General features: G+C 40.3%; 2 protein-coding genes, 1 long non-coding RNA gene and 1 pseudogene across 8 annotated transcripts; 2 read left to right on the top strand and 2 right to left on the bottom strand.

The window, feature by feature from the left end:
• Positions 1-20001: 20001 nt before the first annotated feature.
• Positions 20002-166925, top strand: AKAP7 (A-kinase anchoring protein 7). Of its 6 annotated transcripts, none has more exons than XM_058307465.2 (9): positions 20002-20354; positions 26000-26128; positions 38588-38727; positions 55572-55708; positions 60690-60850; positions 83069-83181; positions 106751-106898; positions 136343-136411; positions 164927-165919. In XM_058307465.2, the coding sequence occupies exons 1-9, from the start codon at positions 20180-20182 to the stop codon at positions 165121-165123; spliced, it is 1269 nt and encodes a 422-aa protein (XP_058163448.1). In that variant the 5' UTR covers positions 20002-20179; the 3' UTR covers positions 165124-165919. The 6 variants fall into 6 exon arrangements, with proteins under 6 accessions (XP_058163448.1, XP_071074764.1, XP_058163449.1 ...); XM_071218663.1 differs by lacking the exon at positions 164927-165919 and adding an exon at positions 139677-139699; XM_058307469.2 differs by lacking the exon at positions 20002-20354 and adding an exon at positions 20391-21189.
• Positions 77575-79525, top strand: LOC139440071 (cholinephosphotransferase 1 pseudogene; annotated as a pseudogene).
• LOC131280459 (uncharacterized) lies at positions 89779-91263 on the bottom strand. Its single transcript, XR_009188059.1, has 2 exons — positions 91124-91263; positions 89779-90175 (listed from the first exon to the last, which is right to left on the bottom strand). It is a non-coding gene; the product is annotated as an uncharacterized lncRNA (long non-coding RNA).
• A 43541-nt stretch (positions 166926-210466) lies between the features above and the next one.
• Positions 210467-215075, bottom strand: LOC101427191 (ral guanine nucleotide dissociation stimulator-like). Its single transcript, XM_058307464.2, is given in 3 exon segments — positions 210467-211525; positions 212700-214544; positions 214547-215075. Coding segments are annotated over 3 exon segments (2454 nt in total). The 3' UTR covers positions 210467-211445.
• Between the last annotated feature and the right edge of the window lie 73283 nt (positions 215076-288358).

The following is a 288358-nucleotide window of genomic DNA, read 5'->3' on the forward strand; positions in this document are numbered from 1 at the left end:
GAACTGAGGCCACGAGCCTTTCCAACTGTGGATCTTGCATTTGGATGTCACTGATGGGATTCTCAGGGAAGACAGAGTCCCACACCCAACTGGAAGTACCTAATGGTTGAGATGAAAGGGAGCTGTAGGAATGAGAAACCACTGGGAGGAAAAAAAGGACCGATGCTTGCTCTCCTTGGCTGGAAGGATCTGGCTTGATTTCCTTAGTAATTGCTGCTATTGTTGCCACTGCTTCCTCAGTTTGAATCCCCAGTTCCAGAACCAACCATCACTCTTGATTCCTGCCTGTTGAGTTATAAAGCCAGTTCCTTCTGGATGTTTTTGTCTTGAAATGTGATCTGGCCAAATAGAGCCTCCAACTCTTCATGCTGTTTGTGAGAGAAAGAGGTACAATCATAATGCTTCCTTCATGTTGAGGAATCAGCTCCATTCCTCAGAGGTACCAGGAGCTGAATCTGGGACCTCCCATGTGGTAGGCGGGAGCTCAATTGCTTCCCAAGGCTATAGACCTTTAACAAATCTCAATTCTTATATAATAAATTGCAAATTGCTTAGCCAGGTGTTTAAGTCCTTCTGTCATGTGGTCCCAACCTAATTTTCCAGCCTTATCTCCCATCCTCTGCTACCTGAACCAGTCGGACTGGGATATCCACTTTCTTGTGCATCTGTTTGCACTGTCCTGCTAGACAAAAGGTACTACATATTGTCTGACTTCATCTATATAAAATTTAAATACAAATAAGTTAGAAAGATGTGGCAGTTTGATATTATTTATGAATTGCAAAAAGAGGTATTGATACTGTTTATAAACTGGTCTGTTCCTCTGGGCACAATGCCTTTTGATTCATCTAAATCCAAAGGCTTTATGTTTACTTGATTAAATCAAGATTAGGGCTTTCGGAAGCGGATGTGGCTCAAGTAATAGGGCCTCTGTCTACCATATGGGAAGACCTGGGTTCAATCCCTGGGGTCTCCTGGTGTAAAAGAAGAAGAAGAAGCGTGCCTGCGTGGCAAACCAGTGCCCACGCAGCAAGCTGAGTGCCCATGTGGTGAGCCACTGCCCACACAAGTGAGTCACAAAGCAAGATGTGGATGCAATGAAAGAGAGATGAAGGGGAGAGTCAAGGTGAAGTGCCACGGAGACCAGGAACTGAGGTGGCACTATTGATAGGGAACCTCTCTCCATATCAGAGCTCCCCAAGATCGAATCCTGGTGAATCCTAGAGGAGAAAGACCAGAAATAGATACAGAAAGTCACACAGTGAATGGCACAGCAGAAATAGTAGGGTTGGGGATTAGAAGGGGAGGGGAAGAAAAAAATATTAGGGCTTTGATTATACCATGTCATTAGGGCATACAGGGTTGAGTCCCTGCCCCCTAGGTGTGCTATATAAATGGATGTTCAATCAAGAATACACAAGTAGATACACAGGAGAAGAACACAGTTAAAGAGAGACAGCTCCATAGACATGGCAGAGGTCTCAGGAAGAGAGATGAGCCATTCACTTGATAGTTTACCCCTGACCTTGTAAAGAGAACAGAGCAGCTAAGCCTGGAAAGAAACAAGCCCCGGGACGAGACAAACCTTATGCCAGCCTACAAGTAAAATTGGAAGAAGCTGGACTCATGGAGCCTTAAGAGGGAAGAGGAAGGCTGAACCATTGCAGATGTTGCCCACCATCTTGAGTCAACATGTGGCAACAGAGTATGGTAAGGAAGTAACCTTGAGTTGGACTCTTTAGGGCCTTGTAACTATAAGCTCTTACCCTAATAAATACCCTTTATAAAAGTCAACAGATTTCAGGAACTTTGCATCAGCACCCCTTTGGCTGACGAATACAGATGGAAACAGAATAATAGCTATGCATGACAGGGGCAGAATAGAGAGATTGAGAGGTGATTATTAAAGGACAGAGCTTTTTTGATTGTCTGTTTTTTAATTATTATTATTGCTATTAGAATAATAAAAATGCTGTAATAATGACTGAGGTGATTAACGCACAACTATGTAGTTACACCAAATAACACTGACTGTACATTTTGGATGGATTGTGCACTTTGGATGGTTTGTATGTTTTATTAATATGCATCAATAAAATTGATAAAAGGAATTTTTATAAGGAACTAAGTAGGTGGGGAAAGTACAGATTTAAAAGTGAGAGGGAAAACGAGACAGATGAACAACATTTTCCTTCTATTGTTATCTTAGAAACAGAGCTGGTCATAACTGGGAGAAATAAATGAAATCCAGGAGGTAAAGTCAAACTTTCTGGAGGTTTTCTGATGCCAGGTTAAAATTCAGGATGAGATATAAAGGTTTATTAAAACAGCAGCAGATGAACCAGTCAGAGGATTATATTAGAGATTTGTAATGTACATTTGTTACTTTATTTGAGAGTATTCAGTTATGATATAGATGAAAATAAATGAGCTGAATGAACTAAGACATGTTAAGTATAGATAAGTGATCAGTAAGTAGAGCATGGGCCTTTTCAACTTAGATGCATGTTAACAGGGCTGGAAGGACTAGCAATGATGAGACACTAGATATATAGTAAGCACTTGTAGCCAGGTCCCTGTATCTTTCCAAAAGGGCGAGTGTGTGTCATTGGCTTAGGGAAGCTTAAGGAATTTTGGTCCTTGTAACTAACTGTACTGTGAGCAGGGAAGGCTGATGTGCAGTAGAGAGAAACAGGATGCATGGACCTTACATACCCCAGAATTCATGTAAAATTGGCTCTTCCTCCCTGCTTGCATCCAATCCGACATATATTAACTTACCTCATTTCTTTCCTCTTGCTTCTAACTTTGTGCTATATATTCATTTAATAAACTGTGTGTTATGAACATTTAAATTTGGTCTAGGAGCTTTTCTGTTCTATGATCTCTATGGCAGTTTGCATGCTAGTTGATGGGGAGCCCACACGATGTGATTTTAGAGAGATGGTCTGTCTTCCATAAAGGTGTCCTTTCTCCAATTGGCATTGTGCTAACAAATTTTTTTTTTCATAAATAAGTTATATTTCTGAACAAACTTGAAGCATGGGCAGACAGTTTATGATCATTTATCTTGGTCAACACATTTATGGTCTAGTTTTGGTTGCTTAGATTATTCACAATATGTTATAATACTGTGATTGAATATTGTCATTTTCCTTTTTGTTTTGCAGAGTAAAAATAATAATTGAGATTAATTACTTGCCATATTCCTGAATTTCAGGAGTAATGTTTTGGAAGTAAATTATCTGAATTCAGTGAATGCTGAATCCACAAAGTAACAACTTTATAATAGAAAAGTAAAAGTTAAGCTTTCATGATGGTGAACATAAATATTAATAGGCATTCTTGACTGATGAAGAGGCAAATTGCATTTCGAACTCCAAAATATCTATCCTTGACTTGCAATAGAGACACCTTTTTGAAATTAGGCTCAGCCTGTAAAATGTACATTAAATAAGTCATTCATTCAACAATTCACTCAACAATATTTATTGAGCAGCACCTATGTGCCAGACTGTAGGTGAAGACTACAGAAGCCCTTCTGTCATGGATTTCGCATTCTAGGAAGAAAGATAGATAGCAAATTGAGCAGTCAAATAATAATACAGTTTGAAATAGGCAACAATTGTTAAATAGAGATTCAAGTAGTTTAACGGGTAATAAAGTGACTGGCTATGCATATATATATATATATATATATATACAGTGTACAGACTATGTTTTCCTGCAGTTGTTTTCCCAAAATAACTCATTGGGACTTACTCGTTTATTAGCACAGTTTAGTATGTTAGACTAATTGACCAAAAGCATAAACTATCAAAAGTCAGGGCAGGGATGTTTTATGGGGAGAAGGGCCTGGGGGTTCTTGACTAGAGATTTTATGCCAATAATGGACATGGTGGCTTTTGTTTTCACTGACAAAAAATAAAGTTAAGTCTCTATCTCACATAATGCAATAAAAAAGGTTCCAGATTCTTTAAAGAATTAAATATTAAATAAATAAAGAGGGATTCTCCTTCTAGTACTAGTAAAAAGAAGTACTCTATAAACAATCCTGTGAAGAGAAAACAATTTTAGTTATTAAAGGAACAAAACCACTAAAGAAAATTAGGACATAAGACTACATACACATTTTCAAATTCCATGTACCAAAAACTAATTATACAAATTAAAGTGCAAGTAACAAGATAGGAGAAATGTTTTAAATATATATATGACAAAATATCTAATATCATTGTAAATAAAGAAATTTTATGAAATAGTAAGAAGATAACCTAAAAGAAAAATAAGCAAAACTTCTTTGTAAAGAGATACAACAAGTGACTAGATAATGCATGGAACACTATTCAGTTTCATTAATAATCAAAGAAATATAAATTAAAAATGACAACCATTTGCACCTTTTCAATAAAAAATGATGGAAGAACATATATCTAGTAGGATTTCATAAACTTTTGCAAACATAAGCATATAAACTTTGTGCATTTTGGTGGATAATTTGTCAGTATGTTTCAAAAGACAGAGTGATTTATAATTTTTTGCTAACAAGTTTTCACCTGGGAATTTATTTTAAGTAAATAACAGAAACATATATTTCTGAATTATGGAATAGGTATTTATCATAGTTATTTTTTACTATGAGAACTGTGATGGTTAGGCTAATGTGTCAACTCAGCCAGGTAATTGTGCCCAGTTCTTTGGTCAAGCAAGCACTGGGCTAATTGTAATACAAGGGCATTTATGGGCTTTAGTCATGGGTGCGTTTACTGCATAGATGGCTGATTACATCTGCATCAGCCAGGCAGATTGCAATCTGCCATGAGTGACTCTTTATCCAATTAGTTGAATACCTTAAAAGGGGAAGTGATTTCAGCCTTCAGAGAGAATTCTCCAGCTCATCTTTGGATAGCCAACATCTCCCAGAAACTCATCAAGGACCTTCATTGGACTTTCATCAGAGCCCCTGGTTTGCACAGCCTGCCTTTGAACCTGGACTTGTGTATTTCCAAGGTCACATGAGAGACTCTTATAAAATCTCATAGTATTTATAGATATCTCCTGTTGATTCTGTTTCCCTAGAGAACCCTGATTAATACAGCTTGGTACCAGGAGTGGGGTGGGTGGGCAGGTCTTAAATGGTAAATCCATTCAAGCATTCCAATCTTTCTAAGCCTTTGAATTCCCTCTTCTACTGTACACCAGGACAAATTGAGCATCTCAAGCTCAGACATGCTAGGCCATCTTTTGGTCCATGTTTCAGTCAGTCACCCAAACAAATCACTAGAGCCCTTTCTAACCCCTCGAGCTACAGCACTGAATTCAGAAATTCTGCTTAGTGGGCCCATATCAATAAATTCAGACTGATCCAACTGTATATTCCTTCCACTATTATCCCATACCCTTAGTATCCATTCCCACACATATTCCCCTGATTTCTGCCTATATAAGTTGGAAAACTCATGCAGTTCTTTCGGAGTGTAGCATACTTCCTCAGGGGTCATACTTTGTATTTCATCTTTGGGGGCTTGTTGTGATTTTAGTCTAGTAATAGGTCTCAGAGTGAAGAGGGGGGTGGGGATGGGTAAGGAGAAGGATTAGAAATATCTTTCAAGCTACTGACCTCATGGCATTCCTTTGCATTTTCTTTTGGTGAGACAGGATTAAACTCTTCAGCTAGGGGTTTGAAGGCAGATTCCTCAGGGCAGGGTGGAGGCTGGGCAGTGTGTGCTGGAGTTTGGCTGGTACCTGCCTCAGGGCTGGGAGGAGGTCCCGAGTCTCAGGGGCAGGTTGGAGGCTGGATGATACAAGGTTGACCAGGGGTGGTCTTCACACAGCAGGCCATCTCAGGTTTATCTGGTGAAGTCTCAGCAGAAGTTAGGGTTCCAATGTCCCCACCAATACTATCATCATCCCATATGTCTCCATCCCAATCCACTCCTTTCCAATCAGTGCCTTCACCTTAACTGCAGAAACTCTGCAGGGTTGAGATTTTAGTTACCTTTGTAAAACTCTGCTACTATGTACAATGAGAGTTTGAGTTTGGTTCTCAAATATCTCAAGTCTGTGGCTCCAGGAGACTAGATTTTCGTTCAGAGCACACATAGAAACTTTCACATCATTCATGCGGTGTTTAAGTTTCAAATTTGAAGACTTTAGCTCATCTCTTTCTTTTGTAATTGTATCCAGAGTATCTAGGAGGAGGCAGGCAACATCATTATACCTTTTGACTCCCCAAAACTCTGTTAATGTATTGAAAACACTCTCATCCAAACACTTGCTTCTTATAAGCATGGAAGTAGGGGATCCAGTGATGTTATTTTGTGTAACTCTACTGCCAACTCACACCACATGGACTGTTAGCAGCCCCTTCATTATTGGAAAGGGAGTCATTAGTGCCCTTGAGTCCAATTAGAGAGCCAACTACAAAACTCCCAGAACCACCTCAGACATCCTATGTTTAAGATTCTGTTCCTTAAGAACCACCTCCGGTACCAAGCTGTATATGTACACAAAATGAATTTCTTTGTTTTTTTCCCCCAAACATTTCCCTTATCATATGTAATAGTCAGCCAAAAGGGTGCTGATGCAAAATACTAGAAAGGGTTGGTTTTTATAAAGGGTATGTGGGGTAGGAGCTTACAGATACCAAACCATAAGGCATAAGTTACTTCCCTCACCAAAGTCTATTTGGAGCAAGATGGTGCCAACATCTGTGAAGGTTCAGGCTTCCTGGGATCCTACATTACTGGGGCTTGCTTTTCCCTGGATTCAAGGTTCCTTCCTTCCTAGGGCTGGCTTCCCTTTCCCCTGTGAGCTTACTTCTTGAGCTCCAGCTTAAGTCTTCAGCACCAAACTCCAACATCAAACCTCAACATTAAAAGCCCCCAACTCTGTTCTTCGCTGTGCCTTTTATCTGTGAGTCCCCACCCATCAGGGGTTGGGGATTCAACGCCCTAATCATAACTCAATCATGCCCAGGTACAGATCAGATTACAAGCACAATCCAATATTTCTTTTTGGAATTCATCAAATATATCAAACTGCTACATCATATATCAAGTTGTATTAGTTTCATGACATACTATTTAAGGATGTCAAGGTTAAGAATGACTATTACCCAAGGACTTGCACCCTATTCTGTAGGGAATTAATGCATTTCCAGTTGTATGCAGGAGAGTTGAACATTGTTAGGCAGAAATATATGTATATATATATGTATGTATGTATGTATGTACGTATGCCTGTTACAGTTTTTACTTAGAGATTAAGTATGGTTTAAGGTAATGTGTATGGTTGCCAAGATGACAAGGGGTGGACTGTGATGGTTAGACTAATGTGTCAACTCGGCCAGGTAATTTTGCCCAGTTATTTGGTCAAGCAAGCACTGGGCTAATTGCAATACAAGGAAATTTATGAACTTTGGACACCAGTGAGTTTACTGCATATATAACTGATTACATCTACATCAGTCAGGGAGATTACAGTCAGCAATGATGACCCTGTACACAATCAATTGAATGCCTTAAAAGATAAAGTGATTTCAGTATTCAGAGAGAATTTCCCAGCTCATCTTTGGACAGCCAGTGTCTCCCAGAAACTCATCAAAGACCTTTATTTGACTTCAGTCATATTGGATTAATGGCCAGGCTCATTCAGGTTGGGCAAATTTAACTAATAACATCTTTAAAGGTCCTATTAAACAGGAATGCTTTTTTCTGGGATACATAACTCAATTTACTGTATTACTCATCTATTTTCGGCACATGTGAGGTTGATTGTATACATCATGCTCTTTGAAAACATAATATTTCCATGTACATTTCCCAAGAACCATGATTTCACTCATCACTACTTTAAGTACAGTTATCAAGTTGAAGAAATGTAACATGTATATAAAACCTACAGTCTATATTCCATTTTTTCCCCATATGTCCCAATAATGTCCTTTTGAGCCTCTTCTCCACATAAGATCCCATCCAGGATCGTGAATTGCATTTAGTTGCCATTGTCTCTTTAGTTGCTTTCCCCCCCAATAGTAGAAACATGTATACAACATAAACTTCCCATTTCAACAACTCCCAAGTATACATTTCAGTGGGATTAATCACATTTACAATATTGTAGTACTCTCACCACCATCCATTACCAGAACTTTGCTATCACCCCAAATAGAAACTCTCCACTTATGCATTAACTCCCCATTTTGCTCCCTGCCCCCACCACTGGTAGCCTATCTTCTACTTTCTCTGTTTCTAGCTACTTCTTATAAGTGGAATCATACAATATCTATCATTTTGTGCCCGACATTTCACTCAATGTTGTGTCTTCGAGGTTCATCAGTGGTAGCATATATCAGAACTTCATTCCTTTTTAAGGCTGCGTTACATTCCAATGTATGTATATACCACATTTTGTTTATCCATTCATCTGCTCATGGACATTTGGGTCACTTCTACCTTTTTGCTATTGTATAATAAATAGCCAAACAGCTGCTGTGAACATAGGTATACAAATATCTGAGTCCCTGCTTTCAATTATTTTGGATATATACCTAGAAGTGGAACTGTCTGGTCATATGGTAATTCTATATTTAACTTTCTGAAGAACTGCCAAACTGTCTTCCACAACAGCTGCACAATTTTACATTCCCACCAATAATATACAAAAGTTCCCATTTGTTTGCATACTTGTAAGCTCTTATCTCCCATTTTTAAAGTTAATAACCATTGTGTTGGGTGTGAAGTGGTGTCTCATTTTGATCTGTATTTCCCTAATGGTTAATGATCTTGAGCATCTTTTCATGTGCTTACTGGCAATTTGCATATCTTCTTTGGAGAAATGTCTAGTCAAGTCCTTTGTCCATTTTTAAACTGGGTTAGTTGTCTTCTTGTTATTTAGCTGTAGTAGTTTTTTATATATTCTGGAAATTAAATTCTTATAGATATATGGTTTTCCACTATTTTCTCCCATTCCTTGGTTGTCTTTTCACTTTCCTAACATCCTTAGACAATTCAAAGCTTTAAATTTTGATGAAATAGAATTTACCTATTTTTTTATTTTGTTGCTCATGCTTTAAGTATAAAGTTGTAGTATCTATTGCTTAATATAGAGTCTTGAGGATATTTCCCTATGTTTTCTTTTAAGAGTTTTGGAGTTTGAGTTCTTATATTTATGTCTTTGATCCATTTTGAGTTTTTTTGTATATGGCATGAGGTAGGGATTCACTTCATTCTTTTTCTTTTTTTTTAAATAAAATAAAAAATGTTTTTATTCATGTGTCTTTCAGCACTGTAAGTTCTGTTGTCTTTTATGTACAGTGAAAATTTCTTTCATATGTTTCCTAACGCCTTATTTTTTGCTTTGTCCTCAAAAAAGCTTTAGGTTACAGAAAAGTCACAGAGAAAATATATGAAATTCCCATATATCCAACCCAACCCCTTCCCACTCTCCCCTAGTAATAACATTTTGCATGTGTATGGTATATTTGTAACAATTGAATATTGAAGCATTGCTACTAACCATGGTTAATGGTTTACATTATGGTTTACATTTTGTATTGCACACTTTTATAGGTTTTGACAAAATTTAAAATAGCCTGCATCCATTATTGCAAAATCATGCAGAACTATTCCAGTGTCTTAAAAATGCCATATGTTCCATCTATTCAATTCTTCCCTCCCCTTCTCTTGCAACCTATGGTAATCAACAAGTTTCTAATTTTTTTTTGTACTTTTTTTTTCTCTTCAGTGCTTTTATTATTTTATTTTAATTTTTTTAAATTAAATTTAATAGACCACAAGGAGTGTTACATTAAAAAACATTAAAAAAGCAAAAAACCTAAGAGGTTCCCATATAACCTACTCCCCACCCCCACCACATTGTTTTTGTAAATTGTATTTTTTTGAAGATATATAAATCACAAAAATCATTCTTTTTCTTGTAGATATCCAGTTTTCCCAGCACTATTTGTTGAAAGAGGCTGATCTTTCCCCATTGGGTGGGCTTTGCTCCCTCATCAAAAATCAACTTGCTATAGATGGGTGGTTTTATTTCTGAGCTCTCAGTTCTGTTGCACTGGTCTATATGTTTGTCTTTGTGCCTGTGCCATGCTGTTTTGACTACTGTAACTTTGTAATACACTTTAGTATTTATCAGGAAGTGTGAATCCTCTAACTTTGGTCTATTTTTTCAAGATGGTTTTGGCTGCTTGGGGTCCTTGCAATTCCACATGAATTTGAGGAATTCATTTATGCAAAAGAGGCTAGCTACTAGAATTTTGATAGGGATTATTTTAATTTATATATTGATTTGGGCCCAAATCAACATCTTAGGACTATTATGGGAAGCAGATGTGGCTCAAGCAGTTGAGTGCTGGTCTCCCACCTGGGAGGTTCTGGGTTTGGTTCCCAGTGCCTCCTAAAGAAAACAAAAACAGACAATGAGCAAAAACAATGAGGGAACAACATGCAAAATAGACGAGGGAGCCAACTCAGGGGAGCTGATGTGGCTCATTGTTGAGCACTGGCCTCCCACATACGAAGTCCTGGTTTCAATCCCTGGTCCTGGACCTTAAAAAAAAAAAGACTATTATGTCTTCCAATCCATGAGCATGGAATATCTTTCCATTTATTTATGTCTTCTTTAATTTTTTTCAATAATGATTTGTACTTTTCTGTGTACACGTATTTACATCCATTTTGGTTAAATTTATTCATAGATATTTGAGTCTTTTCATTCGTATTTTAAGTGGAATTGTTTGCTTGATTGCCTTTTCAGATTGTACATTGCTGGTGTATAGAAATACCACTTATTTTTGCATATTGCTCTTGTACTCCGCCACTTGGCTGAATTTATCTCTGGTAGCTTTCTTGTAGATTATTCTGATTTTTTCTATACAAGATTGTTCATGTCACCTGTGGATAGGAATAGTTTTACTTCCTCCTTTCTAGTTTGAAGGACTTTCAATTTTCTCTAGCTAATACAATGTTGAATAGCAGTGGTGACAGTAGGTAACCTTGTCTTACTGCTGGAACTTAGGGGGAAACCTTTCAGTTTTTCACCATTGAGTATGGTATTTACTGTGAGTTTTTTCACATATGTACTTTATCATGTTGAGGAACTGCCCTTTATTCCAATTTTTTGAATGTTTTTACTAAGAAACAGTGTTGGATTTTGCCAAATTCCTTTACTGCATTGAGATCATCATGGGATTTTATCCTTTGATTCTGATAATGTGGTATATTACATTGATTTTTTTTTTATGTTGAACTACCCTTGCATTTCTGCAATAAATGTCATTTGATCATGGCATATGTTTTAGTTTCCTTGGTAGCTCAAGTAAATACTTTGCAATGGGTTGGCTGAACAATGAGATTTTAATGGCTCATGGTTTTGAGACCAAGAGAAGTTCAAATCAAGTCCAAATTAAGCCCTTATCAAGGTGATGTTTTTCCTTCCAAAGACTGATGTTCTGGGGCTGGCTGCTGGCAAGTCAGAGTCCTTGGCTGCATGCACATGGCAGCCTCTCCTGGTCTCTCTGTTCCCTTCCAGGTTCCAAGGACTCTCAGTTTCTCACTGCTCCCTCTTTGGGTTTCTCTCTGTCTGAATTTCTTTCTGCTTATAAAGGACTCCAATAATAGGATTAAGACCCATCCTGATTGAGTTGGGCCACACCCTAACTGAAGTAACCTCATCAAAAGGTCCTACTTACAATGGGTTCACACTAATGGGAATGGATTAAGTTTAAGAATATGTTCTTCTAGGTTACATAGCTCCAAACCACCACAGTGTATAATTTAAAAACTTTGCTATTTGATTCAGTGTGCGAGTATTTTGTGGAAGATTTTTGCATCTATATTAATAAGTGACATGGCTGTAAGTTTTGAACTAGGAAGATTTGATTTGAGTTTTTGGAAGAATTTGAAGACTGGTAATGATTCTTCTTTGAATGTTTGCTAAAATTTACCAGTAGAACTATCTGATCCTGGGCTTTTCTTTGATGGTTGGTTTTGATTACTAATTCTGTCTCTTAACTTTTTATGGTTTTGTTGAGATCTGTTTCTTCCTGAGCCAGTGAAGGTAGTTCTCGTGTTTCAGGATTTTGTCCATTTCATTTATATTGTCTAATTTGTTGGCATACAATTGTAAAAAGTATCCTTTAATAATCCTATTTATTTCTTTAAGGGTGGTAGCAATGATCCCCCTCCCCTTCATTTCTAGTTTTAGTCATTTGTGTCCTCCGTTTTTGTCAGTTTAGCTAAAGGCTTATCATTTTCATTGATTTTTTTCAAAGAATCAACTTTTGGTTTCATTGATTCTATTTTTTTTTTCCTATTCTCTACTTCATTTTTCTGTGCTTTAAACTTTATTATTTCATACTTTATGCTCACTTTGGGCTTAGTTTTCTTTTTCTTTTCTAGTTCCTCCAGCTATGAGGATAGGTTACTGATTTGAAAGCGTTCATCTTTTTAAATGTAAGTATTTAGAGCTTTAAATTTCCCTCTCAGTATTGCCTTTGCTGCATCCCATAAATTTTGGTATGTTGTTTTGTAGTTTTCGTTCGCCTCAAGATATTTCCCACTTTCTCTTGTGATTTTTTTTTTTTTACTCCTATGCTGCTTAGTAGTGTTATTTTTAAATTTCCACATATTTGTAAATTTTTCAGTTCTCCTATTTTATTGATTTCTAGCTTCATTTCATTGTTGTTGAAGATACTTTATATGATTTCAATAGTTTTGAATTTATTGAGATTTGTTTTGTGACTTAATATATGGTCTATACCAGAGAATGATCTGTGTGCACTACAGAAGAATGTGTACTCTGCTGTTTTGGGGTAAATTGCTCTATATATGTCTACTAGATCTAGTTAGTTTCTAGTATTCTTCAAACCCTCCATTCCTTATTGGTCTTGTTTGGATGTTCTATCCACTATCAAAATGGTATATTTAATTCTCCTACAATAAAGTAGAGCCATCTAATTCTCCCTTCAAATCTGTCAATGTTTGCTTCATATATATATATATTTAAAGATTTATTATTTTTTAAAAATTTATTTCTCTCCCCTCCCCCCCTCAGTTGTCTGCTCTCTGTGTCCATTCACTGTGTGTTCTTCTGTGGCTGCTTCTATCCTTATCAGTGGCACCGAGAATCTGTGTTTCTTTTATGTTGTTATTGTTGCATCATCTTGCTGTGTCAGCTCTCTGTGTGTATGGTGCCATTCTTGGGCAGGCACTTTCTTTTGCACTGGGCGGCTCCTCCTTATGGGGTGTACTCATTGTGCGTGGGCCTCCCCTATGAGGGGGATACCCCTGTGTGGCAGGGCACTCATTGTGCGCATCAGCAGTGTGCATGGGCTGGCTCCACATGGTTCAAGGAGCTCCAGGGTTTGAACCGCGGACCTCCCATGTGGTAGGCGGACGTCCTATCCATTGGGCCAAGTTCGCTTCTCTGCTTCATATATTTTGATATTTTGTTATAGATGGATATCTGTTTATAATTGTTATAACTTCTTGGTGAATTGACCCTTTAATGAATTTATAGTGTTCTCTTTTATCCCTTTAAACAGTTTTTGATTTAAAGTCCATTTTACCTTATATAGCCAACCCTGCTTTCCTTTGGTTACCATGAAATTTAATTTTTCATCCTTTCACTTTCAACGCATTTGTGTATTTGAATTTGTCAGTTGCTTGTAAACATATAGTTAGGTCATGTTTTTTAATTCCTCCTGCCTATATCTGCCTTTTGACTGGAGAGTTTAATTCTTTTACATTTAAAGTAAATACTGATAACGCAGGACTTTCTTCTGCCATTTTACTCTTTGGTTTTTCTAAGTCTTACACCTTTTTTTGTCCCCCAATTCTTCCATTATTATCTATTTTTGTATTTAGTTGATCTTTTGTAGTGAACCCTTAGAATCCTTTTCAAGTGCTTCTTGCATATTTTCTCATATTTTCCTAGTATTACCAGGGTTTTAATTTTAACATCCTAAATCTGTAACAATCTTGTTTTGTTTGATAACTTCAATAACATACATAAACTAAATTCCTATACCTTTCCTTCCTCCACTTTCATGTAGTCATAAATTATATATTTATATACTATGAGTCCATTAATTTATTACATTTTATTAATTGCCTTTAAATTTCATAGGAAACAAAAAGTGGGATTACTACCAAAATACAGTAGTACTCTATTTTTATTTACCCCTTGTTTTAGTTTCCTAGGCTGCTTAGGCAAATACCATGAAATGGTTTGGCTTAAATAATGGCAATTTATTTGCTCATGGTTTTGAGGCCAGGAAAATGTCCAAATCAATGCATCATAAAGGCAATGCTTTCTTCTGAAGACCAGCTGCCAGTGACCCTTGGCTACTCTGTCACACGGTGGCAGTTGTGACAGTCCGAGATTATTTTATGCATCCCCAAAAGAGAAAGATTATGTTTGTAAACTAATCTATTCCTCTAGGTGTGATATCCTTTGATTGCATTAAATTCAGTTGAGGGGTCTTTGACTAGACTACCTGTTAAGATTGCTTTTATGGCTCTTTTTATTTGACTACATCAGTAAGATGTGACTCAGGTTGAGTCCCTGGCTCCTTGCTGGGTTTGATATAAATTGACACCCACATAGACACACTGGAAAAGAGAGCTGTCATTTTTTTTAAGGATTTATTTTCTTTATTTCTCCCCACCCCCTGGTTGTTTGCACTTGCTGTGTCTGTTTGCTTTCTTGTTTCCTTAGGAGGCACTAGGAACCAGACCCGGGACCTCCAATATAGGAGGGAGGCACCTAATTGCTTGAGCTACCTCTGTTCTCTGCTCTTTTGTGTCTCTCATTATATTTTTCTTTTTGTGTCTCTTGTTGCATCAGCTTGCTGTACCTGTCCATCATGTCAGCTTGCCATCTTGTTCATCTTCTTTAGGAGGCACCAGCAACCTCTGCTCCCTGCTTTGTTGTGTCTCTCATTATGTTTTTCTTCTTGTGTTTCATTATGTCACCTTGTTGTGTCAGCTTGCCACACTTGCCTGTTGCGCCAGCTTGCTGTCTTCTTTAGGAGGCACCAGAAATCGAACCATGGACCGTTGTGGTAGGCAGAAGCTCAATTGCTTTAGCCACATCGATTTCCCGGCTCTGTCGTTTTTGATCCTGCCAAGTTAAAGAAAGACGAAGGCTGAAACAGCTGAGGCCCCAGGGAAGGATGAGCCATTTGCCTGATAGTTTGGGAAAGAAAGCAGAACAGCTGAGACTGATAAGAGAAGGCCCAAAAAGAAACAAGCCCAGTGACAGGAGAGAGAGGACTACATTATCACTTGAGGATGAAGCTTCAAGACCAGGCAGAGATCACTCACCATCTTGCTTCAATATGTGGCAACTGGGAAGTGGACTTGGCCCAGTGGTTAGGGCGTCCGTCTACCACATGGGACGTCCGCGGTTCCAACCCTGGGCCTCCTTGACCCATGTGCAGCTGGCCCATGCGCAGTGCTGATGTGCGCAAGGAGTGCTGTGCCACACAGGGGTGTCCCTGCGCAGGGGAGCCCCACGCGCAAGGAGTGCGCCCCATAAGGAGAGCCACCCAGCACGAAAGAAAGTTCAGCCGGCCCAGGAATGGCACTGCACACACGGAGAGCTGACACAACAAGATGAGGCAACAAAAAGAAACACAGATTCCCGTGCCACTGACAACAACAGAAGCGGACAAAGAACAGGCAGCAAATAGACACAGAGAACAGACAACTGGGGCGGCAGGGGGAAGGGGAGAGAAATGAAAAAAAAAAAATGTGGCAACTGACTTTGTTGAGAAAGCACCTCTTATGGTGCCGTGAGTTGGACTTTCCATGGCCTTGAGACTATAAGCTTTTACCCCAAATAAATACCCTTTATAAAATCCAACCAATTTCTGGTACTTCGCATCGGCACTCCTTTGGCTGACTAACGCAGCAAGACACATGGTGGCATTGTCTGGTCTCTTCTTTCTCTTCTGGGTTCCAGCTCAGCTTCTGCCTCCTGTTGCTTTCTCTCTTTCTGCCTGCATTTATTCTGTTTATAAAGAACTCCAGTAATAGGATTAAGACACATCCTGATGGAAGTGAAGTAAAAGATCCTATTTACAATGGGTTTACACCCACAGCAATGGATTAGATTTAAGAACATGTTTCTCTGGGCTACATACAGCTGCAAACCACTATACCTGAGCCTTTACCTTTATTGGAGATTTTTATTTCTTCATGTGGCTTCAGTCTATTATCTAGATCCTTCCCATTCAACCTGCACAACACGCTTTAGCATTTTCTTGTGGGACTAGTCTAGTGCTGATGGAGTCCCTTAGCTATTGTTTAACTGTTAATATTGTAATCTCTTCGCATTTTTGAAAGACAGTTTTGCCAAACATAGAATTCTTGGTTGGTAATTGCTTTCTTTCAGCACATTAAAACATAGCCACCTGCTGCTTTCTTGTCATGGTTTCCACTAAGTAATTGGCACAACTCTTGAGGCTCCCTTATACATGGCACATTCCTTCTCTCTTGTGACTTTTAGAATTTTCTCTTTATTTTTGGCATTTGACAATTTGATTATAATATTACATGGTATGGGTTTATCTAGTTTACTCTACTTGGACTTTGTTGAGTATCTTCGATGTGTATATTCATGATGTTCATTAAATATGGGAGGTTTTAGCCATTATTTCTTTGGTTATTCTTTCTGCCCCTTTCTCTCTCTTGTCTTTTTGGGGCTTCCATAATGTTTAAATGAACATATTCGATGGTGTCCCACAGGTCTGTCAGGATCTGCTCACTTTTCTTTATTATTTTTTCCCCCCTACTCCTCGGATGGATTTCAATGGTCTCATCTTCAAATTCACTGACTCTTTCTTCTGCTAGCTCCAATTGGCTATTGAGCCCCTCTAGGGAATTTTAAAATGCCTGTTTCTATGGTCTTTTTAAATAATTTCCACCTCTGTATTGATATTATCTTTGATTTCACCTATCATTTTACTAATGTCCTTTAGTTGTTTGCCCATGTTTGTCCATGTTTTCCATGAGCTCTTTGAGCATATTTAGGACCATTTTTAAAAAGTCTTTGTCTGGTATAACCAAGGCTGGTGTTTCTCATTGATAGTTTCTTATGATTTAATGTCTTTTGCATGGACCATCACTTCCTGTTTCTTTGTATGTTTTACAGTTTTTGGTTGCAACCTAGGTGTTTTGATATTTTAATGTGTTTTCACTTGAACTTAGACACTGAAGCATATATTCCTTAAGTTTGTATCCAGTAGAGTTACGATAGATGTTTCCTTTAATGTTAGGATCTAACAACAACAACACACACTTTTCCAGTCTTTGCCTGCATAGATGCTTTCCTTCAGAGCTTAGCCATACAATAAGTTTAGGAACCATCTGAGGCAAAAGTGTAGGAACCTCCAGTCTTTTCTCCACATGCACTCTGTTCTGGGTTGTGGACACTGCTCCAGGAATTCCCCCATTTACAAGGATATGAATGTCCTCATTTCCCTAGGGAAGTGTTTCCTCAGAACCAGGTGTGCTACCTTATGTCCCAGAGCTGGTGCTCCTTTGTCCCAGGCAACTGTTATTTGTCTGCTCTTCTATGGTGTTCTTTGAGCACTTCTAAGTGCAGGACAAGTGCTGGCACTGCAAGCCTGTGATATGTGTCCTGGTTCAGTTCTGCTGACTGCCCCCAGCCAGACTGGCATAGACATACATGTCCCCAGTATATGCACAAAGATTACCCTGCTCCCTCCAGAACAGCAACTAGGAACTTGCACATGGAGTGCATTCCTGCTCTGAGCTGAGCCAGTAAGGGATGCACAGGGGGCCCATTATGAGTCCCAGGAGACCCTGCCATTTTCCTTTTTCTTGTTTCTGCACTTGCCCTGTTACTGTAATCCTTTATTGTTTTCTGGAACTTTGAGAAAGATGTTTCTATTAGTTGTGCTTGTTGTCCAAAGCTTCTGTGGGGGAACAGAGCCCTGGAGTGTCTCACTCCACCATCTTGATCGGGGCCCTCTTTTTATTTTAAAAATTGTTCCTCATATTTCCCTCCCACAACATTGACTTTTGGAAGAGTTCAGACCAGTAATTTTATAGAATGTATCACATTCTGGATTTGCCTGCTTATTTCCTCTTGATGTTATTTCCTTGCTCCTCCAGCCCCTGTATTTCTGGTAAACATGTTATTTTATACCTTAATCAGCTTTGGGTTAAACACTTTTGACAAGAATACTGTAAAGGGAGTGGTATATCTTTCATAGGAAGTCCAGGTTGTCCTACATTATTTTTTGTTTTCCATCATTATTGGCGCTGTTTGATCACTTGTTTATTGTCAACCAGGTTTATTCATCCTTTATAAAGTTTTCTTCTCTAAGCACTTAGCAAGAATTTTGTTGGGTAACTTATAAATATCTTGTTCCAATTAATCTTTCACTCAATCGTTTAGGAATCATAGATAGTCTTTGCACGAATTAATTCCTGAATGGCAAATGGTAATTTTCTAATCTTTTGAGTCTTCCACATTTATCATCTGACATTCTTCTGTAAAAACCAGTTTTTCTTCACCAAATGTCACTCCTTCTAAATAAGCAGGGTGAATGCTTAATCCTTTCCCGTTAATGACCAATTTTCAGAATAAGAAAACCAAGTAGTTGGTACAATAGTCATTCCCCTGGTGGCCTATTCGTTTTTTCTTTCTTTTTTTTTGGAGTATCAGTAAGGACTCAAGAATTTTATGTATTCAATGTATGTGTTACAGTAATTACAGATGTCATTCTTTTTGGTATTCAAATTGTTCCCCATTCACTCAAAGACAGCGGTTTCAAGCTAGTGCTTGTGTTTCTGACATTTCCGTTTGTCTTTGCTTTTTGGCACAGTAAGATGTCCAAGGATCACCTTGAACTTCTGTGGCCCAGTAATTTCTCAAAGAAGCTGTGAAGAGTATTTTTTTTTCAGACCTTGGGTATTTCTAATGTGCTTCTAGGTGACAGGTATTGAGTAAGAATCTATGTTCATAATATCAGTGGTATACAGTAAGTGACATTTGGGCTGATAACTGTGCTTAGGTAGAGAATGAAACTTCCATATTTCTCTTGGTCCATATTAACCAGGATTAATTCTGTGTAGCGTTTAGTTTATTACTTATTGCAGTTACTTATGTTTTGGTTTATTTGTCTGTTTAGGGTTCATCTCCTTAAGAAAAAGGTTTTATTCACCTGCATACCCTCGGCACCTAAGCTCAGGCTCAGACATCAAGTAGGCATTAAATAAATGTTCAGGGAATCTCGTTCCTCTTTGTCAGTCCATAATTGCTATGGGTGTGGAAACCAGTTAGCGGATTTGCTAGAACTCTGTTTAAAATTAGAGTAACCAGCTTTGTGACTTTTAGTGATAGTCTTTAAATCAACTATCCTTCTGCAGGAGTCTCCTTTGCCTGTCCCCATTTTAGGGTGCATTCAAGGTAAGTGAATTGTTGTGATCTGCAAAAGCGGTGAGATTATTTTGTTGATGGATGCACCTATTTTCTTGTTGCATCGTTTCTTTGCATTTAAAACTAAGCCAGTATAGTTCAGTTCCAAGGTGAAAAGGTTTAGCTTTTTCTCCTATTTTACTCACATCAGTACTTCAATCTGCAAAAACCAATGACTGGTTTCCATTTAATTTTTCAGGCATAAAACCAATCTTAAAAATCCGCGTAGATTTTTTGACACTGTTTGGATTTATTTTAATGCAAAGTAAAGAAAATATAATACAGACTTGCAGGATCTAGTTCTTGTCCATTCCATTCTTTCCAAATACTTTATAATCGAAACTCTGGATTATAAACTTAATTCCTGGATTCTCAGGGGACCAGGGGTCAAGGAAGGATTTCAGCCCAGTCCCAGTCTCGCCCCTCTGGGCGTGGGACCGGAAAGGCCGCGCCTCAGGCAACGCCTGGGGGCTGCCGAGGCCGTGGGAGGCGTGCGGTTCCCCAGCGGGCAGGCGGGGCCGCTCTCGGTTCCCCCGAGGACAAGCGAGTCCCGCTGCGTTTCCGCGCTCTGCCCCGCCTCCGCCCTCCCGAGCGCGGTCCGCGTCGCGCGCCCGAATCCGGCCCCGCCGGAGACTCGGGTCGGCCCCTTCCGGCTCGTGCCGCGCGCGCCCGGGCGCCGAGCTTCGGCGCCGACGCCGGCCGGGGAATGCGGCTGCTGCGGCTGCTGCCCGGCGGCCTGGGGCGCCCGGCGCTCGGCGCCTTCGCTGGCCCGCTGGTCCTGCGCCGGCCCGCGGCCCGCCCCGTGCTCCTCCCCGCGCTCCGCCCCGCGCCGCAGGCCGCCGCCGCCCGCCGAGACGCGACCACGCCGCGCTGGGGAGCTGGTGAGAGCGCGCGAGCGGGAGGAGTGAGCGCAGCGGGCCTGGGGAGCCCGGCCCCGGGGTGGGAGCGGTGGCCCGCGCTCTCTGCCCCCGGCCCCTTCGATCTTGAGCCCACCAGCTGCAGGAGGGCAGCCCCCGCGCGGAGCCCCGCCGGCCCCCGCCGCCCCGCAGCCCTCGGCGTCCAGGGGGAGCAGAGGCGGCCGCAGCGCAGCTCGGAAAGGAGCGTTTTGGTCTCGCGTTGCAGCCTTGGTGCGGCTGGAGGCGAGGGCGGCGAAAGCAGTCCCCCGTTTCACTTTTGCCTTCCCCTTTCTGATCCTGTGACCTTCGATGCAAAGTTCACGCCCACACTGCACCCAGCCGTGCTGGCGTGATAAAGAAACCCAGCAAAATGCTGATTTCATTTTGCATCACAAACGTGAGAGACCCGAACCACCACACTTGCGCTTAGAAGGTCCCTGGAGGTTTGGAAACGATCTCTAAACTGGCGCCAAGGCTCTGCGGGGTCCTGCGGGCGGCCGCCTTGGCCGCGAGCCGAGGCCGAGGGTGGAGTCTGGGAGGCGTCGGACCCAAACCCAATGGGGAAAGAGGTGCTCGCCCGCCAGACTTTTAGGTTCTAAAGGGCCCAACAGTGATAAAGTGTGTGATGCAAATAGTCGTAAAGCAGTGTAAATATTTTGATAGTTATTACGGGAATGGAGTAAACTTAGACCTCGTGGGTGGGCCCACCGGGAGAATGACGGGGAGGAGTTTGCTGAGGAGAAAGTTCCGCGGCGTTCCGGGTTAAGTTAGGAATCCTGGAGGGACGCCGCTGGCCACCTGGGTCATTTCCTTGCTACTAGTAAGTAAGTTTAATATGTTTGTGGAAGTTACTGTCCTTCCATTCCTCTTTCAAGTGGTCCATTTCTTCCTAGAAATTTGGATTGTCAGTTTTCTTTTTTACGACAAGGAAAGCAAAGCACTCAGAAGTCAAGTGACTTCTTTTATACCTGTAAGGTTTATCCACATGTAAGAGGCTGCTACTTTTAGTAGCTAAGCCAGGACTAAACTAGATGACAGTGACCCTTTCAGTTGGTTATGGGGGCACACACCATTATCTTGTCTTTTCAACCAGAATGATTGGAAGAGAGCCTTGCTTAATCAATATTTTATTATCTAAATAGGAAATTCGGGTTTCTTTTTTCTCAGATATTGGCTTGTCTTTGATGAAACCATCTACTTAAGTGTGTATTAAGCTTATATTTAAATGTATGGTTTCATTATGTAGTTAAAATGTATACATTGTTTTTCTTATGAAAGTAATTAATTTCTATCTGCAAAAATCATTTCAGTTATTTTATAACTTAGAACAAAGCCTGCATTTCAAGTTCCAGTCTCCCATGGACTTGGACAGCATAACATAGCAATCAGGAATTTAATATGCTTTATTTAACAAGCTAGAAAATGCTTTTGAACAAGTCACATTAATATAGCCTGTGCATGAATTTAAATTTATCTAATTCTGTATCCAAGTGTACCTAGAAATTCAATTAAGTAATATAGACCTTATAGGCTTTGATGTTCAAAACGGATGTAGACTAAATGTGTATTCAAAGTTGCACCCAGAAGGAATGTGGGCGAGATGTTAATTCACGCTTACCTGGAATGTGGGGTATATGCTAATTCAAGCGCACCTGGAATGTGGGGGATATGTTAATTCAAAACCTGTTTGGTACTCAGACAAACAACTAACAAAGAAAAGTCATTTCCTTTCATAAAAGCATCATTTGACTCCCCACCCTTATATTGTCTGTATAAAAAGGACCCAAAATTCTATTTGGGGCTCAGATTTTGAATTAGAAGCTCCCAGCCGGGCTGGTTGTAAAATCCTTTCTCCTTCCCAAAATTATTCCTGAGTTCTGGCCTTTCTATACACAAATAATTGAACCTCTCTCCAACAACATTATCCTTCAATTTTTTTTCTCCTTCAAATGGGGTAGTAGTACCTTTCCTTCATTCATCCTGTGACAATGAGAGAATCTCTGATGTGCTTCTGGGTTGCCATTAAATACCAGAAATTATTTTTTTGTGGGCACTGAGACAGCTGTATTGCATTGTAGCCTGAGTGATTTCTGAACCACTCCCAAATGGATTACTGACCTGTGTCAAGTCATTCAGTAAAAATTTATTGAGCACCTGTTGTGAGCTGAGCACAGAGCTAGGCCTTGAGGACTCAAAGGAGACTGAAATGCTTTAAAATTTTCCCAGTAGAACCATCTTCTCCTCTAATAGATGAGGAAACTGGATTTGGGGGGTTCCTTGCCCAGGGCCACACAGAGGCAGAAAGGACAGGACATTAACTGTCTCCTGGTTTCTGGTCCTGAACCCTTGCTGGCAAAGCTTCTGGAGGGCCTGCCGTCATTACTCAAATGCCAGTATTGTCACCCTTGTCACTGCATGATTCTCCTGGTATGGTCAGAGTGAACCACACAGCCCTTGTTCTCTAATTTTTTTAATTTATTTTTTTATTTTATTCCCCTCCCCTCTGCCAGTTGTCTGCTCTCTGTGTCCATTTGCTGTGTGTTCTTCTCTGTCCGCTTGTATTCTTGTCAGTGGCACTGGCAATCTGTGTCTCTTTTTGTTGTGTCATCTTGCTGCGTCAGCTCTCCTTGTGTGTGGCACCATTCCTGGGCAGGCTGCACTTTTTTCGAGTGGGGCGGCTCTCCTTACCGGGCATACTCCTTGCGCGTGGGGCTTCCCTACGCGGGGACACCCCTGCGTGGCACAGCACTCTTTGGGCGCATTAGCACTGCGCTTGGGCCAGCTCACCACACAGGTCAGGAGGCCCTGGGTTTGAACCCTGGACCTCCCATGTGGCAGGTGGATGCTCTATCTGCTGAGCCAAATCCGCTTCCCTGTTCTCTAACTTTTAATGACCACTGAGCTCAAGATAAGCTATAAACTATTTCAAGACTTTTTTTTTTATTAAAAAAAAGATAGTCATTCTCAGTAATTCTTCTTGCCTTCAGACTGTGTTATTAGAGCACAGAAATCAGCATACTGTACCCCATTCTGCATATTTCCAGCAATTCAGTATGCTTTCCAATAGCTCCTATGGGAGAGATGAGAGAACTAGTATTGAGATGCCAGCATCAGATAGGCCAATTGCATAATCTAGCATAATAATATCGGAAAAAACAGAAGATGGATTTATCTCGTTTGCTTTTTGTTCAGCCTTGGGGATATTTGCCCCATTTTTTTTTTGCCGGCTTTTCTTTGGGGATTATATATAAGATAATTACTTTATCAAGTTTACATAGGCAATGAGGATTCTTCATATACCCCATGGGATAAAAAGCATAGATCTATTAAAACTTTTCTTTTAGTATAAACTGCATTTTATGTTTTTAAACCAAGCATAAAAAAATAGAAAGGAAAGTTTGTTCTCAAGTATTTCATTTATTTTTGAATTTATGAATACACTCATAGTAGACTGACATTTGTTGAGCACCTGTGTGCCAGGCATTCTTAATAAACTTTGAACTGTAGAATAAATAGTAGCACTATTGATGCACTGTTGTTTTGTTTGTTTTGGAATTTAACTTGACTAATTTATATACAAAACCAGCAATGACAAAAAAGGTTTTGTTTTTGTTTTTTACTTTTATCCAAAAGATAGAGGTATATGTGTATGTGTTTGTGTGCATGGTGTGGTGTCCAAACAATATTACAGATTGTCCCGATCCAGCGGGGGCAGAGTTGAGGGGCCTGTGGGGAATAAGTGGGGGGCAGGAGACGAGAAGAATGGAGACGAGACAGGATTCTGATCAAGTCTCGTTTATTGAGGGTTGGTTAGGAGTAGATATAGTCAGGGATGAAGGAAGTGACACATACTGATGACAACGTATGTGTCAGTAAATGATTGGGTAATTAGATTCTGGCTTTCGCGCCATACGCATGTGCAGATGGTTGTTTTGCAGCATCCGCGGAAAGATTTTTGCACGCTTTAGGGAGTGCCTAATCAGAGTGTGTCGCCTGAAACAGTGGCGGGAGAGGGAGAACAAAGGGGAGGAAGAAAGAGGAAGTAGGAAACCAAGGAATGGCGGCCTTGGAGCGCGACACAAGTGAATCATGGCGTTTTGTGTCGAGAGTGGGAGAGAGAGACGGCTCCCTACAACAGATGACTCAAATTGCACTAAAAACAGATATTTTGGTATATGTGTTGATTGTGACCTATCATGAGAGTTATGTTGTAAGCTTTATTCTTAATAGAATGTGTTTTTCATGTATTATATTCGATAGTAGAGGTATATAGCAGAATGAAATAAATGACTTCTTTAACATTTTGAATAGTAAACAAGTGTTTAATAAAAACAGAACAAAAATCACATAAGTGTCCCAGGATTTTGTTCAATCCTGGATCAAACGATACTTGTTTCTGTGTATAAAGACTTGAAGAATAATGGTCCTGGAGAGACCAGCAACTGATAAATTCACATTATCTGTTTAAGCAGACACCTCATTCCTTTAATCTCTACCCTAGACATATTATTTTTGAACACATAATAAGAAGACAAAACAAAACAAAAGATCAAATTGCAAAATGTGGCTTACAATGCTGGTGCATGCATGTGAAAGGGAGCTGTTAAGCTGTAAGAATGTTTCCTTCTTTAATCATTGAATTTCCAGCAAAGTGTATTTAGAGCAGTATGTCTTTAACTGCATTTTCGATGTTAAATATAATAATGGAGAGAAACAACTTAAATGTCTTTAATGAAGACAGAAAAGACCAGAACTTGTACAAGTGAGAATGTAAAAATGAAGTGATATTGTTAAAAATAAACATGAAAGAAGACTGGCCAAATCTTGTTGGTTTATTTTCAAAAAGGTATGCAAAAAAATGAAGTTTTAGAATTGAGAAACTATAATGTAAAAAATCTTAAGAATTACTAATTAACTCAGTCTTTTTTTTTTAAAACATTTGTGTATTTATTTATTTATTCATTTATTTCTCTCCCTTCCCCCGCCCTCCACCCCGGTTGTCTGTTCTCTGCGTCTATTTGCTGCGTCTTCTTTGTCCGCTTCTGTTGTTGTCATCGGCACAGGAATCTGTGTTTCATTTTGTTGCGTCATCTTGTTGTGTCAGTTCTCCGTATGTGCGGCACCATTCCTGGGCAGGCTGCACTTTCTTTCCGGCTGGGCGGCTCTCCTTACGGGGCGCACTCCTTGCGCGTGGGGCTCCCTTTCGTGGGGGACACCCCTGCATGGCACGGCACTCCTTGTGCGCATCAGCACTGCGCATGGGCCAGCTGCACACGGGTCAAGGAGGCCCAGGGTTTGAACTGCGGACCTCCCATGTGGTAGACGGACGCCCTAACCACTGGGCCAAGTCCGTTTCCCAACTCAGTCTTTATCTAACCTTGAGTTGAGTACTGTCCTTTATAGAATTACTAAAGCTTTTAGAGCCTGTTTAAAATAAAAAAGCATTTATACAAATATAGAATGGTATAAATAATGTTTATATAAATGGTTTTATAATATATTTGAGTACAAGTTGCATTATTTCTTAGATGTTAATTTATATTAGATTAAGTTAGCTGAATTATTTTGGTTTAGTATATGAGTTAGAAAAACAAGTTAAATAGTATTTTTCTTTTTGTGATATTTTGAAGGAGGAATAAATTCCAATGAGTGTGAAAACACATCAAGAAAAAAAATGTCAGAGGAATTTGAAGACAATATTATGGATTCTTTGATAGATATGCCATTTGCAACTATAGATATAAAAGATGATTATGAATGTAAGTACATTATCAAATAAATACTATTTAGAAGCACTGAGTAGTAAATTTATATATATATTTTTTCTTAATTACTACAAATTAAATGCTTGTCATGTTTTTGAATTTTGGTTGTTAATTAGTAGTTATCTGTATCATTGGTATTATATTGCTAACATTATCACATAATATTAAGGCATGTCTCATAAAATTTTGTGCTGGATCATTCCATAGTTTATAAGCTATTCTGAAAATAATGGGCCTGATCATTGCATGGTTTGTGACTCCCTTCTTCAGGTATTCTAGAACCACTGCTGATTTCAGCAGTACTCATTCATTTCACAAGTGTTTACACTTGGCACATGCATTGGACATGTGCCATGCATTTGCTAGGCATTGGGAGAATCATGAGTGAACAATACAGAATTTCCTCTGCGCTCATGGAGCTTAATAGGCTAGAGTTGAAAACATTTAAACTTTTAATCAAGTATGCACTTACTGGATCCATTCAGTTGAGGTCTCTGTCCACAAAGAGAGAACCCATGCTTACTTGGTGGAAGTAACTGCTGAAACTACCTAAGTATCTATGTTTATGTCTTTGTAAAAACAATACGGAGATGTTGCTGGTGCTAGCACCATTAAAAACGAGACAGATTTGCCTTTTATGCAGGTTACTTGAGAATAGAAAATAAGGAAAAGCACCAATACATTTTAACACATATTTATTGACTATATACCATATGCCACTCACTGACTGCAGCTTTATATAGAACTTACTCTGATTTGATATAGATTTATCATGACTGGAATTCTATAACTGGAAGTGTCATAAGAAATTATCTTGTTTAGTCTTCTTCATTTTAAGAAGAGAAAATTGAGAGGGTAAGTGAATTAACTAAATTTACACAGCTGAAAAGTAGTTATAGAATGTATGATGTCTAATTTTAGTCATTTCTTTGATGGACATTACTGTATATCTGGCAAATGCCAGGTGATAGGTAGAGGGGATATTGAAACACGCAACAGTTGTTGGCTTCAAGAAAATCACAGTTTCACTATGCTGAAACATTATTATACTTTACATGACACGACATGACATTACATTATAGCTATAATCCCATAAGATGTGTGTCATGCAGGATGCTCTGGGAATACAGGGAGTGGGGCAGTTGGGGTGGGAGAAGGTGTCAGGAAGACTTCGCAGAGGTTGGCAGGAGTAGAGGCTTGGAGGGTGTGGCAGTTTGATATTTTTGGGGAATTCCAAAAAGAAATACTGATTATGCTTGTAAACTGGTCTATTCCTCTGGCCTAGTGATACCCTTAGGTTGTATTGAATTCAGAGGTATCACTTTTACTTGATTCAATTATGGCTAGGGCTTTGATTGGGCCACCTCAGTAGGACATGGTAGGCGGGGACTCACAGAGAAAACGACATGGCAGAAGAGAAAGTTGGAATTTTTAATGCTGGAGCCGCAGGAAGTAAATATACAGAGAAGCAGGTATGTGAGGAAAGAAAGCTCCGTTAGATCTGGCAGAGACCCCAGGAAGAGAGACAAGCTGTTTGCCTGACAGTTTACAGCTGGCCCTGTGGAGAGAACAGAGCAGCTGAGCCCAGAGAGGAACCAGCCTTGGGAGAAGGATGAGACTTATCCCAGCCTACAATTGATATTGGAAGAAGAAGCCTGAACCCTCACAGATGTAAGCAGCCATCTTGTTCCAACACATGGCCACAGACTTTGGTGAGGGAAGTAACTTATACTTTATGGCCTTGTGACTGTAAGCTTCTACCCCAAATAAATACCCTTTGTAAAAACCAACTGACTTCTGGTATTTTGTATCAGCACCTCTTTGGCTGACTAATACAGAATGTAAGTTTGAACTAACTATCCAGGACTTTTCCCAATACACCAGCTCTCTTTGCCTTCATCAGAATCTTCTGTGGAGCAGTGTAAAAGTACAGATCCCTGTTTTCCATCATTTGGTCTGGCCAGGGAATCTTTTCTCTTTTGTTTTTTCAACTGTCCCAGGTGATTCTGATGCTCAGCCAGTCTCAGAAACCACACTGCCGTCTACCACATCGGCTTCTGGCTGCAGTGAACCTGGTTGGCTACCTTGGGAAATCGTAAGGATATGAGGTGCTTGACACTTATTACAACATTGATATCTTATTAAACCATTTTTCCCCATTCCATAATCCAAGGGAAAAGGAAGTGTGAAGGGATGTTTGCTTCACCAGGGTTGCGTTTTTCTGCTTCCTGTACAGAAGAGCAGCTTTTGTGACTTTCACAGCTGTTCCAGAAACCTTCATTTGAAGTGCTTGCATATGTGTTAAGTAGACGAAGACAACTTTTGGGAAAACAAAGGCAAGACTAGTAATGATTTAGTGTTTTCCTCTTAATTCGTTGCTTACTGAGCAAATGCAGTGGATGTATTTGAAAAAATTGAATCATTTCTTTCTGGTTTCAGTATTCTGTATAATTGGGATATAAAATTAAAATGAATTCTCCAGAATAATCATGCCCTGTGTTCCCACGGTGGGCCTCTTGCCTCCACACTTCTTTCTCAGCCCTGTTCTAGACTCTGAATTGCTCCCTTTGGTTGCTCATAGGTTAGATCAGAACAAGAGATGAGCATCTCACATATGTGAACAAACAGCTTTCAGTAAGGACGGAAAGCAAGATGCCTCCAGAATCCCAGAGAGCAAGCTCTATTTCCATAGCCATTGGATTCTTGTTTCTCCCCTGGGAGAAATGGGACAGGGGGCTCGAAGAAGGAAGGGGATGTACTTTTGGCCCTGCATTCTGTTATTTTCTGAAATGGACAGCTGCATCTTCAGGGGGTGGGCCAGCTCTTTTATGAATAGGCTCTTTTCTCTGCAACTTACGGTATATTTCTTACCAAAGAAATGATATTATCAGTGTAAATTAAGGGACTCTGGCCACTCTTCAAAATATCCATTTTTAGCTATATAGTATTTCACCACTTTTTGATAGTGCGGACTTTATAAAATAAATGTCTTGGTGGGTTAGTCTAGATTGCAAACCACCATGTATAATATTACTTTTGTGGGAGGTTGGATTTCAAATTCCAGACTCCAGCTTACACACAGGCACTATGGAATAATGGAAGAAACAGAAGACTTATGTTTTAAGTTTTGGCTATATAATTTAAAACTTGTGACTTGGACATTTAACTGTGAGTGGCCTTCTTTAGCTGTGAAATGGGGATAATAATTCCCTTCTCCTTAGGTGGCTGGCAGATCAAAAGAGCGAACATGTGTAAGAAAGCAATAAAAAATGTAAAATAATGTGCACAACCTTTGGGATATATCCCTCTGTTGTTGGGGACAACTTACCCTTTCATTTTTCTAATAGCATTGACTAAAACACTAAGGAATAAATAGTAAAATTCTTTGCAATCCACTAACTAGTTTTTATGAAGTGAGAGTTTTCAAAGACATGTACAAAAGTTGGGAGTTTTATTGATAGATATAATAAGAGTATTTGTATCCATAACACAGGATAATTAGAGCTTGCAGCTTGAATGGACTTAATTTGGCTTTCACTTACATTTAGTAACTTGTAAATTTAATCAGTCTGCTGCCTCTGTAGTAGAGAAAATCCTTAAAATTCTCAGGTTGCTGTTTGTTGCCTTTGGTTCCTTCAGTTTCCTTTGGCGGGTGGAAATTGTGAGTTAACTGCCAAGAAATTCTTGCTGATAGAAATCCTGGCAGAGCAGTGAGGAAAGCAGTGCTAACGAGAACACTGGGAAGGGGAATCCTTGCCAGTATGAAAACTCCTTCCCACGTTTGATTCGTTGTCTTCCTAGTTGTCAAGTGCGGTACCTTCCATGAGGTGCAGTATCCTGATGAGGCATCATGTGGGCTGGCCAAAATGGTCCTTCATATCTTTTCTTTGTTGTAAGGAAGAGACTATTTTACTAGAATTATAAATAAAATATTCAAATGTACGTACAGAAAAAAAATCTCTTAGAAATGTTGAAGAAACAGTGCAACCTGAGTCACACTTCTGGCTCCATAGGTGGGACCTGTCCCAGGAGAAAAGCCAACATTGGTGGGTGTTTGACCTGGACCTTGATGGCTCTGTTCTCTTTACAAGGGAAAGGTCAGGAGTATATTGGTGAGAAACCGTGCAGAACCCTCCAGAAAATGTTTGGGGTTTCTGTTAGTCTTGCCTCTGAAAGTTAAATGGGAGTCTGCAAAGGAGACATACTCTGCTGAGGAGAACAGCTTACTGTGTTTCTTAAGAGTGGAAATTTGTGGAGCACTTTAGTTTAATTGACTAATCTCTAAACAATCACAACCCTTAACAGTCAAGCCACATTTAAATCAAGATTCAAAATGAAATCAAGTGCCTTTTTTGTTCAGTCACTGGTCTGTACTACATGTGCAATTCAGTTCTCTTTGTATTGAAATGATCATAATCATAATTATCTTAGTGCACACAGAATTTTAACTTTGTAATTATTAGAGAGTTTAGAGCCATGGGAAATGATAAATTCTATGATTATTTATTAGCTAATACTGTTGTTATATTTTTAAAAATGCTTAAACTTTTTTTTTTAAAGATTTATTTTTTAAAATTTATTTCTCTCCCCTTCCCCTCCCCGCCAGTTGTCTGGGCTCTAAGTCCATTCTCTGTGTGTTCTTCTGCATCCACTTGTATTCCTGTCAGTGGCACTGGGAATCTGTGTCTCTTTTTGTTGCATCATCTGGCTGCATCAGCTCTCTGTATGCGAGGCACCACGCCTGGGCAGGCTGCACTTCTTTCATGCAGGGCGGCTGTCCTTATGGGTGCACCCCTACACGGGGGACACCCCTGCGTGGCGCGGCACTCCTTGCGCGCATCAGCACTGCGCATGGCCAGCTCCACACGGGTCAAGGAGGCCCAGGGTTTGAACCGCGGACCTCCCATGTGGTAGATGGATGCCCTAACCACAGGGCCAAGTCCGCTTCCCAATACTGATAGTATTATTTTCTCTTTTTTACCCAACTCTCATCAGATAATTTAAAACTTTGCCTATCTGTGATACATAACAAAAGAACATTTTAGATCATCCAGTTCAAAGGAAGAGTTAAATGGTTATCCTTTAAAATCAGAGAACGCTAAGGGAACTTAGATTCCTCAGTTGAGAGATCTTCAAGCAGATGACAGAACATCTTAGGGGTGCTAAAACTCTGTACTTAATTTTTACCAAGAGGTTTTTATTCTGACCTGGGATTTTACACTATTCTCATAAAACTAGAGTTGATAAAGTTGTTGAACATTTATAACCATTGCCTTGAGAGAAAATGACTTTCCTTCTTTGGATATCTACAAAATGGATTTATGGAATGTCTGAAATGGCAAAAATCAGTTTTTGGAGACAGGAGGATAGCTTAGTTTTAAATAAGGCATAAAACAATTTAAAATGCTGAAAGTTTCAGTGGTCTTTTAAAATGCATATTTTTTCTCCTTAGTGTTGTTCATATTAGAGTATGAGTTAGATACAGCAAAAATGATAATTTGTCTTATGTTCACCATAAGGAATCCATTTTACGTTGCCACCCAGCATACATGTTTGTGCATAAAACTGAAATAAAAGTTTCATGAAGAAATACACTTACCATAGGGAATGCACTGTCTAGTCCATACTATGTCATGCCATGCCATTCCACTCTATTCTATTTCAGTTTTTAAAAAGTGCTTTATTACCCTCTAAGTTGATTTCATAACTCACTAATGGGTTGATGCTTAGTGTTTGAAAAAAATTGTTTAGACTACTACAGAATTCCCTATTATATTAGAGATAAACTGAAAGTTACAAATCAGCTTTGATTTGAATACTGTTCTTTATTTAATTTTGCCATGAACTGCCCTAATTTCTTTGAATACCAATAGTCAGTATCTTTACTACAGATAGCTGAAAACTAGAACTGGAAGTGACCCTAAATCCAGATTACCTAGCTTTCTCCTCATTTTTTTTTTTCTTTTCTTCAATGTTTCATTATAGGAACAAATGAGATTTGTGTATTCATCACCTCCTCCTCATTGTATTATTTTGAAGCAAATCCGAGATACCATCTTTATCTGTAAATAATTTAGTATTATTTTTAAAAGATAAGGAATCTTTTTTTAAAAAGCATATCTGATATATCATTGCCACACCAAAAAATAGTTGTATTTCCTAATGTCATCAAATATGCAGTCAGTATTCACACATCTCTAATTGCATCATAAGTTTTTTTTTTAAAGATTTATTTAGTTTTTATTTATTTCTCTCCCTTCCCCCCGCCCCCAGTTGTCTGCTCTCTCTGTCCATTTGCTGTGTGTTCTTCTGTGACCACTTCTATCCTTATCAGCGGCACCAGGAATCTGTTTCTTTTTGTTGCATCATCTTGCTGTGTCAGCTCTCCGTGTGTGCAGCGTCATTCTTAGGCAGGCTGCACTTTCTTTCATGCTGGGCGGCTCTCCTTACGGGGCACACTCTTTGCGCGTGGGGCTCCCTTACGTGGGGGACACCCGAGTGGCACGGCACTGCTTGCGCGCATCAGCACTGTGCATGGGCCAGCTCTACATGGGTCCGGGAGACCTGGGGTTTGAACTGTGGACCTCCCATGTGGTAGGCGGATGCCCTGTCCATTGGGCCAAGTCTGCTTTCCACATCATAAGTTTTAAGGATTGGATTGTTTGAATGAGGATCCAGTCAAGGAGGTCTATGTATTATATTTGATTGGCATGTTTCTTAAATCTCTTTTCATCTGTAGGTCTCCTAATGATAAAAATTTTAATTAAACATTCCTTTTTATTCTTGAAGAAACCAGATTCTGTCCTAATTCCCATATTTTGGTCATTCCACATATTTCTCTGTCCCTTATATTTCCAGTAAACTGGTTGTTAGATCGAGAGGCTTGATTAAGGATTGGAACGTTGGCAGGGTGCTCCGGAGTTGGTGTTTCATACTTCCTATTGTGTAACAGCAGAGGTATAGAATGTTTGTCTTTATTTTTGTGCTGTCAAGATTGAGCAGTGGCTTCAGTCTAGCCATTATTTAAGTTCCCCATCGGCTTTCCATTTATTGATCTTAGCAGCCATTGATGATCTTTGGGTTGATCCATTCCTTGGTTAAGGATTACAAAATGGTGGTATTCCTCTATCTTTTTTTTTTGCTTATTAGTAGGAAATTCTATAAAATAATTCTACCTTAGTTGTCTGTTTGGTTTCTTACACTATTAATTTGGATGTACAGGAAAGGGAGTATAAATTCTTGCTTCTTTTCCTTTCTTATCAGATTTTTAGAATAATGGTGTCTTAGACTCTTTCAAAGGTTATCAATGAGTTTTTGGTTTTCGGTTTACTTTTGAATATTATGAACTGATGGGTTTAAACATACTTGATGTGCTTCATGCCTTTGAAGTTATTATTTTGATATTCAAATTGTCCATTTTTGGCCACTGGGAGCCTCTTCAAAATGGCTATAGAGACCTTCTGTTGTTGTTGTTGATGTAGAGAATGTTTTGACATGATCCTAGGAGTCTTTGAAGTTCCAGGCCCCTCTTAGACATTTTATGTTCCAGACTTGGAATCAGCCATTTCTCCAAGGACTGGCCAGATTTAAATTCTCAGATAAGGAAACAAAGATTGGGGATGCTTGTTGGAAGACTAGTGTTTATCTCAATATTCTTTCTACTGTCTTGTACTGTCTCTTCAGGACTGAGCAGACATTGCCAGTTGCCTTCTGAACAGCCTCTTCCCCTCTCTGTCTTCCTTTTGGTAGGTAGTTTTCCAGCACAGAGGTTGATGAATGCCAGATACTCATTGTCCCAGCTTCCTTTGCTGCTTGCATTTAGGCCTGTGTCCAGAATTGGGCAATGAGATATAAGGAGAATAATACTGGGGCTTATTTGGAATTGATTTGCATTTTTTATTAGAAAAAATAGATAACCTTGCATTTGAATTTTTTCAGTATTTTATGTAATTAAAAAAACCCACCTATTACAAATCACTATTTTCATATTCATAGAGGGAACAGATGTCTGGATGATGAAAAAGTGGACAGTTTATAAATCATTTCAGTTTAAAAATATTTCAGTTGCTCTTTGAGTTCCCAAATGACCTTTAGCAGCTACAGATTTATCTCCCTAATTATGTTTGCTTCTGGATAATGTCTACTAATTATAATAGCTAATAATAGTGCTTGCTGTGCATCAGAAACTAGTTGAAGTGCTTTCATGTACTAACTCACTTAATCCTTGAAATAACCCTATAAGGAGATATTATTTTCTTAAATTATAGAGAAGGAAACAGGTAAAGAGTTTTTTCAGGGACTTGCTTAAGGTCACATAGTGGGTAGGTGAGGGAGGCAGTGTTCCAACATAGACACTCTGGTTCCAGACTAATATTAAAATTGGCTTCCAGGGGAGTGGATGTAGCTTATGAGGTTGAGCACCTGCTTCTCATGGACGAAGTCCTGGATTCAATCTCTGGTACCTCCTAAAAACAAACAAACAAATGAAAACAACCATCTCTCATCTGGGATACGTACTTCCCATGAATGAGGTCCTGGATTCAATCTCTGGTACCTCCTAAAAAAAATTTGTTTTCCATTTTCAGAGTCCCAGTTTTCTAACAGCAGGTGGAGGTGGGCTAAAAATGTATTTAGAAGTGTACTTAAAATATATGTGACATTTCATGGGTCTATTTTGTGGCTTTTGCTTAAAATTGGTATGTTCATTTCATGATACCACAATCAAATATAGGACCTTTTTTAGATTTCTAAAATTACAAATAACCCAGTAACATAATGATTTGATTTTCCATATTTAAAAAACATTGCATGGGCAATAAAACCCAATGGCATAATTTGTGAGGCAATTCAGATAATGTTCATAACACAAATGAGAATGCTTCTATTTCTTAGCAATGGAATTTATAAAGTTCACAAGCTCACATGGATAGAAGAAGCTAGTAATAATTTATATATTAAAATATGTATCCTCTGTTTTGAAGATATATTTTTACCACATTAATCATTAGGCCTATCGTCTGTACATGTAATGGTGAAATGGATGCATAAACGAGCCTGGTTATTTCACCTTGATTCATAATGATACAGTCAGATTTAGTACCCAGGTCACCTTACTCTTAACTGACCCCTATCTTCTATGTCTCAAGCAAGCATGTAGATTCCCACAAAAATTTAGTTTTAAAAATTTTAAATGCTTTATTGTTTTTCCTTAAAAATTAACATTAAAACACTGTTTGAGTCATTCATTAAAAATTTTTTTACTATTAATATTACTAAGAGAAACCAAAAAAGAAAAATGGTATCTGTGCTGAGGTTTTGTGTGTAATATTAGCTAGTTATGTAGAACTTGAATCATGAATCATTTTGGTGCCCTAGAGAGTATACTAGAAAAAGTAGCACCCTAAGAGCTTTTCAAACTAACCATGGCAAAGGATCAGTTTAAAAAAAAAATTTCCTATTTGTTGCAGACTAATAATTTTGTAAAATATAATAAAAATGAGTTATTAGAAAAATGATGTTAAAAAGGAAGACCTACAAAATAGAAGCCCAAAATTCAGTAGCTAAATTACTCTGCCTAATTGCTATGAAAGTTTTGAAAGTGTTCTCTCAATTTTTGCAATGAAGAGTTTGTAGTTTGACACTGGCCACAAAGCACCCTGAGTGACATTGCCACAAGTGGTCATGTTCTAGAAGTCACATATGTGTGTATACTGGATGGATTGAAAAATTATCTCAGTCAAATTCTGGCATGTTGTGTGTGGGGTTGCTTTAGATCAGCACATGATAGTGGTCTGCAAGCCAAATCTGGCTGACTGCCTGCTTTGTAAACAACACAATCACACCTATTTAAAGAAAAAATTTTTTAGGAGGTATGGGGATTGAACATGAGAGGCAGGCACTCAAGCATTGAGCTACTCTGCTCCCCAGTGAGAGTTGTTTTTTGTTTTGACTTGTTTTTTTTAGGAGGTACTGGGGATTGAACCCGTGACCTCGTACATGGGAAGCAGGCATTCAACTACTGGAGCTACATCTGCTCCACCCATTAATTTTTAAAAAAAATTTTATTTTTCAATTAATTTGTCTTTTTTATAAGGTACATAGATCACAAAAAATGTTACATTAAAAAATATAAGTAGTTCCCACACACCCCACATCCCATCCCCCCACTCCTCCCACATCAACAACCTCTTTCATCATTGTGGCACATTCATTGCATTTGGTGAAAACATTTTGGAGCATGCTGTACCACATGGGTTAGAGTTTACATTGTAGTTTATACTCTCCCCCAGTACATTCAGTGGGTTATAGCAAGATATATAAGGTCCAGCATTTGTCCCTGCAATATCATTTAGGACAACTCCAAGTCCCAAAAATGCCCCCATATCTCATCCCATCTTCCCTCTCCCTACCCTCAGCAACTACCATGGCCACTTTCTCCAGATCAATGCTGCAGTTTCTTCCATTACTAGTCACAAGAGTTCTATAGTAGAATACAAGTAAGTTTACTCTAATCCATATTTTATTCCTCCATCCTGTGGACCCTGGGTTGGTGATGCCCATTCCACCTCTATATTGAGAGGGGGCTTAGATCCCTTATGGCTGATGGATGCAATTCTCCTGCTTGGAACTGTAGGCATTTTCTGTTCCCTGGTGTGGTGATTGACCATCTTCACCTCCCTATTAGCTGACCTGTGCAATTCCAACAAACCAGAGAGTAGGAGCTGCAACTCTGCTGAGGCTCAGGGCTCAGCTGGCACACGGCCAGTCCAGAGATTGAAGTTTCCTGGGTTTACACCAATCCCAGTGCCAACCACAGGTTCTGTAAAAGTGACAGAAGAGGCATCTGAGTCCTACTCTTATCACACTTAGGAACATAAATTCCAAAGTAGAGCCCACTGACAAGGCAATGAACTCCAGAGCCAACTGCCATGATTGTAGAACCTGTGTGTCTCCGTAGCCCTCAGGAGCACTAGTACCTGGGGTTGAATCTACTTTGGCTGTCTCTGGGATCCTGCTGCTGTGTGTGTAAGCATGACCCCTCTGATGACCTCCTTACTCTTTTTTGAAGACTATTAGCCATATATACTCATTTGTCTTTACCATTTCCCCCTTTTATTCAAGGTTTTTTCCTAGTTGCATTACCAGGTAGTGATTGGTAGTAATCCCTCGGTGCTAGGGAGGCTTATCCCCAGGAGTCATGTCCTACGCTGGGGGGAAGGTAATGCATTTACATGCTGAGTTTGACTTAGAGAGTGGCTACATTTGAGCAACATGGAGGCTCTCAGGAGGTAACTCTTAGGCATCCTGCAGCTCTAGGCCTGGTTCAAATTTCAGGCACACATGCTCATAAGCATAGTCATCAGTATCAGGGACTCATCATTGGAACATCCTTCTTCACTGGTCTTTGCCCTTGCACTTGGGGGATTGTTGCTGTTCCATTGGGGAATGTGACAGAGCTCCCCTGGCTAGGAACTCAGCACTCCCTCAGTTGTCATTTGTAACTGTAACTGCTATGAAAATACCCAACATATATTCGAATATTTTTTTTTTAAAGATTTATTTCTTTCCCCTTCCCCCCTACCCCACCCCCTCATTGTCTGCTCTCTTGTGTCCATTTGCTGTGTGTTCTTCTGTGTCCGCTTGCATTCTTGTCAGTGGCACCAGGAATCTGTGTCTTTTTGTTGTTATTATATCATCTTGCTGCATCAGCTCTTCTTGTGCATGGTGCCACTCCTGGGCAGGCTTTGCTTTTTTTGCGTGGGGCTGCTCTCCTTGTGGGGGTGCACTTCTTGCGTGTGGGGTTCCCCTACACCGGGGACACCCTTGCGTGTCACGGCACTCCTTTCGTGCATCAGTACTGCACGTGGGCCAGCTCACCACACAGGTCAGGAGGCCCTGGGTTTGAACCCTGGACCTCCCATATGGTAGGTGGATGCTTTATCAGTTGAGCCAAATCCGCTTCCCCTGAACATTTTTATGTACCCTATATACATGCCCTGGAGAACTCCCTCCCAACCATGTGTCCCACATCAATAACACCCCACACCAGCATTCCTCTCCTGCCATAGTTGAACCCCTCTGTGGTCCAAAACTTCTTAAAAAATGAAGCCTAATATATTGCCAAATTAAGTTAATAGAAAAATGAAATAGTTGTGATATGTTTAAAGATTAGAAATAGAATACATACTAATTTAGAAAAACTAAAAGTAAAAATAAATTGCCACCCATTAATTTTTCTTTTTTCTACAGCAGAGGTGGATAGCTGGGACAGAGACCATATAGTTTGCAGAGACTAAAATATTTATTCTCTGGCCCTTCACAGAGGAATTTGTGACCCCCTGCTTTAATTAATAAATGACAAAGTTGAATGACTGCTACATATGTCCACTTTCTATGACTATTATCTTTGTTTAAATGTACTAGACATGTTGTTGTTTGACTTTTTCCTTCTAGTCACTGATGTATCTCAAATAAATTCGAAAAGAAGTCAAGAAAATGAATGGAACAAGAAAAATGAAATAAAGAAGAAGAAAAAAAAACTGAAAGATTATCAACCCAACTACTTCCTGTCTATTCCAATCACCAATAAAGAGGTGCTTTTTTAAAAGAAATTTATTTTTATGATAAAGTTTTATTCTGGGTTATATTTAAGGTGCCCTAAATGCTTGTAAACCCTCTTGCTTCAGCTTCAGAGGGTCTTGGGTGGCATTTTAGCTGGTTTATTGAGGAAAGTATGGAGTATTAGGATTATATTTAAAAAACAATTTTTATAAAATCACTTGAGAAAGCATTGGGAGATGGTGTGTCAAGTGCCTTTCTAAACTTTTGTTCACTCTGCCAGAAGAATCTGAATAAGCAGAGAGCAGTGACCAGACAGGAAAAGAGGCTTCTGACATGTCCTTGTGGCCAGGGTGAACTGGAGCTTCTTGCTGCTTAGTCCTAGTAGGGGAGTGATCAGTGCAATATAGCTTCTTTAAAAATTATTCATTACTGTACCAACGTAATGTAGCATGATGAACTTTAGAGCTTGATAGAAATTTATTTAAAACCTGAAAAATTAATGTGGTATGACTAATAATGAGGAAAAGAGCCCAGCCAGTTGGTCTGCACTGAGAAACCCTTATCGTGTAGTTGAAAGGGAAAATTGCAGTGTGCAATTAAAACTGCTAGAGCAGTGAGGCAGGAACTACAGGAAACAACATTTGCCTTGGAAGACTGAGTATGATTCCATCTTGGCCCGATTTAAAAGCCAGATCTGAATTCTGTTTGATCCTGGGTTATAATTTCTTTTACCAAGGACATTTTTAGGTTGCTTCTCCCCCTATTTAGCTAGAGTAGCTTTAGAGAATACTAATCCATTTTAAAAGATGAAGTTAAACAGAATCTAAACCAAAGAAATAAATATCAAAAGAAAAAATAAATTCTGATGGGGTATTCTATGGTATGAAATATCTGGTCTCTGACACACTGTTTAGCTAAGGAGACAAGTACATAAAAAGGGGGAAATTACCCAACAACATAAGATTTTAGAATTTGATGCACTGTGATTTTACTGGTGTATATTTGATTCTTTTCGTTGGGGTAACCTTAAAAGTGTAAAAATTATCCAGGTAGTGAGCGGGTGTAGCTCAGTGATTGAGCACCTGCTTCTAGGTCCTGGGTTCAATCTCTGGTACCTCCTTAAAAGAAAGTGTCTAGGTGACAGAAAGTTTATTGCAATCAGCAACTACATATTATTTTAAAAGATTTGCAAGTTCTTGGATACTTTTTCTTTGAAATTTGCCATCATGTGAACCAATGGGAATGAGAACAGAGCAGGAGTTCAGCAGGTGGTGCTGCCTTATAATAAGCAGTCATAGAGGGCAGATCCTAAGGGCATGGAATGTTGAAGAGGTGAAGCAACTTCCCTAAGGACATGTGGTGTGTAAATGGAAGTGAATCCAGATTCTTTACTGTGATTTGCTGCTTAAAGATTTTCCTCCCACGGAGCCTCTCAGTATGGATGCTTAACAAGCACTTCTTTCTGTATGCTGCTTTAATGAGACCATCTACTTTCTTTCTTTGTTTAATTTTAAGTGTAATTTACATCCAACACAAAATTCCTCATTTTAACCACTTTCATATGTACAATTCAGTGGCATTAATTATATTCACAATATTGTGCTATCACTACTGCCCATTACCAAAACGTTTTATCACCCTGAACAGAAACTCTGCACCCATTAAGCAACAAGAATTATTTTAATTAATTAATGTATCAGTGAGACCCTACAATCTTTGTCCTCTTCTGCCTTACTTATTTCTCTGAACATGATGTCTTCAAGGTCATCCATGTTGTTGCATGTATCAGAACTTCCTTTTTATGACTGAATAATATTCCGTTGTATGTATGTGCCACGTTTTCTTTATCCATTCATCTCTTGGTGGACCCTTGGGTTGCTTCTACCTTTGGGCTATTAGATGAATGCTGCTATGAACATTAGTAGACATGATCTGTTTGAGTCCATTTTCACTTCTTTCGGGTATTTATCTAGAAGTGGAATTGCTGGGCCTTATGGTAGTTCTGTGTTTAACTTTCTGAGAAACTGACACCATCCATTTTATACCTCTACTTTCACACCTCTCTCTATTCTTTGTTCTCGTGGTAGTTGGAGCAGCTCTGCTTCAGCCCCACAGGCTGGCCCCTCCCTTCCCAGCCTTGTTCTGGATTCTCACTTCCTGCAGTGAAGATTGGTGGGTGATGTTGTGGTGAGGGAGGGCAGGTGGGGAAGGGGGCTGAGAGGAAAGAGGGCAGAGAATTTCTTCCGTTCTGTCACTCAGTTCTGGTGGCTTTGGGCCAGGGTGATGGGAGGAAGAAGCAGTGTTGGCATCACCTAAAAAGCTGCGATAGCCTTTGTTTCTACTTCTTAGCCTCTGTGAGGTTGTGTAAAGAGTCCCACAAACCTTGTTTGAATGCTACTTGGGTCACCAACTCCACTATGGATGCTGGTCATGTTGCCTAATTTCTCTGAGTTTCAGTTTCTTCAGGTGTGTAAAATGGAGGTGAAAATACCTCAAATGACTATTTTCTAAATGCAAAGCTGGACATGTTACCTATCTGCTTAGACACCTCAGTGTTTTCCCCCTGATGTTTGGATAAAGATGAACTCCTTGCCATGGCCTTTCAGGTCCTGCACAGTCTGGCCTGCGCCTCCACGGTGGCCTCTTCTCCCCCATCTCCTTTGCTCTTTCTGCTCAAGGCTCTGGCCTCCCATGGACCTGGCAGGCTCCCTTGGCCAGGGCGGGGTCTGGCTTGGCATCTCCCCTTGGTTTTGTTAATGCTGAAATCTCGGCTCAAACCTCCCTGGGGCCACCCTGACCAGGCCAAGGCCTGCCTCCCACCCCAAGGCTTCCAAAGCTTTTGTCAATCTAGAAATAACAAACTGTAAGCCAATAAAGGCATTTATTTAGAGTCTTAGAATTGCATTTCGGGGAGCACAGATTCAGGAAGCAGCCTCAATTGTGCCCCATCTTGGCATTTCCAAGCAAGTGTTGTTTTTTAATTAGAGAAATTTTAGGTTTCTAGAACAATCATGCATAAAATACAGGATTCCCATACACCACCCCACTACCACCATCCTGCATTGGTGTGGAATATGTGTTACAATTGACGTTAGCACATTTTATATTGTAGTATTAAATAAAGCCCATGGTTTAACTTAGGGTTCCCTGTGTAGTATACACAACCTTTTTTTACAAACAACCTTTTTTTTTTACCAGTTCTGCATAGATTAACCCTCAGTTTTCCATTCTCTACCCTCCTTCTATTTTCTGGTGACCTGTATTTTAATTATCAACTCCATAAGTTTATACAATATATTTAGTTCATAATAGTACAATCATACAGTATTTGTCCTTTTGTGTGTGGCTTGCTTCACTCAACATAATGTCTTCTAGGTTCATACATGTTGTCATATGCTTCATGACTTCATTTCTTCCTACAGTTGCAAATATTCCATTGTGTAATTTGTTGATTCATTCATCAGTTGATGGACACTGGGGCTATTTCCAACTTATGGCAATTGTGTGTAACATCACTGTGAACATTGTTGTACAGATGTCTGTTTGTGTCTCTGCTTTCATTTCTTCTGGGTATATACCTAGCAATGGTATTGCCAGGTCCCTTGGCAAATCTATGTTCAGCTTCCTTAGGAAGTGCAAAACAGTCCTCCACAGTGGCTGTACCATTCTACATTCCTACCAATAGTGAATAAGCGTTCCTGTCTCTCCATATCCTCTTCAATGTTTACAGTTTTCTGACTTTTTAATAGCAGCCAGTCTAATAAGTGTGAAATGATGTCTCATTGTAGTTTTTTTTTACACTTTTAAAAAGATTAAAATATATCACTCATACATAAACATATAAACAATAAGTGTATAGTAGTAGTTGTGAACTTGCAAAACAAACATACATAACATCATACAGAGCTCTCATACCTCACCTCACCAAAACTTTGCATTGTTTTGAAACATTAAAAAAAATTCTTTTATTTAATTAATTTATTATTTTTATAGATAAATAGATCACACAAAACATTATGTAAAAAAAACATAAGAGGTTCCCATATACCCCTCTTCCCCCCCCCCACCCCCATCAATATCCCCTTTTATCAGTAAGGCACAGTCATTGCATTTGGTGAATATACCCTGGAGCACTGCCACACTGCTTGGACCATAGTTTACATTGTAGTTCACACTCTCCCCCAGTCCATCCAGTGGGTTATGACAAGATAAACAATGTCCTGCATCTTTCCCTGCAATATCATTCAGGAAAACTCAAGTCCCTAAAATGCCCAATATCACACTTCTTCCTCCCTCTCCCTGCCCTCAGGAACTCCTGTGGCCACTGTCTCCACGTCAATGATACAATTTCTTCCATTGCTAAAGTCACAACAGTTCTATAGTATTAGTTTTAACTAATGATTAATGAGCATTCTCAAAATATTACTTCTAAACAAAGTATCTTACATTTGGTGTATTTCTCTCCCAACCCAGCCTCTTATTATTACTATATCATTTATACTTGAACATACATAAGCAATAAGTATATAGTAAAAGTTGTGGACTTATAAAACAAACGTGTATAATATTATACAGGGGTCCCATATATCAGCTGACCACCAACACCTTGCATTGTTGTGAGACGTTTGTTACAAATTATGAAAGAATATTTTCAAAATATTACTACTAACTATAGTTCTTATCTTACATTTGGTGTATTTTGCCCCCAACCCACCCTATTATTTTTTAAATATATTTTTATGACAGAAGTTGTAAACTTAGAAAATAATCATTTACTTGTGAAGAATTCCCGTACAACACTCCTCAGTCAACACATCACACCATGGTAGAACATTTAGCTACAGATTATGAGATAATATCATCAGACTTTTACCAGGTCCATATTGTACATTTGGCACATTTTTTCCATACTCTCCCATTATCAACACAATACATCTTTGGCATAGATGCATGAATATTTCATTATTACTGTTAACCACAGTCCATGGGTCACTCCAGTTGTATTTTTCTCATACTTCTCCACATTCACACCACCCTGCATAGTGATGTACATCTGTTCTAGCTCACAGCAGATACTCTTGCATCTGTACCATCAACCACAATTCTTGTCTATCTCTGGGTTTACTGTGTTAGTCAGTCCCTAGATTATTCTCTAGCTTTCTTTCAGTTGGCATTTACATCTGTATACTACCCTTTTTGCCACATTCCCATTTATAAATGAGCTGCTACTATAGTATGTTACCATCAACTCTACACATTTCCATACTTTTACAGTACAGTCAATTAAAACTTCTACATACATTAAATATCAGCAGCCCATCTCAGTCCCTCTCTTATCTCCTTCAAGAATCTTCTACATACCACTACGTCTTGAAGATATTTTCCTACATTTTCTTCTAGAAGCTTTATGGTTCTTGCTTTATAGTTAGGTTTTTTATCCATTTTTTAGTTAATTTTTGTATAACGTATGAGATAGGGGTCCTTTTTCCTTTTTTTGGCTATGGATATTCAGTTCTCTCAGTACCATTTGTGGAATGGACTATTCTGCCCAAGCTGGGTGGGTTTGACAGGCTTGTCAAAAATCACTTGACCATAGATATGAGAGTCTATTTCTGAACCATCACCTCAGTTCCATTGATTTATGTGTCTGTCTTTATGCCAGTACCATGCATTTTTTTTACCACTGTAACTGGGTAATATGATTTAAAGTCTGAAAGTGAGAGTCCTCCAATTTTGCTTTTCCTTTTTAAGATAATTCTGGCTATTCAGGACACCTAACTCTTACAAATAAATTTGTTAATCATGTTTTCTATTTACTTATTTATTTAAAGATTTATTTATTTCTCTCCCTTTCCCCTCCCCCCCCCACCCCGGTTGTCTGTTCTCTGTGTCTATTTGCTGAGTCTTCTTTGTCCACTTCCGTTGTTGACAGTGGCATGGGAATCTGTATTTCTTTTGTTGTGTCAGCTCTCCATGTGTGTGGCACCATTCCTGGGCAGGCTGCACTTTCTTTCACACTGGGCGGCTCTCCTTACGGGGCGCACTCCTTGCTTGTGGGGCTCCCCTACGCGGGGGACACCTCTGCATGGCAGGGCACTCCTTGTGCGCATCAGCACCGCACATGGGCCAGCTGCACACGGGTCAAGGAGGCCCGGGGTTTGAACTGTGGACCTCCCATGTGGTAGGCGGACGCCGTAACCACTGGGCCAAGTCCGTTTCCCTTGATCTTCTTTTTAAGGATCTTTTTTTGAAGGATCTTTTTTTGCTATTCAGGGCTCCTTATGCCCCAAGTACATTTGATAATTGGTTTTTCCATTTCTGCAAAAAAGGCTGTTGGGATTTTTATTGGGATTGCATTGAATATCTAAATCAGTTTGGGTAGAATTGCCATTTTAATGATATTTAGTCTTCCAGTCCATGAACACTTCTATTCTTATGGGTTGAATTGTTTTTATAAAGAAAAACTGTGCTGAATATTGTCAACTGCCTTTTCTGCATTAATCAAGAGGATCATGTGATTTTTCTTCTTCAATTTATCAATGTTATTTATTATACTAATTGATTTTCTTGTGTGATCCATCCTTGCATACTTGGGATAAAATCCACTTGATTGTGGTGTATAATTCTTTTACTGTGCATTTGGATTCTGTTTGCAAGTATTTTTGTTAAGGATTTTTGCATCTATATTCATTAGAGATATGGGTCTGTAATTTTTTTTTGTAGTGTCTTTATCTGGTTTTGGTATTAGGGTGATATTGGTTTCATAGAATGAGTTTGGTAGTGTTCTTTCCTGGTCAGTGTTTTGGAAGAGCTTGAGCAAGACTGGTATTAGACTATCTTTGAATGATTGGTAGAATTCACTTGTGAAGCCATATGATCTTGGGATTTTTATTTTTGGGAGGTTTCTGAAGACAGTTTCAACCTCTTCATTTTAATTGGTTTTTTTTTTTTTTTGAGGTTTTCTGTTTCTTCTAGGGTCAGTGTAGGTTGTTCATGTGTTTCTAGGAATTTGTCCTTCTCTACATTGTCTAGTTTTTTTGGCATATAGTTGTTTATAGTATCCACTTATGATCTCTCTTAGTTCTGTGGGGTCAGTAGTAATGTCCCCCTCTCATTTCTACTTTAATTAATTTGTGTCTTCTCTTTTTTTCTTTGTCCACCTAGGTAAGGGTTTGTCAGTTTTGTTTTTCTTTTCAAAGAACTAACTTTTGGTTTTGTTGATTCTATTTTTTTTTTGTTCTTAATTTCATTTATTTCTTCTCTGATCTTTACTATTTCTTTCTTTTGGCTTGGTTTGGGATTAGTTTTCTGTTCTTTTTCTAGTTCCTCCAGGTGGACAGTTAGCTCTTCAGTTTTAGCTCTTTCTTCTTTTTAAATGTAAGTATTGAGGGCTATAAATTTCCCTCTTTGCAGTGCCCCATAGGTTTTGATATGTTGTGTTCTCATTTTCATTCATCTCAAGATATTTGCTGAATTCTCTCCACTGATTATTTAAGAGTGTGTTCTTTAATCTCCATATGTGTATGCATTTTCCCTTTTTCTGTCCGTTACTGATTTCCAGCTTCATTCTGTATGATCAGAGAAAGTGTTTCATATAATTTCAATCTTTTAAAATTTTTTGAAGCTTGTCTTATGATCCAACATATGGTCTTATCTTGGAGAAGGATTCATGATTACTTAAAAAGAATGTATATCCTGCTGCTTTGGGGTGCAGTGCTCTGTAGATGACTGTTAAGTCTAGTTTATTTATCATATTATTCAAGTTTTCTGTTTCTTTATCCTCTGTTCAGATGTTCTATCCAATACTGGTATATTGAAGTCGCCACCTGTTATTGTAGAGACATCTTTTTCTCCCTTCATTTTTGCCAGAGTCTGCCTCATTGGGTACTCAAGTAAGGTGTGTAAATATTTAGTATAGTTATTTCTTCTTGGTTAATTTCCCTTTTTATTAACATATAATGACTTTCTTCATCCCTTATAACAGTTTTATATTTGAAATCTATTTTGTTCGATATTAGTATTGCTACTCCAGCTCTTTTTTGGTTACTCTTTGCATGGACTGCCTTTTTCCAGCCTTTCACTTTTAACCTAGTTGTGTCTCTGCATCTGAGGTGGGTCTTTAGCAGACAACAAATAGATGGCTCACATTTTAAAAATCTATTCTATCAAGTCTATGTCTTTGATAGGGGAGTTCAAGCCATTAACATTAGATGTTATTACTATGAAAACATTACTTATTCATCCATTTTGTTCTTTGGCTCTCTGTTGTCATATTGTTTTATTGTCTATCTTCTTATCCTTTAGTTTACCCTTCCTAATAATTTTCATTTCTACACTCTTCTCCAAATCTCTTGCCCTTATTTTTTCCTTTCAGGGTACAGCACTCTCTTTAATATATCTTATAATTCTTATCTTTTGGTAACACATCCTATCAGCTTTTATTTGCCTGTGGAGATTTTGAATTCACCCTCATTATCGAAGGACTGTTTTGCCAGATAGAGAATTCTTTTTTTTTTTTTTAATATTTATTTTTATTTATTTCTCCCCTTCCCCCCTGCTGCCACCCCAGTTGTCTGTTCTCTATGTCCATTTGCTGTGTGTTCTTCTGTGTCCTCTTCTATTCTTGTCAGTGGCACTGGGAATCTGTGTCTCTTTTTGTTGCATCATCTTGCTGTGTCAGCTCTCCGTATGTGTGGCCACTGCTCCTGGGCAGGCAGAACTTTCTTTCGCACTGGGCGGCTCTCCTTTATGGGGCACACTCCCTGGCGTGGGGCGTCCCTATGAGTGTGGCATGGCACTCCTTGCATGATTCAGCACTGCGTGTGGGCCAACTCCACACAGACCAAGGAGGCCCTAGGTTTAAACCGTGGACCTCCCATGTGGTAGGTGGACGCTCTATCTGTTGAGCCAAGTCTGCTTCCTGAGATAAAGAATTCTTGGCTGGTACTTCTTCTCTTACAGTACCATAAACACATCATACCACTTTCTTCTAATTCCCAGAGTTTCTGATGAAAGGTCAGCATTTAATCTTACTGAGTTTCCCCTGTGTGTGATGCTTTACTTTTCTCTTGTTGTTTTCAGAATCCTCTCTTTATCTCTGATATTTGTCACTCTGAATAGTAGGGGTCTCGGGATAGGTCTATTTGGCTTATTCTGTCTGGGGTGCATTGTCCTTCTTGGATATTAATTTTTATTCTCTCATAAGTGTTAGGAAGCTTTTTGGTCAAATATTCTTTCTGTTCCTTTCCATTGTCTTCTTCTGGGATATTGATAATTTGAATGTCTGTGTGTTTCGTGCTGTCATTCATTTCCCAAAGGCTCTGTTCCATTTTTTCCATTCTCTTTCTTTTCCAGTTCAGATGTTCTGTCTTCAAAATCTGCTCTTCAGTGCCTCTAATACATTTTTAATTTCATCATGTTTTTTATCATGTCTTTCATTCCCATAGGGTCTGTTACTTTGTTTGCAGGCTTTCATATTTTTCTTTATGCTCACCCAGTGTCTTCTTAATATTCTTCACTTCTTTAGTCATATTTTCTATAAATTCTTTGAAGTGATTTAGGAGAGTTGAGTGATTATGACTGGTTTTGTATTAAATCCTATATATCTTCAGGATATTTGGGCTTGTTCCTTTGGGTGGGCCATCTCTTCCTGTTTCCTAGGATGGCATGTAATTTTTTGCTGATGTCTAGGCATCTGAATGAATATGTTGGTGAATTTACTCTGATGGCCAGTTTCTCTCTCTTGCCTATATATTTTTTTCCACAGCTCTCCTTTGATGTTTGGTTCAATTTATTCTGAGTCTTTAAAATTGTCCAGTTTATGTTATCAGAATTGGACCTGGGACTCATTAATGTGGTGCAGATTTTCTCTCAGGGTAAGGATACAGCGAGAACTGCAGTTTTTGTCCATGAAGTTTCCATACTAGCCAGCAGATGGCATTTGTAGGTGCACCTTTCCATGCAGGTGTTTTAATCTCAGTTTTCCTGTGTTCCTGTGTTGAATCTCCAGAGTGGAGATTCAGAGCGGACTTTGCTAGCTGAAGTCATTGATAAAAAGCCCCCTGATTCCCCCTCCCTTTTCCTTTGAAACAGCTGACAGGGAGGAAGATGTCTGTTCCCTTCTCAGTCTGCTGCAGTGATTCAGCATTTTACCCCAGCTTAATATCTTGGGAGTGGGAGAGGGGAGCACTTCCTGGACACTGCAGGGGCTTGGTAACTCATGTTTGTTGTTTCAGGTTCTTTGTCCGTCACTTACTCTCCTAGGAGTTGTGCAGCACTGTCCTGTTCTGCTGTCCCCTGAAGCAGGCCCCTCAGACAGCTCTAGCTCTTTCTCTGTTGTTTTTGTGAGGGCACTGAGCCCCATGTCTTAGTCTGATGCCATCTTCCCACAGTCCTCATCTTTAGGGTTTTGAGGAACATTGTGGCTTGCGGGTTTCCATGCTTTGGCAGTTTGTGATACCTGGCTGAGACCTGCATAAGAGTAACCTCCAGAATGATCCCTTGACTTCATTTAAAATCTCTTAGCCTTCATAACACTAATTAGTTTTATTTCTTTTAACACTTTCCTCTTGTTATTTGTCATCCTTGTAAGGCTTCCCTTTTTTCCTTCCTCACATGGCTTTTGGCTCCTTCCCTGTGCCTAGGACAATGTCTGGCAGAGGACAGGGACAACAAGAAAAAAAGAGGCACAACAAGTTACAGCTGGAACACTGAAATAATAAATACAGTATTACAAATGCTGGTTTCATAGTAGAAATTCAACAGCAGTTATTTGGGGGGGGGCAGAGAGTGTGACTGTAATCGTTGGGAGTACTTGTTTCAAGTAACCTTGAACCCAAATAATTTAACATTTCCCTTTCAAGAGACCTATTTGTAGTTGACAAAAAACTTACAAATATGGGTAAGAGGTATAGAAAGTGGGCAAGAGTAGGAGATATATTTTAATTCTTCCTTGAGGAGGAACATCTTTTTTGTTAGTTTTTTTTTTTTTGTTTTAAAGCACTTTAATTTTCTTTTTAAAGTGCATAAGAAGTCTTGTGGGGGGAAGGCTGGGAAAAGCAGCACCATTTATAACATTGTTTCCATGGGAGACTGTATTCCAGTTCCAATTAAATGGCCTGCAAACAGGCTTTGAGAAGCTCGCACATTCACAATGACTTGCTCTACTTTGGGCCTCTACTTGTTGGCACCGAGTTTTAAAGAACTGAGTATTCGGACTTCCCTGAGTTTTTGATTTTTAAACACATTCTTAGAAATTTTGAATTATTTTAATGGGGACTTATGGTTTCATATTTCTAAGCAATAGAATTTGAAAATGAATTAGAGCAACTACAAAAAATAATTTAACTACAATTATATAAGAGTATATATTTCTCCTTTACCTGTTTAAAAATAAAGAAGAAAAATTTTTGATGGAGTTACAATAACTCCTAAGTGTTTTTTAAATGGCCAAATTTTTTCTTCTAGCTTTATTTACACATGTTGATTTGATGTGCTTTCTTAGAGGGGGTCATAATATAAAGTAAACCATCCTTGAAAAAATACAAGAGAACAGTCAGATGCTGATTGAAATTAGGAGTGTATTGAGGGGGGAGTAAGAATTTTTTTTTAATAAAGGAAAATAAGAATTTCTTTAGGGGTTTTAAAAGGCGTTTGTTACATTTAATTCTGTATTTCATCATTTTGAGGTGTGAAAATGGCCAGTCTTATGAAAATGTGGAAGTAGATTTGTGCAATAAGTTCCGTTCTGGAAAGTACAATAGTAAAAAATGTATTTGATATCATTACATACATGCTAACCACTTGGTAGATACAGAAAATCCTTATTCTATTTTGGGATGAGTTTTTACTTTGACTCCAGATACTGCTAGATCATCAGTTTTTTAAGTTCCTTACATGGTAGTGGACAAGCAAGACTGATAGAGATTATTCAGTTTTGAAGAAAAGTTAGGCAACAAATTGATGTGACAATTCTAGTAAATCTTAATTAGGCAGCAAATTTAGTAACAATATTTGTTACAGCTTAGAAAAAGTCCAAAAAAATTATGTTCAAAGATGAGGTGAAAGAAGTTCTTCTCCTGTGTAGCACAGTATAACTCCCCAGCCTCATGCAGAAATACCCTAACTTAAGGCATTGTCTTTGAACTCCTTTATGCTTTGATTCAATTGGTAAGCTTGAAAGATATAAAAATAAAATTTCTAGTTGCATTAAGTTTTAGGCATGCAGAATATGGCTTTGTGGTGACATTTAGCTGATAGATATCTGCTTTTGTTCTTTTAACTCTAAGAAATTATTCAGCAAATGGAATAACCGAGATTCTAATAAAGCTTTTATTTTTAAAAGTTTCTTTCAATTTCACATTTAATTATGACTTAATAGTCTTAGCTTTTACAGATGTGTGTTGTGCAATACTACTGGTGGCCAGGCATTATGGTGTCAGGGAAGCATCAGCGGCTTTCTAGAATTTTTAAATAGTGGCTATAAAAATGAGTTTCCTTTGGCCTTTCATGACAGTGATACTTTTTTTTTTTTTTTAAGATTTATTTATTTCTTTATTTCTTCCCCCCCCCCCGCCCCCACCCCCGCCCCCATCCCTGCCCTGGTTGTCTGTTCTCTGTGTCTATTTGTTGCGTCTTCTTTGTCCGCTTCTGTTGTTGTCAGCGGCATGGGAATCTGAGTTTCTTTTGGTTGTTGCGTCATCTTGTTGTGTCAGCTCTCCGTGTGTGCGGCGCCATTCCTGGGCAGGCTGCACTTTCTTTCGCGCTGGGCGGCTCTCCTTACGGGAGCACTCCTTGCGCGTGGGGCTCCCCTACATGGGGGACACCCCCGCGTGGCAGGGCACTCCTTGCTCGCATCAGTTCTGCGGATGGGCCAGCTGCACACTGGTCAAGGAGGCCCGGGGTTTGAACTGCGGACTTCCCATGTGGTAGACAGACGCCCTAACCACTGGGCCAAGTCCGCGGCCTGATACTTTTTTAATGTATATAGAGAAGGACTCCAGGATTTTTTTCTTTTCTTTTGCCTTTTTAAAATGTAATTCAGAATTAAAAGCATTTTTAAAAATTTTAAGATTATATCAAGGAATCAAATTAATCTGGAGCATCAGAGTATAGTTAGAAATAGATTACTTGATTAGATGATCTTTTAAGCTTCCATTAGTTTGAGATTTTTCCTGCATTATAAGTACTATGTGATTTCAGAGAAATAATGGTCTCCAAAATGTTTTGCGCTTTTTTAAAAAAACTTTTTTAGCAAGCTACTGGATACACAGTATTCTACTGTGTAGGGCATTGTACTAAAATACTGAAATAAAAATAGAGGGAAATTTGAACATTGTTCTGAATTTATATATATATATATATATATTTGCATATAGAATGAAGACTGAGTTGCTATGAAAATACAAATACTCTACCCACTAAGCCCTGCCCCTTCCCCAACCCCCATGCCCCCAAATGTCCTTACACATTGTGCAGTGTCTCCTGGGAAGCCAACTTGCCCTGAGTAGAGAACTCCTGATTTAAATATTAGCAGGGCTGTGCACCTTAGATTAGGTCCATGGGGAAGAGCTCACAAAGGGCTTTCACAGAGCGTGCTCACTGGTCTTTAACACAGCCCTGTGAATTTGGCAATGCAGATTTTATTCCTGTTTTACAGTTGAAGAAATGAAGGCTCAGTGAGACCTGTGGCAGATCTGGGATTAAAACCTGGCACTCTTGAATCCAGGACCCTCGGTTTATATTGCTCTTTATATATATAACACGTTTTTCAGCCTAAGCTACGTTTTCATGCTAAATTAAACCAGAATAACCATTTGTACCAGCTGAGATTTTGAATATGTAATTATACTGTTTTGAAGTTCCTGACATTTTTGGAGCATCTAAATAGTTTACCTGACACTGTGCTAGACCCTTTCAAGGTGTCCCCGAGCCCCTGTGAGCTGTTCTGGTTTCCCGTAACCTAAGCTCAGCACTTCACTGTACCTGGCAACAAACCCTCAAGAATTCAAATGTGAAATCCTTGTCGAGTACTGTAGACTTTCATGGAAGCCTTTTTTTTGGATCGAACCAGTGTGTTCCATTATGCAGTATCTTGTAAGACTTCTTAAAAATTCTCTGAAAAATTTTCTACCAATGTTTCTTCCTAAGCCAGGACCCACATCTCTGCTCCCTCCCTGTCACCTTCTCAAAACAAGTTCCTTGTAGCCTTGTCTGCTCTTCACTTTTTTTCACTCCCTTGCTTCCTCTCCTCCTCTTCACCCCTCCTGGATCTTTTCCTCTAGGTGCCACCCTCCTTTTCTTGTGCATTACAATTTCGTACTTTTCTTAAGCTCCCTTGCTTTTTTTTAGGTATGTGGCCTTGGAGAGACCTTAAAATCTTTTCTGTTTCAGTTTTTTTTGTTTTTATTTTAGATAGAGATGGCATCACTGACTACTTCAGGATTGTTGAGAGACTTTGTGAGCTAATCTGTATAATGTGCTTAATTCAGTTTCTAGAGCAGGGGTTCTTAACAAGAGGTCTGTGAACTTGAACTGACATTCAGGAAAACATTATTCTTGTGGGATGAGCTGGTGGAGGTGTGATATTTATTAAATATTACACAGTACAGTGTGAACTTAATAAGTGACCCGTGGTTTTCACCAGACTGGCAAAGGGGTCCGTGGAACAAAAAAGATTAAGAACCTCTTGTCTAGAACCTACTCAGTGTATAATGAAGGTTAGTTGCTGCTGCTGCTTTAGTTTAAATACATTTAAAAAAATTATTCCTGGGAAGCAGACGTGGCCCAATGAATAGGGCCTCTGCCTACCACATGGGAGGTCTGTGGTTCAAACCCTGGGCCTCCTTGACCCATGTGCAGCTGGCCCATGTGCAGTGCTGATGCGCGCAAGGAATGCCGAGCCACTCAGGGGTGTACCCCGCGTAGGGGAGCCCCACCCGCAAGGGGTGCACCCCGTAAGGAGAGCCGCCCAGCACGAAAGAAAGTGCAGCCTGCCCAGGAATGGTGCCGAACACACGGAGAGCTGGCACAACAAGATGACACAACAAAAAGAAACAGATTCCCAGTGCCGCTGATAAGGATAGAACCGGTCACAGAAGAACACACAGCGAATGGACACAGAGAGCAGACAACTGGGGGCGGGGGGAGAGAAATTAAAAAAAAGAATTATTCCCAGGCACTGTGATGAGACTAAAGTAGATGTAGCTGCTGCCCTCTAGGAGTTTCTAATTTAGCATTATCTATCTCCAGGACTTTACAAGACCTTTGCATGCCATGCTAGGAATGCTTTATCTGTCAGTTTGCCAAAATTCTTCCCCTGGATGTCACAGAAGTGATGTCTTACCCTAGGAAATATTCTTTTAGGTGTTGTTATGCAACTTTCTATGAGCAAAACACTGTCCTGTGTGAGTCTCTTCCATTTACAAGAACTAGGGAAATGCTGAGGTTATTTTGGGGATAGGATTTATCATAAAAATACACTGGAAGTCAGATCCCAGGACAGCATCCCATGATTTGCCTAATCACATTCCACAGATAATAGAAACATTGTTCAGGATGAAACAGCTACTGTAGTATCAGAATAGTTTGTTGTGCTCATGACTCAGTTGTTTTTTTTTTTAAGATTTATTTTTTTGTTTCTCCCCATGCCCTGTTGTCTGCTCTGTGTCCATTCGCTGTGTGTTCTTCTGTGTCCACTTGTATTCTTGTCAGCAGCACCTGGAATCTGTGTCTCTTTTTGTTGTTACTGTATCATCTTGCCGCATCAGCTGTGTGTGTGTGTGCGGTGCCACTCCTGGGCAGGCTGCGTTTTCGTGAGGGGTGGCTCTTCTTATGGGGCGCACTCCTTACACGTGGGGCTCCCCTACGCGGGGCACACCCGTGTGGCGTGGCACTCCTTACATGCTTCAGCACTGTGTGTGGGCCAGCTCACCACACAGACCAGGAGGCCCTGGGTTTGAACCCTGGACTGCCTATGTGGTAGGTGGATGCTCTATCAGTTGAGCCAAATCTGCTTCCTATTTTTTTTTCTTTCTTCTTTCTGATTCTCTTTTTATTGACCTTGCTTCTGCTGCCAGCTCCCCCTCTCGGTTCCTTTTCTCTCTGCCTTGGGGCTTCCATTGCCTCCTGACTGCCAGGTGTTGCTGCCTTTTCTCTGGGTGTCTTCTCAGTTTGCTGTTTCCTATTCAAGTGTCGAGAAGAAATCTGATTAGTTTATCAGAGATCTGGCTGGAGAGGGGGCAGGCAGATGAGTGTCTAGGTCTGTGGTGTTCGCCTGGGTGTGAACTTTGACAGTTTTTCCTAATGTGCACCTCTGGACTTCTTTGCAACTCCATTGCCATGGTTATCTACCTCCTCACACATCTGGAAATGATGGTAGTTATTCCTGTTGAAAGTTTTACTCTTCTAAAAAGTCTTTAAGACTGTGAGGAATGGATTCTCAGACACCTTCACTTGGGGGCAGATAAATAGTTCTTCCAGCAGAAATGGAATTCTTGCTGTGAGCTTTCTATGGCAAGAATAAGGCATTTGAGGAATGGTCATAGTTTTAGTGTGCCATCCTGTCTATTCCAAGGACAAGTTTCTGATAAGATGTGTGACCATGGAGAGTGTTTCCACTCTACTGGTGACCCCTTCTGTAAAATGAAGTGGTTAGGCCTCATGCTTTTGATGGAAAGGCATTGTGTGATTTCAGCCTCCACAGCCTGAGCCTTCCAAGTTACTCAGGATATTTGAGAACAAATAGATGATCAAGAATTGGGTTTAGATCTTGAAACCGTTCTTATTTTGGTTTTTGCTTATTTTTCCTCTTGATTTATATTTTGCTTACCTAATTTCTTTCTTTTTTGTCTTTTTTTTTGGGGGGGGGGATGATTAGATTACAAGTGGAATTAAGATCCTGCAAAATGCAATAATTCAACAAGATAATCGACTGGCCAAAGCCATGGTTGGTGATGGTTCCTTTCATGTAACCCTGCTGGTGATGCAGTTACTAAACGAAGATCAAGTGAACGTGTGAGTAAGGTGTCTTTCTTGAATATCATTTTCCAAACTATTGCTTTAAAATGAGCTAACATAGCTGTACCCATTGAGCATCAATATACTAAAGAAGGATTCTTTATTATAATTTATGTTAATCAATGTACAGAATTAGCTGTATAAATTTTTTTTTTTTAAGATTTATTTTTATTTCTACCCCCCTGCCCCGTTGTCTGCTCTCTTGTGTCTGTTTGTTGTGTGTTCTTCTGCGTCCGCTTGCATTCTCATCAGGCAGCATGAGAATCTGGGTCTTTTTTTTTTTTCTTTTGCGTCATTTTGCTGCATCAGCTCTGTGTGTGTGTGTGGCACCACACCTGGGTGGGCTGTACTTTTTGTGTAGGGTGGCTCTCCTTGTGGGACGCACTCCTTGCGCATGGGGCACCCCTATGCAGAGGACACCCTTGTGTGGAATGGCACTCCTTGCGTGGCAGCACCGCACGTGGGCCAGCTCACCACACAGGCCAGGAGGCCCTGGGTTCGAACCCTGGACCTCCTATATGGTAGGTAGATGCTCTGTCAGTTGAGCCACATCCACTTCCCTAAATATTCTTAATCTAGGCTTTTCTACTCTGTTATTGTTACCGAATGGAAGCCCTTGGTTATGCAGTTTTGTCCATGTTAATTACATAAGCATTGTGGAGATGGGCCGTCTAGGTTAGCATTTTAGGTAAAGAGTTGGAACCATGACATAACCACCTTACTTGCTGTTTGATTTTAGGCAAATTGTTTGACTTTCTAAGTAAATGGGGAAAATAATAGCATCAGTTTACATGCATGAGCTCTTCGTATAGCACCTGTTACATAGTAAGCACTCAGTATTGCCACGGATTAGAGCTACTGTTTGACTAGGACAGTGGACAGTTTCAGCTTCACCTCAGTCATTCCTGGACCCTCCCAGCCCAGGATGCTGAAAAGGTTGAGTATAAGTCATTGGTCACTGCATTCCATTTGGGAGTGGAGAAAGCTTATTTGTCCTCCAATTTCCAGGCTGTTCTCTCTGTAGTTAGGAACTCCTCTCTCCCTGGTACGTCTCTCCAGTCAGCCACATGTTCCAGAGAACTTAAGCTTTGGCTCTTTGAGTAACCAAAGCCAGAAGGAATTGCAGGTTCCTTCTGTTTTCTACCCTTACATATATGTCTCCTGAAGGAATGAAGACTAAGGCTTGAGTTGGGTGAGCTAAAGGGAAAATAAAAGGGAGAAGAGATAAGTTAAGAACTCAAAGTACCTGGCCATTTTGTGATTAGTGTAATTATGTTTCTTCAGCACAACCTCAGGTCTTAGAGACCAGTCTTCTGCTCTCTCGCAACCTGATCTCCTCACAAACATTGTGGAAGGAGCTCTTGAGCACCTGACAAGGGCAGAGGACTTTGATCATTGGCCATCAGATGAAAAAATAAATTCTCCAATCCATTTTAAAAGAAGAATAACTCTTTAGAGAAGTTCCTGTTCAACCAATCCTGGAAGAATATGGTACCATCAGGGGATAGCCTTGAAGAGATTCCTAGCAGGTAGGCCTGAGATAGTTCCACCTATTCTTTCAAGGCCAGTGGCAGCTAGAAGGCTCAGAGGTTTCCTTGTGTCCTGGTGGGAGGATGTGGAAGTGCAGTGAAAATCAGTGGGTCAGATTTTCCCGTGAAAATCTGGGGGAGGGACAAGGACAGTGCTGAGTATGGGTATTTCTTGATCAGAGACTATCTGGGACCTCAGGCTCCAGCAGCAAGTGCCGGTAGAATACTGAGAAAGAACAGGCCTTCTCTTGGTGGACATCAAGCAGGTTGCCCTGGGGTATCACCACACCAGTCTTTCTGAAACAGAAATCTGTACACCCAAACAGTCCTGAAAGGAGGTTTGAATTAAATTAATAATTGTGCCCCCACAGAGACCTTTTAAACCAGGAAAGACTGAGTTAGTGTTGATGGGCAAGTTTAGGTTTTATCTCCATCCCTGGAACCATAGGGTGTACTCTTTCAGTCACTGCTGCTCAGCTAACTCGCTTAGCCCCCCCCCTCATTGTTTCTTTTTATTCTCACAACAGTTCTGTGAATTGGGCCATACAGAAATGTCATCTTTCATATGTACAAGTAAACTGAGAATCCTAGGAATTAAGCAAATGGCAGTCAGTAGAGAAGTTAATTTTCTTTAAGCTACCATGTTGTGTGTATGTGTGTGAGAGAGAGAGAAAGATAGAATGGAGGGAGAGAATGAACTTAAGCATGTGTGAGAGAAGTGGGCAGCTTGGCTGCTGGCGGTATTAACGGCCCCGGTGTCTCGGTAGCCATATCTGATAGACCCGTGACCAGCCATAAACACCGCTAAGCAGTGGGGTTGGGCTGGGGGCAGGCACGCTCATGATTATTGTAACGCTTACAGTTCTCAGTAGGGGTGGGATGGCCCCCTTAGGAGACTTTGGCAATATTTGGGAGGATTTTTGGTTGTCACAATTCCTGAGGAGTGCTATAGGCATTTTATGGGCCACAGTCAAGGTTGCTAAACCACTTCCAATGTTGGGACCATCCTGAACTAGGAAGAATAATCTTGCCATAAATCCCAGCATCACTTGTTGGAAAATACTGTGTAGAGCACAAGGAACACTCAGTCATTTTGCTTTGTGCTATGCGTTGTCTGTTTGCATACACATTTCATTTTTGTGTGTGTGAAAAACTAAAAACTTAGCAGGTGCACTTTGTTCTGAAGAGTTCAAGTAGCATCCTTATGCTACTTTGTTATACTGGGAGTAATATTTGTATTGAAAATTGATAGATTATTTGCAATTTAGAAATGACAGTTGACTGAGTTATAATGAAAGATCTAAGAAATAACTAAGAAAAATAAGAAAATTAAGACTAATCTAAGAATAATCTGCTATAAAGAAAAGATGGTTTTTGTTTTTTTTTAGGAGGTACTGTGGATTGAACCCAGGACCTCATACATGGGAAGCAGGTGCTCAACTACTTAGCTACACCTGCTCTTCAATCTGAAGAGTTTCTTTTCATTTGTTTGCTTGTTTTTTTTAGGAGGCATGGGGAACTGAACCCAGAATCTCCCATATGGGAAGCAGGCACTCAACCACTTGTGCCACGTCTGCTCCCTGAAGAGTTTTTAAAGTTGCTAACCTTTTCCTTTTATCCTGAACTGTATAATATGCTAGACATCTAGATTATTGGTGTCTTGTCCTTTATTTATTCTTACTTTTCAAAAACCTAATGTGGGGAGAGCAGATGTAGCTCAGTGGTTGAGTGCCTGCTTCCTATGTACAAGGTCCTGGGTTCAATCCTTCCTCCGTCCTAAAAAAACCAACATGAACAAAAAACAACCAAGAAAATCCTGTGTCTGATTGTATTTTAGATGTTTAATAAAATATTGATCACTGGATTAGAAATGGAGCTTTCAGAGACATTTTTTAAATTGTGAATTTCTTTTTTTTTTTTAAAGATTTATTTATTTATTACTCTTCCCTTCCTCCCTGCCCCAGTCGTCTGTTCTCTGTGTCTATTTGCTGTGTGTTCTTCTTTGTCCACTTCTGTTGTTGTCAGTGGCATGGGAATCTGTGTTTTCTTTGTTGCGTCATCTTGTTGTGTCAGCTCTCCGTATGTGCGGTGCCATTCCTGGGCAGGCTGCACTTTCTTTTGTGCTGGGCAGCTCTCCTTATGGGGTGCATTCCTTGCGCGTCGGGCTCCCTACGTGGGGACACCCCTGTGTGGCACGGCACTCCTTGTGCGCATCAGTACTGCGCATGGGCCAGCTCCGCACTGGTCAAGGAGACCCGGGGTTTGAACCGTGGACCTCCCATGTGGTAGATGGACGCCCTATCCACTGGGCCAAGTCCGCTTCCTAAGGAACATTTTTTGACATTTCCAAAGCTACCCTGAAGTATCATACATTATGTTATTACAGAGCAATGAGACTGAGTGTGAAAGCCATGGATGAAAGTCAGTTAAAAACTGTGTAAGATCAATTTAGAAATATGGGAGATATAGAAAAATACCAAACATTCCCCATCCCCCCACCATTTAGCATATAAACTACTGGTGAACACAACTCACTGATCAAAATAATTTATATTAATGGTGATTTACCAGAAGGCTAAAAAAATTTTATTAAAAAAACCAACAATCCTCTCCCTACAGTAAGAATATATTTCTTTTTTGAGTAGTTGCTGCCCTCTAGTGATGCTTTACTTTTTTTCTCATAATGAAGTGCCTTTCTCAAAATTCTTTTCAGGACTCTAATTTTTAAAATATTCCAAATCTGGTAATGTCAAAATTATTAAAATAGTAAAAAAATTTTTTAAAGAAAAATAAAGCATTTGAAACACAGAGTAGCCCTATAACCACACAGGCTAAAATACTATAGTAAACTTACTTTTAACAACTGTGATTGGAGAATATAATTCAACTTGTTTTCTCTTTGAACTTAAGAACACTATATTATTTTATTATAGAGACTATTACGTTTTAAGGGATAATATAAAGTTTTAGTAGAGTGTCTCACTAACAGTAAATATTATATAAGTATTAGTTCTTTTAACAAGAATCTAGCATTTTCACCATAATCTAATATAAGCTCTTGTAAGTACTCGGGCTTTCTTGAAATACATTATTAGTGATTTTTTGAATGGTCTCTCCAAAATTTTTTTGGTTAAAATTTTTTTTGATTATGAAATAATATTTACTTTCATGTTTTTAATAGCAATTATAATTAGGTAAAGATTTAATTCACTTCTTCCATAGTTTTTGTTTTAAAATTACTATTAGTTTTAATCTCAGAGGTTAGTGTTTGTTAGTGTTTTAATCTCAGAGGTTAGTTCTAGAAGGTATTTTGAACTTTAAAAATAATTAGTGCAAGTACTAGTAAACTATGAAAATTAATTTATATTTCTAAAATTACTTGTTCCATATTTGGTTTTATACATTTCATTATTTAATATGTGACTGAAAAATATCTTATCTCTTACCAGTGGTATTGATGCTCTTTTGGATTTAAAACCACTCATAGAAGAAATCCTTCAAGGAAAGCATTTGACTTTGCCATTTCAAGGGATTGACACTTTTGGAAATCAGATTGGATTTGTGAAGTTGGCAGAAGGAGATCACTTGAACCCACTTTTGGAGATAGCAGGTAAAATAAACAGCAACACACTCAAATGAAATCTCATCTTTTTGTGAAGCATATTTTTCTTTTATATGTTTTCTACCTTTTTTTTTTTTTTTTTTTTTTTTTAGGTACTGGGGGCTGGGGATTGAACCTCAGACCTCATAAGTAGTAAGGCTCAACTATTGAGCCACGTTGGTTTCCCCAAGTTGGTTTTTCATTTGCTTTGCTTGTTTTGTTTTCTCAGGAGACATTAGGAACCAAATCTGGAACCTTCAATGGTGGAGGCAGGTGTTCAACCACCAGAGCCACATCCACTCCCCACAAATTTTTTTAAACTTCTGTACTAAAGCTTTGGCATTTGTTAATTTTGAGGAGCCAGTATACCATCAATTTATAAATCAGCTGCTTTGGTACTTGCTGGAATAAGTAAAGAAGCCAAAAAAAGGGCCTGAAAAGTTACCTTGATTCTTTGACCTGGGGATTATTTTGATTCTGGAGCTCTTTTGAAGGTGATGGACTGGATTCAGGAATTAGTTTTGACTGTCCAGTCATAAGTCTGTAGGACCCCAGTGTATCTCATGACATTTGGCACAAACTTGGTATTTAATAAGTATTGAATGATTGAACAAGAAACAATAGCCCCCTTCCAGAGAGTTAGTAGATGAAACTGAATTCCAAAACGTGCTGGAGTCAAATGCTCACTTACTTGTGCTTAGCGTGATACCTGGCTAACCAGTACCAGTAGCCAGTTAAAAGTTATTTGACCTGAGCCAAAGTACATGATTTTATCAACTTGCTTATGCTCTTCAGATAGTCCTGTTACTTCTCTCCCTCCCTCCTTCCCTTTCATTTTCAGTTACAGTGATGGATATTTGCTTGAACTGAGCTACTGTAAGATACTTGATTAGAGAACTCTGAGGTTTTCAAGGCTTGTTAGCTGTGGGGACACCTGGATATTAAGTTCCTCTTTGAGAAACACTATACATGTTTGAATTTTAAAAATTCTTCATATAACAATTTTCCCAGCAGAAAATAGAATTATATTTTAGTGTACAGTCACAACCCCTAGCACATCTGCCACTGAAGCTGTCAAAAGTTTACATGATTAACAGTTTTCCCCACTAATAGTGTTTTCTATTTATTAGTTTTGTTGCAAGAGAGGACTCTGTACAGACAAATGAGCAATAGTGGTGTAAAGAAAATGTACTGCAGAATAAACTTTAAGTAAGAAACTTCCATACATTTATTTACTTTCTAAGCAATTGAGAAAAAAACACTTATTTGACTTTAGTGACAAACACCTGTCTTGTTCAAGCCACACCAGTGTTCTCAGGAACTGCTGATATAGAAAAAGCTAAATCTCAGGAAGCAGCAACATTTCCCTCTGTGCTATGTTTTCTTCTTCTTGTTTAGGTACTTCTTTCTGAGAGAAGGTCCATTGGTGAGGGGAGATGATCCTTGTGCAGTACAGTTAAAAGTGTTAGGGAATTAGAAGCAGAAAAAAGCATAACCTTTTGAGTTTGATCCAGTGATCATAAATTGGGTATTAGCTACCACGGTGAACTACAGTTTTTAATTTTCATTTCATATCATGTCATGTCATCTTATTTCAGGTCCAGTAATCCTTGGTTCATAACACATTCTCATCATTGGTCCATGCTTGGTACACTTTTATGAATCAGTTATCTATCTTGATCCCTATCTGTGTGTTTGTCTTTTTTTTAAGAGCAGTTTTATTGAGATATATTTACATACCATACCATCCATCCAAGGTGTACAATCAGTGGCTTTTAGTATAATCACAGAGTTGTGCATTCATCACCATAATTGATTTTAGGACATTTTCATTAATCCAGAAAAAAAAAAGCCCCATACCCCTTAGCAGTTACCTCTCAATACCTCTGTCCTTCTCCAGCCCTATATAATCACTAATCTAATTCTATCTCTATAGAGTTATTTACATTAATATTTTATACAAATGGAATCATACCGTATATAGGACTTTGTGTCTGGTTTCTTTCACTTAGAAAATTGTTTCTTTTTAAAATATTGTAATTATTATTTTTAATTAGAGAAGTTATAAGTTTACATAAAAGTTATATAAAAAATACAACATTCCCACATAACCCTCTGATTGTTGACACTTTGTGTTGGTGTGCTACCTTTGTTTCAATTGATGAAAAAATATTAAAATATTAATGTTAGCTATAGTCCACATTTATCCATCTCTTTTTATAATAATCACCTGGGAATCCACCACCCAAAACAAAAGCTTAAATTACTTGGTAGTAATTTAATCATATTGGCCACTCGGCTAATCCATCTCTTGGCCTTCCTCCATTTAACTTAACCATTGTATTAGTCATCCAAAGGGGTGCTGATGCAAAATACCAGAAATCAGTTGGTATTTATAAAAGGTACTTATTTGGGATAGAAGCTTACAGTCACAAGGTTATAAAGCATACGCTACTTCCCTTTACCAAAGTCTGTTGCCATGTGTTGTAACAAGATGGCTGCCAATGTCTGCAAGGGTTCAGGCTTCCTCGTCCTCTTAAGGTTCTATGGGCCCAGCTTCTTCCAGTATCAGCTGTAGGATGGGATAAGTCTTGTCTCTCTCCCAGGGCTTGTTTCTCTCTGGTCTCAGCTGCTCTGCTTGCTCCACAAGGCCAGGGGTAAACTGTCAGGTGAATGGCTCATCTCTCTTCCCAGGCCTCTGCTGGGTCTAATGGAACCTTCTCTCTGTGCTTACTCCCTGGGCTCCAGGATATAAACTCTAACTTTCTCTCCTGCCTTGTCATTTTTTCTGTGAGTCCCTGCCCCCTTGGTCCTACTGATGTGGTCCAATCAAAGCTTTAATCATTATTTAATCAAGTAAAACTGAAACTCTGAATCCAAGCCACATACATAATCCCGTACTTATTTTTGGAATCCATAAACAATACCAAACTGCTACAACCATCATTTTGTATCTGTGTTTATTATTTGCCTATGTTCTTTTATGTACTTTTATAAGAAATTTAAATATTTGAAAATATGCAAAGCTTTAATTTATTATTTGTTAACTTAAGCATTAAGTATTAATCTTTAAAAAGTTTTTTTAATTGCCTTTTTAAAGGATACATAGATCACAAAAAATGTTACATTAAAAAATAGAAGAGGTTCCCATATACCCCATACCCTGTCCCACCCCAACCCACTCCTCCCAACATGTATTAATCTTTTGAGCACTTTCTATGTTTAGTTGAAGCTTTCATTTATCTGGTATTCAGATAGAATGTTCATTTCATAGAATTTTTGTCAATATTTTACTTCTTTGATTAAACAAGAAACACATTGTTTATTCAAGCCAGTATTTAAACTTTAAGAGGCATATTTCATTGACCAGGGCACTGCATTAATTAGCACTTGGCAATAAACTGTGTATGTATATGCTTAATGGGAATATTACAATCTCATTCTTTCTAAATAATGGAGACAGAGGTAGTTTGACTGAATGGAAAGTAGGTGATGGAAATAGGTTTAATTTTTATTTGTAAAGGACTTGTATAGAAGTGAAGTTCAATTATTTGAACAAATAAGTTGAAAATTTAAATTCATGATTAGTCTAATTTACCTAATTTTTCCTATCTAGAGAGCTTTTAGATTTACAAATTAAAAGGAACAAAGTCTTAAAATATTTCATAGTTATTATGAAATAACTAAATTTTACACTCTAATATTTGAACTTATTACTGAAAATATGTAGAATGAAGAATAAGTTAGAATCTTTGATGTGTAAAATTGAAGAAAATTATTGTGAATTCTGAGCTCATAGTGTCTGAATTGATGAGCCTTTACCTGAATTACACACCCAGGTATGCTGCTGCTGTTACTTTTTTGTACCTGCTGGTAGAACTGAAGAGACCAAGGCCATCTTTCCTCAGGGCTTGTGGGTGTGCTTCTGGCCGCAGCTGCTTGAGGGTAGGTAGGGATATGGCACTGAAGGCTCTGTGGCTTAACTTCTCACCTTAGCCTTGAGAGAGCCCTTTTTCCAGAACAAAATAGTCCTCCTCATTTCCTAGCATTATACAATAGCTCACGAAGCTAAGAAGATGTTGAAAATGATGCAATTTACATGGCATTTCCACATATTTTATAATGATGAAATTGCACTGAAAAGTCCTTTGCATAGAAATGAATGTGATTTTGTTCAATTTTTTCAACTAAATGTAATTTTGCTAAGAAGGTTATTAGATCGAGAGACTGTTTAAAATTTAGCCTATTCGAATTATAATAGTCCTTCTAAATCCTTCTTTAAAATGAGAAAAGTGCCTTTGGTTAGCATGATAAAAGTTTCCTCATACATTTATCCCATAAAAGGAAAACTGAAAAGTTTTTTAGGGTGTTCACCTGAACATTATTTTGCTTTTTTTCCTCCCTTTTTAAATCTTTTTTAAAAAAAGATACATAAATCACACAAAATGTTACATTAAAAAATATGAGGTTCCCTTATGCCCAACTCCCCACCCCCCCACTCCTCCCACATTGACAACTTCTTTCATTAGTGTAGTACACTCACTGCATTTGATGAGTACATTTTAGAGCATTGCCACACAGCATAGGTTATAGTTTATGTTGTAGTTTACACTCTCTCCCAGTCCATTCAGTAGATTATGGCAGGATATATAATGTCCTGCATCTGTCCCTGCAGTATCACTAAGGACGACTCCAAGTCCCCAAAATGCCCCAGTATCACACCTCTTCTTCCCTCTCCCTGCCTTCAGCAACTCCTGTGCACACTTGCTCTTATTTTGACTTTCATTTCCCCCAAAAGATGGAGTGAAGGCATGCTGCGTTTCCTACTCCCTGTGGGAATCTTTGCATTTGCTCCAGTTGCCCTCGTGACGTCTTGGGCTTCTACCCACCACAGCCGGCTGACCCTTGCCTTTCACAGCCTGGGCAAGGATCTCTTCAGAGACTTTAGAACAAAGTAGCATCATTTCACTTCATTGAGAACTAAGCAAACACTGGAAGCCCGAAACCAGCATTCCCCTGAGGGGGGGGGTCCTGGAGGAGCACCCCCTTTCTCTGTATGCAGAGATCCCTTCAGGCACTGTCTTCCTTTCTTTCCTTCTCACCTCTCTTTTAATCCTTTCCATTAGCCCCTCTTTTATTTCCCTCTTTTTTAATCAGTCCACTTAAATGGACTTAGTGCTGGGCATTATTCTCATCATCTTACAAAGTAGTGACTTATTTAACTTTTTAAAAAAATGTGTGGTTCCATTATCCCTCCAGAGTGGGAGAGAAGCTCCCTGCGCCACCTCAAATCCCTGTTCTGTTACGTCATCTTTTCTCTCCTCTGTGTCTTGTTGCGTCATCTTGCCGCGCCAGCTCTCCAAGCCAGCTGGTACTCCTTTGCTGGGTGGCTTTCCCACACAGGGTGGCATTCCCACTTAGGCGGACACTTCTGTATGGGGCAACACTCCTGTGCAGAGCACGATTCCAGCGTGGACCGACACTCTGCATGGGCCGACACTCTACGTGGGCCAGTCTGCCTTCAGCAGGAGGCCCCAGGCATTGAACTCTGGACTGGTATTGTATCTAGCACTCTGGCTACAGATTCTGTTCTCTTAAACACTTTGCTGTCTGTCAAATTGTAATTAGCAACTCACCTCCCTAAATATTTCCCAAGAACACCCTCTTAGTTAAAACTTGACTGTTCTCTGAGATCACAGCTTTCTGGGTGGAGGCTAGTCATTCCACCATATCCCTTCCACCATGGGGCCAGAGATGGCACCCACATTTTCATAGTTCTCCATTGCTTTGCCCTCTTGGTTCTACCTTCACACAAAAGCCTTTTCTTATTGGTGGTTCATGCTACCTATGTGTAGCATTTGTCTCTGGCCCCCTGTCCTTTTTGCTGCCATCTGAATATCACCATTCACCTTTTTAAAAATTTATTTCTCTCCCCTTCCCCCCCAGTCCCCCCCAACCCCTGGTCGTCTGCTCTCTGTGTCCATTCACTGTGTGTTCTTCTGCATCTGCTTGCATTATCAGGCAGCACTGGGAATCTGTCTTTTTTTTTCTTTCAGATTTTAATTTTTTATTTATTTCTACCCCCCTCCCCCAGTTGTCTGTTTTCTGTATCAATTTGCTGCGTGTTCTGTGTCCGCTTCTGTAGTTGTCAGCGGCAGGGGAATCTGTGTTTCTTTTTATTGTGCATCTTGCTGTGTCAGCTCTCCGTGTGTGTGGCGCCATTCCTGGGCAGGCTGCACTTTGCGCTGGGCAGCTCTCCTTACTTGGCGTACTCCTTGTCCGTGGGGCTCCTTTACACCAGGGACACCCCTGCATGGCAGGGCACTCCTCGCACGCATCAGCACTGCACATGGGCCAGCTCCACACCAGTCAAGGAGGCCCAGGGTTTGAACTGCGGACCTCCCATGTGGTAGATGGACGCCCTAACCACTGGGCCAAGTCCGCCGCAGCCTTTCACCTTTTGAGGACTTTGTTCCCAGGCTTACTTTATCTGCCAATCTTGTAACTGTTTGCTTTTGCACCATGAGGACAACCTGTCCAACCTTCCTGGCTCAACGTGCGCTTTGGAGTCAACCAGAATGGAGGCTTCATGTAGCCTCTGACCAGCTGGGTACCTGTAAGCAAATTCCTTAACCTCTTAATCCTTTAGTTTCTTTATTTGTAAAACTGACAAAATAGTAACCTGTCAAAATAAAAAGAGGTAACGTACATGAAGTGCTTAACACCGGGCTTGGCACTGTGCAGTATTTCTGAGACAAACTCCCATCTGGCTGTCAGTCACCACAGCCTCCACCCTTCTTGCAGTTTCGCCTCATCCAGGACTCGGATCTCCTCTTCCAGGCCATCCAGGCTTTATTCCTTTTCAAACCAGCCCACATCTATCACGCCCTTGATCTGGGTATACAGGAACAATCATGTACAAAAAAGAGGCTTCCTATGCACTACCCCGTCACCAACAACTTGCACTGGGTGTGGAAAGTTTGTTACAATCAGTGACAGCACGTTTTCATAATTGCGCTATGAGTTAAAGTTCATAGTTAACTTAGGGTTCACTGTGTAGTATAGTTCCATGTTTTTTTTTATTTTTAAATTTTATTCTGCTATATACAATCTAATATTTCTCCTTTTACTCTCGTTCAGACATATATTTTTCAGTGCTAACTGTCCTATCTTCTTGACAGATATCTGACCTGGTGGCAGATGTTAATGGTGGAACAATCCAGTCATTTTGCTTTTTTGCCCCAGTACCTGAACAAAAGAAGAGCCCGAGTCCCTGCTGTGGCCCACAGTCTGCTCTGTGCCCTGGCCCTGCCTGCATCTCCTCCTTTGCCATGGTCCTCTCTCCTAGCCTGCCGTGCTCAGTCACACTAGCTTCATTCAGAGCACAACAAACTCTTCCCTGCACAGATCTTTGCAAATGACTGAAGATTCCCTCTGCTTGGATATTTTCATTCTCCAGGTCTCAAAGGACACTACACTAGTCAGCCAAAGGGCTGCTGATGCAAAGTATAGAAATCTGTTGGCTTTTATAAAGGTTATTTGGGGTGGAAGCTTCCAGTTACCAGGCCCTGATGAGTCCAACTCAAGGTTACTTCCTCACCAAAGTCTGTTACCACATGTTGAAGCAAAATGGCGGGTGACCTCTGCCTGATCTCTCCTTCCATAAGGCTCCATGGGCCCAGCTTCTTCTGATCTCAGCTGTAGGCTGGCATAGGGCACATCTCTCTTCCTGGGGCTTTAGCTGTTTGAGCCTTCTCCTTTCTGTCACATGGCACGACTGAAATGACCATGTTCTCTCCTCTTCTGTCTCATGACAAAGTCCTGTCCTTTGGCATCTATGGAGCTCTTTCTCTTTTCTCCTGTACCTTCTGTGTGTCTTCCTGACTGAGTGTCCGTTTCTATAGCCCACCAAGGGGGTGGAGACTTAAACTGCAGTAGACCCTACTGACATGGTCGAATGAAATCCCTAATCTTAACATAATTTAATCAAAGACATCTCAGCTCAATCTCTCAATCAAAGGGTATCATGCCCTGAGGAACAGACCAATTTACAAACAGTCTTTTTTTTTTTAAATTCACAAATACCAAACTGCTACAGACACCATCTCAGAGAGTCTTTCCCTGTACACTGTAAGGAAAATGTCCTTCTGAGTCAGTGTTTTCTTGTTGTAGCAGTATGTGGACATCATGCCCCTTATCATAAGTTATAATTATCTGGGTGTCTGTTGGACTGACTGTCCTACTAGATTAAGCCTCATGGGGGCAAGGACCATGCCTGTTTTATTTATCTGTAGACCCAGCACTTTGTACAATGTGTGACATGTGTAAGGGGCTTAATATGCTTTTATCAAACGAACCAGAAAATCAAGAAATCATGCAGTCCGTATAGACTGTTCTACTGCAGATGTATGTTTTCCAAGCTCGGCAGCATCCTGTTTGGCATTCTCACTGCCCTGCCCAGTTCTTTCACTCACCCATGCTCACTGCTCAAGCCTCCTGTCCAAATGCCTTCCACCTTCCACCTCTTAACTGATATAGCTGAGGCTGGGGCCTGCTCAGTTCAAGCCTTTTACTTAGTAAACCTACCTGCTACTGCATCAGTTTCTTAAAATATGTAGGGGAGCAGATGTGACTCAAGCAGTTCAGTGTCTTCCTCCCACATGGGAGGTCCTGGGTTTGGTTCCTGGTGCCTCCTGAAAAAAATAAAAAACAATAAGCCAAATAAACAAAAAACCCCAACAACTCAGGGTTGCTGATGTGGCTTAGTGGTTGAGTGCTGACTTCCCATATACGAGGACCTTGGTTCAATCCCTGGCCTGATACCTCAGGGAAAAAAAATCATATACCTTTAGGGAAATAAAAGGCATCTTTTATTCTATTTAAAACTAACCACTTCAACTGTGTTCTTGACCTGATGGTTGCAGCCTGGATCTTGCTCTACCAGGTATTTCTTCTCTCTCGTCTTCTCTATTTTTCATCTTTTCATCAGTGTCTCTCAGCTTTATTACCTTCGTCACATCTTTCCCATCCTAAAAACAAACAAAACAAAGTAAGAAAGTCTAAGAAAGAACAGAAAACCAGAACGCTTCCTTGATCTTGAATCTTTTTCTTGCCTCTGTTTTGTATTTCTCCTTCCCTTCCTAGCCAGAATATTTAGGAGGAGCCTGGATTCTCTAGCTCCAGTTCTTACCTCTTCTCTCCCTTTCTTTTTTTTAAAAGATTTATTTATTTCTCTCCCCTCTCCTCCCACCCCAGTTGTCTGTTCTCTGTGTCTATTTGCTGCGTCTTCTTGTCTTCTTTGTCTGCTTCTGTTGTCAGTGGCACGGGAATCTGTGTCTCTTTTTGTTGCGTCATCTTGCTGCATCAGTTCTCTCTCTGTGCGGTACCACTCCTGGGCAGGCTGCACTTTCTTTCGCACTGGGCGGCTCTCCTTATGGGGTGGACACCCCTGCATGGCATGGCACTCCTTACGTGCATCAGCACTATGCATGGGCCAGCTCCACATGGGTCAAGGAGGCCTGGGGTTTGAACCGTGGGAACACCCATGTGGTAGACGGACGCCCTAACCACTGGGCCAAGTCCACCGCCCTTTTTTTTTTTTTAAGATTTATTTATTTCTCTCCCCTCCCCCCCGACCCTGGTTGTCTGTTCTCTCTGTCTATTTGCTGTGTCTTCTTTGTCCGCTTCTGTTGTCAGCGGCACGGGAATCTGTGTTTCTTTTTTTTGCGTCATCTTGCTATGTCAGCTCTCTGTGTGTGCGGCACCATTCCTGGGCAGGCTGCATTTTCTTTCGTGCTGGGCGGCTCTCCTTACGGGGTGCACTCCTTGTGCGTGGGGCTCCCCTACACGGGGGACACCCCTGCATGGCAGGGCACTCCTTGTGCGCATCAGCACTGTGCGTGGGCCAGCTGCACACAGGTCAGGGAGGCCCAGGGTTTGAACTGTGGACCTCCCATGTGGTAGACGGACGCCCTAACCACTGGGACAAGTCTTCCACCTGCTCTCCCTTTCTTGAACCTACTACACTACCAGGTGACACCACACAGCGCCCACAGATGGCTTTCTCATTGCTAAATCTGTTGGATGCTTTGGAGTTATGGGTTTATTAACATAACTGAACACTACCTTCTTTAAATTCTTTTTGTGAAAGTCGGAGACATGGCTTTCTAGGTTTTTTTTCCCTTGCCCTTAATAGTCTCCTCATTCCCTTCATTGGCTATCTCTTTATCCCTGAAGTGTTTGTACTTTCAGGGTCTTGAACATAATCCTCTACTTCTTAACCTTGTTCTTTATGCTGGTGAACCTCCCCATTATTCTAACGGGAACATCAGCCAGAAATGTACCAGTCATTCTTGACTCCAGTTTCACTCATTCTGGGTGGACAGTCATCCAGTCCCGTAAATCTTATCTTTCAAATAGCCCTCCCAGCCACTTCTCCTTTCCCTCCCTATTGCCATGCCTCTGTTCCAGGTCCTTTCGTCTCTTACTTAGATTAGTGCCATTGTCTCCTTGTCTCCAGTCTGCCCCTTTGCTTCCAGAGCATTTTTCTGAAGCACAAAACTAATCATCTTTATACTCTCTGCTTAAAAGAATTTATTGATTCCCTGTTGGATATGGGATAAAAATCTCTTCTGCTTAACTGGGCATTTGACTCTTGCCCATCTCTCAAGCCTTATTTCTCTCTCTGCCTTACCTGGAACTGCTGACCTAGCATGCTGAGTAACTACTGGTCCCCTGATGCTCAGCCTGCTTCCATGCCTGGAAAGCAAGCATAGCTCTTTTATAAAGACTCATTTCAAGTGTTGTTTCCACAATACTTTTTCTGACTCTTCAATGAAATGATCATTTTCTCCTCGAATGCCCCCTATGCCCTACAGTAGCTGTCTACTCTAGAAACTATAACTCTTTTTGCACTCGATTATTTAGAAATATCTTTCTTAGCTAGAAGGAAAGCTCTTTGTGGAAATCTTCATTGTGTTCCCAGAGCTTGCCACATATAGAAGTTGAATAAATATTTTTTAATGGATGAATAATGAAAAAATGTGTGATGTAAACTTTATCTGATTGAAAGCACATTTAAGCTTAGATACGCTGTCTTCCCTCATTTACATTCATGTCTAAATCTTTTTTTCTTTTTTTGAGGTACTGGGGCCAGGGATTGGACCCAGGATCCTCGTATGTGGAAAGTAGGTACTCAGCTGCTTAACCTATGTCTGCTCCCTGAGGTCTAAATCTTTACATGAAAATAAAATTCAGTCCTGGTGTTCTAGAACCCCCTATGAATGATGTACCAGACCTCTAACTGGGAGCTCACTCAGACCCAGTGGTTGTTAGGATAACAAGAGACTTAAGACATAATTTATTATGGCTTGATTAGTTTTCCTGACAAAGTTAAGTGACCATGTCCAAGAACACATGTTGAGTAACTGGGAAAACTGGGCCAGTGTTTGAATGCTCATCTGGTTCTTTATCCTTAACCACGGTGGAATGAATATGGTTCCTGTTGAATTCATTTTGACGTCAATATATAATTTTAAAGACTTGCCTTAAGAATGAAATGTTTTGAAATTCTATTTGACAGTTTTACACAATAATTGATTGGAAATTTATATTTAGAAATGAGACTAAAAATTTTAAATCAGATTTCAGCATTATATAAGCTTTATGGTAACGTAAGATTCCTTTAAATAACTTAACAATAGGAGAACAAAAAGAATTCTATTGCTCTTATTTCTTTGAAGTTTTTAGATGACTAAAAAGTGATTCAAAAATCTTTTCGGATTTTTCATATTTTATGAGACATAATTTTACTATAACTTACCTGGTATCAGAAAATGTCTTCCTGTTCCATATTTTTTGGTAAATATTGGATATTTTGATTATGAAAAATACAGTTTCTTTGAAGCTTTAGCTGGAGGTACAGCAATAGTGTGTTGTTCCTATAAATATCACAATGTATTCAGACAAATATTTTTCTATCAAAAATCATTTTTGTAAAAGCTGTCTGTTTTTATGCAACTTGTGATAATAAATGTTATCTTTATTTTAGAATGAAAAAAGAAAAGAAAATGTCTTCCAATTGGAAAGCATGCAATGAACTTATTGCTTGCTATTGCAGTGTATTTTAATTACAAATCAATCTTTTAAAAACAACATCTAACATATTACTTCTGTTCCATATCACTTTTATCAACTTTTTTACATTTTAAATAAATGTATTATTGCCACCACATATATGAGTTCACCTTAAGAAACTCTTATATAAAAATAAACATATGAAACTTAAAAAAAACAGGTAAACTTTATATATATAACTTACCAAAAAGATAAAGCTGTGTTTATTAGGTTATAAAAGAATTGATGGTTTATTAAATTACTCATTTCAGTGTTCCTTTATATAGCAAAAGTTCCTAGCATTTAAAAATAACTTTGATCGTCAGCTGTGAGATTAATTATATTATTTAGGAAGCACTCTTCATTGACTTGAAGGATATCTGATATATGTGCCATATGGTTTTCTATTTAATACTTGAAGGAAATGTCTCTAGTATGAGAAGGAATGAAACTCTCTTCAATTATTCATAAGCTTCTCTTCTAGAACATAAGCTAACATAGATGAAAACTGGCACATGGTTTTTCATATTAGCAACAACTTATCTCAAAAATATTTCTATGACCATCATCTAATACTCTGGTGAAGCAATAGGTTACACTGCTTTTTGCAATAGAAAACCAAATACTAAGAAATACTTTTCAAACAGAAGGCATTTTCTTTTCCTCTACTTCTGGTACTTAGAGAATGTAAAGTATTGACTTAATAAAAATTCAAATGTGTTTTATGACAAATACCATTAAAATATTTTTTTAAAAAGTATTGTGAATGAAGATCTGCCATCAGATTTTAGTCCTAGTGAATAATGAGAACTGTTAGGTCAAAATTTGGTGTAACTGAAACTAGTAAATTGAAAACTGTAGTTTCCATAAAAGCAATAATAAAAATGAGATGATATTCAAAAAACTAATGCAAATAGTAAAGAACAATACATGCATTTACTATTTTAATTTCTGTTAATAAGTCTTTTCCTTATATCCATTCTATTTTTTGATAACTCTGAATGTTGGGAAGCCCTTCTCTCTCTTGGGCTGAAATCTGTCTCATTTGAGGATCAGCTCCGTGAAAGCAGGGCCATGTTTGCTGCCATCAGAAGGCAATGTGGTGGAAGGTCCGCGGTTCAAACCCCAGGTCTCCTTGACCCGTGTGCAGCTGGCCCACGCGCAGTGCTGACACACACAAGGAGTGCCGTGCCACGCAGGGGTGTCCCCTGCGTAGGGGAGCTCCAAGCCCAAGGAGTGTACCCCATAAGGAGAGCTGCCCAGCATGAAAGAAAGTGCAGCCTGCCCAGGAATGGTGCTGCACACACGGAGAGCTGATGCAGCAAGATGATGTAACCAAAAGAGACAGATTCCCATGCTGCTGACAACAGCAGAAGTGGACAAAAAGAACACGCAGCAAATGGATACAAAGAACAGACAACTGGGGTGGGTGGGGGAAAGGGAGAGAAATAAATCTTTAAAAAAAAAAAAGGTAATGTGGGGGAGTAGATGGAGTGGATGTAGCTCAAGTGGTTGAGTGCCTGCTTCCTATGTAGAGGTCCTGGGTTCAATCCCCAGTACTGCCTAAAAAAAAAAAAAAAAAGAAGAAGGTGATGTGCCTGGAGCATATAGAAAGGACTCAGGGAATAACTGAATAAATGAACTTGCGCTCCCACACTTTTATGCTGTTTATGTTTCCTGGGGTAATATGTATGTGTGACAGTTCTTCAGATATTTAAAGACTTAGAAATTACTCCTTAATCCCATCAGTCAAATCTTAAGGAATTTAGTAAATTTGCCCACCGTGGTTATTTTAGTCCATAAGAAATTGCCAACATTTGACTGTTTTTGGGCCCATAAAAATGTCAGTTTTTTCTGATTCAACCTAATATTTCAACTCTATGTCCATTTAAAATAGAATAAGCAAAAGAGAGAAGGCCAAAGCTGGGTTATGACAGAATGAGAAAAGATACACTGTTTTGTAATTCGTATGAACTATCAGTTAATGACAATGGTATTATGAATATACTCTGATCATTTCATATTCATGCTGGGCTCTTCTCTTTCTTTTTTGGCTGCCCCACATCTAAAGTCATCACCATCTTCCCTACTGTTTTAGTTTCCCACCTGGCAAAACAAATCTGATACAATGGGAATGAATTGGCTTATGTTTTTGAGGCTAGGAGAAGTCCAAAATCGAGTTGCCCAGGAGGGCAATGATTTCTCCCCGAAGACTGTGGTGTTCTGTGCCTGGCTGCTGAACAATCTTTGGTCCTTGGCTTTCTATCACATGGCAATGCACGTGGTTCCACTGACTTCCAGTTCCGTGTTCTTTTCGTGGCTTCTCCTATCCAGTTTCCCTTGCTTATAAGGACCTGAGCCATACTGGCTGAAGGCCCACCCTCATTCAGTTTGGGCATACCTTAGCTAATAACATCTTAAGAGGTCCTGTTTACAGATGGGCTCACACCCACAGGACCAGGGTTGGGACCTGAACATGCTTATTGTTGGGGACATGATTCTATCCCCAACACCTACCATCTCCATGTCAGATACCTGCTTACACAGACTCCTTTGCACTACGCTATGGAAACACATTCTAGGCTTTGCCCCAGAGTTTGAATCAGAAACTAGCAACAGGAGGAAAAGGGAGATTGTGGGGTAGGTTGTGTCATCAGTGGTCCCTGTGTATGCTGTCACAGGTATTGGTAATGCCACCTGTGGTACCTGGTGCTCAATAGAAGTGTGGGTGGATTCACTGGACCCCCTCTCCACTGTGACCAGGGGCATCCTCTTGGCTTCATCGCCTTCCAGCTGGTCTCTGGCTCTCCCAGTGTTCCCATATAAATTCATTTTCTCTTAACTCAGCCAGAGTTGGCACCTGTGTTTATAACTAAGAACCAGTGTTTTCTTGATATTTTAATGGTCTATTACTTAACTTTATTACCGTAGTGGAGGGAAGAAAAACCATTTGGTGGTAGTGACTGGCAGGGAAAGGTTTTTAGAATATGCCCCCAATTCACAAACCATGATGGGTTGGTCTCATTTACATTTAGCACATATTAACATTTGGTAAATAACACTAAGATTTTGAAAATGTGGTGGGATAGTATTTTGAGATATTGATTTTGAGTTTTTCTTCTTGTATGTCCTTGTACCCCTTATTCTGGGCCCAGCGCTCTCCCAGGCGGTGATACCCATGTTCTCAGAAGAGAGAGAACACAGAAGAAAAAGTGGAGGAAAGGCTTTGGGTTTCAGTTTTTCCTGCCCCTGGTGTTAGACAAGCCTCCTTGGGTTGGGCGTGGAAGAGAGTTAGAGGACAGGCAAGAGGGTGGGTTCTTGCTCCTCCACTATACCACGAATGAAACAGCAGAAAGTTGTTCTGTGCTCTCTTCCTGAGAAGTGCCCACTGAGGTAGCAAAGCCCGAACTGCCCCTGCTCCCTGAGCGGCAGTGGAGGCAAAGGGGAGACGGTGGGTCATGACTCAGGTGGCCTCCTGGTGTTCTGACTCTTTCACCTTGGCCCAGGAGACAAGAGAATGATTTCCCCTGTGCTCAAGAGGAGCAGGAGGTGGTCAAGGGCCTCACAGCCCCATTTTGAGTTCCTGCTTGCCCTCGTTTGGTGTGGTGAGCAATGGAGTGAAACCCTGTGACCTGGGTGGGCTCTGAAGTTCAGGGAGGGAGGACCCAGCTGCCGAGACACGCGTGGCCCCTGGCTCAGGAGGTGCCAGCCTGCTTCTCTAAACCCATCTCCCACCTCTTCCTTCAAGTCCCCCTTGCTCTGCTCCTGCTCCCCAAGCCTTTTGTGTTTCTAGGACCTACCGAGCACTTTCACTGCAGGCGGCGCGGGCGTCCCGGGCCTTCCCTCTCACAGGCCACAGGGAGTGCGGCCCAGGCTCATCTAAAATGGCGGCCACTCTTCTTCCTATCCTTTTGTAGACTTATTATTTTTATTTTTTCAGGTCAGGCAAGGAAGTAAAGAGTTTATGAAGAAACGAGTACACAACCTGAGACATAGATTGTGGGCGGGCTGCAGGGTGAACTTCGTAGACCTTTCCTTGCTTTATTTTTCTTGGTAGCACTTATCCCTAACTGTCGTGATCTCGTGGGTTTGTGGAACCCAGCATCTGTGGAAGCTCCGCGAGGGCAGAGGATTTATTTGTTGGTGGTTGTATCCCGACACCTGGAGCTGCCTGGCGTACGAAAGGCTCCCAGTTAATACTGGCTGGACGAATGGAGGGCAGAGCAAACTTGAGTTTGTAGACTGAGGTTCCTATCTGCTAAACAAGTTTAAAAATAACCATACCACCTTCAGATTTGTCTGAGAAAATATCTTAGGAGGGAGGTAGAAGATTTTGGATTCTTATGGAGGGAGGCAGCGTGGATTTTGCAGTGGTTCAAATCCAGTCCCCTTCACCACCTAGCTGAGTGATCTCAGAGTAAGTTACAAACCTTGCAGAGGCTTGGTTTCTGAATTTTTAAAAATGGGAGTAAGAAGGTACCTCTTAGAGTTGTTTTGAGGAGTCGGTGAAGCTACGTAAAACGCCTAGTGCAAAGGGGAAGCTCAGTTCAGAGTCTATAGGCTTACGATCGAGTACCTGGGACGCGCCAAGCGTGTGCTGCAGGTGCTCGGGCACCACGATGACAGACACGCAGGCCCTGTGCAGGGAGCTCCCGCCGCCACTCCCCTCTGCACACCCTCCTCCTGCCCTTTTCCTTCCGTGAGTTTGCAGCACTTTGACCCCACCCGGCAGCAGCCGAGGGACTTACCGTTATGTCATTAGTGAACCACATGCAGCCATCATGCTTTTTTCTTCTTTTCTCTTTTGTGTAGAGGTTTTCATTTTGCAATTCTACCATTCTTTGTGAGTTATATTTGTGTTATTTTTTATTTTCATATGTACCAAATTATAGCAAAATCTTTTATTTTTAAAGCAAGGATAATATGGTATTTTTATTTTGTTCACCCATACATCTGTTTTAAGTTGCCATGCAGAAAAATTACGATCTTCCACTTTGTAGAAAATGTCCAGGCAGAATGGATATACAGTATACTTGGTTTTGTTTTCCTCCAAGTATTTATGATTATAATTCTGTGCACATTAGGAATCACCAGACTCCAACAGAACTGTTGGTTAAAAACAAGGTATACTTAACGACTCTAGTGTTGCATTAAAAACAGCTTTTGGCTCCTCGCAGCGGCGGGGCCCGCACACGGTAGCCCCGCGCTGGCTGAAGGCGCTGGCTGAGGGCGCTGGCTGAGGGCGCTGGCTGAGGGCGCTGGCTGAAGGCGCTGGCTGAAGGCGCTGGCCGAGCCGCGGAGCGCGGCGCAGCTGCGGCGGCTGGAGGAGCACCGCTGCGCCGCCGTCGGCGTCTCCCTGCTCGAGCTCTACTGGACCTGGCTGCTGCGGTGGGTCGCGCTGTGGATGGCCCCCAACACCATCACCCTCCTCGGCCTCGCCGTCACCCTGCTCACCACGCTCCTGCTCGTCGCCTACTGCCCCACCGCCACCGAGGAGGCACCATACTGGACATTCCTTTTATGTGCCCTGGGACTCTTTTTCTACCAGTCACTGGATGCAATTGATGGGAAACAAGCCAGAAGAACAAATTCTTGTTCTCCTTTAGGGGAACTTTTTGACCGTGGTGGTGACTCTCTTTCCACAGTGTTAATGGCAGTTGGAGCATCAATTGCTGTTCGCTTAGGAACCCATCCTGACTGGTTGTTTTTCTGCTCTTTTATTGGAATGTTCATGTTTTATTGTGCTCACGGGCAGACTTATGTTTCAGGCGTATTGAGGTTTGGAAAAGTGGATGTAACTGAAATCCAGGTAGGTTTAATAATCGTCTTTGTGTTGTCTACATTTGGAGGAGCAACAATGTGGGACTATACGATACCCATTCTAGAAATAAAATTGAAGATTGTTCCAGTTCTTGGAGTAGTAGGTGGAGCAGTTTTTTCCTGTTCAAATTATTTCCATGTTATCCTTCATGGTAGTGTTGGCAAGAATGGATCTACTATAGCAGGCACCAGTGTCTTGTCACCTGGACTCCACATTGGACTAATTATCATACTGGCAATAATGATCTATAAAAAGTCAGCAACTAATGTGTTTGAAAAACATCCTTGTCTTTATACCTTAATGTTTGGATGTGTCTTTGCTAAAGTTGCACAAAAACTAGTGGTAGCTCACATGATGAAAAGTGAACTATACCTTCAAGACACTGTGTTCATTGGGCCAGCTCTTTTATTTTTAGATCAATACTTTAATAATTTTGTAGATGAATATATTGTTCTCTGGATAGCAATGGTCAATTGCTTCATTTGATATGACGGCATACTTTAGTGCTTTGTGCCTGCAAATTTCAAGACACCTTCATATAAATATCTTCAAGACTTCATGTCATCAAGCACCTGAACAGGTACAAGTTCTTGCTTCAAAGAATCATCAGAATAATATGGACTGAAGAGACTTTCGAACACTTGCCATCTCTTGTTGCTGCTGTTACATGAAAGGAGATATTAAACATTTGTTTAATATTTAGATAAGTGCTATACATATTTCAGCAAATAAAATATTTCAATGCTTAAAAAAAACAGCTTTTTATGGATACATTTCATAGAAACATTAGATAATTTTTTACTAGGTTCATGGGTTTTAATTACTAGAAAAGTTATGACATATTTAGCATTGAGAAGAAATAACTGAGTAACTTTGAAAAGAACAGGCTATCGCAAGGCATTTGGAATAAATGTGGCATCATTTGATATTCAAAGGCAACTTCTGTGTGCTCTGCCTCACCAGTGTCTAGTTTTTCACGGGCATTGTTGGGGGTATTATTGCTACTCAAGGGACCCTATATAAGTCTTCTTATCATTGTTTTTCAAAAAAAATTTTTTTATGCTAGAGTCCAAGCTTTAATTGAAGCGATACTCAGAAGCTCAATGTATGACTGAAAACTGTGTGTGTGTGTGCGTGTGTATGTGTGTGTGTGTGAAGGGTGGAAGGTAGCAGAGTTTTCCTTATTCCTTCACTGAGTTGCTGAGGCTGTGTCTGTAGCCTCTTCACTGACTCCAGGGTTCAGGCTGGGGTATTAGTCACTGAAGAGTGAAGCATGACCAGAGAAGACAGGAGGGCTCTGGGATTCCAGAACCTTTGCTCACTGATAACGACTTTCATGTTTCAGTTTTCTTATCTTAAATTGATTTCATAATACCGGTCCTACCTGCTTCTGAGATGAAAAGACCAAGTGAAAAGTTGTTTAACTAAGGCCCTGGGAAAGGATGAATTAGTCACATAGCTTGCAAAAAATTCTATCCTCTTAATACGTTAGTATGATGCTTGTGTCCTCTTAGCAATCTTTATGGCTAATATAAGGTTAGTTTGTTATTGTGATTATAGTTTAGTTTTATTTTTTCATTTCAAAGTAACACATGCTCATTGTAACAATTCAAACAGTATATAGATGTATATAGAAAACGTTACTTGTCTCCTTTGCCTCTATTCAATCTCACCTCCATCCCAAGGTATCCTATACTATTTTTCTTTGCTAGTGGAAACAGAAGCATAGGGAATTTATTTTCTTTCTCTCTCTTTTTAAAAATAAACCACGGACTCATGTCTCATATAGTAACCATGCACCTTGCCTTTTTTCACTTAATGGGTCATGCGTTGATACGTGTAACTCTAATTCATCCTTTTGATTTGCTGCATTTTAGTACTGAATATGGCCATATTACCATATTAATCAACCCCTTCCTTAGTGATGAAGGCTATTACCAGTTTGTGCAAATTCAAATGGTGCCATAGGAAATCTACATAGAATTGTATGTGCTGGTGCTTTTATTTTGTATATTTTACTAGAATTGGGATTGCTAGTTAAAAAGACTTATCCAGTTTAAATTGTAATTGCCATGGCACCAATTACTTTCCATAGTGGTTGTGGTAACTCTCATTCCCCAAACAGCCATTATTTCCCCTGATATTTTTTCTCTGTCTCTGTCACTACTTTTTAAAAATAAAAGACAAAATTTTGGAAGCATATATCCCAAAAAGTTAGGAATTATTTAGGTGGTGAGATTTAAAGTTTTATTTCTATTTCCTTATCTGTATTTTCGGTTTTTAATAATAACTATCTGAGTCTTAGATCATAAAAATAGCACAGTGTGGTATATTTAAAATCTTATACTAAGTCGTTATGAATATTTCAAGACAACAATAAGACATTATCAGATGTGCAGGATTTCTAAAAATCTGTGATTTGGTATCTGTCCTGAAAAACCTGAAAAGTGAAATATGCTTGCATACTGTCAGCAATACAGTTGCAATATTGAGCATAAGTTTTTATGTAGTTAAATACCAAAAGCCTCGTTCATTGAAATGTTTCCAGACTAGATCATTCCTAAGTTTCACCCTAACAGGCAGTGATTAATAGAATCTGTCTCCAAATTTTGTGGAAGGGGTATCATTATCAACTATTAAGATGTGGCAAAAATATTGTACCAATTTTTGGGAATGCAAAAAAAATAAAGAATTCTTTCATCTTAGTCAAGTAAGTACCCTCTATTAGGGCATTTAAAATGGAAACCTAATAGCACTAGCTTAGTCCTACACTTCTGAGTACACCAAAATAAACAAACAAAAAAGCCCACTACAGCAGACCGTTGTTAAACCTACATTGTTGAGGAATGTGGTCATCCCATAAGAGAAATTTCAAAATAATTGAAGTTTACTCATTTAAATCAGAGCACATTTAAATAATTTTTGATAGAGAGGCTTCAGATGTGACTCTTAAAGTAGCCAAAATGTAATTTTTTTTTTTTTATGACTCAGGGATATTATAGTGATTTTAAGTTTTGACTCCATATGCCTTTGACTCCTCTATTCTCATCTTTTTTACTCTTTGTTCACATCTACTCTCTTCTCATTTCCCAGTTAGAATCTGATATATCTGAAGGACTAGAAAACTGTGGTTATAGAATTCGTCTATAGATTAGCTCTAGTTATTAGGCTTCAACTTTTTCTTTGCTGTTTTTGCTTGGGTTAGATCTGAAAGTCTGATCTCTATCTAGCTAAGAAATGTCTTTTCCCCACAAGAAGCATGAAATCTGTTTAGCGAGCTAAGACTAGCAGAAGTGAAAGACGAGTGAGCAATGTGAGGCACTTCATAACTTGTCATCGGGAAGGAGGCACTGGAGCTGGACTAAGGAAGAGTGACCTGGGAACAGGTGGGAGATGGGCTTGTCCTGGCACTTGGGACCCTATGGATGGGGTTTGCAGACGTCAGAGGTCAGAGGTCAGAGGTCAGGGCTCTGAGGCTGAGCACATGGTGGGAAGGAGCCAGCTCTGGAGGCCCTTGCAGTCTCTCTGAAGATTTCAGACTCGCTGTGGGAGACGTGGGAGCCAGCACCGGTTAGAAGGGACATTTCGCATTTGTTTTGAGTGATCTGTGGTTTCATTTTCAACATTGGATATTTATTCACTTTTTTAAGTAGAATTTTTTTTTTTGTTTGCTAAGGTTCATTGTTAAGTAGGGAAAGAGAGGAAGAAAAACTGAGAGCGGAAAAGAGGGAGAGAGGGATTATAAATGTACTTTATTGCGGTTTGGAAAATAAAGGAGAGTCAAAGAAAAAATGAAACATTCTAAATATATCATGCAGAAATAACAGAAAACCAGTTAAATATTTTTATGTGGATACTTCCAGCTTTTAATTAAATATATAAATATATGCATATACATTTTTCCATAAATTGGTGCGTTCATAAATTTATAAAATCAAAGGATTTGTAGTATGAAGGATTATAGATAAGCTGGTCCTTTTTATACATGTGGAAACCACTAGAATGTTCAGTAAAAATCAGCATCCTATCAGCTAAACAATTATTTTATTTATTAGATGTTCCATTTTCAAATTATTACTTGTGTGTGCTTTACCCAAAGATTGAGAACATGGACATTTAGGTGTCATTTGGTGTTTATTATGCATTTGTATTTTTTCCTCTCTTTTAGAAATAAGGTCTCAAACGTGTATATAAAGTAATTTTCATTGTAAAATAGTTAATTTTTTGAATTGGTGTATTTGCAATTAAAGACAACTGTGTTATAGTAACATTTTTGTGTTTATTTTCTTCAGAGACTGCAAAACGAACATTTCAAGCAAAGGGCATCTTGGCAGGAGAAAGCAGGGCTTTCAAGCCTCATTTGACCTTCATCAAATTGTCAAAAGCACCATGGCTCCGTAAGAGAGTGAGTTCACCTTTTCTGTTGTAAGCCTTATTTTCCCAGGCCACACCAGCTGTGAGCATGGCCAGGGCATGCAGGGGTATTTGTAATGGTTTTTGATGCTCCACCACCATGGCTCTTGGGATTTCAAGTGACTTTGGTTCCTCTTTCCTACCCATACCCACCTCCTAGCCCCTCTTTCCCCTACCTCTGCATCCCCTCCAGTTCCTTAAGATGTCAGGAAGGCTCGCAGTGTTCCCTGGAGGCTGCTACAGCTGCTTTCCTTTTGCTGCTGTGGCTATTAGTTACATACTTCAACCATCATCTGCTGCTACTTCTTCTGTTGCCACATCTGCTTCATCCCTTGAATAGCCTTGAGGCAACACCACCATTCTCTTTGGGTTGTTTTCTTTGCTTATGGGTGTTTGCAGTGTGTTTCTCCCAGAGCCTCCTCCGCTGGCCTCCATATACTAGTGCCATGCCCTGCAACTGCCTTCTTCACGGTTGAAGGAGCTTTTCTACTTCTCCTTTATTATAACTTTCTCAAGCTTCCCAGAGGACCACCTTGATTTTCAGCAGTTACCTTCATTGAGGATTTGGAGCAAGTGTACCAGGGACTGGGCAAGAGGGTAAGTGAGGGACCCCACTCCAAGGCAAATTCGAAAGGACTGCTCCCTGAGGATGGTCAACAGTGACATAGGCTAAGGGACAGGTCTGTTGTCTTCTCCTATCTCAGGGCGAATTCTCTGCCTTCCCAGGCTGCCCCTCCTTCCTCAGAGCTTGAGAGCAACTTTTGGCTTCATGAGTATTTCTCCTGGAATCCTGAGGGTTATTTTCCTGTTTTTCCCCTTTCAGCCTAGGGGTTCTGCATGCAAAGTAAGATATCTGATGGCCTGATGGCCTGCCAGAGATCTGGAGTACCAGAGTTTTGGAGGTGGGCATGCAGATTAATATCTGTTCACTGCTCTCCATGACCCTGCAGCTAAGGCAGATTTGCAGCTCGAGAATTAAAGGTCATGATTTTTAGTAAGTAGACCTTTTTCTAATTTTGGCACATTTTGTATTTCATGTCTCTGTGCTCAGAAAAACTTTTTGGTCCTTTAAAACATGAGTTTGGATGATTTACCATCCTGTAGTTATGAGTTTTCTACAGACTGGTTGAAGATGTCCTCAGAAAGATAATTTGCACTTCTCCAATTAAAAATAAAAGATACCTTGCATGTTTTTTTTTTTTAATACTATGCCACATATTTAATATTATCTATATTAGGTACTATTACTTATTAGGTAAGATAAAAATAATTTTTATAAATAATAAATTTTGCAATTTGGAATGATAATTTATAAAATTCTAGACTGTCACTTCTTTACTCATTATCTTTCTTGTTTTGCTTTCAAATGGATTGTCTTCTTCCCAGTGGTTTCATACTTAAGCACAGAGTGGCAAACCAAGGGTGAAGGTAATGTCCCCATTTCAAAATGTTTTTTGTGTGTGTTTACAATATTAAATTTGAAATGAGACAACTCAAGAATATTTATCAAAAGAGTGTTTAAACTAGTTTAGGATCTATATTTCATCATCAAACTGTATTTGCATGATGCCCTGGAGTTAATTTCACAGAATCACACAACTGGACTCTTAATTTCCATGTGATTCAAGTCCCTCTCTTTGTAGAAAAGGGAAGGTTGTAACTTTAATGAGGTCACATTCTCCTTAGTTGCAGAGCCCTGTCTTGAGTCCATTTTATCTCGTTCTCATGTTTCCCTTCTACTGGCCAGCTCTAGTTCATACAAATTATTTTCTCTCTGTCAGCCCTCCCTGGTCAAAATCATATTAATTTAATCAGTATTTATTGAGGACCTTCTATGTTCCAGGGAGTGGGTGCTTGGCATAGATATTCATCAAACTAGTCTCTGCTTGAATGGTGTATCAAATCTAAATCAGATATTTTTTGCAGTTAGATGCTTAATCTTTATGTCGTACCATCTTTAAGAAAGGCAAATAAGAATGTTTTAACTGACAGAATGACTCCATTCCTGTTCATCACTGTGACATTCAGTGTTTCGGAGTGCTTACTGAAGTGGCTCTTAAACTTTGAGATCCACGAGTCATCTGGGTGCTTGCTGAAAGTGCAGACTTCTACTCTCTACCTTCTTATCTGCAGTAGGATTTAGGATGTTGGCTTTTGATGTTCAGTAAGCCACAGGTTATTCTGAGTCAGGTGGTCTGTGAGCTCATTAGTCTCTTTCTTCTCATCTGTTTTATATTTCCAGCTATCTATTTCTCCTTTCTCAGCACCAGTTCTCTTTTAGGTTTTGTTTCTGGGTCCACCTGTTTACAAGAGAGTGGCCATTGAGGAAGATATAATGGAATGGATTGCTGGCTTTCAGTGTTATTTAGACTGATAATGAAATGTAAGGAGAGAAAGAGAGAGTGTGGTGAAATGAAGGCTTGCCTCATTTCAAGGACTTAATATTTTTTATTTTAAAAATTATTTTAATTATAAAAGTATTATGTGAATATATGCTCACTGTAACAACTTAAACACATGCAAACCCAGAAAGTAAAGGTTTCTCCTTCATCACCACTCTGTAATGCTTTCTTCCCAATTTATTTTCTCTTTAGGTAATTACTACTAGTATATCCTTCCAGACCTTTTCCTATGCACCACACACACACACACACACACACACACACACAGTTTCTTTAAAACAAATAGGATCATACTCTCTATATTATTTTGATGTATCATCATTTAAACATTCCCCTTGATGGATAATTAGGCTGATTTCTGTTTCTTTCCTACTAGAAACAAAGCTGCAATAAATATCCTTGTACATTTTGGGGGGAGGTGGGTGGTAAGTGAGGTATGTCTAAAGACTAGTTCCTCAAAGTGTATTCCAGGTCAAAGTATGTTATACTTTATAACTTTTCAAAAATACTGCAGATTGCCTTTTTTTTTTCTTTTTTTAAAAATTGAAGCGTATCATTCATAAATGAACATACATAAACAATATGTGTATAGTGAAAGTTATGAACTTACAAAATAAACATGCCTAAACTAACATCATGCAGGGGTCCTATACTCCTATACATCACCCTACCATGAACACCTTGCCTTCTTGGGAAACATTTTTTACAAACTCTGCAAGAGCATCATCAAAATATTACTACTAACTATAGTTCATATCTTACATTTGGTGTATTTTCCCCCAACCCACCCTACTTTTTAAAATATGTTTTTTTGCAGAGGTTACAAACTTACAAAACATGCAGATTGCCTTTTAAAATGATGATGCCAATTTGTACTTCCAACTGCAGTGTAAGAGAGCAAAGTTGGGATAAATTTGTGTTAGAAGGACTATCAAAGATTGGGTGGTGGCTTATAATAAATTGGTGTGGCCCTTTTAGCTGTGAATTATGCAGCTCACAGAAGAAAAACATTAAAATATTTAGATCCTTTAATTAAGAAGTCCTTGCTGCTGAAATTATCCTAAAGAAATAACTCAAAAGAGAAAAATCTTTATGTACAAAAATGTGCATTATCTATAATAGGGGAAAATTAGAAGTAACTTTCACAACAATAGTAAATCATGGCACTGATTTAGCAGCTATTAAAATAGGAACTTATGAGGATTGTGTAAGAACATGAAAAAGGCAAAGAAGGAAAGCAGATATGGCTCAATGGATAGAGCTTCCACCTACCATATTAGGAGGTCCAGGGTTTGCTACCCAGGGCCTCCTGGCCAGTGTGGCGAGCTGGCTCACGTCGAGTGCTGCCGCATGCATGCTGCCTGCATGGACAGAGTGGCCTCCGTGCAAGGAGTGCAGCCCCTGCGCTGGAGAGCAGAACTCCCAGGAGTGGTGCTGCCCACACGGAGAGCTGACGTAGCAAGATGACGCAACCAAAAAGAGACACAGAGAAGAGACAATATGAGACTCGGTGAACTAGGGAACTGAGGTGGAGCAAGAGAATGGTCACCTCTCTTCCACTCCGGAAGGTCCCAGGATGGGTTCCCGGAGCCACCTAATGAGCATACAACAGACACAGAAGAATGCACAGTGAATGGACACAGAGAGCAGACAACGGGGGTGGGCATTGGGGGGGGGGGGGGGTAGGGGAGAGGGGAGATATAAGGAAAAAAAAGGCAAAATGCATACTTTAATTACAGTTGTATAAAAATAGTTACCTTGTATAACAGACACCTTAGTGTGCTTCAATGGATTTCCAGGATAAAATCAGTTAATAGAACGACCTTAATATCATCTAGAATATAGTAAATCCCCCTTTCTATACTCAGGATTCCTGTCTTGGTTGGCTGGGGTTCTGAGGGAGGATGGTGCTTTGGTGAGCAGTGATGGAAGGAAGTGATGATGAACAAGCTGGATGCCCTGTGGAAATTCAGGGATGAGGGGAAGCCACTAGAGACTGTAAACCTGAAGGTATTCTCTTATCTTGGTGAGTGTGCCTTTAGTTTCTGGTATGGAAGGTTCTACCACTAAGATGCTCTATTTTGAAATTTGATGCCAGTTGGTATATGCCTCATATTTCCATTGGTCCTGCTAGAAGATATTCTGGAAATCATTTTGCATAGCATATACTTATTGATAAACTGCTTAGATACTGGTGGTACGATTGTATTGTAGAGGTAGACATCATCATTTTTGGTAAAAAGGGGTGTGCTGAGTAGAGGAGATAGCAGATAGATAGTCCATTCCGTGCTGTCTGCAGGAGGGGTAACAGGATATTCTGTGGTAGTACCTGAATTGATACTGTTTCACCAGCTAGTCATTGGCATTGTTTTATGCAGTAACCCCCTGAAAAACCTTAATCCATGCTGACTTAAAGAGAAAAAGATTCAAAATTGAAACTATAATTGGTCAGTTCACAAAGGAGAAGCATCCCATTGGTGTAAAGGATGTGGGCACTCTTTACTACTGGATAGGTGTGAAGGTTGAATTAAGGATTTCAGTGGCATTCAGTTTTGGCATTGCAATAGAAGTAACCAGAAGCCTGGTGGGACAACCAAAAGTTCTGTAGATTGTGTTCAGAATTTGAAAATAGATACCCTAAAATTTCTTGAAGTGGGATTTTGCCTTCTACAACATGATTCTGGTGCCCAAGTTAGAGAACTGAGTTGAGGTTAAGGATAGATTCTGTGAAGCAGAAAGCTTTTCTTGACAGTTATTTATTTTTCTAACACAGGAAGACATTTAGTCAGTGTGTCAATTTTGCACATTCTTAGTTTCATGAAATTCCAGTGGGTATCCTGCATAAGAGAATCAAAAGTTGTTATTGTAAATGTTAGAGCTATTTCAGTTATCACTGTGCTTTCAGAGTTGTCATTTTTTTCATCAAATGAATGAAACCTCAGAAAATCTTACTAAATTACCCTATCTCTGAAATAGTAATTGAAGTTGAACTTATTTGTACATTTTCCTTAGAATATATTTGTTTGACGTGATTAGTCTCCTTATTGTTCAGTTTCATGCTTTTCACAGTGAATCCTTTTGGAATTATTTTTGTCATTGAATGTCCTTGTATTTCTCTGATTTAAACATTGTAAAAAAAATGGTTGTTTAGAAGTGTATGCTAACACTTGGTGGCAGAAAAGACCAGTTTTAAATCAAGCAAGCATTTTTAAGGCAGATTTAGATTCCCTCAAAGTAAGTGTGATCTTTTAATGTCTAGATAAGTTGTTTTTGAGCATAAATTTATTTTCTAGGTTTCTTATATATCTCTCCTGATTTATAACTCTTGCAAACCACTAAGATAGAACTTAAATAACAAAAATATATTTTTCTCATTGATACTTTCTTGCAGCAGCTTTTCAGAGTCAGACAATGAGAGAACTTTAGGAATGGAAGCAATGCTCTTCTTTGAAAATTATTAACTATTTCTTTCACTTGGTTAGTTTATTTAGAGTGGGGAAGCTGATAAGCATATAGCCATATGATGTTGCTGCTGGACAGGGAAAGATGACAGGGCAGTCATCAGCAGGAGTGGCAATGGGAAGTGGGAAAGGAGAGTGTGTGGATGAAAGTTCTGTTCCCATGGGGCCATTAAGAGGAAGTCCCCGTCCCTGAATTGTTTGGTGATTGAATATATAGGACCAATGTTGTAATTAAAATTTTCTGCACTAGCTTGGCTGAATCCCAAGCCAGGACTCCCTGCTGTCACCTTTCCTCATCCTCTATCATTATTTACACTTAGGTAGCACATTTTCTCAGGATTTGGTTCATTGCCCTTATATAATTTGGATACCACTCACTTTCTTGGCCCTTCATGATAATGGGCCTTTATAAACCATCACTAAATTCAGGGGCACTAGGATATTCTTCCGTAAGGAGTCTCGGTAATAAATTTGAAAAGCATGCGTCTAAGTGGCTCTTGACTGCCTGTGCCCCTCTGGAATGCCTGTAAGGTTAGCATTTTGACCAAATAGGCACTTTACAGAAAGATTTGTTTTTAAACCACAGCTTGGCTTTCTTGCTTGGATGGTAAGAGAATAACGAAGGGAGGAAAGGCTTCAGGTACTGATAGGAGCTTAATGCAGTTTAGGTTTAAATCTTTCTACCTCTCTTCTTGAAAACCATACAGAGCAACAGGACAATGCGAAAAAGATCCTAAGTTTCATTTTTAGTGAAACTAGGAGGTAGAGAAATTTTGTGACCTTCAGGTCATGTGCAGGTGTGCCAGAGGCCCCTGCAGTAGCAGGACTTAGAAGAGAAGCTCTTTCAGGGTGGAGAGGAAAACAGTGAGGAGCAGGCCTGTGGTGACAGAGCTCAGAATTCACTCACAGCTTTCACTTCCAGAGGCTGCTGAGGACCCCACTGTAAATAGTACGAAGGAAGGTGGGAAAGGGGGCCCAGGACTCTCGGGAAGCACCGCCTTTGGGGGGGTGGCGACCTTCAGCGCAGTGAAGGAGCCCAGGGACTGTGGTTGGCATCCTTCCGATGTGGGAGGCCAGGCAGGCAGATTCCATCCGGGCCCATCTCTTCAAGAATCATCCATCCCTGCAGCAAAAGAGGAGGAAAGCCTTGAGCAGAGAAGCCTGGAAGAGTACCCTGTCTCCTCCTTCACCCCACCCCGAGAGCCTTTGTCATTCCAGACAGAGCTTGTCTCCTAAAATATTCTGGATATGAGAGAAAGGAGATTGTCTCAGCAACCTACCCCTGAAGCTCCCAGTGCCAGATAACTAACTATTGTTAGTTGTTTTTGAGCCACTTTTCATATTATCAGTTGCATTTAGATTGAAGACTACAGTATGGAAGTCGCCTTGGAATTTTTTTTTTTCTTGAAGCCACACACCTCTTTCTGTTTTAATGGCTTTTAAAAAATCCAATGAAATCTGATGTGAGATGGGATTATAATTTCTTCTGAGATAGTCTATGTGCTATTGGTCAACTCTGTCATCTGTTGTGTCTAAGAGCATAATTTGTAACAAGTGATTTCACTTATGCACTTTGTAACCTTGTGCCTTTGAGTTGTCTGTTTTCCATGTAATGAAAACAAAAAAGCTAAATAAATCAAGTTTACAATTGCTTAACAATTTGAAATGGTACGTCCAAAGGTAGACCTGCCTCAGTGTTCATTTGGAACCTTTCAGTACTTAATTACCTGTTCAAAAATGGAAAAATATGGAGAGCAGTAAACAGAAGCTAAATTATTTTGAGGGGGGTAGTTCTAGGAATTGACTAAGCACGTGTCAAGATGATAGATGACTCTTGGTTGACCCTGGTTCTACTAAATTTTGTGCACAGTGAATTGGAAATTTGAAGCAAATATCTTTATCAGCAATTCCTGGAATTTTTCTCTCAGAACATCTTTCAGGGTTTTATGTGAGACAAGGATTCCGAGATCAGATGAATGTTAGCAATGCTGGTCTGAATACAGTCAATCTGATTCTTTATTTTAGAACGTCATAGACTCTATAAAATGCTGATGTTCATTGTGAAACTCACAAGCTTTCAACAACCGAGGGTTATTGTTCTGCTCTCTTTCGTCATTGTCTTCACTTGGGTCAGGACCTTAGAGTTCAGCCTCCCTTTAGGATGATGCTAGTCTCCTGGCTGAGGGAAAAGAGGGAGGGCAAACCACAGGCTGATTCTTAAAGCCTCTGCCAGGAAGGGACCCGTGTCATTCCTGCTCACCTTTCATTGGCCATTGCAGATCACATGGTCCCTTATGAGTTCACAGGCAGGCCTGGTGACTCTTTCGCAGGCCGAGGCATCACACAAAGGGCAGTGAATATTTTGAATACCCTACCTCAGTGTTGTTTCCCAAACATATTTGACAAGGTAGTTCTTTTTCACTGAATACTTTGTAGTACCAGTGTTTGGTAGAACATGGTTTAAGAAATGCTGATCTTCATAATTCAGGCTTAAATATTTCCTTCAAACATCCAGATTTTGTTGGCATTTTTACATGTTTTCTGGCATTTCTGTCTACATTCAACATTCTGATTTAAGTGTAATTATGAAACTGTTGGAAACGGACTTTGGCCCAGTGGTTAGGGCGTCCGTCTACCACATGGGAGGCCCGCGGTTCAAGCCCCGGGCCTCCATGACCCGTGTGGAGCTGGCCCATGCGCAGTGCTGATGCGCGCAAGGAGTGCTGTGCTACACAGGGGTGTCCCCCGCGTAGGGGAGCCCCACGCGCAAGGAGTGCACCCATAAGGAGAGCCGCCCAGCGCGAAGGAGGGAGCAGCCTGCCGAGGAATGGTGCCGCCCACACTTCCCGTGCTGCTGACAACAACAGAAGCGGACAAAGAAACAAGATGCAGCAAAAAGACACAGAAAACAGACAACCGGGAGAGGGGAGGGGAATTAAATAAAAATAAAAATAAAATCTAAAAAAAAAAAAAAAGAAACTGTTTTAGAATTGCTATTAAAGGATGCAATAATGAAGTATCCAAGTTTATTAAAATTGCATGTGTTTGCCTTAACTATATTAAAATATGAATGTTTCATCTCAATTATTACTTTTAGTGATGAGAACAGTTTTTCCTCAAAAAGTTATAATTTTGCAACCTCCATCAATTGATAATTGATTTCATTTTCCTAGAAAAGTATAGAATGGAACATTATGATCTTGTATAAAACTGGCAACACCTTACAATGGATTGATTATGGACTAAAGGTAAACTAGAACATATGGCTAAGAAAAGTGAATTTTATCCAAAATATTGTTAATAAAGAATTACTTAACTTTTTAAATTAAGTGACTATAGGTAATTTCTTTTTTTTTTTTAAGATTTATTTTATTTATTCCCCCCCCCGCCCCCATTTTCTGCTCTCGTGTGTCCATTCGCTATGTGTTCTTCTGTGTCCGCTTGCATTCTCGGTTGCACCAGGAATCTGTGTCTCTTTTTCTGTTGTTGTTGCATTATCTTGCTGTGTCAGCTCTCCGTGGGTGTGGTGCCACTCCTGGGCGGTCTGCATTTTATGCGCGGGGCAGCTCTCCTTGCGGGGCGCATTCCTTGCGCATGGGACTCCCTCTGCGGGGGACATCCCTGTGTTGGATGGCACTTTTTATGCACTGCACATGGGTCAGCTTACCACATGGGCCAGGAGACCCTGGGTTTGAACCCTGGACCTCTTATATGTTAGATGGATGCTCTATCCATTGAGCCACATCTGCTTCCCTGTAGATAATTTCTGACCCACTTGAATAATCACATAAAAAGCAAACCAGTTGATATTATTTGGAAGACAATCAGCAAACCAGTTGATATTATTTAGAAGACAATCAGTTTTCTTCTATCATTTAAAAGGGTGGCCAAGCACACTGGCTAGCCAGCTCTTGTTAGTTATAATGAACTGCATAATCGAAGAAGGTAAGTTACATTTTTCTTGATAGTCTGCCTTTGGTTTGAGGAGAAACTAAGGTTGTAAACTGAAACTGTAGCTAGTTAACATTGGACTTTTACTTCCTTTCCTAAATAGGAGCTGGTTTATTTGACTATTCATTAGGATCTTGTTGTCTCAAGGAAAGATACCTTAGAAATAGAATAATGCTAGTTCTTTGAATTACAAAATAGCTTGGTTCTTTTTCAATTGGTTACTCTAGTAAATTAAAAGGAACAAAAAATTACTGACCTTGTTGCCAGGGCCAAGCTTCGCATAAGCTGTAGTCGGGCTGGGGACCTAAAAATATTGGCTGATACCACCTAACAGAATTGGTTCCTGCAGTAGGTGTTCTGCCTCTGAAACCTCCCCGGTGGCAACATCTTCCCTGTTGGCAGAGCTTGTGACACCCTTTTGGGGACCTCTTCTACAGGCCTTCTAATTCCACTGTATCTTTACACTGCCCTCTCTCGGAGGGTCATATTATGAAAGTGCTTCTCTTTCCCGCTTCAGGTACTTGGCGACTGTTGAATTTGATGCTCATAATTCCTTTATGTGAAACAAAATGCTTCTCTCATTGCAATTTCAGGTTTGGTCTCCAGCAGTATTGTGGGAACCTTAATCAGCCACTGTGTGGGAGAATGTGCCGCACAAACCCCACTTAGTAGCCTGTGCTTTTGGCACATCTCCTTCTTAACCATACCTACTCTGTTTTCCATTACTTGGCCCCCTTGTGTTCTACCTTGCTCCTCACTCCTGACAATCAGAGAATGGCAAACAGAAGACCTTGTGCTTTTGGACTTCCAGCCTGGATAGCGCTAGAACTTAATTTGCTGGAATTTAGTGGGTTGACTGGTCACTTGGGAATGAGCTGGATGGATAGGGGAGCCAGATGTGCTTCTGAACAAGTTGTAACCTTCCACACACATGTGCCTATGGGCAGGGATCTCAGATGTACAAAGTGGGGATGGGGTAGATGTAGAGAGGGTGATACCAGATATGGCCAGTCCAGCTTTCCTGGGGCCCATCCCACCATGATGGCTCATACTGGCATGGCAAGTGAGGAATATGCCAATGTATATACTTTTTTTATGCTTTCATCCTACAGTTCTGTTTTTCTTAACTTTTTTTTTTGGAGGGGGTACCAAAGCTGCTTGTTTTATTAGTCTAGTAGTGCTTCTTGGAATTTTGAAGAGATCCCTTAAGTTCTAAAATCTCTGAAAGAGAGTTGTGTGAAAATTACTGACTGGTCTTTTATCACTTTTACAGTACTTTTTTTGAAACATTATGTAATCCAATATTCATAGATGTGTGCTGAGTCTGAGTCCATTAGAAAAGCTGTGTAATCTCTGTAATTTTATATTTCAAGAGTATACAAAGGGGAGATTTCACATTATTGTAATGTGATTAAGTTTGAAAAGTAGACCAAAGAAATGTTTCCTGTGTGTTATTATAAAACTATTTTTCATATCAATGAGTGACATATTAAAAAAGAAAATCTTTGGATATAGTTCTTGCCCTAATAAGTAAAGGACATAGGAACACGCTTGAAGTAAAACATTCATTTTGAATGTTTAAAGGACTACACATGCTCCATACCCCACTGCTGGCTTTTTTTCCTACCAAGTCAGGGAACACTTTCAGCTGTGTGAAGTGAAATGGCTTCTATCACCTGGGTGCCTTCTTCCTTGCTCCATTTCCTTGTTCCATAGATCTCTTCCTAGTGTCGTTGTTTCTTTCCCATTCCCTTGCTCAGTTCCTGTTTCATTCAGTTGTTGGGGAAACTTCCTCTGTTAGGTTGGGGTTCTGCCCTCTGTATGTAGGAAATAAGCCTGGGCAGTTGGAAGAGGATGGGCTAGTGGTGCAGTGAGGTAGGTGATTTGTTAAGAATGGTGTGTGTGCATGAAGTGGGGAGGAGGGGCACTGGGGAGGGAAGGTGGATGCTGGTGGGAAGGGAAACAAGGAAAGAGACTGGTTCATAAGAAAGTTGGAGAGGAAGGAAGTAATAGATGTAGAGGAGGAGAATGAGCTATGAAAATGCTCTAGGTCAGGGGTTCTTAACAAGGGGTCCATGAGCTTGAATAGACATTCAGAAAAAAAACATTATTCTTGTGGGGACATGTTGGTGCTAAAATAATACACAGTATAGTGTGGACTTAGTCAGGAGTCTGTGGTTTTCACCTGACTGGCAAAGGGGTCCATGGAACAGAAAAGGTTAAGAACCCCTGCTGTAGGTCTTTCTTGCTGGAAATTACAGTGCTGCAGTTAGTGCTCTTTACAGATGCAGTTAAATTACTTTGCCAGTGTGTATAGTGGGTAGGTATTTAATCTCTCATTTAGACTGCACCTGAGGCTACAGTTAAGTCTGAAGTTCTGTCTATAATCTAACCAGTTTAGGTGACTGGTTCCATGGTTTTGCTATGGAGGCTTTTTGTAAAAGCTGAATGTGTTCTACCATAATATGTGTGCTCTTGAATGTAGGCTGCTGTTACAGGACAAGGTAAAATTGCTTGCTGGGATTTTTCTATGGACTTACTTCTGAATGCTCTTCTACAGAGCAGCCTCACTCTCCTGTTTCATTGTTGAGGTCCTGAAAATTTTTTGCTTATGACTTGCTGGCATTACTTATTTAATGTTGGGAAGTACTGATTAGAAGGGAGCGTGACTGCATCCAGGAAGGAAAATATTATAGTAGATAAAGTTGTAAGTGTATGAGCTTATATTTGATGAAAAGTCCTGAGGTGAGATATATTTTATGTTTTATCTTTAGTTTAGAGAAATAAACTGGCAGTGTCGGTGAATTCAAGACAATATGTACCAAAGAGCAAACATTAGAAAATAGAGGCAGTTGGGAAGAGGAGGCTGTAGTGTGTTTACATTTGCGTGACCACAAGATTGGGGTGAGCCAAGGACAAAACAAGTGAAATGATTCAGGCTGAGGGGCAGAAAGAAAAAAAGAATGAAACAACTGAATAGAGTCTAAAAGACTCTGGAACACCATCAATGTACCAGTATGTGTATAATGGGAGTCCCAGGAAAAGGGATCCCCAGTCAAACAGTCAACTGCCAAGGACAAGGAAAGAGTTCTGAAAGGGTTTAATATTCAGAGTATATAAAGATCTCCTATAACTCAGCAACAAAAAGACAACCCAATTAACAAATGAGCAAAAGACTTGAATGGACATTTCTCCAAAGAAGAAATCAAAAGGCCAAAAAAGTCATGGAAAGGTGATCAGCATCATTAGTCATTAGTGAAATGCAAATCAAAACCACAATGAGGGAAGCGGACTTGGCCCAGTGGTTAGGGCGTCTGTCTACCACATGGGAGGTCTGTGGTTCAAACTCCAGGCCTCCTTGACCCGTGTGGAGCTGGCTCATGCTCAGTGCTGATGTGCGCAAGGAGTGCCCTGCCACGCAGGGGTGTCCCCCACGTAGGGGAGCCCCACACGCAAGGAGTACGCTCCGTAAGGAGAGCTGCCCAGCGTGAAAGGAAGTGCAGCCTGCCTAAGAATGGCACTGCCCACACGGAGAGCTGACACAAGATGATGCAACAAAAAGAAACACATATTCCTGTGCTGCTGACAATAACAGGAGCAGACAAAGAAGAAGACACAGCAAACAGACACAGAGAACAGACAACCGGGGTGGGGGAAAGGGAGAGAAATAAATAAATCTTTAAAAAAACAAAAACAAAAACAAACAAAAAACCACAATGAGTTACCATTTCACAAATACTAGAATGGCTGTTATTAAAAAAAACAGAATTTAAGTGTTGGAGGGGATGTGGAGAAAGAGGAACACTTGTTCCTTGTTGATGAGAATGTAAAATAGTGCTGCTGTCCTGGAAAACAGTTTGGTGGTTCCTCAGAAAGTAAGTGTAGAATTACCATGTGACCTGGCAATCCCATTTCTAGGTATAGACCCAAAAGAATTAAAGCAGAGACTTGAACAGTATTTGTACACTGTTTAAAGCAGTGTTATTGACAGTTGCCAAAAGATGGAAGCAACCTGTTACCATAAAAAAATGAAGAAAATGTGGTATGTAATAAATATAATGGAATATTATTCAGCCATAAAAGGAATGATGTTCTGGTTCGTGTGACAGCATGGACGAACCTTGAGGACATCATGTTAAATGGAATAAGCCATCTTTGATATACAGTAAGATCATATTATATGATCTCAATGATTAAATAATTACAATCAGCAAACTCATAGAGTCAGAAACTAGAATACAGGTTACCAGTGGCTATAGAGGGCATAGGGAATGGGGAATTTATGTTTAGTGGATCCAGTGCTTCTGTTTGGGGTAATTGAAAAGTTTTGGTGATGTATGGTGGTGATGGTAGCACAACATTGTGAATATAATTAACATCACTAAATTGTATATTGAATGTGGTTAAAAGGGGATATTTTAGGTTGTATATATGTTACTATAATAAAAACTTAAAAAACAACAACAAAAATAGGACTGTAGAAGACAGTGAGCCCTAGTGTAAACTATGGAATATAGTTAGTAGTACAATTAAAATACAGTTTTAATTGTACCGTTGTAACAAAAGTACCTCACTAATGCAAGTAACACTAATGCAAAGTGTTAATAGGGAAAACTGTGTGTGTGAAATGGATTATATGGGAACTTGGTATTTTCTGCATGATTTTTCTGTAAACCCACAACTTTCCTAATTAAAAAAAAATTTTAAATTTAAAAATGGGGAAAAAAACCTATGGCTTTAGAAGCTATTTCTGCTTATTATGTGTTTAAAGGTGTACTGTTGTAAATGTTAGATAAAATGCCAGAGTAAAGAGTTTCTATTTTTCCTTTTCCTGAAGTCGCAAGATTAAACAAGGTGGGAGTGCTGAAAGCAAGTTTATGAACAGAGGGATTGAGACAATGGCTTGTCTAAAATACCCCATGGTGAGCTGTATAGGTGCTCCAGCATAAAATAAAATGATGGCTTGAGAAATACTGTGTAGTCTAGAAAACTCAGAAAATCTCTGCAAGCATTTTTTCTTGGTTTTTGGGATCTTCATAGTGTAAGTAAGAATTTATTTTACAGCCTGAGTTTTCTGGGTAATATTTTCTATATATAATTATTATATGAATTCTTTTGCATCCCCCTCTACAAAGTTCATTTACTATGGAAATATAATTATTACTTGATTTATTAACATTAATGGAACATATTGCAGGCAGGTGTGTTAGAATGCTAGCGATTCCCAAAGTAGTTTTTATGTTGGTTTTAGAAATATGCTAGTATATATGATTCTATTTTAAGAATGATTAATATTCTTAGAATTTTAATTTTTAAAGTAAATAGTGAAGTGTTTGAATATCATCATTCTGTTTCTCTTTTCAATTTATCTGTTCGCTTCTTATCCTGAATCACAAATCCAATCTCCACTACTTACTAACTGTCTGTTCTTTGGTAAGTGACCTACTTTCTCTGTTCACCTCCTTATCTAGAGATAATGAGACTGCCAGTCTCACAAGGTTAGTGTGAGCGTCAGTAGTTAATAAAAGTTTTTAGAGCGGTGCCTGTACACAGCACATACTATATAAATATTTTCTATTGTTGTGGTTACACTAAAGATGAAAAGCATTGATTTTTTCCCCCACATCCATCCCAAACGATAAGTACATTGCAGGTGTCTTTTCTCTTTCTCGTTGCTCCTTACTTTGCATCTTGAAACGTACTGATGAGCACTGGGCTGGGGCCAGGTCCTCACCGCCAGGAACCTGGCTGGCTCCGGAGAGGCCCAGGGCAGAGTCTGGGCTCACAGATGGCGGGCAGAGCTGGGAAGGCTGCACCCACCCATTCTAGAGCCTGTTGGCTGGGGTGGCCGAGACTCTTTACCTTTCACCCCTTCATGTTAGGCTTGGGGGGATGGAGGGGCCCTGCAGCTGACACAAGGATAACCCAGTGCTGTGTATCAGGAAGAAGACGAACACGAAAGACTGCAAATAATAGTGAGATGCATCAACTCAAAGGAGGTGAAGGGGTCATGAAGTTTAAAGTAATATTTGCCTCCGTTAGGCCCTATGTCAACATATAATTTTAAAAATAATTTTGAATTGCCAATATGTACATTTTAATTAAGGGCGGTAATCACTAAAACAACCCAATTTGTTGTTTTTTTATAATTATACCAAATTAGAGAAACGTAACTGCTTCTACTTAGGAAAATGAGTATAAAAGATGCCCACCCCTCTTTAACCAGCTGGTGCCCAAATTGACCAGCAGGGTTGATTTAGCTCTTGCTTTATGCTCTTTATTTTGTCTTCAGCCATTTTCCAGGCTGACCTGAATACAGGCGTGACAGGGGTAAGTGTTGGCAAAGCCCCAGGAATGGCAGGTCACTCTCAGTAAGACAAGCAGCCTCTCCATCTGAGAGGTAGCCCATTTACACTTTATCATACAAGCTGTGATTATTGTAATACAATAAGAAAGAAAAACAAGAATTATCTTTTATTATTAAAGATTCACCTTCTTAATAAAATTGCCATTCCAATTTTCTTCTTGCCACAATAATTTTATCATAGAAATGAAAGATGAATAATATGTATCTTTCAGAACTTTACATGAATGAGTTTCACCTTCAGAGTTTTAACTACTCTTCATAAGTTGTCACTCTGTCTCCTTCTCATGTTGAAAATAGGTTGAATGTACCATAATGTAAGTCTGTGTCCTCTTTGGTGTATGTTAAGTTATGCACACCTTTTAGTAAAATGTAGATGACATGGGGAGTGCTTCCTGAAGAAATAATTTCTATACTTATCGTATTCAGCCATCAGATGATTACAGAATTACCATGCTCTCAAGGGCAATTTTTCTGTAGTTGGCCATTTGGGTGCCAATTTAAAATTCAGAGTGAAGTTCCTCACAGTTTCATGATACACGGTGCCACAGGTTATCAAGGAGCTTTGCACGAAACTGATAATTCTCCCTGAGCTATTGCTAAAGGGAAGTAACCCTTCAGTCCTCTCTAATGATTAACCAAAGCATTCTTGATAACCTCTATTTGATGTGTTTTTTTTGCCGCTAATTTATTGTTTCAAAGTCTGGTTTCCTGCATTTAATTTCCTATTTTCTCTTGCATGATGAAATTGAGATGTTGAAGTTGCATCTGTATTATTTGCAATTATAAATGTGAAGCTCTTAAGAATATAACTTGTTTTTGTTACATTCAAGGCAAAATAGTTTTCAAAGTTCTAGGTAGTCACCAAGCATAATCAGAATTCCAGGGTTGTAGCATCCTTCATGTGGTTTATTGAAGGTGCTGAAGAAACAACAATATGTTGTTTCTCTAAATTGAAATAATCCCAACTCTGTTAGCTTTTACAGGGCATGTTTTCCTATCTCTAACCATTATTGTGATTTTTCTCAAGGTCTCTTTCTGTGTTGTACCACCATCCATCTTAAAATGGCAGAGTGCCCTTGACAGGGTTTGGCCTGTGAGCAAGGGAAGCAGAATAATCTGGGGGTCCAAAACCTGAAAATACCAGGCTTTTTAGCTTTAAAATGTAATTATGAAGGGCGATATGTCTGGGGTGATTTTGGCAACCCAAGAGATCCATTTGGAAAATTGGAGCTGCCTTCTTTATCTTACCCTAAGTAAAATCCATTTTGGTGTACTCAGCACAATAGTCCTTTCTTTTATTATAAAAGGAAAATACCACCTGCTGCAACTGGATGATGAGACTAATTCAGAGAGATTTTATTAGAAAAGAAATATATCTCCAAATAAAAAATTCTCCAGAGACCAGAGATCACATTGTAATATATATCAGACAAAACAATTTCTTATCTATTTCTAGATTTTTTATTATGAAGATGTTTTCTGATTAGGGAATGTGATTTCAGTGATTCTTAAGGCCTCCTGGCTCTGTGAACCACAGCTCTGTCTGTAGATTATGAATTCAGTATTATTCCATTTCACAATAGTAAAAATTAACTTTCTAAGCCTCAGGTTGGATGTTTGTCTGTGAAGAACTCTTTTTTTTTTTTGAGGTACCAGGGTGAGGGATTGAACCCGGGACCTTGTATGTGGGATGCTGGCACTCAACCACTTAGCCACATTGGCTCCCCTGAGTTGGTTTTTTCATTTATTTCCTTGTTGTTTGCTTCCTTATCTTGAGGAGGCACGGGGAACCGAACCTGGGATCACCCCTGTGGGAGGCAGGAGCTCAATTTCTTGAGCCACATCTGCTCCCTGTCTGTGAAGAACTCTTGCAAAATACTTTGTGCTTCCCTTTTGCTAAAATTAAATTAATTAGCCTATTAAAGTAACTTCTTTTAAAAAGATTTATTTATTTCTCTCCCCTCCTCCCCCACCCCTGTTATCTATTCTCTGTGTCTATTTGCTGCGTCTTTGTCCACTTCTGTTGTTGTCGGCGGCACGGGAATCTGTGTTTTCTTTATGTTGTGTCATCTTGCCGTGTCAGCTCTCCGTGTGTGTGGCACCATTCCTGAGCAGGCTGCACTTTCTTTCGTGCTGGGCGGCTCTCCTTACAGGTGCACTCCTTGCGCGTGGGGCTCCCCTACGCGGGGGACACCCCTGTGTGGCACGACGCTCCTTGTGCGCATCAGCACTGCGCATGGGCCAGCTCCACACGGGTCAAGGAGGCCCGGGGTTTGAACCGCGGATCTCCCATGTGGTAGACAGACGCCCTAACCCCTCGGCCAAGTCCGCCACCAAGAGTAACTCTTATGATTTGCTTATTTCTTAACTTTTAAAAAAAGACATCTCACAAAATTGAAATGGAGATTTTAGTGGCTAGCCAATACTTGAAGCGTTTTCTTGGAAACTGAGGGCCTTTCTTTGTTTTCTGAATTATCACTCTTCCTCTCAGTCTGGTCTCCTACCCCTCACCTCCACCAGCACATGCACAAAGGGAAAAGCATTCAAAGAAGTCAGAAAGGTGAGTTTCCATTTACTCAGAAAGTTTTTTCCTCTTGCAATCTTACCTCTACTGAAGTGACTTCCTTAGAGTTCACTGATGGTAATGATGGCTACACTTACCTTATGGCATTTACTCTCTGTCACAGTTTTAAGCATGAATTATAGATGAACTCATTTAGTCCACATAACAACATTGGACGTAGATACTGTTATTAACCTCATTTAACAGATGAGAAAACTGAAGTGGAGCTACACAGCTGTAAAAGGGCCAGGCCGGGGCTGGAACCAAGCACCCGGTTGCTCTACAGCTATACACTCGGCTGCTTCTTAGAGGCATCCCACTCAGCAGGTGAAAACAAGGCCACCGCTTCTCATTCCTGTACAGCTCCGAAGGACCAGCACTTGATCTTGTCAGCTCCTTTGCATTTGTGATGGGTATTTGTTGAGCTCTGCTCTCTGCCAAGCTCTGGGTATATTTTAATGAATGGAAAACAATGGAGTGACAGTAAAAAATGTAAGAAGATGTGCTATGGAAAAATATCCATAAATAAATATAAGGAGGAGGGTTAAGAGCATTTGAAAGTACCTCTTGGAACAAGAATACAAGTTAAACAGAGTGGTCAGTGTGGGCCCTAGGGGGAAGGTGATATTTGAGCAGGGAGTGGAAGGAAATGGGGGGCCACTGGTGGTGTGGAAAGCTGTGAAGGTTTCTGGGAAGAACATCCCAGGAGGAGGGGACAGGCAGTACAAAGGCTGAGAGGCTGAGGGCACGTGCTCTACAGAGGGCTGTGAGGTGGGCATGTGCTCCATGGAGGGCTGTGAGGCGGGCATGTCCTTGGTGTGCTCAAGGAGATCACGGGGGCTGGAGAGTGGTGACGGCAGGACAGTGCTGGAGGACTGGGTCTTCCTTGAGAGAATGGCGACCCTTTTGGGGGTTTTGAGCAGAGACGTGACCTGATGTGATTTATGTTTTGGTAAGATATCTCAGGCAGTAGAGGACACAGGGGTGGGAAAACAGTCAGGGGGCTCTTAATAATCCAGGTGGAAGACTTGGACCCGGACTTGAATCGAGGTGGGGCAAGGGAGTGGTGAGAATGGAGGCATTTTGAAGGTAGAGCCAGTAAAATTCGATTTGGATGTGGGTGAGAGAGAGGGGAGTCAAGGACACCTCAGGGCGTGCAGGCTGAGCCACTAGAGCAGAGTTCCAGGTAACTAGGGTGGGTGAGGCTGCCAGCTGAGCACTTAGGGAGAGACGGTGAGGAGCACAGGTGTAGCAGTTTGACATAGTTATGAATTCCAAAAATAGATGTTAGATAATGCTTGTAATCTGGTCTGAACCTGGGTGTGATTAAGTTATGATTAGGGCTTTGATCAGGCCACATCGTTAGGGTGTGGAGACTCACTGATATAAGGCAAAGCAAAGGGCAAAGTTGAGGATTTTTGATGTTGGAGTTTGATGCTGAAGCCTTAAGCTGGAGCCAGGAAAAGAATGCAGAGGAATAGAGATGACTCCTTAGACATGGCAGAAACCCCAGGGAGAGAGACAGAGCTGTTTGCCTGATAGTCTACAGCTGATCTTGTGGAGAGAGGCAAAGCCTAGAGAGCCTCATAGTCTACAGCTGACCTTGTGGAGAAAACAGAGGACCTGAGCCCGGAGAGAAGCAAGACCTGGGAAGAGAGAGACTCCGGAAGACTGAACCTCGCAGACATTGCCAGTCATCTCGCTCCAACACATGGAAATAGACTTTGGTGAGGGAAGTAACTTAATGCTTTAAGGCCTGGTATCTGTAAGCTCCTACCCCCAAATAATTGCCCTTTATGAAAACCAACCAATTTCTGGTATTTTGCATCAGCACCCCTTTGGATGACTAATACAACAGGTTTTTTTTGATAAACTTATAGAAAAATCATGCACAAAAACAGAGTTCCCCTATACCACCCTATTGTTTAACACCTTGCCTTAGTATGGTGTGTTTGTTACAATTCATGAAAGAACATTTATAACTATAGTCCATTGTTTACAACAGTGTTGTACAGTTCTATGGTTATTATTATTATTATTTTTAAATTTTCACTCTAGTAACATATATACAACCTAAAATGTCTCCCTTTAACCCTAACCACATTCACATATATAATTCAGTGCTGTTAGTTATGGTCATAATGTGCTAAAAACCATTCGCATTATGAACAAACTAGGAATTCAGTTTAAATTTAATGTTCTGTCTAATTAAATTTGTAATATACATCTGTGAGGTGGTGTTTACTCACTGGTCCTCCCTTGCACAGGAAGCTGTTACACTCTTTTTAGCCAGGAATCACTTGGTTGGTGTTTGAGGGCTCCCATTTCATCATCGCCAACGTTAGTCTTCTGTCATGGGCCTTCCTGACTTCCACCCAATGGTGCAATGTCTAATGACTTTTTAAAAATTAGTCTTTGTTTTCCTTATGATAGCTTTTCTCTGTTTATATGTGGCTCTTCTATCCTTACTCATGTCATTATGCTCTTCTGCATCTTCTCTCTCCTCTTCCAACTTTCTCCTGATGTTTCTGTTCCTTTACAGCTTTCTTCTCTTTACAGCTTTCTGTTCTCTTTACAGCTTGTTGCTTTGACTCCCTTGGTTGCCTGCCAGTGAGTCCACTTTGCAACCAGCTTTCCACCCCCCAACCCCGCTATAGTCACTCCTGTCACCGCTGCTTCTGGAATTTGAGTTGTTAAAGGGCATGCTAATGTGATTCTGGAGCAGTATCACTTTATGGTAGAACTCTCTAGTACATCAGGAAATACTGCCCAGCTGTGCTTGAAGATTCCCCACTCCCCACAAGCAAGAAAGAAAAATCCTGTTTTTCTTATTTAAGAGGATCTTCCCAGCTATTTTTGCCACAGTTATGAATAAAAGCGGCAGCGTGGTTTTTAGCTGCTCCTAACCCAGTTCTTTCTTCTGGTTTCACTATTCTGTTAATGCTATTGCTATGTTTTATCTTCTAGGATCAAAATCTAAACATTAAAAACTTATAATCCCTACCAAAAAATTCCTTATAAAAACAACCCAAAGTAATAAAAGATAAAGGGAGCATGCAAATGAAAGTGGCACAAATCATTCCATCTGACACTTATCCTTAAGTATAAATCCTTAAGTATAAATAGTTCTTAATGTTTAATAGGCAAAAAATTAAGAGAAAACTAAACATCCCCTTAGAAAATTGGGAAAAACATGATAGTCAATTCACAAATATATCCAATATGCAAAACTTGTTTTAAATATTAAACTGTCAACGATAAAAAGAATGACTCTGCTTATAGCAACCAGGCAGCAGGACATCAAGCATTTTGGCTCATTGCTGGTGGGAACGTGAGGAGGTGCAGCCATTAGGGGGAGCGAGTTGGAAATCCGTGAAGAGCCATAGGAATGAGCATTCATCTTGCCCCAGAAATTCAATTTCTAGATATTTATCCTAAGATAAGGACTAAGAATATATATAAAGATGTACCCAAAGGTATGTTACTCATAGTGTTGAATATCATATTAAAAATTAGAAGCAACCTAGATGGCCAGCAATAAATTGGATGAATAAATTATATCCATTATATACAATGGAGTGCTGTGGAGACATAAATATTTTGCAGCTCTGTACTTTATTAATTGACCTGACATATTCAGTGGGGGAAAAAAAGCTGGCTATCAAATAGTACTTATGGCACAAACAATTCCTATAAGAAAGAAAAAAAAAGTACCATGTATTTGCATAGGGAAAATAAAGTGCAGAACAAAATTATAGTAGTAGCAGTTTGGGACGATTTAATTTTTAATTTTTTAAAATGTTGATTTCTCATTAAAAAAAATTTCCATAATAAAGATTTTTGTCAACAAAAAGGAAAAGTATGTATTACAATTACACTTCAGTAAAATGTACATAGATGTAATCTGAAAATAACATGTATGATTGCTTAGAAAAAGACATGAAGCATATATACACCATGGCATTCATGTTATATCCAAGTAGCAAGATTATGAATGATTTTTATTTTCTTCTTTACAAGATTATTCATATTTTCTAATTTTTAACGAATGGCAACTATTGCCAGGGTAATATAAAAAATTATAAATTAAAACAAAAGTTCATACATGGTCAGCCAGTAAACACACCCTGTAAAGTACTGTACCTTCATCTTACCCACTGTGTTTGGGAATAGGCATCTAGGCTGCAGGGCCATTGAGTTGTATAGGATAAAGGAAGACATTCTCATGTTTTGGGAAACTATAAAGTCATCCCACTTTATTTTCAACTACCAGCTGTTCCTGCTCTGGAAGAACTGAGGATAAGGAGGGAAAAGTATAGATTATGTGGAGGATCAATGGCCTTCCCCACTCCCATTCAAATAACCTTAACTCTCTTTCAAAATGATTCTTCCTAGAGTTTAAAAATTGCATGTATCTCATTGGAATACATTTCCCACTATAAAATGTTAAGAGCCATATCACTTTGTTTTAAAATTCACCCATTTTTTATTGTTGGAGGTGATTATTTTTTTCTTTGTACTTCAAATTTCTACTTGATATATTTTATTGATTCTGAAGCCTAAGTATGTGAAGGTCTTAATGCTGTCAACATAAAATTCAAGACTCTTAATGACAGTTTCTTTATATGACTCATCCAAGACAAGGAGGCTTTAAAAATGACTTTACGACAGTGTTGTGGGATCCATTTTTGAGGGCCAGTAGGCAGTACTGTATATACTTAGATGTAATTCCAGGCTCTAAGAAAGTGTTATATAAACGTGAGGTTGCTGCCTGAGCAAAATGATTGATTGATGTGATTTTGTTTTGTCATTTCAAGGGAGTGAAAAAAATAGACCCCGACTTATATGAAAAATTTATCAATCACAGATTTGGAGAAGAAATATTATACCGTATAGATCTTTGTTCCATGTTGAAGAAAAAACAAAGCAATGGTTATTATCACTGTGAGTCTTCAGTTGTGATTGGTGAGTGCCATTTAAAAATATTTATCTTTGTTTTTATTTCTTTAGAATCACTTTTGGCAGATATTTAGTGCTGGTTGTATATGTTTTTCTCAATGGTGTTTTCCTAGATATCATATTTTCATAATAATACAATGAAGATTTTGTAGAACATTTTTAGTATTTATACTTATTGGTCAAGACCCTGGGACCTATAGATTTTATATTTCTGTGTTATATGTAAATTATAATGAAGGCTTGAAATCTTGATTCACAGTTCATTTCAGTTTATTTTCATTTCATGAATATGAAGAAAGAATTTTCTCTAGTGCTGTCTTCAGTGACCATACTAGGCATTTTCATGTGTGCTGCTTTTCGTTAGGAATACAGTGAGCCAGGCTAGAAAATTTCACTATGAGAAGAGGAAGTGTAGGTGACCTGCAAAAATCGACATCTCGTCCTTCAGTTTCTTCCCTAAGGAAAATATGTTTTGAGGGGAAGCAAAGATTCAGACACACATGCTTCTACCATCTTATCAGGAAGATGGCATGTAATGAAAGGCTCAGGCAGTCTTAAGTTTCCAAGTGGATGGTGTGTACCCTAAAAGAAGATTCTTGAACCAGAACAGGACTGTACCCCACATCTTGCAACATGAATTCATTTCCAAGGAGCCTGCTCTGTTGTGATTGAAATTTATGATTTCAAATCAGATACTCTTCTTATAAAATTGTGAATTTTATGGCAACCTGATTTGTATACTTTTAACGAAACATGAAACTACTCAAGATAAATGCACTTATGTAAATATTTGAGGATCTTCAGCCAAGATAATCTTTCTTCATAAAGCTTGAAGAAAACCTATGGAAATATACATCCTAGAAGAATCCTAATATTGAAGTTTATTAAAACATTTAAAAATGTTCAAGAGTCTCAGTTATTTCCAAGTCTTCATTAGAGATCTTAAGAGAACATATCACTTTATCTTCCAAAGATCTTGCCTAGTTTTAAAGAGAAGATAATCAGTATGTCATTTGAATTTTGTTCTGAAACATTTCAAGTCTATTTAAATGAGGGTTTTTGTGTTTTTAGAGTTTTGGTCTGAGAGCTGTCCTCCATCCAAGTTTTGATGATGATCAAACATTCTTGTTTAGGCTCATTGTAAAGGCCAAATTTAGATCCTTCTTATGTAGTATAGGTTTTGACTAACTTTCCGTATCTTCTCTGTAATTATTTTAGTCCACCTTCAAAGAGAATGTGGCACTTCATTGCCTTCTCCCACTCCCGTTAAAAACAAAAAACCAAAAACAAGCAATGTAGATTTTATTGAAGATGATATGAGAAAGACAATGTATAGCTTATACTATTTATCACTGAAATTACCATTGGACAGATCTGTTTAGCTTATCCCAAAGCACTCAGTCACAGAGTTTTCCTCTTTTATAGCTCTTTTCCAACTTAGTCTTGAAATTTCCCCTAATTCTAGGCAATTTGAGCTTTTAATCTACCTGGTAAGATTGTTAAGATATAGGTACTTATTAACATAAATGCTCAGACACAGAGGACTAACCCCAGAAATCCAATTACTTAAAAGTGATTGTGAAGTAGGGCTTTTGTTTAAGAATAAAGCAGAAGCCCTGTTCTTCAGAACTGAGGACATGTGGTCATCCCAGACTACCAATAAGGGTGACTTGAATGTCATATGATTGAGGTTCAGGCTGACCCAGAGCCTGGACAGACTGCTCTTCAAGCTGTGGGTGGAAATTTGCATAAGGGTATGGAACAGTTACACCATTCATTCATTCATTCAGGAGATGTTTATTAAATGTAATGCCATTGCTCAGCAGATTTCAGGATTTATGGGTATATTTAAAGTTTTTTTTTTTTAAAGATTTATTTTTATTTATTTAATTCCCCTCCCCTTCCCCGGTTGTCTGTTTTCTGTCTTTTTGCTGCGTCTTGTTTCTTTGTCCGCTTCTGTTGTCGTCAGCGGCACGGGAAGTGTGGGCGGCGCCATTCCTGGGCAGGCTGCTCCCTCCTTTGCGCTGGGCGGCTCTCCTTATGGGTGCACTCCTTGCGCGTGGGGCTCCCCTATGCGGGGGACACCCCTGCATGGCAGGGCACTCCTTGCGCGCATCAGCACTGCGCACGGGCCAGCTCCACACGGGTCAAGGAGGCCCAGGGCTTGAACCCGGACCTCCCATGTGGTAGACGGACGCCCTAACCTCTGGGCCAAAGTCCGTTTCCCTATTTAAAGTTTTAAAAGTACCATCTAAATGGGCATATTATGAACCACTCTTTGGGCAGATTCCATCTGGTGCTTGTCTACTATGTACTTTCTTACTCTAAAACCGTCTTTTCCAAAGAGACTTCCCTATGTCTAGAACACCCTGAAATTAGAGGCAAATGTTGGTTTGTGTATGCTTCTGTGCATTTTTCAAAACAGTGAATCTGTAATTTTCTTTTCTTTTTTAAAATAAGTTTTTGTTTTCTTTTTTCTTTTTTCTTATTTCTCACCCTTCTCCCCTCTCTCCTCGTTGTCTGCTCTCTGTGTCCATTTGCTGTGTGTTCTTCTGTGTCTGTTGTATTCTCATTAGGCAGCTCTGGGAACCCATCCTGGGACCTTCTGGAGTGGGAGAAAGGTAATCATTCTCTTAGCCACCCCTGCTCCCTAGTTCGCTGCAACTCATATTGTCTCTTCTCTGTGTCTCTTTTTTGTTGTGTCATCTTGCTGCTTCAGCTCTCTGTGTGGGCGGCTCCACTCCTGGACGGTTTGCCCTCCTATGTGGGGCTGCACTTCTTGAGCAGGGGCCACTCCCTGCGCGGGGGGCACCCCTGTGCAGGGCGACACTCCTTGTGCACAGCAGCAGTCCATGTGGGCCAGCTTGCCATATGGGCCAGGAGACCCTGGGTATCATACCCTGGACCTCCTATATGGTAAGCAGAAGCTCTATATGTTGAGCCACATCTGCTTTTTGATAGATCCCCAAAAGGGAAAGATAGCACTTCCCTTTCTCTCCAAACAAACAAACAAACAAACAGGACTGCCTGAAATCATGTTTCTCTACTATTGTTTGGCCTGCATTTCTATGGATTATTGTAAAATCTAAAGTATATATGTGAAAGTACATAAAAACTCTTCAACAATAAAAGCGATTTTATAAAGCCATCATCCTGTTCAGGACACAGGTCCTTGCTTGCACCAAGCAAATGTCCTGCATGTCTCTCCTGTTCACAGCTTGTTCCTTCCCCAGAGATAACCATTATCCTCATTTCTTAGATGGCCTTTTTCCCTTAAAGTTTTAGCCTCTGTATGTAAAATTCTAAAAGTATGGTTCAGTTATACTTTTTTGCATGTGCTTTCTATAAATTAATGCTGTAACCATTCTTTTGTCTTGATGTTTTTGCTCCCTATTATTCTTGAAGGTTTCATTCATAATGAAAACTGAAGTTTAGTTCATTGCTGTATAGTGTTCCTTAATATGAATATACCACAATTTATCCATTCTAATGTTTGGGACCTTAAAGTTTTTTTTTTTTTTAATTTTAGTAATTAAGATAATGCTGCTATGAACATTCTTATAATACTCGCTTTATAGGCATATGTTATCTTAAGCAGGCCTCAGCAAACTATAGCCTGTGGGCTGGCTTCCTGGTTTTGCAATAAAGTTGTAAAGCCATGCCCATTAGTTTACCTGCTGTCTGTGGCTGTTTCTGGGCTACAGGGCAGAGCTGAGTAGTTGCCACAGAGAACATATGGTCTGCAAGCCTAATACATTGGCTTGCTTTTTAGGAAAAACTTTACAGACTGTTGATCTAGAGTTTATGCTTTAGACTTACAAGATCATAGGATATGCATAGCTTCAGTTTTACTAGATGATGTGTTTATTCAAATTAGCGCTTCCACCAGCAGTGTTGGGGTCTTTCCATTGCTCTCACCATTTTCAGTTTATAATGATATCCTGTAAATTTAACTTGCATTGTCCTTTTTTTTAGGAAAAATAAAGAAAATATAATTTTATGTTAGATATTTGTATTAGCCAAAGGGGTGCTGATGCAAAATACCAGAAATCTGTTGGCTTTTTTATTTATTTATTTTTTAATTTATCTCCCCTGCCCCCCGTGGTCTGCTCACTGTGTCCATTTGCTGTGTGTTCTTCTGTGTCTGCTTGTATTCTCATTAGGTGGCTCCAGGAACCGATCCTGGAACCTTCTGGAGTGGGAGAGAGGCGGTCACTCTTTTGTGCCACCTCAGCTCTCTGTTCTGCTACGTCGTCTTATTTTCTTTCCTCTGTGTCTCTTGTTGGCGTCATCTTGCTGTGCCAGCTCTCCATATCAGCTGGCACTCCTGCGTAGGGTAACATTCCCTGCATGGGCTGGCATACCATGTGGGCCAGCTCACTGCATGGGCCAGCTTCCCCTTACCAGGAGGCCCTGGGCATCAAATCCTAGACCTCCTATATGGTAGATGGGAGCCCAATTGGTTGAGCCACATTTGATTCCCCTGCTGGATTTTATAAAGGATATTTATTTGGGGTACAAGCTTACAGTTACAAGGCAATATAGTGTAAGTTACTTCCCTCACCAAAGTCTGTTGCCATGTGTTGGAGCAAGATGGCTGCCAACATCTGCAGCAGTTCAGCCTCCTCTTAAGGCTCCATGGTCCCAGGTTCTCCTAATATCAGCTGTTGGCTGGGATAAGTCTCGCCTCTCTACCAGGGATTGTTCCTCTTTGGGCTCAGCTGCTCTGGTGTCTACACAAGATTAGCTGTAGACTATCAGGCTCTCTCTCTTCCTGAGTCTCTGCCGTGTCTACGGAGCTGTCTCTAGTCCTCTGTGTTCTTCTTCTGTGTGTTTACTTCCCAGGGCTCCAACATCCAAAACTCTGAGTAACTTCTCTGCCATATCCTTTTCTCTGTCAGTTTCCGCCTACCAAAGGGTCAGGGACTTGACATCTTACTGATGTGCTCTAATCAAAGTCCTAATCATAATTTAATCAAGTAAAAGTGAGACCTCTGAATCCAGTATAATCTAATATGCCCAGAGGAACAGAGCAGTTCACAAGCATAATCCAGTATCTATTTTTGGAATTCATAAACAATATCAAACTGCTGCAATATTATGTAATATGTATAGAATATATTATTCTTATAATATCTTTTTATATGCTTTTGAGCATTTATTGTGTTTTTTAAAAAGATTTATTTTATTTTATTTTTTAAATTTCTGTCCCCTCTCCCTCCCAGTTGTCTGCTCTCTGTGTCCATTTGTTGTGTGTTCTTCTGTTACTACTTCCATCCTTATCAGTGGCACCAGGAATCTACATTTCTTTTTGTTGCGTCATCTTGCTATGTCAGCGCTCCGTGTGTGCGGTGCCATTCTTGGGCAGGCTGCACTTTCTTTAGCGCTGGGTGGCTCTCCTTACAGGGCGCACTCCTTGTGCATGGGGCTCCCCTACGCGGGGGACACCCCTGCGTGGCAGGGCACTTCTTGCGTGCATCAGCACTGCGCATGGGCCAGTTCCACACAGGTCAGGGAGGTCTGGGGATTGAACCGCAGACCTCCCATGTGGTAGGCAGATGCCCTATCCATTGGGCCAAGTCCGCTTCCCTTATTGTCTCTTTTGAAACGTCTGTTAAGTCTTTTTGTCCATTAACATTAAAAAAAAATCTAAAATATGTCTTTTTCTTTGATTTGTAGGAGGTTTTTAAAAAGTCCTGTGTTCTAGTACTATGTTGGATGGATATGTTATAAATACTGGTTCCTGTTCTGTGGCTTATGTTTTCAGTCTCTTGATCTCTTGATGGTATCTTTTGATGAAGAGAAGTTGTTCATTACTAATTATTAATTTTAATGTAGTAGAATGTATCTATCTTTACTTTACGGTTCAGTTTTTTCACCTGTAGTTTAAGAAATTCTTTACTCTAAGATCATAAAGATACTCTTCTATGTTTTATTTTGAAAGCATTATAGATTTGTCTTTCACATTTAGGTTTTTAATCTACCTGGAATTTGAGTTTTGTGTATGATGTAAGGTAAGGGTCCAGTTTCCTTTATCTTTTTTCTGTGAATTCCCAGTTATCTTAGAACCATTTCCTGGAAAGATCACCTTTTCCTCATGGCTCTACTCCACCACCTTAACGTATCAGGTGCCAGTATATGAGTGGAGTTGTCTGTGGGCTCTCTATTCTGTTCTACTCGTTTATGATTCTCTATCTGCACTGATCTACCCTGTCTTAATTATTTTGGTTTTATGATCAGACTTGGTATATGATAAAACAAATCCCATCTTGTTATTCTTTATCAAAGTCTTACCCATTCATGGCCATTGGCATTTCAAAATGCATGGCAAAGGCAGCTTGTCAATTTCTAACAAAAATTTGGGATTTTGATTGGGGTTGCTTTGACTTTATAGATCAGTTTGGGGAAGAGTTGACATCTTTACAATAATGAATCTAACAGTTTCATAAACATGGTAAATCTCATTTATTGAGCTTTTCTTTACTTGTTCTTAACATTTTACATTTTCCCTTAGAGAGCCTGTATATTTAAAAAATTGAATCCTAGAAAATTCATATTTTCATGCTATTTAAATAGAATTTTAAAAATTTAACTTTAAATGATATGTTATTGGTATATTAAAGTAACATTTATATTTTTATATTTATTTGTAGCCAACAAACTTGGTAGTCTTTCATTAATTATAATTCCTCTGTAGAGACCTTGTGTTTTCTAATAATAACAGTTTTATTTCTTCCTTTCCAATCCTTATATCTTTCTCACTATACTAGCTGGAGCATCTAGAAAAATGCTGAGTAGAATTGGTGATAGTGGGCATCCATACCTTATTTGGTTTTTCAGAGAAAAATGTCAATATTTCTTTATTAAATGTGATGCTTGCTTTAGATGTTGTTTTAGTTTGCTAAAAACTGCCAATGCAATATACCAAAAATGAGTGGCTTCTACAATGGGGTTTATTAACATATGCTTACGGTTCTGAGACTGGGGAAAATGTCCATATCAAGGGAAAGCTCCCCCCTTCCCCCTTTGCCTCCTGAAGAGCAACTGCTGGCAATCCTGGCTTCTGCCATGTGGCAAGGCACATTTGGGTCTGGTCTCTGCCTTCCGCAGGGTCACTTTCTCCCGAGCTTAGCTGTGGTCAGTCAGGCACGTCATGGAGTCTGCTTGTCTCTCCCCTCTCCCCAGTCCTCTGGGCCTTGTTGCTTCATCATTGGCTACTCCATCTGTGGCTTTTCTCTCTCCCAGGTTCTTTGATTTCAACTTCTGGAGGCTTATCTATGTCTCTGCAGTTTTTTGTCTGTGTCTGTGGCTTTTTATTCCTCTGCTTATAAAGGACTCCATTAAGAGGATTAAGACTCACTCTGGGTCTTGCCCTACTGAAATCATCTAATCAAAAGGAATGTCCCTTAACTGAATCTAATCAAAAGTTCTGCTTTTCATGGCCCTTTGCATTTACACTCACAGAACTTTAAGGACATGATCTCTGGGGTCCACCTAGCTTCAAACTATCACAGATGTTTTGTAGATACCTTTTTTTTTTTTTTTTTGGTGGAAACCTTTTTCTTTTTTTTTCTTTTTTTTTCTTTTTTTTTTAATTGACTTTGTAATAATATTACATTAAAAATATATATGTGAGGTCCCATTCAACCCCACCCCACCTCTCCCCCCCCCCCCAGCAACACTCATTCCCATCATCATGACACATCCATTGGATTTGGTAAGTACATCTTTGGGCACCTCTGCACCTCATAGTCAATGGTCCACATCATGGCCCATACTCTCCTCCATTCCATCCAGTGGGCCCTGTGAGGATTTACAATGTCCAGTGATTGCCTCTGAAGCGCCATCCAGGGCAGCTCCATGTCCCAAAGACGCCTCCACCTCTCATCTCTTCCTGCCTTTCCCCATACCCATACCTTTTATCAGATGAAGTAATGTTCCTTCTGTTTCCTGTTTGTTAAGATTTGTAAATGTAATGAATGAGTATTGGATTTTATCAAGGATTTTTTTTTTGCATCTATTGTGATGATCATATCACTTTTTCCCCTTTCATCTGTAGATAGGGTGAGTTACACTGATTTTCTAATGTTCAACCAATTTTGAATTTGTGGAATAAACCCAGCTTAGTCAAGATGTGTTAATCTTTTTTTTCAAAGATTTATTTTTTATTTATTTCTCTCCCCTTCCCCCTCCCCCCCCCTCCCCCCAGTTGTCTGCTTTCTGTGTCCATTCGCTGTGTGTTCTTCTGTGACTGCTTCTGTCCTTATCAGCGGCACCGGGAATCTGTGTTTCTTTTTGTTGCGTCATCTTGTTGTGTCAGCTCTCCGTGTGTGCGGTGCCATTCTTGGGCAAGCTGCACTTTCTTTCACGCTGGGTGGCTTTCCTTACAGGGCACACTCCTTGCGCGTGGGGCTCCCCTACGCGAGGGACACCCCTGCATGGTAGGGCACTCCTTGCACGCATTAGCACTGCGCTTGGGCCAGCTCCACACGGGTTATGGAGGCCTGGGGTTTGAACTGTGAACCTCCCATGTGGTAGGTGGATGCCCTATCCATTGGGCCAAATCCTTTTCCCATGTTAGTCTTTTAATGTATTGCTAGAGTCATTCTTCTAATATTTTGTTTAGGAATTTTGTATTTATAGTTACAAAAAAGCTTGATAAGTAATTTTGCCTTTTCATATGACCCTTATCAGGTTTTGTTATCTAGTTTATATTAGCATCCTATCATTTTTGGGAATTTTTCTCTTTCTGTTCTTGGGATGTTTGTGAAACACTGAAATTCTTTCTTCATTCAAATTTTGGTCGAACTTGGTGAAATCATCTTCCCCTCACATATTCTTTGTATAAATATTTTTAGCTATTGATTTGATATCTTTTATGGTTATAGGCTATTCATATATTCTTTAAGTCTAAAGTGATGCCCCTTTTATTACTGATATTGGTTATTTTTTTTTTTTAAGATTTATTTATTTATTTAATTCCCCCCCTCCCCCAGTTGTCTGTTCTCTGTGTCTATTTGCTGTGTCTTGTTTCTTTGTCCGCTTCTGTTGTCAAGGGAAGTGTGGGCGGCGCCATTCCTGGACAGGCTGTACTTTCCTCCGCGCTGGGTGGCTCTCCTTACGGGTGCACTCCTTGCACGTGGGGCTCCCCTACGCGGGGGACACCCCTGTGTGGCGCGGCACTCCTTGCGCGCATCAGCACTGCGCATGGGCCAGCTCCACACGGGTCAAGGAGGCCCAGGGTTTGAACCGCGGACCTCCCATGTGGTAGATGGACGCCCTAACCACTGGGTCAAGTCCGTTTCCCGATATTGGTTATTTTGACCTTCCTTTTTTCTTTGTAGTCTTTCTCTAGACACTTGTCAACTTTATCAGTCTTCTCAAAGAGCCAACTTTTGATTTTGTTGATCCTCTCTATGAGATCTTAGTATTCTATTTCATGTATTACTCTTTTTCATTATCTTAATAGTTTTTATTCTTAGGGTTTAATTAGCTGTTCGTTTTCTCATTTCTTCATGTGGATGTGTGGGTCATTAATTTTCTGTTCAGTCTAATTGGCTGATAGTCTTATTCAGGTCTTCTATTTCCTTGACGATCTTCTACCTTGTTATTCTATCAATTATTGAAAGTGGGGGTATTGAGGTCTCCAACTATTATCACTGAATTATCTATTTCTGCCTTCAGTTCTATCAGTTTTGTTTCATGAATTTTGAGTCTCAATTGTTGGTGCAATATATTCATAATTGTAATGTTTTCCTGATGGGTTGGCCCTTTTATCCTTATAAAATGCCCTTCTCTGTCTCTACTAACAATTCTTGTCTTGAGTCTTATTTTGTCTGATATTAATTTAGCTATTCCAGCACTCTTTGGGTACGTTTGCAAGGTTATATTTTTCCATTCTTTTACTTTAAGCCTGTTTGTGTCTTTGAATCTAATCTCTTAAGTGTCTCTTGTGGACACTATAAAGTTGAATCATGTTTTTAATCCATTCTGCCAATCTCTGCTTTTGAATATACTGTTTAATCAATTTGTTTAACATAATTACTGATCCAATGGATTTATGTCTGTCAATTTGCTATTTTATGTGCATCATGTCTTTTTTTTTTTTCCTTTCTATTTCCTCTATTACTTATTTCTTTTGTGTTAAATAAATATTTTCTTTTGTGGCATTTTAATATTTGGTTGCTTCATACTTTGCTTTTGCATTATTTTCTTTGTAGGTGCTCTGTTGAGTACAATTAAGATCTTAACAAACTAATTTTGTTCAGATTAATAACAGCTTGATTTTAATAGTGTACAAAAATGTTGCTCCAATATAGCTCTGTTCCTTCCTCCTTTTTTTTTGTCGTATAGATTACATCTTTAAAACCTACCAACATAGTTTTATAATTATTGCTTTATGCAGTTGCCTTTTAAATCAGATAGGATTAGACCCCTATTGGCACTAGAATAGAATTTTTTATGCCCTAAACTCTTTCTTACTATGTATACCAGAGATCACAAGTTAGCAGCCCTTTGTGTTGTTCTTGTCTGGCACAGGATTTTTTGTTTGCTTGTTTGTTTTGTAATTTGAATTAGTTACCAATATTGGAGTGATTTTGTATTATAAAATCTGGATTTCTGTTTTTTTTTCTGAACCACATTCAGAAAATGTGGTCCCTCAGGTCCACATTCCTGCCTGGCAGCAATTTCCTGTTGGAGTAGTAGGCACACTGACTTTGAACTTGGCTGCCTTGTATCATGCCTCTTCTCTGAGGTTTGCTTAACTCACACTTTGTGCTTGGCTGCTAAAAGCATCTGAATGTATATTACCTGCCAGCTGATGCCATTCCCTGTGTCTGCTTTACAGTTCCAATGTTGTAAACTTTCTTCTTCAGCTTTTGCTTTATGTACTTTTACATGGAGTGTTAGTGGAATTGGGTAGAACATGGAGCTAACATTCATATTTTCAGATAAAGAAAAAGTACTATATTTTAGTTTTCTCATAATCAAGAGTTTGGGTAAAATTATACCTATTTACCACTGGGCTGCCATTCCTCACCAAACTAATTGCACTAATCAGTTAAAATTTGAACCTATAGAAATAAAAGTGAAAAATCAGTCCTTCTTGATGGAAGCCAGGAATGAAATAAGTTTCAGATGTCCTATGGTGATGAAAGTTGTTCTCTGTGAGCTACTTACTGGAGCTAGGCGAATTAATTTTTCTCAGGCAGCTATGTTCCATTTATATTTCCTTAGGGAATGTAATTGACTAAATGACACCCTTTGTAAGATTGATGAGCAATTTAGTGCTAGCAAAGAGTAGTTTACTTTCAACTGTCAGACATCTCTTATAGGAGGCAGTGGGGAATTTGGAAAGGCCTAGGAGGTTTTTTTTCCAGGGCATTTCTTTGTAAATTTTGCAAGCAAGGGTGGAAACAGATTAATTTTCTGGAAACCACAACTGCATTTTGGTTTAATAATTAGAATTTATTCAACACTAATTTAATAAATGTCATTGAGCTTGCACAATATGTCTACTCTTTGGCTAGGTGTCATGAGATACAGAGAAGCGGAAGACATAGTCCACATAGTCCTTAAGAGTGCACTGGGGGGAAGTGGACTTGGCCCAATGGATAGGGCGTCTGCCTACCACATGGAAGGTCCATAGTTCAAATCCCGGGCCTCCTTGACCCGTGTGGAGCTGGCCCATGCGCAGTGCTGATGTGCGCAAGGAGTGCCCTGCCACGCAGGAGTGTCCCTCGTGTAGGGGAGCCCCACGCGCAAGGAGTGTGCCCTGTAAGGAGCCGCCCAGTGTGAAAGAAAGTGCAGCCTGCCCAAGAATGGCTCTGCACACACTGAGAGCTGACACAACAAGATGACACAACAAAAAGAAACACAGATTCCTGGTGCCACTGATAAGGATAGAAGCAGTCACAGAAGAACAAATAGCAAATGGACATAGAGAACAGACAACTGGGGCAGGGGGGAGGGGAGAGAAATAAAAAAAATTCTTTAAAAAAAAAAAAGAGTGCACTGGGCAACAGACTACATCCGAGAAATAGGGAGAGAGGAGAAATAGGTGAGAAGGGATTTGTCCGTCCAGTACTGGGCTTTTTAAAACTTAGTTTTATTGATATGATTTATAAAGTATACACTGAATGGTATTTGGTATAATCACATGGTTGTGTATTCATCAATTCAATCATTATTAGGGTATTTTCATTATTCCAATGTTAATACTGGGCTTTGAAAGGACCTTCCAGGAGAGTGGGGGCCTGGGGAGTGGCAGAGTACAACAGAAAGGCATGAGATTGAGGAGCTGTGAGATGGACAGTAGAGAAAGAAGACTCTCTAGGAGTAGCAGGTGTGACTTACAAGAGGAGAGAAGCAGCCGGTTGGGAGGCAGGTGGATGTAAACATCATTGACAGGAGGCCCCTGGATGGAGTCTATAGTCTAGTCAGCTGAGGAAGCTACAGAGTGGGAGGTTGCCAGGTTTGTGGGGGAAGCGAAGTTGTGAAGGGGTAAGAAGGGAGATGGGCACAGGCACCCATGCCAAGGTGGTGAATATTTTATAAAGAAGTCTGAGTGGATTGATAGAGGGGAAAAGAGGGTGATGGTAATGTGCGCCATTATGGCACAAGATTGTATCCTCCAGATAAGACCTTCATTTGGTTCCAGACTGTAGCAGAAGAGGCAATGAGGAATTTGGGTTGGGCTCAAGTAGAAGCAGACAGGTCTGCAGTGGCATGGAGGTAGGACAGGAAAAGGGTCACAATCTGGTAAGTCAGAGTCATCATAGCTAAACTCAATTCAGTCTGTATCCAATGCCAAATAGATCAGACCAGCAAGATGCCAGACTCAGACTTTATGGGCCGACACACTATGGAGAATTCTCAGTAAATCACATCTATGAATTTCCTCCATCCAGATATTCCTGTTTCTTGAATCTTACCCTTGAGTTACCCTGACAGCTTAGGGCAATCCTGGTACTCTTCAAAGTCTTGCCATGATCTTTCCAGCGATTTCCAGTATCTGGGTGGAAGTTCAACCTAAACAAATGGCCCTTTTGGGTTGCATCTGGGTGTTTTGGAGAACCTTTAAACTAAGAAGACCCTCAGCATCCACTGCTTCATCTTGCCTGGTTTTAGTAAGTAGGCACAGTGCTCCTCTGTGGAAGGTAAAACTATCTATACAGTTGACCCACTGGTTGATGTGGCAGGCATGGGTAGAGGGAGAAGGAAGAAACAGTTTGGAAAGCATAATAAGGACCAAAATGTTTGGGCTTTCCAGAATCCTTAAATCTGAAGTTTATAAGATAAGTGATAAATAACAAATTTTAAAAATGTTTGGTTTGAAAATGTTTGTGTTTCTTAAACACCATATACCTAGTTGAAGTACCACTTAGTGGAGAAAGGTATGGGTGATAAATGTGTGCTTGAATATCTTTCTTTTTTCATGATAATCATTTATTTTTGCAGTAGAAAAATGTGTCCCCATGTGTTTATCTTATAACTGAGTTCATATCCTAATCATTTTCAAGACTCCACTTTTGTTGAGTTTTACATTCTTTTAAAATATTCTGTAGTTCCTGTAGTATGATCCATGGATTCCTGGTGGTCTTCAGGATACTTTTAGGGGTCTGTAAGGGTAACACTATTTTCATAATAATATGAAGACATTATTTGCCTTTTCTACTGGATAGATATTTGCACTGATGATGCAAAAGCAATGGTGGGTAAAACTGCTAGGCCCAGCACGAAGCAAGGCCATCCTGTAGCACTGGCAATTTAAAAAAGCTAGTTTCATGTAAGAATATTCTAGCTGAGTAGTTAAAATTATTAGTTGTCTTAAATATCAACCTATGAGAACATGCTTTTAAACATTCTCTGTAACAAAAAATGGGACGTATGCATAAAGCCCTTCTCCTTCCTGGAAATAGGCTGGGTGACTCAAGGAGAAGCACTGACATGACTGTTTAAGATGCCAGCTCAATTAGCCACTTTCCTTCATGGAACTTCATTGTGACTTGAAGAATGACTGATAGTCAATCATGCACACACTTTGGTATTTGGCAGACATTTGCTTGAAAATAAACAAGCTTGTCACATCAAGGACAATAACTGGTATTATTTACTGCCAATGACTTAGTTCAAGCTTTCAAGCAAAAATAAAAATTTTGGAAAACTTGAATCTACCCCATGAGCATGGCAGCTTCTTAAATCTTAAAAACTTTCCCCCCACTTTTTATTATGGAAAATTTTGTACACAAAGGAGAGAACATGGAGTAATATGATAAACTCCATTTTCCCAGTTTGTTTTCTCTATCACACCCTCTATTTTTACCTTATTGTAGTATAACATGTTCAAACTTGCACATATTAAAATATATAACTTGTGAGTTTTTTTTTTTAAGATTTATTTATTTCTCTCCCCTTCCCTCTCCCACCCCAGTTGTCTGTTCTCTGTGTCTATTTGCTGCATCTTCTTTGTCCGCTTCTGTTGTTGTCAGAGGCACGGGAATCTGTGTTTCTTTTTGTTGCTCATCTTGTTGTGTCAGCTCTCCGTGAGTGCAGCACCATTCCTGGCAGGCTGCACTTTCTTTCACGCTGGCCGGCTCTCCTTACGGGGCGTACTCCTCGCGCATGGGGCTCCCCTACGCGGGGGACACCCCTGCGTGGCAGGGCACTCCTTGCACACATCAGCACTGAGCATGGGCCAGCTCCCCACGGGTCAAGGAGGCCCGGGGTTTGAACCGCGGACCTCCCATGTGGTAGACGGATGCCCTAACTACTGGGCCAAGTCTGCCGCCTATGAATTTTTACTTATGTAGACACCTGTGAAACCATCATTACCGTCAAGATACCAAATATTTCTCGAAGTTTACTTGTGCCCCTTGGCAATCCATACTTCGCTGATGAGGTGGGGGTGATTGTTAATGACAATTTGTTGATGTTGTGTAATGAAATGTGAAAACATTTGGAAGATCTGCCTAATAAGCAAAGCATGATGTTACAAAGTCATGGATGTATTGAAGATCCATTGAAAGGTTAAAGTAAACCAATAGATTTGAATGGAAAGAGTAAGAAAGGTTCATTGATATAGTTAGAGATTCTATATTGCAACTAATCTTTAAGAAACTACAACTTGTTGAATTTTGGAATACTATCAGAAAAGAATATATACAATTATTTGGTGGAAAAGGCTATTATTCTCCTCTCTTTTTGAACTACAAATCTGTGTAACGCTGGATTTTCTTCATACACTTCAACTAAAACAATATATTCCATCATATTGAGCCAGCCATCTTCTATTAAGCCACACATTAAGGAGAATCGCAAAAATGTAAAAACGATGCCATTCTTCTCATTGTAGCTCTTTTCATTTTGGAAAATATAGTTATTTTTCATAAAATATTATATGATAGTGGGGTTATTGTAGATGTTTTAAATTGGATCAGTAATCTAAAATCTCTGTATTAATACTGATAAATATAACCCACATAAACAAAAGCTTTTGGGGGTCCTGAGGAATTTTTAAGAGTGTAAAGGAGTACTGAGGTCAAGATGTGTAAGAATTGCTGATTTAGTTAATAGGTCCAAAGAATCTAGGAACACCTCCAAACTTAATTTTGATCAATATTTCCAACCTTTTCTTCCAACAAATTAATTGTGGTGGTTATTCAGCTCTCTCTCTCTCTGTAAAATGTAAACTTTTTGGGTCCCTCTCTCAATTTTTTTCTCCCTCCTTTAATTTCCACCCAGGCATTCTGTGGAAAAATGTAACAAGTGCAAAAATACCACAGACTGACAGTCGCATATCTGTATAAAATGACTCATTTAAGAATCATTACTAGTGTGAAACTGATATTCTGTAATATAGAAATGTCTCTTTTGTCGTGGGCAAGATCAAGGAAAATGTCTTATTTTCTTTTGCTGACAGGAAAGTGATTAAGAACTTTTCACCTCTACTTAGACCAATTGAGATAAATCTATTTCAAGCATGGTAGAAGAGGGAAAAGTGAAAAGACAGTTTTTCATCTGAGTCAACTGAACATTTTCTATCACTTGAAATCTTTAGCAGTTAAATTTTTCTCTGTTCAAAATTATCAAGTAATTTAAAAAGAGCGAGTGCAGGGTACTTTATAAATTTATGATGGGTGACTATGTAATTCCTCATCCAAATTGGGATGCTTCTAAGTGTGAAAGGGGGATTGGTTAATTTCTATGCTGGGATTAAGGAAGAAGACCAGGGCCATCTTTGTTTAACTGGAACTATGTCACCTAACTAGAAAGTATAACTTTCCTGAAAAAGTGCAACCTTTGACTTGTTAAAATACTATATTTCAGATGTCTATCTGGTTGATTTTTGTAATCTGGTTGTCCTCTTCTTAAGTGTTTCTTTGATGAAACGTGTCTTCTAATAAGAAAGTATTTATAGTTTTATTGTTATATGCCCTGTAATAAAAATGAAAAGCAACTGGTAATTTGATACTCTCAGCTTATTTCTTTACATCTGCTTGAGTTAGAGGAAACGTCAGGATAAGTAGCTGAGAAAATTAATCTTAGTGATGGCTCACTTTATTTTAACTGATGTGTCATCTTTTAATCTGGATGCTAATGTAAAGTGGCAGCTGTAGCTCAGGCTATTTTGAAAATTCAACTATCTGTTGGCCTGGTTTCAAACCTTTTAATTTATATTAGATGGCTTAGGAAGCCTGCCTATTAAAGGGGCAGTCCTGAGTGGTAGATTTAACTATCCAACAAATTAAGCATCACTACTAGAATGATACAGTATCATCTAGGTTACTTTATTATTTATTTGGAGAGCCTTCAATTTTAGGTGTATTTTAGAAAATATGAAGGTAAATATTGAATTTCAAATAAAATGAAAAATAAAGTACATGAATAAAATTTTTGGTATGCAGAATCTGTGGTCAAACAGCCATTAAGATGTAGGAAATTAGTATTATGAGCCCCTTCTAGTTGCCAAAAAGTTATGGCTTACTAGTCAATGATATGGCCTAACTGCCTCTCAAGTGCCTTTTTTCACCACACTGATTAATATTTATTAATATTTTTAAACTGTCACCACAGTGCTTAACGTATAGTATTCTAGGAATGTTAGGTGTTATTACTATTAGTAGTAGTAGTAGTCATTAGCATATTTATTGCCACAGTAGTCTTACTTTCCTAACATCAGAAAACCTATTTCATGTTTATTACAGATTTGCATTATTCTTAATGATTTCTGTTAAATTGGCATGCGATTAAAATTAGTGCATTCCAAAGGTAAAATATATATATTTGGTGCATTTATTTATGTATATCTGTAATATTTTACATATAATATTAATACCTATTTCTGTATATGTAATTTTTGTAAATGAATATATAGGAGAAGAGAGAAAATTTGATTTAACTAGGTTTTTTGGCTATGGCCCAATAACGTTGGCAAATTGATTCTATTTAAAGTAGTGTTATTTAAAAACACAATTAACATGATAATGTGATGAAATCACCAGAGACCAGCAAGTAAAACTCATCGAGTTCTTCTCCATTTCGGTGAAACATGGAGGATTGTGGAAGATGCAGGGGCAGTGGGGGGGAGTGTAAAGGAGCGCTGCAGAGAGAAAGGCACAAGGTCCAGCAGTCCTGGGGACAGACTGACCTTGCTCTAATGGTGGCTGCCGCCTCCCAGCGAGGTGACCTTGTACGTGCTACTTCAGGTCTCTCAACCCAGTTACCTCACTTGTAAGATGAGGATGATAATAGCCGTTACCCCCGGAGGCTGTTGGGAGACTCGAAAGAGATAACACACCACCAGCTCTCCATGTCGGGCTTGGCACACACTCAGCATTCATGGACTGGTGTCTGTAATCGTTGCTGTTTTTGTAACAGATTCCATGTAGAATTCTTTAGTGGAGACTGCAGAAACATTAGTAGAAGGAAAAAAAAAGGTCAGTTTCTTCTTGGTCCTATAAGGGGTTTGTCAAATGTCCTTACTGACCATCTTTTAAGAGGATGGGAGAGTACCGCTTATGAGGTAGGCTAACCTGGAGATCTGAATGAACTCACAGCATTTCTACCGTCATTGCAATTCATGAATTCTCTATTTCGTCTTAAATCTTTGCATTACAGTTTTTGCCAAAGCTAGACTTTGATTAAAATGACATCTCTGATTAATTGGAAGAGAAGTAGTAATAAAATTCTCTTTGTTCTGCCCTGTCCAGTGTATCCTTCTTTAGTTATATACTTATTCTTAAAATCGAATTGGGGAGGGGTGAAAGCATGATGGTGGTGAGTAAGTGGCTCCTAGCTGTCACCTTGGCATAGGGAACTTAGGAGCCATTGATATTGCCTGTGTTGTTGATAGGGTGAGGTCACTCGTAGCTCCCCTGGGACATTTAAAGAGTTGCTAGGTACTGTGCCCGCAAAGGCTCCTATTTCACTTTAAACTTCTTTGGGCCCTTTTTGGTTGTAATTTGCCTGTGCAGCTTATTGAACAGGTATTTACTGGACTGTGAAGTACCAAGCATTATGCTGTATATGGAGGCTCAAAGATGCCATTCTCGAGGGAAGTCCTGCTGGCAGACAGTACAATTCAAAGTGATAATGATGATAATGAAGCTCATGGGAACCAGGAGGGCCATACACCTGATTCTTGCTGGGACAGTCAGGAAGGCTGCACAGAAGAGGAAAGGTTTGAACTGAAAGTCGAGAATGTGGGGAGAAGGCAAGTGAGAGGGGTTTTTTCCAGGCGGAGGAAGCAGCTGAGCAGAGGTCCAGAGGAGTATGTTCAAGGGTGTGTAACTAGTTTACCCTGCACAGGATTGATTTATCCCTTGAGGTAGATCTTAAGGAGTTCAGGTCTTATTATGGGGAGCCACTGACAGATTGTGAACTTGGAGGTGGCATAATCAGATTTGGGCTTTAGAAAGGCCACTGTCCCGGTGGTGCAGATGCATGACGATTGAGGGAACAGGAGATGGAGGGGCCGGCGCAGCGAGGAGTCCGTCCCGCTGGTCTGGGAGGGCACCGAGCCTTTACCGTGGGCCTGGAGAGCAAGGCTGCAGAAGAGACAGCGCGATTTTCAGACTTCGGGTGGGTTGTGAAAGAGAGTGTCCTTAGTTTCTTAGGGCTTTGTAACAAAGCACCACAGACTGCGGGGTTTAAAACAACATTTATTCACTCACAGTTCTGGAGGGTGAAAGTGTGAAATCAAGGTGTCTGTGATGCTGCACTCCCTCTGAAATCTGTAGAAGTATCTGTTCTTGCCTCTTCCTAACCTGGGGTGTTTGCCTGCAGGCCTTATTTGTTCGCTGGTTGCAGCCGCGGCGCTTCCCTCTGTCTGTTATCACAGGGCTTTCCTCTCTTGCAGCTCTCTCTGTCTCTGTTCCTTTTCTCTTAAGATCCAGTTCGGCCTCATCTTTGCTAATCATGCTTTCAAAGACCTTGTTTCCAAATGAGGTCACGTTCATGGGACTGGGGGTTAGGCTTGAGCATATCTTTTTTGGGGGGTACACAAGTCAACTCATAACAAGAGGAGAGACTCCTAGGATGGCTCTGAGGTTTGGGTTCAGACAGACAACTAGATGCTAGTACCCTTCACCAGTGCAGAAGGTAAAGCGAAAACAGATTTTGGTGAAAAGACGAGTTCAATTTCAGACGTGTTATTAAGCACCTGTGGCGCAATCAAAAGACATATTCAAGAGAGAGGTCAGGGACGTAGGTGATGCCTCCGAGAGAGACAGATGGGATCCAGTGGCATTTGGTGGGTTGTTGGAGCTAGGAGCAAGGCGGAAATAGCTGATATGCCTCAGGGAGACCTGGGGCTTCAGATTAGTATTGCTAATCTGAGATAACTATCTGAGAGGAAAGAAGGAGACCTCATCCAGGGGCTAGGATGAAGTAAATAGGACAAATCTATTTATTGTTTTTTGTTCATCTGTGGGATCCGGACAGCAATGGAATAAAAACCCCTTCTACTATTCAAGCTTTCTTGCTCTCTTCCTCTTATTCTGGTGGAAAACAGAAAATACTTTATTTCCCATTAGGAAATTTAAATTCTCTGTCTCTTTTCCTTAACCTATGAGGATCCTTTGATTCCTTCCTGACTTTTATATATTTGGTATAAAATGCCTAAAGCATTAACTGTAGCTAACAGCAGTTTGTCAATTCATGTATTTTGGCTCTATTTGATCTTCTATTGACTAGGTTAATGATTCAGGTGAGTATTTTGTCTTTTGGCTATAAGTAAAGGAAATTACATTTGATCATCACAAGTTTTATATTTCATACCAGAGAACCACAGCTGCCAAAGAGCTTTTCATTGCTAACAGCACTGATCAAAGCAAAAGCTTTTACGTAAGCATCCAGTCTTAGCATAATAAGGTTCAGAGAAAGACAGTTCACAATTTTGCTACTTGATATGCTTCAACTACATATTTTAACAAGAATTTAGTTTGCAAGCGTGACAAACATTTATTCATAATTAGCATGATGTGCTTTTCAGTGATTTGCTTTTTCCTTTTTTTTTTTTCCTGTAGAATATTATTTACAGACCCTTTCTGTATCTTTCCTAACTTTATTTGGCCAAACAGTAAACACCAAATTTTCATGAAAAGATCAATATAAAACTCAAGAGACACTATGGGTTCCTCTTATGAGCCCATTCTCTTACCCCCCTGCTTCCTTGTTTGCAGAGCTCCCCCTTCTTTGTGTGGCAGTGGGCTTCAGGTAATTGGTTCCATTCTTCTGGCCAGAGATTGGTTTAGGAAGTGGCATGTGACCCAGTTCTGTTACGGGAGGGGAAGTCTGCTTAAGTCTTCAGAGGAAAGTTTTCTCACTGATAAAAAGACATTCATAGGGAAGAGAAAGTCATTCTTCGGCTGGAAATTGTTAGGGATACCTGAGATGCCAGGAGCCCCCTTACCCTTTGGGGACAAAAGCCGTCTTACCCATGGGGAAAACCCCAAGCAAATGATTCCTGATGACCTTGTTAAACCACTGACTAGCCATCCCTGGAGTGACACTACCTTAGGTTATAGGGGGTAATAAAATTTCTATAATTTCTTAGCCATTTTGAATCAGAGTTTACTTGTAGCTGAGTGCCTCCTCACAGAAATGCATTTCAAATGTGAATTAAGAAATGTATTCACAGGAAATAGACTCAGTATTTTGCTTTAATGGATATTTAAATAGCAGTTCTTATGATTAGCAAATGTTGCTAGAAGCATCCATAAACAGCCTAATGAATACCGACTGACATAGTGTATCAGCTGAATATCAGCTCAGGTGTAGTGGGATGTGATGGATTCTGACACCTGCCAAAAACAGCCTTGATTTAACAGCATTTCATCTAGTTTAAATGAATTTGCTTATAGCTTTTGGGGGATTCACTTTCATTTGTATCCCTTTAAGTGTTATTAGAGGGAAAAAAAAAATCACTGAGTCATTAAAACACTTTCTATTTGAGATCCTAAATCCTTTACATGCCAAAAAAGGTGACTAATTATTGTCTTGTCCACAGTCAAAGAGTGGACCACTTTCAGAGTGAAGTATAGACTGAGGGATTCCACTTAAAGAGTAATTAGGACTTGTGGGGGAAAAAAGCCAATAAATCAGAAATTGTAAAACCAAATAGTGTTGTTTACATTGTTAAACTACACATAAAATATATTCATTGAGTCTTACTGGATTTTCTAAACTATATTCCTTTCCTTCTTGTGAAGGGTACTGTTTTCTCCTCTGAAAGGTCCAGGAACTCAGAGGACTAAAGGCACTATTTGAAGCTTTTTGTGGATCCCAGAAATTACTATGTCCTTAAAGCTAATCCATTTCTGTGGGTGTGGGATCCTTTGATTGGTTTGAATTCAGATGGGGAGCCTCTGATTGGATTACTTCAGTGAGGCATGTCCTAGGGTGGGTCTTGGTCCTCTTGCTGGAGTCCTTTATAAATGGGAGAGAGAAAAAGCCTGAGACACATAGGAAAAAATGTCAGAAACAGAATCCCTGAGAGGCTGAGAGCTCCCAGAGGCCTAAGCCTAGAATTAGCAGAGCACAGAGGCACGGAAAGAGAGCCCAAAAGGCTGAGGCCCGGAGGAGAGGGAAGAGATGAGCCATCTGCCTGATTGCCACGGCTGAGCTCAGGGAGAAAGTGAGCCTGGAGGAGAAGGCAGAGACCCAGACCAGCAGAGCTGCCATGGTGCTCACCATGTGGCAGGAGTCCAGGATTGCCCACAGCTGACTTTTGGGGAGACAACATCTCTCATGATGCCTTGATTTGGACATTTTCACAGCCTCAGAACTGTAAGCTTGTAACCTAATAAATTCCCATTGTAAAAAGTCCCAGTTTGGTTTATTGCTCCCAGTAGCTTTTAGCAAACTAAAACACTTGGTAATTAAAAACAGGTGTTTAACAGTGAGATTTACAGGTAACCCCTAAAGTTTTTTTCAGTTAGGACATTCAGTCTCTTTCCCTCACAAGCAAACCCTCATAGGAACAGCTTTCAAATATCAATATTTAAAAATGCAATTTCAGAGCCTTTTCCTCTTTGGTTACAAAATGACCACAAAGGTGCAGCAGCAGCTAAATGATGGAGAAGGATTTATGGGGTCTGGGTGATGGATATATTCTTATTGTGGATTGATTATTGAGAATTGATATATTTTTTACAAGAACATAGAGTTACAAAATTCAGTATTAGGCAATGTCCATCCCATTTCCTTCACGTGTAGTTTTTAATTTTTTGTTACCCCAGTGTCAATATAAAAATTGGGTTGTACTCCAAAACATCCCAGTTTTCATGAGTTGTATTTCCATAAATTGGCAAGTACTTCTTGAATTTACATACATTTTTGTTGAAATTGTGACATTTCTTGGCATAACAGTTTCCATAAGTGTGCTCCCTGCTGTAGAATGAAATCTTCCTGAAGTGTCTCTTTTGTGCTTAAAGGCATGTTTCCTAAGGCTTCATTCCAGAATTTGGAGAGATAGAGCAATTTTTCCCTCTCTTTACACTTCATGATTAATATCCTCTTTTCTCTTCACTCTTTTGAATTCCTTTCCTTTTTTTCCCCCCTTTCTCATTTGTTTCTATAAGTTCTCAAATTCAAATTTCCTTCTGCACAGGTTTTTAGCTCCTTTTGAGTCAGAATTTTCCAGTGAGGTTGTACAGAAATCCCTAGATATGTGTTCATTTATAGATAGGAAAATGCCAACTCATGACACACAATTGAATTTTTGGTCATAGTTAAGAATTATCCGTGACTCCCTGTTCCAACTAGAGACAATAATCAGACCTTCTCTTTCAATGTACATAAAGAAAAGGCAGCTGTCATTCATCTCCCCACTCCTATACTATTTACTTTATTCTTGCTTTAATTATTATAATCAAAATCCAAATACCATAGCAGATACAGGCAACTGCCTTAACCATGATATGTCTGCAGCTAGGCCTGTGAGAAAAGAAATATGAAAAGCTTGTGGTTTTAAATTTATGAACATGATGTAATATCTGATCTTTTTTTTTCAGGGAGGTTGACTGTTTAAGAAAAAACTTCTTTTAGTTATAATAGATCTCTGTATATCACTGAAAGGAGTTTGTTACTCCCATAATAAACACATTAATACCACAGAAATAACTTGTGAGTGGGTCAGGCTGCCATTTTGCCTCGAAGGTGGAAGCTTTCAGGGGCCCTTGGTGTCTTTTGCTGTCAATCAAGTCACTTTCCCATGCCCAGAAGGTATCACAATGAGGTGTCAGCTCCCTGAAGGGATCTGTTTTTAGGGCCTTCGTTTCAAAATAGGGCTGTAGGACTCTAGCAGCATTAGTAAAGGAATTCGGTGGCCAAACCTGAGAAACAAAGGCAAGAATTTAAGCCTATTATCACAGATGTTGGTTAAATAACTTTTTTTGCATATCATTCTGGAATTACAGTAAGCTTCTTTATAAGTATGCACCTGATAGTACACTTAAGTTGTGTTTAATAATGCCAAGTTTTGGGATCAAATGGATCCGGGTTTATGAAGCCAGACAAATTGAATTTAAATCCCCTCATTGTCACAAACTCCTTGAGAGGTTTTTGTCAGTTTACTTTTCTGAGCTGAAGCATTTACATCTGTAAAATGGGGATAGTGATAGTACCTGTCTACCCCATAGGACTATGTTAGTGATTCAATGAAAGAGTAAATGTAAAGCACTTAGCCAGTGCCTGCCATATAGTAAGTGTTCATATAATGTTAGTGATTATTCTTACTCATCTACTATCTTATTTTTGTGGGATAGGGGACGGGTAAGGAGAGGCTCAGACTATCCTAATAAAGGGGAAATGATGGCTGCTGTCTAGGTACTTCTGAATGGTAGCTGTTCAAACCTGAGGTAGGGAGGTAGAATGGCAGGAAAGACATCAATTTTTTTTCATCAGTATTCCTTGATGTATAGACTCAGAGAGAGAGAGAGAGAGAGAGAGGGAGATACTATTTCCTAAAAACCCAGGCACATGAATTTGAATTATTTTGATTAGAAAATGGGTATATGAAAAATCTTATGAAATTTATAGACATAAAATCACACTGTTGTATATTTAATGAATTGTCTTTACTGAAAAAAACAAAACAAAACTATTGAATATAAAGACAATTCTAGGAAATCCAGGCTTGGAGTTGCCATGAACGTACAATATGGAATTACAACTTTTTGAAACTGAGAGAGACCTTAGTGACCATGAAATCAGATTCCTTCCCCTCCTGGAGGTTAAATGATATGCCTAATTATTTGCATGACCAGGATAATGAACAGTTTTAAAATTCCTGTTTTGAATTTTCTCACTGTTTTGTAATCTTTTATTTTGGTTAACTCCTTATTTTTAAAATTTTATTTATTTTTAAATTAAAATTTTTTTGCAAACACTCTGTCTTACCCCCTGGTTAATTCATTTTTAATGCTCATGGAAAAAATCTCTAACATTACATAGGCATCCTCTGTTAGATTGCTGAATATCCAGATAAATACTGTTACTTAGATAATGATATATTTTATATTTTTTAACTGAGCATTTTCAGAAATAGTGTCAACAGGGACTAATTAATAAAATGAAGGATGGTAGTTGCATAAGGCCATCATCCCCTAGGCTCTACATTTTAGAGAGGCCAGATGTATTAACAGTAACTTAAGATGGCAGCCAGCGGGGCTGAACCAGGAAAGAGGTGGTAGGGTTGCTAGCTAGTGCTGAAAAACCTGAGGCTTGGTAGATACAGTTCTCAGACACTTTGTTCTCCTCTTCCTCTCCTCCCAGACATACACACACGTACACATACACACACACTGAAATAAGGGAAAGTGGTTGGGATAGGACTGCCTACTTGGCAACCACAAATTACAACTTGAGGGAGAGGAGGTGGCTCAAACAGTTGAGCCCCTGCCTCCTACATGGGAAGTCCTGGTTCCATCCCTGGTGCCTCCTAGAAACAACACAACAAGGAACCAAAACACCAGCTTAGTGTGGCTCAGTGGTTGAGTGCTGGCTTCCCACGTAAGAGGTCTGGGTTAATCTTTGGCCCAGTATCTCAAAAAACAAACAAAAACCACCAAAAATCCTCCAAAACACTTTATAATGAACGTATCTGCTTTACACATCATCTCAAAACTGAGAAAGAGGTCAAAGTTGCACAACTGTTATTTACTGGCAGATATGGAACTCAAACCCTGGCTCTCTGATTCGAAAGACTTTATCACTACACTAGTGTTAGTGATTGGGGAATGCCAGGGACTTCTTATTTTCCCTAATGAACAGAGTTTACTGCAAGTAGTTCTTTGTATTAATACAAAAAGTTTTATATATATATTTGCTTGTGTTATATATTATATATATAAAATTGCTGTACTTTATATGTAAATACACATACATACATATGTATGTATATGCTTTTCAACTTCTTGACTGGGTTTTTAAAAAGGCAACATACTGAATTTGTAAATTTGACAGTTTTTATTCTTCCCAACTGCACACTCTTTGGCTGAGTATTGAAAAGTGGACATAGCATTTAGGATCACGGAAGTTTTCATCCCTCACAGTACCCTCTCTTTCCACCTCCTGATGAAGTGGGGTGCGTTCCTAGCTTGGCAGTAAAGGAGGAAAGTAAGAATCTGGATGGACTTTCTGGCACTAAGAGTAATCTTTCGTTCCTCCAGGGTCATAAAGAGAGGTTATTCCCAATTTAAGAGAATGGGTTTTAAACAATTACGTTGAAACCAGTTATCTCATGTCCTAAAATTCAGTAGACATTATGTGTTCAAATACGTTTCTCTTCTGTTGCTGAATTTATTCAACAGCTCTGTGATTTGTTAAAACCTTGTCCCAGATCTTTTCTTCAGTGATGCTTCTAGAGGAGATTTTTTTTTTTAAGGCGGTATTGGGGATTGAACCTGGGACCTCGTACATGGGGAGCAGACGCTCAAACCACTGAGTTACACCCGCTTCCCTTGAGTATTGGCATTTTGCTGCTACCATTTCAAAATTCATCTTACTGATTAATGCCTGAGTAGGGGAACAAAGCAGTGTTTCGGAAAGCAGATATAACTTGAAACGATATGCGGTAAGGCCCGGTACCAACTGCTCTTCTCCCTCTCCCCCCTCCCGCCTTTCCTATTGTTCGTGTGTCAGATAGCTAATGGTACTTCATACAAGTTGTTTTCAGTGTTCTGCAACGGGGATTCCCTAGTCCTAAAGCAACCTAACAAACCTCCTGGGGATAAAAGCAGGCTCTTCTTTAAAGAGTCAGCAGGAAGTGGGGTCTTGGGGTGCGTTGCCGTGTGTGATCAGTGCATTTGTCTGGAGGAGAATTTGTTCCCTGGCACCTGTGTTAAAGGCCCGCCCAGTCCGCCCCCCTCAGAGCGCACGTGGCACCCCTGGAAGGCCGAGGCTCCCCCGAGGGCGGGCCGGGCCGGGCGGCGGCGCGGGCCGGGGGCAACCCGGGGCGCCCGCGCGCCGCCCTCCGCTCGCCGCCCTCCGCTCGCCTCCGGCCGGGCGTTGGCTCCGCACGCGCGGCGCCGGCTCCGCCCAGCGGCCCAGGCGGGGAGCGCGGCGCACCGCCCAGCCCTGCCGTGTGGGTCTGGGGAGCCACGCCGCGCGGAAGGCCAGCGCCGGGGCTATGGGCCAGCTCTGCTGCTTCCCTTTCTCCAGAGAGGAGGAGAAAATCAGTGAGTGTGACCTGTCCTGGGCGGCAGCTCAGCGGCCAGCTCTGTGTGCGGTTGGTTGTTGGGGTAGTTTGATTTTTCCTACAGGGAAGGATAGCAAAGTAATGAGCTGTGGTTTTTAATGTGCATTTCTTAAAAGGACTGGAAGGGGTGTAGTTATAAATGAGCTGTAAAAGTACAGTCACCCCATAGATAGACGACATTAAAAGTACAAAATACTGAAAGAACTCCTTCCTGATTGTGTTCTTGAATTCCAGCAGCACGTTGCATCGTCCTACCTGGAGTCAGTTTAGTTTGTTTCTTTCAGTCACAGCATACAATTTGATCTGTCGTTCGAGACAGACTTCATTTTCTTATCTGAAATTGGCGTGCTTTCTGAGCAGTGCTCGATAATAACATCTCGAGAGGTCAAGCTGTTTTAAAGTGGCATATATTATACATTTGCAGATATTTTCGTGCATCTTCTGCTTTGTTCTTTGCCTAGGAGTTCAGGTGTAATGGTAAGACCACGCCAAGCAGGAGAGGCAGCTTTCCTTCCAGCAAAAGCCTCACCGAATATTTTTAAATGCATGCTAGGCAGATTCCCCATCTGCTTATGGCCCAGAAAAACAGAACTTAAAGTGATGACATTTGCATTGAAATTTTTTCCTCACTGGCTTTTAGCTTTGAGAAGTGAAAGGCTGGCATTTTAATTAGTGTGCTGAATAGTGTTTGCCTTGCACTAGTTGCCCTGAATTTTTACTTCCTTTTCAATGAAATGTTACCACATTTGCGGCTGCGTTTCTGTCACATCAGTGGTTGACTGTAATTTAAACAGGTCCACAGAATTTCTTGATGTCTGGTTCAGATGCACAAAGATCCAGATTTCTACATCTGGTTTATATTTCCTGCTGCTTATTTGTCAGGAAACCAGCTGGGGACAGGTTTTAAAAAATTAATTCATGTTTTATACCTATTCACTTGAGAAATAAGCTAATTTTTATAAGGAATCTTCTGGGAATGCTTTGAAATAAGTATTGGGAGACTCTGGGGCATTTAAATAAGCTGTGCTTTCAGTTTTACTGGTGAAACCATCTACAGTTTGTGATGGTCCTGACTTAGAACCTCAGGAGACCTTACAACAAAGCTATGCACTTTTTAACAATGGACATTGGCACGTGTTGGCCAGCCAAAAACTTTTTAGATCTTTGCCAGAATGATTTATTTGTAATTCCTGGGTTTTCGGGTTGATTCCTTTCCTAGTGGGAACAGGATCATCTGAAAGACCCTGCCGTGGACTGATGCCTGGCAGTGGATTTTCTCCTTCCCTGCTGTACTCCCTGCTCCCCGACACACCCCTGCTCCCCTCTCCTGTTTCTTCTTGGCTCTGTCCGAAGGAGTTGGCTTCTTGAGGAATTGGCTCTTTTTGGTCTTTTTCTCTGGGATTGTGTTTGATGTGCATTGCCTGCTGATGGTGACTGACAGAAAGGGTGTATATTGCTTCTTGGATTCCTGTCCTCAGATTTCCAACTTTCGAAAAGAAAATGGAGACACTGCATTGTGTCCAAAGTGAAGTTCTAGTCCAGGAGGGCAGAGGGTGCTGAGAATTGGCGCACCCATGCCCCCTTCCTCTCAGCTGTCTGATGACTCCTGGTCCCTTGTTTCTCTCTCATCACTCTTTCAGCTCTTTGCTTTTGTCGTGGCTTCCCTGCTTTTCTCTTCCATCTGCTCCCCACTCCATTCACACACCTGCCCCCCTTCACTTGCATATGTCCCTTGTGGAGCTCTTTGCTGATCGTGCTCTGGGTGGGTCTAAAGAGCAGGCCCTCTGCCAGGCACCACTGTCCTGCCCACTAGGCACGCAGGTCTATCAGTCCTTTTAAAGGCAGCTTGGAAAAAGGGGGCTGAGAATTCATTGCCCGGCCTGACTCAAGAAACATATAAATTAGAATTTGCTATAAGTAGCAGGTATATCATAAGCTGTGTTGAGAATGTATGAAAGAACCCAGGGCGGACTTTTCTGCTCTTGTTGCTGGATTGTACAGTAACCTTCTGTGCCTCATTCATCTTTTTGTCCCCACCTAGTAGCTTTGTTTGCTCTGCTCGGAGCTACATACTCAGCGAGCACATCCTCTAGGCAGAGCACAAGAAGGCAAATCCCCCTTACCCTGGTAATCCTACTGGAAAGGGCAGTGGCCCCAGGATCTACCTCCAAGGGCAGCTCAAATTATGGAGAATTACGTGAGTTGTTGTTGAAAGTTTGAATTTGTGGGTGTCGTTCTCAAAATACAGGTGAGTTGGAAAGCCAGTCCTCTGCAGTACTACAGAGATACAGCAAGGACATAGCCAACTGGCCATGCGGTAAGAGCCTGGTGACCCTGCCCCGCCTCCACCCCTCCCGGTGCTGTTGTACCCTGCTTTTGCCCTTTGGTGGTGGTGGTAGATAAAACAATTCTAATTTAATTGATTCATTAGTGCTATTATTTTATTTTATTTTATTTTTTTTTACAGTTTTTAAAATATTTTCTTTTTTTTCTTAATTTTTAAAAATATTACATTAAAAAAATATGAGGTCCCCATATACCCCCCCACCCCTCTCACCCCACTTCTCCCCCCATAGCAATAATCTCGTCTATCATCATGAGACATTCATTACATTTGGTGGATACATCTCTGAGCACTGCTGCACCTCGTGGTCAGTGGTCCACATCATAGCCCACTACCACGTTCCACCCAGTGGGCCATGGGAGGACATACAGTGTCTGGTAACTGTCCCTGCAGCATCACCCAGGACAACTCCAAGTCCCGAAGATGCCTCCACATCTCATCTCTTCCTCCCATTCCCCACACCCAGCAGCCACCATGGCCACTTTCTCCACACCAATGCCACATTTTCTTCGATTACTAATCATAATAGTTCATGAGTAGAATATCAGTAAGTCCACTCTAATCCATATTCTATTCCTCCATCCTGTGGACCTTGGAATGGTTGTGTCCACTCCACATCTATATCAAGAGGGGGCTTAGATTCCACATGGATGATGGATGCAATTCTCCTGCTTTCAGTTGTAGGCACTCTTGGCTCCATGGTGTGGTGGTTGATAAAACAATTCTGATTTAATTTATTCATTAGGCTTTTATTTTAATATACTGATAGCCAAAAAAATGATTTTTTAATCAGTTGTACAGAGGCCTAAGTTTGTGTGGAAAGTTAACTCCTTGTGTACCCAGAAATCTTGATAAGGGGTGAAAGATCAAATGCAGTAGAACTCATCTGTGGTTTATCAGATAGTGCACCATGGACCAGCTAAACCCTTTTTGTTTAAATCCCAGCACTTGAACATTTCTCCAAAAGGCATACTTTTTTTTGACCACAATAAATAGAATATACTGACAATGAATGAATGTTTCTTGGACTTTTAAGCTCTTACCATTGCTATACAGGAACATTCTTAACATTCATTACCAATTATTGTAGCTGTTATAAGATTTAAACTACTGTAGATATTCTTCAATTTATTTTTTACTTGAATTCTTATGTAGTGTTCTTATATCGTTTTCTTTGAATTACCTGAGTTTTCATAATGAGTGTTTGGAAGGGAATGTCCATTAATAGAAATTTACCCATCTTGTTAAGTAAACCTCAGAAGAAAACTATAGCTGTACAGCTGTTTAGCTGTACAGCTGTATAGCTGTATACCTGTAGAACTAATTTGAAAACATTTTACCTGTTCTTTTCCTGTTGTATTTTGAAGTACATTGCTTTTATGTAGAATGAAACATGTGAATGTCCGAGGATGAACTGAACTGCAATGAGGTAGTGAGTTTCCCATCACTGAAGGTATTCAAGTGAAGGATGGAAAACCACTCCTAGGGATGTTGCAGGGGAGAATGAAACAGCTGATGAATGGGTACTTGGACAATTTGGTTACTTTCTAGTCCTGATAGTCTGTGGTGCTGAATATAAAATACTGTTGTAAGTATGTATTTTAACAAGACACATTTTAATTTCATACAGGTAGGATATTTCAATAGAGTCTTTTTGTGTGGCATGAATTAGCAGGGCCCTTTATAGTGTTCATGTCATAAATTTGAATTAAATTTCAGGATAGTTTTTTGCTGATAGAGAATTTGGTGATGCTGCATTACTATGTGAATTGAAATCTGCAGTGTTGATTCCATGCCTGGCAAGTACTTATATTTTTAAACTTTTATCACTGTTATGGTGGTTGTTCAGTTATATTAAGGATGTCTGCAGATATGCCACTTCTTCAGAAGGCTTCCCAGAAATCCAGTAGCCTCATGCTTTGCTCTTCTCATGGGCACTTAAGATAAAACTGGCTTTGTGGTTACCTTTCCATAAATCTCTGTCTGGCCACATAGATTTCCAGACCTGTGTCTTAAATCTCTCTGGGTAGCGCAGACCGTAGCCTAGTGTCTCACCCCTGGGAGGGCTGCCGTAAATGCTTGTCAATTAAAAGAATGACACACACGTCCTGTTATGTTATGAGTATGTGAGAACCGAGGTTTACATTAGCCTGTTGGAGCACAGATTTTGGAATGGCCCTGGTTCATGTTGGAATCTGGAAAGGGCTTAGGGCGTTGGTGACTCAATGGCCCAGGGAAACATTTCAGCAGGTGGCCACTTACACTCCACAGCATCCCCCAGGGCAGTGCGGGAGAGGGAATGTCCCCTCTGCGGGCATTGTCACGATTTCCCTTCCTTGCCCGGAGATGTGTTTCTCCACAGGGCCACAGTGTGACCCACTGCAGTTTTGCTGCTTCCTAGTGAGAACATATGGCCCTTTCCTTGGCGAGCAGTTCTTAGTGTGGAAAGAGGGAGACGAGGGAGACCCTGCTTGCCTACTAACTTCCGTCTGGCCCTGGGCAAGCTGCCACAATCTCCGAGCCTCAGTTCCTCACCTCTAAGAAGTAGGCTTGAGCTGTCATGATTTTGACAGTGTATTCATTCTTTAAAAATCCCTTTACCTCTTAACTCTGAGAGTCTAGGAACAACAACCACAACAAAGAGGGATTATTAAAGATAATGTAATTCATTTTTCTTCTTTTAATTGAATAAATGCTTATGTGCCAGGTGCTATGCAGGGACTATTTTGAAAACTGCTTATGAAATGCAACCATTAAAAAATATATCCTCCCCAGCTGTTCCCTTTAAGAGGGGAGTGGCTGAAAACTGGAAGTTTGGGGCCCTCCTCAGTCTCAGTCCTCCAAGGGGTGCTGCAGGGCTGAGAGCTGGCAGGAGGAGAGGATTGTCTCATCGGCTCATTGTCTGCCGCTGCCCTCGTTTCAGAAGCAGGGAAGCACCAGCTAGCTAAGGAAGCTCTGGGTAACCCGAGACCACGTTTTGCATAAGATTTCTGCAGGTGATATTGTAGTAGCAGCAGCGGTACTGGGCAATGTGTAAAAAAATTTAAGCATAGTCACAAAAGATTGTAGATTTCTCTTATTATGTAGTGTATATCCAGGAGGTTTATGTTTTGAAAATTAGGAATATTCGAGCAAATGCTAATAGTTACTATTCTTCCTTTACCTCCTCATTCCCTTTGTTAATCCATAGGCTGTATGGTAAGTGTATTTTATGTTTTTCATTTTTTTCCTCCCCCAGATCTTTAAGAGTTTGTCTGGATGCTATGAGCCATTGCAGAATGCTTTCCATTGGGAGTACCAGGGATGTAGAATTGCTCCCAGCTCCAGAGCAGCCGTTGGCTGCAATGAGGCCATACCCAAATACCCTGCCCAGCAGTGTGAGGTGGTCCATCCCTAGAGCCTTCCTTCTTGGGTGTCATGGAAAAAAGGACCATGAGTCTGATGTACTTAAAAGTTTTGGCTGGTAAAATGCTTTCAGGGTATCTAATAAATCAGTTCCTTTAGATAACTTGCCTTTTGTTTGATTAAGCTGGCACTGCTTAATATGTAGATCCTTGAGCCTTCATTTTCAAACTTCTGATGCCCACAGTAAAGAAACTCAAAAGGGCCCCAAAGCTCTGTGTTGTATGGTGGAAAGCAGAGGGTTTTGGAGACAGACTTAGTTTGCTTTTTTGGTTTTCATATTTACTGTGTAACTTCTCTAAGCCTTTTTCCCGCATCTTAAATAATAACTACCTGTTGTGAAAATTAACTAAGCTAATAGCAGTTAAATGCCTGACACCATGTTTGGCACATAATAGACTCAATAAATATAATTTCTCTGCAGCAAATGAGAGCATATTTTATAGCTTCCAAGTCAGTTTTGCAGGGCTGTTGTTTTATTTCTATCATCTCAGGAAGGAAAAACAGAAAGGTAGAATTTCTGACCTCTGAATTGTTGAGTAGACGTCCAGCGTTTATCTACACGGCATCTTTCCCTTTGGGGGTCACCTCCCCTGCTCCTTGGGGTTTTGTCCATCATGACGCCCTGCCCACCTGCCCTAGCAGACATGCAGAGTCAGAGTTTCACTAAGATTTGATAGAGAATCTCTCTTCCTTTTGGGTTACAAGTGGAAAAGATGTAAGCAAGAGATTCCTAATTAGGGGGAGGAGCTTCCTGAGAACGAAGCCAGCACAGAAGTGGAACCCAGCGGAGGAGAGAGAACAGACAGTCCTCCTGCTATTGTTTGAGCCTCTGGCTTCAGCCATGCTGAAGACCTTCTCCATTACATGGAGAAATGAGTCCTCCCATTTTTCTTTGCTTAAACTTGCTTGAGTTAAATTTTGTCATCTGCAACCAGAAGTCTTCTGTGCTATTCTAGGGGATCCTTAGTGTATCTAAGAGTGGGCCCACTCTGGAACAAATGTTCCCAAACCTGGAGAAGAAGTGAAAGTGCTGATTCCTTGTAACCTTTCTGTTCCAGGAGAGCGGCAGTGGAATGTAGCCGTGAGCGAGGGCTGCTCTGAAGAGTAATTCAGTTCACTTCATCCACTGTTGTTGAATACCTCACAGTTGGAAAGCTGAGCCAGGTGTTAGGGAAGATAGAATGAGGAAGAAGACATGATCCCTTGTAGCTTTTTCACAGTTAAATGGCTTTTTAAAAAGAAATCTACTGGATCCCAAGGTTTATCATGCTGTGAAGGGAGAAACCGGAAATCAAGGATCTGGATGCTTTTAGCCTTACAAGGAAAGTCACACCCTGTCCATACCTGGGAAGTTACACAAGAAGGTCAGCCAAGTCTAATGAGAGGAGGAGTGCGTTAGTTACCACCAAGAGGCACGGTTTACAGCTTGATGCGAGCAGTTTGTGCAACAAACATTTTAGCAAATGGAATTTCCTTTAACAAACATCCATAATGTAACAGTTACAAGTTAACAGACCCTGGAACTATTAAAACAAACCTTTCAGTATTATAGTGAGATTCTTTGCCCTTAGCATAGTCAAGAAGTGATGGACATTAGCCATGGACGAGAAGTGAAATTTATGATGAAAATGTGAAAAATAAGTGGAGTTTTACCTTAAATTCTCCAGTAATTAGGACGTCAATGATGTTAATTGTATTCAAGGCTGAAATCAAAGATGTTTGAGGCTTGTAATTTATTATTTCTATCTCCTCCTCTGCCAACTTAGGAATTTAGTAAAGGACATTTATAAACATGTATGTATGTAAGACATACATACAGAAAAAACTATAGTGCCCGGGAGATGATGTACAAATAGGATGCTTGGGGGAGGGGGTGGTGGGAGAGTTTTACATTCCTGAGAAAGAGCACCAGAGCTTGACTGAGCTCCAACTCTGTGTGTGAGCTCACCTAGGTGGCCATGCTGATGGGAGAAGAAAGAAGAATCTGGAGAAAAAAGGTGATCCATTTTTCATGGCCTTTCTGAGCTACCCCCTCACCCCCTTTCCATCACAGTGATCAGATAGTTGTTGGCATTTACCATGTGTCTATAAATTGCATCCAGTTTCAGTTTGATGCCACATGAACCTGAATGAGCAAAAACAAAACTCACACTTTCTAAGCATTTTAAATGATTGTTTAAAGTTAGCTGTGAAATGCAGCTTTTTTTTCAGAAATTTGATTGATACTCATGATAGCTAATAAACTGGCAAGTAGGTGATTTGTTAGTCTAAGAGTTTGTACCTAGACCTGCATGCAGGAGAGTCAGACCTTATTTAGCCATCTGACAAGCAGGAGTGTGTCCTGAGGAGGGAGCCAGGGGGTGGTGAGGAAGCAGCCAAAAGGATGGCTGAGGGATGCTGGACTGCTTAAAGCAGGAAGAGAAAAGACAGAGTTAGGGTGTGAAATATGAGGGGGATTTTTAATGTGGAAGAGAAAGAAGGGTTGTTTTTCATGTCTCTAGGGGGAAGAATTAGGGCAGCTTGTAATTTTGTTTGTAGGTTTTGATCATGCATCCTTTTTTATTTACCTAAAAACAAATTACTTTGTGCCTTCATGTACAGTTGACATTAAAATGATTTAGCAGAGGATGTTCTAGATTTTCTTTCACGAGGAGATGAATGATTCACTAAAGAAATATACTTTGTAGGCCCAACTTTTATGAGTAAACCCTAAAATGTTTCATTCCAGAAGCCTTTGAAGTCTTTTCCCCCCCTAAGTTACTATATATATGTATATTAGAGAAGTTGAGGACAGTGTGTAATTTTTACACATTTTCTTTGGGTGTCTAAAGGTGTGATTGATTTAAGAGATTAAATCCGGTGGAATTCTAATCATGTTTGCAATAACTTATTATGTTTGCAATAACTTTTCTCTGGTTTTAAACAATAAAAATACTGAAACCAAGTCCTGAGACACAGAAAAATTACCATCGTTCAAATTTTGCAATAATAATTCTTAATACATTACCTAAAATAGGATAATTTAATGGCAGAGTTTTCAAACTTTTAAGCCACAAATTCTTTCTTTAAAAAGACCAAAAATTTTAATGAAAAAAAAAGTATGCCTCTTTATTATTTCTTTCTTTATGATAGCCATGAAATGAGTTTTAACTTAGTGTCTTTAGGATCATCCAGCTTGCTTTAATTTAGGAGTATAATATACAACTTTGAGCTTTTGTCTTGGTACATTGTGTATCACTCATGCACCCCATAAAAAGTTGATCCTTGAACTTAGAATAGCAGTTGCTGGCAGTTGGTATCAGTAATTCCTACATATAACAAGCTAAGGTGTATTGCCTATTATGTGATTATCTTAATAAATGAAATTTCAATGAAAATACTTTGTCCAAATTTAGATTTTTTAAATTAATTTTTTAATGATATGGATATAGTAGATTTAAGATAAATAAAATTCATAAAGATGCTATTGTGTATTTACTAGAGAATACTATACTTAACCTAGTATACCCCAATGTGAAGGAAATGTGCAATTTTTCTAAGAAGTGCAAGCTCAAAGCAGCTTCTAACTTGGTATTCTTGGCTTTTTTCGTTATTGCCTTAGTCCTTGGTAATACATCTTTGTGGGGGGGGGGGGAATTGAGAAATTGTTTGGATCAGTTAGGATCCAGTCAAGAAAATGGAACTACACCAGTTATTTTAACAGGGAGAATTTAATATAGGGAATTAGTTAAAGGGGTATTGGAGGACTGAAGAGTCAAAAAGGAATTCTGAGGAAAAACAAAGATAGTAATTTTCAGAGTGGGGTAACTCAGAGGAAGGGCCCATCCCTTGGACCCAAACCTTTGAGGAAGGGTTGCAGTCTCAGAGGAGATGTCCCAGGAACACAGAAAAGGGATTCCACCTCTGAGGAGGGGCACTTGGCCAGCTCTGCTTGCATCCTTGAAGGAATGCAATGAGCTGATTCCAAGAGAGGAAAAAAACGAAAACTGGAACCAGCTGCTACTGCCTTGGTGAATGGAAATCCCTGGGCGGGGCGGGGTGTTGCTGACGGGGTGGGGATGGGGGGGGGCAAAGAGCAGCCTTTTCCCTGCTGTGGCTGTCTGCTTTCACACTAATGCCCCCATTGGCAGAACCTAACTGGGCTCCACAGGCAAAGAAGTATATTTGCCATATCCCAGCCCCAGCATCCCAAAGCCCAGTAAAGAAGAGTGGATTTGGAGCTGAGACAATGGCTTTAAAAAATGGCACGTGTTTGAAGTGTGTGTGTGTGTGTATTTTTTTTTTCTCCCATTTTTCCAAGGCAAGCATTTAGTTTATACCAATTTGTGGTTCTTATTTCTTTGGGGACAAAAGAAATCACATGAAATACTAGTATATTTTTCTTGGTAGGAAATCCACAGATTTTTAGAAATTGAGTAGAAATATGAACATTTTAAAAGAAATGTAGTTTTTTTCCCCCAGAGTAGGTATGCTGTATTAATTTGTTAATAAAAAGTTTCCAAGGAAAACCCTTATCCAGATCAATTTTACAAACTTAAGAAGAACAAATTATTTTTAAGTTAATATGTAAACAGCTTATGAAAATGCTTTAAAATAGTTTATTATTTTAAAATTTGTTAAACATGTGTTCTGCAGTCTTACTTATAGTTTGCTATAAGTAATAAACATTTTTGGGTGAACATTTTTCTAAATCAGTTCTCTCATTTCATATTGCAGAAGTTCATTCCCAGCCTATAATATAGGGACAGGCCAGTGAATTAGGTGGGGCTAAGCCTCAGAAATGGTAGTCAGAGACATAAAAGGACAAATATTGAATGGTAATAATATGAACTAAAAACAAAGAACAAATTCGTGGAGTTAAAACCTAGAGTATAGTTTACTAGGAGATAGGAGGAGGGCTGAGAAAGGTAAGGGGTCCTGATGCTTCATCTGTGTAGAATTTTCAATTAGCTTAACTGTAAAAAAGTATGAAAATGGATAGAGTTGATGGTAACACATTATAGTGAGTTTAACTAACACAGCTGGTTTATAAATGGAATTGTGGCTGAAAGGGATAGTCCAGGGATGTAAATGTCAATTGAAAGAAAGTTAGTGAATAATCTAGGGACTGAGTAACAGTAAACCTGGAGGTGAATGAGAACTATGGTTAATAATACAAATACTAGAGTGTTCTTCTATGAACTGGAACAAATGTATGTCACTATTACTATAAGGTGGTAAGAATATGGTGAGACATGGGAAAAATACGATTAGTATAACTTATGGACTATAGTTAACAGCAATATTGTAATATTTTATGCATTCAGTGTCAAAGAAGCTACTCTGTCAGTGCTAAGGGTCAATAATAGGAGGATGAGGGATGTTTTTTTTTGGACTAAGAAAAACATTTGAAGGTGTGCCGGGGTAATGACTGCACAACTCTGTGATGACAGCGAGAGCCACTAAGTGTACACTTTGGATAGACTGTACAAGGCATGGGACTATCTTAACACAGTAAACCATGTGTTGAAAGATGTAGTGTGGTTAACAGAACAAATATAAGATTGTTCTTTCTTGAACTATAAAACAAGTACAATACTAATACATGGTATTAATAATAGGAGGGGTGTATGGAAAAATATACCAAATGTAAGCTATGGACCACAGTTAGTGGTAATAGTCTGATGATGTCCTTTCATAATCTATAACAAATGTTCCACAGCAATGTAAGATGTTGGTGGAGGGATGATGTATAGGAATTCTCTATATTATACATGATTGTTTTATAAGCTCACAACTTCTCTAATAAAGAATATACATTAAAAATTAGAAAAAGAAATGGCAGGCAGGAGGCAGCTAATGTTTGGGAATGATAGACTGTGATCTCTGGCTTCGCAGATCAAAGGGCACCAGATGCTCAGATAACAGGAGGCCAACAGTGTTTGGAGTATTCTTAAAAAGGCTGATACCTTCTTAAAAGGATCCAGAAACCAGACAGTCAAAGCAGAAATAGAAAGGGCAGCAGAAGGAGTCAAGGCAGTAAGAGGATTGTTGTCAGGAAGTCACATCAAAGCAAATTTCTTCTTCCTTTTTCTTTTTTTAATTAAAAAGGAAACTTTATTGGCTCTCATATATATGCAAACACAAGATGAAATAGAGTTGTCCTAGGGCTGATTTGCAGATGTTATCAGCCCTCCATATTTTCATCTCTTTTTTAAGCTTCTGTGTTCTCATTCTCCCAGATTTCCCTCAGTGGTGAGTTATGTCTTCTAGCAGCTTCTGTACTCTCACCCTTGCAGACTTCCCTCAGATGGGGCTATGTCTTCTAGCAGCTTCTGTGGTCTCACCCTTGCAGACTTCCCTCAGTGGTGGGGCTGTGTCTTCTAGGAGGTGTATGTTCTCACCTTTTCAGACTTTTGTCAGATGGTGCTGTCTTCCAGCATCTTCTGTGGTCTCCCCCTCTTAGACTTCCCTCAGTGGTGGGCTATGTCTTCCAGCAGCCTCTGTGTTCTCACCCTCTCAGGCTTTCCTTGGTGAGGGGGCTGTTGCTTTCAGCAGCTCTGGAGCAGCATCCTTTCTATTCAAGAAGAATGTGTTTCTCCTCCCAATTCTTGTGTATAAAATCTGAGGGACCATCAGGTTGTAAACTGCACAACTCTAGGGGGTGCTGTGCACACCAACTCTATTTTATGTATTATGGCATCCTGTGTTCTTATATACTAACAAAAGCAGTATATTATGAAAACTTTCCAAGAGATAGAAATAAAGCATTTTTGGGTAGGGGACTTGTTAAAAACTTGCATAGTGCTCCCTACTGGCAGTAGTAACTCTGGATCTAGAGCATCCCTGGAGCCCTATAGAAAGTGAGAGGAGAAGTTACTCGAAGGGTAGAATGGAGTGGATGCTCTTCATGGAAATGGGCTGGAGAGAGTGGGGAAGGGATTTGGGACCAATCGTTACAAAGCGGGCATGACCGAAGCCCTGTGGGATGGGGTGGCAAGCGAGTAGCTTCTCTGATCCTGAGGGAACCCTGATTTACTCTTTGGGCTTTTGACAAGAACCATCCTACACCCACTTCACTCTGAATAGCTGGAAACTCAGAACCAAACTCGAGGTTCTTGTCATCTACATATCGGGGTCTCTATCTGCCCATTGTTCTTTATTTGCTATTAAAATTTATGTTTTTTCTTGACCCTGATTTTTCACTTTTTTCTTATAGTGTTCCTTGCATTGTATGCTTTTTTTGCTATTAATTACCTAAAATATTAGGGGATTTTAGAATGAATGGATGGATGGATGGAAAACCACTGTGACTGAAAGTACATAAATGCCTGTCTGGCTGGGCAGAGAGAGCAAAGCTGAGGCCGTGAAGGATCGTGACGTTGACCATATGTGCTCAACACACATTCTGGAGTAGATATATTCCTGCGAGATGCATGTAAGCTTCACTTGATGGGATGGTTTTATCAGTTGTGATTTTCCTGTAAAGAAAATCCCTGACTTTCGGTGCCTCACATTTCAGTTTGGTTTATCTAGAAACCCAAAGTCACCTGTATCTCACTGATAGAGTGAGTTTCAGCTGGAATCTCTGTTCAGATGTCTGCCAGAAGACCTTCTGCAAAGTTAATTAGCAGTAGCTCTAATCTTTACCTATGTAGGAAGGTCATTAGTTACAAAAGAATGGAAAATGCAGGTTATATAGATCAATGCATAAAATTTTTGTTTGCAGTTATCCCTACATTATTTCAAGAAATATACTGTTTGAAGTGGATAGCCTGCCTGTGTCATGCTTGCTCAGAGTTGTATAGCAGAGAGATCATAATAACCTTGTAACCTTATTACTTGAAAGAGGATTATGGTCATTGTCTCTTGCATTTAAATCAAAACAGTATTAATGGTATCCAATTTTTTGAATACTTCTTGAACCCCTAGCATTGTGCTAAGTGCTTTGTATATTACCTTATTTAATTTTCACAACACCCTATGGGTAGAACTACGTTATCCCTGTTTTACAAATAAAAAAAATGAGCCTGGGAAGGGTTAAGCAACTTTCTACTTTATTTTTATTTTATTTTTTTAAGGAGGTACCTGGAATTGAACTCAGGACCTCATATATGGGAAGCAGGCACTCATTGAGCTACATCTGTTCCCTGATGAGAATTGTTTTTCTCATTTGTTTGTTTTTAGGAGGTACTGGGAATCGAACCCAGGATCCTCGTACATGGAAAGCAGGTGTTCCACCGCTTGAGCTACATCTGCTCCGCAAGCAGCTTTCACGAGGGTATAGATCTAGAGAGTGGGGGAGCTAGATTCCAGTGCAAATATTCTGACTTTGTAACCTAAGAGGAGACATTATAACATTGTTCTGTTGGAAATCTCAACTTTAAGCTAAAAATATGATGGAAGGTAGGAATATATGTCCAATTGTCTGATGTAGAGAGGCACTGTGGTATAATGACAAAAGCACGGTGTTTTGGAGCCAGACAGATCTGTCTACATTTGAGTGCCAGTGCTGACGTGTTTTAGTTGTATAAACTTGGGGAAGTCTCTTGGCTTTACTGACCCTTGGTTTTCTCATATGTACAACAGTGATGATAATGGTAAATTTTTGGTTTAAATGTGTGTGGGAAAAACAGGAAAATAGTAGGTACTTAACCAGAGGTAGCTTTATTATTATTAAGAAGATCCATAGACCTAGTCATTACAAGTAGGTGAAATAATGTTATATGTTGGGAAACATAAATGTAGAGTCTTAGAGCACACTGTGCAGTGAAGGAATATGAGCTCCCCAGCCTCCACATCTCCTGGGAAGAGATGCTTCCAGATGCAGTGGGGCAGAGTCTGGTTTATACTTCAGGAGAAACAGTGGTGCATCGTGGGGTTAGAGCCCAGGACCTTCTCTGTTTTTTCCCTGTCTTCTCAGCACTCTGCTTTCCCCAGGGACATCAGGCCTGCTTTCAGGGTGGCCTGCAGAGGAGGCCTAGTAATGGCCATTGGCAGTTGTTCTCCTTTGTGCTACTTGTGCTTGTTCTTCCTAATACCTGAAATTCCCTGGACTGGGAGCTGTTCTTTTCATAATTAGAGATCAAGAGCTTGAGAAGCAAATGTCAATGGATGGAATAAATTAATTTTCATTTACATATCAGCACATTACTCAACAGGTTTAAATGCTAGTTTAAAATCTTTCAGTAAGAATATACATATTCAAAGAACCATAAGAAACAGTAGACACCACCAGAGAGAACTTTAAAGCCATTTGATTTTTGTCTGAATACTTTTTGAAAGCCTCTAATAGATGGTCTGTCGTCAGTCATTGAGAAAAGAACAATATATCCTTTACATTCTTCCTATTACATTCCTTCTAAAGCTAAAGAATAAATTCACGAGTTCACCAAGGTTCAGTTTTTTGTAAGTGCACCCTTGTTTCTTTTTTTGTTTTTTATGTGCCCTGAAAAGATAAGGGGGGGAAATTCCTTAAATTGTCAGCTTTCTCTTGATTTTATTGCTGTGTATCTTCAAGTTCCTCTGCGTTGCACATTCTCGTTATTACTGCTTTTATTATGCCGCGTTGGCTCCATCTATAGATCGATCAGTATTCCTAATCAAAGTACACCAACCCAGTATTTCTGTGTCCCTGGATTTTCATAGTCAGACTTTAAAAGTTAGACTTCGGAAACTATCAAAGAGAGAGAACAGTGGCAGTTTAACCTGTTTTGTGGGTTTGCTAACTAAATAATCAGTTTGAAAATTTTGTCGTATAAAACACTTTGTGTACTGTCATCCACAAAGGGTTGGTTTAGGATTTGGTGGCTGAATTAAAGAGTGCTAAGTTTTGAATAATTTTTAGGAATAGTATTTCTTTTGTCCTGTGATGCTTAAAGAATTTATGATGTTCTTGATCACACAGTGGTTATGCTTACATTTTATTTTTTAGTCCCTGTCATTAAGCTCAATGACTGGTCATTTGCGTCAAACCAAAAAAAAAAAAAAAAAAAAAGACACAAAGTCACTGGTTAGCGGCACATCAGATGTGATCCTATAAAATTCTAGTATTAGCTGAATGCTCTGGGTTCTGGGTTTTAGGTTCTTGACTTCACTGCAAGAAGGAATTCAGAGACGTGCCAGTAGCAAGAGTTTATTGAGAAACAAGAAAATGGAAAGGTACACCCTGGAGACATGGGTGCGGGTGTGCTCCAGGTTGAGGCGCATGCGTGGGCCCCGGGGTAGGCCCTTTTACGGCCTTTCCGCCTACCTCTTCACATAGTAAGGAGGGACCCCAGCCCTTTTCTGGTTGGTTGCCTTTCTCTCCGCAGCTTTTAGCTTTCAGGGGCCCAATGGGGAGACCTTTCTGTTTGGAGTTTCAGATGGATTTCGTGACCAAAGTCTTGGCGGGCTTTTGGGTTGTGACAGCTACAATGTGCTCTCAGGCAGCGGCCTTCCTTCAGGGGGTTTCCCTGGGATCTCGTGGCTGTGTTCTCACCAGGGGGGTCCCAGCTTTACGACTTCATTCTGACTGGCTGCCTTCCTTCCTATACTAACCTCCCTCAGTAGGGATGTGCTGAGACCTAAACTTAGGTATTAAGAACTTAACAGTGCCCTGAATGTCTCATTATCTTTAACATTATACCTCATTGGTTGAAATTCTTTGAAGACTAGCCTTAGTACTTTGTGTATACCTCAAAATCCAGAAGAGTAATAGGATCATAGCAAGTGCTCCAGAAACAAATGCCATGTCATCTCCTCAGCCTCCCACTGGATATCCTGACCAACTGCATGTTCTTTCCCTCATTTCTTTCTGGCTGCACCATTCCCCCCCATCCCAGCTCAGCAGTCATTTTCTACTAGAGGACTTTCTGCAGTTACCCAAGCAGGCTCTGTGGGCCTTACCTCCCTGCCATGCCATTTCTGCTCTAGCCCACCTGAGAAACACCTGCTCATTTAACAAGATCCTGCTCAAGCATCACTTCCTATGTGAAACTTCTTTTGGTATTGTTTTAGTATGCCAGGCTGCTAGGACATATATACCATGCAGTGGGTTGGCTTTAAATGACAGAAATGTATTGGTTCACGGTCTTGAGTCTAGAAGAAGCTCCAAATCAAGATTGGCTGGTGAGGCTTTCTTTCTCCCGAAGTCTGTAATGTTGGTGCTGACTGCTGGCAATCCTTGGGGCTCCCTGGCTTGTATTTCTGCCTCCTGTCAATGGCATTGTCTTCTCCTTTCTTGCTTCTGTGACTTTTGGCTTCTCTTTATAAGGCTTCCAGTAATGTGGATTAAGGGCCACTCTTCTTCAGTTTGCCACAGCTTCACTAAGAGTAACGTCTTCAAATGGTCTTCTTTAGGGTGGGTTAATATCCTACAGGGATGTGGATTAGGATTAAGAATATGTTTTTTGTTTTTTTTATCCCCCCTTTGTAGCTTTTTGCGTGCTGTCTTGCTCTCTGTCTTCATTTGCTGTGTGTTCTTCTGTTTGTATTTATTTATCTTTTATTTTCCCCTCCCCCCTTGCAGCTTGCTTGCTGTCTGCTCTCTGTGTCCATTCGCTGTGCGTTCTTCTGTTTTTTTTTTTTTTTTTTTGCTTGTCTCCATTTTTTGTTGCATCACTTTGCTGAATTGGCTCTCAGCAAGGCTGGGTGGTGCTCAGGGTGGCTCTCCGCAGTGTGCCCATGAGCCTGCCTCACAAGGAGGCCTCAGGATGTGAACCCAGGGCCTCCCATGTGGTAGATGGGAGCCCAACTGATTGAGCCACAGCCATTTCCCAAGAATATGTTTTTGTTGGGGAACATAATTCAGCCTGCCATACATATTTTTCCCTAGGTAGAATTGAACTGTCTTTACTTTGTATACCCACTCTATATTATGTATCCTTCCTTTTGAGCATTCATGTTATCGTATTCATTTGTTAACACATGTTTCTTCCTCTCCTAAATTGTGGATTTCCTAAAGGCCAGACCCATGTTGGAGTCATTTCTCTATTCATAGCACAAGGCTTATCACAAGTGCAGGTTGCTCAATGAATGTTTGTGGGAGGAAGTATTGAAGGAGGAAGGGAGGGAGAGAGGGAAGAAGGGAGGAAGGAAGGAAGGATTATATTGCTTTCATCAATATCCGTTATTTAGTATTGAAAATTTCAATGTGAGAATGAAATGTCACTGTTTTTCCATCAGTGAGTTTTAATGATTTCCAATCAACCAATCATTAAATTGTGTGGTGTATCCCACACATATACCTTCATTTTCCCAGGATGGGGGAGCTCCAGAGGTCTGTAGAGTATCTGCCTGGGGGTGGGTACCCTGGATGAACGAAGCCTCCTGATTCCTAGAGGGGAGCTACCTATTCCTGTCACTGCTGCTGTGATCTTAGACAGTTTATGTAACCTCTTGTGTCTCATTCTTATTTGTAACATGGGAAGGAGAGCACTTTTTAATTTTACCTCATCAGGTTTTTGTGAGAACCAAATGAGATACTGTTTCTGAAAGCAATTTGAAAACTGTGAAGTGTTATCTAAATTAATGAATTGTTATTGTTTTAGTGACCTGGCTTTATGGGAATTTTTTCAGCCAGTGGAACCTTCCCATATGGGTGTGTCCTTGTTTATAAAAGTGGTAAAGTGATGGCTACAATTATGATTTATTTTAACAGGTTAGATTGCTGGCAACACTTACTCTGGTATCCTACCTTGGTGAACATTACCTTCAGAACAGGAAGGTGACCTTTATTTCTGCTTTAATCAACTCCAAGCCTAGATATCAGCCTAGAAGGAGGAGTAAGTTGGCCAAACAAGTGACCATTAATTCCAGTTAGTGATGTTTTTAAGTTTTATGTAAAACTCTCTTAAAGTAAATGAAAATAAATTATAGGAGCATAATCATTTAAGATTCAGAGCAATGCTTCATTTCCAGCCTCCTTTTTGCCAGTCAAGAGCATGATTAATTAACAATTTATGCTTTAGATATGTTTGAAACTGTATTTTTCCTTTGTCATAAAAATAGTTCTTCATTGACAGGCATGCTTATGTTGATGCTCCCATGGACTAGGACTTCTGTTTGGAATGTCTTCTGCTTTTATCACTACCCAAAACTGTACTTCTGAATTGGGGTTATACCAAATGATACACAGTGATCCAGATCACCCAGTCAAGGATATTTAGAATTCCCAAATCCCAACCTGAACAAATAGGATTTAGGGACCAAAATTTGGGAAGGAAAGAACCATAGTTTCTACAGAGCAATTTATGATCTAGAACAACAGATGGGAGTCTACAAATAAAAAACAATAAAAAAAATTAGCACAGAACTCCACAGTGAGCACAGTGCCTCCAAAATAGTCTTAAGTAATGCGCAACCACTAACAGCCTTCGGGTATTGGGAATCACCTTAGTTTGCACTCTCTTAGAAGATCAGGGCAAATGATACATGTCTCATCCATCAAAGGGGAGAATTAAAACAATTTGGGTCTCGTTCAGGCTCAGAAAACACTCCAGCCTATTCTACTAGAAATTATTTTCCAAATTTTGATATTGAGCACAACAGAAAAATAGGATTCAGAAGGAAAGCAAGTGAGAATCCCAGACCTGCTGCTGTGAGAGGTTTACAGCTCTTCCCTTTGGGATGCACATCTTAGAACAGAGAGAGGATACCAGACAGTGCTGACTGCAAAGCATCACAGGGCACCAGGCCATGCAGCAGGTTCTCATGTTGCCTCCAGTGGAGGCTAAATGACCCTTCATCATGGGAAGAAATTGTCCTCATTACTGTGGTTTTTTTTTTTTTTTGAGATACCCTGGGGCCAGGGATTGAATCCAGGACCTCGTATGTGGTAGCTGGCACTCAACCACTGAGTCACATCTGCTTCCCTGAGTTGGTTTTATTGTTTTGCTTGTGGTTTGTGTTTTTCACGAGGCACAGGGAACCAAACCTGGGACCTCTCGCGTGGTAGGCATGTGCTCAACTGCTTGAGTCATATCTGCTCCCTGTTTTTTAAATTGAGGTGTAATTTATATACAGTAAAATCCACCCTTTTTAGTTTACAATTCTGACTTTTTAGAAGAAAATGTGTAAGCGTCTTTTTTAAAAAAAGATTTATTTATTTATTTCTCTCCCCTCCAGTTGTCTGCTGTGTCCATTCGCTGTGTGTTCTTCTGTGACCTTATCCGTGGCACCGGGAATCTGTGTTTCCTTTTGTAACGTCATCTTGTGTGTCAGCTCTCTATGTGTGTGGTGCCATTCTTGGGCAGGCTGCACTTTCTTTCGCACTGGGCGGCTCTCCTTATGGGGCGCACTCCTTGCACATGGGGCTCCCCTACCTGGGGGACACCCCTGCGTGGCAGGGCACTCCTTGCGCACATCAGCACTGCGCATGGGCCAGCTCCACACCGGTCAAGGAGGCCCGGGGTTTGAATCGCGGACCTCCCATGTGGTAGACGGATGCCCTAACCACTGGGCCAAGTCCACTTCCTTTTCTTTATTTTTATAGGACCTTTAGATTGTATACATGTTATATGAAAATACCCTCCCCCTCCCCCTCCCACACTTTCTCCATTAATAACATCTTTCATTAATGTGGTACATTTGTTACAATTGATGAACATACATTGAAGCATTGCTACTTACCATGGTCTATTGCTTACATATGATTTATACTTTGTCTTGCACAATTTTATAGGTTTTGGCAAAATGTATAAAGGCTTGTATCTGTCATTACGGTATCATGTAGAACAATTCCAATGTCCCCAGAATGCCCCATGTTATACCCATTCTTCCCTCTCTCTCCCGTCAGAACCTCTGATGACCACTGTCTTTATATCAATGTTACAAGTTCTTCCATTACTAAAATACATAATAAATCTACGTTAGTCCATAGTTGCATTCCCCCCTTATGTTTGTTCATTCTTCAATCTTGGGATATCTTGGGATTTTGGGATAGTGATATCCCTCTGTTTCTAATTGAGAAGAGGCTTAGATCCCATGGGGCAGATGGATGGAACTGCCTTGGTTGCAGTTGTAGACACTTTCTGTTTTTTGAAATGGCATTGTCATTCTTCATCCTTTTGTTAGTTGTCCTGGGTGAGTCCAATGAATTGGAGAGTAGGTGTTGACTGCAACTTTGCTGAGACTCAGGGCTAAACCAGCATATGAACAACCAGAAGATTTAAGTCTCTGGGACATATATTTAATATGTATCATGCTAATTATAGGTTCAAATAAATGGGTCAGAAGAACCATGTGTAGGAAAATATTAAATGAGTCTAACTTATACACTGGGGAGATGGGTTATCATATATTCCAAGGTTAGACCTGCTGATAGGCTGCCAATTTCCTGGGGTTGTCTGCCCTTCCTATAGTGCCTAGATGTCTCTAGAGCCCTCAGGAGCACCACTTCTTGAGGCATTGCTTACTGTGGCAGTCAGTGAGATCTTCCTGAGATGTGTATAAGTGTAACCTCTGGAATGACCTCCCGACTCACTTTGAAATCTCTTAGGCATAAAAACTCATTTGTATGTAATATTTCTCCCTTTTGGTCTAGATCTTTTTCCAAATGCATCACTAGTTGGCACTTGGTAATAATCTCTTGGTGCCAGGGAGGCTCATCCCTGGGAGTCATGTCTGAAGTTGAGGGAAGATAGTGAATTTATATGCTGAGTTTGGCTTAGAGAGAGGCCACATTTGAGCAGAAGGAGGTTTTCAGGAGGTTACTCTTAGGCAATATATATTACTAGGCTAGTTTCATTTTCACAAGAACAAGATTCATAAATGCAAACATCAACAGCAAGGGTCGGCATATTGGTCTGTTCTCCTTCACTAGGCACTGTACATGTACTCTAGAGGTATTTGCCATTCTATGAGAGAATGTAGCTGGGTTCCATAGGATGGGAATTCAGTATTCCATTGGTTATTCTGTGGGTCTACACCCACTGAGACTATACCCCATGACCATTTGAACACAGTCATATTCTGGGCCCCAGAAGCCCTTTCCCCACCCATCCCCCCACCACTGATACCTTGCACCAGTGATCCTCCCCTGCTGCAGTTCAACCGTTTTGCAATCTAAAACCTCCCCTCAAACAAAGCCAACAACAAAAATAATAATAATAAAATTAAAAATAAAACAAAACATGTAAATTTTTTTCTATTGTGCCTTTCATCACTGTAAGATCTGTTATCTTTTATGTATATTGACAGTTTCTTCTGTATGTTCCCCCAGGGTCTTATTTTTTTTACTTTGTTTTCCAAAAAGCTTTAGGTTACAGAAAAGTCACATAGAAGATATAGGGGACTCCTATATACTCCCACCTTCCATCCTCCCCATCATAACATCTTACATGAGTATGGTGCATTTGTTAGAGTTGATCAGCAAATACTGAAGCATTGCTACTAACCATGGTCAATGGTTTACATTATTGTTTATCTTTTGCACTGTATACTTTTATAGGTTCTGACAAAATGGATAATGACCTGTATCCATCATTGCATGATCATGAAAAATAATTCCAATGCCCCCAAAATGCCCTATTCTCAGTTCTGTGACTTTTGATCAACATATAGTCATATAACCATCACCACAATCAAGATTTAGAAGAGTTCAGTCATTTAAAAAATTCTCTCATGCTCCTTTATTTATGGTTACCTCCAGCCCCTGGCAATCACTGATCTGTTTACCATTGCTATAGATCTGCTTTTTTAAGAATGTCACAAAAATGGAATCATACAGTATATAGCCTTAAAATTGTTTTATTAGAGAAAATATAGGCTTACAGAAAAATCATGCAGAAAGTGTGTAACCTTTTGAGTCTGGCCTCTTTCACCTAGCATAGTGCAATTTTAGATTTATCTCTGTTGTGGCTCTTGTCAGTTGTTGGCTTCTTTGTCTTGCTGAGTAGAATTCCACCGTATGGATGTATAACACTTTATTGATTCATTCACCAGTTTAAGACATTTGGGCTTTTTTTAGTTTGGGGGCAACGATGAATAAAAAAGCCACTCTAACCTTTTATGTATAGTTTTTTATATAAGCTTAGGCTTTCATTTCAGTTGGGTAAATACCTAGGAGTGTAGCTGGGTTGCCTGGGTGAGAATCCGGTCAGCTTTGTAAGAAATTTCCAAACTTGTTTAGAGTGGCTGTACCATTTTGCCTTGCCATTAGCAATGTATATGAGTTCTAGTCACTTCACATCCTCACCAACACTTATATTATCAGTCTTTTCAGTTAATAGCCATTCTGGTAGGTATGTAGTGGTTTATCATTGTGGCTTCAATGTTACTTCCCTACATAATTAGTGATGTTATATCTTTAATTGTGTTTATTGGTCATCTCTTTATCACCTTTTGTGAAGAAAACTCTTCAGTGCTTTTGCCCATTTTTGTGTTTGGTTATTTGTCTTCTTCTTAAGTTGTAAGAATTCTTTTTTGTATTCTGGATACAAGTCCCTGAATGGAAATGTTTTGTACAAACCCAGTCTGTGGTTTGTTTTCTCATTTTTTAAAGTGTCTTGAGAAGAGCAAAATTTTCAATTTTATTTTCTGGGAGAGTTTCTTAATTGATATAATTTGTTCCTAAATGTTTGGCAGAATTTACCAATAGTGAAGAGCCATATGGGCTACTTTGTAGAAGATTTTAGCTACAATTTCAATTTCTTTAATAGATATAGGACTATTTATTTATTCTTTTTTTAAAAAGATTTATTTATTTTATATCCCCCCTTGCCTTCCTCCTGCCCTGCTCTTTTTGCTGTGTTGTCTTATCTTCTCATTTTCTCTCCTCTAGTATTCACTGGGATTCGAACCTCTGATAGGGAAAGAAGTTCCCTGTCTGTTGCGTCACCTCAGTTCCTGGTTTCTCCTGTGCCTCACCTTGACTCTCCCCTTGTCTTTTGATGCATCATCATCTTGCTGCGTGATTCACTTGTGTGGGACACTGGCTTACCACGTGGGCACTTGTGTGGGCACTCATGCAGTCACTGGCATGCCCGGCCTTCTCTTCTTTTTCACCAGGATGCCCCAGGGATTGAACCCAGGTCCTCCCACATGGTAGGCGGAAGCTCTATCACTTGAGCCACATCTGCTTCCCTATTTATTTCTTTTTGAATGCACTTTGGCACCCTATGTCTTTCAAGGAATTCGTCCATGTCATCTAGTTTGTTGAATCTTTTGGTGTAAAATTGTTCATAATATTATCTTATTATTCTGTTAATGTCCATAGGATTATTAATGATATTCCCTTCCTCATTCCTGATATTGGTAGCTTTTATCTATTCTTTTTTGTTCTGGATCAGTTTGAATGGAGATTTGTCAATTATATTGATTTTTTTCCAAAGTTTCATTTAAATGATTTCTCTATTGTTTCATTTTCTGTTTCATTGGTTTTCTCTATTGCTTGTCCATTTTCTATTTAATTTTGCTGTTATCTTTATTATGTCCTTCCTTCTGCTTAAATTACCCTTTATTCCTATGTTCTTAATGTGGCAGCTTTTAAAACTGGTTTGAGATCTTTTCTATTTTCTAATGTAAGTATTTAATAGCGTAAATTCCCTGTGAAATATAGCTTTGGCTGCATTCCCAAAATACGATGTGTTATTTTTCATTTTCATTATTTAAATTATTTTTTAATTTCCCTTTTGATTTCTTCTTTGAGCCATGGATTCTTTAGTAGTGCATTATTTAATAATCTACCATTATTGATTTTTTTGGATTTCATTGCATGATTTCAATTATTTTTTAAATTTATTGAGACTTGTTTCATGACCCAGAATATGATCTAGCTTGGTAAATGTTTTGGGTACTCTAAAAAGAATGTATATTCTTCTCTTTTTGGGTGAAGTGTTCTATAATTGAAGTTGGTTATTGTTGTAGTTTAAATTTTCTCTGTTCTTACTGCAGTTTTCCCTTGTTCTATCAGTTTTTAAAGGGATCTTGAGTCTCAAACTATAATTGTGGATTGTGGATTTTTCCTTTCAGTTCTATCAATTTTGCTTCACATAATTTGAAGCTTTTGTTAATATTTGTGTAAATATTTAGGATTTTTATGTCCTCTTGATGAATTGACCTCTTTATCATTAAATATTGTTCTTCTTTATCCTAGGTAATATTTTTTCTGAAATCTGCTTAGTCTGGTAAATATAGCTAATACTTTTGATTACGTTAGCAAGGTATATCTTTTTTTTTCATCTTTTTACCTTTTTAAACTTTCTAAGTCTTTATATTTGATGTGAATTTATGGTAGACAGCATATTCAATTTTTATTTTTTCTTATCCAAACTACTCTTAGTTTTTACTGAATGTTTAGACCATTTCTATTTTGTGTGATTATCAATATGGGTGAGTTTAAACCTCCTATATTGCCATTGTTTTCTATTTTTCCCACCTCCTCTTTTTCCTTTTTCTTCTTTTACTACCTTCTGTTTTATTAAGAAATTGTGTGGTTTCATTTAGTCTCTATTTGGCTTATTAGCTATGTCTTTTTTAATTTTTATTTTAATGGTTGTACTAGGGTTTAAAAATAAGCATACTTAGGGTGCTGTGCCTTCAAATAATATTTGCCACTTTACATTTAATATAACAACCCCACAACAATTATTTTCATTTCCCGCGTCTTAGCTGTTGTGCTATTATCATGCCTTTTATTTCACATATTTTATGAAACCATTTACTAGTTATTTATCTTGTAAGGAGACTAAGAATTTTTTAAAGTATTTTATTTTTACCTACATATTTGGAGGTTTTTGTTCTCTTGCCTTTGTGTAGATCCACATTTCCATTTGGTACCACTTTTCTTCTGCCTGAAGTTTTTTCTGTAATGTTCCCTCTCGTACTGGTCTGCTGGCAGTTAAATCACTCAGCTTTGAATGTCTAAGTATGCTTTGTGTGTGTGTGTGAGGTAGCTCTGTGTGAGCTGGTATTTGGCAAGAGGAGGGGAACTTTATTTACAGGAACTCTGTTTCCTGGGGTGTTGCAGCTCATACCTTCGGCAGACACAGGTCCAAGGACAATGACAGTTTAAGCGTGCACTTGGGGTATGACTCCTGACCTGTCTGTCATCACAGTCGAGCTGCAGGAGTTGGGCAAGGAAGTTGGGCTGAATATACCACCTCAACCCTCTGAATATACTTAGGGTCCATATACTTATCAGCTTGGTAGATGAAAGAAGAAGAAAGCTCAATTTTAAAAAAATCTCCTTTTAAGTAGGACACAATTACACTGCAGGAATAGGAAGTGCAAATTTGTGCAAGTGATGGGATGATGCTTGGGAAACCTTTGTTCACGTATCAAATGAGGATGTTGACAGTTGAAATGTGACTGAGAACTTTTAATGTGGTTGCATTAAAAGTCTCTCTGTCTTACGTTGGATTGTAATGGAGAGTTTTTTTTCATTCCTTTTAAAAAATGTGTATGATTTCTTCTTGTCAGAACAAATAGGCACCTAGAATTGGGAGTAGGTGGCTTTTGGAGCCTTCCTGTGACATCAAATAAGCAATTTTTGGGTCTGGTCACAATTTTTGGGTCTGGTGTCACACACACATAAGACCAGCTGAACCACATTTATTATTGACTTAATTATCCTAGTATGTGTAAAATATTCTTGCTACCACAAAGGATTTCACTTATTTTCTGTTTTATAATCACAAAAGTAAATTTTATCCCTGCCCTGGGTTGTTATCAGAGATCGCTGGTAATCAAAAGAAAAACAGAATCACAGATATAAACCATGAATTAAAGATACAGCTACTCTTAGAGGATTGCTTACTTGAAGTTTGTTGAAAAGTCTCCTAAGTCTATTCTTTTAGGGACATTACTATGTTTGGGGGACTTAAAAGAATTTTTCATCACCTTTCTTTTTTATTTTTAGTATTCTAAGAAATTGATCAAGGACATTCTTGGGTGGGATTTCTAAAATTTCAGTTTCAAAGATGACGGTAACTGTCATTTTAGTAGGTATGATATTAAATAACCTATCTAGACCAAGAAAGAACTTTTTATCAAAAGTTTATTGCATACATTGGGAATATTTTTCGTATATGTTTTTGTTAGAATATCCAAAGATAGTCTGTATACATTGCAGTGGTATGTTGACCTGCCGTTGTTAATGAGACTACTGTTAAGTGAATGCATTCATCTGTCTTATAGGTCACTGGGAGACAGGCATATGCACATAATGGGCAGAAATAAAATACAGCTTGACTTCAATCTTCAAGTGCTTTTTAAAATTTTATTAGAGAAGTTTTAGGTTTGCAGAAAAATCGTGCATAAAATAGAGTTTCCATATACTACCATTCTATTATTGATACCTTGCATCAGTGTGGTACATTTGTTATAGTGCATGAAAGAATATTTTTATAATTGTACTATTAACTATAATCCATTGTTTATAATAAGTTTGTGTTGTAGAGCCCTATGGCTATTCTAGTAACATATATGCAACCTAAAATTTCCCCTTCAACCACATTCAAACATATAATTCAGTGCTGTTAATTATATTAACAATGTTGGGCTACCATCGCCACCATCAATTTCCAACACTTTACGATCAGCCCAAATAGAAACTGTGTATAATTTAAACATTACCTCCCCATTTCCTGCCCCCAGTCCAGCTTCTAGTAACTTACATTGTAGATTGACTGTATGAGTTTGCTTATTCTAATTATTTCATATCATTTAAATCATACAATACTTGTCCTTGTGTGTCTGGCTTATTTCACTCAACATGATGTCTTCAAGGTTCATCTCTGTTGTCGCATATATCAGAACTTCATTCCTTTTCACAGATGAATAGCATTCTATGGTATGTATATACCACATTTTATTTATCCATTGATTGGTTGGTGGACACTTGGGTTTCTTCCATCTTTTGGCAATTGTGAATAATGCTGCCATGAACATCAGTGTGCAACTATCTGTTCGAATCCCTGCTTTCACATCTTTTGGGTATATACCTAGAAGTGGGATGTGGGGTCATATGGTAATTTTATACTTAATTTTCTGAGGAGCTGCCAACCTGTTTTCCAGTTAGGCTCCATGATGTCTGCTAGTTGTGGGAACACAGATGAAGTCTTGCAGGAGGAAAGGGCCGTCCTTTTGAATCACTTCATCTTACAGGGCTCTGTGATGAGCGTCATATAAGCTCCTCCCTGGCCCAACTTTAGTAACCCTAGGATGCTTTGGGGGAAGTTGTAAGTGGAGCCTGGAATACAGTTAGATCTGGAAGATTCATGTACGAGTTTGGCTTTTTTTTGGTTGTTTAGTTAATTAGTTATTATAGGTAGTTAATATTTGCCCCACAGGCCGGATATTTTATTATATTGACCATATTCATTAAGCAAAATGGATGGAGATTTTTCACATGGATATTTGGATTCTTCTAGCATTCTTGTTTAATGTGTAAATTTTTGGCCATGGTGTGCTATCCTTATAAGAAGATAGTAAAATGTTTAAAATGCTGCTACTGTCTGCAAGGATTTTAGTCAACAATTTACGCTAACAAATATTCATTTAGCTTTCATTGTGTTTAGTAAACTGTGCCTTACGTTGGCAGAGCAGGAGCCTAAGACAGTTTCTGTACTCAAGACTGCATCTTTATCAGAGCAGACGCTGAGTCAGTAGCTATTGAATAAATGCATTAAAAATAATGATTGCAATTTGTAAAGAAGTAAAGAAAAGCAGTGAGGTTTTGTTTTGTTCACTGCTGTAGGCTAGAAGGGTTCTAAGTATATAGTTACTGGAATCCAGTGAAGGCTCATCACTTCCAGCCTGGTTAGACAGGGAAGGCTTCTAATTTTTGAGATGGGGGAGGGCAGTCCAGAAATAAGGAATGGCGTGCAGGCTCCCAGGGAAATGTTGGAAGCTGACAGTGGAGGTATATCAGCGGTGGGTGATCAGTCTGGAAAGGCAGATTTTAGAATACCTTGGAAGACAAGCTCAAGTTTTCTTACAGAGACAGTGGAGAGTCATCGGGATATTTTAGAAATATTAAGCTAGAAATGTTATACCCGATGCATCGAAAAAGGTAGAAATTATGAAGGGCACATTGACAAGCCTTTTGGGAATTAAGTGGGTTAACAAGAAAAAGGAAGGAGTCAAAGCAACAATCTCATTTTGAGTTTGGATAATAGTAAAAGCATAAACAGATAAAGGAAAGTCAGAGGAGAAAATGAGCTTTCTGTGGGAAGATTTTTGTGTTTTAAATTCATAATGTTTGAAGTTACAGGGGCCCTTAATACAGACATATAGAAATCACAGAAATGCAAAATATTAGACATGAGAGGGATTTTGAGTTACTAGTCAGACTCAAACACAACCCTGATATTTTACCAGTGGGAAAGCTGACTAGTTCAGGAAGGACCCCCCAGGAGCACGTTTTCTGGCCTGAAGGCAGAGTGGGCATGGGACTGGCAGATGCAGAGTCATTTCCAGTTTGAAGGGCACTGAAAAGTATTCCTTCATATCAGTTTGAATTTCACTTTGAAGAGCTGTTATACAAAAGTAGTTCCAGGAAATGCATTTGAAGGTGTCTTCTGTGGTAAAAGTGAGTGAGATAAAATCCTTTTAGTGTTAGGCAATATATACATTTGTTCCTACTAATAAAAAGTCGTAGCTTGCCCCCAAGTGTGATATTAGTAGTGGATATCTTTATCTTTCTTTTAATAATATTCGGACATCTTTATGTTTAGTTAGTTCTTTATAGAAATCACTGAATTGAAACTTAATTATAAACACTCTACTGGGACTTTTGATTTGGGGTCAGGGTGCCATATTGCCACTTCTGAAGGGAAAAACGGTTGCTGAATTTCCCTACTCTTGGCACCTCCTGATTCATCTTTAATCCATCTTGTCTTCTGCTTGTCCTGTCAAAGGATGTGGCGAGGAATGGTGGTGCTTGTGAGCAGAATTGTCCTGGCTGTGTGCTCCATGGAGGTGGGCGGTTGGGGACTCACCCTTGCATTTATGCTTTTCTATGTCAGCCCGTTACAGGTGATCCTAGTAAATAGTGTCCACCTTCCAGCTCACAGCCTTTGTACCCACCTGTCCCAGACCGGAGGCGGCAGGTGCAGCACCTGGCCTTTGCTTCTGGATCCCAAGGATGGTACTCCAGAACTGAACCGTGTTAACGTGCATGCTCCGATTGCTTCCTGCCTTCCTGGGTCCACAGCTCCATGGAAGGAATGGGGAGGGCTGAGTGGGCAAGGGGAAGAGCCCCTACAGTTTTTTTCCCAGTTAAGCGAGATGAGGAAGGGTGTGCCTGGGAAGTGAATAGTAGGAGGATAGGTGCAAACCAGCTCTTTTATAGTAAAATGAAAGATGGAATAATTTACCTTGACTGTCATGAGCAGGGAAGCTAGATGGCCATAAAATATTCACAGCCCAAGAGGCAAAAAGAGAAAAAACAAACAAAAAACAAAATATTCACATCTGGTAGTTTAGTATTATATCCTATTTCTTAAATTGCAGTGATAGCACTGAGATTCAAAAGAATAGTCATTATACCAACTTACTTTTAGATAGTTCCTAGCAGTAGTAGCTGACTTTGTCATTATGTGAGTTTAACAACAGAGAGTTTAACAACAGCCTATGTAGACCAGGCAATTAAAATGATCCTGGGAGCAGGTGTAGCTCAGTGGTTGAGCGTCTGCTTCCCATGTATGAGGTCCTGGGTTCAGTTCCCAGTATTTCCTAATAAAGAAAACAACCCAATGATCCTAAACAGGTAGATTGTCAGGAAATACTGACCACTGGTATTTAGTAGTGAAGGAGAAGCAGAAACAGATATAGTGAGCTCACCGATTCATTCATCTAAGGCTCTAGGTGGTGGGCGGATGAACTTCAGTTGTGGCAATTAGTCTTTGCCTAGAGAAGAACAAAAATTCCATGTAGAAATGGGAAACTTCCAGCATTGCTAGGCGGTATTTCAACCAGAAGTCTCAAAGAATAGGCAGGCTCCTGCTTCTGCAAATACCAAATGAAAAACCACCCTGCTGTTCATGGATTTATAGATCCAATTGATTTATAGATAGAAGGACACTTGCTCTTTTGAGCTAAGGGCACTAGCCGGCCCCCCGCAAGCCGCGTTGCTATGGCAATATGAGATTAGTGACCTTTCTTCTCTATTGTGGAATGTAGGTGAAAAGAGTGGAGGTGAGCCTGATGATGCTGAACTGGTAAGGCTCAGTAAGAGGCTGGTGGAGAACGCGGTGCTCAAGGCTGTGCAGCAGTATCTGGAAGAAACACAGAACAAGAACAAGCCAGGGGATGGGAGCACGACGCAAACGGAAGAGGCTGAAAGGAATGGCCAGGATGGCCACAGCAACGGGCAGTGAGGCTGGAACGCAGCCCCCGCCGCCCCTCTGCCAAGGCCCGGGACGGGCTCCCCGTGCCCTTTAGGTGTCTCTGGGCGAATCCAGGGAGACAGCCTGGTTCTTTCAAGATCGATGTGCTTGCATTTCTGAGACACAACAGAAGAGAAAAGGAATGCTGGGACTAGCAGAGGAAATTCAGTGATGAAAGAAGAATGAATGGCCAGTGTCACCTGCCCTCAGCCCCCGAGGAGCTCTTGCTGGCACGGGGGAGAGGAGACTCTGGTTAGGCCTCATGGATGCAATTTCAGACCGTGGAACAGGCCTTGTAGTCAGTGGTATACTGCTGTTTCTGTTGCTTAGCAGGCCATTTTGACTACTTTGTCTGAGGCCTAACAAGTGCCACATTTAAAACAACCACTTTTGAAATTAGCTTCTGTACATCACAATACATGATGTTTTATGTTTGTTCTAAGTGTACTGTGGTTATGCAGTGATCTTCATTTACAGTAAATTATGGTTCATGTAAATGACATTTTTGGTGAAATGCAACTTTTTCTATAAAATGTGGGCAGCATTCTAAAGGTTTGTTTTTTTTTTTAAACCCTATTTTGATAAGTCAGTGTGCCATATTTTAATGATTTTCATTGGCATTTGTATGTAAAATGTATTATATAATTTTTTCCCTTAGGCAAGGAACCTATTGGAATCCAGGACTTGCTTAATGAAGCACTGCGTCAAGAAAGGATGAGACTGAAGTCCAAAGTGAAAGAGATAAGGGAACTTTTATTAAAGCCTGAAACTCAGGCCAAAATTAGGAGGGAGCTTTTTGAAGGAAGACTCATCGACAGCCACTACACAGGTGACGTGGACGGGCGACTGTGACATAAAGTCTGCATTGCTAATGGGACACATAGCTCGGGAAGTCTTTTCAGCTTATTGAGCAGTTCCCTGGTGACCACCAAGAGGTGTTCTCCTAGTATCTCCATAATGGCAAGCTTATACTCGCTAAGAAATTAACCATTTCTTCCCAAAGAAAATGGAATCTGCTCTGTTAGGTTTTAAGCTAAACCTTTGATTTAGAATGTTTGTTTCTGTAATATTGGAAGTTATTTTATAGAAAGAACTTCATGAATAGCCGTCATGAGATGTTCCTCAGGTTCTTGTAGATAAAAAATACAGATCTGAAAAATCATTTACAGACAAAAAAAATACAGTATTTGAAGGGTCACTTGCCTCCTGTTGACATGATTTTTTTTGGTCATTGTTATTAAATCAAAAGAAGCAGTGTCCAAACATGTCTAGGTCTAGTGTTATTTTTAACAGAAAGTGTGAATGTTTCTTCAGCATTAGTACTTGAATGAACATTTATATGTATAATTATTGCAATCACTGTTTAAGAATGCTTTATAATATCCATTTGTATTATTTTTCAATGATCAAAATATACTTTGGGTTTTCATTTGTTAATGAATAAATGTTTTGGATTTTTCTTTTCTACTTTTCTGAAGATAAGCCCCAGGTCTTACCTTATCCTTTGCAATCTGAATTTACTTGCACTGGTTCATTTTTAAAGAAAATTCTTGAAAAATGTCTCCCCCATATGATTATTGGTAGCAGCTTTTTCTATAATTGTAAAAGGCTACTACTAATAGATCATAATGGAGGGGAAATTATTTGGAGATCAAATATCAAATCATTTCAAATATGAAATCCTGTTTATTCATGGATTTTAGCTATTTTTTCACTGGGTAAATTATATTACATTTATTTATAAATGAGTTAAGCATTTTCATGCTTCTTAATAAACATATTGTTTTCCCTTTGTTGCTTTCTGCATTTTTCTTCTCACTCTTGGAAGTTTTTGGATGTGTGTCAGTATAACGAGGTCATAAATAGGAGCTCTGAAATTTCAGTGCTTCTTCACCTTTTTGTTCCTATCCTTTATGTTAAAATAGCACAGTTGTCAAAGCAGCTAAGGACAAGTGTGGTTGGTCCTTGCGTTTTAGATTTTTAAAGCATTTCAGATCTGTCTCCAGGAGAATGCTCCACAGAGAATTAACAACAAAACAGTGAATCCAAAGAAAACTTAAATAGCATCTCATGTACTGCTGATGAGGTGTCACTGAAGTGCCATTTGTAGCAAAGATGACAGGATCAGGTCCATCCAGACCCAAACGAGGAGGGTCGTTACCATGGGAATGCCTTCCAGTGGGAGAGGGCAGTAGGGTTGGGCAAGGGCCTCCTTGCATCAGCTCAGAAGGTGGGAAGCAAGGCTGCTTTGGGCCTCGTTTTCCAAATGAGGTAACAGATGCAGGGTGAGACCACACTGCTAATGGTTCCATCTCCAAGTTCCCATTTTCCCTATCCTATAATTGAAGTTAAAATTTCAGAAGACACAGCACTTCTCAACATATAGCTATAAATATCTTTATCCCCAAGAAACTATTCCCTATCCATCTGAACCGTTCAAAAGCTTAAGATAGCATACTTGGCAATCTGGAGTTACATGTCTTTCAGTGGCTTCATTTAAGAATCATAGTTTCTATTTGTTAAATCCCAGGCTGTGTACCTGCTGATTTAGGCACATTCTTATAGTCATCTCTTCAGTGACCCTGCTCAGAAGTTATCAGCACTCTTTTACAGATTAGGAAACTTGGGCTCTAAGTGGTTATGTGATCCAAGGTCATAATGGTAGAACTAAATTTAAACTTGAGTCTGTCTTATTTCAAGCCAGCAGACACTCTTTTCACAATGTAACACTTCCTGTCTCCACCAAGCACAATTCATTTCACAAGTTAAGGATGGATAACAAAGGGGAAGCCACTTCTTTTGACCAGCCCAGCTGCCTTGCAACCCAAAAGTTCTCCTGGGCCCTGAGAGTAGTCAGCTCACTTGATAGACCTGGGAAAAAAATAAACAACAAACCCAGATACTTATTTTCAGGATTAAGGATTCTAATCCTAAATGTAAGAGGGGGAGGAGGTGGGATAAATGGGAATACCCTATATTTTTGATGTAACTTTTATGTAATCTAAAATTTCTTTTAAAAAGGGAGGGGGATTCTTCTTTTTTTTTTTAAGATTTAAAAATTTTTTTTATTTATTGCTCCCCTCTCCCCCCCCAAGTTGTCAGCTCTCTGTGTCCGCTTGTATTCTTGTCAGCAGCACCCAGAATCTGTGTTTCTTTTTGTTGCGTCATCTTGCTGTGTCAGCTCTCTGTGTGTGCAGTGCCATTCCTAGATTCCTGGGCAGGCTGCCCTTTTTTTTGTGCTGGGGTGCACTCCTTGTGCATGGGGCTCCCCTACGCGGGAGACACCCCTGTGTGGCAGGGCACTCCTTGCGCATATCAGTGTTACCCATGGGCCAGCTCATCACATGGGTCAGGAGGCCCTGGGTTTGAACCTTGGACCTCCCATGTGGTAGGCGGACACCCTATCTGTTGGGCCAAATCTGCTTCCTGGATTCTTATTCTTATCAATAAAATCTTATTGAGTAGGTTTCTGAAGACAATGGAAGGTATGAAACAATTTTCTTCACCGTTCCATTTTTAAAACTATGACGTTAGTTGACAACAATCTAAGTTTCATCTGGGGCTGCCATAACAGCGTACCATAAACTGGGTAGTTTAAAACAATAGAAGTTTATTGTGTCACTGTTCTGGAGGCTGGAAGTCCAAATCAAGGTCTTGGCAGGCTGTGTTCCCTCTAAGGCTTCTAGGGAAGAATCCCTCCTTGCCACCTCCTAGCTGCTGGTGAGTCCTGGCAATCCTTGGTGTTCCCTTGGGCATTCCTTGGCTTGTAGATGCATCTGCTTCCATCTTCACATGGTCTCTCCTGTAACTGTCTGTCTCTCTTCTCCACTTTTTGTTGGGACACCAGTCATATGATTAAGCCACCCTCTTCCAGTGTGACCTCATTTTAACTTGGCTAATTCCAGCTGCAATGGCCCTGCTTCCAAAGAAGGTCACAGTCACAGGAACCAGGGTTAGGACTTGAACCTCTTTTTCGAGGACGCAATTCAAACCTTAACCCTGGTGATTTCTAAATACCCTAGGTTAGTGCTCTTATGAATATCCCATGATGCTACTTGTGCCATTGCCCTCTCTGGGTGTGTAGGCTTCTTGACCAGGTCATTCTTGGGCATCTGTTGGCAATAGAAGGCTTAGAATTCTAGAGGACTTTATATTCTGTTCCGCTTGTGTTGCTGGTCAAATTAATGTCGGGCAGCCCCAGTGGTGTGTATTCATATTTATAACCAAATTTCAACATCTTTGGGGATTGTTCACTGGAAAAATAGTAGATTCTATAGGAATTTTCCAAGGGAGGACAAACAGTATTTTCAACAGCAGGACAAGACTCCATCAGCTTTGAATTGGTCCCATTTACAGACTCTTATATTGTTGTATCATTCTGCTTCTCCAAATCAACTAACTTAGAGACCTTTGAGATATGCTAGATCTACATCTAGAGAATACTTAAGTGTCACCCTATTCATCTGAAAGCCCCAGATGTGCCTCTACCCAATAATCCCAGGAGCCAGCTGTTCATAAGCAGGTGACTGAAGCACCTGCAACCTCTGTACTCTCTCATAGATGTATATAACCAGCTACCTCCTTAGGTGACAAATTCATTATATTATCAAGAAAACTAACCTATAATATTTCCAAACATAAACTGGCAAGTGGATAACCCATAATCATTATTTCCATCACTTTCAGATCTATAATAATTTTCTCTTTGAACCAATTGCAGATGCATTGATGGATTCCAATATTTCCAGGTAGGGAGAATTCATATAAAAAATAAATAGATGTACTTAAAAAATAGTTTCCAAATTCCTACATGAATTTGATAGCAGCAAACCGGCCAACAAGACAAACTAGATGATTTCATTTGCAGTAAAAATGAACATTAGACCAATTCATTCTGTGGCAGTGAAGTAAACATTCTAATACTAGCTGTGGCACTTCCTGGATCACTGTTATGGGGATAATAAGGCTTGTTTATAAGGCCATTTAAGAGCATCTGAAGGGAGGAGCTATTGTCTCTTGTGTTGTATGCTCACAACTACTTATTTGCACCCATAAAATATGACTGATAAATTCTGGAGATTTGGGATGACTTTAAAATGTAAACTTGCAATAAAAGTAAAATGCAGTATTTGTTCATCTACATATCCCATCATTAGTCATTTTTTGGTAGGCCATGAAATTCTGTAATGGCATCAAAGAGGGACAATAAAGCTGAGGATCAATTCATAGTATGTAAACTTAAGTTGCTTTTTTTCCCCAGTCGTTCAAATGATTTCTGAAAAACTCATCATATGTCACTACCCTGTATAAGTCATCTTAGAAAAGTGGCACATAACTTGCTGGCAGTCCTGTCAACGTAAGCAGCTGTATGATATGTGGTGCTCTTGTTTTTAAGTAATGATATAGCAAATTGGTACAACACTTCAGTCTGTACCCCGCCTCCTCTGTTATGTCTTTGAACCAAAGCACACTGTATGTACTTCATCTGTTTTTTTAAACACATATTATTTCATCCATAATTGCAAAAAAAATGTTTTTGAAATAACTTATGTGGAGTATATATAGTTGTAGGAGGTGAGAAGACAAAAAAATAAGAATCTCAAAGCTGGACAGAAATTACAGTGTTGAGGAAAGGAACAAATATGCATGCACCAAATCCCAAGATGATGATGTGGTAATGGAGGTGCAGAGACTAGATGCATATGTAACAGTAGGGAGGCTAAGCATACCTTTTCAAGATCCTGGAAGACAAATTTGGAAACTACTATTACCAGGTCCATCCATTCTTGGGAAGAGTCTGTCTATGTGGAGAGGCATGTGATGAGGAATTTAAAATGATGCGATAGACGTTTGTCACACTTAGTGACTGCCTGGCATCTTTTGGACTCCTTTCCTATTATTGGGGAATTTTCTCCCTTGCGAGTCCTTTTTCCCCATGGTAGAGTTCAGGGATTTGCCTTCTTAGCCTTCTTTGCCAGTGCAGTTCAGGCATGTGACCTGACTCAAGAAGAGGGAGTCTTTGCATGGAATCCATTCTAATGAGGATGGTGGAGAGACATTCTGCTCTTAGAAGTTAGAATGTCCTACCTGGGGTAGGACCCATACACATGGTAGCAGTACAAGATGGCCAAGGGCAGTGGCAGGTAGCAGTTCAGTGGGATTATAGGAGAGTTTACTTCTCACATTGTATTTTTCAGTATTTTCAAATGTCAAATAAAAACATTCATTTTTATGAATTTTCAATGGTTTTAAAAATAAACTAATCTATTCAATATTAATCATTGCATTGCAGCCATAAAGAAGATGCGTACTTAGAAATAGGGCCCATGCTCTTTTCTCTCCTTTCCTTTCCTCTCCCCTCCTCTGCCCTCTCCTCTCCTCCCCTCCCCTCCCTTTCCCTTCCTTTTCATATGTTGAGTGTTTCCTATGGGCCAGATACTGAGCTGGGGGCTGGGTATGCAAAAATACATCTGATAGAATGAGCCATAGTATATTGATATTTTCTCTGTAATCTCTTTGTTTCCTCCCATCACCCTTCACTTCAAATAACCTTGTCTTTTGTCTTTGAGGGAAGGTTACAACCAACAAAGAAAGAAACAAAGGAGGTTGATTTTCGTATTTTTGACTTTTGATCTCCTGATGGCCCATTTCTTTTTATTTTTTTAGAGAAGTTGTGAATTTATAAAACAATCATGCATAAAATACAGGATTCCCATACACCACCCCAATACTAATACTTTGCATTGGTGTTGACCATTTACATGTTAAAATTAATGATATAACTTTTTTATAATAAAATTGTACTATAATACTTTTTTTTTACAGAAGTTACCTTTATTACAATTGATGAAAGATTATTAAAATAGTTTTATCTATTGTGCAATTTTTGCATTATGTGTATTTTCCCCATATACCACCCTATTATTAACACCTTGTGTTGGTATCATACATTTGTTATAATTCAAGAAAAAACATTCTTATATTTGTACTATTAACTATAGTCCATCATCCACAGTAGAGCTGTGTTGTACACTCCTATGTTTTATCTTTTTTTATTCTAGTATTATATACATCCTGACCACATTCACCAATATAGTTCAGTGCTGTTAATTACACTCACAGTAATGTGTTATCATCACAACCATCCATTTCAAACCTTTACCATCACATCACCCTAAACAGAAATTATGTACAAGTTAAGCATCATCTCCCCATTCTCTTATCCAATCTATCTCCTGATAACCTGCATTCTAGATTCTAACTCTATGAGTTTACTTACTATAATTAGTTTGTAACAGTGAGATCATACAATATTTGTCTTTTTTTGTCTGGCTTATTTCACTCAACATAATGTCCTTAAGGTTCATCCATGTTCACTCTGTTTTATGGCTGAAGAATATCTTATTGTATGTATATACCATATTTTGTTTATCCATTCATGGGTTGATGGATACTTGGGTTGCTTCCATCTTTGGGCAGTTGTGAATATGAGCTATGAACATTGGTGTGCAAATATCTGTTTGAGTCCCTGCTTTCAGTTCTTTTGGGTATATGCTTAGAAGTGCTGGATCCTTTGGTTATTCTATACTTAGCTTCCTGAGGAACTGCCAAACTGAATTCCACAGTGCCAATGGCCTGCTCCTTGATATAACCATAGGCTTGGCAAGATAAGTAATTACTAAAATCATTATCATTCCCCAAAACATGAAATAAATAAAATATAATGGAAGGGTCTTTTGAAAATAACAACAAAATAAAGCACCTAGAATAAAACAGGTAATGTGTAACACTTACTACCTTTACACTGCCTCCTCCCCGCAAAAAAGCAAACTTGAAAGTTCTAATAAGCAACATAAAAGAAGGTGAGAATAAAGGAAAGCCATGCTCATCCATGGGTAGTGAAATGAATGCCATGATATGCTGCCCAGATCCCCCTTCAGGAATAGAGAACTTCCCTCCTCGGCTACTTGGTGTGTTGATGTCAGTAAGCCCTCAGCTGCCAGCTTTTTGGAAATTGCCTCAGTGTAAGTGAGGCCTCTGGCTGGAGAACACGGCCTTTCCCTGGGGCACAGGGCATGTCGAGATTGATCTACAGGGGCAAGGGCAATGGGAGGTACAAAGGCTTGAACAACTCTAAAGAGCTATGGATCAACTTCAGAGCTCTCCATGGTATAGGCTGTGGGCTTGGTTGAGACTGCATGATAGCCCAACCTCTCTTCTTCTGCTTCCCTTTCCTTGCCTTCCATGGAAAGATCCCAGAAGTACCCCTAATAAACCTTCCCCAGGCTGATGTCTGTCTCTGAGTCTGCTTCTCAGGGAACCCAACCTAGAACACAGTGATAACTCAATGTCAGATTCCCTAAGTTACCTTAAATTTGCCTCCATACAAAAATACCAATAGGGTTTTTAAATTAGATATGCTAAATCTACATTTCATATTGAAAAATATGTAAGAATAATTAATAAAACTCAGATAAAAAGAAACAAGTGGAGTCCTAACAGACATTAAAATATATTGCAAATTTAGTATAACTAAAACAGTTTTTACTAGTATTTCTAATGCACCAAAAATCACCTTCCAATATATGTAAGGATTTGGATTATGATTTCTCTAATGGCATTTCAGATCAGAAGGGAAAATACAGATTAGGCAAGAAATGGTGCTGAGTAATTGGCTAGTCTTGAACCAAAAGTATACTAAAGATAAGTTACAAAATTCTAGTAGAAAATATGGGCTACTTCTTTCTTTTTATTTTTAATTTTTAAAAATTTTGTTTTGAAGAACTTTACATAAATGTTACATAAAAAATATAAGGGATTTCCATATGCCCCACTCCCTGCCCCCACAACTCTTTCCCCCATCAGCAACATCCCTTGTTAGTATGGTACATTTGTTACAATTGATGAACCCATATTGAAGCATTGCTACTAACTATGGGTTACAGTTTACATTATAGTTTACACTCTGTTCTGCACAATTTTGTAGGCTATGGCAAAATACACAATAGCTGTATCCATCATTGCAGTGTCATGCAGGACAACTCCAATGTCCTGAAAATGCCCCATATTATACCTATTCTTCCCTCTCCCATCTCTCAGAACTTCTGGTGGCCACTGCTTTTATATCAATGATAGGAGTTCTTTCATTGCTAGAATAATGAGTCTATAGTAGAATAATAGCAAATTTACTTTAGTCCATTGTTCATTCCCAATCTTGAGGATTTTGGTATGGTGTATTAGCCAAAGGGGTGCTGATACAAAATGCCAGAAATTGGTTGGTTTTCATAAAGGGTTATTTATTTGGGGTGGAAGCTTACAGATACCAGGCCATAAAGCATAAGTTACTTCCTCACCAAAGTCTATTTTCACGTGTTGGAGCAAGATGGCTGCTGACGTCTGTGAGGGTTCAGGCTTCCTGGGTTCCTCTGGGCTCATCTCCTGTTTTCTCCACAAGGTCAGCCATAGACTATCAGGCAAAGAACTCTGTCTCTCTCCCTGGGGCTCCAGTTTCAGCATCAAACTCCAACATCAAAACTCCAACATTAAAAGCCCTCAACTCTGTCCTTTGCCATGCCTTTTATTGCCGTACTGGCACAAGAGGTTTGCATAATTACTTAATCAAGTAAACCTATGAATCCGATATATAATCTAGTATGCCCAGAGGAGAAGATCAGTTTACAAACATAATCCAGTATTTCTTTTTGGAATTCATCAATAATATCAAACTGCTACATACGGTGATGTCCACTCTGCCTCTAATTGAGAGGGAGGTTAGATCCCATGGGGCAGATGGATGCAACAATATTGTTTGCAGTTGCAGACACTCTCTGTTCCTTGGTATGGGCATTGCCCATCATAATCTCCTTGTTAGTTATCTTGGGTGAGTCCAGTGAACTGCAAAGTAGGTGTTGCAACTCTGCTGAAATTCAGGGCTCAACTGGCACATAAATGGATCAAAGTATTAACTCTCTGGGACATATATTTATCAAGGATAGTGCTAGTTAAAAGTTCAAGTAAAAGTGGCAGAAGAGAAAGGTATAGAGAACCTATAAGTAGGTCTAACACTGTTATACTGGGAAACAAATTCCAAAGTAAGGGCTCCTGACAGGATGCCAAATTCCTGAGCTGTGTTCCCTGCTTAAAGCTTCTGGATGTCTCTAGAGCCCTCAGGAGCCCTGCTATTTGAGGCACTGTTTGCTGTGGCAGTCAATGAGATTCTGCTGAGACTTGCATAAGTGTAACCTCTGTAATGACCTCCCAACTCACTTTGAAGTCTCTTAGCCATAAAAACTCTTGTATTTACCTTTCCCCCCTTTTTTCAAAGTCTTTTTCCAGATGCATTGCTACCTGGCACTTGTAATAATCCCTTGGTGCCAGGAGACTCTTCCCTGGGAGTCATGTCCATGCCAGGGCAGGTGGTGGGATGGGGGAACTAGTGCATTTATACGCTGAGTTTGGCTTAGAGAGGGGCCACATTTGAGCAACAAGTAGGCTTTCAGGAGGTAACTTTTCGGCATTATATAATACTAGGCTAAATCTCAATTTCACAAGAAAATAAAATCATCAATATCAAGGACCTGGTGTAATGGTCTCTTGGGCTACTTCTTTCTTACAGAGGGGTGATATATATCAGCAAGACTTAAAGCCAAGATGCTATAAAGAAAAAGACTAGTTTGATTACATCAAAATTAAAGCTTCTGGTTGCAAAAAGACAATCACATTCAAAAGACAAACTGGGAAAATATTTGCCATTCATAAGATAAGCAAAATGTTCTTAAAATATAAAGAGTTCTTCCAAATCAAAATAAAAATACCAATATTCAATTGAAGAATGGGCAAAAGACATGGTTCACAGAAAAGGATAGAAATTGGCCAAAATCATAATGATAAAAAACCTCCCTCATGATTAAATAAAACAAGTTAAAACAATGTGGTGGAAGACGAACTGGGGTTAACAGTACAAATATGAGACTGTTCTCTCATGAATTATAATAAATGGATAATACTAATACATGATATTAAGAATAGGGGTTGTATGGAAAAACGTACCAAATGTAAGCAACGGATCAGTTAGTGGTAATAGTTTGATGAGTTCTTTCATAATCTCTAACAGATGTTCCACAACAATGTAAGGTGTTGGTGGAGTGGTGATGTATGGTAATTCTGCTTATTATGCACTATTGTTTTGTAAACTCACAACATCTCTAATAAAATAAAAAAATCATCTGGGGAAAAATTTAGAACATTAATGAGGTACAATCCTTTTTTTAACTTGTCAGAGAGGTAAATATTTGAACATTTGATAATACATAGGCTTGCTGATAACATTTGATTGATACCACAGTTTAAGAGGACAATTTCTTGACATCTATGAGGAAGAATAAACTAAAAGTGTTGACCCAACAATTAATTCCAATTCAAAAGTTATTTAAAAATTACATTTGCATGTGTTTACAAAGATACAAGTACAAGGATGTCCATTGTACCATTGTTTATGATGACAAAACCAAAAAAACTGAAACTCAGTAAATTCTGATTAATGAGGCATGGTACTTACCAATTATGCTGCTGTTAAAAAGACTAAAGTGGATGTGGTTATTTTGAAATACTAAGGCCACTAAGGGTATTAAGTGAAATGCAAGGCACGGAACAATGTGAATGATATGCTTTTATTTATATATCTGTTTTTCAAGGATGTGTGTGTGTGTGTGTGTGTGTGTGTGTGTGTGTGTGTGTGGAGTGAGAGGGAGAGAGAGAAAGGGGTGTGTGTATATACAAGCAAAATTCTGAAGGATAACCAAGTAATGATTCAAAATGTTCCCTTAGGAATGTGAGTCTGAAGATAATGAGATTCACCTTCCTTCGGTTCACACTGGGAGATACTCACAAAGCCTCTGGTGAAGAAGTCTCAGATCAAGGAATTCAGCCAGGTCAGGGACTAGGAAACTGGGGAACAGAAGTTAGAAAAGGGAAAGTGAAGGAAAGTTCCAAGTCTGTGCCATGTAAGTGGAGTCCCTCTTATGGACAAAGGAAAGATGGCCGGGAATGGGGGTCAACTAGGAATGCAGTTAGGACTACAATGTTCTGAAGATAGAGATGCAAATAAATATTAAGCACTAAGAACCAGTTGTGGCAGGTGTCCAGAGATCCTTAGTGAGAGCCTAGCACATACTACAGAAGGATAGTTTCTCCTGCTAAGGTTTGCCTAAAGGATTTGCTATCAGTACAAAATTTATAGGCTTTAAGGAAGAGATGGGCGTGGACACACCTGTTCCTAGAAATAAGAAAAAAATGGAAAATGCTCGCCCCAAGAAAGTATTTCAGGAGGAGGTTTTAGAGTCGTGGATATCTAGATCCATAATAAATGGAAGTGGGAAGTCTTTTTTCTACGACGTTGACTCTGGATTTGAAAACAATACTCCATATGTCAATAGTGTGCGTGTTCAAAGGGGGTTAAGAATATGGTGCTACATGGGAAAATACAACTACTGTAAGTTATGGACTATAGTTAACAGCAATATTATAATATTCTTGCATCAGTGGCAAAGAAAGTACTCTATCAGTGCTAAAGGTCAATAATAGGGAGTACGGGTTTTTTTCTATTAGAGTGAGGAAAATTATCTAAAATTGACTGAGACAATGACAGCACAACTCTGTAATGAAACTGAGAGCCACCAAGTGTACACTTTGGATAGTGTACGAGGCATGGGACTGCATATACAGTGAACCATGTGACGGGTGATGGGCTGTGGTTAACACTACAAATCTGAGAGTGTCTCTTGTGAACTTTAACAAATGTAAGATACTTACATATGGTGTTACTAATAAGGTGTTTTATAGAAAAATGCATCAAATATAAGTTTTGGACTACAATTCGCAGTAATGTTTTAATGATGTTCTTTCATATTTTGTAAAAAGTGTTCCACAACAATGCAGGGTGTTGGTGGTTGGGTGATGTATGAGAATTATGCATGTTATGAATGATTGTTTTGTAAGCTCAAAACGTCTCCAATAAAAATAAAAATAAGTGAAAAAACACTGTACTAGGTTTCATTAACAACTTAAAAATGCAAATGGGTAAAGAAACCAACCGGGATGAAAAGGGAGCTGTATATGACAGTCTGCCTTTGCCTCCTTATTTCACAGCGTTGCTGCCACCAGGGTACAGGAAAATCACTTCTCAAACTGAGGAAATAGTACAACTTTCTTACAATTTTTCATTGTTCTTTTAAAGAAAGAAGGGTGAAGTAGAAATTAAAAGAATTTATGGGGTGACTTGTAGACATACCTTTTTGGAGTGAGGGAGCAAAAAATGTGTTTTAATATCTTGCTAGTTATGTATTTTAATAATGGTTACCCAAAGCTAGAGAAAAACAGTGAAAGTCAGAGCATAGGAAAAGTGGAAGCTGCTCACTAACCATCAAAGTTACTTTCATTTGAGTTGAATGACTTCGTTAAGGGAGCTTCTGGGTTGGGTGATACTGAGCTGTCAATGTAATGAAGCTGGAAATAATAATGTAACAATACTCTATCGATGCCGGAGCAATAATGAGAAGGTGCTGGATTAAGACTGTAGTTGAGATGCTGAATGCCCAGCATCATGAAAGGAAGGAGAATCCTAATGCTGTGTTGGTTCAAAATAGACACCCAAATGATTTTTTTAAGGATGGACCGGAATTGAACCCACAACCTAGTATCTGCAAAGCATGTGCTGAACCACTGAGCTACACATGCTCTGTGGCACTCAGATAATTTTAAAATTAATTTTTAACAAGTCTAGACAGGACAATTCACTTCTTCGGTGTGCAGGTCTATGAGTTTTTGCACATGCAGAGATTCTGGTTACCACCACCACAGAGTGGATACAGAACAGTGTTAAAACCCCAAAGAATTCACTGGTGCCCTGCTTTGCATTCAGACCTTCCCCCTGCCCTTAATCCTTGGCAACCATTTATATGTTCTCTGTTCCTATAGTTTTGCTTTTTCTGGAATAAAGAAAATCTAGAGTATGCATCCTTTTGAGACTGGGTTCATTCACTTAGCAAAATGCATACTTTTTTTTTTTTTTTTAAGAATGTTTATTTGTGCTTCATAAAGGCTAAAAGAAGAAGTCAGGAAAGACTTGGATACTACAGAATTGACGCAGATAACATCTTGACATCCTAACAGGGATGGAGAAACAAGTAAGACTCAGCTGAAACACTTCAGCTTTCCTTCATATATAGCAAGCACTTCACTATTTAAAGCATATTCTGACTTGCCTTTTCTATTTTAGATATATTCATATACATGTCCTCGAGAGGCATGATGGAAGAAAACTCACCTCCCTACAGATTCTCCTTAGTCTCTGCATATGGAAGTATAATTATTCTGTTAATTTTAAGTTAGGTGGGCACTTGAGTTTATTCTATGGCTGGTGAGATAATCCTCAGCAGGATATTGCCTTGTTCTCTGGAAAACTGCTGACCTTCCGAGCTGTCATCATTTTATTCAGCACAATTTGTGCTGAACAGTACCATTGTGCACTACACAAAATTGAGCTGGATCTGTAAGAGGCGAGAAGAGGCACGGCTTGTATTTTACTGCCAGAGGGGCAATTCCAACTTCCATCAATGACTCCCCCTTCCATTATCAGTAATATATTCTGTTTGCTGCTGAGTTCTGCTCTTTCAGTTACTGGAAACCAACCATTATTTAAGGAGGGAATTAATATTGTACTCTGGAATTCCCATTGAGAGGAACATATTTAGCAGATAGAGTCCAATATCTGCTGAGTAAATAAAAGCAGTGACCCCCATTCCAGCTATCCTTCACACACACAAACACTCACGGACCCATATGTGCCTTGGGGCTCAGCGGAGGTGGCTTACAATTTTAGATAGTGTGAGTAGGGAACACAAGAACAGTCTACACTGCAAACTGGTGTACTGTTGCATTTTTAATTGTATGTTCCCCTAAAGAAGCAGATGTGTTGAGGAATGTGAGACAAGATGGATCATGGAGTTTCATAACGGCTATGTGAAAGGCTGCTTGAATGTTTAAAATCAGGTCAATTGCATTGATAGATTTTGCCTGTGGGCTCAGTTCTTCACTTAACTTCATGTTTTTTTAAAAATATGTTATAATTAGGGGAGTGGGTTTTAGTTCAGTGGTTGAGTGGCTGCTTTGCATATATGAGGTCCCGGGTTCAATCCCTGGTACCTCCTAAAAAAAAGTTTCCAAAAACATATGTTATAATTACACATGATTTTTTTTCTCCATATTTATTTTTAGTTGCATTTTCTTTGAGGTTGACTGCTTTTTATCTGGTTATTAAAAACTTCATACTTGAAATTATAGAAAGCTTGTGATCTTAAACATCAAGAAACAGTAATTCAATAAGTAAGCAGAGCATTGAAACACGATTCCTATTTATACAACCATTGTTGCGCTGAGCATACTGGAATACCCTTCACTGGTTTGTCTAACACTGGAGAAAGATGAGTACTGTACTAAAGACTAAATAACAGAGACCACCGTCTATATCTCTTTGAACAAGTCAAATTGGGTCGATTTTTTCTGGCTAGGTAACCTTTTTAAAAAATTTATGTCCTTTTTATTGGAGGACAGTGTTAGTATTTTTCTTATTTATTTTTTATGTTTTCATTTTTATTCTCCCCTCCTCTGAGATGGCTCATTTGTCTGTCTGCTGGTCTTTAGGAGGCACTGGGGACTGAACCCAGGGCCTCCCATGTGGGAGGCAGGTGCCCAGTTGCTTGAGCCACATCCGCTCCCCAGGGTAACCCTTTTTTGAAGTTAGGAATGTTATAGTGAAAGATCTGTCAATGAATTGTATGGGTTTGACTGTCATACAAATGGCAGTAAAGGCTTCCTCTTTATGTTCTCTGTGCACCTTGAACATACTCTTAGAATCAGTGGCTTAATGTAGCTGCCTTTCCCCTCAGGTCCTGGGAGGTCTTCAATGACAGGGACTTTTTCTTTGTACACAAAGGAGCGCAATACATGTTTTGATGTATTGAGAAGTACATTCACCATTGTTTCTAGACCAAAAAGAGAATAAACTACGTCTTTTGAAATGAAGGGATGGAGATCAAATCTACTGTAAAATCAGTCATTTGCCAAGTTCTTTGAATTAAAGCTGATTATTTAAATATAACGCCAATATCTGTAGACTCCATCAACCTATGACTGCATCCCACTATCCCCCAGATTCTGCTTTAGGAACCTTCATCTGCTTTACCACAGACCTTAGTCATCTTAAAAGACCATCCCGTGAAGTGGATTTGGCTCAATGGATAGAGCATCCGTCTACCACATGGGAGGTCCAGGGTTCAAACCCAGAGCCTCCTGTGATGAGCTGGCCCACGCACAGTGCTGATGCACACAAGGAGTGCCCTGCCACGCAGGGGTGTTCCCCGTGTAGGGGAGCCCCACGTGCAAGGAGTGCGCCCCGTAAGGAGAGCTGCCCAGTGCGAAAGAAAGTGCATCCTGCCCAGGAATTGCGCTGCACACACGGAGAGCTGACACAACAAGACGACGCAACAAAAAGAAGCACAGATTGCCGGTGTCGCTGACAAGTATATAAGCAGACACAGAACACACAGCGAATGGACACAGAGAGCAGACAATGGGGAGAAGGGGAGCAGGGCAGGGAAGGGGAAATAAATAAATAAAAAATAAATCTTTACAGAAAAAAAAAAGGTTATAAAAACAAAAACAAAAAAGACCATCCTTTCCTACCTTGCAAGAACATCTAAGAGGCCACAGGCAGAATCCTGTGACCTACATGCAGCTGCTCTATCACCATTCCTCTGTCAGGGAAATGCCCAAACCTCAGCTTCTGAGGCTCAGCCATTCGCTTGCTCTGCTCTGCCATGCATGCCTCAGCTGCTCCTTGGCAGAATGCTGACCTCTGTGTTTCTTCTCCATCCCCAAACTGGAGAAACAGTGAGGTGACAATATCATCCTGCCTTCATTCAGTCTTCACTGGTAGAGCCATGGTTGTTCCTCATGGAAATGGGGGACCTTCCCTTCACCTCAGTAACACAAGGTACTTTGTCATCTGGACCCCTAGACACATTGCCTAAAGTCAGAATGTCTTTCATGAAAACCAATTCCAGGCTTCCAATTTGGCCATGATGATAAAGGAACAGACTTTATCTCCCTCTGTAAACAACTGGAAAACTGCACAAAATATATAACAGAACTGTTTTCAGACATTGGGAAGTAATCGAGAAAAAAAAAAAGGTGAATAAACTAGTAAATATTTGAACTCAGTTTTTTCAAGTTCATTTAGGATTGTTGTTACTAAAATTTGTTAAAATATACTTGTATTCTATCTTCTCATAAAACAAACTCAGTAACAGGGAGCTCATTGGCGGTGGTTGAGTTCACGTCTAGGACTTGGGACATTGCCATTGGAAATGAAATGGAGAGCAATTACCTTTTCTTATTCTTTATTGCCTTGCTTCTCAAAGTATAGTTCATGGACCAGAAAAAAATCTGTATTTTAACATGATTCCTGTTTACATTAAAGTTTGATTAGTGCTGTACTAGCGCACATTTATTCTCTACTGCAAAATCCTCAGCTAACCTGGACTGGCAGTTTGAGTTCTGGAGAAGAGTGAAATAGTGGGGATATCACCCCACTAGGTTGTAATCTCCCCGGGACAACTTTCCTTCTCAGAGTTAACATTTGAAATTGCCAGAACTTGGGTTCACTATTTCCTCTAACAAGATTTCGAATCATAAAGAATTATTCTCAGGGGTGTGGAAATATCTCAGCGGCTGAGTGCCTGCTTCGCATGTATAAGATCCTGGGATTAATTCCCGGCATCTCCTAAAAAAATAAAAATAAAAGAATTATTCTCAATTGATATATTATTGAAGTTCCATAATCTTACATTTTGAATTTGAAAATATTTATTTATAATTTTAAATTATATATGCTGTAATGAGATCTGTATGTGTAATTAGGATATAGATTTTGAAAATAACTGTGATTTGCCCTCTGCTTTAGAAAGGGATCATTTTAAAACCTTTGTTTACATCCTAGATAGCAGTTCCCTCATTCATCATTTATTCCTTGGTTATCTAAATACTTACAATCTATCAGGCACTGTCCTAAGTGCTAAGGACACAAAGTGGGATAAAACATGGTCCCTACTCTTGAGAAGGTAAGAGCTGCGAAGGAAGAATGTGCCATAAAGCTTTGGTGCTGTGATAGAAGCATCCATGAGGTTCCAGGGGTTGAGAAACTGCCTCATGGGGTCAACGTCTAGGAAGCACTTTGTAGAGGAAATACAGCTTGAGTTAACTATTGAAAGAGGCATCGGTGAGGAGTCAAATATGAAGGGAAGGTGACCATTTAAAAAAATACATCGTTCAAGTCCATTTCTATTAATTTGTGTGTGTGTGTGTGTGTAGGATGTGTGTGAGGGACTTTACAGGCATAAAGAGACTCCTGAAAAGATGGCCATCGAAATGGTAATTGTTATCTCATGGTGTTGGGGTTGGGGCTGGGGGGAGGATGAGTAGACCTAGACGTAAAACATTTCTCAGTTTAAGAGCAGAATATCTGTTACTGAATACATAATAATTATATACCCTTTTAAAGTATTCCAAACTTATTACCATTTTTCATTCTCATATCAATCCTATGAGGTTGGGAACCTAAGTATTCTTCTTTTATTGTACAGATGAGGAAACAGAGGCTTATAGACTTCAGTGCCTTATACAGGGCCTCATAGGTAGGGAAAAAACAAAAAACAAAAACAAAAACAATGGATGCATCCTCTTACTGAAACTCAACCTATATAGTTTTCAAGAGCAGTCACAAACTTATAGTCTGCAGGATCTTTGAAATCTGACTCCAATGCCTGTGGGAACAGAGTATGGTATGAGATAATGATATTTTACATTTTTATGTGGTTGCTAGAATTTTAAAATGATACACATTACAACAACCATATGAAGTAGTTTATCACTAACCCTGTTCTACAGAACAAGAAACAGGCTGTGGAAGGTTAAGTGACTGGCTGACAGGATGCAAAATATGTGTGCAGTTTCCCTGAGCCCCAAATTGGTCTTCTCGTTCTCCTTCTGACATGCCCTAATTAAAGAATCTCTCACTGATCACTCTCAGATCACGTCAACAACATGACCCAAACCTTGTGAATCACCACATATCCAGGAAAAATACAGGTCAGTGAGTTGCTTTTCCTTCTTTCTTTAGATTTCCTCTTTTGTGCCTTGCCCTTTTCCGGCAGCTCTTTGGATTACATGCTCATTCAGAAACTAAAGTCTGCATGTTTATTTTTCCTTTCTCATTTGCTTTACAAGTTTGTTGAAGACTGACAACGTCTCAATGTCATTGTATCCTCCCTAGCACTTAACACAATATGCCTAAGATTACACAGAAAGAACAGAGTAAGGCACAAGGAGAATTACGGCCCTTGGCTGCAGATCTGCAGACAAACCAATGCTGCTCAGCTTAATAGTAAAATCTTGAGATAAAAATGTTCCAGCAAATGGTAATGACAGCCACATTTGTCTGTCTGGCTCTCGTTTTGTGGATAACACTCAGGTGATTCTATATTTGGGATTCCATTTCTATACTAAATTGTAGCTTGATCAAGTTTTAAATCAAAGCAGCCAAGTGGAAATAGGCAGCCACTGCTGATGTGCAGCCTGTGCTGGTATACAGCCTTGAAGGTCCGTCACCCAAATGTCATCGCCGGGTGTGTTGAACAAGCCCTGGATAGACAAGTGGGTTCTAGCATCAACTCTGCCACCTACTATCTATTGGACCTTGCATAATCCAGTTAACATTTCCAGACATCAGTCTTTGCCATAGCTGACAAATAATGTTTGTATGAGGAATCAGTTGTATTAGATGGTATGTTGGGATTTTCCTAGTTTTAGGAATTTTTATCTTATCTATCTTTACTGCTCAAAGGCCGTTTTTCTCCCATTTCATGTGTAGTTATGGTGGTGGGTTTGCAGAGGTCAGAGAGCTATGAACAAAGAGGATCCGCAAGACATTACAGCAAGAATAATGATGGCTGCTGAGAGTGAGATAGAAAAATATTTATTAAACAAATATATATTGAATGCTTCCTAAGTGCTCAGCCCTGGGTATGAGAAGAACAAAACAGCTCAGCATGAAAACTTGTAACAAAGACACTTGACTCAGTGGAGGGCTTGGTCCCGGGAAGGAACAACATGCATGACATCCTTAAATGGAGAACTTGGGGGAAGCCAGTGTGATTAGGGGGCAAAGAGTTGAGGGAGGGTCCTTAGGATGTAGCTGAGAGACCTGATCGCAGCTGAGAAGACATTGAGGTGCAGTCTGGAAATGACCTTGGATTGAACACCGTTACTGAGCCCCATGAGACCCCTTTGGAGGAGCAGTGGGAGATAGCACCTGCTACAGAGTAGTGGAGTAGAGCTCAGGAGGTGAGGCCACAGATGTTGTGGGAATGGGCACCTTTTTGGGAACTTTGGCTAGAAAAAGGAGGGAGACAGGGATATAGAAGGGGAGGAAACTGGATGGTTGTTTTTTCAATGGGAGAGGATAAAACGGAAAGTCTCCTCAATCGTGTGAGGTACGTAACTTGGAACACAGGAAAAAGAACTGGTCTTAGGTGAAGGGGACACTCCTCTGTTGTAATCCTTGGCCAGATTAGGTGTGGAGGGGGAGGACTCTGAGTTTCTCTGAGGAAATTGGTTTCCTAGAGGCCAAAATGATGGACTACATTGAGTGGTCTGTGTGACTCACCAACCCAACTAAGACCCATGAGATTGTGTCAGGGACCCTCTGAGTCTGTGGTACTGCACAGAATTTTGGGAAATGCCCTTCTGAGATTTTAAGAAACTGGAACTTCTGTTAACATAGTCTTCTTCTGTAGGACATACAGAGTTCCAGCTTAATACACAGGGAGCAGAGCTTGCAGCAGACTAAATAGTAGGATGTGGTTATTGATTCTCTAAGCTCAAATCAAGGGGATGACCAAAACCCAGCTAACTTGTAACAGGGGCCTCCAATCCAGGGATTACAGGTCTGTATTTTCTGATGAGCTGAAGAAACTGTAGTGGGATTCAAAGGTTGTCTCTCTACACTTTTTACCATTTCTACCCAATGTGACCTTTACATCCAACCTCCCTCATTTCACTTTTCTCAGGGATGCTCTTTCCTGATACATTTGGATACAGGTCTCTGGTGGGCTCTGCCTTTATCCTTGGATCCAATATTTGATTTCCATTCATCTTTCTCTCAGATCTAGCCAAGCCTGCAGTAAGCTATAAATAACACTTCAGTGAATTGAGTAATCTTTTGGTGTTACCATTAGTTGTAAAATATTAGAGAGGCATAATTTTCTTTGTCAATAAAGACATTTCCAGAATACGTCACAAAGCTTTGGAAACATCTATATGTGTTATGGAGTAGATGTTTTTGGTAATGATTCAATCACAAAGACTGAATTGACAACCATCTCAACCTTGGAAGACTTCAGGTCTGCCAGATGTTTTCTCAGTTCTTTGCACTGACTCCCTAAACCATATAGTCAGAGTCTGGATTCTATTAGATTGAGTAAGGGCTGCATAGGAGGCACACCGTATATGTAATTTATTTTGCTTAGAATTATACTATCCATCCAATTTGGTATCAGTTCTGTTTTTCATGATTTGGCATTAATGATGGAAGGACCAAGTGCAAATATTCCTTCCCTCTGAGTGATTCACAGTGTGCTTACCAAGTAAAACATTTGGTTTTTCCTTTTCCTTTGACAAACCTCTGAATATTTTGACAATAATTTCCCCAATGGGATGTTGAAATTATGTGAATGAATGAATAGAATTTGCAATCACTGAATACATACCATGTGTTGTAGTTTGCTAACAGCTGCCAATGTAATATACCAGAAATAGGTTGACTTTTACAGTGGGAATTTATTAGGTTAAAAGCTTACAGTTTGAGGTTATGAAATTGTCTCAGTCAAGGCATCATCAGCAAAGTTCTCTCACCAAAGATTGGCTGCTGGCAATCCTGGACTCCTGCCACGTGGCAAGTCATTATGGTGGTTCTGCTGGACTGGGTCTCTGTCTTCTCCTCCAGGCTCACTTTCTTCCCTCCCTCAGCTGTGGGCAGTCAGGCATATGGCTTGTCTTTCCTGTCTCCTCCAGGCCTTGCCTCTTTCACCCTCTCAGGAGCCTCTTTCTGTGCTTCTGTGCTCTGCTGATTCCAGTCTCTGGCTTCCAGGACCTCTCTCTCAACCTCTTAAGGTTTCTTTGTCTCTGCTGCTTTATTCTGTATGCACCGCTTTTAGTACTTCATTTATAAAGGACTCTAGTAGGAGGATTAAGACCCACCCTGGGTCATGCAATCTAATCAAAGGCCCTTAACAGAAGGAGTTTAATCAAGAGTTCCTTCCTATAGTAGGTTTATATGCACAGGAATGGATTAGATCTAAGGACATGATTTTTTCTGGGATCTACAAAAAGATTCAAATGGTCACAACATGTACCATATCTTTTATATATAAGTAAAAGGTCATTTATACCTTTGCACAGACTAAAAAAGACTAGCACTAAAATTCAGCACCAGATTTAGGATTTCTTCCATGCTGCAGTGATTAACAAGAGACAGTAGCAATTTTGCCACCTGTATATCCTATTTTCCATGCTCCTTTCAGTTTCTTGGCATAAGACAGCTCTGACTTTTCAGAGAAAAATCTGCTACAGCTACATTAAACAAATGTCTTAGTTGTTTCTTCTTATAATCATAGCAGATAAATGAATCATCTGTAAACACCATCAGACTACATTAAAATGTAAAGGACAACTCCAAGTTCTGAAAATGTCCTCACATGACATCTCTTCTTCCCTTGTGACCTATGTATCTTCAAAAAAAATACAATTAAAAAAAAAAGAGAGAGAAAAATGTAAAGGCTTAATTTTTTTAATCATTAGGAAATCCAAAAGACTTCTGATTTTCCATGTGTCTTAATTCCTTAGGGCTGCCATAACAAAACACCACAAATTAGATGACTTAAAACAACACACGTTTATTGTCTCTCAGTTGTGGAGTCCAGAAGTCCAAAATCAAGGTATTGGTAGGACCACACTCTCTCTGAGACCTATAGTGAAGAATCCTTCATTGCCTCTTTCAGCTTTTGGTGTTTTTGGAAATCCTTGGCATTTCTTAGCTTGTAGCTGTATCGCTCCAATCTCTGCCTCTGTCTTCTCAGGGACTGTGCCTCAGTCTTTTCCTCTTCTTATAAGGGCAGCATTCATGTTGGATTTAATGTCTTACTCCGATATGACCTCATTTTGCCTAATTCCATCTACCATGACCCTATTTCTAAATAAGGTCACATTCACATATACCAGGGGTTAGTACTTCAACATATCTTTTTTTTGGAGGACACAATTCAACCTGTAACACCTTGCTATCCTCCCTATACCCAATTTCTTTTTTTAATTCAAGTGTAATTTATATACTTCAACAATTTTAAGAGCACAGTTTAAAGCTTTACATTTTTAACATAAAACATGTTAGAAAGTAAAATCGCTTAAAAAATTTTTTTAAAAACTGCACAAAACACTAATATGGAACAAATTGAGAAAGCTATGGCTATTACTCTAAAGATTCTAAACTCAGATTGTTTTATAGATGTATTACTTCTTACTTTCAAGGGTCAGTTAATTCCTAAGCTTTCCAGAAAGGAATCTGGAATAGAGAAAAAGATTAAGTGTTGCTCATTTCATTTTATGAAAGCAACAGAATCCCAGTACTAAGTTATACAGATACCATAGACTAATCTCACTTGTTGATATATATGTGAAAAACTGTAAACAAAGAATCAAATATAATTACTTTATATAAAATAAAAATCCTTGCTGTGCAATAGAGTTTATTCTAGGAATGCAATGGATGGTTAAATTTAATATTAAGTAACACTTAGTTGAAATAAAGTAACATGAATCAATAAATTAAGAATGGGACCTGCTCTTCTCAAAGTATGTCATATAGGTATTTGAGAAAGTCCCCTTATTTATTCAAAATAAAATAAAGCAAATCTCTTTGTAAAGTAAAAATGGAAAGAATGTTCCTTAATGTGACAAAGCATTTTAGTTTCAAATCAACAACCTACAGCCAACTTAATGGTGAAACCCAGAAACAAGCCCTTTAAAATCAGACACATATTAGGGAATCCTTTATCAATATTATTATTTAATAGCACTCTAGAAGTTCTAGTCAGAGCTGTAAGGTAAGAAAAGAAATTAGTAGAAAGATACATAGAAAGAAATTCTCCATGAATGTTAATTTCAGCCCTCTGAGCAGTGAGGGCTCTTTGCCTCCTACCAGCATCCAGGATGCAACCAGCCAGTGCATCTTTCTTATGTTGGTTTTCTTTCACTTGTGAGAGTGTGTTCCTTGGTGTATTGGGTCTCTGAGGGCCCAGTTTTGGCCCTCAGCAGCAAGCGTTCTGGTCTCCTATCAGGAGTCCAACATCTATCCGGACGTTTTGTTTGATTTCTTTGTTTTTTTAAAAATTTTTTATTATTTTTTTGTCTTTATTTTTTTAATGTTACATTAAAAAAATATGAGGTCCCCATATACCCCCCACCTCCCTCACCCCACTCCTCCCCCCATAAAAACAACCTCTTCCATCATCATGAGACATTCATTGCACTTGGTGAATACATCTCTGAGCACCACTGCACCTCATGGTCAGTGGTCCACACCATAGCCCACACTCTCCCACAGTCCACACAGTGGGCCATGGGAGGACATACAATATCCAGTATCTGTCCCTGCAGCACTACCCAGGACAACTCCAAGTCCTGAAAACGCCCCCACATCTCATCTCTTCCTCCCACTCCCTACCTCCAGCAGTCACCATGGCCACTTTCTCCACACCAATGCCACATTTTCTTCGATTACTAATCATAACAGTTCATGAATAGAATATCAGTAAGTCCACTCTAATCCACATTCTATTCCTCCATCCTGTGGAACTTAGAATGGTTGTGTCCACTCCACATCTATATCAAGAGGGGGCTTAAATTCCACATGGATGCTGGATACAATCCTCCTGCTTTCAGTTGTAGGCACTCTTGGCTCCCTGGTGTGGTGGTTGACCTTCTTCACCTCCATGTTAGCTGAGTGGGGTAAGTCCAATAAACCAGAGTGTAGGAGCTGCAAGTCTGTTGAGGCTCAGGGCCTGGCTATCACATGGTAAGTCCAGAGATTCAGGCCCCCTGGGTATACAGCAAATCCCAGCACCAACTACAGATCCGGTAAAAGTAACAGGAGAGGCTTGTGGACAAAGATCACATCTGAGTCCAGCTCCATCACACAGAAACACAAACTCCAAAGTAGGGCTAACTGACATGGCACTGAACTCCATCTGCCATGACCATAGAACCTGTGGGTCTCTGTAGCCCTCAGAAGAACCACTACCTGGGGTTGTATCTACTTTATCTGTCTCTGGGACTCTGCTGAGGTGTGCATAAGGGCAACCCCTCTGATAACCTCCCGGCTCTTTTTGGAGACTCATAGCCATATAAATTCATTTGTCCTTTCCATTTCCCCCATTTATGCAGATCAAAAAGCATTTTTAACTCCTGGTATTATATGTAGACTGAGATATTCTGCTGGTCCGAGTTGACCCTTTTATTCAAGGTCATTTTCTAGTTACATCATCAGCTGGTACTTGGTAGTAATCTCTTGGCACCAGGGAGGCTCATCCCCAGGAGTCATGTCCCATGCTGGGGGGAAGGCAACACATTTAAATGCTGAGTTTGGCTTCGAGACTGGCCACATTTGAGCAACACGGAAGCTCTCAGGAGGTAACTCTTAGGCACCCTGCAGCTCTAGGTCTTGTTCTTATTTCAGGTGCACAGGCTTACAAGCATAGTCATTAGTATCAAGGGCTCATTGTTGGTCCTTCCTTCCTTTTTGGTCTTTGCCATTGCACTTGGGGGACTGTTGCTGTTCCTTTAGGGACTCTGATAGAGCTCCCCTGGCTAGGAACTCAGCACTCCCTCAGTTGTTGTTTGTAATTGTAACCACTATGAAAATATCCAAACATTTTTATGCACCCTGGATATATGCCCTGGAGAACTCCCTGCCAACCGTATGCCCCTGTCAGTAACATCCCACACCAGTATTCCTCCCCTGCCATTGTTGAACTTCTCTGGGATCCAAAACTTCTTCAAAAGTGAAGCCCAATATATTGCCAGGTTCCATTAATAGTAAAATGGAATATAGTGATGAGTTTAAAGGTTAGATATAGAATACATACTACTTTAGAAAAATTAAGGTAAAAATAAATTGGGGTATCAAAAAATTTAAAAATGCAAAAGCTTTGTTTTTGATGTTTTGCCTTCCATCACTGCAGTTAAGTGTTGCCCTGTATGCAAATTGGCAAGGCAGCTTCCTCCGTCTTTTCCTCAGTGTCTACATCTTTTCTTTTTCTTTTTTTTCCTAATTATTAAGCTTATCTTCACAAAAGTTTTAGATCACAGTAATTCATAAATACAATATACAGTACTCCCACATATCCAACATAAAACCCTTTTCCTGTTCACAGCAATAATCTTTTTACATGTTCATACTACGTTTACTGAAACTGATGTACAGATATTGAGACAACAGCTTTCAAACAAGGTAACATTTGGGTTTACATTGTGGTTTATATTTTAGACTATACAATTTTCTAAATTTTTAGTTATCTTATGTTCTACATTATGATTTACATTTTAGCCTATCACCCCCTACATATTTTTGGTGTAATTTAGCATGTTTTATGTCCATCCTTGCGTAATCTTGTGGAACACTTCTATTGCCCACACAGTTACACTGATTCCATCTATTCAATACTTGTTTCCCCTCCCCTCAGGGCCCACAGTGACAGTCAATCTTCATTGCTTGAAGGGCCATATTCAGAGATACTTGCAACAGTGTTGAGGGCTTGACATACTCAACTGCCCTAATGCATTGGGAGCCACCATTTCTCTTGAGAGATACAATTCCCTCTATTTGAGAACATCAGTCCTCCCCAGGATGTGGGTATACCTTCACTCTCATTATATGGGTCTCTATCCAATGATATAACCCACTATGGCAAAATGAGTACTCACACACTCCCTAGAAGCCTGTCCTGCATCAGATTATCCCCTTTAAGCGTCTTAAACAGGTAACCTTCCTTATTATATTTTTGAAAAAGTTTTCTCAGCATTATACTCTCAACCAAATACCTGACAATCTCCTATGTTTATATGTTCCCCCACTCTCCCCCCAATTTCTTGGGCAATATTACCCATCCATCCACCCATCCCTAGCCCCACCTCAAGCCTGCAAAGCCCCACCCAAAGGTAACTCTATGCCCCCATTTTATCCCTTCCTTGTACAAATACTTACCTCCAGTTTATCATAGATTTCAGCCATGTAGGTGTCAGCTTACATCCTTCCTCTACCCCCCAATTTCCTGTAAGCCTATCATCCAGTCTCTAGCTCTCTGAAGCAGCTTGGTTTACTAATTTCATATCATTGAGGTCATGTAGTATTTGTCCTTCAATGCCTGGGTTGCTTCATTCAACATAAGGTTCTCAAGATTCATCCATGTTAAATAACATGTGTTTGTAGTATATGCATTCTTAGAGCTGAGTAGTATTCTATTGTATGTATATACCACATTTTATTTATCCATTCCTCTGTTGATGAGCATTTGGGTTGATTCCAACTTTCGGCAATAGTGAAGAAGGCTGCTATGAACATTGGTGTGCCTATATCGGTTTGTGTCCTTGTTTTCAGTTCTACTGGGTATATACCCAGCAGTGGAATTGCTGGGTCATATGGCAAATCTACAGCTAATTTTTTGAGAAACCGCCAAACTGTCCTCCAGAATGGCTGGATCCTTCTGCATTCCCACCAGCAGTGGATGAGTGTTCCCATTCCTCCACATCCTCTCCAGCATTTGTAGTCTTCTATTCTTTTCATAGCTGCCAATCTTATGGGAGGAATATGGTATCTCGTAGTTTTGATTTGCATTTCCCTAATAGCTAGAGATTTTGAGCATTTTTTCATCTGCTTTTGGCCATTTGTATTTCTTCTTTGGAGAAGTGTCTGTTTGAATCTTTTTCCCATTTTTAAAATGGGTTGTTTGTCTTTTTATTTTTGAGATATAGGAGTTCTTTGTATGTGCAGCTTCTAAGTCTCCTATCAGATATATGGTTACCAAATATTTTCTCCCATTGTGTAGGCTCTATTTTCACTTTCTTGACAAACTGCTTTGAGGTGCAGAAGGCTTTAATTTTGAGCAAGTCCCATTTATCTATTTGTTCTTTTGCTTCTCGTGCTTTTGGTGTGAAGTTCATGAAGCCATTTCCTATTACAAGGTCCTGTAGATGCTTCCCTACACTGCTTTCCAAAGTCTTTATGGTCTTGGCTCTTATATTTAGTTCTTTGATCCATCTTGAGTTGATTTTTGTATAAGGTGTGAGTTGGTAATCCTCTTTCATTCTTTTACATATGGATATCCAGTTCTCCAGGCACCATTTGTTGAATAGGCCATTCTCTCCCAGTTGAGAGGGTTTGGTGGCTTTATCGAATATTATATGACTATATATATGAGGATCTATATCAGAACTCTCAATTTGGTTCCATTGTTCTGTGTCTCTCTCCTCATGCCAATACCATGCTGTTTTCACTACTGTAGCTTTGTAGTATGTTTTGAAGTATGTTTTGAAGTAAGGTAGTGTGATTCCTCCAATTTTGTTTTTCTTTTTCACTATGTCTTTGGCTATTCGAGGCCTCTTTCCTTTCCAAATAAATTTCATAGCTGGTTTTTCTAGTTCCTTAAAGAATGCTGTGTTGATTTTTATTGGGTTTGCATTGAATGTGTAGATCAGTTTTGGTAGGATAGACATCTTAATAATATTTAGTCTTCCTATCCATGAATAGGGAATATTCTTCCATTTATTTAGGTCTCCTTTGATTTCCTTGAACAGTGTTGTGTAATTCTCTGTGTATAAGTTTTTTACATCTTTAGTTAAATTTATTCCTAGGTATTTGATTTTTTTATTGACTATTGTAAATGGTATTTGTTTCTTGATTTCCTCCTGGTGTACAGAAATGCTACTGATTTTTGCTCATTGATCTTATAACCTGCGACTTTACTTAACTCATTTATGAGTTCTAGAAGCTTTGTTGTAGACCTCTCAGGGTTTTCTATGTATAGGATCATGTCATCTGCAAATAATGAAATTTTGACTTCTTCCTTTCCAATTTGAATGCCTTTTATATCTGGTTCTTGCCTCAGTGGTCGAGCAAGTACTTCTAAGACAATGTTAAATAGAAGGGGAGACAGTGGGCATCCTTGTCTTGTTCCTGATCTTAGAAGGAAAGATTTTAGGATTTCACTGTTGTAAATGATGTTGGCTGTGGATTTTTCATATCTACTCTTTATCATGTTCAGAAAATTTCCTTGTATTCCAATCTTTTGCAGTGTTTTTATCAAGAAACGTTGCTGTATTTTGTCAAATGCTTTTTCTGCATCTATAGATAAAATCATGTGATTTTTTTCCTTCAATCTGTTTATATGGTGTATGACATTTATTGATTTTCTTATGTTGAACCATCCTTGCATACCTGGAATAAATCCCACTTGGTCATGGTGTATAATTTGTTTAATGTGTTGTTGAATACGGTTAGCAAGTATTTTGTTGAGGATTTTTGCATCTAGGGTCATTAGAGAAATTGGTCTGTAATTTTTGTTTCTTGTGGTGTCTTTGTTTGGCTTTGGTACTAGGGTAATGTTGGCATCATAGAATGAGTTAGGTAATTTTCCTTCTGTTTTGATTATTTGGAAGAGTCTCAGCAAGATTGGTGTTAGTTCTTTCCAGAATGTTTTGTAGAATTTACCTGTGAAGCCGTCTGGCCCTGGGCTCTTCTTAGTTGGGAGATTTTTAATGACTGATTCTATCTCTTTACTTGTGATTGGTTTGTTGAGATCATCAATTTCTTCTTTCATCAATATAGGCTGCTTATGTGTTTCTAGGAATTTGTCCATTTCCTCTGAATCGTCATTTTTTTGGAATATAGTTTTTCAAAGTATCCTCTTATGATAGTCTTTATTTCTGGGGGTCAGTGGTGATATCTCCTTTCTCATTTCTTATTTTGTGTATTTGCATCTTCTCTCTTTTTTTCTTTGTTAGTCTAGCTAAGGGTTTGTCAATTTTATTGATCTTCTCAAAGAACCAGCACTTGGTTTTGTTTATCTTTTCAAGTGCTTTCTTCTTTTCTATTTCATTTAGTTCTGCTCTTATCTTTGTTATTTCTTTCTTTCTTCTTCCTGTCGGGTTACTTTGTTGTTTTTTTATGAATTCCTCCAAATGTGCAATTAGTTCTTCAATTTTAGCTCTTCTTTTTTGATGTATGAATTTATGACTATAAATTTCCCTCTCAGTACTGCTTTTGCTGCTTCCCATAAGTTTTTGTATTTGTGTTATCATTTTCATTAGTTTCAAGGTAGTTATTAATTTCATTTGAGATTTCCTCTTTGACTCACTGTTTTTCTAAGAGTGTCCTATTTTAATTTCCATATCTTGGTGTGAAATCTGGGCCTCTGGCCCTTGCAGATTTCCAGCTTCACTCCACTGTGGTCAGAGAAATTATTTTGTATGATTTTGATCTTTCTGAATTCATTGAGCCTTTCTTTGTGGCCTAGCATATGTTCTGTCTTGGAGAATGATCCATGTGCAGTTGAAAAAAATGTATATCCTGCTGTATTTGGGTGTAGTGATCTGTATATGTCTATTAGGTCCAGCTCCTCTAATATACTGTTCAAAGTTTTTGTTTCTTTATTGATTCTCTTTTGAGATGTTCTGTCAAAAGTTGATAGTGATGTATTAAAGTCCCCCACTATAATTGTAGAGGCATCTATTCTTTCACTTAGTTTTTCCAGTGTTTGCCTCATGTATTTTGAGGCACCTTTGTTAGGGGCATAAATATTTATGGTTGTTTGTTCTTCTTGAAAGATTATCCCTTTCACTCATATGTAGTATCCATCTTTGTCTCTCACAATTGTTTTGCATTTAAAGTCTATTTTGTGTGATGTTAATATAGCTACTCCTGTCTTTTTTTGGTTATTGTTTGCTCGTAAGATTGTTTTCCAGCCATTCATTTTTAAACTCCTTGAATCCCTGGGTCTAAGATGTGTTTCTTGTAGACAGCATATAGATGGGTCATATTTCCTTATCCAATCTTCCAGTCTGAATCTTTTGACAGGTGAGTTTAATCCATTGACATTCAGTGTTATTACTTTCAAGGAATTATTTATGTCAGCCATATTTTGTTTGGACTTGTGTTTGTCATATTTTGTGTGTTTTTTTCCTTCCCCTTTTGTCTTTTTTGTTGCTCTTACACTCTCCTCCCTCTGTGCCTCTCCTGTTTTTTTCTTTCTTCCTGCAGAACTCCCTTTAGTATTTCTTGATGGGTGGTGTTCTTGTTGGCATACTCTTTTAATTTCTGTTTATCTGTGAATAGTTTGAACTCTCCATCATTTTTGAATGCTAGCTTAGCTGGGTAGAGGATTCTTGGTTGGAAATTTTTTTCTTTTAATACCTTGACTATATGATACCACTGCCTTCTTGCCTCCATGGTTTCAGATGAGAAATCAGCACTTAATCGTATGGAACCTCCCTTGTATGTGATGGTTCTCTTTTCTCTTGCTGCTTTTAGAATTTTCTCTTTGTCTTGAGCATTGGATAATTTGACAAGTATATGTCTTGGGACAAGTATATGTTGGGCTTTCTGGACATGTACATCCTTCTCCCTCAGTAGATTTGGGAAGTTTTCAGCCATTATTTCCTCCAACACCCTTCTGTCCCATTTCCCTTCTCTTCTCCTTCTGGGATGCCTATAATAGGTTTGTTTGTGCATTTTGCATTGTCATTCAGGTCCCTAAGTCCCAGCTGGATTTTTTCTATCTTTTTATCAATCAGTTCTACTATCTGTTTGATTTCAGATGTACTGTATTCCACATCGTTAATTCTCTCCTCTGCCTCTTCTAATCTGCTGCTATTTGCTGAGAAGGTATTTTTGATTTCTTGAACTGTGGTGTTCATCATCATTATATCTGTTATCTTTTTGTGTATGTCTGCAATTTCTTCTATATTCCCTCCCTTCGTATTGTTAATCTCTTCCTTTACTTCATTAAGTTGGTCTCTAATATATGTTTTGAGATCTTTAATTACTTGTCTGATGTTCTGCTCCTCTTCCTGGTTTTTAGTTTGTTCACTGGATTTGGCCATGTTTTCCTGATTATTGGTTTGGTTTGTCATTTTTTTGTTGCTGTCTGGTCATCATTTTACCTTGACGAGTTTAATAAGTTCCTTAGCTTCTTTGTCTAGTCTTGGGAGTTAATTAGTTGTTGTTCACATGTAAGTGTTATGTCTTCTCTTTGTCACTTTGTTCTTCTTACTCTATTTTCTTGCTGCTGGCTAAGTTCACTTTGAAGGAAAATATTAGGGCCAGGGAAAGCAAAATGAGTAAGAAAAGAAAATGTATAAAGTAGTATTGGTAATAAATGTTAACAAAGCAACAATGTGATATCTAGGAGAATGGATATTAGACTTATGTAAGTTGTGTAGAGTTATAGCAGTAAGTAGAGTACCTACAATGAGACAGTCAACTGAATATGGGGAGGAATATAGTATGAATTAAAAGGCCAGTGTTTTCATGAGAGAGGGAAAGAGAAAAGAAAGACAATAATATCAAGAGTGGATAAAAGACAGAAAACAGAATAAAGGTATTAGAAATAAAAGGTCGGACAATTTGGGGGCCGAAGGAAGGGAGGTGGAATGTAAGAGAAACAGTAGATGATGGAGGATAGAAAGATGTAGGGGAAAGGGGATAGTGTAGGTCGCCAAAATCAATACACACAGAAAAGAGGAAATGGAGGATGGGGAAACACAGCAAGTGTGAAGTGCTCTGTGCAGCACCTATTATATAAAGAAAATAAAATAAAAAAGAAGAAAAAGAGAAAAAAGAAAAAAATAGAAGAGGAAAAAGGGGGGCAAAGAAGGGGGGAGCAAGCAAGAAAAAGAAAAAGAAGAAAAAACTAAATAAATGAAAAAGGACCTTGGGGGATACAACAGGAGAAAAGTCCAGGAGACAATCCAATATTAGCAACCATGACAAAAAAAAAAAAAAAAAAAGAAAAGAAAAGAACTAACGTTTCACACTAGGAATCCTCTTTACAGTTAAAAAAAAAAAATGCTTAGGAATCTGACCTTCCCCCTTTCTCCCTTCCTCATTTCTCTGCCTACCACGGTAGTAGGAAAGCTGCCTGAGAGGTCTGGTAGGAGATTCAAGTGGGTCCTTGTTGAGTCAACTCAACACAGAAGACTGTGACTCTTTATTTCCAGCGTGAGAGCACCTACAACTCACCAGAAAACCCAAATATGCTATTGGAAGCTTGGATAGCACGTCCTACAGTCCCTCCCCCCTAGGTGTGCTAGGGGAGGTCTAATTGATTTTCTGACTCCACCTTCTCCCAGACCAAGTTTCCTATCCCAGGATGTTTAGGTAAATTGGGCTTCCTCAGCAGATTTGCCTCTCCTTTCTTCCCAGACTCTCCCCAGGTCAGCTGGTATACTGCTCCATGCTCAAGGAGAGAGAGAGAGAAAAAAAAAAACCAACACAAAATGTGGAGAGCTAGGGTAATCAAGTACCTCAGACAGTCTTCAGGGCACGGTAGTTTCAGGAATGGGAAGTCTGTGATATTGCAGACTCAAGGTGTGTGAGTTTCTGGAGCATGGGCTACCAGGGTTTAGGGGATACAGACCTGGGAACCACGTATCCGGTTAACACTGGGTTTGGGAACACTGCAGCACTACAAAGTTTTCAGGGATCACTGTGGCTGGACCGCCAGCCCTAGGGGGCCACCCACAACTTCTGACCTCCATGTCAGAAACCCAAAATTCCACCTCTCACAAGAATCTCTTCTGTCACTGTCTCACCAAATCGACATCCAGACACCTCCTGCCCTGTAAGCCCCCGAAACAGCCCACTCAGGGTTTGGGAACACCACAGCACAACAAAGATTTCAGGGATCGATGGGGCCAGGCCACCAGTCCTAGGGGGAAGGGTTCCACCTACAACTTCTGACTTCTGTGTCAGAAACCCAAAATTCCACCTCTTGCAAGAATCTCTTCTGTCACTGTCTCACCAAATCAACATCCAGACACCTCCTGCCCTGCAAGCCCCCAAAACAGCCTGCTCTGTGTTTGGGAATACCTCAGCACAACAAAAATTTCAGAAATCGCCCCAGCTGGGTCACCAGCCCTAGGGGGAAGGGTCCCACCCATAACTTCTGACCTCTGTTTAAAAGACTCAAAATTCTACCTCTTGCAAGAATCTCTTCTGTCACTGTCTCAGCAAATCGACATCCAGACACCTCCTGCCCTGCAAGTCCCTGAAACAGTCTGGTCCAGCAGGACTCTGACCCTACTCAGCTGCTTATTTGCAGAAGAGATCTGGTTTGTTTTTTTTTTTTTTTTTAATGCAAATGTTTCTTGGTCTTGAGAGACCACCACCAATACTAGCCTCAGTTTGGGCACTTTCTGAAACAGCAACTTCTAGCCTCACTCTGGGATATATTGAGAGGTAAAAACCAAAGAACTTTCATTTGTTTAGTTTTCTTTTTTTCACTTTTATTGTGTTTTGGTCTGGAAGATTCAAGAGGGACCAACACACAATTTGGCTTTGGTTTCAGCCTCTACAACAGCAGTATCAGACTTTTCATCTGTCTTAGTTTTGCTAGGCTGCTACCACAAATACCTCAAGCTGAGTTTGGCCTAATGGAATTTATTCTCTCACAGTTCTGGAGTCTAGAGAGCTTGCTTCCTCCTGGGTTTGGTAGCATTCTGACTGGCTGGCAATCCTTGGATTTCTTGGTTTTCCCATCATCTGGTGCATCCAGTGATGTCCATGTCCTCTCCTTTTCTCTTCTGGGTTCCAATGTTTTTCAGTATCTGTCTCCTTCTTGTTTTACTCTCTATAAGGCTCCCAGTAATAGGATTAAAACCCATCCTAATTCAGTTGGCACATCTTAACTAAAAATAACATCTTCAAAAGTTTCTATTTACATTGAACTCACATCTACAAGAAAGGGATTGATATTAAGAAAATGTTCCCCCTTCCCCCAGGATACAAACTCAATCTACCATACCACCAGCAACTACTGAGAGACTTGAAGAGGCAGTATATTTTTAATTTTCCTTTCTGGTGGTGTTTTGTTTGTTTGTTAGTACTTTTTTCTTTCCTTTGTTTTCTTCTTCTTTTCACTCTGAAGAGTGGAAGAACAAGATTTTCAAAGTGACAACTCTAAAATACTCTGACTATTCAGTTCTCAACAAAAAACTTACAAAATACACAAGGAGACAGGAAATTTTGGCCCAGTCTTAGAAAAAATTAAATTTGATAGACACTGCCCCAAGAGGAATCCTAGTCTCTTAAATAGATTCAATGAACTAAAGGAAACCATGGACAAAGAACTAATGGGAATTGGGGAAACAATATGAACAAATGAGAATTTCAATAATGAGATACTAATTATAAATAAGAATCAAATAGAAATTTTGAAGCTGAAAAAATATAAAAACTGAAGTGAAAAATTCAGTAGAGGGGTTTAAATAGCAGAATGGAGCAGGTGGAAGTAAGAATCAGCAAACTTGCAGATAAGACAATTGGAATCATCCAGTCTAAGGAGCATGAAGAAAAATGAATGAAAAAAAAAGTGAACAGAGCCCTAGTAAGCTGAGGCACACTATCAAATGTACCAATATATGCATACAGAAGTCTCAGAAAGAAGAGATAAAAGAGCAGAAAAAATATTTGAAGATAGAACATCTACACAGAGGAGCAATAAGGAAATAGGGGACCTAAACGTCTATAACTAACTAGATCTAACAGAAATATATAAAATACTTCACCTGACAGCAGCATATTACACATTCTTTTCAAGTGTGCTTTGATCATTCTCCAGGATAGACACATATTAGAGTATAAGACAAGTCCTAATAAATTTTAAAATGTTGAAATCATTAAAAGTAACTTTTCAACCACAATGGAATGAAGCTAGACAGCAAAAGCAGAAGGAAAACTGGAAAATTTACAGATATGTGGAAATTAAACAGCATGGTCTTACTCAATAAGTTAATGGAGAAATAACAAGATAAATTATTAAATATTTAGAGATGAATGAAAATAAAAATATAGCATACCAAAACTTATGGGATGCAGCAGTGATAGTGCTCAGAGGGAATTTATGAATAATATAGCTATGAATTACTATTATTAAAATACCCATACACACAAAATAACAACTGTTGGAGTGGATGCAGAGAAATTGGAACTTTAGTGCATAGTTGGTGGAAGTGAAAAATGGTACAACTACTGTGAAAAACTGCTGAGAACCAGTTTAGCAATAGGGTTGCTTGAAGCGAAGGTGACACAGAACTTACAGAAATAAAGGACAAAGAGAAACATGAGAGAGGAACCAAGGATGGAACTAGGGGGCTCACAGCTTCTGGAACAGAGAGCCTCGACCCTAGTTTCCACCTCGTATTTATTGGAAACTACCAAGCAGCTGTTTGCTATCTGAACTGCAACATCACCTACAATAATAAGGAACAACTGCAACATCTACAATAGAACAGGTGTAACATTTACATTAAGGAATAGGTAAGCCAGTTTCCCACAACAAAAAACAATATGGTGTTCCTCAACAAGTTAAACATAGAATTACCATATGACCTGGTAATTCCACTCCTTGTTAAATACCCAAATAAATGAAAACAGGTTCTCAAACAGACATTTGTATGCCAATGTTCATAGCAGTATTATTCACAACACCCAAAATGTAGAAACAACCCAAGTGTCCATCAACAAATGAATGGATAAACAAAATGTGATGCATACACATAATGCAATATTATTTGGTCAAAGTAATGGCTTTCTGAGACATGCGACAACATGAATGAACTTTGAAAACATACTCAGTGAAATAACCAAAGTACATAAAGACAAATATTGTATGGTGCCAATAGATTTATAGAAATAGCAAATTCACACAGACTGAAAGTAGATTAGAGGGGAGAGGGAGTTTCTGCTTGGTAAGTATAGAATATTAGTAAAGAAAAATTAATTTTAAAAAATGAAAGCTGTAGCAGTTTGATATTATTTATTAACTCAAAAGAAATTTAGATTGTATATGTAAGTTGGTCTGTTACTCTGGGTATATTAGACTGTATTAAATGCAGAGGTTTTACTTTTACTTGATTAAATTATGATTAAGGCTTTATTTGGCCTTGTCAGTAGGATTTGAGTCCCTGCCGCCTTGGTGGGTAGGGTCTCAAAGAGAAAATGACATGGCAGAGCAGAGAGTTGGAGTTTTTGATGCTGAAACCCTAGGAAGTAAATACACAGGAGAAGAACACAGAGGAATAGATAGCTTTGAAGACACAGCAGAGGCCCTGGGAAGAAAATGAGCCTAACAGCCAACAGCTACAGTTGAGCCAGAGAGAAATGAGCCCTGGAAAAGAAATGAGACTTATCCCAGCCTACAGTTGAGACTGGAAAAAGCTGGGACCATGGAGCCTTAAGAGGAAGGAGGAAGGCTGAACCCTCACAGACATTGCCCGCCATCATGCTCAACACGTGGCCGTTGACTTTTGAGAAAGTACCTCTTAGGGTACCTTGAGTTAGATTCTTTAGGGCCTTGTGACTGTAAACTTCTACCCCAAATAAATACCCTTTATAAAGGCCAACAGATTTCTGGTACTTTACATCAGCACCCTTTTGGATGATTAATATAAGAGTCTTAACGTTATTTGGGGATGACATTATTATACACTTACCATAATTTTAAGTTTCCATAAAATGGCAGCATATATGATAATCACACTGAAAATCAACATTCCTATATGCCAGAAATGAGTTTAAATATAATGAAAAAAAGCAGCTTTCATGATTCTAACCAATAGTTAAAATACCCACCAAATAACTGTAATGAAAAATGATCAGTTATAAGATTCTAAATGTTCGTAAAATAACCCCAGAGATTTAGTTAAGGAGAAGTAGATATTGTTTCTGGAAGGGTTAGTGTGGAAAGAATGGACAACATTTTTCAACACCTACTTATAAGAAGTACAAAAGCAAACTTTTTCAAATATTAATCAAGGCACTCCACGACATAATTTGGTGAAAGTAATCTAGGGGGCTAATAATATATTTCAGATGCATGGATGCATGGTTATCTGATGGTCTAACTTGATTTAAGGACAGATTAAGATAGAAACAGCTGGGAATTAGCCAGGGATGGATGGCTGTTGCAATTGGGTGAGATGTATGTGGAGGTTCATTATACTATTGGATCTACTCTTGTGTGTGTTTGAAATTCTCCAAAATTATGGGAAACGGACTTTGGCCCAGTGGTTAGGGCGTCCGTCTACCATATGGGAGGTCCGCGGTTCAAACCCCGGGCCTCCTTGACCCGTGTGGAGCTGGCCATGCGCAGTGCTGATGCGCGCAAGGAGTGCCGTGCCACGCAAGGGTGTCCCCCGCGTGGGGGAGCCCCCACGCGCAAGGAGTGCGCCCGTGAGGAGAGCCGCCCAGCGTGAAAAGAAAGTGCAGCCTGCCCAGGAATGGCGCCACCCACACTTCCTGTGCCGCTGACGACAACAGAAGCGGACAAAGAAACAAAAAAGCAGACAAAGAAACAAGATGCAGCAAATAGACACCAAGAACAGACAACCAGGGGAGGGGGGGAAATTAAATAAATAAATAAATCTTTAAAAAAAAAAAAAAGAAATTCTCCAAAATTAAAAGTTAGACAAACAAACAAACAAAAGTACTGAAGTAGCAGTTCTTAATGTAGCCTCAATTTGTCCATAGAGGGATTTATGTAGTATTTATGAGCATATGCAATTATTTTTTAGGTTAGAAGTCCAAAACTCTAATCATATTTTTAAGAGTTTATTTTGCTAAAATGTTAAGAACAAATGGAGTAAATAGCTTGCCTTGCCTTCATCTCATCCTACATTAGAATTATCTGCAAATTATAACCCACGTTTATAATAGAAATTGGGAAATAGAGATTTTAAGGCTGTTATCTTTTGCAAAGACCCTAAAGGACAAATGCGTCCTGCCTATCATGAGGGTTCTCGAAATCATTGCAATAGAAGAGCTAGTGGCTGAAGCACCTAAGTCCTTATTGGAAATCAGAGTTGGGGAGATTGAGGATGCAACTGAAAAGCCATAATAGCCATTATAATATGCTGTGCATTTATTAAAACGACCTAATTGGGAAACACATTAACTAAAGCAAGAGAAAGCGACATTTTATAAACCCTAAAAGAGTAATTATGGGCATTATAAAATTAATTTTCATTTGCCATTTCTAACTCTTGAGTAACTTGTTAACAGGCTTTCAAATTCAGTTAGTTTTGTTGCTGATAATATGCATACTAAAAAGCTTGCTTCCCACTGCCTAGTTTGTCTGATTCTTGGTCCAAATGTTGAAGATCTTTTTGATTTTGTCTGTAAAATTGTTGATTCCCATCTCCCAAGCTCACAATGTTCTAGGGGAAAATAAACATTCTTCTTAAGAATGTTGCAATACCCTCTCTTAGAGACTTGGGCCTGTGATGACTTTTTCTCAACTTCCAAAATATCACACAGGGTTTCATTAGAAAACTTCTTTTTCTACTCTGTCACCAATTCATCTCATCTTTTATAGTAAATTATTTTTAATTAATAAACAAAATTCCCTGCATACAGCTAGGTGATGATGATGATGATGGTTATGGTAGCTAGTGAGTACTGTGTGCCAGGCACTCTCTCTATGCTTTGCAGGTATTAATAAATATAATCCTTGTATCAACCCTAAGAGGTAGAATCAGAAAAATGATCTGAAATTTAGAAATAGGTTAAGGAGACACTGGGTGTCTTTCCAGTGTATTGGTAGACTTGCAGCTTTGATTATCTATTGCCTGGGGACTTTAACAACTGTGTAGAGGCAGAGGTTACCTTGGAGATTTGTGTCCAGAAGAGGTGCAAATCATTTCTTTTGGGGCAGATGGGAGAGGGGGAGATATTCTCAAAGGTTATGGCTTTTTTTTTTTTTTGTCTGTATGGCATTAACCCAGCAATCTTATCCTAACATTCCTTTATTAAATTTTCTATAAATCTCTATCTTTTCCAAATGCTCTTCGCACCATTTTTTAACATCTTACTGGTTCCCTCCTTCATTAATGAGTTAAATAAAACCCTTGACACATGTTCATTTTTTTAATCCTTTGAAATCATACTCTAACATAAGATGTATTACTTGTGAGGAAACTAATGGGGAGAGAGAGAAGTATTTGCCCGAGGACCTATGGCTGGAAAATGGAAGACCAGAGAACCTGGTACCAAACCTGCATGCTCAGCCACTGCACTTTGCCATATTTCTCCTTTCAAAACAATTATTGTTGATCATCCTTCATTCTTTCCTCCCTCCCTCCATCTCTCCAATGCTCCCTCCTTCCTTCTTTTTCTTTATTTAAAAAGAATATCTGAATGCTTTTCAAAGATCAAATGGATGAATAAAATCCCGAATTTTTATGTCATAAAACATGGCAACACTAATTTCAGTGTGGAAAATATTCAAAATATCATTATGAATACCTAACCATGACCTTGTATAAATAAAGAACCCAGAGAACACATATTTTAAAGCAGTATTGATTCTTTTATTTAACCATATCTATTACTTTTTTAAATGAAAGTTAAAATTTATTCTCTGAAGTTAAAGAAAAAAAAGGTAAATGAATTTTAAAAGATAATAGTAAATAAGTTTTAAAATACGCCTAGTTTAGCAACTCTCCTTTATCTTATTCATCTACAACCTAGTTCTGTTTTCAAGGCATCAAAATTATAAATTCTTTAAACTTGTGATTTCTTAAAGTTAACTGTGAGAACAATACTCATAACATTGCTCTTAGTACTACCAGGTTGACAAAATTTTGGTACTTTATGAATATTTGTTTTGATATTTGATAAGAGTGGCCATTAACTCCAAACAAAAAGTCAGTTAGTGGAAATCTATTTAGGGCTCAAAGAACTAAGGGGAGGACAGTGTTGGAGATGGAGAGGAGAAGATGCAAAGGAAAGTATCCCCTGCTTCTGGAAACAAGTTCAGCTACTGAAGAAATCCTAATACAGCAAAAGCACTGAAAACCTGACCTGAACGTCTCACCACTTATCCATTAACCCCAGATCAAGTTCTGAGGGAGACATATATTAGCTGGTGTAGGTTTATTAATATACTTAAGCTTGAAGATGAACAACCCACTCAGAGAAATGAAAAATAAGAGTCTGGTCATAAATTGGGCAGCATCTGCCCCAGTCTCTGGGATTCCACAGGGAGATGAGCAGCACGTAGAGGCAGGAGGAAAGGGATAAGCTGGTGATCACTGAAGAGTCAGAGAATATGGGGAGTAGTACTCCTACTTCGGCAAATTGCCAACCTGCTATCAGACCTGTGTTTGGAAAAAAAAATCCACATTATACTATTCCAGGAACTGTGAGTTATTCTTCCTTTGTGTGTTTACTGAATTTCCACTTACAGCACTTAGCCCTTTCTGGTCCTTAAGCATGCCCCATGATTTCATAAACATAAGGCAAACAATAAAAAGAGGGTTGCCAAAGTCCTTAACCCCAGTGCTCAAATATCCAGATGTTGGGGGATTGTTCACCAGAAAATTTCCCTAATGATCCAGACTGCTTTGGCATTGACTATGGATGTCATTAGGGAGGTTTCTTGGAAATTAGTTCAAGAATTTCCTCTTTGGCATAAGTGCCAGAACTCAGGTCAGAGATATTAAAGGTCTATTTCTAATTGGAACATTTTCAAGACAAAAGGCAAGTCTTGTCAGAAATTAAAATTGGGTCCAGAAGTAAGGTGAGTTTGATGGATTGAGCTTTCTGCCACTATAAAATGCAGATTTGGTACACATGAGCATAACTTTTATGTGATGGAATAGATTAGGTCAGTGAGGAAACATGCACTGAACTTTAGAATTCATGCTTTCTCCAACAGTTGTAAATTTCACGTACTCTGCATGCCAAAGTCCCCTTGAAAAGAATTTTGACCTAAGAAAGGAGGGGCCCAAAATAATGATATTTCCAAATTTCTCTGCCTGATTTCCCTTAGAAAATCCTTTGCAGTTCATTGTTGTATTAGTCAGCCAAAGGGGTGCTGATGCAAAGTACCAGAACTCTGTTGGCTTTTATAAAGGGTATTTATTTGGGGTAGAAGCTTACAGTTACAAGGCTCTAAAGAGTCCAACACAAGGTACCAAGAGAGGTACTTCCTCACCCAAAGTCTGTTGCCGTGGGATGGCAGGCAATATCTGCGAGGGTTCAGCCTTCCTCCTTCCTCTTAAGACTCTGTGGTCCCAGCTTCTTCCAATCGCAACTGTAGGCTGGTATAAGTCTCGTCTCTCTTCCCAGGGCTCATCGGTTTCTGGGCTCACCTGCTCTGTTCTCTCCACAAGGACAGCTGTAAACTATCAGGCAAATGGCTCCGTTCTCTTCCTGGGGCTTCAAGATCAAAGCTCAACTCTCTGTGTTCTCCTTCTCCGTGTATTTTCTTCCCTGTCTTTGATTGAGTGTCCATTTATATAGCCCACAGCTGTGGGCTAGTTGTAGGCAGGGACTTAAACCAGTCACCCTAATGACGTGGGCAAATAAAAGTCCTAATCTTGATTTAATCGAGTAAAAGTGAAACCTCTGAGTCTAATAGAATCTAACATGCCCAGAGGAACAGACCACTTTACAGACACAGTCCAAAATCTATTTTTGGAATTCATAAACAATACCAAACTGCCACAGGTGTTCACAGGAGTGTGCCTGATATGCCACCCCTCAATTCTCCTCTCCTAAAGACCAGCCCAGGGGTCCATCCCAACACTCGGCAGAGTCTCAGCTCTGATGGTCCCCAGGGAGCCCAGAGAAATCTTGGAACTGACCCCATTTGGGATCCTCTGGGTGTTGCTCTTGTAGCACCAGACTAAAGCAGAATTATAGATAACTCCAAGAGGAGGAAAGGATTTTGGAGGAGACACTAGAACCTCTGGGGCCAACCCAACCTCTGGAAGGCTGTCTCTGAATGGGATTATATATAATGAGTTTGAGTCCTGGGGCTTTTTGAAATAGTTATTTGCCTTAGGATTAGGTCAGAGCTAGTTCACCTCTGTGAGAGGTGATGAAAGTTGAGATGACTTGTATCACAGGTTTAAAATTTTTAAATTTTTCATTGCTTAGTTTTTTAATTTCAAAATATTTGAAGGTTCTATTATAATGGTCTAACAACTATTGAGTTAATTTTTTAAAATTTATGTTTTTATTGATATGAAATTCACATAACATAAATTTAACCATTGAAAAATGTGTAATTCAGTAGCATTTAGTACATTCACAATGTTGTTCAACCATTGCCTATATTTTCAAAACATTTTCATTATGCCCAAAGGAGGTCCCATACCCATTAAACAATTGCTTTCCAATAACCCCATCCCTATGCCTTCACAACTCCTAATCCACTTTCTTCCTCTATATAAATGGAGTCATATAATATGTGACTTTTTGCATCTGGTTTCTTCATTTAGCATAATGTTTTTGAGGTTTATCCACATTATTGCATGTATTAATACTTCATTCCTTTTTTTTTCTTAAGATTTATTTTTATTTATTTCCACCTTCCCCTCCTCCCACCCTGCTGTTTTTGCTATCTGTGTTGTCTTCTCTTCTCATTTTTTCTCCTTTAGGAGTCACCAGTTTGGGTCCTGGAGACCTCTGATTGGGAGAGAGTTTCCCTCTCAGTTCCTGGTTTCTGTGGCGCTTTGCCTTGACTCCCCCCTTGTCTCTCTTTTGTTGTGTCATCATCTTGCTGTATGACTCACTTGCATGAGATACTGGCTCACCACATGGAGATTTGTGAGGGCACTTGTGTGGGCACTGGCTTACCACACAGGCACTCGTGTGGGCACTGACTTGCCACACAGAAACATTTTCTCTTCTTCTTTTTCACTAGGAGGCCCCAGGGATCGAACCCAGGTCCTTCCCTATGGTAGGCGGAAGCTCTATCAGTTGAGCCGCATCTGCTTCCCAATACTTCATTCCTTTTTATGGTTGAAAAATATTTTGTTGTATGGGTTTTCATCGTTTTACTTATCCATCCATCTATTAATAGGTCTTTCAGATTGTTTCCACAGCTTGGCTATTGTGAATAGTGTTTCACTGGTTTTTGAGTATGTTTTCTTCTAGGTCAGACATCTGATTTTATTTTAGCTCTAGACTGTTAGATAATTACTCAGTTTCATGGTTGTCTACCCTCTACAGCCTTTCCAGTCTTATACAAAACGAGTTGAAAGGAGAGAAAATGGAAGCTAAATGGTACTTTTCCAACTGTAGCAGTGGAGATGAGGGGTGGTCAAGGGGCCTTGCGGGTTACAGGGAAGAGGCTCTCTAAGTTGGGGCCAGCAGGGGAGGGGTCGCCAGACAACCACTCTGGAGGCAGCGAAGGATCCTAGGTAACAGGAACTAGGAACCAGCCATTGTTCCAAGCCTTTCCCCCAGGGTCTTTTCCTCCAGCTTTTAAGATCAGACGTGAAAATAAAAAATATTTTGTTGTGAGTGAAGGATTTGATCCAGAGGACATTCAAGGAAAAATGGAAAACTATACCATTAAAAATGTCCTCTGGAAAACTATACTTTTAAAAATTTCCAACTGTTTCCAAATGTTACTTCAGATATACAAATTATGGTTCTGAAATAAAAGGCATAGGATAGGAATGGCTTTCTGAAGTGAGAAGCACACTGCCTTTAAATGCTCTTAACCAAACCTAATTTGATTTTCCCATTTGTTCTCTGTGTTCTTTTTCATTTCTCAGAAACCAATTTCAGAGGTAAACTGTTATCTGTCAATGTCACTAGTTTAAACAAATGTAAGATAATTGTATAATTCTCCAATGTTTCCCAATTACTCTTCTTCTAATGCCTTAGATTGCTGAAGAAGCACATTTACCCTTCACATTAGCTTGTGATCTAAGTTCTAGGCAACTTTGTCTCCAGATAAATTGACATTTATGATCTTTTAATCTGATCCTGCAAATGTAAAGCTATCTACTGTTTCTCATGAAAATAAGTATTTTAAGCACATCCAATTTCCTTTCCTCTCATTACTTTTCAGGTTTATTTATTCTTTTTTTTTTTTTTTTTTTTTGTAGTAGAAACAGAGTTTTAATATAATATTCAAGTCTAACATTTGCTATTTACAACAAATAAATATTGCCCCTCCCCACTTGTAAACTTTTTTTTTTTTTGCTTTTCATACAAAAATTTGATCACCCTCCCAACTCTCCCAAATCCTCCCTCCCATTAACCCCGTCTTGCGAGGTCCCATAAAGCCCAGGAAGTAGTGGTGTGTGGCACTTGCAGTGGCATGAGATTCAACATCGGTGGGATGCAGCTAGGCCCCTCCTCTCTCACTGGGTGAGGAGTGGGTTCTGTGAAACGGGTCTCTCTCCTCTGCCTGGGGTGGAGGTGGGTGGAGACTCCCTCACTCCTGGTAGGCCCTGATGGTGGATCTTTGGTGCAGCCTGAGGAAGGCTAGAGTGGAGGGAGGAGGGGCTGGGACCCCTGGGAATGTCATGGGTGGGCGCCCTCAGGCCCAAGGAGAGAACTGCAGTGGTCAGACCCAGTGGATGAGTGGTTGCCCTGGGGTGCCCATGGGCACAGGGGGCAGTGCCCCGCACCTGGGTAAGTGCAAGGGAAGGGTAGAGAGGGCAGTGCCCGCACTGGGCAGGGCGCCATGCCCGTCGGCAGCGCTCCTTGGCAAAAGTCAGCTAGTCCTCTGGTTCCCACAGGGCAGAAGGCACCTAAGGCAGCAAGTGGTCCACGGGAGTCCAGGTCAGCCTGTTGACAGGCAGGCGTCATGCCTGGTAGGAGGAGAGTCGCTCAGTGGGAAACAAGCCTGGGGTGGCCTAGGCTGGGAGGGTGGGACCTGCCTGGCCACCATCCGAGTCCGTAGGTGCTAGCCGACCCGGCCAGCCACACCCTGGGAAGGGTGGCCCTCTGGCTGGCTGGCACCAGGGGCTGGCTAGAAGATGCCCTTGGCAATCTTGAGTCCCTTCTGCTTCATGCGCGGAAGGGTGGAGCTGGCTCCATGCTTGACCTTGGCCCCCTTGGTGAAAGTTCATTTTTTCAGGACAAAGTCATAGTTGGCAGTAGAGTTCATGGCGTAGAACACATTGGCGTTGTCAGGGATCTTCAGCTCTGGTGGGTGGGGCAGAGGGGCGGTCAGCTGTGCTACCAGGGACCACAGGCCCCCCCCACCGCTGAGAGCCCCCACGAAGGCGGGCCTCAGCCACAGACCTGAGAGCTCCATCCAGCTCCAGGACCAACAACCCCTCTGAATGACTCCTGCCTGTGGCATGACACTGCAGAGGCAAATTAATCTGGACAACTGTTTAAAAGGGGACTCTGACCCCACAACTCTCAACCTCAGACCCGAGCTGTCAAAGGGTCACCACATCCCACCCCTGCAACCTGCGCCCATCAGGATCTCAGAGCTGGAATGAGCTTCCTAGAATCCAGACCATCTCCTCCGAATTCCGTACTACTCAGGATTCCCCTTGGGTATCTGACACCCAGTGAGTGTTTATTCTTTGTTGCCATTTCTGACCCGTGTCCTCTGGCCTGGAGCCTGCTAGAAATCAATGCTAGGCTGGAATCCCTGCTCTGGCCTCAATGGTGTGGATACTCATCTCCTTTCTTAACTTCCCCAGTCTTCCTTTTCCATAGGACAGGTCCCAAGTGCCCTATCAATCTGACAGGTCACATCTCTCATTTACCATCATGAAGACAAGAGAGGACTGAAAACTAACTTCTAGGGGTGGTGGAAGTCATGACTATTTGCCTGTGCTGTTCTTCTGGATTCTTTCCCTTTCCCAGTTTCTAGAACTGAGTTGGCTCCTTAGAGTCTCCAAAGGGGATCAAGGAGATTTTGTCTTGTTATCACTGTCATAGAAGCATGGCCAGTAGCATATTAGGTGCTGGTGTCCACCAGTCATGACGCTTTTGGAGGTGCACTCACCCCCTCTGTCCAGAGGACGCACTTCGAGTTGAGCCCCTATCCTTGGCCATCTCGCCCATAGACGGAGGTAAAAAGCCCTTTATGTGGGTACCTCAATGACGTTAGCTTTGCACTTGGTTTCCAATGGCAGAGATTTGTCCAGGAAAGGGTACATAACAGGGGAGGTGGAGCAGGCAGGGAGAAGGTGCTGTGGGCACTAAGGAGCATCGGGGAGAGCTTGGTGTGTGGACAGGGTGCCCACCCACCCTGCTGTCAGGTTCCCTGGGGCCAAGGACCTCGGATCTTTGGACCGGGTGTGTGGTGCTCACACCTACCCCCTCTACCAGCCCCTCTCCAACTCGCCTCCTGACTCACTTCGATCCTCTGAAATAATTTGCACCAGCTCATAGTCCTCTGGCTCATCCTCATCCAGGTGGTGCTTGTCCAAGGCCTTGCGGATCACAGTTGGAGCCTTATCTTGGCTGGTCACCAGGATGCTTTTGTACATGTTGCCGTTGTCCACGTCCAGGCTGACGCGGATGATGCAGCAGTCGCCCACCTGCTGGTTGTAGAGTGGCAGCGAGGAGTTGTAGTTGGTGACCCCTGAGATGGAGCGCTTGTGGGTGCGTGTGGTGGCCACGGGGGTGGTAGAGGCCGAGGAGGAGGAGGTGCTACTAGAGGCTGAGCTGATGCCGGAGGTCTCTGGGGATGACTGGGATGGTGACTCCCAGAACTTCTTTTCCTGGCCGTCGGGGGACTCTGGGACAAAGCTCATGCTGATCTCCTCCACGTCGGAGTTGGAGGAGCCGGCCGAGTGCACGCTGAGCGCATCGGCTGCATCCCCGCTGCTGAGGTAGGGGCCGTACTTGAGCTGGTCACTTGACTTGGAGTGGGAGCTGCCGCCGGTGCTGAAGTCTGTGTTGGGGGCCTGGCGGTCGCTCCAGCGCTTGATGATGGCCGCGTTCTTCTTGGCCTTCAGCGTGTTGCTGGCCGGCTCGGACGGTGGCTCCAGCTCACAAGACAGCTTGTAACTCTCAGTCTCGCTGAGCCTCTCCATCACCCGGAACCAGCCCACAAACAGCTCCTCAGGGGCGATGCTGTAGTTGTTGCAGGCCGACTGCAGCAGCTTGATCTGGGCAATCACTTCGAACTCCTTCCTCCTCTTTTCAAAGTTGATCAGTCTACCATACAGATAATCCTTCATGGCAGTGTCCAGCATCACCAGGTCAGTGAGGAATGTCCCGAGGTAGGGGACAGTGCCCTGGATAACACCCCTCTCCTGCTGCTGCTGCCTCTTCTGTGCTCTCTTGGGGTTCATCTCCAGGGTAGCAAACTTGGAGGTCCCCTCCTTGATGAGCAGCTCCCTGCTCAGTGAGTAGTTGTTCTCATCCGAGAAAATTTCAGACAGTTTCTGAAATAGGCAGAAGCTGTCCCTGGAAACTTCCTCCCACGTCTTCTTCAGACGGTGAATTGAGTTGCTCTGAAGAGCAGAGAGGACGGCATAGAGTGAGGAGAAGTTCTTGAGGATTCTGCACTCCCTGGCCACCTCGATCCAGTGCTCCACCACCCTGGCCCTGTCCAGGGCCTTCATGCTTCGGTCCCCGAGGCAGGTGGTGATGACGCAGTTGGTCACACGGTTGAACTGGGTGACGGTGGCACGGACGGTGGGCGCCAGGTGCTCCTTGCCTTTCTTGTCGCGCTGGGACCAGATGGAGCCCAGACAGTGATAGGGCACCACCTTCTTGAACAGCTCCGCATCCATCCGAGTCAGCTGCTCTGCCACCAGCTCAGGAGGGAAAGCCAGGAGGTCAGCCTTCTCCTCACTCAGTCCATTCTCTGTGGTCACAGGCCAGGGGCAGGAAGTGTCTGGCACTACAGCTGGTACTGGCTCTAGCTCTATCTCTGGGGCTAGTGTTGAGGCTATGTCTTGCTCTGGAGATGGTGCCAGCACTGGCTCTACCTCTGAAGCTGGCACTGGAGCTGCCTCTACTTCTGGAGCTGGCAGTGGAGCTGGCTCTAGCTCTGGAGCTGGCACCGGGGCTGTCTCTAGCTCTGGAGCTGGTGCTGGAGCTGGAGTTGGTACCAGTGGTTCTGCCTCGATGAGCTCTGAGTGCTCCAGATGGGCAAGGAGAAGGTGGGCACGGCGCTCCAGGTCTGAGCCAGGCATGTTAAGCTGCACATAGGCTACCAGCTGCTTGAGGCAGGGAAAGTCCGGGGGTTTTTCAGCTGGTCCTCAGGTCCACCATCCTCATCAGAATAAGGGAGGATGCATCCATATCTTTTGAACAGCAGGTCCAGGACCTGCTGGGTGGTGGTGAAGGCGCGGTACGTGCAGAGGAAGATGGTGACATAGGAGAGGTCGCTGCCCTGGAAGGCGGGCACCAGGTGCTCCACCAGCTTCTCCAGCGTGCCTGCCTTGACCGTCCGCACCTTTCAGGTCTCGTACAGGTTCAGGCCTGGCTCATTTTCAAACCCAAGCCAGCGCTGGCCCTTGTTGACGGCGTGGTGCACCTGCACAGTGTAGATGACCCCGTTGACCAGCTCCTCGCCGATCTCCTGCGTGGAGCTCTCCAGACGCGGCAGGTCAGGGTCGAGCTGGGTGAAGCTGTGCAGCACCACCGCGCAGCTGTCGGGGACACCCACCTCCAGGCGCACGGCGTCCCACACGCTGCGGCTCCGCCGGAAGCCGGGAAATAGCGGCTCGGCGCCGCCCGCAGGCCCGGCCGCCTCGGCCCACATGCGCTGCACCATGGACAGCGAGCAGCGGCGCGGGCGGCCGGGGCCGGGGCCGGGGGCCGGGGGCCGGGGCCGGGGGCCGGGCCGGGCGCGCGGCGGGGGCGACGGCGCGGCCCGCGCGGGTCGGCGCTGCCAGCGCTCTGCCTATTTATTCTGATATCTCTCAGATTATTACAGACTCTCTGAGGGAAATTACTTTCAGGTTTAAATTGTATTTCCTGTGATAGTTCTTAATCCTGGTCAAAATATCAGACGATGAAATATAAAGATATCAGACCTTGTGTGGTGTCAGTGTGAACGTGAGAACAAATTGGTATATCTTTTATACCAGCCCAAAACAGACACTCAAAGTTAGCTTTAAAAATGTGTATTATTAGTCATAAATTCTGAAAGTTTGAAAAATAGCTGTTAAAATTGTTAGGTAGCTTGCACAGTAGACTGATTATGATAGTGATAATGATAATGATTATGATCCTGATAATGATAATGATAGTGATAATGATAATGAGAGCAATAATGATAATGATAATGATAGTAATAATGATAATGATAGGAATAATGATGACAGTGATTGTGATAGTTCTTTGTACCAGGAATTGAAGTGAGCTCTTTGCATACACTCTTATTTAATCCTCACAACAGCCCTGTGAGGTGCATATTACACATAAGGAAACTGAAGCTTAGATGTTAAGGAATTTATCCAAAATCGCACAGCTAGTAAGAAGCAGAGGCAGGGCTTAATGCTGGTGCCTCATATTGCCAGGAGGGCCCATTATCAGATTTAGAGTAATGAACATAAAAATGCAACCACATCTTGTTCCTTGAGAGCCACAAGAGGAGATTGTGGGAAGATGGCATCAGACTAACAGACAGGGCTCAATGCTCTCACAAAAACAGTAGAGAAAGAGCCAAAAACTGTCGGACAGATTTGCTTTGGGTGTCAGCAGAACAGGACAGTGCTACACAACTCCCAGGAGGGTGAGGGACAGAGAGATGAAGAACCCAAAGCAACAAATATGAGTTACCAAGACCTTGTGGCAGCAGGGAAGGACTCTCCTGCCCCATCCCTGAGCTAAATAAGCTGGTGTAAAACCCCTGGCTCATTGCAGCTGACTGAGAGTGGGACAGACATCTTCTTCCCTGTCAGCTGTTTCAAGGGAAAATGGAACATGAGTCAGGGGGCTTTTCTTCAGTGAATTCAGCCAGCAGAGCCTGCTTTGAATCTCTGCTCTGGAGATTCAACAGAGGAAAACGGGAAAATAGACTGAGACACTTCTGTGGAAAGTTGCACTGACAACCGCCATCTGCTGGCTGGTCTGGAAATTGCATGGACAAAAATTGTTTTTGGTTATCTCGGTATCCCAACCCCTCGGAGAAAATCTGTGCCCCATTTGTGAGTCCCTGGCCCAATTTTGATAACTTAAGCAGTGCAATTTAAAAGACTTAGAATAAGTTGAACCAAATATCACAGAAGAGCTGTGGAAAAAAAACAAAACAAACAATAGACAAGAGAGAGAAATTGGACATCAGAGTGAATTCACCAACATATAATTCAGAGTTCTAGACATCAGCAAAAAATTACAAGCCATCCTAGGAAACAGGAGACATGGCTCAGCCAAAGAAACAAACCAAATATCCTGAAGAGATACAGAATTTATGACAATCAGTGATAATCACACAAATCTCCTTAATCAATTCAAAGAATTTAAAGAAAATAAGACTAAAGAAATAAAGGATATTTAGAAGACAGTGGGTGAGCAGAAAGAACAATTTGTAAGCATGCAAAGAAAAGTAACACAACTTATGGGAATGAAAGACACAATGGATGCGGTTTAAAATACATTAAAAGCCTACCCAGCTGACGAGAACAGTCTATTCAACAAATGGTGTTGGGAGAACTGGATAGCCATATCTAAAAGAAAGAAAGAAGACCCCTATCTTAAACCTTATACAAAAATTAACTCAAAATGGATCAAGAACCTAAACAGAAAAACAATAATCATAAAGTTCCTTTAAGAAAATGTAAGAAAACATCTTCAAGACATTTTGGTAGGTGGTAGTTTCTTAAACCTTATACTCAAAGCATGAGCAATAAAAGAAAAAATAGATAAATGGGACATCCTCAAAATTCAACACATTTGCATCTCAAAGGACTTTGTTGAAAGGGTGAAAAGGCAGCTGACTCAATGGTAGAAAATATTGGCAATCACATATCCAATAAGGGTTTAATAACCATGATAGATAAGGAGATCATACAACTCAACAATATAAAGGCAAACTATCCAATTAAGAAATGGGCAAAAAACTTGAAAAGACAACTGTCCAAAGAAGAAATCCAAATGGTGAAGAAACACATGAAAAAATGCTCAACATCGTTAGCAATTGGGGAAATGCAAATCAAAGCTAAAACAAGATATAATATCACACCTATTAGACTGGCCACCTTTAAAAAGTCAGAAAACTGTAAATGTTTGGGGGGATGTGGAGAGATAGGAATGCTTATTCACTGTTGGTGGGAATATAGAATGGTACAACCACTGTGGAGGACTGTTTGGCAGTTCTTAAGGAAGTTAAATATAGACTTGCCATGGGATCTGACAATACCTTTGCTAGGTATATACCCAGAGGAACTGAGCAGTGACATGAATAGACATCTGCACACCGATATTTATAGCAGTGTAAAAGTTGGAAACAACCCAGGTGTCCATCAGCTAATGAATGGATAAACAAATTGTGGAGAATACAAACAATGGAATACTATGCAGTAGTAAGAAGAAATGAAGTTGTGAAACATACAACATGGATGAGCCTAGAGGACATTATGTTGAGTGAAGTAAGCCAGACATAAAAGGACAAATACTGTATGATTGCCCTATTATGAAATGAATATATTATGTGAAATATAAATATGTTACGTGAAATATGAATATGGGTAGAATTGTATATATGACTGTTTTTCTTTGAAGCTGAACAAAGTAAGTTTGTACTACACAATGTTAATATCAGACATAAAAAATTATACTAAGTGAAGGAGACCAGGCACAGAGTACTACATATTGTATGATTCCATTTATATAAAATGTAAATATAAATCAATTTATAGAGATAAAATTAGGTTAATGGTTATGTAGGTCTGAGGAAGGAATGCTAAGTTGTGTGGAGTCTTTATGGAGTAATAGAATGGTTCTAAAGTTTTTGACATGATGAATGTACAACACTCTGATTATACTAAAAGCCATCGATTATACACTTTGGATAGATCCTATGGTGTGTGGATAATCTCAATAAAACCTCTAAATAACCCAATAAATAATTGTGCAAGAGTAGCCAGAAACAGAAGCTATGTGCAGCAGGAGAAACAGAGAGATGGAGAGGTGAGGAATTTTCTTGTTTGTCTGTTTTTTTGTTTATTATTATTGAAATAATGAAAATGCTCTAAAAATGATGAAGTGTTGAATGCACAACTATGTGATTATACCAAATATTGATTGTACACCATGTTGGATGAATTGTATGCTTTATTAATATGTATCAATAAAATTGATTTGTTTAAAAAATATATTAGAGGCACATAACAGCAGATTTGAATTGCTCAAAGACAGAATTAGTAATTTTTATGATGAAACATCTGAGGTGGAAAAGATAGGAAAAGAGAATGGAAAAAATAGAACAGGGTCTCAGGGAATTGAAAGACAATGTGAAACATGCAAACATTCACATTATCAGTGACTCAGAAGGAGAAGAGAATGAAAAAGGGGCAGAAAGAATATTTGAAGAAATAATGACTGGAAATTTCCCAACCCTTAAGAGAGCCACAAGATCCAATTTTTTGGTTTCTTAAACTTTCCAATTTCTTAACTAAAAATTAAAAATTTCCTCATTACACTTGATGCTTGGCATCAAGGGAATAGGCTGGTAAATGGTGCTTGTTCTCAATTTGATATCCATAACTTCTAAAAATTTCTAAATTTGTCTTTGCAAATATACATAAATTCTAATTTGTCATTATAAGAACATGATTAGAAACTAAACGTACACTGTGACTACCCACCATCTAATCATTTTATTCTAATTCCTAGGGTTTCCAGATGGGGTATCCTTCTTTGTCTTATGCTTGACTATGCAAAGGAAAAGGAACTTTTCACATCTTAGGACATCAAATCTAGTTCAAAGCCCATCAGACCTTGATGACTTTTTCAATGAATGAAAGAGCTCCCCAACCACCTGTCCTCTAGGTAACAATGTCTGCTGAAGCCATTGGCAGTGCAGGCTGAGGATGATAGTACAGATTCTTTTCACCCATTGTATTATTCCATCTGGATATCTACCTATCTTCTTTGCAGTTAAAAGTTGATTGTGACATCATTTAATTTGGTTTACCTACAGCCATTTGGATTCTGAATGGTCTCATTTGTAATGGTTCAGGACTCTAGTTAACAGGAAGATATGAGATTCCAAATGTATGTGTTTTTATTCCCAATTTCAGCCCAAAAATAGAATTTTTGCTTAGGTTCAGGAGAATACAATGTTCTTTGCTTACGTTCAGAATATATCTGCCAATTATATCGGTACACAGCATATTCCCCATAGTCCTTGTTGCTTTGAAGTTCTCTGAGTTAGTACATACTTGATATTTTTTCAAGTCTCCCACAAAGACCTATTCTTATACTGTTGGGTCAGGTAACCATTGAAGAAATACAAAGGATGACTCTTTGACTATTTTATTTTATATTATTCCCTTGCAATAAATTATATTAAAAAGAAAAGCTAATGTAGAAAAGAAAACATGCATGAAATATATCAGAATTGAATCTCATGCTCTTAGCAACTTCCCCAAGGGTAGTATTCAACCTACATTGTTTTCACAATAAAGTAGCTGATTTCACATAACATTTGTTGCTATGGTAACAACAGGACAATGATCGCTAGCAAGCTTATGGTGCTTTTCTAATTTACCTTCTGGAATGTGTAGCTGATATGGAAGCAGCAGCAAAGTGATTAGTGAAGGGAGAGGTGAGTGAGCCCATCTGGTGTGGCATAGTCTCTTCCCCAAATCAAGAGGAAAGACAGCCATCCTTCTCAAGAGTTCCCACCAGAGTCAGCCTTCTACTTCTCCTGGAGAAAAAGACTGAAGAGTAACAATAAAAATTACTAGGAAGAGTATGATAGGAAGAAAGAAAGAGGAATGGAGAGATGAGAAAATAATTAACAATGTTATGGCTTCACATTACCTAAATTGACAAGACCCATGAGGGGAAGATGAGGTGGTGGGAATTGCTTGAAGAAAGAGAGAAGACTGCACTGGAGATCTGGCTTCCAATCAGCTTTAAGGCAGTTATAAGAGCCTGTGGGGTGAATCAGTTAAAAAGCTTTAGCTTTTTATATGGTTATGTACATATACCTCTGGCTGTATAGGATTATTTGAGCACAGACAAAAATATGGAAGTATACAGCCAACACGTGTTAGCTTGGAGATAGGGTGGATTTGGGGGCGGGGAGAGGGCAGGTGGGAGCAAAGATAAAATAGGATGAAGAATGTATATGAATGTGCTAAATTATGAATGTGGGTAAGATTACAGTAAGATATATAAATAAATTCACTCCCCTTCAGGCTCATGAGAGAATTGCTTAGCATGGGCCTTCCCGTGGCCCTAGCTGAAGGTGGTTATGCTTGGGCATGTCAAGAGAGGGGTTGATATGGACCAGGAAAGGAAGAAAAATGTCCAATAAATAATGAACCTTATTAGTCATCTGAGAAATGCAAATTAAACCAAAAATGAGATTCCATAATTTAAAATATTGCTAATACCAAGTGCTGAGAACTCACATGCATTGTGTGGTTGTATACTGCCATAATTTATAATTTATAATTTATTAAAACTAAAAATGCATATATCTAACACAGCAGCTGTACCTTTGAGATAAAATTCAACAGAAATAAAATAATTTGTATGTAAATACATACATTCAAGAATGTTTATTGTAGCAAGTTTCTTAACTACAAAAACCAGAAACAAATGGAATGTCTATCAATAAGGTAATGAATCAATTTTTAAGTGATAGAATTTTAGACTATAGAATACTAATAGAATAGTAAATGGCTAAGTGAAAGAGTGATATATACATTTTCTTAGACATATATGGATACAAAGACATGTAAAAAAAGTTACAAAATATCATGTATACAATATATACACTATAATATGCATAGTATAAAGAAAATGAAAAATCCACATGTGTGTATACAATTATTTAAGTAAAAGAAGAAGAATGGAAGGATTCATTTAAAATTGTTAATGGGTTAATGAAGTGTTGTTACACATGGGGGTGGGGTTAGCGGGAACACTTTTACCTTAGGAAATGTTTCTGTGAGCATATATTGGTGTTTAATCCAAAAGCATAAATTTTTTAAAACAAAAGAAGTGGCCATTTAATATCATAGCTAGCTCAGTTCCTGACACAAATAATATCCATTGAATGAATAAATGAAGTATTGGATTCATCGTCATGTTTGTGTGTGTTGATTTCCTGCTTAGAAGGGGACCTGGAATTTCTACAGTTAATCTTTTCATCCTTTTTTTTTTTTTTAAATCATGGGGATAATGCTTTTTTCACCCTTTCCATGAGAAAGGTTATTCCAGCACACCAAATTTCTATTTTGGTAATTGAGGTCTATTATAGAATCTATTGTCAAAAGAATTCTGGTGAAAAACAAACCAACAAACACAAAAATAAATGGCTCTATTGGTGTTGGAATCAAACATTTGCAGCAAAGGCTTTCCAAATTGATTCAGTTCCCTGATTAAATTGACCAGAAAATTCTCATTTCATGCAATTATAGATCTTTATTGCCTTTCATTATAGGATGTTTTCCTTAAGGATTAGACAATTTTTGAGAAAGGTTAATTTTTTGGAGTGATTTTAAAAACTGTAGCAACTAATCCTTTTGAAAATTTTAATTTGAACAAAATCCAAAGCCAGTTTAAAATTCAACTCCTGAGAGCAGATGTGGCTTAAGCAGTTGGGCACCTGCCTACCCCATGAGAGGTCCTGGGTTCTGTTCCCAGTGCCTTCTAAAGAAGACAAGCAAGACAGCTAACTGATGTGATGGGTTGGTGGTGAGCAGGCGCAAGGAGATGACGCAATGAAGAGACACAATGATAGACCCAACAAGCAGGGAGTGGATGTGGCTCATCCCAGATTTGGTTCCCAGTGCCTCCTAAAAGATGCGCAGACACAGAGAGCACACAATGAACAGACACAGCGAGTGTAAACAATGAGACATGGGGGTGGTGGTGGTGGAGATAAATAAATAAATAAATATTTTTAAAAAAATCAACTTCCTACTTTAGAGGACTTTTTAAAAAAATCCATCAATTGCTACGATAGCCTGAGTAATATTCTATGTTTCTACTTATTGTGTTATCCTTACAGTCTGATTTCAGTAGTGCTTAATTTTTGATGAAAAAACTAACCTTCCCACCCACATTATCATCTGTTTGAACCTGAGCAGGTGCTAAGTACATTTATTTTCAAGGGAGGAGGGGAGAGGAGTCTCCTGCACTTCACTGACTCCTCTATGCATCCAAAGCTCTTACTAATCTCCCGGGATGGTGAGACTTCCTCACTCCCACAGCCAATGGGAGCCGACTATTTCTCCATAGAATGGTGATCATGAGCCTCACCTCCTGGACTGCTCTGTGGAGACAGGACACCCACCAGGCAAGGAAGCTTCCCACCAACTTCGGGTTTTCCTTTTTGCTACATGCTTGTCATAGCCTAGGTCACCTGCATGAAGATAGGGCCTCTTTGGCAAGAGAGCCACCTGCATGGACAGGCTGGAAGGGCTATGCAGGCCAGAGACATTGTAGGTGAACTTTGAGTGTTTGATAACAGGAAATATAAAACACAGGGGTCTCTGTATAGATAGAAGGTCAATCTAGAAGGTCTTGACACCTGGCAAGATGAGAGGACAAGCATCTTCCATGATGGCTCAGAGCCAAGGAACAGAGGACATCTGCACAGCCAACTGCCACGTTTCTCTGGGGACAGAATTTTTTCTAGCAAGAGCAGGACTCAGGAACTACTTGAATTCTGTGTAATTACAGCAAGAGATAAAGCAGAGAAATCCAACTATTGCAATCTCAGTATGTAGATCTGGAATTTGAACAATCACTGGAAAACTGGAAATGAAGGGATGCTAGAATTTAGTGCCATGTAATGAGGAAATAACCATCCCAGCCAAGACTGGCATAAGGCACAATGCCGGGTGCTGGACAAAGAAGAAAGTTCAGACCAGGAAAAATATTCTTTTAGCCATATTCTAATTATATAAAGATTCCCAATGAGGAGGGCTTAGAAGTTAATGGAAAAGCCACAGGATATTCAATTTGTAGTTTCACTGTATTAGTATATATATTCATGCTCCAGTTACATTTCCAAAGATTTATGTAACTCCAGTGCTTTGGGTGGAATAAGACCTCATCTTCCTCCTGAGATCAAATAGAAGCTCAGTGCAGAGGGCCCTATAGGTACTGAACCCCTTATAGAGAAACCGCAGAACCCCGTGCCTCGGTGCCACAACCGACTGCTCACCCCACCTGACCTGGGTTCGCAGTGCAGGCCATCGTTGCTCTCTACTCTGCCACTACCTGGTTCCCACATCCATTCCCCACCTGGGGGCCTCCCATCTAGGCCCCAATCTTTCTACTCAGCCCACTCACTTGGGCACACAGCCTCGCCTCCTTCACTGAGTCCATCAGGGAAGATTTTAGTGAACTTTCTTTTACACCATCCATAGTCATCTCCATCTGAACACATTCTCTCCTCCTTTCTCCTCTCGGGGTAAGACGTGCCCCCTCTCCCTTTCCTAGCAGAGACCCAGCATGCAGGGAAAACCCTGAGAAACACCTCTGTGGCAGTTTAATATTACTGATAAATTCCAAAAAGAAATATTGGATTATGTTTGAAAACTGGTCTTTTCCTCTGGGCATATTAGAGTATATGGAATTCAGAGGTTTTACTTTTACTTGATTAAAAAATGACTAAGTCTTTGATTGGGCCACATCAGTAGGACGTTGCAAGGAGGAGGAGACTCACAGAGAAACTGCACTGCAGAGAAGGGAGGTTGGAGCATTTGAGCTGGAGCCCTGGGAAGTAAGCACACAGAGGAGCTTGGCCATGAGGAGAGAGAATCAAGCCCCTGAAGAAAGAGACAGAGCTGGTCACCTGAGAGTCTACAGCTGGCCTTGTGGAGAGAGGCAAAATCTAGAGAGCCTCATAGTCTACAGCTGACCTTGCAGAGAAAACAGGGGAGCTGAGCCTGGAGAGAAATGAGCACCAGGAAGAGAGGAACCCAGGAAGCCTGAACCCTGGCAGATGTCGGCAGCCATTTTCTCCAACACATGGCAAAAGACTTCGGTGAAGGAAGTAACATACTTTATGGTCTGGTAACAGTAAGCTTCTACCCCAAATAAATACCCTTTATAAAAACCAACTGATTTCTGATATTTTGCACCCTTTGGCTAACTAATACAAACTCCTTTTACGGCACCTGGGGAAGATGGAAGTGAGTTCAAGTTAAATTTGGAAACCCTTGGAAATTCTCCTAGAACATCTATAATGTGTCATTCCAAGTATGTGAGCAGGGAGAACAAGGGCACTGCTGGGCCTGGATGTCTTCAGGAAGGTTAAGAAGCTCCTACCCCAGAAACAAATGAGGAGACTGGGAACTTGCAGAAGATCATCATCAAATCAGAGCCAGAGGAAAAGGGCTATGAGGTCAACAATTCTACTTTAATCTTTAAATGCAGAAAGGATAATTAGTATGAGCTCTTTTTTCAGAGTACTTGAACTTTGCAACCTCCACAATGTTTAATATTTCCCCCTAACTTCTCTTTTTTTAAAAGATTTATTTTTTATTTATTTCTCGCCCCTTCCCCACTCTCCCTTTGTCTGCTCTCTGTGTCCATTCACTGTGTGTTCTTCTATGTCTGCTTGAATTCTTGTCACAAGCACTGGGAATCTGTGTATCTTTTTGTTGCATCATCTTGCTGCTTCAGCTCTCCGTGTGTGTGGCACCACTCCTGGGCAGGCTGCGCTTTTTTCATGTGGGGCAGCTCTCCATATGGGGCACACTCCTAGTGTGTGGAGCTTCCCTACATGGGGGACACCCTTGTGTGGCACGGTACTTCTTGCGTGCATCAGTACTGTGCATGGGCCAGCTCACCACACGAGTCAGGAGACCCTTGGTTTGAACCCTGGACCTTCCATATGGTAGGCGGATGCTCTTATTAGTTGAGCCAAATCCACTTCCCCCAACTTCTCTTAACTTATTGTGATCAGCATTTAAAACACACAGGTTAAAAAGGGAATTTCCATCTGCTTCACAAAAGCAAGAGTTAGTAGAATTTGTGTCTTGGTTCACAAACCCAGGAGGGAAGCTAGAAGAGATAAAAGTGAAGTAATTTTGCAGGGCCTGAGTGAGGGGAGGAGAAAAATGCCCAAGATGGAGATGAAGAGATTGGTCAGAGATTCCGATGGCCTTTCAGGTCCCTGGAAAGGAGTTTTGGACAGAGCCTTGCCTGCTTTGAGTGCCCAGCCTGGAAAGAAGGGTGCCTGATGATGTTAAAAGTGTCTACACAGGACAGGATAAGGAAGAGCTGAGCATCAGTTGTCTGGTGCCTGTAGAGGATGAGCAGGCAGATGGCACCTCTGCCCAGCGGCTCAAGATGAGTGCAAGTCCTCCAAGTGTGGCTGAGCTTCCTGCATTAAGCATGACTCAGCAAGAAAAAGATCTAAGAGAGGATTCCTCTTTCAGGAGGAGGTTCTCAACCAGACGACTATACCACTTTCTCCCCCAAGTCCTGCAAAGCCATCAAGGACAAATACTGCTTCCCCATGTATTAGGAATACAGATGTAGCTGTCGTTGTGGCCCTGCAGGGACCTGGAAACTAAGTAGGCTGAAGTGTGCAGAAGCCCCCTAAAGAGCCACCTCCAGTTCTTGTCAGCCTCGATGGGAACTTTGCTCCAATGTCACGTCTCCCACCCAAAATGAGGAGAATGGAGCTCCCGAGAAGTCCACTGAGAAATGACATGAGAGACCCAGAAGCAAGGGTTAGTAAGGATTGTTCTGGCTTCCAAGGGAACACCATTCCCAGGGAGCAGCAGGAAAAATCTGAGAACCGAGGCCAGTTTGGCCATGGGGCTATATATATATATACCTCAGGGAGTGATGAGCCGAAATGGCAAAGAGCAAAATGTGCCACCCAGCTCACCAAGGTAGCCAAACAACAACAACAAAAACCTAAACTATTCAAAAGCTTCTCTCTCTTCCCAATTAAACTTGACCTGTGGCTATATTGAACTGTTTTGGAGGGGAGGGCACAGCTAGGAGGGAAATAGGAGAAAATAAGTTCTTAAATCATTATGAATTTTGGAGTTGTGAGCAGTAGAATCCCCAAATTCATCTCTAAAACGATTTTAAAATTCTACAGAATTCCAATCAGTATAAATATATATGTACATATACATATATTAAAATACAATTTTTCAATTTTTTTTTTGAATTTAATTTGCAGATATTTTCTGCCTTGAACCAATTTCAAGGGTTCAAATTTAGCTGGGAAAAAACATATTACACATCCTTCTGTATAGGAGATGAGAGAGTGAGAGTAGATATTTTTTGGAGAGCCGTTTCTGTAAAATTAGAAATTACTTTCTAAATCTAAAGCTTGCCTTGGAGAAGCCGTCTTGCCTGGGCTTGCAGAGCAGCCCCTGGCAGGTGTCTGCTGAGGTGTGAACATGAGCAAGAGCTGCCGAAGCCAGCTCTTTTGCCCTGTTAGTAAATAATTTGAAAACAGAACTTAATGCTTGAGTAGAATTTTTTTCCAGTTTTTAATTTAGTTTGTCTTTTTGACCTAACTAATATTTCACTCAACAAGCTATTAAAATCTGATTGTACTTGATAGTCAAGGAAAGAATGGGGGTTATGCAAAAAATTGAAAATTTGGTCTTAAACCTAAGTGGATAGGTCATGTGGACTTAAGAGGTTTAAACTGTCCTATGATTCCCTCTCCACCTCATAATGGGAAACATTTTTTAATAAATCAATGTTATTGATACATACTCAGAAAGCATAAATCCATCCAAAGTGTATTTGGTGTAATCACATTGTTGTGCATTCATCACTTCAATCATTATTAGAGCATTTTCTTTATTCCCATAATAATAATAATAATAAGCAAAAAGCAGACAAAAAATTTCATTGCCACTCAGTCTCTCTAAGGGAAACATTTTTGGGTATTACTTCATTTGTTGTTCTCTGAATTTCATCTTCCTGTCCCCAAAATTACCAACCACCTACAGAACTGTATGTTTCTAACTGCCTTGATGTCTAGTCACATTATATAACAACTGTAATAAACTAAGGCGAAAAGGATGGTTGAAGAAAATTAGTGCATAATTTATCAGTAAATAAAATTGTGGCTCTCCTCATATATTAAATAGGCAAGTTTACATGCCAGTATGTAGAAAATGGCTAAAATATTAAAAACCATGTTGAATTAATCTGTTTTAAGTCATATCATGTTCAGTGTTCTATGTAAGGTGGAGTTTTTTCTTTTTATGGATAGTTTGTAATAGTAATAATAACTATCCCTTCAGTTAGTGAATTTCATAAGTACAAATTGAAACTTAAATTACAAACCCTGGAAAGCACCATTGTGACATAGAATAAACATTTTAGTAATATATTAAAATGAATGTAAATGGAGGTTTAAAATTACATTACTGTGAAACTTCTCTTCCAACTCTAAGTTAAGCTCTGGAGATTTGTTTTAGGAGGTAACTGTTGGGAGCTTTGAAAACACTGCACATTACTTTTCTGTATAAGCCAGAATTATAATTTCTTTGTGACTTATTCATTTTGGCAATTGCTTTTGATTTGATGGATTGATAACACAGTATAATATATTTAGGCAGTTTGAAACGATTAATTTCTACACAATTTAAAAAATAATCTACTAAGAGAAACAATAAAACTACCTGGAAAAACTGGGGACGTTTAGGACCTTTAAAGAAAAAAGTATTAATAATCATTGATTACATCTATGACACAAGTGCTTATTTTAGTTTACTTAGATAATGCTGCAGTTGGTGGAAATGATAAACATTTAAAGTGTCCATACTTTGTGAATGCATGGGATTTACGAGAATAAGCATTAAAAAAAATGAAACAAAACGGGTCCTACCACTTCATGTATTTGTGATAATTTCACATTACCTACTTTTTCTGAGTTTCAGTTTCCTCTTTTGTAAAATGGGAACAATATCTAGTTCAGTGGTTGTCATACAGATCAAATGAAAGAATTAGCATTGCCACGTTTAGCAAATAAATATAATGTTTTATTACAAGTCTGTCCTTGTAATGTTTGGGACATACTACTACCGAATTTATTTACTAAATACTGAAAGTTTTTCTGAAAATCAATTTTAACTGGGTGTTCTGTATTTTATCAGGCAGCCTAGAACTAATGTGCAGTGATAGTAATCATTTGTTGAGTGTCTTTTGTGTGCCAGGCATCACTAGGTACTTTAGAGCCACTGACTGTAATTCTAACAGCTGAAAGCAGTTATTACTAACCTTGTTTTGCATCTGGGATATGTAAGTCTTCCAAAATCAAACAGCCAGTAAATGGCAGAATGGAGATGCATGCTGCTTCTTTCCTAGATGAAAGCACTTTGAAACTGCAGCAGCGTCCCCAAGTGTTTAATCCAGTTGGTCTCTCTGTTCCTTACCCCTGTTCTGAGTACAGCAAAGGGACTGTGGAGATTAAGAGTGCCAGCCGTCAAGGTAGGAAAAGCCTGCTTTTACTCCCCAATTTTCAGCATGATGGTTTCTTGCCAAGAAATCTGTGCTTCTGGGGGATACCAAGGCAAGAGCAGTAGACATTCTATAGTAACACTAGTGTGTGACGTGACACGTGGGATTATCTACTGCATAGTCCATGCCAGAGCAGAGCTTTATTGACTGATTGCTCCCTAAATTATGTTAGTTCTGTGAGTAACCATATTCATACTTTCACCTGCTCAGTGACTTTCCAGTACCCATCAAATCCTAAATAATGGGTTTCATTGACTATTGTAAATGACAACTAAACTAAACTGCTAAAAGATTTTCTCTGTCCTTCCCTTACTCTACTTTCCCCCAATAACTTCCCTCCCTCCCTTCCTTCCTTGTATATAGAACTCTCCAGGCCCATTCTAAACACTTACCAATTATGAACTCATTCAATTCTCATGACCAACCTAAGAGGTTGGTTTTATTATTACCCCAGTGGGATTTGGAATGGTGATCTTGAATTCCTACTGGGTAAGCAGAGTGGTCCCCGAAAAGATGCCCATGCCCTGCTCAGCAGAAGAAGCAATGCAGGTATAATTAATATACACTGCAGACCTTAAAATAGAGAGATTGTCCTGGATTTTCCAGGGAGACCCAGTGTAATCACATGAGCAGACAGCTTTCTCTAACTGGAGGTGGAAGAGATGTGGCAAGAGAAGTCAGAGAGATTGGAAGCATGAGTGGTCTTAACACATTGGTGCTGATTTGAAGATGACGGGGGCAGCATGAGGAGTAATGCAGTTGGCCTTGAGTTACTGAGTGGGGGTCCCAGCTGGCAGCCAGTGAGGAATTGGGGACCTCAGTCCTGAAGTCCGAGGAAGAGAGTCCTGCCTATAATAGGATTTTCTTCCCAGAGCCTCCGCACGAGAGCCTAGGCTGCCAGCATTTTTATTTCAACCCTGGGAGAACCAGAGTAGAAGACCCAGCTGAGCTTTCCTGAATTCTGGCTGACAGAATTGTGGGGTAATGGATTTGTGTTGTTTCAAACTGCTAAGTGTGTGGTGATTTGTTTAAGCAGCAATTCTAATGCAGAGCTTATCATTTTAGAGTATCATTTTTTATTTCATTTTTTTACATTTCAATATGGTAGCCGTGTAATCCTCAGTTAAGCAGAGGATCTAACTAAACACAGGCTCTTATTCTGTAATGATCGGTGCTAACCAAGTATATTTTGTACTATACGTTTGAAGAACCTCAGTTTACAGTTTCTCAAATAATGAACCTCCACCCAATTCTGGGACTAAATCCCTGCTTTATTGATTTACCTGGAAGAAGAATAGGATTTAAAGGAAACTGTAGAATGGAGGGACAGGTTCTTGAAATGTAGATTTGCGAGAGGCAGTAAAGTAAGGGAGCTAAGAGCACAAACTCTCAGCCTGAGTCTGGGTTTCAGCACGGCTCTATTACCTACTAGGTACTTAGCATGCCTGTGCACTGGTTTGTCTTCAAAATAGGGATGATGATAAAAATGATCCCTATGTTTGGTATCAAGATTTGACGAGTTAATATATGTAGGGCCTTGTACTATGGCTGGATGAACTGTTAGCTATCATCAGCCATCTCCATTGCAGGAGGTTTCACAAATAGGTGAAGATGGCAGCACACCAAATGAAGAAAAGGTGAAAATGATCTGTAATCTGAGAAATGAAAATAAAAAGCCAACGATCACTTTAAGATGATTAGAGGGCACAAATGGGAAAGCTGGATGCCATTGTTAGCAAGTATGTGGGGACATGGGCACCCCTGCATCACTGCTGTTGGGTGTTGTCCTGTGCAGTCATTCTGGCAACCTGATGCTACTTTGTCAAGGTAAATTTGCTCACATCCTTGTTTTGTTTGGGTTCTCTCATCAACAAACCTGAGAGAAGGGTTTGGGTGGAAGTGGTTTACTTGAGAGGTGAGCTCAGGACACACTGGTGAGGGAGTGGAGAAGTGGGACAGAGAAAGGAGAGCACTCGATAAAGGGGGTCTTTTTAAGCCACTTACCACCGTGGGTGAGTGGAGCTGAACTAGGGAACTGGGGGAGCCTGTGTAGAACAAGAGCTTCAACGTTTTCCCGCCCCAGCATTGAAAGAGGGGAGCTATTTATATCCAGTTCTCAGCAGGTATTGGCTAAGGGCTGCTGAGGGAGCCACAGGCAAAGAGGCAGATGCTGAGGGGTGGCCATGGAGGAGACCTGCACAGCTGTGGGAAGACCACGGGGGAATGGGTGACTCATGACAGGGTGCCACACGCAAGGGCCCAGGAATTCCTCTCCTGGATATAATCCTAAAGGGATCATCACAAAGCTCCTTACGGAGACATGGGTGAAGCTGTTCTCTGCAGCATTATTTGTGGCTCAGGGAGAGCTAGCCAAGTGGAGAGCCGGTTACCCGGAGTGAATGAGAACGATGTGGAGACGGGCCGGTGGAGTATTATGCAGCAGTTGAAAGTAACATGTCAGGTCATACATAACTACATAGTGAATCTTAAAAATAATCTCGGGTGAAAAAAGAAGCAGAATGGACTCTACAACACATGATAATTTATGTAAATTGAACCACACACACAACAATTTGTAGCAACCATAAACACATTAGAGTGGTTGCCTATGGAGGAGCAGAGAAAAAGGAATTGGGTATGGGAATAAAAAGATAATGCATAATTAAATAGTCAATTTAATTAAGTTTTAAAACAACACAAATTGAGAACTTAATATATGGATGGATGCTGATAATGTTTATGGACTGGTTGTGTGAATAATTCAACTATCTGCACCTGATTTTCCAGAGGGGAAAAGATGTATATACACACCACGTGTTTCTGACCATCTCAGCTTTTCTAATCCAAGGTGTTCCTTTGTTCAGGTTTTCTGGAATATTTCCTTCTCGGTGGTAAGTCCGCAGCATGAGGATGGCAACTGCAGAGAGGGCAGCGGAGGCTGGAACTCTGAGGTTATCCGTGACCTCACTGATGGGAAAGGGGGGCAGTGCACACAGGGGCTGAAGTTAGTTTGGGGCGGAGGGGTAGCTCAGACACCTGCCGGAAGGGGCCCAGAGAGCTGGCCAGGCTAAGCGAAAACAGAGCTGAGGGAGGGGAGGGATGCTGAGCCGAGGAGGATAAGCCGCCCCAGACAGAGGTCAAGAGCAGGCGCTGTGCTCTTGAAGCCAAGTTCTGATGCAACATCCAGGATAACACCTCCCATGCAACCTTGACATGCTTTTAGCTGCCGCTGCTGATGATGTGAAAGATTTTATTTCCCTAAGGAAGCTCTTAGGGGTATTGAAATTTATGTAAAATACTAAGCATCTTTTGCCTATATTAAAGATAGTTTGAATTTTGAATTTAATATCTGTATACAAACAGTGGGCTTGAGTTCCAAATGGGGAATAATTCTTCCCTACGCAATCTGTTTAAAAATCTTAATTTTTCGCTGTTAAATTCTTCTTGTACTAGTCAAGAACAACCTTGCCTTCTGTGCTTTTAGCAAGCACAGTGCAAATGTTCAACAATCATATTATGGAGTAGTCTATTTTGCATGGCACACATGAGACATTTGTCAATTTAAATTTAATTTTAAAAATGCAACAAATTTCAAGGTATCATTCCCAGCAACACTGAGGATATGAAGATGAAAAAGCCATGGTTTAGAGATCTTATCTGTCTTAAGGGTATCTTATGCTGTTGTAAGTCAGAATGTTCCAGAAGCAGCTTACCCATGATAAGAGCTTTCCAATAATATGAATATATGTATTTTTAAATCACACTTCCAGAAGAAATTTAGAAATAGGGTTTTTGTTCTGAGACCAATACCTAGAAAGGACGATTTGACCAAGGAAGTGCTGGGGAAGATTAGCAGTATGTTCTGCTGGTTGTAAAGGTAAAATCTTCTATCATAGCCTGCTTAGCTTACTTGAGTAGTTTTTATAAAGCATTCTGGCTGGTCTACTTAACTAGGTAGGTAGTAAGGTTATTTCTGCCTTCTTAGGCATGAGTCGCTAGTCTCTGATCATACTGGAATGGTTCACGGTGACAGAATGCCTTCTTGTTGCCAATGCAAAGAATCCTATTAAATGGCAAATTATAAAACCTCTGAGTAGCTCCCAACTGAAATACTTTGTTTTTATTCTCTACAATAAACCTTTCTTTTGAAAAGATTTGGGCATTTAAACAATCTGGGTTGCTTCTCATGGATTCCAGAAAGAAAGCAGCGATACCCTAAGTAAGACCCTAGGACCCCTGTGCAGCTCTGTGGGAACTGTGTGAGGCTGTGAACACAGCTGGTGAGGGGCTCAGGGCAGCTTTTGACCCTGACCCTCAATGCTGGGGCTGTCAAATGCTGAAAAGTATGTACAGGAATAAACAGGAAAAAATGGGGCCATTATCTAAGGCTATAATTATAATGTTAATATATTCCCATGAACAATGAGGATTTTAATATTGAGGAAAGGATGACAAAGGATGACAAAGCCTTAGAACTTGGGCAAGTCTTGTTTTTCCCCCTAACAATTGACCATCCAACAAGAAACAGTCACGTTTTTGCAGCAAAGCCAGGAGTTCTAAACAACAGAGAAACCCAAAACGATACTTGGAGATGTGGAGGAACAGATTCATTACGCGGCTTCAGAGGAGAGTCAGTCTCCAAATTCTGAGCCCCGTTTTTCAGTTTTCATAGGTTTATGTAGGATTTTATGTGGGATCAGTATGACTTTTGTTCATTAGCTAATGTGTTGCTAAGTGAAATTTTGCAAGTTGGGTTACAGAAGCAGAAAGCAGGTGCAAGGTTGCGGGCTTATTCACAGAAGTGGGGGCGTGGTTTGTTAGATCACAGAAGCGGGGGGCAGGAGTTGTTTGTTTGATATTTTCCTGCAAGGCCATGTTTTCATGGGCTGATTTACAGAAGCAGGGGTAGGAATGGCCTGTTAGATTTTTTTTTTTTTGCAAGGTTATGCTTTTATTTCTCAACAATGTGAAATTTTTTTAAATTTAGAAAAATCATATCAATATTTATTTGGACAAAAGGCTGTTAACAATACTTACCTCTGGTCAGTAAAGAATTCAAGTGGCAGAAGGTGGGAGTTTACTTCCTAGTTTATTAAGTTCACACACACCCATACACGTGTATGTGTAGAATCTCTGAGTACTTTTTACTTCCTTATGTTTTTTTCAGCACTTTCTAAATATTTTGTGCTAAACCCATTATATGGGGAGATGGTATAGAATGGTGGGTAAGATTGCAGACACTGGGGCTAGATTTATAGTTTGAAACCTTGACTCTGTTGATTACCAACTGTGTGACTTTGGAAAAATTGCTTCATCTCTCTGTGCCATGTTTACATCCGTAAAGATGTAATTGGAATGCTAATCAGCTGATCATGTTCACATTAACAATCAACATTTTAACAGTTTAACATCAACAGGGTTGTTGTGAGCCTTAAATGGATTATTAGAATAATATAACAGTGTCCAGCATGATAAAGCCTTCAAGAGGTGTTGGCTATTAGTAATACTTGCTTGATGAATCTTTTTGGGAAACAATAGACTCCTTGCGTCAGAAATTTTAGTACCACTTGGTGGTTATCAGTGAATGGAGCATTGTCAAATTCATTTCTGCTGCTGAACGAGTTTGTAGAAGATGATTTCCTCAGATTGAAATGATTAGTGTGGGTAACCCTAAGCCCCCAGTATTTCCTGAGCTCCAACACTCTGCCTCATTAGCTTCCGGGCCAGATACCATTGGGGCATGCTGAGCACGCTGGGAACTTCACTGATACTGGTTTAGGGATTTACTCTCCAGTTGGGAGGTGGCAGATGAGGATAAAGGGACTGCAGTTGCCTGTCAACAGAGCTGGGTTATCTGATTCCCCCCAAACCTTCAGCTCGCCTGCAGGTTTGCCATCACTCCTTCCCTCAGAAGCTTCTATGAAGTTCTAGTTCAGTAGCTCAGGTGATTACTCACATCATATCACCCTTGCTCTAAGTCTCACACTGGCTTTCTGATCCCATTCTGGTAATAGCAGTAGGTCAGCTTTCTTAGTAGATGCCAGGCATGGGGTAAGTGTTTTATTTATGTTTTTATTTCCTTCTTAATGACTCTGATCCACTTGGTCCAGCCTTAAGGTGGTGTTACCTAAAAGAAGTATGGCCCAGCCATGTAAAAGTGATCTTCAAAGAACCATATTCATTACTAGCATTTCCTCAATATCAGAAAAGATTACACACACATGGTTTTTTTTCACAGCCATGTTCTTACTAGCCCCTCTCCACGCTTCTTCATTTTCCTAGTACCCCCAAATACCCCCATCTTTCTTTCCTCTAAACTCCTGAAAAATCCCTCCCCAGTCCTCGCCCCAGCCTCTGCATCTCTGGATCTTCCATCCCAATTCTGTATCACAAATGCCTGGGAACAGCTTTGCCAACAGTAGAGCCTTTCTTGGAGGAAAAGGGAGCAGCCAACGCTGGAATCTTCTTTTGCAGACAGAGACAGGGAATTCAGAGCATGCTAGGGTAGCGAGTGTCTCTTCACATACTCATCACCACCTTTCATTCCCACATCAGCACCCTGAGGCAGGCTCTTTCTTATCTCTGTTTTTCAGTTGTGTAAAATGAGGTTTTGAGAAATTACAGAGCAAGACAGTTTTTGACCTTGAACTTGAATATGTGCAGTTTTATTCTAAAGCTCCTGGTTCTACTGGGTTGTCAAAAAAAAAAAAAATGCAGGAAATTACACAAAATCCAAGAAGTAACCAGGGCTCATTTCCATGAAAGAGTAAACAAAAAAGATGCAGCCGCAGATGAATCACGGTGCCCTGGGCCATGACTCACCTCCTTCAGCAGGCAAGGGGTCCATGGGTCCACCCTCCTCGATGGCATCCCCCTGCCTGTGATTCTGTCTGTGGTGTCAGATACGAGACTTAATTTCACATGTACCTCTCATGCTCACAGATGAAAACCAAATGCTCAGGTGGGCTGTGAATTAGTCAAGATGCATTCACTTGCTAGTGAGAGAAACCCCATGCAATCCATAAAAAATTCATAACCTAAGAAGAGAGGAGGGATTTATTGCTTCACATAACCAGGAAATTAAGGACCAGGTAGCTTTAAGAATAGCAGGTTCTCTTTGATCAGATGTTGCCATCAAGTCTCTGACTCCCTCCTTGTATCTCACCTTGCCTGTGCTTGGCTGCTGTGATGGTTAAGTTCATGGGTCAACTTGGCCAGGTGATGGTGTCCAGTTGTTTGGTCAAGTAAGGACTGGCCTGGTTGTTACTGTGAGGATATTTTGTGGGCTTGAATCATCATGAGTTTTTTGCATCTATGACTGATTACATCTACAATCAACTGAGGAGATTGCCTTCAACAATCAAAGAAATCTCATCCAATCAGTTGAAGGCTTTAAAAGGAGAAGTGATGAGAGCATTTCCATCTTTATTTCAGCTAGTCATCTTCTCCTGGGAAATTCATGGAAAACCTACATTGGAGTTCCCAGTTTATGGCCTGGGACTTGGAATTCGGACTTGCCCATCCCCACTGTTGTGTGAGAGAATTCTTCTAAAAAATCTAAATAATATTTATAGATATCTCCTGCCAGTCCTGTTTCCCTAGAGAATTCTGACTAATACAGCTTCATTCTCTGGGCAGGCTCTTCCCCTGAACTTGGCAAGATGGCTGCCAGCAATCCAAGGCTCCCGATGGCTTAGATGCCCCCGGAGATGCTGCCCTGAAATGTTCTAGCAGAAAAGTCCCTTACTCCCCAGGTTGTGGAAAAGAAGTACCCTGTTAACAGAAGGAGGATTGGTGGAAGGAAAGGAGGTGCTATTCAGGTGTCCACTGAAGGAGCTAGTGTCAGTGACCTAAGTATTAATGGTTCAGTAAAAAAAACATGATACAAAGAGCCAGGAGAGATCACGGATTGCTGCCTAGAATCCCAGAGGAGGTGGGTGATGACTCAGGCTGGGGTAATAGAAAATCCTGTTAATAACCAACTAGATGAAGCCTAATTGAAAAGTAAATCTTTTCTCAAGAAAAATCACACCTTTCACTTACAGAGACGAATAAATTTTATAAACATCTGCTTTTAAAGGTAATTGGAGAGAGTAGGCCACCCAGCTTGCAGATAGTAGCGATGAGATTAATTTTGAACAAATGTTTGGATTGGAATCTAAAAGGCAGAGTTGTAACAGCAATAGTGCCTAGATGATGGCTCCAGAGACCAATCATTCATACGCAGTTAATGGAGATTTTAATTAGGCAACGCCATTTCTGAAAACAAAGGAGAGAAACAAAAGTTCTCTCATCACCAATATGGCAGGGGCAGAATTTATCACAGTAATTCCCCCTGATGTTAACATCGTGCTTTACATGGTCATGTATTAACTCAGTGAGTATAACATTCCTGGGAGCAGGCATTATTATGACCATCAGCATTCTGTAGATAAGAAAACCACAGCATCAAGAGGCCATGTGGCTAATGAGTGGGAGGCCCCTTTTTCCCCTGGTGCTTTCCCCATAGATACACCAGGAAAAGCACAGGTTTTGAAGGGAGGGAGGACTCAGTTTGAATCCTGCCCCCACCTACTAATTATGCTACTTAAGTATTTTTGACGCTCGTGGCCTCTGAGGTGGAAAGGTGGTAATCATTCCTAATATAGGCATAAGGTTAACACCTTAGGATTCCTATTGGTCCTCTCTCCAGAACTCCATGTGCCATGCCAGCATGTTTAGCCTTAAGCAGATTCTGGTAGGAAGTTGTACTTTGAGGAGACAAAATTAAACAAGAGAAAGTTGAAATGCTATTAATTGGTGAACATAGATTCATTCCACTCCTGGTAAGGGGGATAGAGTTCTGAGGAAGAGCAGTTTTGGGGAATGAAGAAGTTAACCTTTCTTTCCTCTTTGAGAGTATGTGGAAATCTGTGCTCTGTTGCATTGTATTACAGAATTGGGGGGAGACCGACTGGTTGTTCAAATTGTGTATTGTGTCATTTCCATCAGTTCCTACAGTAACAGGATTGTGGGAGTGGCAGACAACTTGGGTCTATGAATGCAGCGCATGACGCTTTTGCGAGAATTGTCCTCCAGCCCAACACCCACACAATCAAGGGATGCACCTATCTACGTGTTATACTCCATGACAGAGTTGATTGGTGTAGGGGTCAGCTCTGACTTGTGCTGGGAGAGCCCGGTGTTCTGACCCAGGATTTTGGAACTGGAGCTCAGACATGCCAGTTTCCATTAGCCCTTAAACTGGCAGGAAATGTAAATTCAGAAGCTGGGAAATGCCCTTCGGTGTGGCTGTCTCCAGCTAGGTACAAAAAAGAGGAGAACAAAAGCTCATCTGAAAGGAATCGGATGTGGCTCGAGCAATCGGGATCCCGTTTATCAGGGCCTCCTGGTGAAGGCAAGCTGGCCCATGCCGGGTGCTGGCCTGCACAGAGTGCTGCCCCGTGCAGGAGTGCTGGCCCATGTGGAGAGCTGGTGCAGCAAGATGACCCAACAGGGGGAGACACAGAGGAGAGACAATAAGAGACGCAGCAGATCAGTGAGCTGAGGTGGCGCAAAAGAACGATTGCCTCTCTCCCACTTTGGAAGGTCCTGGGATTGATTCCTGAAGCCACCTAATGAGAATACAAGCAGACACAGAGGAGTGCACAGTGAATGGACACAGAAAGCAGACTAAGGGGGGTGGGGGGAGAAATAAGTAAATAATTTTTTTTTTTTTAAAAAAGCTCATCTGAAGAAAGATGAGAATGAAGCACATATGAGAGAGAAACGAAGGTAAGTTCAAAATTGCAGAAGAGGAGAGAGAGGGGCAGACAGAGGGAGAGAGCAAGTGGCTGTTCTAGATCTGATCCATTTCATGCCAAGAGTCCACTCTCTGACTTGAATTTGGGTCATCGAGAGACACTGCATTCTTACGAACTCCCCTCTTTACTTGAGCTAGTTTGAGTGGGCTCCTATAATTTGCAACCAAATAACCCCTGACAAAGCCATATAAACAAAAACAGACCAATTACCTTGGTTTTATATTATTTTTGGCCATGGACACATGGACAGACAGAAACTTCTGAGATGTTTCACTGGCCCAGGGAGGGCTGTGTTGATGGCAGAAGAAACCCAGATCTTTCCTTCTCTATTCAAAAGTTTTGCCTAAAACTTGTTCAAAACTGTGCATTTTGGGTTTTTGAAGATAATTTCTGAGAGACCATGTGTCTGAAGAGTTCAAGTGCAGAACAAAACCTTGGATTCTGGGCCACCCATGTGGTGCTAACTGAGGGGTCACAGTCTCAGGCCCACTGGCCCCACCTGCACAAAGATACGCTTGGGACCTGGGGGTGACCCGGTGGTTCAAAATGAAATAGGAAATAAAGGTTTACATGCCTCCTTCAATATTAAAACAAATAAAAAGCATTTTAACATAGAATTGAATTCGTGGGACACTCCTGGATTTTAAATAGCCTCAATCCCTCAATTTAAAGAAACTTCAGTCTTACGTAGAGCATTGTCCTAGGTTCAAACCCTAGTTCTGACACTTAATAGACCCCAGATGAGTCATGGGACCACTGACTTCTCTTTTCCTCAGTGCCAGGCTCTGAGTACACTGAGGAATAGAGCACAGGACTGTGAATGCCAAAATGGAAAAAAAAAAAATGTTGCCAGGTAAAATGCCAGACTAGAGAAAGAGCTCAACACTTGTTTTTCCTCTCTCCACCCCACCTGTTTTACAGTAATCCCAGTAATCACAGCATCACTCCATCATTCCATTTAAAGGTCCTAGTAGAAGGAAGTGCCTGGGGGGATAAAGGGATCAGAGTTGGGTTCACAAATTGTCGGTCTTAACTGAATGTTTTTGCTTTTCCCTGTGAAATACTTTTCTGTTTTTATTAGTGAATTTAGCAACTGAGAATCACTTTTACGAATTCTATTTGCAACTAGTTATCTCTTCACTCTGAAAGCAAAGAATTCCATAATGTCTTTCAGAAGCACTAACCAGCATGGAATAAAGACTAGGTCCATAAGCCAGGATGAAGAACACGCCCTTTACACCTGGCTTTGGGCTTTATAGCTAAGTTGTTCCACTACTCCTGCCAGCTCCCGTGGCTCTGCGTTTGTGGGGGGAGCCCATGTGCACAGGTGCTGGTGGGAGGTGCTCTGCACTTAGGCTGGGAGACTCCAGTTCAGAGCTCCACACATTATCAGCAGCACACAGCTTCAAACACTCCATAAACATAGGCTCAAAGACAGTATTTTAACCTGCTTCCTTCTCGGACATCACCTTAAAAAAATTCTGTTTCTTTGGCCAGAAGCTGTCATTCACAGAAAGAGAAATTCCTCCTTCTTTGGACCATGCTCCTTCCTCTTGCTACGTTTTCATGTAAGGCAGGGTTGTTGAACCTTGGTGCTGTTGCCATTTTGGACTGGATAATTCTTTGCTGTGGGAAGCTGTGCTGGGCATCATGGGATGTTATTAGCACCCCTGTCTGTTTTGGGTTGAATTGTGTTCCCCTAAAAGATGTGTTAAGCCCTAAGCTCTGCAGTCCTTATTTGGAAATAGGGTTTTTGAAGATGAGGCCAAACTGGATTGGAATGGACTCTAATCCAATATGACTGGTTTCCCTCTAAGAATGGGAGAATGGGACACACACAAACCTGGGGAAGGCCATATGATGACCAAAGCAGAGATTAAAGAGCTGCAAGTCAGAGAACACCAAAGATAGCCAGCAAATGCCAGAAGCCAGGAGGAGGCATGGAAGGATTCTCTCCTACAGGTTCCAGAGGGAGCGTGGTCCTGCCGCCATCTTGATCTCAGACTTCTAGCCTCTGTACCCGGGAAAGAAAAATTTCTGTGGCTTTAAGCCATCCCTTTTGTGGTACTTCATTACACCTGCCCTAGGAAATGACACTGGCTTTTACTTGCTAGATGCCAGCAACAACAATTGAAGATGTCTCCACACATTCCTCAATGGCCCCTGGTGGGGAGGGGTGGCTAAGTCACTCCAGGCGAGAATCACTGATGCCCAGGGGCCCAGCCTCAGTCCTAGTCTAGGTCTGGCCAATAAGTCCAGGAAATCGTGGCTAATGGATAGATGTGGGTGCAGATGCCAGTGAAGGAGTGGGTGGGGAAGAAGGTAAAGTCCTAACCTCGGGCAAAGTCTCTATTTGCTGCTTTTTCTGTGGAATTCAGTTAATTATCAATACAATTACTGTGATAACCAAAGATTTTTTCCCTCTCAGTTAACCCTTAAGAAAACTACCTTATCTCTTTACTCCAGTGTGCTGTGCAAATACTATCAAGTTTTATGTGTATGGCTACATAAAAATGTGTGGGAATAGAGACAGTAAAATGATCAAAGGTTGCAGGGGGTTCAGGGCAGGGGAGGAGTAGGTGGAGCCCTGAGGTGCCTACAGGGCCCTTTTAGGGCAGTGAATCTATTCCATATGAACCGAAGTGGGGGACGCAGGACATTCGGCACCTGTCAAAACCCTTAGAAATGTACAACACAAAGAGTGAATCCGAATGTTCCCTTTAGACTTTAGGTAATATTAATGTATCAATATTGGTTCATCAATTGTAACAAGTGTAGTATATATAGTACATAAAGTGAGATATTAATGATAGAGGAAACTGCTGGGAGCTGGGGCGTGGAAGGGGAGGTGGGGGAGTGCTATGGGAACTCTCTACTTTTGCACATATTTTCTGTAAACCTAAAACTGCTCTGAAAATAAAGTCTATGAAGAAAAAAAGTTTGGGGAGCACTGCGACAGCTATCTAGAAGGATTTCCTCTGAACTCAGAGCAAGGTTCAATGCTTGTTTAAAATGCAGGTTCCTGGTTCTCATGCCAGACCCACTGCAGTGAAATCTGTCGTGAGGAGACCTGGGAATCCACTGAATCAGAATGTTCCGTATTGTGGGAAAACGCTTCTACTTTCCTTCACAAAATGGAAAACAAGGGAGAGTAACGAGCGTAGCAATGGTTTCTAATGGGCAGTGGCCCACCAGAGGAAGGAAAATCACTTCTACTCCCTCCTCAGTCTGCTGAAGGGCTTCATTATTTCCCAGGTAATATCAGAAAGGTGGGGACTCTCACCCAGAACTGACAGTTCAATTATTTGCCTGATTTTCTTTTCCCAAAATCAATAATCTGGGTTGAACACTTTTCTGAAAATAAATGTGCTTGGTTCAACTAGTTAAAAATGAGAACTGAAACAAACAACTGGACTCATTGAAGATGCTTCCTTTTCATTTCAACTGAAATAAACTTTTCAGCAGATTGCCTTTGTGGCAGTTGAAAGCCAACATAAACTTTAGCCACAAGTTGCTTGCCTTTATGAAACCAAGACTTCCTGGTGCTTCTGCCAGCCAAGCCCTCCTCAGTGTAAAGGACCAGGCTCTGTCAGCCTCATGCACAGAAGCAGGACACCTGCTTTCAAGGAAGATATGACCAATTCAAACAGCCTGGCAGGGGGACTCTGAGGATGTGGCTTACAACCTGTCAACTGAGCTCATATCCTATGGCTCGCTGGGCCCCGTGCCCAGCCCCTGGTCATTTCTCACCACTGCATACCTCTTACTTGTGCAATAGCAGAGAGCTAATTTTCCCAGGGGAGTGGAAAAAGTGATAGCATGCTGTGAAAATCTCTGTTGACTGTACAAAAGTGCTGTCTGTTCTGATTCCCAAACCTCGGCTTTTGTTTAGGTTTATCATTTTCTCAGTAGGGACAAGACTGCCTAGATTACCAAAGATTTTTTTTTTTTTTTAAGATTTATTTTTTCTTTATTTCTCTCCCTTTCTCCCCCTCCCCCAGTTGTCTCCTTCTGTCCATTTGCTGTGTGTTCTTCTGTGTCCGCTGGCGTTCTTGTCAGCAACACCGGGAATCTGTGTTTCTTTTTGCTGCGTCATCTTGTTATGTCAGCTCTCTGTGTGTGCAGTGCCACTCCTGAGCAGTCTGCACTTTTATTGTGCTGGCGCGCACTCCTTGTGTGTGGGGCTCCCCTATGCAGGGGACACCCCTGCATGGCACGGCACTCCTTGCGTGCATCAGCACTGTGTGTGGGCCAGCTCCACATGGGTCAGGAGGCCCTGGGTTTGAGCCCTGGACCTCTCATGTGGTAGGTGGGCACTCTATTAGTTGAGCCAAATCTGCTTATCCCAAAGAATTTTTGACCTAATCCAATTCAATATGCCTGTGATTGTACCTATGGCTACCACCCAACAGAGTGAGCTGGGAAAGTACAGATGAGCCCAAGTGATCATTTCATTCATTAATTCATTCAGCAACTATGTATATTGAAAACTGATCATGTGCCAGACATTGTGTTGGATGCTGGAGACACACTAGAAAGAAAAACAGGTGAGGTCTTCACCCTTACTGGGCTTCTCAGCAATCAGATAATCCCTCAGATAGATGTAAAAACACAACTGGGAGAGGGACCGTGAGGAGGGTGCGTGGAGTCTCACCTTGCCAGGAATTTTACCTGGTCAGGAGATCAGGGGGCTTCCTGAGAAAGGGAGAACTGAACTGAGAGCTGAAGAATGTAGTGGGAGAAGGGGAAAAGGGGCAGGGGGTTTGCATTTGTTTCAGAGAGAATGAGCAATGTTCCCTTGTGGTGGAAGATCATTGCCACATTTGGGGAACCAGTGAGAATGAGATGAGGAATGAGGCCAGGACCAGACCCAGGTGCCTAATCATGCAGGTCCGTGATAAGCCTTAGGCCTTTGTCCTCTGAACAAAGAGCACATTTTCGATGGGTTTTCAGCAGGTACCAGATTTGATTTAGACCACTCTGTGCTTAGGAATTGAAACTCATGGCATGTGTTTCTTAGGCTGCTAAGAGCAAATACTATGAGATGAGTTGGCTTAGACCATGGGAATTTATTGACATAAGGTTTTGAGGCCAGGAAATGGTCTAAATCAAAGCAAATCAAGGTGATGCTTTCTTCTTCTTTTTCTTTTTTTAAAAAGATTTATTTATTTATCTCCCCTTCTACCCCGCCCCCCAAGTTGTCTGCTGTGTCCATTTGCTATGCGTTCTCCTGTGACCACTTCTATCCTTATCAGTGGCACTGGGAATCTGTTTCTTTTTGTTGTGTCATCTTGTTGCGTCAGCTCTCCGTGTGTGCGGCACCGTTCTTGGGCAGGCTCTCCTTATGGGGTGCACTCCTTGTATGTGGGGCTCCCCTACGCGGGGTACACCCCTGCATGGCACGGCACTCCTTGCACGCATCAGCACTGCGCATGGGCCAGCTCCACACGGGTCAAGGAGGCCCGGGGTTTGAACTGCAGACCTCCCATGTGGTAGGCAGACACCCTATCCATTGGGCCAAGTCCGCTTCCCAATGCTTTCTTCCTGAAGATTGGCTGCTGGCCGTCCTTGGCTCCTTGCCGCATGGTAAGGTACATGGCATCACCTGCTGGTGTCTCCCTTCTCTTCTGGGTATCATTGACTTCAGTTTCTTGCTTCCATGACTTTCTCTCTCTGTGTCTGACTTTCTTTTATAAAAGACTCCAGTAATAGGATTAAGTCCCATCCTGAATGAGGTGGATCACACCTTAACTGAAGTAAATTCATCAAAAGGTCCTACTTACAGTAGGTTCACACACACAGAAAGGAACCCATGCAAGCTGGCCCACATTCTCAGTGCAGATCCCAGTGCCAGTCCCAGTTCCAAGGGAAGAGATTTAAGAACATGTTTTTCTCGATTCAAAAAGCTGCAAATCATCACAGCATGCTACTCCACACAAATTTTAATGCAGAAAATATACTTATTAGTGGTATAATTACCTCTTCTGGACTTGGAGAAACTAAGAATAAAATGTTCCTTTTTAAAATGAAAATAAGAAATACTGAGAGCCAGTGTTTTGAGTCCTCTTGTTGACCTCAGCAGATGAGATAAATTGGTGGTATTGACTTAGATGCAATAAATTACTTGGTGCTTGGTTTGTGTCCGTTTGTGATCTACAGGTAATATGAACTAAATGCAGAGAGTTACTGAACCTCTTAGATGGGTTGTAGCAGATTGACTGGAGTTCGTTCCCTCCAAATTCATGTCCACCTGGAACCTCAGAATGTGACCTTATTTGGAATTAGGTCTTTGCAGGTGTAATTAGTTCGGGATTTTTAGATGAAACCATCCTGGACTTGTTATAAAAGAAAGGAGAGGGAGATGTGGGTGCAGAGACCCACAGAGTGAAGGTCATGTGAACATGTGCAGAGAGTGGGGTGATGTGACCACTGGCCAAGGAACGTCAGGGGCCATGAGAAGCTGGGAGAGGTAAGGAAGGATTTTGCCCTAGAGCCTAGCGCCGATGATGCCTTTATTTCAGGCTCCTGGCCTCCAGAACTGCAAGAGAATACATTTAAACTGCTTTAAGTCTAGAAGTTGATAATTTGTCATCACAGCCTTAGGAAACGAATACATGGGTGCGTATAGGCTCCCTGCCCCCAAGACTATACTCTACTTAAGAGGTGACACTGAGACCTTACAAAAAAACATTATCACACCAATTTTTAAGCTATTACACGTTTTTCTCTCTGTCTTTTTTAAAAATGTAAACCAAAGCTAAAGTTTTCCTGGTTCTTGCTTTCTGCTTTAGCAGCACTTGAGGGAGGACTTTACACATGTCTAATAGATAAATAGTGAACCAAAGCCCGTATGTTTATCTTTCATTGTAAGTGGTGGACAAGTTTTGGTTCAGATTCCATAGGTTAAGTGCGGTAGGTTGGATTATGTACCTCAGCAAACACACGCTCTCTTTCTTCATCACTTCCCTGAGGGTGTGACTCCATGGTAAATGGGTTCTTTTGAAGAGGTGGTTTTTAGTTAAGTGTGGAGAACTGAACCAGGGTGGGCCTTACACCACATTAAAGAGAAAGCCACAGGGAGGGGCCAGATGCTGGAAATTGAGAGAAACCGGAAGAGCAGGGAGAAAGGAGAGGCAAGGCTAAAGCCAAGGAATCCCAAGGATGGCCTGCAGCCAGCACCAGAATGCTGCGGTCATCGAGGATTAAGTGAGTGTGCTGAGAATTTGATTTTGGACTTCTTTTAGCCTCTGCTGCAAAATACCAGAAATTGGTTGGTTTTTGAAATGGGTATTTATTTGGGGTAGGAGCTTATAGATACCAGGCCATAAAGCATAAGTTACTTCCCTCGCCAAAGTCTATTTTCACGTGTTGGAGCAAGATGGCAGCCGACGTCTGCGAGGGTTTAGGCTTCCTGGGTTCTTCCCTTCCTCAGGCTTCTCTCTGGGTTCAGGTTCCTCTCTTCCCGGGGCTTGCTTCTTCCTGGGCTCAAGGTTCCTCTCTTCCTGGAACTTGCTTCTCTTTCGTATGTGAGCTTACTTGCCAGGGCTCTAGCTTATGGCTTTAGCATCAAACTCCAACATCAAAATCTCCCAGCTTCAAAAAACTTCAACTCTGTCCTTTGCCTTGCTTTTTATCTGTGAGTCCCCAGCCACCAAGGGTTGGGAACTCAATACCCTAATGATGGGGCCCAGTCAAAGCCCTAATCATAACTTAATCATGCCCAGGTACAGACCAGATTACAAACATAATCCAATATCTATTTTTGGAATTCATAACCATGTCAAACTGCTACAGCCTGCAAACTGTGAGCCAAGAAATTCCTGTATTTAAGTTAACCCATTGGGTGATATTTATGATAGCAGCTCTGGAAATTTATAAGACAGTAAGTTAAAACAAACTGCAAAACATTAAGCAAAATGAATGTCTTTCTGAAAGCATGGTTATATTGATGCAAACTTTATTAAAAAGCAAACAAACAAAAACTGTAAGGATCATTATGGCTGCAATGTGGAGGAGAGTTTGGAAAGAGTCGAGACTGGCAGCACCCTCCCGCCACTAGAAGGGGGTGGAGGGTTCCAGTGTGTTTGAAAGTTGGCAGACCTAGGCCCCCAAATTGGGGAGACCCTGGTCCTAAACATTGAGGGCTGAGCCTGTCCATGGACTTGAGCAAAATCTCCATGACTGAGACCTGGAAGGCTTGGCTGCTCCATATAAATGGCCTTTCAGTGGGCTCACAGGGGCCTGGAGACCAGAGACCCTTCTCAGCCCTTCTCGAGCATTCCATGAAGGGGGTGCCTTGCAACAAGGACAGATCTCAGGCGTCATCCTGTGGGCTCAAAGCTCAATTCAATACAATTTAGAGAAAACCGAATAATGTGCCTTGCAATCACACAACATTATAGAGCAAAATCCTACTGGCTCCATAAAGATTCCTTTCAAAGTTTTTGCTTGTTGGATTGCACTCTGAATGAACTTATGGACACAGGTAGACACATAGAAGGATCTGGATCACTATTTTAGGCTCGGCGGCATTCTCCACTGAGTGTTCCACCAGGACAAAATTTCCTCTGCTTCTTCCCACTTCACTTTTCCTGGGTACCCTGATGGCATTTATTTCCATCCTGCCCTGTTCTTAACCAGCTCTGACTCCAGATGGTCAGCAATGTAAGGGGACGTTGTAGGATCGCTGGTCACTGCCCTCTCAGTCACCTTTCTAAACCAGAAGTCAGCTGGCGAGTTAAACCCATGGCACATTATAGGATATGTGCTTGGGGTCATGCAGTATATTCTTGGGTGGGCGCAGCAGAAACCAGGAACATTCATTGCCTCAGAGGAGGAGGTCTGACCAGGGGAGGCAAAGAATGTTTCTCTTCACTCTCTATCTTTTATATTTGCTTTAAATTTTTAATGTGCATGTATTGCTGTTACCCCCTCAAATAACATATAAATAAATAACAAAGACTGCATTTAAACACAGAAATTAATTACAGACTCTAACTAGGATGGTCTAATTCCTGTAACTTTTCCATAAAGTTCCAGCTTCCAGCTTCTTTATATGTATTTACTCATTGAGTTAAATGCTGTTATTATCTCTGTTTTACAGAGTAGGAGACAAAGGCACAGAAAGCCTAAATAACTTGCCAGAGATCACAGAGCTCTTAAGGGGCAGCACCAGGGTTCAAACTCAAGCAGTCGGGGTCTGGAGCCCACATTCTCAGCCTCCTGTGACCAGGCTGGATGACCGCAGGGTCCTGGATAGCTTTTCCCTGGCTCTGTGCTGGGGAGTGTCTCTATCAGCCCAGTGGAGGGGAAGCTCTAGGAGTGTATCTTATGGATCAACGAGACTGAGGAAGAAAGCTGATTAGTGTTAAAGGACTGTTCAGCTGTCTCCCAGGCTGGCCCCTGAGGCATCCTGCCTGAGACCCAGGGGAGGCACCTGCAACCTATTGCTGGTAAAAATGGAAAGGGCTGCAGCAAGGAAGACTCCAGCCTCCTCTCAGTCACAGGAGATGGTGACAGAAGGAAGATTTGGGAAACACCATGCTCAATGTGGGAGTGTCCCAGCTCGCTTTGACTTGGGCATGGTGGGTATCAGCAATGGAACTGGCGTCAACAGCAGAGGTACAAATTTTCCTCTCCACAGAGATGAGACCCACCTCTCTTATGAACTGGAACAGGTTGGAGGAAAATAACAGCCATCTCTAAGGGAATCAGCTTGGGATACACAAGGGAGATACTCCTGGAAATTCCTGGAAACGTTTGGAAAGAATTTCAGGAGGACCAGAGTGACTGCAAAACACTCTTGTCCCTGAGTTTGTTCCCAGGTGGTCTGAACTACAGGTACTCAACAATGAAGCTAGGTTTTACAGAGACAAGGATAGAAAGTTACAAATGCAAAATTAGGTACAAGCCTTGGAAGGGATCTTGGCAGTGGCTTCACTAATTTCAGTGCCTTCGCCTCTGCAGAGCTGGGAAGGATCAATAATACTTACCCAAATATATCACACTGTATAGATTTCCCAGCCTGCTTTTTTCAGTTACTGCTCATTAAAGAGTCTCATTCTGAGAAAGAAAGAGTAAAATAAAGCATAACTGAGTTTAAGAGTCAGAGTCGCAAATGGCATACTTGATAACAAAGCTTTGCTGTGTTGAGTAGTGTGAAAAGGATTCTTAGCTTAACAGCCACCCAAATGTAATTGGGTTCCTATACCAATAGGTAGCAGGTAGAAATTCAGGCCAAGAGAAACCCAGTTATCAAGTGTGAACTGCATCAATGCTTACTACCTTTTATAGACACAAAGCAAATTGCTCCAGACAGGACAGATCTACAATATGAAAACACATTAAAAAGATGACTCTCTGAGGGTCCTGCCTTAGCCTGACAGAGCTGCTATGACAAATACTGCACAATGGGTTGACTTATAAAGCAAGAATTTCTTAGCTCATGGTGTAGAGATTAGAAGTCCAACATCAAGATCTCAGCAGATCGTACTTTCTTCCCAAATTGTAGCCCGCTAGTGCTGATTTGCTACGATCCTTGGGTTTCCTTGGCTTGTAGCTCTGCTTCTGTCACATGGTCTCTTCATGGGGCTTTCTCTGACTTCTGGCTCCTCTTTATAAGTCCCCAGTAATAAGGATTCAAATCCACCTTGATTCAGCTTGGCCACATCTTTAATAATAACATCTTCAAAAGGTCCCATTTACAAATGGGTTCATACCCACAGGAACGTGGGTAACAATTTGAACCTGTCTTTTAAGGTATGCATGATTCAATCCCCAACAGATGCCATGCACTTTAACATTCATCTCTTGTTAAGAGGCCAGTGCTGAAGAAACTACCCAATGAGCATAAATACAGAATCAAAGATACAAGATTTCTGGTTTGTCACTGTCCCTCATATGAGATGTTAGGTAATAGCAAATTTGATGTATCTGCTCAAATTTGTGTAGCCAAAGTGAAGAAGAGGAACTGAAAAAGAATTGTTCTTTAAAAAATTATTGTGATGCCATATATAACACAAACATTTGAACCACTTTCATGTGTACAACTCAGTGATATTAATTACATTCATAATTGTGCTACTATCACCACCATTCAAAATTTGTTCCTCCCCAACACAGAAAACTCTGTACCCATTAAGCTATAACTCCCCATCCTTCCCCCACCCCTGTTCCCTGGTAATCTGTAATCTATTTTCAGTTTCTATATTTTTTTATTCTAGGTACTTCATATAAATGAAATAATACAATATTTGTCATTTTGTGTCTGGTTTATTTCACTCAACATGATGTCTTTAAGATTCATCCATGTTGTAGCAGGTATCAGAACTTCCTTCCTTTTTATGGCTAGTATTCCATCACACGTGTATACCACATTTTGTTCATCCACTCAACTGTTGATGGCCACTTGGGTTGCTTTTATTTTTTGACTGTTGTGAAAATGTTGCTAGGAACATTGATGTACAAATATCTGTTCGAGTCCCTGATTTCAATTCCTTCAATATATACCCAGAAGTGGAAGTGCCAGTTCATATAGTAGTAGTTCTATGTTTAATATCCTCTTTTTGAGGATTTACCAGATTGCTTCCACAGTTGCTACGCCATTTAACGTTTCCACCAGCAAGGTATGAGTGCTCCTGTTTTTCTGCATTCTTGCTAACAACTTTTATTTCCATTTAAAAAAATAATAGTCAATGAGTGTGAAGTGGCGTAAAACTGGATTTTAATAAATTTCCCCACATAGTAGTTTCTCAATATTGCTATTAAATATTTACCTCTCACATATTGGTTCCATCCATATTATAATTTTTGTGGGTTGAATTATGCCCATTCAAAAGCTAAGCTCAATTCCTGACATCTGGTGGCCTTATTGGGAAATAGGGTCTTTGCAGATGTAATCAAGTAAATATGAGGTCCTACTGGATTAGGGTGGGCCAGAAATCCAATAAGACTGATGTCATTATAAGAAGAGGGACATTTGGACCCAGATGGAGACACAGACACAGAGAGAAGAGAGCCATGTTAAGACGGAGGCAGAGACTGGGGCGATGCTGCCACGGCCAAGGATCCCTGGAGGCCGCTGGAAGAAGCAAGGAAGGCGTCTTCCCGAGAGCTTTCAGAGGGAGCATGGCCCTGCAAAATATAGACATCCAGAACCGTGAGAGAATAGATTCCTGCTCTTTCAGCCACCGACTTTGGTGGTAATTTGTTAAGGCAACTAATTCACCAATCTAGAGATAATCTGAGCTAAGGTAAGTTTCCGCTTAGTTCTTCTTTCTGACTCCCTCTGACCCAGCCCCCACTCTTGTTGCCAGAGTAATTTTCACTCTCCTACCACTCCACTTAAAATCCTTTGGAAGTTTCCCATCAACTGCAGAACATGGTGTAGTCTTAACACAACATAGAGGTTTCTCAGGAGGGCCCCTGACTGCCTACCAGCTCCCCTCCCCCTGACACATCCCCTCTGGAGCGCTCCCCCCACCCCCCCCACCCCACCCAGTGGAAGGACCTAGAACTGCCTCTGCCCTCAAGCAGATTGCTCCCTGGGGCTTGAATGCTGTTTAGTCTGCAAACTGCAGAAAGCAATACACCAGAAATGGGTTGGCTTTTACGATGGGGATTTAGTAACCTATAGGCTGACAGTCCTGAGACTGGGGAAAGTTCTAAATCAAGGCACCAGGTGATGCTTCCTTCCCAAAGACCAGCTGCTGTCGATCCTGGTCTCCTAGCACGGTTCTCCCTTCTCCTCCTTGTCTCGTTGCTTTCAGCTTCTTGGTTTCCATGGCTTCCTCTCTCAGCTTCTGGGGGCTTCTCTCTGTCTCTCTCTCTCTGTATTTGTCCCGTTTATAAAGGACTCCAGTAGGAGGATTAAGACCCACGCGAGGTCATACCCTACAGAAGAAATCTCATCAGAAGTTTCCACCTACAATAGGTTCACATGCAGGAATGGATTAACTCTAAGGGCATGAACTTTTCTGGGGTCCATAAAAGCCTCAAATTACCACAAATGCCATTTTCCAATTGCTGGCGAACAATTACTCTCCTTTCTTTAGACTCAGCTGCCCTGAACTTCCTCTTCAGCTCTTTCAGACCTTCCAGGTAGAAATGAGCACATTTTCCTGTAACCCCTTCCCCAGGGCCCTGTACCCAAGTACATTTAACCGTTTAGTTAGTTATTTGTTTACATTTCTGTCTCTCTTCTAGGCTATAAACTTCTCAAAAACAGAGGCGATATATGATTACAACATGTGCCATATTCTCTTTTTGCATTGTCACATCTTACTTTGGTGCTGGGTACATAGTGGACACTTAATAAATGTTTGATGAATTGTTAAGGACTGATTTGGAGATGAACTTTGAGATAAGCTGTATTTCCCCCCAAATACCTGAATATATATATTTTTCAGGTCTCTGCTCAAATGCCCCCTATGTAAAATAACACCCTTCCACCCCACCTGTACCCCACCCCTAATACCTTGCTTTATTTTTCTCTGTATTTTGCTTTACTTGTTTCTTTATGGATGGTTTCTGTGTCCCCCAGCCCCTTACTAGATTGCAATCTCTGAGAGACACAGGCAAACAGACCTGTTTGTCACACTATATTCTCTGCACTGAGAACAGCATCTGGCAGTCAATATGTGTTTATTGAATGAAATTAGTCTGGTGATGCTCAACCAGGAGGCATACCCCCCAAGGGGAGAGAATTGCAGCCACTCAGGGGCCAAGTTGCCAGATTTAGCAAATAAAAATAGAGGATACCCAATGAAATTTGAATTTCAGAGAAACAGAGAAGGATTTTTTAGTATAAAGTAAGTCCCATGGAATATACGGCGCATCCGAAATTCAAATTTAATGATGCATCTTGTATTTTATCTAGCAGTCTTACTTAGGGGGCTTTGGCAAACTTCATAGAATCCTTCTTCTCAGAGATTTTGAAAATTCTTAAGAACCATGCTGTATTTTGCCATTTTGCCAATGGGATTATTTCATATACTTCAAATATGTTAAGATGGAAAAATGGTTCAGAAACTTCATCCAGTCCAACACTTTTATATTATAAACAAGGAAAGCACAAGGCCAAAAAAAGGATGGCGAGCCAATCGGGTGTAGTGTGCCTGTGTGTGTGTATTTGTGAGGTGAGAGGATTACAGAGGGGTCAAGAGCAGAAAGGTTTAGACCTGATAAGATAGGCAGAGCTTTTAAAGCTTCTGAGGGTGGGGTGGGGTGGGGTGGAGAGTCAAGGATGACCTGCCACAGAAGAGGCATGGATTAAAGAGAAAATGAAGGACGAGACATAGATATTGAAGTAAACTGGATAGGAGGTGAGGAAAGTCTGGTCTAGAACCATGACTAGGAGAATGGAGGGGAAAAAACAAACAGAAGTATGTTATCTCACAGGACATGCTAACATTCTGGATGAGGAGAGGACTGAAGCCCTGACCTTTGCGGGACCCCAATGCCAGAAGGCATTCTGGATGCAATAGAGTCACGTTGATAATGCTGAAAAGGCACTCATTGTTGTCATTTTTTTTTCAAGTAAAGAGGAGCAGTCATTTCAAGTCACTTCATTCCCCTGTGGAGAGGGGGATGTAAGGTGGATCCTTCAAAGATGCTGTTGATGGGCAATGTCATCTTCTGAGGCTCCATTGCAGACTGGACAACACACTGGAGAGTTCAGGAAGGTGTTACATAGCTTCCCCAAAACAAAACCATAGCTTCCCTGGAATAAAGGATAGTTTAATAATTGTAATTACTTGACACTTCCACAAACCTGAGTCATAAATCATTCTAAAAATCTAACAGCCCTTCATTCCATCTTACAGCATCTTGATGAGGAAAAAAGTGTTAGTCTCTCTCTCTGCAGAGGTGGAAATTGAGAAATCAAGGGAGGTTATTTTTTCTCTTACTTAAGAGCCTAGAAGGACAATCAGAATCTCTATACCATTTGTTGTCATGGTATAGATGCAGAGGGAAGTAGAGGTCAGTAGAAATTGGGAAATCGTAGACATATTTTGAACACTACATTCTCAATGGCTATCAATGCTACACTGCTTTCTTTTCTTTCCTTCTTTCTGGGGAACAATATATTTCAATAAAATTGAAACCCCTGAAATATCCCCACAAAGACATCTTAATGTTTATATATGCTTTGACAATATAGCCACCATTTTTTCTACCTTACACAGGTTAAAAGATAATGTCAAGTACATTTTTTCCCCCAAATAAACCTCACATCCCCTCTTGCAGATACAAAGCAGAAAGTGGGATGAGTGATAAATGTCCATTTCCAATCTTAACAACCATTTAGCTGGATGAAGTAGATTTGAAAAAGCTTCATCATTGAAGCTTTGAAATTTCAGTGTCACTCTTAACGTTTTTGGCTCTGATTTCTGGCTCCTTTGATAAACTCCAGCTTCATGGAAATTTCTGGCACAGCTGTGTCTTTAAAAATGGTATTCAGAAGCCATGGACAAGTTTCTATTCCGTAATGCTTCCTATGATTGTTTACATATTTGCAAGATGAACCTTCATGATCTTTTCCAAAACTGTAATTCTAAAATATAATGTAAACTTTGCAGTTAGAATAAGTTGAGGGGAGATTTATTTATTCATAAAAAACATGATACTTGACATGGAGAGCTCCTGGAACGTTGTGCCCTCAATTGGTTCAAGTTTGGTGTCACTGAAGAGAAGTCAAAATATGGCTGACCAGTTGTAGAGCACCACACTGCTTTTTTAAAGTTAGTGAACTTGTGGGTTACAGAACAATCATGCATAAAACAATCATGCATACAGGATATTACTGAATGAGCTAATTTTTAATTCATACTAAAGTGGACCTAGAGGTGATCCCAACACTCTTGCCACTTCTGCCTTTAAGTAACCTTGTCACCATTTGCGATGTGGAATAACCAACCACTTGCTCACTGAAGCAAAGGTATCTGCTGTGTATCATTGAGCAATTACGTGGGAAACATTTACTGAAAACTTCCTGTGCATGGAGCTGTGTGCTATGGGAAGGTACCCCTAGGGCCTGGGGGAGGAGGAGAGAGAATGAATGAATGAATGAATGAATGAATGAATGAATGGGGCTGCTGTGGGTTGAACTGAGCCCCCTAAAGAAACATGTTCAAATCCTACCTCTGATCCCATGAATGTGACCCAATTTAGAAATAGGGTCCTTGAAGATGGAATTGAGTCTAAACTGGATTTGGATGGCCCCTAATGCAATATTACTAGTGCCCTTAGACGAAGATGGAAATTTGGATACAGACAGACACAGACAAGAAGGCCACCTGATGACAGGGGCAGACAGTGAGGTGCTGTAGCTGTTAGCCAAGGAAAACCAGCAGCCACTAGAAGCCAGGGGATAGCAAGGAAACAAGGTCCTGCCAACAGTTGATTTCAGCCTTCTAACCACTGGAACTGCGAGAGAATGTATTTCTTTTATAAACCAGGCAGTTTGTGGGGATTTGTTACAGCAGCTCCAGAAACCAACACAAAGGCTTAGTAGGTTGTGTTCTCCTGGACAATCAGTACTAATAAATGCAGTTCACCCAAATATTGGAAACTAAAATATCCCTCCCAAAGGGTTGTTGGGGGAATTAGGAGAAGATGCTGGTGCAAGACTTTAGCATATTATGGCCGAGTCACCTCCTTTTAAAATTCTAATTGATTGTTCGACCACTGTCCCTGGGCCCTTAAGTCATAAACCTGCAGGTGTTTTGCATTAGGGAACCAGAGTAGTCCACCAGGGGAAAAAACGCAGCAGTGAGGGTTAGAGCTATTTGTATAGTAAAAGACTGGCAACCACCCAGGCGTGCCTACTCACGAGGGTTCATCGACCGTGGTGCAGTGCTCAATGTAGAACCGCACAGCTGTCGAAGAGAGCAAAGACATGTTCCCGTGCCAGTGCAGGAAGATCTCCAGGGCAGCCCCTAGTAAGACAAGCAACCGCTGAGAGGTGTGAGGAAGGAGCTACTGTGTTTTTCTGTAACTGCTGTAGCAAATTACAAAAATTTAGCGGCTTAAAACAATACAAACATATTCCACAGTTTTGTAGGTCAGAAGAAGAGTGGGCTCAGCTGGGTCTCACAAGGACAAAATCAAAGTGTCAATCAGGCAGGCTGGTCCCTTATCTGGAGACTCTGGGGGAGGATTTACTGCCAGGCTCACTTTGGGTTCTGGACAGAATTCAGTTCCATGTAGTTGTACATCTGACATGCCCATTTCCTTGCTGGCTCTCGTCAGCAGGGGATGGTGGGGGTCAGTCTCAGTATCTTGAAGCTGCTCACATTCCTGGGCCCATTGCCCCCCCTTTCTCCATCTTCAAAGTTTGCCATAATGAAGCTTTGAATGTGACATCTGCATCTGCCTTCTCCCCCACTCCTTGCCCCCGGCTCCCCACCTCTTCTACTGCTCAGGTGATTATCGTGTGCTTCCCCTCTCCTACCCTCCCCAGCCCCCACCCCCAGTATTCCAGGATAATCTGGTTTTTTTTCTTTTCCATTTTTTTTACCCCAAATGAATCAGAATATATTTTTGACCTCAGTACCTAGTCTATTTTAGGATCAATAACCTTGATTCCATCTGTAAGGCCCTTTCGACATTTAACATATTCCCAGGTGTGACGTGAGAGAGTGAGGATCAAAGGGGCTGTGATGGTTTGATACCATATGGACCCCAGAAAAGTATGTTCTTAAAGTAAATCCATTCCTGTGGGTGTAGACCGATTTTAAGTGGGATCTTTTGGTGAGTAGGATCTTAAGATATAACCCAGTTCATTCAGGATGAGTCTTATTCTTCTTACCGGAGTACTTTATAAGAGTAAAATTCAGACGAAGAGAGAAAGCCGTGGAAGGAAGAAGATGAAAGCAATGAAACCCGGAAGAGAAGGGAGAGACTGGCAGATGCCACCAAGTACCTTGCCATGTGACACAGGAGTCCAGGATTGCATGCAGCTGGTCTTTAGGGAGAAAGCATTGCTGGATGATGCCTTGATTTGGACATTTTCCTCAGCCTTGAAACTGTAAGTTTGTTAGCTAATAAATCCCCATTGTTAAAAGCTGACCCATTTCAGCAACAAAGCAGACTAGAACTAGGGCCAAAATTCTGCTTCCCACGTTGTTATGAATTGAATTGTGTCCCCCCAAATGACACGACAAAGTCCTACTACCCAGTACCTCCGAATGTGACCTTCTTTGGAAATAGGATTGTTGTAGGTGGAATTAGGCAAGTTAAAATGAGGCCATGCTGGAGAATCGGGTTCCTTCATTCAATGTGACTGGTGTACTTCTAAGAAGAAGACATTTGGACACTGAGAGAGGGGAGCAGCCCCGGTGATGACAGACGCAGAGAATGCCGTGGATGGTCAGCCAGTTACCACCAGAAGTCAAGAGCGAGGCACAGAACAGTTTCTCCCCTAGAGCCTCCAGATGGCACATGGCCCTCCCAACAACTTGGTTTCAGGCTTCTGGCCTCCAGAGCTGTGAGACGAGACATTTCTGTTGTATAAAGCCACCCGATTTGTGGCACTTTATTTCAGCAGCCCTGGGAAGCCAACACACACAGCTACTTCTTGCCAAAGAAAATGAGAGTTATATATTTATGCACAATACACATTTGCTTACATTTGCATGAAGAAACACTTGAAGGATACAAAAGAAAATTATAAAAGTAGTTAGCTATAGTTAGTGATTGGTGATTGGGTGAGGAAAAGGGCATGGAGTGAGATTCCTTAGTGTAAAGCAAAATGACAGCATTTTGTTTCTGATCAGGTGAAGGCATTACCTATTTATTTATTTATTTATTTCTCTCCACCTCCCTCCATTGTCTGCTCTCTGTGTCCATTAGCTGTGTGTTCTTCTGTGTCCGCTTGCATTCTTGTAAGGTGGCACTGGGATGTGTCTCTTTTTTGTTGCATCATCTTGCTGCATCATCTCTGTGTGTGCGGCGCCACTCCTGGGGGGGCTGCGTTTTTCATGTGGGGCAGCTCTCCTTTCGGGGCACACCCCTTGCATGGGGGACACCCCTGTGTGGCACGGCACTCCTTGTGTGCATCAGCAGTGCGTGTGGGCCAGCTTACCACATGGGTCAGGAGGCCCTGGGTACCAAACCCTGGACCTCTTACATGGTAGGTGGACACTCTATCAGTTGAGCCACATCCACTTCCCAGCATTACCTACTTAAAAACAAAGAAATAAAAGCTGCTTTATCTCAGAAACTGGCTGAAATCAAGAGAAGGAATTGGCATTCCCATGGTCTGGAGCTCTGCCCCTCATCCCCTGCCCATCCCATGCTAGCACCTGGGCTGATGGGGCTGAAGTGGCTTTACCAGTGGCTTCAGTGATGGAAGGGCTGAAGGGCTGTGTAGGTCCACGTAGCAGGAGCCGACTCATCCCAGCTCTGGGAGTGTGCAAATTCTGCGTCTGTGCCTTAGACTTCACGCCTAGTTCTCATGAGGCTCTCCTTGTCCATGGTTTGCTTCCCTGGATTTCATTTCTTTTCTAGAAAAATCCTACTTCCTCAGATGACTGACAGTGAGATTGCCCAATCCCTTCAGCTGAATTGTCACCCTTTACCCAGAGAGATTCCTTCTTGCCAACAGAGAAATTATTTCACAAAATGACGGTGTTAGCATCAGTACATTTTGGTCATAAAAAACACCACCTTTTACAGGGCAAGACTACCTAATCTCTTTCCTCTTATCTAGACTAAGATGCCATGAGCCCCATCTAATTCATTTTGTGTATGTTTTTTCAGTTCATGATGTGTTATTCTTTCATAAGATGTGAAATACAAACTTATATAAATCAAGTAAACTACTGAATCTCACCAGGAACAAGCAATAATTCCACACAGAAAGCACACATATTTTGGGGGGAAGCCAAAAAACAAAATCTGCTGAGAATTAGTTCTGGCCACATGTACGCACAAATTCACTTTACCAAAATGAATACTTCCTTTTCAGGAGACAACATCTGTTCTAGTTGCTGAACAATTTTCTTGAAGACCCATACACACATACTTTAAATTTGTGTAATTAAAGGCAGGGGGAGGTGGGAGAGGGGTGACGGAATGTGGGAGCAGGATGGAAGCTCTCAAAACACACAGTGCAGGGGCTGCAGCAGCTGCTGCTCCAGCTGGAGGCTGCCGAGCCTTAGCCTTGGCCATGGCCTCTCAAACACACTAAATGGGGCCCCCGAAAAGTCCCTGGGACCTAACATGTTACACAGCCAACTTTGGACTCGATTCATTACTGTCGTTTAGTCTCTCTTCCATTTCACGCTGTCCCCCACTTCCGCCCCTAAGTCAGCGTGTGCGTGTGTGTGTGGCATGTAGGCTTGAGTCACTACTTGGGCTGTGCAAATGGAGAGGCTGCATCATCAAAGGCTGGAAAAGACACTGCTCCAGAATGTAGACAGAGACACGGTGATGGCAAGTGGCTTAGGTTACCAGCGCTGCTATGCCAAATGCCACATGGTGTCAGAGGCTCCGAGTCCAACATAAAGGTGTTGACAAGGCCTCGCCTTCTCCCCTAAGTCTGTCACGTTCTGGTGCTGGCTTGCCAAAATCCTTGGGTTCCTTAGCTTGTATCTCTGCCTACCATTACGTGGCGATCCCTCTCTCCTTGTGTCTGTTCTTCCACCTTCCACTGTCTTCTGGCTCCCAAATGTCCCTTTTATAGGCCTCCAGAATACAGACTAAGGCCTACACTGGTTCAGATCAGCCACCCATAACTAGGATCCTGTCTGCAGATGATAACACATCTTCAAAGGGTCTTATTTACAAATGGGTTCTCATCCACAGGAACACGGATTCTTAATGAACACGTCCTTTGTTGAGGTACATGATTCAATCTACCATGCATGACTTCCTGGAAGAGCAGAATTTTCCTGGGTGAAGAGCAAGGCACACAAGTGAGATGATGCCTAAACCCCTTTTAACTTTACAATGCTATATTTCCACATTAAATGTGGAGAAAATTATCTTGCTTTGTTCCTCTCCAGATGGCAGGTCAGGATGCCAGGAGCCATTCATGCTTGTGCCCTGACTGCCCAAAACAGATTTGCGGGCAGTGCCCCTTTAGATAGAGCTTACCAAGGCTGGTGATGAATGTGACACTGAGGAGGGCGCCCACATGAAAACACCTGCTTGAACTTGTGGAGGTTGGGGGGAGTGGGGTCTTTCCTTGGTGGAAGTGGGGGTGGGCTGCAGAAGACTGAGCTGGTTGGCACTCTCAGTTGTATGTCCATCCATGCTGCTGGGACAGCTTGGGTGGTGAAAAAGCAAGCTCTCCTAATAGCTTCTTTATGAGCACATTTAGACCTAGAGAAAAGGCTGAATACTAAATGCAGGCTAAAATGGCTGATTTTCTTGTTACGAGAGTTTCCTCAGCTGAAAGGGAGAATGAAGCCTGAAGGTTTGTTTCTGAACACACACACATTCCCCACGGCTCTAAGGTATGGATAAACAGACACACTTTACTGCACAGCTCGGAAGAAACTGGAGTCCTCTTCTCATGCTCAGCACTGAAAGACAAACCTGTGTTATTTTGAGTGTAAACACTTTGGTTTTTGTGGACGAGAACAGCCTTTCAGTTAGACTGAGTTGATCAAAAAGCCCAACTGTTATTAAACAGCAGTTGTTGATACCCCAGCCCAGCAGGAAAAAGCATCTAGAATTATGAAAGTTTTAAAAAATATGAACCGCTTTGTCAAAAAACTGCTGGTAGCAAGAGAGACCTGGAATCATCCAAGGCATTGTGACCTGCTGGCCCGAGAGCGACAGTGAGCTCGAGGGTGGCTCCCCAAACCCGGTCCCTCACAGGGCAGGTTTCTGGCTCCACAGAAACACCCCCAGTGAAAACAAACAGGCCGCTTGTTTAGACACCTGGAGCTGGGGCACTTTTGTCTGTTTATACAGATACAAGAGGCATCTGAAGTTCCCATTTTAAACACTGAATAATTAACCATGAAAAGTTACCCTAAGAAGGGGGGACACGAGGTCCACTGACGTGGACTGGCAAAAGCAGACTGCCTTGCAGCTGGTGTGTGCTGCTTGCCTGGTGGAGGGCGCTCCAGGCTCTGGAGGCCACAAACCACTGGGGCGAGGGTGCTGCTTGGACTCAGACAGCTGGCAAACTGGACCTCGGGGCCTCCTGTGTAAAATGAGGAAGCTGGAGGAGATCTGACTTTCCTAAACTAGGATTCACAAAAATAGGATTCTGTGGGGAAGTTTAGAAGACTCTGGATTTAGTATTTTAAACAGGGTTCTTTGCTTCCATATTTCTTAAGTGGACTATCTTGATGAGTATTGTGACTCTCCAAAGGTGAGGGTAAAGTAAAGGATGTTCCCCAAGCGTGCCTGAGCGCAGAACCCTTTGGGAAGGGCTGGGCGGGCAGGCCTAATGCTCTGTGATTCCGGGGAGCGGGGAGAGAACGAGGCCATGAAATACAGGGGTGGGTGGTCCCCCGGACTCCAACTTCCCCACCCCCCCTTCCCAAGAGCGTAACAGCTGGCATGGCCCCTGAGAGCACTTGTGGCAATGTTGGGGTTATAAACACAAGTAACTCCAGCCCTGGTCAGGGGGACGTTTGTGTGTAGACCGGGTATGTTCTGGCCTGTGACGTGGTGGTTCAGGTGCTGAACGCTTAGCCCCGATTCTTTAGCCACTCTCAATTCCAGTTGTGGTCTTTGTGTCACATTAAATGCCAAAATCACAGAAGAGCGAGCTCCTTAAAGCTCATGTGTCATAAATATGTATGAAGCTGTCAGATATTTTTCTGAGGGAAGGTTGGGATTTAAAGCAAAACAAAGCGGGAGAAGAAGAGAATGCGAAAGATTTGACCGCTGGCTGGCGGAGAAGAAGGCAAGGAGAAAGGGCTTGTGGGAATGTGCCAGAGGCCTCTGATGTTATTCAGTTGCACTGTCTTAGGTCAGGTTCCCTAGATGCAGAGCCTCAGGTGGGGATTCTTGTGAAGAAACTAGTTAGGGAATGTTTGCCATCGCTATGGGAGAGCAGGTGGGGCAGTGAAGATAGCTAGGCAAGGATGAGGTCTGGGACAGCCTAGCTTCAGCGGGGACCACCATCTGTCCTGAGGCGAGGCCAGGCTTTTGTACCTCCATGAAGGCAGGCATTGCTTACTGTCTAACCCGAGGAGAGGTCATAATCACCCAGACAGGATGACTCACAGCCTAGAGAAGGGCCAACCGTGGACTGTCACTCATAGTAACGGGAGACGGTACCACAGGCAGGCAAGAAGGTTCTGGGTAGAGCACCCACTCCTGACATCTCCAGAACCGGCTCTGTTTGCCTAGCAAAATTTCAAGTAACTGGAATCGCTTATGCAATCCTTCTGTTCTTCCTCCTCTGCGAGTCCTAAGTGTGGATCCAAAAGCATTCTCTGGTGAAAGTACCACATGTCCTCAGGGGACGTTTAACAATACTCTAAACCCTTCTCTCAGTTCTAGTCATTATTAAGGGCTAAAGGAATTAGGATGTTCTCCCCTCTGTCTAGATTATTTTTCTTTCTATCAAAAAAATTTTTTAAAGTTCACTTGACATGCCCAAATCTTTCTGAGCAATGCTAACAGTCTATATTGAAAAAAAAAAAAAAAGGCAGCATGGTTATCTTTTGAAAAGAAAAGGGCTAGTTTCATGGCATTCGTTTTTCTCTGTCCACAAAAAATAAAAGTGGAAAAAAGAAAATCTCTTTTTATTCTTCTTTACCTTAAAGCAACTCTAGTCCTATCTCAGGGAGATTTCAATTTATCTTTTTTAGTTCTTGTGTGTAAAATAAGAGTGGTGTGCCTCTTATTGTAAAGGTAATTGAATTAATTCTCCTAATAATTATTACTTAACACTAGAGTCTTTTCTATCATGTCCATATCAGTGTCCAGTGCCCTAACAAGTTGCCACAAACTGGATGGCTCATAGCAACAGGAATGTCTTGGTTCACAGTTCTGGAGGTCAGAAGTCCAAAATCAAAGCGTCGGCAGTGCGCGCTCCCTCTGAAGTTTCTAGGGAAGACTCTGTTCCGCGCCCCTCTCTCAGCTTCCGGTGGTTATAGGCCATCTTTGCGTTTCTTGGCTTGTAGTCTCATCACTGCAATCTCTGCCTCCATCTTCTTAGGCCCGCCTTCCCCTTATGTCTGTGTCTCCGTGCCAACTTCCCCTCTTCTTCTAGGACAGCAGTCATATTGAATGTGGAGCATAGCCTAATTCCAGTGTGACCTCAGCTTGACTTTACTAACTACGTCTGCAACGACCCTATTTCCAAATAAGGCCACATTCACAGGTACTGGAGTCAGGAATTGAACGTATCCTTTTGGGGGCACAGCTTAACCCACAACAATATGACTTAGGGAACTGTTAAGGGTTCAGGTTTTCTCTTAAGAATCGTCCAGTTCCCTTTTCTATGTGTTTATCAAATCATGGGGGAGTTCTGCTTAACTCACTCCCCTATTTCTGCGAGTGCTTGGCAAGCTTATTTAGGTTATCTCAACTTCCCGTCTGTTGTGTAAAGTTATGTTTCTAGTACTCCCAGAAATTCATTCAGGAAAGGTCTATGGAAATTTCTAGAAGATCCTCTTAGAGGCTGAATGCTCTGGAAGCCCAAGTATAAAGCCAAGAATCACAGTGAAGTCTTGATCAGTCTGCAGAAGACAACCGACTCCTCCTGGGTCTTTGTTGGAAGGGTTTGTCCATAGCCCTCAATAGGTTTTATGATACCATTTTGAGAGTTAATCTCCTTTTATTTCCCAAGAGCCTTGCAGAGAGGAGATACTTAAAGTAAATTACAAACTCCTCATCTTCCAGCCTGCTGGTGAGACTCACATTCCTTTTGATGGTTGTCTATGTGTGAGGGTGTGTTTGACGGTGGTGGGGGTGCCATGTGGTAAGAACTGCTATTTTGCCACCTTTCCCTATTCCATGGTTTATTTATAAAATCTACACTCTCAATTTTTCAGGCTTTGGCTCTGTAGTCATAGTTCAACTCTCTCAGAAAAGCTTGGCTTATGTAAATAAAAAGTGCTATGGCTTCCAAGCAATTGAGTCTGCTTTGAATTGCAAAATCTGTGCAGCAATTCCTCTAACTTGAGTCTCCTCTGGAAAGTAGTGTGTATCCTGCAGCTTGAATACACAAGGAAACACTGCTTCCTAATGTATGCAAACACTACCCCAATATATCAGTACCTGCATTTAGAATTAACTTTAATGCCATGGACACAGCATAAGGTTTCCAGCAAGTACAGTGAACCAAAAGCCAGCCCACCAGCTAGTGGCATGTCCAGGGCTCATTGCGAGACCTCACAAGGAATGAACTCAGCTTGCCTCATAGGTTGGAAAGAAATGAGAGGCCCTCAGCTTTCAATTTGCCACTCCCATGTCTAAACTCACCTCAGTTGGCACCCATTCTTTCCTTTATCTCTCTTGACTCAAAAGGTCAACAGCTCTTATTTCTGTCTAAGGTTGATCCTTGAACATGTCTAATCACCTGTTAGGACATGGAACAAAGTTCCCCTCTTCTATGACTGCTGGACTGATCCCAGCGTCTGTCACGCCTGTCGCCTCACCTCTGTTCTTCTCTCATTTGGCACTGCTCCTCCTGCTCTGGTTCCCTCCCCCAGATGGTGGGCTGCTCAGGGGTGGGGATTGCCTTTTATTGGAGTTTTATCTTCAGAACTTAGCACAGAGCTCAGCATGCTTCCTGCTCCTTTAAAAATGCGGGATAAGTGACAAAACAAGCCATGTGCTTCAAGGAAATTAATATGAAAGTGCCATGTGAAATGGATGGGAAAATGGGCAACAGGGACAAGTGTAAGAAAGCTGTCGTAATAATCTAGTTGAGAGGTAATGAGTACCTGAATAGTCAAGTGGGGCAGGGAGAAGGGAAGGGTCATATGCAAGAGATATTTCAGAGGCAGACTCTGAGGTTAGCTGTGGAGCTAACATGATACAGTTCTGTAAGGGGAGTTGTGGTGTCAGAGGAGATACCATGTTTGAGATCCATTGTTAAACCTAGACAGCACTTATGCATTTATTCATTCACTTGCCAGACACTATTCAAGAAGCTGGGGCTACAGAGATAAACAAAGGAAATAAAAAAGAAGAACAACTCAGGAGAAGAATCAGAATTAAGAGGGGAATGGAAATAATACATTCTTCTTTAAAAAAAAAATAGATTGTTGAGTTTGACAACCTGCTATGGGCAGTTAAAAATCTAGTTCTGATGCTCTGGTGAGGGTATGGATATTTAAATAAATATTTGGGAGTCATTATGCAAATGAAAAAGTTGTCATTGTAGGATTCCCAGGGGTAGTGATTACAGGCAAAATTAATGAGAAGAGATCCATACTTAGCTAATGTCTTGTGAAATTTTTGAAATAAAAGGAAGAAATCCTATAAACATTAGAGAGAGAAAAAAACAAGACAGATGGCCCCAAAATGACCAAAATTAGCCTTACATCACAATTCTTGTGCTCAGTAGAGCCCCAGTAGAAAATGGGACACATTTTATAGAATTTTAAGGGGAAATTTTTTTTTTATGTCTAACCAGATTTTATTTTATTCATGAAAGAAACAGAATGACTCAGGTATGAAAAGGTTAAGATAATATACTACCAATGAACTTATTTTGAATAGTTACTATAAGATGTATTTCAGTGAACAAGGCAATGATTTAAAATTAAAAATTAGGAAGGGGAATTATGGCATAAAATGGTAGTCATCACAAAACCATTTAAACAAGTAGTTAAACTCTTAGTAATGTTTATAAATATAAAAATAAAAGCTAATTTGAAAGGTAAAAAATACTTTTAAATGAGAATTTAATTCCTATTATTAACTAAAATTTGTAGCCCCAGAATAAATTAGCAAAAACTGGGAATAAGGAAAAGGGACTACAGAGACTAGAAATATGCTAATTCATAGTTTTTCAATTGGCTAATTAGAGGAAGTACAAATATTCTGAAAAATGTATAGTTAAACTGCAGATGGTCTCCAGTGTCATGGAGCCCCAGTTGCCCACAGCAGTGCGTGGCTTCATTATCACAATCTTTAGTTTCCCACTGCTGTTTACTTCCCAAAGTAAACTACCTGTATTAGTCAGCCAAAGGGGTGCTGATCTAAATACCAGAAATCTGTTGGTATTGATCTAAATCTGTTATAAAGGATATTTATTTGTGGTAGAAGCTTACAATCACAAGGCCCTAAAGATTCCAAGTCAAGGTACCATAAGAGGTACTTTCTCATCCAAAGTCTTTGGCCATGTATTGGGAGCAAGATGGCAGGCAAAGGCTGTGAAGGGTCAGCCTTCCTTCTTCTTCTTCGTAAAGCTCCGTGAGCCAGCTCCTTCCAATCTCAGCTATAGGCTAGTATAAAGCTCATCTCACTCCCTGGGGCTTGTTTCTCTCCAGGCTCAGCTGCAGCTGTAGGCTATTAGGCTCATCTCTCTTCCCAGGGCCTCTGCTGTGTCTACAGAGCTGTTTCTATTCCTCTGTGTCTTCTGCTGAATGCTTACTTCCTGAGACTCCGGCTCAAAACTCTAACCTCCCTTCTCTGTGGTGGGGTTTCTCTGGGTGATCCTGCCCACCAAGGGGGCCTACTGATGTGGCCCAATCAAAGCCTTAATTATTATTTAATCAAGTAAAAGTGAAACCTCTGAGTCCAATATAATCTAATATGCCCAGAGAAACAAATCAGTATACAAACACAATCCAGTATCTATTTTTAGAATTCATAAATAATGCCAAACTGCTATACTACCTCTATATGAGTCTTTACTGTGCTCAGCTTTTTTGGAGAACCCAGGCTAGAACTTGTGAATTAGGTAAAATAGAAGCTAAGATAGTTGTGAGAGCTAGTCATCAATATCCTGGTTGTCTCCTCTTGCTAGGTATTTGATAAGATTATACTTCCCCACTCCTTTAGGAATTAGGTGAGATTATTTGACTTGCTTTGTCCAATGGACTTATGAGTAGAGTGATGTGGCTAGAAGCTCTAAGATACAGAGTACAGTTTTCCAAGTCCTTTTCTTTCCTGTGTACTCACTGAAGCACATAAGTAGATGCAACTCTCTATTAGGCTTGGTTCCTGAGTCGCTTCATGATCAGGGCTGCCCCTCTGCTGACCAGTGTTATTGTAGCAGGAGTGTAAAATAAACTTTTGTTGGGTTATGCCACTAATTGTTGAGGGTTGTTTGTAACTGCAGCATAAACGCAGTCAATTTTGACTGATACATGGGCTAAATTGCTATAAAAGTACACTAGTATTCTATAGGCCATGTGGTCATTAAGGTCCAGGTTCCTTCCATTTGAAAGGTTTGTACCCCTCTAGTGCATTTTCTTTATTCCATATGACTAAAGATTGCTCACCATTTCACATCTGCAGTCCAGTCCTAGGAAAACGGTAACAAGGAGGTGAAGGGCAATCAATTTCCTTTTTAGGAAGTGAAATTAAAGTAGCACTCATCACTGCTTTTATGTTCCATTGGTGAAAACCTGGTCACGAGGTTGTACCAACAGCATGAGAGACTGGGAAATGTATCTAGCTAGACAGTTGTGTGTCCTACTAAATCTGGAGGAGAGTGCAATGGGCTCTATTACTACAAGGAAGAAGAAGAGAATTGATACTGGAGAACCATTCACAGTGTCTGTTACCGAGCAAGTAGCACATGCAAGGAACTGCAGCAGATGAAGTAGGGCTTGGAGAGTGGCTTGAGAAGAGGTGGCAGAGGTAATCAGGGGCAAAGATCAAGGAGGGTCTTCCAAGGCTTACTGAAGTGTAACTGGAAAGGCATTGAAAAATTTTAAGTGGGGCAGAAACAGTCAGATTTACAATTTAACAAGTTTTCTGTGCTTGTAGGTGGGAGGACAGATTGAATTAGATAGCCTTTTCAGGATCCTGGTGGTCACTTAAACACAACCAGGGCAATAGATATGAGGAGAAAATGATGAATTCCACAGTTATGTAGATGCAGAACCAAGAATACTGATAGGTGTAGGTGAGAGATATGGAAGCTGAAGAAAAGGGAGAATTAACTATCTACCTAGGTTTTCTGGCTTGAGGATTGAGATGGATAGTGTGAGGGAAAATTCTGGCAGAAAAGTAGGTTTACTGGTGAAGATAAGAGGCTTGTTTTGAGCATGTTGTGTTTAATGTGCCCCTGGGCCATACAAGTGATGGTATCCTGTAGGCCGTTACATATATATGGACCTAAGCTCAGGAGAGAGATCTAGGATAGACCTCAGAGGGAAATTTTTTAGCATATGCCTGATAATTAGATACAAAGAAGTGGGTGAAATGGCCCAGGAAATGAGGAAGAAAAAAGAAGCTCTGAAGAACATAAACATTTAAGGAAAGGGAAGAGGAGAATGAGACAACTGTCATAATGTGAAGAAAGGGACAAAGGGAAGGCAAAGCAAAAAACAAAACCAAAAACAAACAGAAAAACCACCAAACAGGAAAAATGTGGTTTTTCATGGATCCTGAAGGAAGCAAGAATTTCAAGAAGAGAGTGAATAAAAGCATAAGAACTTGCTGAGAGGTAAAGTAAAAACGTTACAGTGCAAACACCATATAACAAAAAAGCTAAAAGCAAATGAAAATGCAAGTCAATATAAAAAATAAGAAACATGCAATAAATGATTGCACTTACGTCAAGTGTAACAGCTATGTCATGAAATATAAAGTACAAAGCAAATATTTCAGACCATTTTAAAAACAAAAATCCAAATATGTGTTGCTTATAAGATGTTTGCCAGAAACACAGGATATCACTAACAGTTTATGATGGAACAAGCAAATATTGCTTAGAAAAATTTTAATAGTAAAATTAATAAATAAATGTATAATGGCAAATTCTACAAAAAACGAATTTCAGTTTCATATTGTTGCTCATACAGCAATAAAATTTTAAAGCTTCTAAGATTGAACACTTAGAAAAAATATGCCCCAAATAGCTCAAAAGTAGCTTTTAAAAACTCAATAAACAAATTAGCATTAAAGGACAAAATATTTTTTTAAAAAAGATTTAGGGCCCGCAAGGTCTTAGCCATTATGTCTTTTAAGCTTGACAGATAAATTAGTTCTTTGCTATATAAATTATTTCAGAACATGGAAAAATGTTAAACCATTTTTCAATACGTGAGCAGAGATGGTACCTAAAACTAACAAACAAACAAAAAACAAAAACCAACAACCTATAGAACAATTAAGTACATATATATTGCTATTATAATGACAGTGATATAAATTGTAGGAAAAATGAAAGACTGAAATGGGCCAAAAATATTACTTAATGCCTTCAAGAGAAAACTAAGCTCTTGTCTTGTACACCTGTATGGATTTCCTGATTCTATGGGATTGCTGCACCTTTCATTGACTTCAAGCTATTTCATAAATCTGTTAGTTTGAGCTGATAGTAATGCAAATGCTTCTTATCCATAGATATACAAATTTGGAATGTGATTGGTTATTGTCCTGTGTATAGCTGTGTTTTGCATCTATTTTAAAATTCATTTCAGTATTGCTTATTGTCTATAAATGTAAGGCTCTTAAATTTTTCCTTTGACCTGGTTATAACATCTCCCTGGTTCCTTCATTAATTAATGAATTAAATAAAATCTTCGGCATGTGTTCATTTTATATTTACATAAGAGTTATGATGTACATTTTAAAAGGTTATCTTTTAAGAAAATTAAGACTGTCAGTGAGATATATTTTTCTTTAAAGCTTTTATCCAAATATATATATATATATATATACCCAAGGGTAATGATTCTCAACTCTGGCTATACTTTAGAATCTTTTAGTGCTCTAAAGTATTTTAAAAATACAGATACTTAAGTCCAAGCCCCGAACAGTTAAATCGGAAACTCTGAGTGTGGGGCCTGGGTATTTTTTAAAATGCTACACAGGTAAGGTGTCTGCTTTCAACAAAGATGTATTAACAGGGAACAGATTTACCCATCTCACTGGAGCAGTGGAAAACCAGACAAACTTTTTATGAAACAATTCTCAAAACACTGGACTTCAGGCAAGGAAGGGCAGTAATCCTGAACAATGGGAAGCAAATCAGGTGAGCCCTTGATCGCCCCAGCTTACTGCCTTGTGAGAGTTTTCTGCCCTCAGCACACAGAGCCCAGAAGTTTCCCTCTATTAAGGAAGTAGAGCAAGGAATCCTGGGAGACCAAGGCATCTAGAGTACTCAAGGTAGAGTATTGGAGAGGAGAGAACTGCACAGAGACAGAACTGTGAGGACCTGAAGAGGGTCAAGTATTCAGCTGAGTACATGTATATGAAGAAATTAGCTGAGCCAAAAAGTGGGAATGACTCAAATGTCCATCAACTAATGAATAATAACCAAAATGTGATATATCCATAATGAAATATTATTCAAACATGATATTTCAGTCTGAATGAAATGCTTTAGTATTTCTTGTAGGGAAGATCTGCTAGATCTCTGTTTTTGGATTATCTGGAAATATCTTACTTTCTCATTATTTTTTAAAGAATAGAGTTGCTGGATATAGAATTCTTGGTTGGCAGTCTTTTTCTTTCAGCACTTTGAATATGACATCCCATGGCCTTCCGGCTTTCATTGATTCTGATGTGAAGTCAGCTGTAATCTTACCAAGGATTCCTAGTACATGGTGAATCACTTTCCTCTTGCTGCTTTCACAATCCTCTCTTTTGATTTCAGTGGTTTGACAGTGATGTATATCAGTGTGGATTTCTTTGAGTTTATCTTACTTGTAGTTCATTGAGCTTCTTGGATGTGTAGATTAATGTTTTTCATCAATGTTGGGCCATTGTTTCTTCAGGTATTCTTTCTTCCTCATTTTGTCTCACCTTCTCTTCTGGGACTCCCATTATGCATATAGTTGGTACAGTTAATGGTGTTTATCCCACAGGTCTCCAAGATTCTGTTACTTTTCCTTCATTCTTTATCTTTCAGTTTATTACACTAGATAATCTGGATTGATCTATCTTCAAGTTTGCAGATTCTTCTGCCAGGTCAAATCTATTGTTGAGTCCCTCCAATGGATTTTTAAAAATCTATTGAAGTATATCACTCATACATAAACATATACAAACAACAAGTGTATAGTAATAGTTGTGAACTTACAAAACAAACATATAACATCATACAAGACTCTTATACCTCACCCTACCACCATTACCTTACATTGCTAAACATTTTTAACTAATGATTAAAGAACATAGTCAAAATATTACTACTAAGCAAAGTATTTCCCCCCAACCCATACTATTATTATTATTTATATCATTTATATATGAACATACATAAATAGTAAGTGTATAGTAAAAGTTGTAAACTAACAAAGCAAAGATGCATAACATCATATGGGGGTCCCATACATCAACCCTCCACCAACACCTTGCATTTGTCATGAGATGTTCATTACAAATTATGAAAGAATATTGTCAAAATCTTACTACTAATTATAGTCCTTATCTTACATTTGATGTATTTTCTCCCATTCCACCCTATTATTGTTTTTTAAATATATTTTTTATGACAGAAGTTGTAAACTTATAAAACAATCATGCACATGTGCAGAATTCCCAAGCAACACCCCTCTATCAACACATCACACTGTGGTGGAGCATTTGTTACAGATAAGATAATATCATCTGGTTGTTAACATGTCTGTAGTGTACATTTGGCACACATTTTCCATGCTGGCCCATTTCAACACAGTACATCTTTGGCATAGATGCAAGAATATTATATTATTACTGCAACCACAGTCCATAGGTCACTCCAGTTATATTTTTCCATGCTTCTCCACATTCCCACCACCCTGCAATAGTGATATGCATTTGCTCTAGCTCACAAAGGACATTCTTGCATCTGTACCATCAACCACAATTCTCATCCACGTCTGTGTTTACTGTGCTTTCAGTTCCTAGATTAGTCTCTAGCATTCTGTCAATTGGCATTTACATCCCTAGACTACCATTTTCAGCCACATCCCTATTTATAAACTAGCTGTTATTCAATATGTGTTACCACCACTCTATACATTTCCACACTTGTATAGTAAAGCTAATTCAAACTTCTACATACATTAAACATCAGTAGTCCATCTCAGTCTTCCTCTTATCTCCTTTAAGAATCCACCACCTACCACCAGGTCTTTTTTTTTTTTCCTCTCCCCTTCCCTCCTCACCCCAGTTGTCTGATCTCTGTGTCTATTTTGCTGTGTCTTCTTTGTTCGCTTCTGTTGTTGTCAGCGGCACGGGAATCTGTGTTTCTTTTTGTTGTGTCATCTTGTGTCAGCTCTCCATGTGTGTGGCACCATTCCTGGGCAGGCTGCACTTTCTTTCGCGCTGGGCGACTCTCCTTATGGGGTGCACTCCTTGTGCATGGGGCTCCCCTATGTGGGGGACACCCCTGCATGGCAGGGCACTCCTTGCGTGCATCACCACTGCGCATGGGCCAGCTCCACATGGGTCAAGGAGGCCCGGGGTTTGAACCGTGGACCTCCCATGTGGTAGACGGACGACCTAACCACTGGACCAAATCCGCCGCCTACCACCAGGTCTTGAAGATATTTTCCTACAATTTCTTCTAGGAGCTTTATGGTTCTTCCTTTTATTTTTAGTTTTTTGATCTAGTTTGAGTTAATTTTTGGATAAGGTGTGAGATAGGGGTCCTCTTTCCTTCTTTTCGCTATGGATATCCAGTTCTTCCAACACCATTTGTTGAATGGACTCTTCCGCCTGAGCTGTGTGGTTTGACACTCAAAAATCACTTGACCATACATGTGAGGGTCTCTTTCTGAACCATCAGTTTGGTTCCATTGGTTTATGTGTCTGTCTTTATGCCAGTACCATGCTGTTTTACCACTACATCGAGGTAATATGATTTAAAGTCTGGAGATTAGAGTTCACTTTTCCTTTTAAAGATGTTTCTGTCTATTCAGGACCACTTACCCTTCCAAATAAATTTGATAATCATGTTTTCAATTTTAAAAAATGCTGGTCGATTTTTTATTGGGATAGTATTGAATTTGTATATCAATTTGAGTAGAATTGACATCTTATTGATATTTAGTCTTCCAATCCATGAGCATGGAATGTCTTCTAGTTATTTAGGCCTTTTTTGATTTCTTTTAATATTGAGTTGCAGTTTTCTGAATACAAGTGCTTTTCATCATTGGTTAAATTTATTCCAGAACATTTGAGTTTTATCTGTCATATTTTGTTTTCACCACTCTTTTGACACTTTTAGTTATTTTTATTGATATAATCTTCATTTCTTGACTCTCTTCCAGGCTTCTCTCTCCTGTCTATTTTTTTCAGGCTCTAGCACACCCTTTAGTATTTCCTGAAAATCTAGTCTCTTGCTTAGAAATTCTCTCAGTTTCTGTTTATCTGTGAATATTCTAAACTCGCCCTCATTTTTGAAAGACAGATTTGCCAGATATAAGAGTCTTGGTTGGAAGTTTTCCCCTTGTAGTATCTTAAATATATCATGCCACTGTCTTCTTGCCTCCGTGGTTTCTGATGAGAAATCAGCACTTAATTTTATTGGGTATCCCTTATATGTTATGCATTGCTTTTCTCTTACTACTCTTGAATTCTTTCTTTGTCTTTGGCATTTGACAGTCTGATTAATATGTGTCTCAGAGTTGGTCTGTTCAGATTTTTTCAGATAGGAGTGTGTTGTGCTTCATGGTCATGGATATCTATGTCCTTAAATAGGGTTGGGTAATTTTCTACAATTATTTCTTAAAATATTCCTTCTTCTCCTTTTCCCTTTTCTTCTCCTTCTGGGATACCTAAGACATGTATATTTGCATGTCTTTTGCTGTCATTTAGTTCCCTGAGACCTTGTTCAATTTTTTCCGTTCTTTTCTTCGTCTGTTCTTTTGTATGTTCATTTTCAAAGGCCATTTCCTTAAGCTCACCAATCCTTTCTTCTGTCTCCTCAAATCTGCTATTATATGATTCCAATATTTTAAAAATTTCATTTATTGCATCTTTCATTCCTGTAAGATCTGCTAATTTTCTATGTATACTTTGAAATTTTTCCTTGTGCTCATCTGATGTCTTCTCTCTTTTTTAAAAAAAGATTTATTTATTTATTTATTTCTCTCCCCTCCCCCCGCCCCCGGTTGTCTGTTCTCTGTGTCTATTTGCTGCGTCTTCTTTGTCCGCTTCTGTTGTTGTCAGTGGCATGGGAACGGGAATCTGTGTTTCTTTTTGTTGCATCATCTTGTCGTGTCACCTCTCCATGTGTGTGGCACCATTCCTGGGCAGGCTGCACTTTCTTTCGCACTGGGTGGCTCTCCTTACGGGGCACACTCCTTGTGCGTGGGGCCTCCCTATGCGGGGGACACCCCTGCGTGGCACGGCACTCCTTGCGCACATCACCACTGCTCATGGGCCAGCTCCACATGGGTCAAGGAGGCCCGGGGTTTGAACCGTGGACCTCCCATGTGGTAGACGGATGCCCTAACCACTGGGCCAAGTCTGCCGCCCCAATGTCTTCTTAATATCCTTAATCTCTTTAGCCATCCCATTGAATTTATTAAGATTTGTTTGAACATCTATGATTAGTTGTCCCAACTCCTTTATGTCATCTGGAGGCTTATCTTGTTCCTTTAACTGGGCCATATCTTCCTGTTTCTTGGTGTGGATTGTAATTTTTTTGTTGGTGTTTTGGCATCAGGCTTACTAGAGTATTTACTCTGGGTGCAGTTTTTCTCTTTAGTTTAGGGCTTCCTGCCCTTTCTCCCTTGCTGGTTGTACAGTAGGAGCCAAGGATGTAATTTGTACTATAAGTTGTGGCATCTCAATCTGCCCTCATTGCCCCAGGGACTAATGTAGCTTCTCTCAACTTTCTCCTTTGCCAGGGGTAGGTACAGATTCACAGCTGTGTGGAATAATCCAAGTAGTGCAGGCCTAGACTGTACTTGCCCAGAGAGACTAATGAAGCTTCCTGCCCCTTTCTCCCCTGCCTGGGGTAGGGACGGAGCTGCAGGTGTGGGCAGCAATCTATGTAGTGTGGGTCCAAGATGACTGCTGTTGCCTCAGTGGACTTCTGATTTTCAGTCTGTGCCAGTCAAAGTTACTTGCAGTTATCTGGATAGGCTGGTGCAGGGCCTGCCAGCCTCCTCCCTGTCAGAGGTTGGGCTACAGCCTAGACTAGGACTGCAGGCTGATCTGGGCAAAAGAAACTGGTTCCTACCATCACTGTGATTTTTCAGTCCTGGCTTCCCCTCAGGCCAGGGGTGAAGTCAAAATGGCAGCTACAGCCTCCTTCTGACTTGGACAGATTCAGACTTTAGCTGTTCTTAGTGTTATACTTTAGCCAGCCAAATTTACTAATCAGTAGCTGAAATCAGTGACCAACCATCTCTTTCTGCCCTGTTTTTATAAAATGGAGCTTCCAGTTCCAGCCGCAGAATAGCTCCTGGGGCAGCTCATTTCACCAGAGTAGGATAATCACTGGCCTCCATGGCTTGGCTGGTAATTTCCTGGAGAGGTTGATGCAGGTCCTCACAGTTTCCTCCCTGGCAGAGGTGGCACTGGGGCCTAAGCTAGAGCTGCAATCTGATCTAGATGGAAAGAAGCTGGTCTCCACAGCACTGTGAGTTTTAGTCCACCCTGCTTCCCCTCATGCCAGGCGAGGAGTTAAGATGGTGGCTACCCGCCACTTTCTGACTTGGACAGGCTCAAACTTCAGCTATTCTTAGGATTATATTTTAGCCTGCCAAATCTACTAATCAATAGCTGAAGTTGGTGCCCAACCATCTCCTCCTCCCCCATTTTTGGGAAGTGGAGCTTTCAATTCCAGCTGAGGAATAGCTCCTGAGGTGGCTTGTGCCTCCAGTGGGGGATGGGCACCAGCCTCCTATTTGTGGATCGCTCTACTTACAAGTCTTCTCTGCAGGTGGGCAGTCTCCTCCTTCCACTCCTTCAAGGATGTTGCAGGATGCTCTTCTGGTCTCCTGGAGCCCCCAAACAGGTGCTTTGGCTAGCCCCAGATAGCTCTGGATGTTTACTAACTGCTCTATAGCAGGAGCTGACACTAGGAACTCCGTAGTCTGCCACCATCTTGCTGGTGTCCCCTCCAATGGATTTTTCATTTCACTTATTTTATTTTGAAACTCCAAAATTTCTATTTGATTCTTCTTTATAATTTCTGTGTAATTGTTGATGTTGTATTTGGGGAGTGTCAGTTTCCCAAAGGCTGTTGAAACAAAAATACCAGCTTTTATAAAGGGGATTTATTTGGGGTAAAAGCTTACAGTTCTGAGGCTGCAAAAATGTCCAAATCAAGGCATCATCAGAAATGCTTTTTCGCCAAAGATCAGCTGCTAGCAGATCCTCATAGTGTGGCAAGACAGCTAGTCTGCTGGTCTCACTCTACTTTCCCCTGGAGCTCAGCTGTGAGCAATCAGGCATCTCTCCCTGGGCCTCATCTCCTTGAGTCTCTCAGGGATTGTCTGTCTTTCTGCAGCTGTAGGTGAACCTGGAGTACTCTCTCTCACACAGCAGGGTTGAAATGGCAGAGCTCCCTTTTCTATTTTTCTCTTCTTTCTCTGTGGGTCTCTGTTTATATAGGGATCCAGTTAAAGGGCAGATACCCAACCTGGGTCATGCCTTACTGATGTAGTCGAATCAAAAGTGATCTAATCAAGTGATTTAATCAAAGAACTTGACTGAATCTAATCAAAAGTCTCCATCTACATTGTGTTTACAGGCACAGGTCCGGATTAGCCAAAGAACATAATTTCCTGGGGTCCATGAAAGACAAATCAGGACAGGGTGTTATTATTTTCATACTTTCCTTTAATTCTCTGTAGTCTCTAATTCTCTTTAGTCCTTTGTACATATTTCTAATAGCAAATTTAAAGTCTTTGTCTAGTAACTCTAATCTTTGAATTTCATCAGGGAAAATTTCTGTCAACTGCTTTTTTCCTTGTGTATGGGCTGTACTTTCATATTTATTTGTGTGTCTTACAATTTTTAGTTAAAAGTAGATATTTTAATAATAAAATGTGACAATTCTGAAAATCAGATTCTTCTCCCCCTCCTTCTTAGAGTTTGCTTTTCTTGTTGATTTTTGTTGTTGTTGCTGCTGCTTTTTGTTTATTTATTTAGTGTGACTTTCCTGATAATTCTGTAAAGTTTGTATTCTTTGTTGCATGCATCCACCCTGGACTCTGATGAGCCTAGTGGTCAGGTAATGATTACCACTGATTATTTTCAACAAACACCGTGGTGATAGGATTATTTGTACAGAGCATGCTTTGAGTCAGCTCAAAGAAAGAAAAACCCTGAAAATGGAATTTATTCTGGGATCTTTTCAACAAATTAAATAATAACATTTCTCTTAGCATGGGGCTTCAAAAAAAATTCTACTCCCTTCATTGGCTGCTAGGCTGCTGGGTTTTAAGGCTACCACAGGTCAAAGGGTTTGGGATTAGCACAAGTTAAAATGTGTCATTGCTCACACTGAGATTCAACTGTTTTTCATGAATAAGCACTCCTCATATTATCGCAAGCCTTTGGTCAATTTCCAAATTTCTGAATTTTGCCAGTTTTTGCCAAGGTGTTCTTATTGCTTTTATGGAGGAGCAGATTTTTGGAGTGCCTAATTCCACCATTCTGGAAGTGTTTCTCCTGGAAAATATTTTGAACTGAATGAAAGTGAAAACTCAATGTATCAAAACTTGTAGCATGCTGCTAAAGCAATAATTATGGGGGGATTTATAGCAGTAAACACCTGTATTAGAAAAGAAGAGAAGGTTTAAATTCATGACCTCTTCTTTCACCTTACAAAACTAGAAAAAGAGGAACAAATAAAACACAAAGCCAGCAGGAAAAATCAAATAGTAATGATCGGAGCAGAAATCAATGAAATAAAAAACAGAAAAATTAAAAAATGTTTGCAATCCAAAGATGGTACATTGAGGAGATTTAGAAAATTTTTATTAATTAATTAAAAAGGAGAGAGAGAGAGAGAAGACATAAATGTCCAATATCAGGAATGAGAGAGGGGGTATCACTACATATTCTAAACTCATTAAAAAGATAATAAAGGAATATTATGAATATTTGGCCAATAAATTTGATAACATATTTAATGGATACACTCTTTACTTATTAAGAGTTTATAATGAATTTTATAATGAATAAAGTCTTAGATTTGATTAATCAACTCTGAAAGCTCCATAGTAACAAAACTACCCAATTAAATAAAATATATACAAGTAGCAAATAAGTACATGAAGAACTCACCATAACTGGTCATTATTAGTCATTAGAGAACTACAAATACAAAATCACAATGAGATAAGACTACACTCCGAATAAAGTGTCTAACTTTAATGACTGACCATATTAAGTGTTGTTAAGTGCGGTCACCCCTCGGGCTGAAGTGTGGTTTGCTGGCCTGGCGGGGGAGCAGCCGCGGCAGGCCAAGCCGCTGCCCCCATAATAGGGTGGCTGGTCGGACTCACCGCCACCCCTGAAGGGAACTCGGCATGGGCGCAGAGTGCCCTCAGGTCTCCCCTTCTCGGCAGCCATGCTTCCGCGGCCGCCCCTCCTCCCGGATGGTGCCACACGATGCCTGTGGGGCGGCACCCTTCTTCTTCTTTCTCCCTGCGCAGGCGCAGGGCGGAAAATTCCAGTCTGCCCTTTTCCCCTCCCCCGACAGCAGCAACAGCCAGGCGAGGGTGGAAAAATCCAGTCTGTCCTTTTCCCTCCCCCCGACAGCAGCAACAGCCAGGCGTGGGCGGGAAACTCAAGTCTGCCCTCCACCCCAGCAACAGCAGCCACCAATCCCTAAACCCTGCCCCTTCCCCCAGCAACAGCGACAGCCAATCCCTAACCACCACCCCTCCCCTGTCCAGTACTGCCCACTGACCTTTCGCCGGCAACCAATCAGAACAGGGCGTGGCTTCGACCAATCAGCCTTCCCCAGCCCCTATAAAACTGTTGCCTCTCCCTCAATAAAGTGGACCTGCGTGTTTACCTCGTCTCCGCGGTAGTTCTTCTGCCGTGCGCCCTCCAGTCCTGAGAGCCCCCGACAAGGGCCTGGCCTCCCTTGTCCCCAGTTCGTCGCCTGCTTCGCCGGGCGACCCCGTCAGCCGAACCGCACAACCCCTGTGAGACCGACCCCTCGTCTGCTGCCGGATCGACCCCTCGTCCCAAGCGGGACCGACCCCTCATCCTGAGCTGGACCGACCCCTCGTCCACAGCCAGACCCCACCTCTACCGACCGAGCAAACCGTCGCAGTTAAGGATGTGGAAGAACTGAAACTCTCATTCACTGCTTGTGGGTGTGTACAATGGTACAAGTACTTTGGAAAACAATTTGGCAGTTCCTTAAAAGGTTGACCCAATCATGTCACTATTCTGCAACTAGGTGTTTATCCAACAATAATGAAATCATGGTTCACATAATGGCACAAATGTTCTTAACTTTACTTGCAATATCCCCAATCTGGAAATGATCTAAATGTTCAACAGGTGAATGGATGAACAAAGTGTGGTATATCTATACCATGAAATGCTACTCAGCTATTGAAAGGAATGGCCTACTGATACATGTCGCAACATGAATGAATCTCAAAATAATATTAATAAAAAATAACATACAGCATGACTTCATTTATATAAAATGCCATAAATACAAACCAGTTTATAAAGTCAGAAAGCAGATTAGTGGTTTCCTGGGATTGAAGGATGGGGGGAAGAAAGAGAAGAGGACATGAAAGCTAAAGAGAAGGGACTACCAAGGGACACAAAGAAACATTTGAGAGTGGTGAATATGTTCATTATCCTGAACTTGGTGATAGGTTCACAAGTGAATCCATTCTTCAATACTTGCCACATTGTACACATTAAATATGTCTTTTATTGTATAACAATTACACCTCAATAAAGCTGTTAAAAATTTTAAAATAACATTCCCAGATGATCATAATGTGTAGTTGGGGATGAAAATCACAATCCCAGAAAATAATCTTGCATTGTTGAATGTTCATAGCAGCATTGTAATAGAGAAAAACAAACAAACAAACTTGGAAATAATAAAAAAAATTTCCTGTCAGCAGAAAAGCTCAATATATTGAAGTATATTCACGTGGTGGAGTGTCATAGGGCAGCTTAAAACAAAGGGGCTACAGCCATTGGAACAGGGAGGAATCTTATTAACAAAGTTGAGTCCAAAAAGCCTGCTGTAGAATATAATCTAGTACACGAAACTATTTTCATAAAGCAAATGTGAACAATATATTGTTTAGGGATGGATTCATATATGGTAAAGTTATTTTTGAAAACCCAAGGGAAAGCTGAACTTGAAACTAGTGAATTCTTCAGGGGAATAGAAGGGATAGAAATAGGGGACCACACAGGTGAGCTTTGCCTTAATTAGGTGGCGGGCTCATTTAAAAAAATTCTGTTTCTTGCCTTACTAACAAGTTTTATATATTTCTATTATATGTATCAAGTATTACATAATTTAAACATTTTTTAGAAAAGGGTCTACACATAACCCAAGATTGAGAAACACTGCCCCAGAGAAAGTCTATGATTTTTATCTTAAAATAAGTTCACGTCTCTCACATGGCCATTAAAAATTCCCAACAAAGCATACTCAGAAAGCTAAAATTTAATGACTATAACTTATTAGACACATTTACAGGTACTTGTAAAACGTACCCCGAGCTAAATGAATAAATCATATTCTTAAAATGTTAAAAGTCCTTTTTCAAAAATTATAGCTTTTGCTTTGAAACACTGCACTTTAGTTCTTCTTTCTAATAGGACTATAAATAGACAGCAAGGTTAGGCTCTGTTAAGATAGTACCGTTAGGTGACAATGAACTATTTTGCCTGAGCATGGAAGAATTCTTACTGTTTCATTCTTTAGGCATTCGTTCATCCCAAAGTAACGACAAATGCTTTTGTGCAGGGAGCCGGGGGACACCCCTTCTAATCCCAGGAGACATTGTTATCAGACCCATGTAAAGCATGTTCTCACAGAACCTGACACCAGTACTGATAAGGAGCCAGTTCTCAATTAAAATCAATAGCTGGGGTTATGGTTTGTACTCAGTGAGCTTAGCTCATACTTGATACCATTCCATGGCATCAGAGAGAGTAAAAATCAGCAAAACTCTGAACAACCTTATTCCATTTCTTACTCTGCTCTTAATAGATTTTTCCATGAGGTAATACTGAATACCAGAAAAGCCAAAGCTACTAGCCTAAGAAGCCTATATTTACAATTTATTAAGAAAAAAATTAATAACCGTTTTACAAATAATTTCCTGTGAATTATTGGTTAGGGTGGGAGCTTAGAGGTTTGCCTTTTAAAAATAAATTTCAATATACTGCACTATGTGTCCAAGCAAGTCAAATAATAGTATCCGTAGATCCATAAACAATGTGGCAAGAAGAAGGTTTTAAAAGATGGAAGTGGGAAATATTCTCCAGGTATTTTATTTTCATACCAAAAGCTGAAGCTCTTAGTTCACAACTTTTTAAACCCTAGGGTAAATTTTTTAAAATTTCTAGATTTTGCTATAAGTATCAGAAAATAAAATACCACATTGGTTTTCAGTCAACCTTGGGAAAATATCTGAATCTAGTCAGAAAGAAACTTTGGAAATTTTGAAATCATTTTTCAGCATCTCATAAATTTTAGACAATAACCATATTCATCAAATAATATTTCCATTTTTGACTAATTTTGCTTAGTTGAGTCAGCTTAGGACTTTCACCTGATAAAAGCTGGAAATATTTTACAAGCTTTGACTATGTGAACAGTGGCAGAGCAAGAGCCACAGGTATCACCGACATCAGGAAGGCTGGTGCTTACCCACAGCTCCTGACAGTCCTGGCCCTCGGCCAAGCTCGGCCTTTACTTCTCTCATCCAGTCCTCAGAAGGCTCTGATGTTGGTGCTATTGTCCCCGTTTTACACATGAGGTTTCAATGCTGAGAGGCTAAAGACTACAGTGCTGAACCCAGAGCCTGGCTTCCTCACCACTGCTCCAAATAAACACATGCAAAATGTCAATCTATCATGTGACCCAGCAATTCCACAACTAAAGAATTGAACATACACCCCAGAGAATTGAAAACAGGGCCTCAAACATGTACACAACGTTCATTGCAGCATTTTTAACAAATAGCCAAAAGGTAGAAACAACTCAAGTGCCAAGTGTCTATCAGCAGATGAATGGGTGAACAAAATGTGGCATAGCCACGCAATGGAATATTATTCAGCTATAAAAAGGAATGAAGTCATGCTGCATGCTGCAACATGGAGAAACCTTGAAAACATTATAGTGAGTGAAGTAAGCCAGACCAAAAGGACAAATATTGTATAGTTCAACCTATATGAAATATCTGGAATAAACAAATTCATAGAGACAGAAAGTAGATTCTGATTACCAGGGGCCAGTGGAGGGGGGCAGTGGGAGGTAATGCCCAACGAGCAGAGTTTCTGTTTGTGGTGATGAAAAGGTTTTGGTAATGGGTGATGGTGAGGGAAGCATAACATTATAGTTAATGCCCCTGAATTGTATGCTCGAAATTGTTAAAATAGGGAATTTTATGTTTTATGTTACCACAATAAAATTTTTTGAAGATGTAAATCTGAGCAAGATGATTGATATACAGGAGACATGGAGAAATTTAGTTTCTACGTCACATCAGAAACCTAGTTGACTCCTTCCAAGGAGATTGAAGGTCAAGAAATGGTTTGCAAGATTTGGCACCTGCTTCTCCTTTATCTTCCAGTTTCCTTTCTGCCAGGAAAACTGAGCAATTTAGTTGTCATCCGGCAGGTCTTCATCAGTTGCCCCATCCCTTCATAGTTGAAGCTATTGGTTTACCAATCAATTCAACCGATACGTATTGAATTCCTGCTCTGCCTGTAAGAATAGCTAAGATAAACAAGGCAGGATTCCTATCTAGTTGCTGTTAGCTCATCGCGGTACCTAGAGCACAATCTCTGGGTGCAGCCTCTCTCCTCCCGTGCCTGCTTGATGCTCATTTGTGACAGATCTTGAATTATTCACCTTTTCAATGTGTGTGTCTTTTATTCTCTTAGATGCTGTAAACTCTTAGAGGTTTAAGCAAGGTGATGCTTTCCTTCAGGAGATGCTTTCTCCAAAACTAAGCATCATGACAGACTTGACCAATGTGGTATTTTATTTTCTGATACTTATAGCAAAATCTAGAAATTTTAAAAAATTTACCCTAGGGTTTAAAAAGTTGTGAACTAAGAGCTTCAGCTTTTGGTATTTGAAATTCTTAAAAGAACTTTATGTAACAAAAAGACAACACAAATCTAAAATGTTAACAAATTTAAAATAAAGCAAAATTAATTTGCTTTAAATTACAAATTCTAACTAAAGTAATAATTTCATTGTATTTGAGAGGGTGAATATTTTGTATACTTCTGTATCAAGAATTACTACAATTATTTATGTGAGATTATATATATATATGATGAATTTAAGAATTTTCAGTATGACACAGTTAGAAGTTCCAGGTTCTTAGCAATCAGCAATTACATTTCTCTTAAGCAATCCTAAGGAAATGATCAAATATAGGCACAAAAATGTATGTATAAGCACATTTGAAATACGATAAATAATACAAGCTTTTTAATGTCAGGACTTGAAAGTTGGTGGCTAGCATATATTTAGGCACAATGAGATACTAAGGTTAGGTTTTAATGGGCTATTGAGTGTTTTTGTTTTTGTTTTTATTAAAAGAGAAAACCTATTGATTTTTCAGAATAGAAAATGGTACATCCTTTGACATGTGCTTCAATTTGTAGATGTAAAACAAAGTTGCAGAATGTGGAAGAATATTTGATGAACATTAGTAATGGTGTGACATTTTGAAAGCATCTTTGGGGCTGATTGAAGTCTAATGAGGATACTGATGTTCCTAAATAGCAGCCTCTTTTGACAGGCCAGTTGGCTGTGACGTTCCTTCCTGAGGGCTCATGCCATGAGGTTAATTTTGAAAAATTGGCGATGAAAATCAACCAGAAAAAGCCCTTCACTTTACAGACATGGAAAGGAAACATACACATGTGATCTGTTTTTATTAAGCCATTGATTTTTTATTTTGTAAATGGATAATAAAACAACCTTATGCAGATTAATATGTAGATAAAATTCAAACCTTTTCTATTAACACTACCTTAGAGTCACAAGCTATTAACAATTTGCTAAAGGTGAGAACCTAGTAAATATAATGCCACTTTAAAATTCTAATTTGAATAAATTGGAGATTCATGTAAAGCAAAAAAAAAAAAAAAAGACAGACAAGAAAAGAAATAAATAATACTAGAAAACTCTGGGTTAAAAACTAAATAACCAATAGCAGGAGAATGCCTATTTTACAGACTGGGAAATGTTTTCATGGAATAGTTAATGATATAAGAAACTATTAATGCTAAGTTAAAAAGAAAAGATAAGAACTAGCAGACAACTTTGAGAGTGAACTCAATTCTGTAATGATTACGCCCCATAGAGGTTTGTTTTCTGTAACCCTGACCCACTACCCAATGCATTTAGGATTGAGATGGAAAGATCCTTTTTTTTCTGCTGGAGAAAGAAAGAGGGAGAGAGAGATGATAGATAGATAGATAGATAGATAGATAGATAGATAGATAGATAGATAGATAGATAGATAGATAGATAGATGATAGAGGGAAGAAAGAAGGAGAGGGAGGGAGAGTGGGAGAAGGAGAGGGAGAGGGAAAGTGAAAGGGTTGGGGGAGTGAAAAGGGAGGGGGAGAAGAGGGAGGGGAATAGAGGACTGGTAGATGCCTGGATTCCCAGTGCCTTCCAAATCCTATATCCAGGCTCTCACTTGCACCACCTCAGTTCTTGTCCTTTCCATTTAAGCTGATGTCTTTGGGTTGAATGTTTACTCACAATTACAATCAGATAAGCCAAGAAAATGTAGAGATGTTTCATCTTGAAAACAGATTTGATCTTTCTTACATGCTCCCCCAGGTAGTGGGAAAACTATTTTAGACATATCCAGTAAGCACAGGGGCATCCAATTATTTAAAGAGTCACAGCAGATAACTTAGATATTACAGATGACTTAGGGTTTTAGATTTTCTCGCCGCTCACAGCTCTTCTCCCAAATGATGTTGGGGCATTTAAAGGGCTTGCAGCACAGCACGTGGCCTGCATGCTGGCTCTGGGCTATGCACTGGGTGTCCCAGGCATCTTTCTGGCACCCATGACTGAAGCCTGCAGCTAGTGTAGTTCTGTTCTCTCATGGTTTAGCCAGCCCACTGACTCAGCCCTGCCCACTGACTCATGCCATCCTCAGCCTTTGTTCATGCTGTGGGTCCTTGAAATTTGACCATGTCTCCAATTCAGTTCCTGGAACTAGTGGTGCATCCCGGACTTACAGGGACTCTTTCTTCTAAGGATGAGAAAGGAGCTCCTCCAGCAAATTTCTATCAGGAGGTTACTTCATTTTTGAATCCCCTTTGGGGACTTACAGGAGATTCTGGGATCCCATCCAGGCCATATGGAAATTGAAGGTGACTTGGGAGGGCCACTCTCAAGCCCACTGTGTTCCTACTCCGGAGGCTGAGGGGACACCTGTGAGATGGCCTCTCCTACACTCCCAAATGGAAAAAAGGCAGTGGCCCTTGCCCATAATCCCCTTCCCCTTCCTCCTCCTTCCTTGACATTGTAAGACAGAGGAGGGAACAGTGTAGTGTCTCACCATGGACTTGCTTCACTTTTTCTTTCTTTTTCTCATAAGCAGCCATCATCATGAGGGATGGGCTTTCCCCTGTCCTTCTTCACACCCCTTACACATCACCTGCTCTTCCTTCTGGAAGTCCTATAGACCTCTTCTCTGCTCTGGGGCTATAGGGCTGATGAAGTGCGGATGTGGGGAGAAATCAGCCTCCTGATAAGGAAGGTATCAGGATGGAAAGGTATATTCCAGAATGAAGTCAATTATCTCTCTTTTTTCAATGATGAAAAGTTTATATTTAGAATTAGCCAGATGGACTTAGTTAAAGTGATCCCAATTTTGTTGGCAATGAACACATGCCTTCTCCTCTCCCTCAGGCCTGATCGGTGTGTTGACCTTGGCCAAGTCAATGTCATGGAGCTTCTTCACAGCCTGTTTGGCCTGGTGCTTGTTCGCCTAGACATCCACAGTGAGCACAAGTGTGGTGTTGTCTTCCATCTTCATGGCTGACTCAGTGGTCAGGGGGCTCTTGATGATGACCCAGGGGTCATCATTTGGGCTGTCTTCTGAGATGCAGCGTTTTGGGTGACTTGAATGTGGATGCCTTGTGGATCTTCCTCCCATCTCCCCCCCCCTTCCTCTCCTTCACTCCCCCTCCCCTCCTCCTTCTCTTCTTCCTCCTTCTTTCTTCTTCTTGCCTTGATGTCTTTCAGCACTGGCTTCTAGGCCTTCAAAGTCTTTGGTTTCAGGAGGGGCAGGGCCTTCCTTTTTGGCTTTCAGCAGTCTTTGTGAAAAGGGCCTCGGAGGCCCATTTCCACTGGCTTATCCAGAATGAAGTAATTCTTATTTCTCAGAAACCAAAAGACTAAAGTAGTGGAATATGAAACTGTTTGCAGACGATTATTCTAGACCTGTAAACACACACACACATACATGTGCACTCAACAATCTCTTTAGATCACGCTTTCTGTTCCGTTTAGAAATGAAGTGTGACTATGCTACTTGTTACAGAAACTTCAACTAAAAAGACCATAACCTGAAGCTCCTTCTTTCTTTAAAGCATGCATTTATTCAGCTGAGACCCCTTATGTCAGTTCCGGCCCATGTTTCTGAGACTGTATTCTTGAAATTACTTGATATTGCATTAGATACATTAGATACCTACCTTAGTTACTTCACAGAAGAAAAATAAAAGGTTCAGAAAGGCGCTTTGAAAAATTCCTTACAGCTGCACTGCCCTGTGATTCTACCAAGGCTGAATCTGCAGCCAAGTGGGAGGAAGGATAAAATTGTTTTTTGACGTTCTTTTCATTTCCTCTACAAGCTATTTCCTGAGCAAAACTGTTCAATCTCCTTCTAACTCAGAAAAATACAAAATGCTTTTCTGCTTTCTCTTCTTGGACCTGTCACATTAAGCAAGTTATTTAGCCCCTCATAGCCAAAGCCATGACTCTAATTGTAAATGCTTCACATGGTTGTTGTAAAGAGTTGACCAGAAGTAGAAAAGGAGATTTTAACTATATTGCAAAATTTTATTCTTTGACAAGAAAGAAAACGAAATATGAGCAAATGCTAACAGTTCTTAATTCTGTGCTTTGCTGTATTTTTAATTCTCTTAAACTAAAATTCATTATCCTTGGTATGAACTTAGTCATCATCATTATTACTTCGAGCAGATTTACAGAATTCAAGTAAAATAATGCAAATGAACACTGCATTGACTTAACTAACCTTAAAAACAATTTACATTTAATTTCTGGGGCTTCATACTATTAGACTTTGTGAAAGGAGATACAAGAAGGAAGGCATAGGAAAAAGGTGGTAGCTCTAGTGGTCTAGCCCAAGGTGTCCCCAAAGAAGACAGGATCAGCCTTGCCCAATGCATCTCTTATAAACTTAAAACTGCGATTTTTGTCTGACACCCTTTCCCTTTGCATATTCTCATTAAACTGATTCCCTTTGTATACATTGTTGAGTCAGGAGGGATGGCCCACCCTTGCTCCAGGTCTTCCATGCCTGCCTGGATATAGATTGAGAGGTGCCACCACCTACACTGCCAACCCCAGCTAAACAAATATCACGTTTATCTTCTTATCATTCTTTCTGGAATCCCTGTTTGCACGGTTCTTATCTATTATGCAAACATAATATCAGCAGCCTTTGTACACTGTAGGTTGACTGTAGACCAGAGAAATATGGAAGGCAAGTGAAGAGGGAAGCAACCCTTCCAACAGGTCAGGCAGCATCCTTATTGGACACGTGGTTTCGTAAAGAGTTTTCAACCAACGCTGTCTTGTACCCCATCAATTATTAAGTGGTTCAAGGAAAGAACATTAAAAGAGGAATAATGTGATATTTTGAGACATTTCTTGTTCTTGAGCTTTCTACTCTCAGGAGCTATAGGAATGAGGGAACTGGAGGGGATAGGAGGGGCAAACAGTCGCTACAGTGACAATCACAACGACAACTACAGACTTCTATGCTTCATAGAACACACCAAGGGACATGATCCAAATTAGCTTTGGTGCAACAGGCAATATGTAAAGGAAATTATATCAGACCTCAAAGAACTCAGATATAAGAAGAGAAAGGATCAGAATAGATATTTAAAATTGCAGTGATGGTCTCTGCGTTAAATATTCCTTCCTTAGGTCACTTGTTGATTTAACTCAGCAATTTTTCCCTTATTTATCTCAGATACATACTAAAGATGAGTCTCACATGGAAAAACACTACAATATTTCACAATTGCCATACCTAATGTTATTGATGGCTTGGATTGTATTGGTCCCAGTATGCCAGCTGTAACTACACCTGTCGCTCTTAAGAATGAATACTGGAATATGTGTGACAATGTCATAGGA

Source organism: Dasypus novemcinctus, chromosome 11 (genome assembly GCF_030445035.2).
Source record: "Dasypus novemcinctus isolate mDasNov1 chromosome 11, mDasNov1.1.hap2, whole genome shotgun sequence".
Lineage (NCBI taxonomy): Eukaryota > Metazoa > Chordata > Mammalia > Cingulata > Dasypodidae > Dasypus > Dasypus novemcinctus.

Coding starts and splice junctions, on each gene's coding strand:
- AKAP7 (XM_058307465.2), top strand. CDS start 20,180: ATGCGGCTGCTGCGGCTGCTGCCCGGCGGCCTGGGGCGCCCGGCGCTC. Junction 20,355..25,999: donor CACGCCGCGCTGGGGAGCTG/GTGAGAGCGCGC, acceptor GATATTTTGAAG/GAGGAATAAATTCCAATGAG. Junction 106,899..136,342: donor TGAGTCTTCAGTTGTGATTG/GTGAGTGCCATT, acceptor CTCAAAATACAG/GTGAGTTGGAAAGCCAGTCC.